Here is a 230058-nt window from a genome sequence, read left to right on the forward strand (position 1 = left end):
TAGACGGTTCACTGATCTCACTGCCCCCTGTGTGTTTGGAAGGGATGTGGAGGCAGAAATGATCCCTGCCTCTCTGCCCTGTGGGGAAGAGTTTGGGGGAATTCAGTGCCCGATTTAGTTCCCCCCTCTCTCTCCAGCATTTATCTGGGTGTGCTGGCCTTGTTTCTGAGGTTTCTCTCTCTGTTCCAGCAGATGCTAAGATGGGGAGTGAGAATCAGGAGCTGAAGCCTCAGCAGGAAGATGCCGAGCGAGTGGAGCAACATAGGGGATTAGCACAAGGCTCCAAAGGGAATGTGTCCAGGAGCCTTGAGCAGGGAAAACTTTGTGAGAGTCTGCACAGGCCAGAGAGGCTGCAGGGAAACCAGTCAGGTGAAAAAGTGGGCAAATCCATGAATTGTCAAGGGATTCACAAGGACCTTGAGGAAACCACAACCCAGCAGAGACTCCCCACAGGAGAGAGAAAAATGTGCACTGAGTGTGGGAAAAACTTAAGTTGCCACTTGGGCCTTATTCAACATCAGAGAATTCACACAGGGGAGAGGCCCTACAGATGCAGGGAGTGCGAGGAAACCTTTGTTCGGAACTCGCACCTCATTACGCATCAGAGAATCCACACTGGGGAGCGACCCTACGAATGCTGTGAGTGCGGAAAAAGCTTCAGTGACAGCTCAGCGCTTGTGATGTATCAGAGAACCCATACAAGAGAGATGCCCTACGAATGCCAGGAGTGCAGGAAAACCTTCACTCAGCGTTCCAACCTGATTATGCACCAGCGCATTCATACGGGAGAGAGACCCTACGAATGCTATCAGTGCGAGAAAACCTTTGCTTGGCGGTCAAACCTGATTAGACATCAGAGGATCTATACAGGTGAAGGTCCCTATATATGTGCCGAGTGTGGTAAAACATTCCATCAGAGCTCAGCCCTTGTTTATCATCGGAGAGTCTGCAAGGGGGATAAACACTATGAAAACCATGTCTAGGGCTGGCAAAAGACTTTTTTTTTATGGTCCTCAAAGACTTTTGTTAATTCCCACAAAGTGACTGTTAGGGTTGTTTGCCCCTTTTGTTCACTATGTTCACTTAGCTGTCCTAGGGGAGTTGCCTGCTTTTTCCTTTTGTAGCTTGCCCTTCTCTGGGGTGAATCCTGCAGTCCTGTCTATCATCTCCATTATCCTTCAAGTCTTGGGAGTATGTGCACGTGCCATCTACCAGATACATCCATCAGCCCCATATGGGAGAGAGAGGAGTGACCTCAACTAGCTAAATCTACCCAGCAAGGCTGTGAACAACTAGTCGACTGATAAGCAGATGCTTATTGGATAGTCGACACACTAGTTGATTAGTTGCTTCCCCACCCTTGCTGCCTTTATCAGAAAAAGGCAGCAATGGGAGGGGGCGGGGAGAGGAAGGGGTGCTTCAAAGCGATAGCACTGTGTGGAGCCCGGGGTCTGCCACTTTGAAATACCATGTGCAGCCCGGGGCCAGCTGAAGACTGGACTCCCAGCTGGCCCTGGTTTGCATACAGTGTTTCAAAGCAGCAGCGCTGCATGGAACCCGGGATCATCGGGGGAGTTCCCAGCTGACCCCGGGCTCCATGCGACGCTGCCACTTTGAAATGCCATGGGGAGCACAAGGCTGGCAAGGGATTGCTTGAGTTCTCCACTGGCCTCGTGCTCCCTGCAGCACTTGCACCTTTGAAGTGTGACAACAGCCCTGCGGCTCTTGCTACACTTCAAAGGCGGAGGCTCCCTATCGACTAGTCAATGCAAATTGCATTACTATTTGATTAGCCAATTAATCTAAATTTAACACCCCTACCCTCCAGGCCTCATGTCTTCTAGGATTTTCAATGGACTTAGCTAGCTTGAGTTAGCTATTGCGATGTAAAACCCTCACTTATTCTTGCCATGAAGACACAGCCCATGTACAGTGCCTGGGCGTTGGTTGACTCCTGCCCTGATCTTATGTCTTGAGTGTGTGCTCAGAGTAAATGACATTATGGGAGTATAAAATTGGTTGAGATGCATCACTCATTCAATTGGAACTTGCATGGGGCGGGAGAGGTTAATAGGTGAAGAAAAGTCAATGGGTTATTAAACTTTCTAGAGTTAGGGGCCTATTCGATTGGTTTAAGCCTTTGTTGGAGTAGTTGTGCTAAAGGTATTCAGCAAAAAGGGAGCAGGCTTTTGGAGATAAGTCCTGGCCAGATATTTTGTCCATTTTGGGAGACAAACGAGTGACTGCAAATGGGGATAGCACCCCACTGGATTCTGCAAGCTAGGAAACTGAATGTTAATGTTGCCCCCACAATCTTAACTCTGCCCTCTTTCAGCCCTTCACCATGTTCCCCTGAAAGACAAACCCATCTTTATTCTGCCAACAGTGAAAGATACAAACTCCATTTACAACCCTTTGAACTGGACCCCTCAGGAAAGTCTCGTTCTTTGAGTGATTGCACTTGTCCCATTGGACTTCCTTGGTGCCCTAATTTATCTGTGGGAGGGATTACATAGTCATAAAAGATTATTTAATGGAACCAGAGATTATATAAATAACTGGTTGTCCAAAAAAATTAAAAACGGTAACAGATTTTATTTAAACTGGAGGAAATCAAACTGGATTCCACCAGCCTATGATAATGTTAAATAGATGAGGAAAGTAAATCAGTAAGAAAAAACACACTGTTTGAACACGTAACATTAGAGAGAATGTTATACGTATGCCTTATGAAGTGTTTTAAATAAATATAATGCTCTCTCTAAAGATATACATCTACAGTAAAAGCTAGATTATCTAACATACTCGTGTAATGGGTAGGGCCAATTAGTCAAATATTCTGGTTAAGAAATAACCAGAATAAGTGCAAGAGGGGGTGAGTGCTCTGGCTGGGGGTGCAGGCTCCAGAGTGGGACCAGAGATGAGGGCTTTGAGATGCAGGAGGGGGCTCTGGGCTGGGGATGGAAGAGGTTTTGGGGTACCAGATCTGGGTAGCTCTTATAGCTGGGCAGCTCCCTGCAAGCAAGAGACAATGACTCTACTAATCTTAGACAGAGGTGCAGCCAGGTGGCTCTGTGTGTTGCCTTTGCCCAGAGGCCCTATCTCTGTAGCTCCAATTGGCCACTGATCCTGGCCAATGGGTGCTGTGGAACCGATGCTTAGGGCGGGGGTAGTGCAGGGAGCCCTCATGGTTCTTTCTCTGCTTTGTAGTTGCAGGGATGTGTCACTGTTGCAGCTGTCACGCAAAGCCAGGTAAGGAGCCTACTGGCCCCCACGCCAACCAGACTATAAATCAGATTTTCCAGGAAAATCAGAAATGCCGGTTTATAGAGCTTTCAGGTCGGTGGAGGGCCAACTAAAACAGCTTTTGCCATATCTATCTGTATTCACAAGCTCTTTTCTTATAGATTTTCCCCCTTAATATAAGGTTTCCCTTTCCCCGCCAATCTCAGTGGTACCCCCAATCTCATCTAACCCCCAAGACAGTCTTTGAGCCTCAAGTGCACTCCTGAAGAGAAGGACTGTAATCCAGGGATGCTTGCGGGGCGTGCATATTAGACCAAACCCACTAAAAATGAAGGGCCCTGTTCCAGACGTCAGGGACCAGATGAATCAATGGCAGTTGTGTTGATCAATATCACCTTGGACAATCTCCGGAGAGAATTCCATAATAAGGGACTTCCAGCTAGTATACTCCTGACTCAATCCTAGCACATCCTACATCGTGGGAACTACTGTCCCTGATTAGGCAGATGTTGAGGTGTCATATAAGAAGCCATACATGGAGCCTGTAGCCCAGAGGGCCAGGATGGAACTTTCCATCCTTGGTGTACTCAGTTTAGTACCGCCTTGATCCCTGTAAATGCAAACACCAGATGGCCCTTATCGACTGCAGCCCATGCAGTTGAGCTGGGAATGTAGTGAGGAATAAATCACATCGACCTTGATTTCAACTTCATGAGAATGCTAAGAGTGGCGTGGGGTCAGTACGCGCACACCTGGTAAACAACTGTAATCTAAATAGTGTGTGGAGTCCCGTGCCTTGTGAGTTTCACAAGGAACCCAGACCTCAGAGGTGCCCTGGATTCCCCCCCAGCTGGACCACATTGACCTTGAAGCGAGGATCAGGGACGGGACTCCCTGCGGTAGAAGGGACATAAGCATTCCAAGTGCCTTTTACTCTTATATGCATTGCTCTGTAGCGCTTGCTGATGTGCACTCTGTAATAGCTGTATAACAACAATTCAGCAACATTAACTCTGTAGTAGCAGTGACGTAGCGAGACTAATAAAACAAACGATCCCTAATCGACTCTGTGTTGGAGCGAATCCATAATCCTGTTCGTCCATGGCCCTGTGAGTTGACAGGAGGAAACAAAGTGGTCGTTTTGCTGCACTGAGATGTTGAGGGGGCTGCACATGTGTCAAAAGTAATTCAGTGTTGCATATATCAGAGGGGGAGCCATTTTAGTACATATCTGCCAAAACAATGAGGAGGCCTGTGGCACTGTAAAGACCAACAGATTTATTTGGTCATAAGTTTTTGTGGGTAAAGACCCACTTGCAACAGTTATTGGGCATAAACTTTTGTGAGCACAGACTTACTTCTTTGCCCACAAAAGTGTATGCCCCTATAAATCTGCTAGTCTTTAAAGTTCCACAGGATTCCTTGTTGTTTCAGAGATGCAGAAAGAGAGCTGCAGAAAACCAGCTCTTTCTGCACAGAAATCCCAACTCCAGCTGCCGATTGAGATTCTGCTCCAAGCCTATTTCTAGTCCCTGATGTAGACCTGTCATATCAGATTAAAGAAATAAACTGATGGCATTGCGGAAGCCACTCCTCACTGGCACTGCTGAGTTCTCTGGGCCATTTGGTAAAGGGTTCTATGCCAGAGATGTATGGAATTGACCCTGAGCAAAACCAAGGATTTGGCAAGAAACTCAAATCATTCAGTCTCCTGCCCTCTCCATCACATGCAAAGTGACTGCCTAGGAGGGAGTACTTCAGAAAGGGACCAAAGGGCCATAGTGGACCACATACTATGAGTCAACAGTGTGATACTGCTGCAAAAAAGCAAAGCTCATGCTGAGATGTATGTTGTGAGCAAGACACGAGAAGTCATTCTTCTGCTCTACTCCTCACTGGTTAGGCCTGAACAGGAGTATTGTGTCCAGTTGGAAAAGGTCCAGAGAAGAGCAATAAAATGATGAAAGCTCTGGAAACATGACCCATGAGGGAAGACTGGAAAAATTGGATTTATTTAATTTGAAAGAGAAAAGACAGAGTGGGGACAGCAGCTTTCAAGTAGCTAAAAGATGGTTTTAAGGAGGAGAGAGAAAAATTATTCTTCTTAACCTCTGAGGATAGGACAAAGAAACAATGGGCTTAAATTGCAGCAGTCTAAGAATGGCCATACTGGGTCAGACCAAAGGTCTATCTAGCCCAGTGTCCTGTCTTCCGACAGTGGCCAATGTCAGGTGCCTCAGCAGGAATGAACAGAGCAACGAATCATCAAGTGATCCATCCTCTGTAACCCATTCCCAGCCTCTGACAAACAGAGGCTAGGGACCCCATCACTGCTTAGCCTGGCTAATAGCCATTGATGTACCAATCCTTCCTGAATGTATCTAGCTCTGTTTTGAAGCGTTTTAAAGTTCTGGTCATCCCAACGTCCTCTGGCAAGGAGTTCCACAGGTTGCCTGAGTGTTGTGTGAAGAAACACTTCTTTGTATTTGTGTTAAACCTGCTACCTAGTAATTTCACTGAGTGACCCCCTAGTTCTTGTGTTATGGGAACAAGTAAACAACATACTTTCTCCACACCCGTCATGAGTGTACAGACTTCTATCAGGTCCCCCCTTCCTCATCTCTTTTCCAAGCTGCAAAATCCCAGTTTTATGAATCTCCCCTCAGATGGCAGCCAAAACCCCTCATCATTTGTGCTGCCCTTTTCTGAACTTTTCTGAGTGCCCAGCGATCCTTTTCGAGAGGAGGCGACCACATCTGCGGGCGCTATGGGAGCCGCGGCCGTGCGAGAAGCTCCTCTCTGCCTCGGTCTCCCTCCCTTCCCGGCTGCTTTTCGGGGCGCTGCCGCGCGGGGGCGGAGGCGGAGGCGGAGGCGCTCGGACGCCGCGGCGAGCCCCGCGGGCAGGCGCAGGCAGCCGGCTCGGTATGTGCAGCGCACACAGGAAGGGGCAGGAGCAGCGGGCAGAGGAGGCGAAGGGGGGGCCGGGCCTGGAGAACAAAGCCCGGAGATCGGACGCGGGGCAGCCGGGCGCTGGGGCCCGTTCTCCACGGGGAGCCGGCCCCGGCCGCAGCCCCCGGTGAGGGGGAGCCCCCGGGGAGCCGCCTGGGCCCCGCGGCGCTGCAGCCCGGCCCGGCGGGGGGGGGACCCGGTTGGGGGAGGGGAAGGGCGTAATTGCGGCCTATGGGGGTTGGGAGCCCTGACGTCTCCTCCCGGCCCCGCTCCGTCGAGACCCTCCGGCCGTGCTCCCCCCCCCCCCTTATCAGGTCTTGCCTCGTCCCCCGCCCGCCAGACCTGCGGCTGGGTCCCTCGTTCCCCCAGCAGACTCGTCCTGCCTGCCGCTCCCGCCCCCCCCCGCCAACCTCCTCCTCGACCCCCGCCCGTCAGAGCCCCCTTCCCGCCAACCCCCTCTTTGCCCCCCATCCTCGCCAGACACCCCCCGGCAAACCCTTCCTCGACCCCCCCATCCCTACCAGAGTCCCCCACTAATCCCCTTATGTCCCCCATCCTCACCCCCATCCTCGACAGACCCCCCCCCCCGCCAAACCCCTTGACCCCTCGTCCCCACCAGAGTCCCCCCTCCCCCCATCCTCAACAGACCACTTCCCTCAACCATTGGGTCCCTCCTCAACCCCTGCCCCCTCCTCGCTCTCCTTTCCCCCTTCTGGAGACCCCTCCAACTTGCATGGTCCCTCTTGTCCCTTCCACCTGGCCTCCCTGCACCAGCCTGGCAGGTTCCTGCTCGCCCCCCTGCAGACTCCCCCTCCCCCCCCACACCTAAAAGGGGAGAGGAGGAGAGGCCAGATGTGGTTAGATGAGGAGGGGGGGGGAAGAGTGAGGGTGCAGAGAGCTAACCTCCCCCGCCTTGCAGGGAAGTTTCATCATCCACCCATCATGCCCCTCTTGTGCCATTTCCCTCTCAGGTGCTGGTAGACATCCCCCCCATTGCTTCCCCTTGTCTGATCCCTTGTCTCCGATCACCCAGCTGGGCAGAAGCCCAGGGCCTGGGGGCAGCATGATGTGAGTGTAACAAACCCTGTTCTGAAACCTCCCTCTCACCCTGCCAGGCAGCAGAACCACGTCCTGTGTCACTCTAGCCCGCGCAGGGTAGAGAAATGGCTGCAGAAGAGCCAGCTCAGGTAGGAGGAACTGGGAGAGGGGGTTCCTGTGGGAGGGGCAGAGCAGCAAATGGACGGGGATGGGGGGGGGGATTTGGGCTGGTTTGGAGCTCCACAGGAAAGGGTGGAGACAGGCAGGAGGCCAGCGTGCGACAGACTTGCTGGGGCTTGTGTAATTAGTGGCTCTCAATCTAGGAACAGAGCCAGGAGGTTGGGAGTAGGAATGTGACTAGTCGACTATCCGATAAGCAAATGCTTATTGGCTAGTCAACACACTAGCCAACTAGTCGCTCCCCCTTCCCCCCGCCCCTTGCTGCCTTTATTAGAAAGAGACAGCAAAGTCAGGGGGAAGAGAAGAGGGTGCTTCAAAGTGGCAGCACGTGTGGAGCATGGGGTCAGCTGATCCCCTGCTAACCCCGGGCTCCATGCGGCGCTGCTGCTTTGAAATGCTGCGGGGAGCACAGGGCCAGCGGGAGACTGCTTGAGTCCCCCGTTGGCCCCGTGCTCCCCGCAGCACATTTGCCTTGGAAGTGTAGCAACAGCCCTGAGGAGGCTGAGGTGTCCTATCAGCTAATCAAATAGTTGGTGCAAATTGCATCAACTACTCATTTAGCCAATTAATCTAAATTTAACATCCCTAGTGTGGAGGTGGAAACAGGAAACAACCCACCTGTGGGACTGGGGAAACTGACCAGACTCCCTGTGCTGGAGCCTGATCTGACCACAAGAGGCTGCTGGGAGCTATAAAGGGGGCCCTCAGCAGAGAGGCTCAGGGGAGCTGCCCCTCTCCTCGAGCTCTGTGCAGTGAGGAGGCTGTTGGTAGGTCTACCAGGGAATTGTCCCTGGGTCCTGCGAGGGGCTGCATCTCCTGTATCAGTATCCGGCTAGCAGGGCTGGGATGGATCTGCAGGGATAGATCCGGGACTCGCTCTCTGTCCCCTTGCCTGGGTGTTTCCTGGATGCTCTGCCATTACATAGATTCATGCAGCATGTGTCCATCAGTGGCTATTAGCCGGAATGGGCAGGGTCATGTTTCTAGCCTGTTTGTCAGCAGCTGGGAATGGGGGGGCAGGAGAGGGATCACTTGATGATTCCCTGTCCTGTTCATTCTGGAGCACCTGGCATTGGCCACTGTCAGCAAACAGAATCTTGGGCCGCATGGAACTTGGGTCGGACCCAGTCTGGCTGTTCTGACTCAGCACCACTCCTAGGGAGCCCCCTGCCACCCCCGTGCTGTGGCCTCTGTATTAGGAGGCAGCAAGGGGGGAGAGCAGGTCCGCAGGAGCCTATACATGTGGGCAGCTGGTTAGAAAGCCAGCTCCCAGTGCGTATTGCTCCAGCCTACCCCTCACCCTTCGTGCTGCTGCCTCTCAAGCAGAGGCAACAGTGCAGGAGTGGGGAGAGCAGGCGGATGCAGTACTCACATTTTAAGCCGGCTCCTCACGGACGTCGGCTCCCACTCCCCAACCCTTGCTGCCTCTGATCTGGGGGAGGGGGTGGAATGCATGTAGTCGACATGATTATCGGTTAATCATGTAGTCATCTTCACATTGACACCCTAGTTCTTCCAAGCACTGGGGAGCTGAAACTCCGTAGATGATGAGCCTCCCAGAGCTTCCATTTGATTGGCTCATCTCCCCCATGGCTGGTGGGGCAGCAGGTGCTGAGTGTTGGGCTCTTGCTCTTTCAGGGGCCGGTGCCCGTCGAGGAAGTGGCTGTGCATTTCACCAGGGAAGAGGGGGCTCTCCTGGACCCTGCTCAGAGAGCCCCCTACAGAGCTGTCATGCCAGAGAATGTGACCTCGCTGGGTAAGGAGTCCTGTCCCCTCAGTTCTTAGAAGGGGAAATGCAGGTAGATTCACGCCACTCCCCACAATGCAGCCTTAACTCTGCCCGTCTCAGCATCACCCCAACATGCCAGCAACACGCACACTAGCACACTGCCGTCCTCACTGCAGATCGCTCTGGGAACAATTTGGTTAGTGATTTTTCACACCTTGTGATGGGGTAGATCACCCCATCCTCCTTTCATCAAGGGGATATTCTCTATCTGCGAATAAGTTGACTGTGCTGTTGTAGGTCCCAGAATCTGAATGGCCAGAGTCTATAGGGTAGACCTTATCTCTTGGCAGTAATGCCTAGTGTCCAGAATCATTGGGGTTGTCCAGTTCCTCGCAGTGGTAAGGTCTAGTGGCCAGGATCAGCTAGGTTGCCCTTATCTGAAAGGTGAGGAGACCTAGTGGTGAACGTTATGGACAGCAGACGCCACTTATGGGCAGGTGGCAGCCAACGTTTCTGCTAATTTTTTCCTTCAGTGTGTGGAATAAATTGTAAGTGCACTGAGGCATGTGCAGAGGTGCACCATCAAATATAAACACATGCTGCTTGCCATCTGGGAACTCTGCTAAACAGCTGGGCAGCATTCACATCTCTCTGGGCAGCCACCTAAGCTCTCAGCTTACAGGGAACACTGGTGGTAGCTAGGGTAGAGGGACCCAGGCCTTTCCTGCTCCACGGGTTCCCAGCCCTGGGCCCTGTCAGTGGCAGGGGTCTCAGTTACTGAGTCATCAGAGATTCAGATGCAACACACTGCCTGGTCTCGGCCCTGCAGCCGGCGTCCCCTCCCGGCTAATTCAGTGTGTCTTGGGTAGTCGTGGTCCAGGCATCTCCAGACTTGTCAGTGCAGGAGGCTCCAGCAATTCTGGGTTTTCCAGGAGGCCCACTGGTGTCTGGGTCTCTATCTTTTTCTAACTGGTCCTGGCTCCTACTGTCAGAGGCTCTTGTGTTTTCTGGGTTGGAGCTTGCTGGGAGCATCCTTCCCCTTTGGCTGTCAGCCCATAATCAGCTGAGCTGCTCCCTTTTATACTCTGGCTACACTTGGAGCATGCCCAGTAGGGCTTAGTGGGCGTGCTTTCCACAGCCCACAGTGCAGTGTTAACCCTTCCCAGTCTAGCGCAGAATGGGAGCCAGCCACAGCTGCCAGAGCTATGCACAGCTTGCATTGTCGGAAAGCTCTCTGAGGCCATGCTCCATCTCAGATTCATGAGTGTGGTTTGGGCTGAGTGGCTGCAGCACATCCCCTTGTGCCAACCCCTTCCTGTGATAGCAGACTGCGAGAAACCCTCTACCCGTGAACAGGGACTCAGTCTTGCTGCCCATGCATATTTCCATGTTAGTGACTCTCTAGCAAGTCTTGTGCTGCCGTGGCATTCCAAACCCTCCTGTTAGTCGCTTTGGTTTCCCAGCGAGGCCATGGGGGCTGTGTACTCGCTGAGATAAATGCTGACTGACTGCAGTCATTTGGGGGACAATTAGAACCAGAGATTCACTCCCAGCTGTGTGCAAAAAAACTGTCAGGAGTAAGATGATTTTGTAGAAAGCTGCATAGGGTGTGTGAGTGGGCTATGGCTTAGCAGCGTCTAACCACAGATAAAACTGATAGAACCTTCTTTGTGACAAATATCCCGTGAATTCCCCTGATCTCCCTTGTTTTCTTTCCCTTGGGCAGAGTGTCCAGTTCCCAAGCCTGATGTAATCTCCCAGCTGGAACGAGGGGAGGATCCAGGGGTCTTGAAGCTCCAGGGCTCTGAGGATGGAGAGATCCCGAGAGGTGCCTGCACAGGTGAGGGATCATTAAAACAATTCAAGAACTCCCAGTGCGCTGAAGGACACAGCTGGGACTCCCTGAACAGGCCGTGTGAGCTCTTGGAGTTCAGGAGTGTCCCGAGGAGACCTGGTATCCTCAGGGCAGCTGTCGTGCGTGCTTCCGACCCATCCTCACACCTGACAGCAGTTCCCTGCCTGTTGGGATGTGGAGGCAGAAGGTAGTTTCCCTCTTTTGTCCCTTAAGGAAAAAAGTTCAACAGATTTCAGCTACTTCTGTTTCTCTGATGCTGGGAATGGGTGACAGGGGATGGATCACTTGATCACTCTGTTCTGTTCGTTCTCTCTGAGGCACCTGTCATTCATACTGGCGGAAGACAAGATACTGGGCTAATGGACTTTTGGGCCCTAGTCTGGCCATTCTTCTGTTCTTACGCTTCTCTGTCTCTCTGGCTTGAACTTTGGTTTGTTTTCCCCTTTCCCGCCCCCTGTTTCTGAGGTTTCTCTCTCTGTCCAGCAGGTGCTGAGATGGGGAGTGAGAACCAGGAGCTGAACCCTCAGCAGGAAGATGCTGAGCGAGTGGAAAAGCCTGGCGGATTAGCGCAAGGCTCCAAAGGGAATGTGTCCAGGCGTCGTGTGCAGGGGGCAGCCTGTGGGAGTCAGCACAGGCCAGAGAGGGAGCAGGGAAAGCAGCCCAGTGAGGAAGTGGGCATATACATTAATAGTCAGGGAACCTATGAGGATCTCACAGAAACCGCAGCCCAGCAGAGAATAGCTACCGGAGAGAAAAAAAACACATGCATGGAGTGTGGGAAAAACTTCACTCTGAAGTCCACCCTCATTAGACATCAGAGGATCCACACTGGAGAGCGCCCCTATGCATGCAGTGAGTGCGGGAAACAGTTCAGTGACAAATCCAACCTTAACAAACATCAGACAAGCCATACTGGAGAGAGACCCTATGTGTGCGGTGAGTGCGGGAAAAGCTTCCCTCGGAGCTCAACACTTACTAGACATCAGAAGATGCACACAGGAGAAAAACCCTATGAATGCCATGAGTGTGGGATGCAGTTCACTTGTAGCTCAGCCCTTCTTAAACATCAGAGGATCCACACGGGAGAGCGACCGTACACATGCAGTGAGTGCGGGAAACAGTTCAGGGAGAATTCAAAACTTACTGAACATCAGAAAATCCACACAAAAGAGAGACCCTACGAGTGCCGTGAGTGCGGGAAAAGTTTCACTCGGAGCTCCTCTCTCCTTAGACATCAGAGGATCCACACAGGGGAGCGACTGTATGAATGCCGTGAGTGCAAGAAAAGCTTCACTTTCAAATCAGACCTTAGTAACCATCAGAGGTTGCACACAGGAGAGCCATCTGACAAAGGCTGCACAGGCAGGGAAAATGTCAGCAAGGAATCGGACCCTGTCGCACCTCAGACAGGCCACACAGGAGAGAGACCCCATGAATGCAGTGAGTGCGGGAAAAAGTTCACTCACAGATCAGCCCTTCTTATTCATCAGAGACTCCACACAGGAGAGCAACCCTATGAGTGCTGTGAGTGTGGGCAAAAGTTCACTCACAGCTCAGGCCTCCTACACCATCAGAGAATGCACACAGGAGAGCGACCCTATGAATGCTGCGAGTGCGGGAAAAAGTTCACGCAGAGATCATCCCTGATTAATCATCGGAGAATCCACACAGGAGAGCGACCCCATGAATGCAGTGAGTGCGGGAAAACCTTCACCCAGAGCTCAGGCCTCATTCATCATCAGAGAATGCACACAGGAGAGCGACCCTACACCTGCTTTGTGTGTGGGAAAATGTTCACTCAGAGCTCAGGTCTTATTAAACATCAGAAAATCCACACCGGAGAGAGACCATATAAGTGCAGCGCATGCGGGAAAAGGTTCACTGAGCGCTCTTCCCTTCTTAGACATCAGAGGGTGCACACAGGAGAGAGGCCATATGAATGCGCTGAGTGTGGCAAACAGTTCACTTGGCGCTCAAACCTTATTATTCATCAGAGGATCCACACAGGAGAGCGCCCTGTGAAAGCTGTGAGTGCGGGAAACGTTTCATCTGGAGCGGAGAGCTTATTAGACATGAATGATTTGACAGACTACATACACACCATAGCGAACTTTGGGAGGGAAGAGAATTGTTTTTTTTAAAAACGTACCAATTCCCCCACAGTGTCTTTTCGGGCTATTTACACCATTTGCATCACCGTGTTCTCTCAGCCTCCCCGGGCTTTGTCTTCTCTAGAATTTTCCGTGGAATTGGCCGGCTAGAAGTACCTCCTGTGATGTGATCACACCATTATATTTCCATTATATTTGCAGTGCTGACATACCCCAGGCAGACTGATTGGGGTTAGCCGGCACCTTCCCCTTTCTCCTGTCCTAACTGGTACCAGTGTTCCTGCTCTAGACAAGCCCTGAGAATCACAGTTATCTTCTCACCCCACTAACAGAACAACTCTTAGATTCAGCAAGCTCCCCCTTTGGTGACAGTTTGTCTCTTTCCCAGTTGTGCTCACGCTGGTCCAGGTTGTGCTGGCAGCAGGCATTTGCTTGTGACCATTTTTCTGATGTAAAATGCATTGCAGTAGATCAAAGAGGAGAAGTGGGACAAATTTATCATTTCGGCCTCTGTGACACTGGAAAGACATGTGATGAGTCGGAGGAACTCCCTCCTTCCCCATCACCGCCACTCTACCTGTTCACTCCAGCAGCGCAGGCGCCTCTGAGCCACGACAGAATTTATCATCCCTATATGCTTCCTTCTGCTTCCACAAAATGAAAATAATTGGATCCTGATTGTGACTCCATCGGGCTGCAGATGACTGTCCTGCCCTGGCTCGGGAATTCCAATGGATCCCAAACATTCCACGTTTAAATGCCAGTTTCTGTCCATTGACAAAACCACTTCTGGACTTTTCCCTGCCGAGCTGGGATTGTTCGTGCAGAGAGTGTCGGCTGCTCTTCCCCATTATGACGATGCTAATTTTTTATTGTTCCATAATGACGACGTGGTGGAGTGAAGCAGGTGTGACTGGGAGTGAAAGCGATGGGGGACCCTGCTCTCCTGATATTTGAGTCACCAGCTGTGACCTGCTGTAGAATTTCCTTGGATAGGAAGCTGCAAGAGACTTGCACAGAACTAGCTGAGCGGTGTTAAGAATAGTTTAGGTTTAGTGAGTGGCGGTTTTCTTTGTATTTATTTTATCCATTTCATTAAAATGAACAAAGAAATTACAAGTTGTGTCTTTGGACAGGCTCCAGGGTTCACAGGATTTGGGTGGAGATCAGTGTTGCCTATAAGCTGGGCACTTGGGCAGCCATTCAAGGGAAATCGTAATGCCGCCCACATGACTAGCAAAGCACCCACATCAAGGTTCTGTGTTTCTACGGGTGGTGCACATGCTTCAGTGCACATAAAATTGATTCCACACATGGATGGAAATAGTCCCACAAGGATGCAAAAGATTGGAGGGAACATGGATATAGATCAGCCAGTCCAACTTTGAGCCTCATCTGCACTCACTATATTAACTCTTTGGCGCTCTCATGAGAGGAGTTGGGAGGGACCCATCTCAGCTCCCACAGGGCTTGGAGTATCAAAAGGGAAGATGAGCTGCCCTACTGTGAAGGCTTTCAGGGTTGGGAGTGGAGAAGTGGACTGGAGCAGTGTCTGGATTTTTTAAGGGGTTGGTGGAGGTGGGTATCTTAAAATGGGGGTTGGTTGGCATTGTAATGGCCAGCGTAACCACAACTCCCCATTTGACTTGTCCTGGGATTGTCTGGTCAGGCCCAGCTGACGTTGGGGGTCTGCTTTGAAGGATTGCAGACAGAGATGAACAGATCATACATTTCAGTCGTGGTGTTAGCACAGTGAAGATGTGTTTTGGGGGGAACATGAGAGTGGCTGAAAGAGGGCAGAGTTAAGGTTATGTGGGCAACCTTATGAGTGTCCTTGTTTTCAGAAATGTGAGTTTGGCAGAAGCTGAGGTTCAGAAAGTAAACAGCATCCAAACTGGTAACCCTAACTCTGAATTCATGAGGTTGCTTGCCCCTCAATTACTCCTGGGTGAATTCTGTGCCAAAAAAACTACAAATGCTGCTGCATATTTTGTCAATGAAAGGAACATAATCATTCTGGTTTCAATTATTTTGGCAATTTGTTTCATAATACCTGTCAACAAGTGTATCAAAAATACAACAGAAAAAATGATTTCTCCATGAGTAGAGTGAAGAAACCCCTAAAACAACCCAGTTCTGGTTACGTGGTGGTGGTGGTAGGGATTCTGCAACGCTCTGCATGGAGAGCAGTGACCAGCTACCGGCAGCCCTCTCCCCACTGAGTGCAGCTGTGGCGCATGGCCTGGCCCAGACACCAGCGCCCCCACAGTCTTTCCTGCCCCCATCATCTTCAGTGTCTCATCAGTGGACGTGGTGTGGTTGCAGACCTGCCTTTCCTCCCTCTTTGCCAGACCTCAGCAAAAGGATAAGGATAAGGTAGAGCATGCAGCCTCCAGCCCCATCAGGCTGGGCGCTCTGCTCACTGGGAGCTGGCTCCGCAGACTCCAACCGACCCCTAAAGGCAGCCAGAAATTACATGGGCTGAATAGGGAACGCTGGGAAATTCTGCATTGTGCCGTGGTGCAGCGTTCCCCTGGGAGTCACCCATCAGCTGTCCCCTCCACACTGCAGACCCTGGCTGAGCACCATGTCCGTCACCATGATCTGCTGCAGCTTGGCCTGGCCTGCTGCTGTCACCAGTGCGCAGGTAGGGGAGAGTTTGGGGGGCTGGATTGGAAGAGCCCTGAAATATGCTGCTTTGCATGTTCCTTCCTCCCTTTGGGACCCTGCATAGCTCAGCTGATTCACAGGGTGGATCTCTGCCCTGGTCCAGAGGGCATGTCCATGGCAAGGAAAATCATTGTCACTCCATTGACACGAGCTGGTGTCTGGCCCTACTGGCTCCAATAAGAGACACTCCTTGACACCGGCTGGGATCTGCCCCATTGACCCAAAACTGGAAATAAAGTGTCCAGTTTTAGCAAGGTGGATAATTCAGTAATGGACCCTGAAGACCTTTACATGGGATCAGACATCTGGTTCCAGCCCCTCCAGAGGTTACTGGCACCATTTAGGGATCACTGGGCTAGGTGGGTCAGACTTGGGGCTCATCATTATCCCTTCTGGCTGTATGAGCCTGCCAGTCCAATCTGCTTGGGTGACCTCTCTGGGGAAAGTACCTACCCAGCCCCCATTGGAGTGATTTCCCCAGGGTCACAAAGGCAGCTCGTGTGCATTGAACACAAACACAATAGGCCTGGATGGGTTCTCCCACTCTGGGCCTGTTCGGACATCACAGCTGCACCACTAAAGCTCAGTTCACACTGTTGCCCCTCTTGATCCAATTGGCTAAGCTCAGTTCACACTGTTGCCCCTTTTGATCCAATTGGCTAGTCAAATTTCAGAGCCCTGGGTATGTTCCAGATAGATGCAGGAATTGATGGAGGCGGGTGTTCGTTTCCATGCAGTCTACTTTATTTACCAGCAGCGGATAAATGCTGCATCTCCGATCACTGACAGAACCAAGGCTTCTTTAGTGAGAGGTCCCCAAAGTGTGTGCTCTGCCCCCCCTTTTCCCAGGGAAGCACTTGAGGGCTATGTCTATGCTGCGCTGTTTTGTCTATACTGCGTAGCCGAGAAGTTTACAGTACAAACCACTGCTGGGTTCTGCCCAAACCCGCCTTCCACCCCTGCACAGCTCAGCCTGGCTTGGGTCAGAAAATGCTCAGGGTTCAGACCCTCGGACTTGGCGAGTGGGGTAGATCACAGCCCGCATCTTGCTGTGAGTGAGACCATAGCCCTGTCACTGTGCAGCGTGGACGCAGCTCGAGCTGCAGTTCTGAGTCCGAAGGCCTGTGCAGTGCAATATGGGCTGGGGAGCCTAGATGGTGTCACATGCCTAATCTGGAATCTTGGCAGGGAGTTTGACTCAATGGCTTTTCTGGTCCCTCGTCACCCTGTTGTTCTGTAGAAGTGTTGGCACAGGTGAGAGTCCAGGGGCCAGGAATTGATGGGCCAGGAATTGACAGCCCAGGTTGGCAACCCAGTGCGGATACTCAGGTGTGGGCCAGGGAACATGGAGTCCATCAACCGGGGTCCCACCGCCCTAGGTTCACACTGCACTGCAGGCTGTGTTCAGCTGTCTGGCCCTTCTGCCTCTTGCTCTGTTCCTGTCTGCTCGCTCTCTCTCTGCACTGTGCCCTTGTGTGAGCTGGCTGTCCCAGTGCCCTGAATGAGAGCTTGGCTCTCCCTGCTGGGCATGCCGGGTTGGAACTGGAGTGAACTCACATTGGGGGCCTGGCCCTCCTGTCTCCCGTGCGCACCAGAGGTGGATGGAAAGGAGGCTGCGGTGCTGAGGTTGCAGGGGGAGCTGTGGGAAGACTCAGCAGGGCTCAGCGCACCTGAAAGGTTTAGCTGCATCCTCATTGTGAAGTGTGTGTGGATCTACTGCCACTGGGGTGCTGTGCCTTTAATGCCTAATCAGGATTCACAGCCCACCTTTGTAGACTCTAGGGTCCCTTTCCCAGGACTCCTGAGTTCTCTGGGTCATGTCCCTCCCACCAAACAAGGCTCTGACCCACCTGGGAGTGTCTATACCACAGCAGGATTTCACTGCCTGGGTACCCAATGTGCCAACAACCTTGAGACCCCACTGCCTGGGCACTGTGACCTTGTGCAGCATCCTGGACACCACCCGCGCCTGCCTCTCTCTCCTTGCTGTTGTGAGCTGGAGCCTGGTGAATGCGATGGCCCCATGGCCCCCAGCTGAGAGCAGTGGGCACGGCGGGGCAGACAGAGACAGATGTCAGGGGGAAGGAGACAGTGGCTGGGGAATGCTGGGAGAAAAAAAGTGTGATGGAAATGATCTCATGCATATTCATCAGCCATGCAAATTAGGCTGGCTGTGACAGAACCCTTGCTCGCTCAGCTGAGTGCAATGGCGAATTTCTGAAGTTTTAATGTTTGTTCTTGTTTCAAATCAGAATAGGAATTCTAAGTCCAGGGTGCCATAATGGAGGGTCGGGGACCATGGTCCCATCACTTTTATCAGCCACAAGAGCAAGCAATGGGTGAAGGGAGCAGAGAGGAAAGAGTGGGGATGTGGTCTTGGGAGGTAGCATGGGAGCAGGGCCTTGGGAAGGTGGGGCTCAAGGCGAAGGCACAGAGTTAAAGCAGGGCTGTGGGGAGAGGGCAAGCCACTTTTGGGAAGCTTCTGCCTCTCCTTATCCAAGTTGAGTTTTCTTGTGATGCAGAAAATCCAGAAAGAAAAAAAAAGTTTGGAAATGAATAAAAGTTTTATTTTTCCAGACTTTATCATTCCAATAGCGCTGGGGCCTGTGCTCTTCCCGTCCTCTTTGCTGTGCATGGACTGCTCTGAGGTCTTCTCCTCTACAGATCCCATCTCCCCCATCCATGCATTGTATTTGCAGTGTTTCATTCTGCCTGTCTTCTACCTCTTCATGCGCTCCTGGGATTTAGTGTTCTTCAGTTTTACTGCCCCTGCGCAAAAGCTCAGGGGCTGTGTCTACGCTACAAAGAAAAGTGTGAACCACAATTTGCGTATCTTTTTACCCTTTTCTTCCGAAAGAGGCTTTTTCGACATTTGGCCCATCTACATGGGGCCAAATGTTAGGAAAAAACCCTCTTTCAGAACATCCCTTCTTCCTTGTAGAACGAGGTTTATAGGGATGCTGAAAAAAAGCATCTGCTTTTCCAAAAGCTCTGTTGTCTAGACATGCACAGGGAGAAAGCTGTCTGCTTCCCCACGAGCTCCCTTTTTTCTGGCCATGTCCTCACTTCTGCTACTTCCCCACATAGTACAGGACTATGTAGCACTTTAAAGACTAACAAGATGGTTTATTAGGTGATGAGCTTTTGTGGGCCAGACCCACTTCCTGAGATCAAGTAGTGGAAGAAAACAGAAGTGGGTCTGGCCCACGAAAGCTCATCATCTAATAAACCATCTTGTTAGTCTTTAAAGTGCTACATAGTCCTGTATTTTGCTTCAGCTACACCAGACTAACATGGCTACATTTCTATTACTCTTCCCCACATAGTCCTTCTTTTCTGTGTTCTTTTCATCAATCTCCTTGTTAATGAATTAGCACATCAGATCCACTGCCCCCATCTGATTGGAAACCAGGAATTCATCTAATTTAAAACATAGAATCATAAAATCCTAAAACTAGAAGAGTCCTTACAAAGTTGCAAGGGGAAGGAACTCCAATCCCTAAAGGTTCAAAAAGCCAGAAGGCAAATACCAGTAACCACACACGTCTTGGTTTTTCTTTTCCAATCTCGTGAGTTTTAATCTGCTCTCGTGATTGGGGGAACCCGATGCAGAACTTTGGAAATTTTTGGCCCATCAAGACTGCAGGGTTGTGTCTACACTGGGCCACTTATTCCGGAAAAGCTACCACTTTTCTGGAATAACTTGCTAGCTGTCTACACTGGCCACTTGCTTTTCTGGAAAAGCAATGACGATCTACTGTAAAATTGTTAGTGTTTTTCCGGAAAAATTATGCTGCTCCCGTTCGGGCAAAAGTCCTTTTTCGGAAAAACTATTCTGGAAAAGGGCCAGTGTAGACAGCACAGTAGTCTTTTCCACAAAAAAAGCCCCGATCACGAAAATGACGATCGGGGCTTTTTTCCGGAAAAGCGCATCTACATTGGCCATGGACGCTTTTCCGGAAAAGCATCCTGCCAATGTAGACGCACTTTTTCCGGAAATACTTATAATGGAAAACTGTTCCGTTTTAAGCATTTCCGGAAAAGGGTGCCAGTGTAGACATAGCCCAAGTGTGTCTTAAAAGCAGCGTTAACCTTCAGGCTTACGCGGTTGTTGTCCTTAGGAACTGACTACACTAGAGCTCTGCAGAACTCAGAACTTCCCGTCCACAAAAGAATCTGATATTTATTGCGAATCAATGCCAGCACATTTATACTTCTATTGCAAAAGAGAATTTGAGACAACATTTCATTTCAAGTTGAGCGGCACATTCCATCCCCAGGTAACCCATTCCAGTGCTTCACCCTGGATGCCCTGACTGCAGAGACAGTTCTTAAATGCAACAAGGTTTGAGCTGCTTGCAGCTTTGCATTTGGGACAGGGAGTTTGTTATAATAAGAGGGAGTCAAAATGACAAAATTAAGAATAACAAAAGGCTGGGCATTCAAGGATTGTTAGATCATCATAGAAACATTGCTGGTACTTCACTTAAAAGTTGGGAAGAAAAGAGTAGCAATGGGTGTTGTGCTGCTGGGGTTTGCATTTGTATCACTGCTGTTAAACTAATAAATGTTCTTGATAAAGGGTAAACAGTAACTAATCCAAAGCTGACTGCAAAGAGTTACAAAGGGATCTCAAAAAACTGGGTGATACAAGGGCAGATGGAATTCAGTATCAACAAATGCAAAGTATATGGAAAAATTAAATCCTAACTTATGGATACCAAAATGACTGGGTCTAAATTAACTGTTACCACTCAAGAATCCTTGTGGATAGTTCCCTGAAAACATCTGTTCAATGTGCAGTGGCAGTCTTAAACCTAAAAAGGTAACAGAATATTGGGAATCATTAGGAAAGGATCAGTGGTTCCCAAACTTTTCGGCATCACGCCCCCTTTTTGATTTTTGAGACCCCCCCCCCCAAAAAATAGCAGCAAAGCTTGTTGAGTTAAAAAAAACTGACCAGGGACAAAAAACAAAAATAGCAGCAAAACTTGGAAGGGGGGGAATTGACGGGGGTGGTGGGGAGGCTGGGTCACTTCGTGTCCCCCCTGGAATTTCAGCACGCCCCCCAGTTTGAGAACCCATGGAATAGATAATAAGACAAAATACCATAGTGCCTCTATATAAAGTCATTGTGTGCCCACAACTTTAATACAGTATGCAAATCTGGTCACCTCATCTAAAAAAGATCTATTGGATTTGGAAAAGGTACCGAAAGGGCAACATAAATGATTAGTGGTAAGGAACAGCTTCCATATGAGGAGAGATTAACAAGACCAGGACTTTTCAGCTTGCAAAAGAAATGACTAAAGGAATGGGGGGATATGTTAGATATCTAGAAAATCATGAATGGTGTGGAAAAATAGAATAAGGACATGTTATTCATTCCTTCTCTAATAACAGAAGAAGCTGATCCAATTTATAGACAGCAGATTTAAAACAAACAAAATAAACTATTTTTTCCACAGTTAACTTGTAGAGCTCTTTGCCAGGAGATGGTGGAAAGTCCCAAACTATAACAGGATTTCAATAAGAACAGAATGGCTACGTCTACACTGGCCCCTTTTCCGGAAGGGGCATGTAAATTTCACTAGTCGTCGTAGGGAAATCCGCGGGGGATTTAAATATCCCCCGCGGCATTTAAATAAAAATGTCCGCCGCTTTTTTCTGGCTTTTAAAAAAGCCGGAAAAGAGCGTCTAGACTGGCCCCGATCCTCCGGAAAAAGTGCCCTTTTCCGGAGGCTCTTATTCTTACTTCAAAGGCTCTTATTCTTACTTTGAAGTAAGAATAAGAGCCTCCGGAAAAGGGCACTTTTTCCGGAGGATCGGGGCCAGTCTAGACGCTCTTTTCCGGCTTTTTTAAAAGCCAGAAAAAAGCGGCAGACATTTTTATTTAAATGCCGCGGGGGATATTTAAATCCCCCGCGGATTTCCCTACGACGACTAGTGAAATTTACATGCCCCTTCCGGAAAAGGGGCCAGTGTAGACGTAGCCAATAAGTTCAAGGAGGGTAGGTCCATCAATGGCTACTAGCCAGGATAGGCAGGAGTGGTATCCCTAACTTCTGTTTGTCAAAAGCTGAGAATGGGCTACCAGGGATGGATCATGATGATTGCCTCTTTTGTATATTCCCTCTGAAGCACCTGACATTGGCCACAATTGGAAGACAGGATACAGGGCTAGAAGGACCATTGGTCTGACCCAGTGTGGCCATTCTGATGTTCTTATATAGAGCTGAAATATATCTGCCCCCTGCTGTAACCCGCTAGATCCCACACCCTTTCCAGAGCTGAGATAGAGCCCAGAAGTCCTGATGGAGTCTCTTGCTCTTCACAGAGTTAGTAACACAGTACAAATATATATTAAAATTTTAAGGCTAACCAGTGTCTCTTAGTGACTTGCCACAAGATGTCAGAATATGTTAGTGTTAGAATGGAATGGGTCTAATCTTTATTTAATTTTTGTTCTTTTATATAGGAATTAGAAACAGTGCTCCTGTCACCTAACTGCTAAGTTGTCTGCTAAAAAAAATTGAGTTTTTCAGTGCCTTGGTAGCCCCTGCATAGAGATGATGTGTTGGGATGGGGAGGGGAAGGCAGATGGAATTGGTTCCCCTCCCTGATTTGGTGCTTGGCTTGTACTGAGCATGCTCGGTAACACTGCTGAAACTTCTGGCCTCAATCTGCCCCCCAGGCTCTCACTCTCCCTCCTCCCCATCACTGCATGTACAGGTCGGCCCCTCCCCACCAAAATCTGAAATGGCACTAGGGTTACCAAATGGTTTAAAAAAAATACCGGACACACTTGATTTCAGATCAGGGGTGGGGGGAAGGGACTGGCCGGGAGGGTGTCAGGGGGAGAGGGGCTGGCCGGGGGAGGGGGGGGGGGGGGGGGGAAACCAGCCTGCGGGAAGCAGGGCTGGCTGGGAGGGGGTCAGGGGGAGTGGGACTGGCCGGAGGAGATGTGTGTGGGGGGGGAAACAGCTGGAAGGAAGCAGAACTGGCCGGAAGAGGGTTGGGGGGAGTGGGATTGGCTGGGGGAGATCAGGGGAAGGAACTGGCCGAGGAAAACAAGGCTGGCCAGGAGGGGGTTGGGGGGAGTGGGGCTGGCCGGTGCAGGGAGAGAGGAACCGGCCGGCGGGAAGCGGGGCTGGCCCAGGTGCACGCAGATCCCGGGGTGCTGCCCATCACGCGCACAGTCCCGGCAGGGCACATAGGCAAGTCTGGCCCCGGGGATTCCATCCTGCCCCACCCCCTCCTCTCAACTGTGTAGTTGCGTACTGATACTCATGATAGTAATAAAAACGGAATTAGAAAATACCGGATGTTTATATGTCCAGTATTTTCTCAATTTGTTTCCCGGACAGAAAGCTCAAATACTGGACTGTCCAGTTCAAAACCGGACACCTGGTGACCCTAAATGGAGCCCCTGCCTAGGGACTCCCCAGGAATACTAGGGAAGCCGGAAGTGAACTGGCAGGAAGCTACAAGAGCCAATGAAAACAGTGTGGGCTTTTCAGCTGGAAACAGTGACCTTCCTGCTCCTGCTGTTGTGTATCCAGAGCAGCCTTGCAGGACATGAAACAGGCCAGGGAGCCCTACATTCCCACCTCCTGTATATTTGCTACTTCTCCCCCACCTGCAAGGGACCCCCCAACAGGCCCCCCAATGATCCCTACCTGAGCTGGCTTCTCTGCAGCCATTTCTCTGCCCTGCGCCATGGGAGGCTGGAACGGGCTGGAGCGACACAGGTCACGGTTCTGCAGCCTGGCAGAGCGATGGGGAGGTTTCAGAGCAGGGTTCAGTTCATCTCCCATCATGTTGCCCCCAGGCCCTGTCCCTCCAGACACACCCCTGGATCCTGCCACACTGGGAAAATGCTGAATCTCTTCATCCCAATGTGGATGTGCCCCTCCTCACACACCAGGCTGGGCCCACAGAGACATTTTAACTCCCTCAAACCTCAGCCCCCAGTAAAAAAAAAAAGTTTCTGGGCAGAAAACTAGAAAAACACAGAACCAAAGGGATCATTTTGGGGGCAGCCACACCCCAGCCGGGGGAATTTGGAGCCTGGAACTGGCTTTTCCTCTCCACTCTCACCTTGGTCACTGGAAAACATCCCTGCTGAGTGGTTCTGCACCACGTGTCTCTGGGTTGTGATGTATTTCTCCCACTGCCCCTTTCACTCCCTAGTTCCTCTTTCCCCTTCTACCTCCTTCCCCTGTTCCCGCCCCTCCGCTGGGAAAGCCCCATCCCTGGGCTGGCTGCTCTCCCATGACTGGATTTGCTCCTGCAGTTGCTAATGGAAAGATAAACGAGGAGGGGGTATTTGGGCAGAGTCACCCTCATGGCTGTCCGCAACACTTTCCCTGAGCTCTCTCATTTACCCGGAGTCGGTGGCTCAGAGTTCAGTATTAGTGCAGCCTGAGGCTGCCCTGGGAGGCTCAGACCAACTGGAGAAAGCCCTCCCCTGGGCACAAAGGAAGTTTTAATTAAGGTCATTACCCCAACGTTGGCACAGCAGCTGCTGAGCCTGGTCTCCCCAATCACAGTGGAGGCTGAAGCATCTGAGCCAGGAAGCCAAACCCCAAAAGCCCGTGGAGAGAGGGATAGAGTTGGAGCAGTAACCACAGTTGTTTGGGAGAGCTGCTAAAGCCATAGTCATGCTAGCCATTAGCCACATGTGGCTATTTGGCCAGTTGAGTGTGGCTAGTTCGCTATAGCAACTGGTTGGACACCATGACACTAAAGAGATGCCCCCTCCACTCCCATGCCTGGATAGAGCCCTGTGCAGTGACACAATTGGTAGCCACACCTGGCAAAAGCGTGGTGGAGATTTGCACCCACATCCGTAGATCCTGCTACCCACGAGGGCAGGGGGCTGGACTTGAGCACCTCTCAAGGTCTCTTCCCATTCTAGTGTTCTGTGACTCTATCCACCACTGAAGAGAGATTACGGCTGATTTGCAGGGCTCTAGAATTTAGACACTAAATCTGTATCCACCGAAATGAGCCACGGATGCGACGAGTCCAGGCTACAAAGCTGCTCGTGGTTCTGCTGACCTTTCACAGGAAAGAACAGCAGAATGGCCTTCCACAAGCCCAGTGCTTTCAGAGCAGGGGTAGTGATGCAAATCCTTCCGCACTCACTGTAAGGAGTTTGGGGCAGGGCAGTGGCATCTGGGAGTTTCAACCCCTGTAAAAAGCAGGGCACAAAAATCTGCTACCAAGCAAGCAAGGGCGGCGGGGAGCGGCTTCAGCACATGGGACGGAGCATGTTCAGTACAGCCTAGGTAGCTAGTTAAGCCACATTACATCTCCACCGCCCTCCCAAGACTGCAGGGAGCTCGGGGCCAGGGGATTGACCTGCATCTGCCCCTCCCCACGCACACACCCTACAAGGCGCAGGGGGGTGGGACTTGCAAAGCACCATCTGCCCTCCCCACGCTACTTCCCTGCTGCAGCACCCGCGGGCGGGGCGGTCTGTGCCTCCCCCCTGGCCCTGCGTGGGTTGGGGCCCCGCCCCCTCCGCTCCTGCCCTCACAGTCAGGCAGGGACCGTCCCCGCCCCAGCTGTTTGGCGTGACGGCTACGCACCCCCCCCCAGGTGAGTGCCCGAGCAAAGCGTGCGGGTGGGAGGGGGCGAGGAGTCCCGCCCCGCCCCGCCCCGCCCCCCCGCACAGCGCTACCCCTACGCTAGAAACGGCCCCGTGGGCTCGGTCCGGGCCCGGCTCGCAGGCACGCGCCGCTCGGTGCGGGAGGGGAGCCCCTGTCACGTACACGCCGCCCGGCCAGGGCGTGTCGGGGAGGGGAGAGGAGCTGGGAGACGCAGGCCGGGTTTGGGGTGAGCCCAGCAGAGCCCGCACCCAGCGGGCGAGCGGGAACTGAACACGGGCAGCCAGGAGAGGCCGGGGGGGGCGGGAATTGCCTCCCCTGTTTGTGCCACGCGCCTCTCACCTGCGGCTACCGACCCCCCCCCCCCCCTTTCCCGCGCTACAGTCAGTGACTCCCCGGGCCCTGCTCGGGCTGCGGCTCCGGGACTCCCCCAGGCTAGACAGGCTGCGATGGGTTTGCTGGGAGAGACCCGGGGTCTCTTCGCCCCTCCCCCCGGGGTTCCTGCCTGTCGTGTAGAAAAGCTGCTACCTATGAGATTGCGCTTCTTGGGACGACTTTAGGAGCAGTGCGCATGCTCACTCGCTCTGTTGAAGCCACTGCCCTTCGCCCTGCCCACTCTATCAAGCTTTTGCTTCAGAGGGGTAGTAGCTGAGTTAGTCTGTAACAGGATAAGCTTAAAAAACAATGAATAGTCTAGTAGCATCCTAAAGACTAAAAACCATGTAGATGGTGCCATGAGCTTTCCTGGGCAAAACCCTTTTGCTTTTTAAAAGGGAGGAAAGGGGCTAGACAGAGGAGGGGGGTGAAAACTGACTGGGGCTGCAGGCAGGGTTAGAATCGGTGCTGGGGCCAGCTCAGGGCTGGTGTGGGGAGGAACAGCAGGTAAGTTCCGCTGCTGGAAGGACATAGTGGGGAAAGCCCTAGGCAGGGCAGGAGGGGTTAAAACAGTCACCCTCATAGGAGCGAGGCACCAAAGAGTAGCTGTGGCAGGGTTTTTAAAATTTGCTTAAACCAGCTTTTTTAATAGTTGCCACAAATCGGAGGCACTAAGCATGCTCAGTAGGGCTGCAGAAGCCTCTGCCCTTTTCCCTGCCCACCTTGGCTATGTCTAGACTGGCATGATTTTCCGCAAATGCTTTTAACGGAAAACTTTTCCGTTAAAAGCATTTGCGGAAAAGAGCATCTAGATTGGCACAGATGCTTTTCCGCAAAAGCACTTTTTGCAGAAAAGCGTCTGTGCCAATCTAGACACGGATTTGCGCAAGAAAGCCCCGATTGCCATTTTCACGATCGGGGCTTTTTTGCGCAAAACAATACCGCGTTGTATACACTGGCCCACTTGCGCAAGAGGGCTTTTGCCCAAACAGGAGCAGCATAGCATTTCTGCAAGAAGCAATGATTTCAGACAGTAGGAAGTCAGTGTTCTTGTGGAAATTCAAGCAGCCAGTGTAGACAGCTGGCAAGATTTTCTGCAAAAGCATCTGCTTTTGCAGAAAAACTTGCCAGTCTAGATGCAGCCACTATGTATAAGTTATTGCTTACTACATTTTTAAAGGGTTTTAAAATGGAGAAAAGGGGTTAAACAGGAGGGGGATGGAAATTGACTGGGCAAGGGAGGTTAATAAATAAGAAAATGCTACTGGTAGCACATTTCTATAAGGTAGCAGCTTTCTGCATTACACTGACAGGGTGCAGAAATGTTGGTGCCCAGAGGCTGCATCCCTCCCTGCCCCCTGGTCTGCTTAAGTCTCTGGGATGGAGTCTGGGGTTCAGGCTCTGGAAGGGAGTATGGGTGCTGGGTGCAGGCTCTGGGAAGGAGGATGTAGGGTCAGGGTCTGGTGGATGCAGGAGCGGGGGCTGGGGTGTAAGCTCTGGGACAGAGTATGTGGGGCAGGGAGTGGGGGTGCAGATGGGGTGAGGAGTGGAACTCTGGGGTGGAGTTTTGAGGGGGCTGGCAGTCAGTGTTCCCTGTAAGCTGAGTGCTTGGGCACTCAGGAAAGATTTACATGCCACCCTGCTGCTGAGCCAAGCACCCACATCTGGCCGCATGTGTGTCTACTAGTGACACACATCTGCGCGTGCCTCGGTGCACATAACAAAATTATTCTGCACCTGGATGGAAAAAATTAGAGGAAACTTGGCGGGTGCTGTGTGTGAGGCAGTTTGCAGGTTGTAGGAGAAGAGGGAGTTTGGGGGCAAGAAGGGGCACAGGGGAGGGCTGGGATGCAGGAGGGAGTTTGGGGATGGGAGAGGAAGAAACACCTAAGAACATAAGAATGGTCACACTGGGTCAGAGCAAAGGTCCATCTAGCCCAGTATTCTGTCTGCCAAGTGGCCAATGCCAGATGCCCCAGAGGGAGGGAACACAACAGGTAATCCCCATGTGATCCTCCCGTCACCCACTTCCAGAGACTTCCTAGGAGCCATTGTGAGGGGAGAGGGATGGCAATCTCCCCAATGCTGCTCCCCACAGGCACTGCCCCGTACCTCCCATTGGCTGCAGGGGCGCTCAGGCAGCATGCAAAGACACACACCCCTCACCCAGGGCTGCAGGCACATGTTGGTAGCCCTGGCAAGCCACGCTAACTTCACTGCCACTGCTAGTGGCATGGCAGGGTGCCCACAGACCCTTTAAAATTACCTGGGGGCAGCAGGTGGTTGAGGACATGTATGGGAGGTGGGCAGAGGCAGCAGGCAGGACTGGGAGAGAGACCCAGACCCAGAATTTAGTGGAGCAGGGTTCCTGGGCCAGGGCTATTTTGGGAGCCTGTGCACCATGGCCCATATAACCCACTGCCCCTTCCCATGACTAATAGGGCTGTGAGTGGGCAGCAGGTGCTGAGCAAGGGGGCTCTTGCTCTTTCAGGTGCTGGGGACCTTCGAGGAGGTGGCTGTGTATTTCACCAGGGCCGAGTGGGTTCTGCTGAACCCTGCTCAGAGAGCCCTCTACAGAGCCGTCATGCAGGAGAACTATGAGTACATGACCTCACTGGGTAAGAAGTCCTGTCCCCGTGGTTCTTAGAAGGGAAAGGCAGAGTTTATGTTCGTGTCACCGCCACACAATGTAAACTTAACTCTGCCCTGTCTCAGCATCACCCCAACATGCTAGTGCAACACACGTTTTGCTATCCAAGGGCAAAACATCCAAGAAGAACATCTGCAGAAGTCAAGAAAAACACAGCACACATTATCTGAAAGCTACCAGAGGGAGGGCCCAATTTCAGATCCATGGGTGTAGTTCTGGTTTCATGGCCACAGCACATCCCTGATGTTGTTCAGTCAGGGCAAACTAGTGAATTGGGCAGATGACCCAAATTGGTAATTACTTCTTATAATTAGATCTACCAAGCCAGCAACAAAACAGCTTCAACAATAACTTCCTAGTTACTCAGAAGCCAGAAACACTGTTCCCTTGAAACAGTCTGGCCTTGGGCTCCCACACAAACAGGCAAGTTAAATACGATAAAGATTATTGATAAGCTTGTTCAGCCTATAAAAAGTTCTGCCAATCCAAAGGCTCAGACACGTTACCCACCAGGTCAGTGACTATTTCAGATCCCACTCAAATATACACTTACAGCCCGTTCTCATTTCTTTCAAAAGGGAATGTTAGTTAAAAGATCATTAGCACAGATATGAAGTGAGTTCTTAGCTCAGTCTGACTGGGGAGACGGTGAGCTTTAGAGATGCAAAAACTCACTGCAGAGTTTAGTTCCGTGGGTCACAGTCCAATAGGGGGTGACCCAGACTGGAGCTGAGGGTCTCTGCCTTGTGACACAAACTTGCCCAGCCGACACAGACAGATCTGAGATGATGGGATTGGGGCCCACTGGGTTTTTCCATAGTTCTCTGGCAGCCCCTCCCAGCAGGCATCCTTTGGGTGCAGCCTCGCAGCTTAAGCTGGATCTCCAATTTCCCACGTATTCGCTGATAACAAGCTGCATTGCTCAGCATGAGGCAGAGGTGAAAGGATGCCAGTGCACCCCATTGCAGTGCTCTGGCAAGAAGCCAGCCAGCTGGGACTGTCCCAGCCTTGAGCCGCCCTCTCCCTCCACTGCCAGTTTGGGTGGAGAAGAGGGAGCTGTAGTCACACATACCAGTCCCTGTGTGTTGTTTTTCTAGAGCCTGCTACATTCCTCTCCCTCCCAGCTGCCCTGGGGAGAGGCAGAGGAAGAACACAGCAGGCTCTGCACTTTCCCCTTGCTCCATAGTCATGGCAAACAGAGAAAGCAACACACAGGGACCGGTATGTGTGGCTGCAACTCCTCTTCCTCCCACCCTCTGAAATGGTGCCCTTGCCCCTCCCCACTCACCCAGCCCCCTGCCCTGAATCCTGCACCCTCCTCATACCCCCTCCTCCAAGCTCTTCCTCATACCCCCCCAACCCTCTGCCCTGCGCTCCTCACATACCCCAACCCTGACTCCTGCATCCTTGTCCTCAGTCCGCTGCCTTAACTCCTGCACCCTCTACACATCCCAACACTCTGCCCTGAGCCTCCCACACTCTACTCCACACTTACATTTCTTACAGGCACTGCTGTAGTCCCCTCTTGAATGTTTTCCCCCTCAAAGTGGGGTGGGTAGTGGTAGGGCAGTACCTGTAAGAAATTTAAGTTACTTTCACCCCGGCATAAGGTAATTCCATTCAGCAGTTCATAGTCAGCTTACTGCAGACTTCAAGAAGATGAATAGACAATGAAATTACTACACCCAAAAAACATCAAAATGTTTCTATTCCCTAGTGAGCTCAGAATCAATGGAATACAGTGACTAACAGGAACTGTCTGTTTACAAGGTTAGCATCTAACAGGATACAAGTAAACACAGACTATTAGTATTGCCTCAAATTGTCTAACAGTTCTGGTTTGCATTTCAAAGCTTAAACAGAGTGACGTTAGCTTTTTATAAGCCCAGGTTCCCATTTACAGGACTATGTAGCACTTTAAAGACTAACAAGATGATTTATTAGATTATGAGCTTTCGTGGGCCAGACCCACTTCCTCAGATCAAATAGTGGAAGAAAATAGTCACAACCATATATACCAAAGGATACAATTTAAAAAAATGAACACATATGAACACATTTCAGCACAGAAGGGTGATGCGGGGGGGGGGGGGGGGGAAGGAAGGTGTAAATGTCTGTGAGTTAATGATATTAGAGGTGGGGAAGGGTAGATGTCTGTGAGTTAATGGTATTAGAGGTGATAATTGGGGAAGCTATCTTTGTAATGGGTAAGGTAGTTGGGGTCTTTGTTCAGCCCCCCGCGGAGAGTGTTGAATTTTAGCATGAATGCCAGTTCAGAGGATTCCCTTTCAAGTGCAGATTTGAAAGTCTTCTGAAGTTGGATGCATGTGATTAGGTCATTGAGACAGTGTCCTTTCTGGTTGAAATGGCAAGAAACTGTTTTTTCTTTGTGATCCTGTCTAATGTCTGTTTTGTGACAAATGTCCCATGAATTCCCCTGCCCTCCCTTGTTTCTGTTCCCTGGAGCAGAATGTCCAGTTCCCAAGCCTGATGTGATTTCCCAGCTGGAACAAGGGGAGGAGCCGGGGGTCCCAGAGCTCCAGGGCTTTGTGGATGGAGAGATCCCAACAGGTGCCTGTGCAGGTGAGGGATCATTAAACCAACTCAAAAACTCTTCGTGTCTGGAGCAAACAGCTGGGACTCCCTGAACAAACTGTATAAGTAATCATAGTCCCCAGGAGGCCTTGTGTCCTTAGGGCAGCTGTAGTTCCTGGCTTCCGACCCATCCTGGCAGCAGCTCCCTCTCTGTGGGGTTGTGGAGGCAGAACTCGGCTCTATGGGGACAAGTTTCAGAACTCAGCTAGTAGGTTTCTTTTCTGTCTCTCCAACTCTAACTTCCGTTTGTTTTCCCCTTTCCAACTCCTCTTTCTGAGGTTTCTCTCTCTGTTCCACCAGGTGCTGGGATGGGGAGTGAGAACCAGGAACTGAGCCCTCAGCAGGAAGATGCCAAGCAAGTGGAACCACATGGGGGATTAGCACAAGGCTCCAAAGGGAATGGATCCAGGCGTTGTGCGCAGGGGACAGCCTGTGGGTGTCAGCACAGGCCAGAGTGGGAGCACAGCAACCTGCCCAGTGAGGAAGTGGATGAATCCATTAATTATCAGGGAACTGACCAAGATCTCAAGGAAACCACAGCCCAGAACAGAATAACTTCTGGAGAAAGAAAAAACTCATGCATGGAGTGTGGGAAAATCTTCACTCTGAACTCTACCCTCATTAAACATCAGAAGATCCACATGAGAGAGTGCCCCTACACATGCAGTGAGTGCGGGAAACAGTTTAGGGAGAATTCAAAACTCACTGAACATCAGAAAATCCACACAAAAGAGAGACCCTACGAGTGTCGTGAGTGTGGGAAAAGCTTCACTCGGAGCTCAACCCTTACGAGACATCAGAGGATGCACACAGGAGAGAGACCGTATGAATGCCTTGAGTGCGGGAAGAAATTCACTCAGAGCTCAATTCTTATGAACCATGAAAGAATGCACACAGGAGAGCGACCCTATATATGCTGTGAATGCGGGCAAACTTTCTCACATAGCTCAGCCTTATATAAACATGAGAAGATCCACACAGGAGAGCGCCCCTATGAATGCTGTGAGTGTGGGAAACAATTCATTGAGAAATCAAAATGTATTAAACATCAGACAAGCCACACAGGAGAGAGACCCTACGAGTGCTGTGAGTGCGGGAAACACTTCAGTGAGAAATCCAGCCTTACCAAACATCAGACAAGCCACACAAGAGAGAGACCCTATGAATGCAGTGAGTGTGGGAAATGTTTCTCGCGGAGTTCCTCCCTTATTAGACATCACAGGATCCACACAGGAGAGAGACCTTATAAATGCTGTGAGTGCGGGAAGAAGTTTACTCAGAACTCAGGCCTTATTAATCATCAGAGAATTCATGCAGGAGTGCGACCCTATACATGTGGTGAGTGTGGGAAACAGTTCAGTGAGAAATCAAACCTTACTAAACATCAGACAAGCCACACAAGGGAGAAACCTTATGAATGCTGTGAGTGCGGGAAAAAGTTCACTTGGAGCTCCTCCCTTATTAGACATCAGATGATTCATATAGGAGAGTGATCTGAACATGTGAGTTCGGAAACACTTTTCCTTAAAACACAGCCCTTTTTAAACATAAGAGAATTCACAGAGGAAAGCACCATATGCACACTGTGAATGTAGGAGAAGTTTCATTTGGAACCCACATCTTAAGAGATTCAGAGTCTTCACAGGACAGATGAATACCATACAAACTTTGTCTAGGGCTTCCAAAAGCCACTTGTTAATTCCCACACAGTGACCTTTTAGGGTTGTGTGCACCTTTTGCATTAGGGATGTTAAATATTGGTTAATTGACCTCATTAATTAACCTCATTAATTCTTCTTGATTACTGGACTATTCTATAGTCCTCGGGGGGTGGGGCCAGCAGCCAGTGCACTCCAGCCCCACTCCTGAGGAGCCCCCTGCCACTCCACACTGTTGCCTCTGTATCAGAGGCAGCAGCATGTGGTGCCAGGCGGGAGCTAGTCCATGAGGGAAGCCAGTTTAAAAGCCAGCTCCCCTCACAGACCAGCTGCCTGCTGCCCTGTGCTGCTACCTCTGATACAAAGGCAGCAGCATGGGGTGGCAGCAACTCCTGTCTGCGAGACTGAGCTCCCAGACCTGGCACAAACTGTAACTGAGCCGGACTGCCTGCCCACCTGACTTCTAATACACTTTAAATGCAGAGCTGCAGGGGGGGTAGGTCCCAGACCCGGTGCAAGCCAGGACTGAGCCAGGCTGTTGGCCAGCCTTCTAAAAAAATTACTGGCAAGGGGTGGCAGAGGGAATGTGTGTAGTCTATAGCATTAACCTATAAGCTTTTGATTATCAGTTAATTGACTACATTATTACATCCCTAATTTGCATCACCATGTTCACTCAGTTTTCCCCAGTATGTGGCCCCCTTTTGCAGCTTGCCTTTCTTTGGGGTGACTCTTGACTCTTTGGGGTGAACTCCTTTGTCCTGTGACTCTCAGGAGTGTGTTTTCTTCCTGCCAGGAATGCTGGTCAGTCCCAGACAGGGGAAACTGGGGTGACCTCGAGTAACTCCACTAAGCCAAAATTGACCTGGGCTTTGCCACGTCTAGTATTCTCCATGGAGTTGGCCAATTTTCCTGTTCTGGACAAGCCCTCAGCATCACCTTTATACTGCCACTCCCCCAACACCCAGCAGAGTGATTGTTAGTCACCAAGTTCCCTCTTAGGTGATGGATTGTCTCCTTCTCCGGTGGTCTCAGGTTGTGCTGGGCAGCAGCTTATTTGTCTCAAAACCATTGCCCTTCTGTAAAATACATTTCAAGATCACAAAGAGAAGGAGCAGTAGTGGGATGCCCCCACCAGTTCCAGCAAAGAGTGATGAAGGGTAGAGCTTCTTCCCAAAACCCCACCCCCACGCTCTCCTCTCTGCCTCCTTTCCTTATTACTTACCATTATGGCACATAAAGAGTCATGAAGCCATGGCCCCGCATTCCGCCCCGCATTCTGGCATGCTGACTTGGATTTCTTGTTGTTACACGAAACAAGAACAAATATCAAAACATCAGAAATTCTCTGTTGGATCCAGCTCTGCTAGGAAGCCTTGCCTAGAGCGGAGGGGGCTGTTTCCCTCCCAACCATCCTAATGTGCAAGTGTTATGGAATAAGACTTTACAATATCACTATTACCTGGCATTGCCTGGGTCCTTCAGAGCAGGAGACTGGCAGTGTGCAGGGTTCAGGAGTCAGGGCAGGGTGTTGGGGATTTGGGGGGGTGGGCTGGGGGGGGAGATGTGAGAGTGAGGGCTGGGAGTGAGAAGAGGCTCAGGGTTGGAGATCCCACCTGGCGCCAGCCTTTTGTCTCTCCCGAGCCCTCCCCTCTGGCTGCCAGGGACCTTTGTTCTCCCCCTCCAACCGCCAGCCACCAAGGGCCATTTCTCTCCCCCCCAGTTCCCTCCCCTCAGTCACCAGGGATATTTCTCTCCCTCCCCCACCCCCAAACACTCCCCTGGCCACCAGGGTCTTTTCTTTCTCTCCCTCTCAGCTACAGTGTTGCCAACCTGGGTTGTCAATTCCTGGCTCCTGGCCACATTTATTGGTAACACATATATCAATCCACACTTATCATATTCATATGCTCTATTATCACACTCATGCACTCACACACTCAGGTTATGGCTACACTGAACTTTTTCGAGAAGAGGAAATGCAAATGGAGCAAAAAGGATCAGAAGAGAAAGTTCATAGTGTAGCCGTAGCCACACACAAGAGCACACTCTCTCTCCTTGTTATTACCAATAGTTGCTACTCCTAACTTCCCTGGCTAGGTGAGTTAAGTGGGAGAGTGGTGGAGACAGACTTCTGCTGAGCCAGATCCGTGCTTCTATGGTGATAAGACAAAAACTCGGAGTTCCCCTACAAGATACCTTAGATTTATGGGCTGTGTCTAGGCTGGCAAGTTTTTCACAAAAGCAGCTGCACTTGCTGCTTGTCTACACTGGCTGCTTGAATTTCTGCAAGAACGCTGCCGATCTCATGTAAGATTGTCAGTGTTCTTGTGGAAATGCTATGCTGCTCCCGTTTGGGGAAAAGCCCGCTTGTGCAAATGCTCCTGTGCAAGAGGGCCAGTGTAGACAACGCGGTATTGTTTTGCGCAAAAAAGCCCCGATGGCAAAAATGGCGATCAGGGCTTTCTTGTGCAAAACCGTGTCTAGATTGGCACAGATGCTTTTCCGCAAAAAGTGCTTTTGCGGAAAAGCGTCTGTGCCAATCTAGACGCTCTTTTCCGCAAATGCTTTTAACGGAAAAACTTTTCCATGAAAAGCATTTGCGGAAAATCATGCCAGTCTAGATGTAGCCATAGTGTCTTCCCGCTCCTGCAAATTTATACCAGTTAGTCATCACCTGCATATGCAAGATCTGTGTGAATCATCATATGCATATGCAGTTAGACATCTGTGGCGCCTTCTTCTGTGGGGTGTCTCCATGCTGCCACCACCATCTTCAAAGAGGGGGCTTCCAAAACAGGCCCTTTACTCTCAAGGTGTCCTTTTTTCAAATCTTTCAATGAGCCCATTTCATAGGTCTTATTGTCCTTGGATCTGGCTTCCCTCTCCTTTCCAACCTGAGGTGCCTGCCTTCCAGGCCTTATCCATTCACACCTCCTTCTTTCAACAGGGCAATCAATTAAGCAAAAGGGGAGAGATCCATTCTGGGACAAAGACATTCTCTTTACCTTACTTATTTTTAGGGACTATTCTACCTAGACTTAATACAAAGTTTCTATATTCTATATGAAAAGATACCTAGTTTCTATATAAAAGACTTAATACAAAATGTATGTAAAAGCACTTGATACAAAGTTAAAAACTTACTACAGAGATTATTATATGAAGATGATACACACTCATATGAAAATGATTAATGCAGAGATTTATCTACACTGGTCTCACAGCTATGCCAACATGTCCATATTAGACCCAGAGGGTGAGAAGGGACCACAAGGGTCATTGGCCTCCATGCCAAGAGGCCAGGTTAGTTGTGTGTAAACCATCCAAGACAGATGGCTCCCCATACCCCAGTCCATATCACACTGCATGGCCCTTGGGACTCAGTTCTGCAGCTTGAGCTGCATCTACACTGCACAGTGACAGGGCTGGGGTTTCACAGTAGGACACCAGTTCTGACCGACCCCACCTGCAAAGTTCTAGAGTTGGCACCCTGAGCATTTTCTAACCTGAGTCACATTGAGCTGTGTGTGGATGGAAGGCGGGTTTGGGCTCAAACCTGAGTCAGAATTGGGGTGCCGTGAGCAGTGTAGACAGATCTGTTTCCCTGGGGAAAGCTATAGAGAACGAGTGACCTCTCTGCATTTGAAGATGCAGCATTTATGCGCTCCTAATAAATAACAGACAGCATTGAAACGAACACCCGCCTCCATCAATATCCGCATCTACCTGGAACATACCCAGAGCTGTGAAATTTGACTAGCCAATTGGATCAAAAGAGGTAACAGCATGAAACAAGCTTTAGTGGTGCAGCTGTGGTGTTAGAGCTTTAGGGGTGCAGCGGAGTGGGAGAAGCAATCGAGCTCTATTGCATTTGGGTTTAATGCACAGGGACTGCCTGTGTGACCCTGGGGAAATCACTCCAATGGGGGCTGGGTAGGTACTTTCCCCAGAGGGGTCACCCAAACAGATTGGACTGGCAGGCTGTGTCTAGACTGCATCCCTTTTGAGGAAAAGGGATACAGATTAGACACATCGCAATTGCAAATGAAGCGGGGATTTAAATCTCCCCCGCTTCATTTGCATGAACATGGCTGCCGCTTTTTTCCGGCTCGGGGCTTTGCTGACAAAAAGCGCCAGTCTAGACGGGGATCTTTTGGAAAATAAAGCCTTTTCTGAAAGATCCCTTGTTCCTGATTTTAAGAGGAATAAGGGATCTTTCGGAAAAGGCTTTATTTTCTGAAAGATCCCCGTCTAGACTGGTGCTTTTTGCTGGCAAAACCCCGAGCCGGAAAAAAGCGTCAGCCATGTTCATGCAAATGAAGCGGGGGAGATTTAAATCCCCGCTTCATTTGCAATTGCGATGTGTCTAATCTGCATCCCTTTTCCGCAAAAGGGATGCAGTCTAGACACAGCCATAGGCTCATACAGCCAGAAGGGATAATGATGAGCCCCAAGTCTGACCCACCTAGCCCAGTGATCCCTGAATGAAGCCAGTAACCTCTGGAGGGGCTGGAACCAGATGTCTGATACCATGTAAAGGTCTTCAGGGTCCATTACTGAATTATCCACCTTGCTTAAACTGGACACTTTATTTCCAGTTTTGGGTCAATGGGGCAGATCCCAGCCAGTGTCAATGGAGTGACACTGATTTTCCTTGCCATGGACATGCCCTCTGGACCAGGGCAGAGATCCACCCTGTGAATCAGCTGAGCTATGCAGGGTCCCAAAGGGAGGAAGCAACATGCAAAGCAGCATATTTCAGGGCTCTTCCAATCCAGCCCCCCAAACTCTCCCCTACCTGCGCACTGGTGACAGCAGCAGGCCAGGCCAAGCTGCAGCAGATCATGGTGAGGGACATGGCGCTCAGCCAGGGTCTGCAGTGTGGAGGGGACAGCTGATGGGTGACTCCCAGGGGAACGCCGCACCACGGCGCAATGCAGAATTTCCCAGCATTCCCTGTTCAGCCCATGTAATTTCTGGCTGCCATTAGGGGTCTGTTGGAGTCTGAGGAGCCAGCTCCCAGTGAGCAGAGCGCCCAGCCTGATGGGGCTGGAGGCTGCATGCTCTACCTTATCCTCATTGTCCTGGGGATGGGAGAGGCCCTGTGAGATCCTCCCCCCAAGGTCTGGCAAAGAGGGAGGAAAGGCAGGTCTGCACCACACCACGTCCACTGATGGGACACTGAAGATGCTGGAGGCAGGAAAGACTGTGGGGGCGCTGGTGTCTGGGCCAGGCCATGCGCCACAGCTGCACTCAGTGGGGAGAGGGCTGCCAGTAGCTGGTCACTGCTCTCCATGCAGACCCCTGCAGAACCTCCCACTCCCCACCCAGCTGGAACTGGGTTGTTTGAAGGGTTTTTTCACTACTCATGGAGAAATCATTTTTGCTGTTTTGTCTGTATGGTTGATACACTTGTTTTCAGGTATTTTGAATCAAATTACCAAAATAATTGAAACCAGAGTGATTATGTTTCTTACACTGACAAATAAAATATGCAGTGAGATTTTTAATGTTTTGGGGGGAGGGGAGCACAGGATTCACCCAGGAGTATATAAAGGGCAAAGAAGCCCATGAACACAAAGTTAGGGTTAACCGCTGGGTTACTGTCTGCTTTCAGAACCTTAGCTTGTGCTAAACTCACACGTCTGAAAACAAGGATGCTCATAAGGTTACCCACATAACCTTAACTCTGCCCTCTTTCAGACACTCCCCAATGTTCCCCCAAAACACATCTTCACCATGCTAACATCGCAATGCCTGAAACGTATGATCTGTTCATCTCTGTCATCCTTCAAAGCAGACCTCCTTCTTCAGCTGGGCCTAACCAGACACAACCCCAGGATAAGCCAGGTGAGGGTTGTGGTTGACCCTGGCCCTAACAACAGAGAAATCTGTTACCTCCCTTAAAGATACCCACCCCCAACTTATACCAACCCCTCATGATGCAGACACTGCTCCAATCTACCTCTCCCCTCCCAACTCCCTACCCTGAATGCTTCTGTAGTAAGGTACCTCATCTTCCCCCGTGATGCTCCGAGCTCCGTTGCATACTTTGGGAACTGAGATGTGTGTCTCCCTAGTTGATAACAGGTGAGAATCAAAGAGCTAATACTGCGGGTGCAGATGAGACACTGAGTTAGACTAGCTGATGTCCACTCATGTTCCTTCTCATACTTTGCATCCACATGGGATTGTTTCCATCCATGTGTGGAATAATTTTGTTATGTGCACCAAGCCATATGTCAATGTCACCACCAATAGAAACACAAAACCTACTTGTGGGTGCTCTGCTAATCAGGTAGATGGCACAAGAATCTCCCCGGAGGAGCTGCACAAGAGCAGTTTGCAGGGAACACAAATCCTCTGATCCCTGGAGCCTGTCCAGAGACACAACTTGTAATTTCTTTGTTCATTTTAATGAAATGGATAAAATAAATACAAAGAAAACCGCCACTCACTAAACCTAAACTATTCTTAACACCACTCAGCTAGTTCTGTGCAAGTCTCTTGCAGCTTCCTATCCAAGGAAATTCTACAGCAGGTCACAGCTGGTGACTCAAATATCAGGAGAGCAGGGTCCCCCATTGCTTTCACACCTGCTTTACTCCACCACGTTGTCATTATGGAACAATAAAAAATTAGCATCGTCATAATGGGGAAGAGCGGCCGATCATCTCTGCACAAACAATCCCAGCTCGGCAAGGAAAAGTCCACAAGTGGTTTTTCAATGGACTGGCATTTAAACATGGAATGTTTGGGATCCATTGTAATTCCCCAGCCAGGGCAGGACAGTCATCTGCAGCCAGAACGAGTCACGTTCAGGATCCAATTATTTTCATTTTGTAGAAGCAGAAGGAAGCATATAGGGACGATAAATTCTGTCATGGCTCAGAGACGCCTGCGCTGCTGGAGTGAACAGGTAGAGTGGTGGTGATGGGGAAGGAGGGAGTTCCTCCGACTCAACCCATGTCTTTCCAGTGTCACAGAGGCCAAAATGATACATTTGTCCCACTTCTCCTCTTTGATCTACTGCGATGCATTTTACATCAGAAAAATAGTCACAAGCAAATGCCTTCTGCCAGCACAACCTGGACCAGCGTGAGCACAACTGGGAAAGAGACAAACTGTCACCAAAGGGGGAGCTTGCTGATTCTAAGAGTTGTTCTGTTAGTGGGGTGAGAAGATAACTGTGATGCTCAGGGCTTGTCTAGAGCAGGAACACTGGTACCAGTTAGAACAGGACAAAGGAGAAGGTGTCAACTAACCCAGTGTTTTTCAACCTTTTTTTATAAAGTACCCCTTTTCTAAAAACAAATTATAAGTACCCCCAGTATCTACAGTTTTCAGACACACAACATTTTTTTTCTACCATTGCAAAAAATTTGTTTAACAAACTTAATCATAGTTGGGTGAGCGATTAAATTTTTGATAACTAGATCCTTTGTTTAAACTCAGATGTAGAGTGTTGAATTTTAGCATGCTAAAACTCTCTACATCTGAGTTTAAACAAAGGATCTAGTTATCTTACCCATTACAAAGATAGCTTCCCCAATTATCACCTCTAATACCATTAGCCCACAAACATTCCCTCCCCCCATTCCCCCTCTGTTCTGAAATTTGATTTGTCCTTTTCATATGCATTCATTTTTTTAAATTGTATCCTTTGGTATATATGGTTGTGACTTTTCTTCCACTGCTTGATCTGAGGAAGTGGGTCTGGCCCACGAAAGCTCATCATCTAATAAACCATCTTGTTAGTCTTTAAAGTGCTACATAGTCTTATATTTTGCTTCAGCTACACCAGACTAACACGGCTACATTTCTATTACTATCTCTCTTGTGTGGATTTTTCTGATATTTAATAAGACCTGAGTTCTGAGTGAACATTTTCCCACACGCAGGTGTAGGGTCGCTCTCCTGTGTGCATTCTCTGATGATGAATGAGGCCTGAGCTCTGGGTGAAGGTTTTCCCACACTCACTGCATTCATGGGGTCGCTCTCTGGTGTGGATTATATGATAGGGGATGACCTCTGCCTGAACTATTTCCCACACTCACAGCATTCATGAGGTCTCTCTCCTGTGTGACCTGTCTGAGATGAGACAAGATCTGGTTCCTCAATGAAATGTTCCCCACCCACGCAGCATTTGTAGGAAGGCTGATGATTTCTTAGGTCTGGTTTGAAAGGGAAGCTTTTCTTGCACTCGTGACATTCAGAGTTTCAACACTGTGTGGATCCTTTGATGTCTAAGGAGAGAGGAGCACCGAGTGAAACTTTTCCCACACTCACAGCACTCATAGGTCTCTCCTTTGAGTGGATTTGCTGGTGTTCAATAAGTTTTGAATTCTCCATAAACTCTTTCCTGCACTCACTGCATGTGTAGGGTCCCTTTCCCATGGAAATCCTCTGATGTCTGATGAGAAAGGACATCTGAGTGACATTTTCCCCACACTCTATGTATGTGTTTTTTCCTCTCTCTGGTAGGTATTCTCTCCTACGCTGCAGATTCCTTGAGGTCCTCATAAGTTCCCTCACTATTAATGTATATGGCCACTTCCCCACTGGCCTGGTTTCCCTGCTCCTTCTCTGGGCTGTGCTGACTCTCACAAGCTGCCCCCTGCACATGATGTCTGTTCACATTCCCTTTGGTGCCTTGTGCTAATCCCCCATGTGGTTCCACTCGCTCGGCATCTTCCAGCTGAGGATTCAGCTCCTGGTTCTCACCCCCCATCCCAGCACCTGCTGGACAGAGAGAAAAACCTCAGAAATGGGAAGGGAGGGGAGAATAAATCAAATTCAAGCGGGAGGGACAAAAAATATGGTAGCTGAATTCTGCTAACCTCATCGCCATAAGGCAGAGAGGTGGGGGATAATTCTGCCTCCACATCCCAGCAGGGAGAGAGCGGCTGCCAGGTGTCAGAATGGGTCAGAAGCCAAGAGCCACAGCTTCCTTGTGGCTGCCAGGCCTCCTGGGGACTCTCCGGAACTCCAAGGCTATGTCTACACTGGCAGGTCATTGCGCAAGAATGGCCATTCTTCCACACTGCCCACCTGCTCTTGCACAAGAAGATTTACAGTATGGCGAGGTAAGAGAGGGCTTCTTGCGCAAGAGCTATGCTCTTTTTTAACAGGTGTAAGCCCTCTTGTGCAGGAGCTCTTGCGCAAGAGGGCAGTGTGGACGCTCAGCAGGGATTTCTTGTGCAAGAAAGCCCTGTCTAAAATGGCCATCAGAGCTTTCTTGCGCAAGACAGCGTCCACACTGCCATGGGTGCTCTTGCGCAAAAGCACAGCTCACACATGGCAGTGTGGACGTTTTCTTACGCAAGCATTCTTTCAGAAGAACCCTTGCGCAAGATGTTGTTGCGCAAGAAGCCGCCGGTGTAGACATAGCCCAAGAGCTCACATGGCCTGTTCAGGGAGTCCCAGCTGTGTCCTTCAGTGCACTGAGAGTTTTTGAGTTGGTGTAATGATCCCTCACCTGCACAGGCACCTCTTGGGATCTGTCTGTCCAAGGAGCCCTGGAGCTCTGGGACCCACAGCTCCTCCCCTCGTTCCAGCTGGGATATCACATCAGGCTTGGGAACTGGAAATCCTGCTCAGGGGATAGAAAACAAGGGGGATCATGGGAATTCATGGGACACGGGTCACAAAGAAGTTTTTATCAGTTTGACCACAGCTCTGTTGTTCAACAGGTTGCTAAGCTATAGCTCACTCACACACCATATGCAGCTTTCTACAAAATCATTTTACTCTTGAAAGTTTGTTTGCACACAGGTGGGAGTGAAACTCTGGTTCTAATTGTCCCCAAACTGATCACAGTCACTCAGGGTGTGTCTAGACTACATGCCTCCTTCGACGGAGGCATGTAGATTAGCCAGATCGGAAGAGGGAAATGAAGCCGCGATTAAAATAATCGCGGCTTCATTTAAATTTAAATGGCTGCCCCGATCTGCCGATCAGCTGTTTGTCGGCAGATCGGGGGAGTCTGGACGCGATGCCCCGACAAAGAAGCCTTTCTTCATCGACACAGGTAAACCTGGTTTCACGAGGCTTACCTGTGTCGATGAAGAAAGGCTTCTTTGTCGGGGCATCGCGTCCAGACTCCCCCGATCTGCCGACAAACAGCTGATCGGCAGATCGGGGCAGCCATTTAAATTTAAATGAAGCCGCGATTATTTTAATCGCGGCTTCATTTCCCTCTTCCGATCTGGCTAATCTACATGCCTCCGTCGAAGGAGGCATGTAGTCTAGACACACCCTCAGTGTTTATCTCCATAAATACATGGCCCCCACTGCCTCTCTGGGAAAACAGTCCTAGAGAACTCAGTAGGAGCGGTAGGATCTGGAATGACAGAGCAATACAAGGCAAACTGGGGAGTCGATTACATGAAAAGGTACATGGGCAGCAAGGGTGCCACTGATAGGAGATTAGGATGGTCTGTAGCTGACCCCCCAGTTTAAACCCCTGGATTTCTTACTTGAGATTTACTTAAAGCTCTACATTGCAACAGAGTTTGTGCTGCTCCCAGCTTTGCCTTTGGGGTAGGGAGGTTTTTTTTTACATACAGACTGAGGCAGGGTGATTAAGATAACAAAAGGCTGGTCATTTAAGTAATTGAAAGATCATTAAGTGATCATGAAAACATTGCTGGGTACTCCAAATAAAAGACAGGCCAAAAAAAGGAGGAATAAATAGTGTTGTGCTCCCAGGGTCTGAATAAAGCAGAGCTGTTCAACTTATTTATAAATGGTCTTGAAAACAGGGTAAACAGTGAGGTGGCGAAATTGCAAATGATACAAAATTATTCAAATATTGAAGTCCAAAGCAGCCTGCAAAGAGTTACAAAGGGATCTCACAAAACTGGGTGAAAGGGCAACACAAGTGCAGATAGAATTCAGAATTGATAAATGCAAAGTAAGGCACATTGAAAAATATAATCCCCACAATACATACAAAAATGATGGGGGTCTAAAATAGCTGTTACCCCTCAAGAAAGAGATCCTGGAATCACTGTGGATAGTTCCCTGAAAACATCTGCTCAATGTGCAGTGGCAATCTAAAAAGCAAACAGAATATTGGGAATCATTAAGAAAGGAATAGACAATAAGACAGAAAATACCATATAGCTGCTATATAAAGTCATTGTATGTCCAAATCTTGAATACTACATACAGATCTGATCATCTTCTAAAAAAAGACATATTGGATTTGGAAAAGGTACAGAAAGGGCAACAGAAATGATTAGGGGTAAAGAACAGCTTCCATATGAGGAGAGATTAACATGACTGGGACTTTTCAGCGTGGAAAAAAATGGCTAAAGGAATGGGGGGATATGTTAGAGCTAGAAAATCATAACTGGTGTGGAAAAACAGAATAAGGAAATGTTATATACTCCTTCACTAACATAACACAAGAAGCTCACCCAATGAAATTTATAGGCAGCAGAATTAAAACAAATAAATTATTTCTTCACAGTCAACCTGTGGAACCTAGGGTTAGGTTAGGTCCATCAACAGCTACAAGCCAGGATGGGCAGGGATGGTGTCCCTAGCTTCTGAAGCACCTGATATTGGCCACTGTTGGAAGACAGGATACTGGGCTAGAAGGACCATTGGTCTGACCCAGTGTGGCCATTCTGATGTTTTTATATAGAGCCCACATGTATCTGTCTCCTGCTGTAACCCACTAAAACCCATTCCTCTTCCAGAGCTGAGAAAGAGCCCAGAAGTTTTGACAATCTCTCTCTTTCTCTGCAGAGTTAGTGAAAAAGTAAGAGTATACATTACAATTTTAAGACTAACCAGTGTCCCTTAAGTGACTTACCACAAGATCTGAGAATATGATAGCATTAGAACTGTGGGTCTAATATTTCATTTAATTTTCTTTCTTTTATATATGTACTAGCAGATGTACCTGGTGTTGCTCGGGTCCTTAACTCAATTGTTTTTTAAAATAAAAGGAAAATGTACATACTTTATTTAAATGATTATATGTTTCAAAAATTAAGGAAGAAAAAAATCATATTAATAAACTAATGAAAGTGATTCAAATATTAGATAGAGCCTGTTGGTAGACAATATTTGAGTTTCTGTCTTCTCACTTTTGCTTGCCCGAGTTATTGATTTTCTTATTCTGTCTCGCTGAAGTCGAATTTTTCTGTGCTCCTCACTTTCGTTTGCTCGTGCTATTGACTTTCTTGTTCTGTCTCTTTGAAGTCGGGTTTCTCTGTGCGCCTCACTTTCGTTTGCTCGAGCTCTTGACTGTCTTGTTCTGTGTCTTTGAAGTCGGATTTCTCTGTGTTCCTCACTTTCATTTGCTCGAGCTCTTGACTGTCTTGTTCTGTCTCTGTGAAGTCGAGTTTCTCTTTGTTCTTCATTTTCATTTGCTCTCAGAGCTGCCTGTCTGTGTCTCTGTGATTCCAGGCGATCTTGTCTCTGTCTTGTAGTTTCAAGAACTCTTAATTGTGCCATTCTTTTTGAATGTGATCTACTTGGATCCAAGAGCGGTCTTTTATGTTTAGGCATTTTGCAAAAATATCTGTAAGTGAATGTTATACTTTGTAATTTTTTTCACTTAAAATGGGAAAGTATACTTAGTACATTTCTCTGTGTTTAATGTAAGATAAGATTGAGAAGCAATCCTATTCCAGGTTCATCCTATTTTTCTGGCTCATCTTGGTTCAGAGGGGCTCAGGGCAGAGGACTTGGTTTGTGGGGAGGGGGGTGCAGGAGTCAGAGCTGGGGAGTGAGGAGGGACTCAGGGCAGAAGGGTGTGTGGGGGTGCAGGAGTCAGGATTGGGGCTGTATATGGGCTGAGGGCAGGAGGTGTGTGTGGGGGGGGTGCAGGAGTAAGGGCTGGAGGGGAGGAGAGGTTCTGGACAGGCGAGTGCAGGGAGGGGGAGAAAAGTTCCTCCTTGAGATTCATACCAGGGCTGCGTGCTCTTCCCTTTCCTGTCCCTGTCCGGGAATGAAAGCAAAGTGCACAGCTCCTCTGTCCCCTGTGCACCACAGCCAGTGAGTAATGCAGCAAACTGATAAAGGGGAAGAGCCAGCAATGTCCCTGTGCAAACTGGAGGGAGGAGAAGGAGCGTCAGTTCCCCACCCTCCATAATGGGCACCTGGGAGGTGGGAGGCTTGGGCTGGGGCAGTCCCAGATGGGTGGGGGGCACCCCCCAACCTGTCCCTTTCACCTGATGCTAATTCTCTATTCTCTGTGGTTTATGAGAAGCAATCCCATTCTAGGAACATCCCATTTTCAGGGCACAACCAAACCCTTTTGTTGCTTTAAGTTATGGTAAGAGGAAACTGCATACCAAATTTGGTGGTCATTGCTTCCTATTTAGGAGGAGTTCTTGAAAAAACAGACAGACAGATGGAGAGACAGACAGAAAGAGTCTCTCAAATACATAGTAGATTAGATACGGAGCTCCTGTCCCCCAATTTCTATAAGTTATCTGCCAAAAACCTAGAGTTTTTAAGTGCCTTAGTAGCCCCCGGAAAGAGCTGATATGTGTGAGTGGGGACAGACAGGGTCAATCCCCCCCCCCCATTTGCAGCTTGGTTTGTATTGAGCATGCTGTACAGCAGCGGTTCTCAAACTTTTTGGGCTCCGGAGCCCTTTACATGTGTAAAAATGTATGCGGTGCCCCAGCGGTCCACTGATTGTATGTGTTGTACCTATTGAAGTTTCCAGTTTGTCAACCTCGTGGAGCCCCTGGAGATGTGTCGTGGAGCCCCGGGGCTCTGCGGAGCACAGTTTGAGAAACACTGCTGTACAGGGCTAGCCATAGGGGGAATGGTGCCCAGGGCAAACTTGCATTTTAGCACCACTGCGCATGGTGCCTCCCATTTCCCTTAGCCTCCATGGACTCCCCCATTCCTGGACCCCCATCACCATTAACTCCTGCCCCCTAATTCCTACGCTGTGCCCCCTGCGTGCAACCCTCACGTTTTGCCACCACCACCCCAGCCTCTGCACTTCCCTCCCAACTGCTCCCCAGCCCTAGCCCTGTGAGACTACCACACTGCCTTCCTGCCCATTATCACCCAACCCCTTTATAGTGTAAGCCTTATGTAGGCCTGCAGGGGTTACATTTCTATTCCTGTAGGCCAGCCATGAACCCTGCTGGCAAAAACACCAGGGCTACGTCTACACTCGTGGCTTCTTGCACGAGTAATATGCAAATAAGGCTAAGCATGGAATATTGCCAAGCCTCATTTGCATACCTAATGAGCCACCATTTTTTTCAGAAGAGGCTCTTGTGCAAGAAGGAGTGTCTACACTGCCCCTTCTTGCGCAAAAAACCCCTCTTGTGCAATGCCGTTACACCTATTACTTTTCAGGAAGATACTCCTTCTTGCGTAAGAGCCTCTTCTGAAAAAAATGGTGGCTCATTAGGTATACAAATGAGGCTCGGCGATATTCCACGCTTAGCCTCATTTGCATATTACTCGCGCAAGAAACCGCGAGTGTAGACATAACCCAGGTGTTCTTTATCAGTCGGCCTTCATCAGCCGCAGCCCTATGCTTCCTAGCTGAGAACCAAGTATGGGATAAATAACATGACCTCAGTTCTCAGCTCCGTGGGAATGTTGAGAGTGGCACTGAGCCAATGTGCACACACTCGGTAAACAGCTAGGCTACGTCTAGACGGGCATGATTTTCCGCAAATGCTTTTAACGGAAAACTTTTCCGTTAAAAGCATTTGCAGAAAAGAGCGTCTAGATTGGCACAGACGCTTTTCCGCAAAAGCACTTTTTGTGGAAAAGCGTCCGTGCCAATCTAGACGCGGTTTTGCGCAAAAAAGCCCCTATCGCCATTTTTGCCATCGGGGCTTTTTTGCACAAAACAAATCTGAGCTGTCTACACTGGCCCTTTTGCGCAAAAGGACTTTTGCCTGAACGGGAGCAGCATAGTATTTCCGCAAGAAGCACTGATTTCTTACATGAGATCATCAGTGTTCTTGCGGAAATTCAAGCGGCCAGTGTAGACAGCTGGCAAGTTTTTCTGCAAAAGCAGCTGCTTTTGTGGAAAATCTTGCCAGTCTAGATGCAGCCCTAATGTATAAGATCACTGGGAATCCCGCCCCTGGTGAATTTTGCTCAGGACCGCAACCTCAAGACTGTCCTGATTTCCCTCGGCTAGAGCCACGTCCACTGTGGCCCTGGTGCGAGGTGACAGGGATGGACCTCCCTGCAGACTGAAGGGATATAAGCATTTCTAAGTGCCTGTGACTCCTTTATGCATTGCTCTGTCTCCACTTATTGATGTATCACTTTGCAGTAGCTGTGTAACCATTTGGCAGTATTAACACTGTAATAGTAGTGATGTAGAAAAATTAATAAAAGCAACTATCCCTAATTGACTCTGTGTTGAAACGAATTCATAATCCTGTTTGTCCATGACCGTGTAAGATGACCTTAAGCCCAGTAACCCCCATGCCCAGTGGCCTTTCACCCATACCTCCCCCACTGCCCAGCACCCCTCTCCTAGCCTCCCCACAACTGCCCAACACCCCATACTCCTAAGGGCACTCCGCACCAACAAATGAAATATTCTGTGCACAAGATTTTAACATGTTGCAAATTGTATTGTCAGTAAGTAAATGTGGAGGCTCCAGCCAGCACGGCAGCTGAGAGTTCAGGCCCCTGGCTGCATGATGGTGGGAAATCACACTTCAGCCCACTCCCCTCCTAGGACAGGGGTTTGGCAGTGAGATACCTCCGGGTACATGGCAAAAGGCCCCAGGGAAGCATTCTGCAGGATGGCTGGGATGTCAGCCAGGACCCCAGATCTGTTTGAATGGCAAACAAGAAATGAGCTGAAACTAATGGCTGAGTCCAGCCCTCCTCCAGGCCCTTGCCTGCCCTGGCTCTAGGCTATTACCTCCCCAAGGACCTTTGAGTTTCCTTCTAAGCCTGAAAAGCCAAGAGGCACCTGGGATCTGCGGCTGAGTGAGGAATTCTATCCACACACCAGGCTTTTCTCTGCCCTGACTTACACACCTGCTTGCCACACAGGGCTCAGTGGGTATAACTCAGCACAGTTTCAACAATCCTTCCACAATGGGGCCGGAGCCACAAGCCAGCCAGGCCTCATTTGACCAGTGGTTCTTGCTTTGGGTTATTTCGGGTCATTTTTAAAGGCCTTTCTCAGGGCTGAGGAAGAATCTGATGCATTTTTGAAGGGACCTGTCAAATCCCACCCAACTCTGCACTGGTTAGAGCTCTCCCCTGCTCCAAGTGCTGCCGGCTGCAGAGAGCCCTTGGAGCCGCAAGACACAGAAATGTCCCTTTTCCCTGCAGAAAGGTTTCCAAAGACGAGCTCCCTTCCTGCCCAGATAACAAGTCGCTCCCTCCCCCCCCCCCTTGCATTCTGCAGCCCTAATCGCCGCGTTTCCGCCGCAGCTACCTCTCCCCCCGCCCCCGCCTTTCTGTTTCTGTTTCCTGTTGACCCAGGCAGATTGTTAATCCGTCTCCTCCCGGTGCTTTCTGTTCACTTCCCCCCTCCCCAGCCAGGCGGAGTGGGCCCCTCCCCCAGCTGCTGGTCGCTGCCGGGGAGGGAGCCGAGGATAAAGTCCAAAGAGGAGGCTTGGCGCCTGGGCTTCCATGTCAGGGCAGAGGGAGACGAGAGAGGCTGCGGGGAGAGGGGAGAGGCGCAGGTATGCGGGGCAGTTTGGAACAGCTGCTCTCCCCTGGGGGGGCACCAGCCTGTTCCCCAGGAGGCCCTAGCACGCCGCAAGCTCACCGAGCCACACAACCCCCCCCCCCCCCCCGAAGTGCCTTGCCCGGCTCCAGCCCCCCCACCCCCTCCTTGCCCAGCCCCCCCCGCTCACTCACATGCTGCAAACTTTTGCTCCTGGCGGGAAGGACACTCGGCAGCTCCGGGCTCCCCGGGAGGGGCTGGGTGGAGCTGGAGCCCGGGGCCCGCCCTGCTCAGAGGAGGGGCTGGCGGGCCGGGGGAAGCCGCCTCGGAGCAAAGTCTGGACAAAATGCAGGAGACGAGCCGCGCTAAAGGCGCTCCGGGGGGAGGACCCTTGTTCCCCGCTTCAGGGCTCCCCCCGCCCCGAAGGGGGCCCCGATCCCTGGCCCCACCTGAGAGCCGGGCTGCAGCCCTGCAGGGGCTCAGGCAGCTCCCAGGGGCAGAGAATCTCCGCCCCGCCCCGCCCCAGGGTCGCTCCCTCACTGGGGGGTCTGGTTAGTGTTAGGACCCCTCTCCGAATCCCCCACGCAGGGGGCCCCGTCGGTCTCTCACTGGGGGTCGCTGCGGTAAACCAAGGTAAGGTCCGTTGACTCTGGCTACGCTGTTCTCAGCTGGAGCTGTGCGCTTTGGTTTGACTTTCTCCCCAGTGTAGGCCTGGCCCCAGTCGCTGTCCATGGAGCAGCACAAAGACACAGCGGGGGTCTAGTAGTGAGAGCCAATGCATTAGGACAGCTGCACGTTGCACAACACAGCCCAGAAGCTGCCCTGGCTCCGGCTCCAGTACCCGCTGCGCTGAGAGGCAGGAATGGGCTGGGGGGTATTTCTCCAGCTGAGAATAAGGTAGCTGGAGTCAACATACTTCAGTTGATTTACTGTGGCATCCCCCAGTGTGAGAGGTTGACAATGTCATGTAAAAACTCATGTGGGGCCTGCAGCTCGGTTTCCATCCTAGCTGTACACAGCCTGGTAACCTTGTACCCTGCCAATGCAAACAGCAGCTGGGCTTTATCAGCTTTAACCCATGCCTTGAGCTGGGAAACGTCTAAGCAGTAAACAAGTTTGACCTCGGTCTCAGCTCATGAATGTGATAAGAACGGTGTTGAGCCAGTATGCGCACACTCGATAAACAAGGGGGCTACATCTACAATGCGGGCTTTTTGCGCAAGAATGGCTGTTCTTGCGCAAAAACTTGCAGAGCATCTACACTGCACACACGTTGTTGCGCAAGTAAATTTACAGTACAGTGTGAGAAAACAGGGCTTCTTCCAGAAGAGTTAGTCCTCTCCCCACAAGGAATAAGCCCTCTTGCACACAAGCTCTTCCACAAGAAGGCAGTGTAGACAGGCAACATGGATCTCTTGCGCAAGAAAGTCCAATGGCTAAAATGGCCATCAGAGCTTTCTTGCACAAGAGAGCGTCCACACTGCCATGGATGCTCTTGCACAAAAGTGCATGGCAATGTGGATGTGCTCTTGTGAAAGACCTTTTGCACAAGAACTCTTGCACAAAACAGTTCTTGGGCAAGCCTGCAGTGTAGATGTAGCCCTGTAGTATAACTAGTGTAGGAAGTCTCATGCCCAGTGAGTCTCAGCAGGGACCTAGACCTCGGAGGGTGCCCTGGATTCCCTCAGCTGGAGTCGCGTCCACTGCAGCCTGGTGTGAGGTGACAGGAATGGGACTCCCCACAGACTGAAGGGGCATAAGCATTTCTAAGTGTCTGTTACTCTTTTATGCATTGCTCTGCCTCCGCTTATTGATGTGTCACTTTGCAGTAGCTGTGTAATCATTTGGCAGTATTAACCCTGTAACAGTAGTGACATAGTGAGATTATTAAAAACAACTATCCCTAATCAACTCTGTTGTGAAGCAAATCCACAATCCTGTTTGGCCATGGCCCTGTGAGTTGACAGACGGGAGCAACTCTCCCGTCGACTTCCCTTACTCCTCGCGACCCTGTGGAATACCAGAGTTGACAGGGGCATGGAGCACAATCAGCAGTTGATTTAGCAGGTCCTTATGTGCTCCACTAAATTGAACCCTAGAAGATCAATCTCCATAGCCTCAATCTCTGGGGAAGTGTAGACAAGGCTGGAGTGCTGTAAAATATCCTACATGTCGTGTTTGAGGGTGTGTGTAACTTTTGGCCATAAATGTGTTCTCATGAACCCCACCCCCAGCTCTGCTTGAACCAAAGCTGATAAGAAGAAAGCCAAAAAGACCACAAAGTCCGAGGAGAGAGCCACATTGAACTCTGGGAGCCCATTGCCTTCTGGGAAATCCCTGTCCAGATGCTTCTAATGACCCCACGTCTGCACGCACCCAGGTTCATTAACTATCAGATCAGTTCTAGTAAAACGTCCTCTATTGGTATCCAAAATACTGAAGCTGCCTAATTGTACTGTGAGGTCCCTCTAAGGCAAGGAGGGGGAACCTGCCGCCTGTGGGCCTAGATGCTCAGGACCCCCACCGCTGCAGTGGAGCAAGCTGGTTCTGATGCTCTAGCCATGTGTGAGTGAGGTGGAGCACCAGCACCGACTCACCCTGCTGCAGGGGGTGGAGGTGGGGGGGCAACCCTGAGTCTTCTGGGCTGGATCCAGACAAGCCCTGGCTGCATCTGGCCCATGGGCTTTGCCTGGTGGGGGGAGAAAGCAGCTCTGTGAGCAGCTGCACAAGGAAGCTCTGTCCCTGTGCTCACTTGCAGGTTTCATCCCCGTCTGGCCAGTGGGAACAGCGGGGGACAGTAGCCTACAAGCATAGGGCCATGTGCAGCCACCTTCACCCCCCCCCCGAGAACTGTACCAGGTAGTTGCCGCCATGCTCTGCCCCCTCCTAACTAGTCCCCATTCACTCAGCCCCCTCCTGCAACTCCAACCCTTCCAGACACTGCAACTCCACCCTAAGCATGCTCCTGCACCCCACCTCCCACCAGACCCCCAACATCTTCCTACAGCCCTGACCTGCCCAACTTCCCACCATATGTCCCAAACAGACCCTGCACCCCCTTCCCACCCATATCCCGCACTCCCAGTCCTCTCTACCACCTCCCACACTCCCAGATCCTGCACCCCATCCCAGCCGACTCCTGACAGCCCCCCTCCACTTTGAACCCTAAAACTTAGGGGGCCCCATAAAACCTATTAATCCAAGGCTTGCAGAAGAGTTAATTCGGCCCTGGAGGGAAGTCCTGAGCCTCAGTGACCCTCCCCTCACCCGGGGCAGGAGCGAAAGTGAAGTGGAGTGGGTTTGGTGCCCCACCTCTGCTCTATGATTAGTTCCAGTTGTGTGGTGGAAAGAAACTGACTTTGGAATCTTTCCTTGTATCTGTTTACCCTACACAGATCTAGTGCTGTCCTCAGAACTATTGTTCTTTCCTTCAAACCCACTTCTCCATGCTCAAGGGAGGGTCCTGATGCTGGGCTCCACATTCGGCATCAGTTCCATTTCAGCAGCAATTTGATAGAACTATTGAGCCCCCGCCTCCAAAAGTAACCCTAATAATTAAGCAAATCCCGAAGTAACAGGCAAATCTGGGAACAGGCCATGTGACTTCCAGTATGACTAATTTCCGGTCCTGTTTTCAACAATTCATTTGCGTTTGATCCATCAAGGAGCATTGCCTGTTGTCTTTCTGCATTTATCTCACCTGTGAATCCAGCCTTTCTTGTTCCATGTTCACGTCATTGCTGGTGTGTAGAAGCTGAGTCACAAATATTCAGTAAGGGTATTCTATGGTGTCACGTACAATGTAAATTGTGTCAAGGTAAACCCCAACCCTCCGAATTTGCTACTCGTGGATCAGAGGAGGCGAAAGATAACTCTGGACTCGAGAAATGGGGAACCATATGGACACAATTTGCTACTAGTGGCAAATTATGGCGGCTAAGCAAACAAGGGCATCCTGTGATAGTGGTAATTGCTACTGGAAGCAAAAGTTGTGGGTTGCCGATTGTGATGCAACCCCGGACTGAGCCAGTTGGGATGTTTCTAGCACTGTAGGGTAGGGTGGGAGCTTGGAGTTTGATGTATTTGTGGATGTAGGGTGGACAGTATTCCTCTGCCCCTTTCCACTTCCATCCCCCACACTTTGCTCAGGCACCGGATGGAGCCCCCAGTGGTGGGGAGGTGGGACTGGGGCTGCTGCATCTCCTCCCCCCAGCATGCCCCATCCCCACTCCTTCCCCTCCCTCCCAGAGCTTCCTGTATGCTGCAAATCACAATATGAATGTGTGGGGAAAGCGGGCCGCTCGCACACGAGGTGCAGGGGGAGCACCCACAGAGTCGCCACCTATGCACACTGCCCTGACCCACCTCCTACCCCCTCCTGAAGTCCTGTACTGGGGAGCTCATTCCCCTTGCGATGCTCTGAGCCCCCAGGATGCAGCCAGTGCTGGGAGGGGTGCCCCTCCAGCTGCTCCCATATGGGAACCGAACGGTTAATATTATAGAGGGAGTTAATGAGGCTCCAAGTTGGAGTGGCCAATCTCCACCCAGATGCTCCATGGTTCTGACCTATGAGCAGCTTGCATATTTCAGTCCAAACACCAATTTATTGTTCACTAAGCCATAGCTTTAGAGATTTCCCCTTCGATTTCATCGCTGGGGGCTAACCACCTGGGCTATGTCTACACTGGCTATGTCTACTCTTTTGCAGAAGAGTTCTTGTGCAAAAACTCTTCCACAAGAGAGCGTCTACACTGCCATGTGCTTTTGCGCAAGAGCATCCATGGCAGTGTGGACGCTCTCTTGCACGAGAAAGCTCTGATGGCCATTTTAGCCATAGGGGCTTCTTGCACAAGAAATTCCTGTTGCCTGTCTACACTGCCCTCCTGTGGAAGAGCTCTTGCACAAGAGGGCTTACTCCTCGTGGGGAGAGGAATAACTCTTCCGGAAGAAGCCCTGTTTTACAACGCTATACTGTAAATTTACTTGCGCAAGAACGCACGTGCAGTGTAGACAGCAGGCAAGTTTTTGTGCAAGAACAATTGCCCTGGTGTCTTCCAAAGACAAGAATCTTAGTATAGATATGGATCTTCATACACACAATTGTAACGGGACGGGACATATCCCCCAGTTTAGGTTCTCTGAACACTTTCACCAATTGTCTTCGATAATTTTCTAGGGCAGCATCTTAGGGTTGTTCAGATGTGGGAATTATTCTCTCGCTCTTTCCTTGCATGGATAGGACCTGGTGCACATGCACACGCACAGCCCCACGAGGCCACCACAGCAGAACAGAAAGGCTGGGGACGGCTCCCGTGGATAAAAACAAACAGCAAAAGGAACAATCAGATCCTGAAATGGGACAAGTAAGGCAAACCCTGCGGCTCGTGGGACTCCCCTGCAGCGGGAGCTGGAGCTGCAGTTGAGGAACCAGGCAACGGGCTTGCACACTGAGTATTTCACACTCACAGCCTTTCTCGGGGATGAGGAGACAGCTCAAGGCTGGCACAGCCTGTTGCTGGTGTTACATCCTCCTTCCCCAGAGCAGTTCTGGAATGTGCATCTAAACGTGTTTCCTGTGGTCTTTATGGTTGAGGATTCCAGCTGCCCCCACATTATGGTCATTCCCCTAAAGTCTCCAGACAAATGACGATTCTGTGGCCTGATCCATTTCCAGTGAGGCCAACTTTGGGTCATCGGCTTAGAAGAGCCCCATTAAACCCAACAGTTTTCTGAAAATATCTGTTGTGATGAGCCACCTGCGATGCGGGGGTTGGAACCCCAAAGGTCACAAAAATGAAAAAAAGCCACGCCCAGCGTAGAAGAGGTTTCCATGGCCGAGATTGGGGGTTACAAAGCTGAACCGTGACAATGTTCTGTAAAAAGGAAACTGGGTTTTTTGGCTCCCATAAATATAATGGGGAGCCAAAACCCACCAAAAACAAAACAAAACAAGCTATCTATTGCCTCATGCGTGCATTACCATCCATAAAAAAACCTGACAAAAGTTAGACATCTTTGCTGTGCAGAGAAGGGGAAAGGAAAAAAAATTAAATAAGGAAACACCGATGGGCTAAGCAGCAGCTTGGCAGAAAAAGATCTGGGGATTACAGTGGATAGGAAGCTTGATATGAATCAACAGTGTGCCCTCGTAGCCAAGAATGGCATATCGTAGGGAAGCCTGGACTGCCTTGCCTCGACAATAACGACTGCCTTGGATACAGTGCAGACCCCTGAAAAGCAACCCAGGTCTGTCTCAAGTCTGGTACACAGAAGCACACAGGCAAGGCTTGGGTTAGGGAAGCTGTGAGAGTCAGGAATTGTTTTGCATAACAATGCAGATTAAGCCTGGTACAATGAGACCACATCAAAAACACACAACAAGCAACCTTGTACTGGTACTTCTGTTCTGATAAGCAAAAATTACAGAATATAGCCATGAAACTGTTAATTACGCATATAGTTTTAGCAATATCCTGTGCAGCAGAATGTACTCCAAATATGAGCATAATAGATGTCTTATACAATACATAATTACCAATATGTAATCGATTGATAGAGATGATTAGAACAACCAAGTCGAGTATAAATATAGGTGTAGAAAACATAATCAGTGGAAAGGATATGATAAGGGTCCCCACTACTTTATTCACTGCAGCTAAGAAGTTGCTGCCTGTTCCTACCGGCAAATGCACTGTGGATGCCTCTATGCATTGGGAAAGAAAGAAGCCATGACCTTCCATCTGATAATTGTAAGTTGGTAATGGTGGAACTGTGCGTGATTTATAGAAATAAGCACATGTATGCTTCTATCTGTAATGTTAAATATCTTGGGTACTGTCCTAGGTGTAGGTGTTATTACATTGTGGCTACGTCTAGACTGGCATGATTTTCCGGAAATGCTTTTAATGGAAAAGTTTTCCGTTAAAAGCATTTTCGGAAAAGAGCGTCTAGATTGGCACAGAAGCTATTCCGCAAAAGCACTTTTTGCGGAAAAGCGTCCATGGCCAATCTAGATGTGTTTTGTGCAAAAAAGCCCCGATCGCCATTTTCGCGATCGGGGCTTTTTTGCGCAAAACAAATCTCAGCTATCTATACTGGCCCTTTTGCGCAAAAGTTTTGCGCAAAAGGGATTTTTGCCCGAACGGGAGCAGCATAGTATTTCCGCAAAAAGCACTGATTTCTTACAGTAGGAAGTCAGTGCTTTTGCGGAAATTCAAGCAGCCAGTGTAGACAGCTGGCAAGTTTTTCCGGAAAAGCAGCTGATATTCCGGAAAAACTGGCCAGTCTAAACACAGCCTGTCTGTGCTACCTATCCCATTTATTGGAATGGATTTATGTAACTCTGCATTTCTTTCCTTTCCTTTTCTGTGTATAATAAAGTTAGAGATATAGTTTATCTTTGGTGTTTACTGGCTCCTCTCATATCTAATATCCTGAACCCAGGACAGGGTGCAATAGGAGGAACATTGCCAGCAGATCTAGGGACGTGATTATTCCCCTCTATTCAGCATTGGTGAGGCCAAATCTGGAGTATTGCATCCAATTCTGGGTCCCCCATTACAGAAAGGATGTGGACATAAAGTGCAGCAGAGGACAACAAAAATGATGAGGGGGCTGGAGCACATGACTTAAGAGAAGAGGCTGAGGAATTTGGGCTTATTTGGTCTATGGAAGAGAAGAGTGAGGGGGGATTTTATAGCAGCCTTCAACTTCCTGAAAGGAGGTTCCAAAGATGATAGAGAAGCTGTTCTCAATGGTGACAGGAGACAGAACAAGGAGCAATGGTCTCAAGTTGCCGTGGGAGAAGTCTAGGGTGGATATTGGGAAAACCTAGTTCAATAGGAGGGTGGTGAAGCACTGGAAAGGGTTACCTAAGAAGGTGGTGGAATCTCCATTCCTAGAGCTTTTTAAGTCCTAGCCTGACGAAGCCCTATCTGGGATGATTTAGTTGGGATTGATCCTGCTTTTAGCAGGGGGTTGGACTCGATGACTCCTGAGGTCTTTTCCAACAATAGAATTCTATGATTCTATTATTCTTTTGGCAAAGTCATTTCTCCCAAAGTCCTCAATAAATCTGACCTACACCCTGGAAAACAAAACCGATATTCAGTTATGTGACCAAACTGCCTTCAGGAGAGAGAGAGAGAGAAACCCTCAACAAGGCACACCGTAAGTCACTTTCTCTGTCATATAAAATGAAATTCCAGAGCAGGTCATGTCTGATGTCTCAGAAATCAGGACAGCAGATTCCCCCATCCCTTTCTTCTCTGATCCATTCAAACCTGTTTCACGCAACAGCACATCATTCTTAAGGAGATGCTTTGGGTGCGGGAAGGAAGGGAAGCACCAACAGAATAGGGGGAAACCGGCAACCTTCCCATATGCAAAGAGTCCTGAATCAGAAGGAAAAAAGTCTAGAAGCAGCTTTTTCAATGGACAGAAAGGGGGATTTAAACTTAGAATGATGGTGCTGTGTTTCCGATCCATTGGGATTTCCCATCAAGGTCTGGGATACTTAACCTCCAGCCCTAATGAGTCAGATTTCAGATCAAATTGCTACTAAGTGCAGCGTCTCTTTTGGAGGTGCAGGGTAAAATATAAGTGGATAAACTCCACTGTGGCTCAGACAGACCCCATGCTGCTGGAGTGAGCAGGCAGAGTGACAGTGACGGGGAAGGAGGGAATCTCTCCAACTCTCCCCAGTTCCTTGTGGTGCCCCAGAATCTGAAATGGCACCTTTGTCCCATTCTTGCTCCTCCTCTTTGTTGCGCTGAAATGTATTATTTATTGTTAATAATAAAATAATAATAATAATTAATAATTTATTTGTTATGCTGAGGACTTATTTAGAGCAGGAAATTTAGTGTCCATCCCGACAGGTAAAAGGGGAAGGGGCTGGCTAACCCTAAATCCTCTGCCTGGGCTAGGCCAGCACTGCAGATATCATGGTATGCTTCCATCAGGATAGTGACCGTGAGAGGCCAACTCCACGGAAAATCCTAGAGGAGACAAAACCAGGTTGATTTTCACTCAGGCTACATCTATCCTGTGGCCGTTTGTCGGAAGAGGAAATGCAAATGGAGCACTCATTTGCAAATCTCGCGCTCTCATCTGCATATTTTCTTCCAATCCTTTTTGCAGAAGAGGTTTTTGTGCTAAAAAGTCCTGTGTAGATGGGGCCATGTGTCAGAAAAACCCCATTGTGTACAAGATCCCTTATTCCTCAAAAAATGAGATTTACAGGATCTTGCACAAAACAGGGTTTTTCTGACAAATGTCCCTGTCTACACAGGGCTTTTTAGCACAAAAACCTCTTCCGCAAAAAGGATCGGAAGAGAATATGCAAATGAGAGCATGAGATTTGCAAATGAGCACTCCATTTGCATTTCCTCTTCCGACAAACTGCCAGGCTGCGTCTAGACTGGCATGATTTTACAGAAATACTTTTAACTGAAAAGTTTTTCCGTTAAAAGTATTTCCGCAAAAGCGCGTCTAGATTGGCACGGATGCTTTTACGCAAAAAGTGCTTTGTGCAAAAGCATCCGTGACCAGTCTAGACACAATTTTGTGCAAGAAAGCCCTGATCGCCATTTTAGCCATTGAGACTTTTTTGCGCAAAATAGTTCTTCCCTGTCTACACTGGCCTTCTTGCGCAAGAGGGCTTTTTCCCGAGCAGGAGTGTGAAAGTATTTGCACAAGAAGCACTGATTTTGTACATTACAAAGTCAGTGCTCTTGCGCAAATTCAAGTGGCCAGTGTAGACAGCTGGCAAGTTTTTGCGCAAAAGCAATTGCGCAAAATCTTGCCAGTCTAGACGCACCCCTGCAGCGTAGATGTAACTTCAGTGGAGATACCTGAGGTCAACCCTATTTCCCCCATGTGGGAAGATGGAAACTTCTGGCTAGAAGGTAACACACTCACATGACTTGTAGGACAAAGGAGTTGGGAGCAAAGAAGACTGGATTCACCTCAGAGAAGGGTGAGCTGCAAAAGGAAAAGCAGGTGGAGCTGAGAGAAGAGAGTTGCAAACAAATGTTGTAAACAGCCCTAAAAGATTGCTATGTGGGAATTAATAAATGTCTTAAAAAAATCTTTTCTCTGCCCTAGACAATATTTTTACCATGTGCTTCTGTTCCATCAACTCTGATGTCTATTAAGCTATGAGCTCCGGATGCAATTTTTCCAGCACTTACATTTACAGGGTGCTCTCGCATGTGGGTCCTCTGATGATTAATAAGGCTTCCGCGCCAAGTGAACTGCTTCCTGCACTCAGAGCACTCATAGGGTCGCTCTCCTGTGTGAATCCTCAGATGTCTAGTAAGGTCTGATTTGCAAGTGAAGCTTTTCCTGCACTCACAGCACTCATAGGGACGCTCTCCTGTGTGGATCCTCTCATGATTACTAAGGTCTGACTTGAAACTGAAGGTTTTCCCACACTCAGAGCATTCATAAGGTCTCTCGCCTGTGTGGATCCTTTGATGCCTAATGAGGGATGAGCTGTGTGTGAAGCTTTTCCCGCACTCACGGCACTCATAGGGTCTCTCTCCTGTGTGGATCCTCTGATGTTTAACAAGGTCTGAGCTATGAGGGAATGATTTTCCACACTCAGAGCACGTATAGGGTCTCTCTCCTGTGTGGATCCTCTGATGTTTAATAAGGCCGGAGCTCTGAGTGAAGCTTTTCCCACACTCACAACACTCATAGGGTCTCTCCTTTGTGTGGCCTGTCTGATGTTTGATAAGGTTTGATTTCTGACTGAACTCTTTCCCGCATTCACTGCATTCATAGGGGCGCTCCCCTGTATGCATCCTCTGATGTTTACTAAGATCATATTTGAAAGCAAAACTTTTCCCACACTCAGAGCATTCATATGGTCTCTCTCCGGTGTGGATCCGCTCATGTCTAATAAGGGTTGAGCTCCGAGGGAAGCTTTTCCCACACTCACAGCACTTGTAGGGTCTCTCTCCCCTGTGGCTTCTCTGATGTTTGATAAGGCTTGATTTCTCACTGAACTGTTTTCTGCACTCACCGCATTCATAGGGGTGCTCTTGTGTGTGGATCCTCTGATGCTTAAGAAGAGCTGAACTCTCAGGGAATGATTTCCCGCACTCGGAGCATGCATAAGGTCGCTCTCCTGTGTGGATTTTCTGATGCTTAATAAGGCCTGAATTCTGAGCAAACTTTTTCCCGCACTCAGTGCATTCATAGAGTCTCTCTCCTGTGTGGCGTGTCTGATGTGCAATAAGCTTGGATTTCTGAATGAACTTTTTCCCACACTCACTGCATTCATAGGGTCGCTCTCCTGTGTGGATTCTCTTATGATTAATGAGTCCTGTTCTCCACGTGAACTGTTTCCCGCACTCACAGCATTCGTAGGGTAGCTCTCCCGTGTGGATCCTCTGATGTCTAAGAAGGGTTGAACTCCGAGTGAAGCTCTTCCCGCACTCAGAGCACTTATAGGGTTGCTCTCTTGTGTGGCTGGTCTGAGATTTAGTAAGGCTGGATTTCTCACTGAACTGTTTCCCGCACTCATACCATTCATAGGGGCACTCTCCTTTGTGGATCCTTTGATGTCTCATGAGGGTGGAGTTCAGATTGATGTTTTCCCCACACTCCATGCAGATGTTTTTGGCTTCTCCCGTAGCTATTTTCTGCTGGGCTGCAGCTTCCTTGAGAGTCTGGTCAGATCCCTGATTATTAATGTATATGGCCACTTCCTCACTGGGCTGGTTTCCCTGCTCCCTCTCCGGCCTGTGCTGACTCTCACAGGCTGCCCCCAACACACAACACCTAGACCCATTCTCTTTGGAGCCTTGTGCTAATCCCCCATGTGGTTCCACTTGCTCAGCATCTTCCCACTGAGGATTCAGCTCCTGGTTCTCACTCCCCATCCCAGCACCTGCTGGGACAGAGTGAGAAACCTCAGAAACAGGGCCAGGAAAATGGAAAACAAACCAAAATTAGAGCTGGAAAGACAGGGAAAAATAAAACCATAGTGGCTGAATTCTGTTAAACTCTTCCCCACAGGGCAGAGTGGAGGAGAACAATTCTGCCTCCACATGCCAGCAGGGAGAGAGCTGTTTCCAGGTGTTAGAATGGGTCGGAAGCCAGAAGCGACAGCTGCCTTGTGGCTACTAGGCCTCCTGGAGATACTCCTGAACTCAGAGAGCTCGCAGGGCCTGTTCAGGGAGTCCCAGCTGTTTGCTTCAGGCACTGAGAGTTTTTGAGTTGGTGTAATGATCCCTCACCTGCACAGGCACTTCTTGGGATCTCTCTGTCCACAGAGCTTTGGAGCTCTGGGACCCCCGGCTCCTCCCCTTGTTCCAGCTGGGAGATCATATCAGGCTTGGCAATAGGACACACTGCTCTGGGGAAAGAAAGCAAGTGAGACTGGAGGAATTCATGGGACATTTGTCACAACAGAGTCTATTCCTTTTCTCCCAGCCCTTTTTAAAGCAATCACATCCAGAGGTATGTTTCCCAATGCTCAAAGATGCAGGAAGTTCTTATCAGGGATTTAACTATCCCCTCTCTCCTGGGAACACACCCACCCAGACCCTGCTCATCAAAGGGGCTCTTAAAACCCAGAGACAGGAACTCCATGTCCCAGGAAGTAATGGCTCCAGCCACAGGGGAGGTCACCCTGGATCTGATTCTGATTAACAGAGAGAAAACCAAGGAGAATGGAGAGCTGTAGGGAAGCCGGGACTGGTGAGCATGCACTGATGGGATTCGGTGCACTAAAGAATCGGAGGTTTCACATTACTGGATTTTAGTGTGAACAGGCAGGTGATCACTGTTGCACACACTGGTGTGTGTTTGCCCACACTTCTGTGGAAGGTGAGCCATGTGTGGTGTCAAATGAAAGCTTATGCCATGCTACTTCTGTCTATGCTGCATATATACATGTTGTATGAGTCTTGTGTGTAAAGTTATGAATATGGGCTTTGTATTTATATTTTAAATGTTTTCTGCTGGGAGGGTGATTGCTGGATGCTTCATGGACAATGGCTCTGAAGGGCTGCCAATTGACACCTGAGGAGCACACAATGGCCCCTGGCCTGAGAAGGACACACCCAGGGTTTCATGGCCCCTTGCCTAAAAGGGACAGAAACTGGTTTGTGGGTCATGTGATCAGTCCATTTTGGGAGGCACTAGCAAGTACCTGTCTGTGAGCGGGGGAGGGGGCAGAAGTCTTAGGGCACTGCTCCTGCCGGCAAGCACTGCCCCCTGCAGCTCCCAGTGGCCTGGAATGGGAAACTGTTGCCAATGGGAACTGATGGGGCCATAACCAGCAAAGAGGGGCAGTGGGTGGAGCCGTGTGTTCCTTACCCCCAAGGCCACAGGGTCTTAGGGTATGTCTACACTACCCTCCTAATTAGAAATAGGAGGGTAATGTAGTCATACCGCAATTGCAAATGAAGCCCGGGATTTGAATTTCCCGGGCTTCATTTGCATAAAGCCGGCCGGCGCCATTTTTAAATGCCGGCAGTTCGAACCCCGTGCCGCGCGGCTACACGCGGCACGGAGTAGCTAGTTCGGATTAGGCTTCCTAATCCGAACTAGCTGTACTCCTCGTGGAATGAGGAGTACAGCTAGTTCGGATTAGGAAGCCTAATCCGAACTAGCTACTCCGTGCCACATGTAGCCGCGCGGCACGGGGTTCGAACTGCCGGCATTTAAAAATGGCGCCGGCCGGCTTTATGCAAATGAAGCCCGGGAAATTCAAATCCCGGGCTTCATTTGCAATTGCGGTATGACTACATTACCCTCCTATTTCAAATTAGGAGGGTAGTGTAGACATACCCTTACAGAGCCAGCAACCCCTTCCTGCATCCTGACCCCTCCCAGAGCCAGCACCCCTTCCTATACCCTGACCCCTCCCAGAGCCAGGAACCCCCTCCTGTACCTTCACCCCTCCCAGAGTCAGTGCCACCTCTACAGCCCTGCCTCAATTCCCCTCCCAGAGTCAGTGCCACCTCCTGCACCCTTGCCCCAATCATGGAAAGCCAGCATCCCAAACCCCAGCCCTGAGCCCTCTCCCAGAGCCAGCAGCCTGCTTCCCCATGAGCTGTGAGCCCAGACCCAGCACCCCACACTTCACCCTTGACCCTCCTCCCAGAGCCAGTACCTCAAAATACCATCCCAACCCTGTGCCCCCTCTCAGACCCAGCACCCTATACCCCCTCCTGCACCTTGAACCCCCTCCTCGAGGCACCACATCTACCCCCTCCTGTACATCAAGTCTCAGAGCCAGCACCCCATACTCCCTCCTGCACTCCAAACCCCAAGCCCTGAGCCCCTGCACCAGCCCTGGAAAAGGGAGGGAGGGAGAGTGAGCCACAGCGCGGGAGGGGGATGGAGTGAGCGGGAACTTGGAGAAGGAACAGGATAGACCTTGGGTTGCTTTACATTCCAAAAGTGATCTTGGACATAGGAGGGTGGGGACCACAGATCTAGCACAGGGTCCTGTCTGCCCGCAGCAGCCACTGCCAGGTGCCCCAGAGGGAATGAACAGAACAGGGAATCATCAAGTGATTCCTCCCATAACCCATTCCTATCGTCTAGTAAACAGAGGCTAGGGACACAGCCCTGCCCATTCTGGCTAATAGCCACTGATGGACTTAGCTTCCGTGAATCTATCTAGTGGCAGAGCATCTAGGAAACTCTCAGGCGAGGAGAGAAAGAGAGAGTCCTGGCTCTTTCCCAGCAGATCCATCCCATCCCTACTAGCCAGGGACTGATACTAGAGATTCAGCCTCTAGCAGGGCCCAGGGACAATTCCCTGGTAGACCTACCAACACACGCTCTCTGGTGATCGCCAGGCAGGGGGAGGCCGTGCAGCTCCTGTGTCCTGCCTACTGGAGCACAGGGGAAGGCAGGGTGGATAAGGAAGTGTGCGCGTTGCTGTGGGGAGGGGAGGAGCAGCAAGTGTACACGTTTCCCCATAAGCTTGATCCAGCACAAAGCCTCGTGGCTTCCCTCCCCACCAGGAAGCGGGTGCTGGCTCCAATCTTGCGGGGGAGAGCGAGGCTGTAGTGCCAGTTGAGGGAAGGAATGAGGGGCGCTGAGCTTGAGTCACAAGCCATATTTGGCTCCTACGTGAGCCATATCTATATGGCTTGCGAGCCATAGGTTGCCAACCCCTAAAAGGGTGTTACAAGGAGGAGGGAGAAAAGTTGTTCTCCTTGGACTCTGAGGATAGGACAAGAAGCAACGGGCTTAAATTGCAGCCAGGGAGGTTTAGGTTGGACTTTAGGAAAAGCTTCCTAACTGTCAGGATAGTTAAACACTGGAATAAATTGCCTAGGGAGCGGGGGTTGGAATCTCCATCACTGGAGAAATTTCAGAGCAGGTTGACAGACACCTGTCAGTGATGATCTAGACCAGGGCTACTCAACTTGGGAAGGTCCAGGGGCCACAATGATACTCACAGCAAGCACATCCTGAGGGCTGCAATTTAAGTGTGGTTGCACATATATGCAACTATATGCAAATAGCTTCTTTCACACTGACAGGCATGAATACAAAGATTAAGGCAAGACTACACAAAATGCAGGCCCTATTTAAGTCAGTTCTGCTGATATGAATAAAATGCAATAGTTACCCAATTTCCACCCATACCACAGCACTTTTAATGAGCAATGACAGTCCAAGAATTGAACTACTAAAATGCCTGTCAACAGAAGACCATTATATTGACTACTTTTTTGTTCTGGCTCCCACCTGTGGGCCACATGGTGAGCCCCACATAAATCCAAACTGTACCACAGGCCACAAGCAAACCGGCTGTGTGTTGAGTAGCCCTGATCTAGATGGTGCTTGGTCCTGTGGTGAAGGCAGGGGACTGGACTCCGTGACCTCTCAAGGTCCCTTCCAGTCCTAGTGTTCTCTGGTTCTATGATTTCTACCAGCATCTGGGAGGGAAGTGGCACAAACAGAGGCAGGAGGGGTGGAGGATAAAGCTTCCCCCTGGAGGGGACTCTAGCTCCCTGCCCCCCCCTCCACTGGAGGCCCTGCGCACACTTTGACCCATGCCCTCCGCCCCTCCAGTTCCCTTCACCTGCCCCTAGCCACAGCCTCTCCTTTCCTCCTCCCATGCCCACGAGGAAGGTGGGACTGTAGTGACCTCATGGGAGGGAGGAGATGTCACAGGAGTCGGGGGATGAGTCGGGAACCAGTGGGTGGGTGGACGGGGGGGGGGTTAGCAAGGGAATGGGAGGGATCCCAAAGGGTGTGAGCAGGGGGAGGAGCTGGGGGGCGCCCAGGGGACTAGGGGGGGTCCCACCGTGCGCACCGGGGAAGGGGCGGAGCCAGGGACCGAGGCACGGTCAGGTTCAGTGGCTCTCAGCACCCCCCCCCCCATGCAATTATCGCCCCTCCCCCAGCTCCAAGCTGCACAGACAGTTCAATCCCCCCAGCTCCGGCTTTCCCCCCCGCGATCCCAGCGCTGCCCGGGGTCTCCCTCACCCGGGGGCTCCGGCCGGGGCTGCCGGTCCGGTCCCTGCGCTTTGTTCTCCCGGCCCCGCCGCTCCGAGCCCGGCCCCTTCTCGTGCGCGCTGGAGCCCGGGCGGGTGAGTGCAGCGCACACGGGAAGGGGCTGGGCTCTCAGCGGTCCTGGGGCGGGGCTGTGCCCGGACCCCCCTGCCCTGCCGCGGGGGGACCCGAACCCCCCAGACACCCCTGCGGGCGCCGCCAACCGCCCAGCGCGCCCGGGGAGGGAGCCGGGGCAAGTGCTGCAGGAGCCTGGGGACGCCCTGGACGGGGGGAGCCCCTAGTGTTGGCGGCTCAGCGCCAGGGAGTCCTGCGGGGACACGTTACTAGCCAGGCCTGCCCGCCCCCTTTGAGACTGGATCCCCCCAGATCCGCATCTGCCTGACTCTCAGGATACCCAACACTGGGGGGATCAGGGGCGTCTCTAAGACCATCGGCGGAGAAGCCCCCACAACCCTGCCATGGGACTGGCGCTTGGCTCTTTCCTGGGAGCAGGATTTGAACGGGGAAATTGCCTGGGAGTGGAGTCAGGCAGGATCAGAACGTACCCTGTGAAGGGGCAGGGAAGCTTTTTTGGCTGGGGGGGCCGCTGACCCGCAGAAAAATCAGCCAGGGGCACACACACATTAAGAAGGGGGGGGGTCTGGAATGCCCACACTGGCTCCCCAATGCTGGGGGGTGGAAACCTGAGTATCAGAGGCCAGATCCAGGCAAGTCAAGGGCTACATCGTGCCTGGGGGTCTTCTTCCCCATTCCTGGAAACACACCCCCCCACAAACAGGTGGTGGCAGCCGTGACCCTGTGATTGTAGGCCCAGAGCCGCAAACCGCACAAAGGAGGGACAGGCAGATGAACGGGGCAGGGGATCACAGAAAAAGCTGGGGGTGGCATGTGCGGGCCTCATCCGAGTCATCACCCACTCAGGCTCTAGTGGGGGTAACCTCTGGCTCTTCCCTTGGCTTGATGCTGTCTCTGCAATGCTTTCTCCTGAGGAATAAATGTTCCTGCTCCCAAAGTGCTTGGGGGAGGGGGGGTACAACCGCTGGCAGCAACGCTGCTCATAGTCTCTGCAGAGACAGCAAAGGGCAGTCCCTGGTATTCAGGGCTGGCTGAGGGGGGTTGCAGCCTGGGAAGGAGGAGAGACATGTCTCTGCCTGGGGGAGGGTGGGTGTTGCTGGCTGACCGCAGCAGGGGAATCCAGGTGCAGTTGCCCTGAGCAGGGACAGCAAAGTTACAGCCAACACGGCCACCTCTACCCACCAGCATGCTCGAGCTACCACGCAGGGTTTTAACACAACCTAGAGCCTGCTGCAGCTGGAGGAAAGAAGGTGGAGAAGTGGGTAAAGGGCTCCCCACTTCAGGGGCAGGGGTTGTCTGCCAGGGAGTCTGGTCACGCCCTGCCCATGCTCCAAGGGTGATACTAGTGTAGCAAGGGAGCAGCCTGGGTCGGTCTGGGCTGACCCCAGAGCGGAAGGACCTTGCGGGAGGTCTCAGCCCTTGCCTGCCGGAGCCACAGATCCAGACTGGAGATGTATTCCAGCCCCAGGGGGTTACCTGCTCGGAGCCCCCTATGCTTCATGAACGACCGCTTGAAGAAGTTGAGTAGGAAGCGACCCTAGTGGGAACACAAGTGGTACCTCCCGCCTGCGTGAGGTCAGCATGTTTCGGTGGGATGGCCGCCCAGTTATTGCCCGCTAGGCCAATCTGCCCCTTACATGAGAGAGGCTGTATTGACTCTGGCCACTAGACTGCACTTTGTACTTGCTCTTACTGGAGGGGCACAATGTAAGGGGGGGGGGGGCATGAGGTCCCCACGCCCCAGGGAGGAACCTTCCAGCCCCAGTTCCCAGGCCAGGGCAGCCAATCTCACCAGCTCCCTGGGAACTGGAGGCTCAGGAGTGGGGATCACATGCCTCTGGGCCAGCCCTGGCCTGGGGAGACTCGTAGCAGCATCGTGTCTTCCTGGAGCTCCCACCTTGGCGGGGAGAGGGGCATGGAATATGCCCCTAACGGGATGAGCAGAGGTACCCTGATCCCAGCTCCTCTGGGGAACAGTAGAGGCAGGGCAGAGCCATTTCTCATGCCACTGGGGGCAGCTGCTCTTGGCTGGGGCTATTGTGGAGCATGGTACAGGCCTGTGATAGAGCCCAGCCCCTCCACTTCCCACCTGGGCCGGGCTGTTGGGGACAGGGGACAAGCAAGTTGGAGCTTCCCCCCTCCCCTGCACACTTCAGGTTCGCTCGACCCATCACTTCCACTTACAGCCCTTCTGACCAGCCCTTCACACTTAGCTGGGCCTGACCAGACACAACTCCAGCACAACACAGATAGGTGCCTGCTGAGCCTGGCTAGGACAACAGTAAAATTCACTTCCCCTGCTACTGGGAGGTACCCCCTGCATCAGGCAGACACACCGCCATGGCCCTAAAAGCCTGGGAAAGGGAGCTCATATCCTGAGCTGAGTGTTCAAAGGCTGAGCTGTAGCAGCTGGCTTCCTCCAAAAAGGAAAAGAGGTCTTCGCTCCTGAGAAAGTCCCACGTGACACAAAATAACTGAAAAAACTACCTATTCACTCATCATCCATTGGCACTCGTAAACAGAATCATGGACATCTCCTGCCAAACATTACAATCTCTTGTGCAAGAAAATATGCAAATGAGGCACAGTGGTAAATATTGCCATGCCTCATTTGCATACTTAATGAGCCGCCATTTTGCGCAAGAGTCTTTCTGCCACTTTTTTTCAGGAAGAACGGCTCTTGCACAAAATGGTGGCTCATTAACTATGCAAATGAGGCACGGTGATATTCACCGCTTCACCTCATTTGCATATTTTCTTGCGGGAAAAAAAAAAAGCCGTATAGACATAACCATACAGTGTAACTGGGTACACAACTTCTCTTCTTAATTTTAATTTGGAGCTTATCAAAACAAATTCAATTTGACACAGAAATAACTGAAGCCTGCACTGGGACTGTACTCTGGTTTATGTTATTCCTCTCACAGGTTCTTTCACCTCAGCCATAGGGCCATGGTGCACTTCAAATGCCTTAGCCCAGTGGTCTCCAACCTTTTTACACCCAAGATCACTTTTTAAATGTCAGGGCAAGCCAGGATCTATCCCATCCCTTCCCCAAAACCCCACCCCTTTCTTGAGGCCCCCTGCCCTCCAAACCTTTCTGCGGACTACCCGTTACTAATGGAAACTCACTGTTAATTACATCGGAGCCAACTGGCTAGTGCTGTGGCTGGGGAGAATGGTTTAAATTATGAAACAGATTAAGCATTTTAACCTTCTCATGTTAGTTTATCAAACTTAATTTTAAATAAAGTAAAATACAATGTACAACACAAAGGCTATGTCTACACTCGCGGCTTCTTGCGCGAGTGATATGCAAATGAGGCTAAGCGTGGAATATTGCCCAGCCTAATTTGCATACCTAATAAGCCACCATTTTTTTCAGAAGAGGCTCTTGCGCAAGAAGGAGCGTCTACACTGCCCCTTCTTGCGCAAGAAAAACCCTCTTGCGCAATGCCATTCTTTCTGAAAAGTAATAGGTGTAACGGCATTGTGCAGGAGGGTTTTTCTTGCGCAAGGAGGAGCAGTGTAGATGCTCCTTCTTGCGCAAGAGCCTCTTCTGAAAAAAATGGTGGCTCATTAGGTATGCAAATGAGGCTCAGCGATATTCCACACTTAGCCTCATTTGCATATTATTCGCACACGAAGCCACGAGTGTAGACATAGCCAAAAGGTTTCAATGTCTTCTTTATTTATGGCAGGGGTGGGGAACCTTATTTGGGTCGGGGGCCCCAACCCACAAAAAAATCAGTTGGGGACCACACAAGCGAGAAGCAAAAAAACTCCTCCCCAAACCCCCAATGATGTGGCCCCCAACTGAGGCACCTCACTCTTCTGGCACTTCAGTCGCCATGGGGTGAGGGGAAGGGACAGGGAGGACTGATGTTCAGGGCTTCCCATCAGCCAGATATACAACCACCAGAGTTGGTGGATTTTGTGGGCTGGCTCCAGCCCAGCCGGGCACAGAGGGGCACTGGAGATGAGACTCCCTGATCCCGCACAGAGCCCAAGGGGAACAGTGCAGCATAGCCCAGTCCCTGGCACACCACATGTGCTGACCACCCAGTCCTGGCTCTGAGGAGCATGCCCAGCCCCGCTCCTTCCCGGAGCAGGAAACAAGAGCTGGGGACACATGCGTGTGCGTGCACACGTGCTTATTCCCCCCCCCCCCCCGCCAGCAAGTTAACAAGAGGGGCAGCCGCCCTTTGCTGCAGCCCAGCTTGATTGTGGCACAGCCTCGGAGGGTTCAACCTGTGGCCAGCTGGCTGGGAGGCTGCCCCTCTTTGCTCCAGCCCAGCTGACTGCAGCGTTCAGCCTGCCGAGGTTGCGCCGTGCTCCAAAAGGGCTGGATCAAAGAGAGGCAACTGCCCAGCCAGCTGGCCATGGTAATCGACTCCTAGGGGCACTGTGACTGACCAGTTGATTGCAATCAACTGGTTGGCAACCACTGCCTTAGTCCATAGAGAGTATTTTAAATCAGATAAACTCTCCAGGTTTAGCCATGGCTGCTTATATTTTATTCTCCCCACCCCCCAAAAAAAGAAGTTGCAGTGTTCCAGTATAATTCAGATTACCACTCAGTTAGCCATAAAGGGTACATACTCCCACCACTCACAGGAGAAAGGAGCTGGCAGAAAGTAAGGATGTACAAATCCAGTTAATCAGTTAGTTAAATGGTAGTTAGGCCTAATGTATAACCAGTTAACCAACTAAGTGGGATCAGCCCCAGCCCACAATGCTCCCACCCCCTGACTGCTCGCTGCCACTAGCTCCCAGCCCTCACCGGAGCAGCCCGTGCCTGCAGGGACCCCCGGCTCTCTGCAGACAGAGGCTGCTGTGGATTCCAGAGCAGCCCCTGGCAGCGGGGCACTCAAGTCCGCCGTGGACTGAGGCTGCTTCAGCCCTCACTGGTTACTGGTTAACTGGAACCAGTAAGCATTACCAGCTATGGGGTAACAGGTTAACTGTACACATCCCTAGTAGAAAGGACCACAGGATTCCCCCGAAAGAAGGGATATCTGAAATGCATAAGTAGGCAACAATACACAGAGGAGCTGACAGAACAGAGTGAAGCACATGGTGAAAACAGCCCAAAAGGTTCCTATGTAGGAATTAGCAAATGTGTTTTAATAATGATCTTTTCTCTGCTCTACACACAGTGGCTACGTCTACACTGGCCCCTTTTCCGGAAGGGGCATGTAAATTTCACGAGTCATCGTAGGGAAATCCGCGGGGGATTTAAATATCCCCCGCGGCATTTAAATAAAAATGTCCGCCGCTTTTTTCCGGCTTTTAAAAAAGCCGGAAAAGAGCGTCTAGACTGGCCCCGATCCTCCGGAAAAAGTGCCCTTTTCCGGAGGCTCTTATTCTTACTTCAAAGTAGGAATAAGAGCCTCCGGAAAAGGGCACTTTTTCCGGAGGATCGGGGCCAGTCTAGACGCTCTTTTCCGGCTTTTTTAAAAGCCGGAAAAAAGCGGCGGACATTTTTATTTAAATGCCGCGGGGGATATTTAAATCCCCCGCGGATTTCCCTACGACGACTAGTGAAATTTACATGCCCCTTCTGGAAAAGGGGCCAGTGTAGACGTAGCCAATGTCTATGCTGGGTCTCTTCTGTGAACACTCTGATGTCTTTTAAGGTGTGAGCTTCGGATGAAACTTTTCCCACACACAGAGCATCTATAAGGTCTCTCTCCTGTGTGAATTCTCTGATGTACAATCAGGGCGGAGCTCACACTGAAACCTTTCCTGCACTCACAGCATTGATAGGGTCTCTCTCCTGTGTGGCTTGCCTGATGTGAAAGAAGGGTTGATTTCTGACTGAACTGCTTCCCGCACTCACAGCACTCGTAGGGGCGCTCTCCCGTGTGGATCCTCTCATGCGTATTGAGGGCTGTCTTGACATTGAATTTTTTCCCGCATTCACGGCATTCATAGGGTTTCGCTCCGGTGTGGATCCTGTGATGCATAGCAAGAGCTGAGCTTTGCGTGAATGATTTTCCACACTCAGAACACTGATGGGGTATCTTTCCCAGGTGTATATTCTGATGCCCAATAAGGTCTGACTTGACAGTAAAGCTTTTTCTACACTCACAGCATTCGTAAGGTCTTTCCCCTGTGTGGATCCTCTGATGTTTTATAAGAGCTGAGCCCTGAGTGAAGCTTTTCCCACACTCACAACATTCGTAGGGTCTCTCCCCTGTATGTATCCTCTGATGTTTTATAAGAGCTGAGCCCTGAGTGAAGCTTTTCCCACACTCACAGCATTCATAGGGTTTCTCTCCTGTGTGGACCCTCTGATGTATAATAAGACCTGAGCTTCGGGTGAACTTTTTCCGACACTCACTACATTCATAGGGACGCTCTCCAGTGTGGATTCTCTGATGATTAATAAGGGCTGAGCTGTTAGTGAAGTTTTTCCCACACTCCTGGCACTGATATGGTTTCTCGCCTGTGTGGATCCTCTGATGTCTAATAAGGGTGGAGCTCATAGTGAAGTTTTTCCCGCACTCACCGCATTCATGAGGTCTCTCTCCCGAATGGATCCTGTGATGTCGAATAAGGTGAAATCTCTGACTGAAGCTTTTCCCACACTCCCCGCATCCATAGGGTCTTTCCCCTGTGTGGATCCTCTGATGTTTCATAAGGGCTGAACTCTGAGTGAAGCTTTTCCCACACACACAGCATTCATAGGGTCTCTCTCCTGTATGGATCCTCTGATGTGTAATAAGACCTGAGCTCCGAGTGAACTTTTTTCCACACTCACTACATTCATAGGGACGCTCTCCAGTGTGGATTCTCTGATGATTAGTAAGGGCTGAGCTGTCAGTGAAGATTTTTCCACACTTCTGACACAGATAGGGTTTCTCTCCTGTACGGAACCTTTGATGCCTAGTAAATGTAGGGCTCAGAGTGAAGTTCTTCCCACACTCGCTGCATTCATGGGGTTTCTCTCCTGACTGGATCCTGTGATGTTGAATAAGGTGAAAGTTGTGACTGAAAGTTTTCCCACACACCCCACATCCATAGGGTCTCTCTCCAGTGTGGATTCTCTCATGTTTTATGAGGCCTGAGTGTCTAGTGAAGTTTTTTCCACATTCAGGACATGTGATTTTTCTCTTTCCTATAGCTATTCTCTGCTGGGCTCCTGTTTCCGTGAGGTCTTGGTCAGTTCCCTGGCAGCTAATGGATTTGCCCACTTCCTTGCTGGGCTGGTTTTCCTGTTCCCTCTCTGGCCTGTGCTCAATCTCAAAGGCTGCCCCATGCACATGACCCCTGGACACATCCCCTCTGGAGCCTTGCGCTAATCCTCTGTGTGGTTCCACTTGCTTGGCATCTTCTGGCTGAGGATTCAGCTCCTGGTTCTCACACCCCATCCCAGTACCTGGTAGACAGAAAGAAACATCAGAAACAGGGGCAGAAAAGGGAAAATCAAAACAACGTTAGAGCTTGAGAGACAAAAAATAAAACTAATAGCTAAACTCTCCTGAATTCTTCCCCACAGGGAAGAGAGGAGGGAAACTACCTTCTTCCTCCACATCCCAGCAAGAAGGGAGCTGCTGTCAGGTGTCAGGATCGGTCAGAAACCAGGAGCACCAGATGTCCTGAGGCTACCAGCCCTCCCAGGGAAACTCCTGAACTCCGAGAGCTCACACGGCCCATGTAGCTAGCTGTATCCTTCAATGCACAGAAAGTTTTTGAGCTGGTTTAATGATCTCTCACCACCCAGGATCTCTCTGTGCTCAGAGCCCTGGAGCTCTGGGACCCATGGCTCCTCCCCTCGTTCCAGCTGAGAGATGACATCAGGCTTGGAAACAGCAAACCCTGCACCGGGGAAAGAAAACAGGAGAGATCAGAAGAATTCATGGGACGTTTGTCACAACAAAGGGTCTATTCCTTTTACTTCAGTTCATTTTATAGCAGTGAAAAGGTGATGTCCCGACCGACTGCTTACAGGAGAGTCTGACTTACTTGAAGAGTGAAGAAAGGGTTAAGCAACTCTGGAAATACACCTGAGGGAGGGGCCTTCGGGCATTCAGCCAATTAAATGCAGATAGGAATTTCAAATGCAGAGAGGGTTTTTTCTCTTTCTCTTCTTTTGCTTTGAGATCAGATCAGTTTTTTCCCCCAGGTAATGAGGGACTAAGGCTCTCCCAGGAATGGACTCCTTGAAATGTGTAATTAGGGAAAACTTTAGATAGTCGGTCAGGTTTTATTGTTTTGCTTGTTTGGGGGTTTGGAAATCCAGGAGATGAGTGAGGGGTGATGTCTCAGGGGGGACACAAAGGGTCACATATCCCCCAAACACCATGGGAGGGAGGGGAAAGGAGCCAGAGTCTCTGCAGCTGCAGCAGCCAGGCAGCATGGCCAGAAAAGCATCACCCAGTCAGCCTCCAGTCATGCTGCCTGCCAGGGATGGGAGATGCTGCAAGAGACAGAGCTCCCCTCCCCTGCCAGGTAATGGGATGGGGAAGAAAAGAATGGGCAGAGAGTGTGGACCATGGGCTACGGGTGGCACGAGAATTCCTGTGGAAGTGGAGGGGGGAAGAGTCATGTGGCTGTTGCTTCCCTTGTGTCCCTCCTCAGCAGTCACCCCTGCAGGTAAAACATAAATTCATAAAATACTAGAACTGGAAGGGACCTCGAGAGATCATTGAGTCCAGTTCCCTGCCCTCATGGCAGGACCCAGCACCATCTAGATCATCCTTGACAAATGTCTATTCAACCTTCTCTTAAATATCTCCAGAGATGGAGATTCCACAACCTCCCTGGGCAATGTATTCCAGTATTTAACCATTGTGACAGGAAGTTTTCTCCTAGGCTAAATCTACACTGCACAGTTATTTCGGAATAAGCTATTCTGGAATAGTTATTCTGAAATAGCTTATTTCAAAAAAGCACATCTACATTAGGGAAGCCTGCCTTGGACTACTTTTGAGGCTTCCCTGTAGTGTAGATGTGTTATCTCAATTTAGAACCTCAGGAGGAATAACTTGGAATGGCCCTTGTGAGGAGCTATTTCAAAGCAGCAGCAGTGGAGCATCTACACACGCCTTATTTCAAAATAGCTATTTTGGAATAGGCATTATTCCTCATAGAATGAGGTTTACAGAAGTCAGAATAAGCTGTCTTATTTCAAAATTATTTTGAAACAATGGAATTGCTGTGTAGACGCTGGCACAGTTATTTCAGAATAACCACCATTATTCCGAAATAACTTTGCTGTGTAGACACACCCTTAATGACCAACCTAAACCTCCCTGGCTGCAATTTAAGCCCATTGCTTCTTGTCCTAGCCTCAGAGGTCAAGGAGAACAATTTTCCTCCCTCCTTGTAACACCCTTTTAGGTACTTGTGTCAGGATGAGCAGCAGGCAGGAAACAGCCCTTGAGAGGAAAGGCCAGGTACTAAAAAGGAAAAGGAACTCTCTCTCTCTGTGTGTACCAAAGTGGGTTTTTTTTTTTTAGAAGAACCCCAGTGGGAGCAGCAGATGGGAGAAGAAGGTCGCTTCATCTGACCAGGGAGTTGAACCCCAGGCCCTTAGATTAAAAGCCTGATGCTCTACCGACTGAATTAGCCAGGCTCAGAGATGTCTCTATGCAGGGCAGGGGGAATTAACTGTTGCTTATTGTGGACACCAAAGCCCATAGCAGAGAGCTAAGCAAGGAACTGTTTTGGCTGACAGGTGCTGCTGCTGCCAAAGAGCATGGCTGGGAGTAGAGAGCTGTCTCTACCTGTTCACCTCCACCCTTGTTTGCACAGAGGGAACATTTAATGAGGTTCCCAAATACCCCCAAGGCTGGGTGGTTGAGAACCTGTGCAACTTAGAACCCCCCTGCCAGCCCTGCAGTCATGCTAGCAGCCCAGGGGCGCTTAAAACACTGAGGGTCAATGGCTTCTTGTCACCCAGCTGATAGATCAGTCTAGAAAGAGCCATTTCTAGCCAGCCATGGCTAAGAGAAGGGAACTGACCATGCTGCTTGCTTGCAGACTCTCCATAAAGCTCCTCAGTTTTATTTTCAGTGTAATCGTCTATTTCAGTTCTATTTAGTCTGCAATCCTCTAGTTCCGTAACATTTCCATGAAAGGGACATTTCAGTTGCACAGTAACTTCCTCTGGTTTCCATCAGGAGCACCTCTGCTTCTCAACCCCCAAACAAGCACCTGCAGTGCTCTTAATTCTACCTGCTGTTACAACCAGAGAACAGGTCTCTTTGCTAATTTCCTTAGGATTGGAGCATGCCCTTGAAAATGACATTGTCGGAGGGCACATTTTCTTAAGGCTCAAACAGGTGTTCACATCAGTCATTGAGAAATGCAAATTCAGTTTTTAAAATCTGTTTGCGTGTTTTGAATCTCTGCATCTTTAATACCTTAAACTGGAGTGTGTTTTTGTTGTGTGGGAGATGCATCTAATACAATGCATAAATAGCTGGCAAAGTTTAAGACTTCAGTTGTAATTCAGTGGGGCTGGCCAGGGGAGTTCGCGGAGGGGGGGGAAACCGGCTGGCAGGGGCAGTGAGGCTGACTGGGGGAGATCGCGGGGCTGGCTGAGGAGCAGGACATAGGAGTAATAGGAAAAGAAACCACTGCTTGGGAAAAATAGGGTAACATTTAGGTCTACTGGAAATACACCTTCAGGTATCTTAGCGCTGATAGGAAACAAACAACAGGAAGTGTTTCTTCACGCAATGTCCGGTCAGCTTGTGGAGCTCATTGCCAGAGAGATGCTGCGAATGCCAAAACCTTGTTAGATCCATTGCCACATTCCCACACAGGAAGGAATGGATCTAGCTTAGGAAGCAGGATCAGTATTTGGCAGGTGGGAATCTCTACAGCAGCATTTCCCAAACTATGGGCGGGCTGCGGGAAAAAAATACTGGGTCTCAGTGTGGCTGCCAGGGTGTTCCGGGCTCCCGGACTGCCTGTGAGCACTGGGTTCCCCAAGCCCCCAGCCGGGCCGGGCGGATGCAGCCGTATGTTTCAGGCTCCCGGCAGAGGCATAGTGAGGGTTATCAGGTGAGCTCTTATTGCTGGCTGTGGAGGGGGGAGGGGAGGTTGGATATGGGCTGCAGGGAAGCAGGGTCGGGGCAGTGGAGCTGCCCTGGGGAGATAGGGAGGGGAACTGGCCGGCGGAAGCAGGGCTGGCTGCGGGAGTAGGCTGGCAGAGGCAGGGCTGGCCGGGAGCAGTGGGGCTGGCCAGGGGAGTTCGCGGAGGGGGGGAAACCGGCTGGCAGGGGCAGTGAGGCTGACTGGGGGAGATCGCGGGGCTGGCTGAGGAACCAGCCGGCAGAAACAGGGCTGGCGGGGGCAGCTGGGCTTGCCAGGAGAGATCAGGAGAGACTCGGCTGGCGGGGACAGCGGGGCTGGCCCAGGGTGGAAGGGGAAGGTGGGAGAGAATCGGCCAGCAGTGAGCAGGACAGTTCAGGGTGCACACAGATCCTGAATAAAAACGTAAAAGCAGTGCCTTTTAAATATCCCCACTGCTGACAGTGAGGTTTAAAAGCACGGCAATGTGTCCGAATGGAGAGAACCTGGTGCATTCACCATCCGGAATCAGAATATGGATAAAAAAATTGCAAAGATGGTATCAGCTTTCTGAAAATGAATGAGTCTCTTTTCAATACATGATGTTGGGGTGCAGGGTTTTATTGGATTACAGTCCATTTTTCCAATCCATATTCCCTTAACTTGCTGGCAAGAATGTTGTGGGTGGCCATATCAAAAGCTTTGCTAAAGCTGGCCCTGGGGGCTTTGGATGGACCAAAAACAACGTATTTGCATATTCGTCATTTGCTTAATGAATATGCAACTATATGTTACCAGTCCTCCAAAAGCTCGTGAATGGATTTACTGGTCCCCGTGTCAAAAAGTTTGGGAACCCCTGCTCTAGAGCATTGAGAGGTGAAGTGACTGTCTCAAGGCTAAGCAGGAAGTCTGTGGCACAGCAGAGAATCAAATCCAGAATACCCAAGCCTCAGGCTTCCGCCTTAGCCACTAGGCAATCTTTTCTACCCCGAGGAGAGGAAACCTCCTAATGCTTCTTTGAATGTATGTGTGGGGATGGGAGCTAGACAGAACCACCAGGAGGTGGGAAGCAGAGAGGCAGGGCAGGGGCAGGGCCTCAGGAGTAGAGTGGGGGCAGGACAGAGCAGGGCACCTGCCTGTAAAAACCACAAGTCAGCATTTCCCCTTCTCAGAAGGGCAGAGACAGGAGCCCTTACCCAGCGAGGTCACGTTCTCGTAGTTCTCCTGCATGACGGCTCTGTAGAGGGCTCTCTGAGCGGGGTCCAGTAGAGCCCACTCGGTCCTGGTGAAATACACAGCCACCTCCTCGAAGGGCACCAGCCCCTGAAAGAGCAAGAACCCCCCACTCAGCACCTGCTGCCCACTCACAGCCCCACCTGTCATGAAGAGGAATCAATCACCTGGAACCTCTGGGTGGCTACAGTCAGCAGGGTCCCACCCTGCTCAGAGCAGCCAGGAAACATCTGGATGAGGGGCTGAAGAGAAACCCCTTGTCACTCCCAGCAGATCCATCCCACCTCTACTAGCCAGGAACTGATTCAGGAGATGCAGGACCTAGGGACAATTCCCTGGTAGACCCGCCATTGTGAAGAGGTGGATGGGAGGAGAGGGGCAGCTCCCCTGAGCCTCTCTACTGGGAGCCGCTGGTTGGTCGGATCAGACTCCAGCATGAGGAGTCTGGTCTGTTTCCCCAGCACCCCCCCCCCCCCGAGTTGTTTCCTGTTCCACTAATTAGGGCATTTCCACCTCCTGACCTCATGGCTGTCCCTAGAATCTGAGCCACTAATTACATGAGTCCCAGCAGGTCTGTCCCACCGTGGCCTCCTCCCTGTCGCCACCCTGCGATTTTTCTGCCAGGCTCCAAACCAGCCCAAACCTTCCCATCCCCGTATATTTGCTGCCCCTGCCCCCCCGGTTGGAACCCCCCAGCAGCCACCCCTACCTGAGCTGGCTCCTCTGCAGCCATTTCTGTGTCCTGCACCATGGGAGGCTGGGACAGGCTGGAGCGACACAGGACGTGGTTCTGCAGCCTGATGGGGAGGTTTCAGAGCAGACACACCCCTGGATCCTGCTGCCCTGGGAAAATGCTGAATCTCTTCATCCCAGTGTGGTCCTCCCCTCCCCTCCCCCCCCCTGCACTTTGTCTGAGCCCACCAAGACATTTTTAAGTCTCCCCAGAACAAAGTCTCTGAACAAAATGGGGCTCCATAGGGGACCTTTGTTCCCCCTTCCTCTCCTGTACCCCAATGGCCACCCCATCCCCCTGTGTCGGGGCTCCCCACAACAGCCCCCACTAGCCCTCTGGGGAATGACTCAGGGAAACACTTTCCCCCAGAACGAGGCTATGGGGACCCCCCCCCATATGAGGAGAATGTCAATGGCCATTTGAGGAACGCAGCCAACTGAGCGAAGAGAAAGTCAATTGTAGGAAAACGGGGGATTTAAGGGGGAGGAGCGGAGAGAGCTGGTACCAGGTGAGAGGCAAGCGGCACAGAGAAGGATGCAATGAACTCCCCCTCCGCCCTCCGGCATTGCCCGGCTGCTGAGCCCCTTCCGAGCCGCCCCACCTGAGTCCGGGAGCAGAACCGGGCTGCAGCGCCGTGGGGCTCTCGGGGGCTCCGGCCGGGGCTGCCGCGTGTCCGGTCCGCGCCCTTTGTTCTCCCGGGGCTGGAGCGGGGGCGGGGCCGGGGCCGGGCGCGGAGCCGCCGGGCTACATGCAACATTCCTAGCCGCAGCCGATCCGCAGTAAGGGTCCTGGTCTGGGTGGGGGGAGGAGCGGCGCAGAATCGGGCCCCGAGGCGCCAGTTCCCGCAGGATCGCGCCCCGTGACGCCATCCGCAGGGTCACCCCGGGTGGGGTTTGGCCTGAGCATGCTCGATAGCAGCGGCTGACGCTACCCTCTGCAGGCGGGGGCGAATCAGTCCCCCCCGCTCCTCTCCAGCTGCGCCCCAGGCCGCCGCCGCTGCTGGCAGACGGGGGGTGACCTTCTGGGGAGCCAGGTTCAGCCTGGGGGGAGCCAGCGAGCGGATTTCACCGGCCAAGCCAGGGGGCAGGGATGTGGGTGGTGCCCATTGTCCCAGGCCGTGGGAGAGCAGGTTTGCCTTAGGAAGAGCAAAGGACCAAAGCTTAGGGCCTTGGGAAGGGACAGGAGTTAGTGCTGAACTGCTTGCTCTTGCTCTGGACCTGCCCTGACCAGTGTGGCTCCTTGCAATGCCTGGCCAGGTTCATTGGTACCCATGAAATGTCAAGAAGGGAAGTGGTGACAGATTTTCCCTGGCTGTGGGAATTCACCATTTGAACCTGTTTCCCAAGCAAAGGCCTAGATTTGCCCTCAGGTAGATGTTGGTCTCTAAAGCTATATCTACACTAGGAATCTACTTTGAAATAACTAAATTTGACTTAATATTTCCTGAATTTACAAAATTGAAATGGCTATCCCCACTTCAGGGATGCCTCAATGTGTATGCTCCACCTTCACTTAGAGCCCCAGAAAGCACTGAGGGGTAATTAGTTTGAATTACTCTGAGCAGTAGTTATTCTGAAATCACTGCACCGGAGCGTCCACACCAATGCTATTTCAAAATAACTATTTTGAAATTAGCATTATTCCCAGAGAAAAGCAGGAGTACAGATTTTGAAATAAGCTGCCTGTTGTTTTGAAATCACAGGTGTGGTAGTGTGGACACCCCCTTCAAAGGGGGGTTGTTTTGAAATAAAGCCCTAGGGTGGACCAAGACTAAGGTGCTACTATAGGACTACTCACTCTTAAAGTTACAGCCTAACACAGCTACATCTCTGAGACCTCACATAGAAAGTTTATGATGTTTATCCAGAATAGGTTGCAAAAAGTTTCTTGTACCCAAGCTCAGGCAAATTTTAGATGGAAACGAAGGAGGGCTTTGTTGTTGTTTTGTTGTTGTTGTTGTTGTTTCTTAAGGGTCACAATTTTGAGTGAGAGTGTTAGAACGTGTGGTCCCCAAATTGGAATCAGAAGGTTTTTCTGGTCAACAATCTTTGACACTCCACAACATTTTGAGCAGGAAACTGCTGGAAACCTGAACAAACCTTGAAAATCTTCTCAGAAAAATGGCTCAGAACCAGCACATTTCCAACGAAAATATGAAAAATGTTCTATTTACAGGTTTTAATTTACAAGAGGAAGGGGAGGAAGCCACTATTTTTAGAAGAAAGCTTGTGTAGCCCACAAACGTCTCTGTTTTCTCAAAAACTGAGATATTTGTAAAAGAAAAAAAAAAGATTAGATGGAAGATTTTCCACCAACTGTAGTCTTTCATGGAATTTGGGTCCCTCTTTTAAAAAGTGACTCTTTTAGTTGAGATAGAAATTTGGACACTCTCCAGCAGTTGCTGGCATTCAGCATCCGTTTTTCATAATTTTTCACAGTACCCAGAACGAGTTCAAGCATAGCACTCCTGACAACAGGATGGACAGGTACAATCAACCCAGCATGACAAGGGCTACAGGGTAGACTCAGGAGTACAGAAAAGGCATGGTGCCTACGGCAACAACTTTTTCCCCTATACCAGATTACCCAAAGACAGTGGGTTTCTCGGGGAAGGCGGCAGGGCCAACCCGCAGGGCCCCACCTGAAGTGGCCTGGCCAGACCCCGCCGGCTTTGCTCGCATAGCGCTTTTGCCGCTTGGAATCTGACCCACGTGAAGCGTCCCTGCGCTCCCACGGCCGCTTTAGGCCCCTCGGCCTCGACTTGGACTTAGCGCTGTGTCCTGGTGGCTTCCTTTTCCATTTTCAACGTAAGCGGGTCAAGGGAATAGGGGGGGCATTTCCCTCCAGAAGCGACACGGGCCGGAAGCGCAGAAAGCGTGCCGTCCAAATCGCCCCTTTGGCCCTCTCTCCCGGGGGAGCAGCCAAAGGGAGCGCCCGCCCCAGCTCGGCTCCGAGCGCCAGCGCAGGAGCCGGGAGCGTGGCACGGGCAAAGGAGCTCCCCCGGCCTCGCTTCTGGGAAGCGGGGACGACGGCCATGGGCTGGAGGAGGCGGGGAGCGTCTGCGAGAAGCGCGGCAGCCGGGAGTGGCTCGCTCTGCGGTCTCTGTCAGGGCTAGGCCCGCGGGTGCCTCAGAGGCAGGCGGTAACAGGGAGGCAAGGCCGAGAAGGCGCGGCAGCCTCTCGGTCTTCCGGCGCCCTTCCGCCGGGACAGCTGAGCCGGGCTGCCAAAGCTCCCCAGCGTGGCATGACAAGGGGATGGTGGGTTACTCGGGGAAGGCCTGGCCTGAGCCCGCGGGCTTCTGGGAGCCGGAGGGCTGTGGAGTCCTGCCTACCGGTCGCCTTTTCCTGCCCAGTGTCTCTAGAGACCCCAACGGGGGCCCCTTCTCCGTGAGCCTGGCTAGCTCAGTCGGTAGAGCATCAGACTTTTAATCTGAGGGCCCAGGGTTCAAGTCCCTGGTCAGGCGAGAAAGGGCCCTATGCCCCTCCCTGGGTCTCTTCTGTGGGGCTCTCCCGTGTCTCTCTTCCTCCAGGGAGTCTTCCTTTTCCCTCTTCACTACCTGGCCTTTCCTCCCCCGGGGCCGTTTCCTGCCTGCCGCTCCACAGGCAACTTCCCCGCTGGCCTCCCCTTCTGCAGGAAAAAAAGGCCTCCGGGCCTCCACCAGGGCCCCGTCGCGCGGCTCCGTCTATCGAGCCGACGCCGGGGTGCAGACAAAGCAGAGGGAGGCCAAAAGGGCACCTCTGGCTCCGAGCCCTCGGGACCAACGGGCGGCCGCCCCGCCCCCTTGGCTTCCTCTCGTGGGAGCCAGAAGGGCGCTCCCTCCGTCCTACGGATCTCGCCTGCTTTGGCTCCGTCGAGGACACGCGTCCGCTGCCACAGCTTTGTTCCCCAGGTGCCGCTTGGGACCTGACCCACGTGAAGCGTCCCTGCGCTCCCACGGCCGCTTTAGGCCCCTCGGCCTCGACTTGGACTTAGCGCTGTGTCCTGGTGGCTTCCTTTTCCGTTTTCAACGTACGCGGGTCAAGGGAATAGGGGGGGCATTTCCCTCCAGAAGCGACACGGGCCGGAAGCGCAGAAAGCGTGCCGTCCAAATCGCCCCTTTGGCCCTCTCTCCCGGGGGAGCAGCCAAAGGGAGCGCCCGCCCCAGCTCGGCTCCGAGCGCCAGCGCAGGAGCCGGGAGCGTGGCACGGGCAAAGGAGCTCCCCCGGCCTCGCTTCTGGGAAGCGGGGACGACGGCCATGGGCTGGAGGAGGCGGGGAGCGTCTGCGAGAAGCGCGGCAGCCGGGGGTGGCTCGCTCTGCGGTCTCTGTCAGGGCTAGGCCCGCGGGTGCCTCAGAGGCAGGCGGTAACAGGGAGGCAAGGCCGAGAAGGCGCGGCAGCCTCTCGGTCTTCCGGCGCCCTTCCGCCGGGACAGCTGAGCCGGGCTGCCAAAGCTCCCCAGCGTGGCATGACAAGGGGACGGTGGGTTACTCGGGGAAGGCCTGGCCTGAGCCCGCGGGCTTCTGGGAGCCGGAGGGCTGTGGAGTCCTGCCTACCGGTCGCCTTTACCTGCCCAGTGTCTCTAGAGACCCCAACGGGGGCCCCTTCTCCGTGAGCCTGGCTAGCTCAGTCGGTAGAGCATCAGACTTTTAATCTGAGGGCCCAGGGTTCAAGTCCCTGGTCAGGCGAGAAAGGGCCCTACGCCCCTCCCTGGGGCTCTTCTGCGGGGCTCTCCCGTGTCTCTCTTCCTCCAGGGAGTCTTCCTTTTCCCTCTTCACTACCTGGCCTTTCCTCCCCCGGGGCCGTTTCCTGCCTGCCGCTCCACAGGCAACTTCCCCGCTGGCCTCCCCTTCTGCAGGAAAAAAAGGCCTCCGGGCCTCCACCAGGGCCCCGTCGCGCGGCTCCGTCTATCGAGCCGACGCCGGGGTGCAGACAAAGCAGAGGGAGGCCAAAAGGGCACCTCTGGCTCCGAGCCCTCGGGACCAACGGGCGGCCGCCCCGCCCCCTTGGCTTCCTCTCGTGGGAGCCAGAAGGGCGCTCCCTCCGTCCTACGGATCTCGCCTGCTTTGGCTCCGTCGAGGACACGCGTCCGCTGCCACAGCTTTGTTCCCCAGGTGCCGCTTGGGACCTGACCCACGTGAAGCGTCCCTGCGCTCCCACGGCCGCTTTAGGCCCCTCGGCCTCGACTTGGACTTAGCGCTGTGTCCTGGTGGCTTCCTTTTCCGTTTTCAACGTACGCGGGTCAAGGGAATAGGGGGGGCATTTCCCTCCAGAAGCGACACGGGCCGGAAGCGCAGAAAGCGTGCCGTCCAAATCGCCCCTTTGGCCCTCTCTCCCGGGGGAGCAGCCAAAGGGAGCGCCCGCCCCAGCTCGGCTCCGAGCGCCAGCGCAGGAGCCGGGAGCGTGGCACGGGCAAAGGAGCTCCCCCGGCCTCGCTTCTGGGAAGCGGGGACGACGGCCATGGGCTGGAGGAGGCGGGGAGCGTCTGCGAGAAGCGCGGCAGCCGGGGGTGGCTCGCTCTGCGGTCTCTGTCAGGGCTAGGCCCGCGGGTGCCTCAGAGGCAGGCGGTAACAGGGAGGCAAGGCCGAGAAGGCGCGGCAGCCTCTCGGTCTTCCGGCGCCCTTCCGCCGGGACAGCTGAGCCGGGCTGCCAAAGCTCCCCAGCGTGGCATGACAAGGGGACGGTGGGTTACTCGGGGAAGGCCTGGCCTGAGCCCGCGGGCTTCTGGGAGCCGGAGGGCTGTGGAGTCCTCCCTACCGGTCGCCTTTTCCTGCCCAGTGTCTCTAGAGACCCCAACGGGGGCCCCTTCTCCGTGAGCCTGGCTAGCTCAGTCGGTAGAGCATCAGACTTTTAATCTGAGGGCCCAGGGTTCAAGTCCCTGGTCAGGCGAGAAAGGGCCCTACGCCCCTCCCTGGGGCTCTACTGCGGGGCTCTCCCGTGTCTCTCTTCCTCCAGTGAGTCTTCCTTTTCCCTCTTCAGTACCTGGCCTTTCCTCCCCCGGGGCCGTTTCCTGCCTGCCGCTCCACAGGCAACTTCCCCGCTGGCCTCCCCTTCTGCAGGAACAAAGGCCTCCGGGCCTCCACCAGGGCCCCGTCGCGCGGCTCCGTCTATCGAGCCGACGCCGGGGTGCAGACAAAGCAGAGGGAGGCCAAAGGGGCACCTCTGGCTCCGAGCCCTCGGGACCAACGGGCGGCCGCCCCGCCCCCTTGGCTTCCTCTCGTGGGAGCCAGAAGGGCGCTCCCTCCGTCCTACGGATCTCGCCTGCTTTGGCTCCGTCGAGGACACGCGTCCGCTGCCACAGCTTTGTTCCCCAGGTGCCGCTTGGGACCTGACCCACGTGAAGCGTCCCTGCGCTCCCACGGCCGCTTTAGGCCCCTCGGCCTCGACTTGGACTTAGCGCTGTGTCCTGGTGGCTTCCTTTTCCGTTTTCAACGTACGCGGGTCAAGGGAATAGGGGGGGCATTTCCCTCCAGAAGCGACACGGGCCGGAAGCGCAGAAAGCGTGCCGTCCAAATCGCCCCTTTGGCCCTCTCTCCCGGGGGAGCAGCCAAAGGGAGCGCCCGCCCCAGCTCGGCTCCGAGCGCCAGCGCAGGAGCCGGGAGCGTGGCACGGGCAAAGGAGCTCCCCCGGCCTCGCTTCTGGGAAGCGGGGACGACGGCCATGGGCTGGAGGAGGCGGGGAGCGTCTGCGAGAAGCGCGGCAGCCGGGGGTGGCTCGCTCTGCGGTCTCTGTCAGGGCTAGGCCCGCGGGTGCCTCAGAGGCAGGCGGTAACAGGGAGGCAAGGCCGAGAAGGCGCGGCAGCCTCTCGGTCTTCCGGCGCCCTTCCGCCGGGACAGCTGAGCCGGGCTGCCAAAGCTCCCCAGCGTGGCATGACAAGGGGACGGTGGGTTACTCGGGGAAGGCCTGGCCTGAGCCCGCGGGCTTCTGGGAGCCGGAGGGCTGTGGAGTCCTGCCTACCGGTCGCCTTTTCCTGCCCAGTGTCTCTAGAGACCCCAACGGGGGCCCCTTCTCCGTGAGCCTGGCTAGCTCAGTCGGTAGAGCATCAGACTTTTAATCTGAGGGCCCAGGGTTCAAGTCCCTGGTCAGGCGAGAAAGGGCCCTACGCCCCTCCCTGGGGCTCTTCTGCGGGGCTCTCCCGTGTCTCTCTTCCTCCAGGGAGTCTTCCTTTTCCCTCTTCACTACCTGGCCTTTCCTCCCCCGGGGCCGTTTCCTGCCTGCCGCTCCACAGGCAACTTCCCCGCTGGCCTCCCCTTCTGCAGGAAAAAAAGGCCTCCGGGCCTCCACCAGGGCCCCGTCGCGCGGCTCCGTCTATCGAGCCGACGCCGGGGTGCAGACAAAGCAGAGGGAGGCCAAAAGGGCACCTCTGGCTCCGAGCCCTCGGGACCAACGGGCGGCCGCCCCGCCCCCTTGGCTTCCTCTCGTGGGAGCCAGAAGGGCGCTCCCTCCGTCCTACGGATCTCGCCTGCTTTGGCTCCGTCGAGGACACGCGTCCGCTGCCACAGCTTTGTTCCCCAGGTGCCGCTTGGGACCTGACCCACGTGAAGCGTCCCTGCGCTCCCACGGCCGCTTTAGGCCCCTCGGCCTCGACTTGGACTTAGCGCTGTGTCCTGGTGGCTTCCTTTTCCGTTTTCAACGTACGCGGGTCAAGGGAATAGGGGGGGCATTTCCCTCCAGAAGCGACACGGGCCGGAAGCGCAGAAAGCGTGCCGTCCAAATCGCCCCTTTGGCCCTCTCTCCCGGGGGAGCAGCCAAAGGGAGCGCCCGCCCCAGCTCGGCTCCGAGCGCCAGCGCAGGAGCCGGGAGCGTGGCACGGGCAAAGGAGCTCCCCCGGCCTCGCTTCTGGGAAGCGGGGACGACGGCCATGGGCTGGAGGAGGCGGGGAGCGTCTGCGAGAAGCGCGGCAGCCGGGGGTGGCTCGCTCTGCGGTCTCTGTCAGGGCTAGGCCCGCGGGTGCCTCAGAGGCAGGCGGTAACAGGGAGGCAAGGCCGAGAAGGCGCGGCAGCCTCTCGGTCTTCCGGCGCCCTTCCGCCGGGACAGCTGAGCCGGGCTGCCAAAGCTCCCCAGCGTGGCATGACAAGGGGACGGTGGGTTACTCGGGGAAGGCCTGGCCTGAGCCCGCGGGCTTCTGGGAGCCGGAGGGCTGTGGAGTCCTGCCTACCGGTCGCCTTTACCTGCCCAGTGTCTCTAGAGACCCCAACGGGGGCCCCTTCTCCGTGAGCCTGGCTAGCTCAGTCGGTAGAGCATCAGACTTTTAATCTGAGGGCCCAGGGTTCAAGTCCCTGGTCAGGCGAGAAAGGGCCCTACGCCCCTCCCTGGGGCTCTTCTGCGGGGCTCTCCCGTGTCTCTCTTCCTCCAGTGAGTCTTCCTTTTCCCTCTTCAGTACCTGGCCTTTCCTCCCCCGGGGCCGTTTCCTGCCTGCCGCTCCACAGGCAACTTCCCCGCTGGCCTCCCCTTCTGCAGGAAAAAAAGGCCTCCGGGCCTCCACCAGGGCCCCGTCGCGCGGCTCCGTCTATCGAGCCGACGCCGGGGTGCAGACAAAGCAGAGGGAGGCCAAAAGGGCACCTCTGGCTCCGAGCCCTCGGGACCAACGGGCGGCCGCCCCGCCCCCTTGGCTTCCTCTCGTGGGAGCCAGAAGGGCGCTCCCTCCGTCCTACGGATCTCGCCTGCTTTGGCTCCGTCGAGGACACGCGTCCGCTGCCACAGCTTTGTTCCCCAGGTGCCGCTTGGGACCTGACCCACGTGAAGCGTCCCTGCGCTCCCACGGCCGCTTTAGGCCCCTCGGCCTCGACTTGGACTTAGCGCTGTGTCCTGGTGGCTTCCTTTTCCGTTTTCAACGTACGCGGGTCAAGGGAATAGGGGGGGCATTTCCCTCCAGAAGCGACACGGGCCGGAAGCGCAGAAAGCGTGCCGTCCAAATCGCCCCTTTGGCCCTCTCTCCCGGGGGAGCAGCCAAAGGGAGCGCCCGCCCCAGCTCGGCTCCGAGCGCCAGCGCAGGAGCCGGGAGCGTGGCACGGGCAAAGGAGCTCCCCCGGCCTCGCTTCTGGGAAGCGGGGACGACGGCCATGGGCTGGAGGAGGCGGGGAGCGTCTGCGAGAAGCGCGGCAGCCGGGGGTGGCTCGCTCTGCGGTCTCTGTCAGGGCTAGGCCCGCGGGTGCCTCAGAGGCAGGCGGTAACAGGGAGGCAAGGCCGAGAAGGCGCGGCAGCCTCTCGGTCTTCCGGCGCCCTTCCGCCGGGACAGCTGAGCCGGGCTGCCAAAGCTCCCCAGCGTGGCATGACAAGGGGACGGTGGGTTACTCGGGGAAGGCCTGGCCTGAGCCCGCGGGCTTCTGGGAGCCGGAGGGCTGTGGAGTCCTGCCTACCGGTCGCCTTTTCCTGCCCAGTGTCTCTAGAGACCCCAACGGGGGCCCCTTCTCCGTGAGCCTGGCTAGCTCAGTCGGTAGAGCATCAGACTTTTAATCTGAGGGCCCAGGGTTCAAGTCCCTGGTCAGGCGAGAAAGGGCCCTACGCCCCTCCCTGGGGCTCTTCTGCGGGGCTCTCCCGTGTCTCTCTTCCTCCAGGGAGTCTTCCTTTTCCCTCTTCACTACCTGGCCTTTCCTCCCCCGGGGCCGTTTCCTGCCTGCCGCTCCACAGGCAACTTCCCCGCTGGCCTCCCCTTCTGCAGGAAAAAAAGGCCTCCGGGCCTCCACCAGGGCCCCGTCGCGCGGCTCCGTCTATCGAGCCGACGCCGGGGTGCAGACAAAGCAGAGGGAGGCCAAAAGGGCACCTCTGGCTCCGAGCCCTCGGGACCAACGGGCGGCCGCCCCGCCCCCTTGGCTTCCTCTCGTGGGAGCCAGAAGGGCGCTCCCTCCGTCCTACGGATCTCGCCTGCTTTGGCTCCGTCGAGGACACGCGTCCGCTGCCACAGCTTTGTTCCCCAGGTGCCGCTTGGGACCTGACCCACGTGAAGCGTCCCTGCGCTCCCACGGCCGCTTTAGGCCCCTCGGCCTCGACTTGGACTTAGCGCTGTGTCCTGGTGGCTTCCTTTTCCGTTTTCAACGTACGCGGGTCAAGGGAATAGGGGGGGCATTTCCCTCCAGAAGCGACACGGGCCGGAAGCGCAGAAAGCGTGCCGTCCAAATCGCCCCTTTGGCCCTCTCTCCCGGGGGAGCAGCCAAAGGGAGCGCCCGCCCCAGCTCGGCTCCGAGCGCCAGCGCAGGAGCCGGGAGCGTGGCACGGGCAAAGGAGCTCCCCCGGCCTCGCTTCTGGGAAGCGGGGACGACGGCCATGGGCTGGAGGAGGCGGGGAGCGTCTGCGAGAAGCGCGGCAGCCGGGGGTGGCTCGCTCTGCGGTCTCTGTCAGGGCTAGGCCCGCGGGTGCCTCAGAGGCAGGCGGTAACAGGGAGGCAAGGCCGAGAAGGCGCGGCAGCCTCTCGGTCTTCCGGCGCCCTTCCGCCGGGACAGCTGAGCCGGGCTGCCAAAGCTCCCCAGCGTGGCATGACAAGGGGACGGTGGGTTACTCGGGGAAGGCCTGGCCTGAGCCCGCGGGCTTCTGGGAGCCGGAGGGCTGTGGAGTCCTGCCTACCGGTCGCCTTTTCCTGCCCAGTGTCTCTAGAGACCCCAACGGGGGCCCCTTCTCCGTGAGCCTGGCTAGCTCAGTCGGTAGAGCATCAGACTTTTAATCTGAGGGCCCAGGGTTCAAGTCCCTGGTCAGGCGAGAAAGGGCCCTACGCCCCTCCCTGGGGCTCTTCTGCGGGGCTCTCCCGTGTCTCTCTTCCTCCAGGGAGTCTTCCTTTTCCCTCTTCACTACCTGGCCTTTCCTCCCCCGGGGCCGTTTCCTGCCTGCCGCTCCACAGGCAACTTCCCCGCTGGCCTCCCCTTCTGCAGGAAAAAAAGGCCTCCGGGCCTCCACCAGGGCCCCGTCGCGCGGCTCCGTCTATCGAGCCGACGCCGGGGTGCAGACAAAGCAGAGGGAGGCCAAAAGGGCACCTCTGGCTCCGAGCCCTCGGGACCAACGGGCGGCCGCCCCGCCCCCTTGGCTTCCTCTCGTGGGAGCCAGAAGGGCGCTCCCTCCGTCCTACGGATCTCGCCTGCTTTGGCTCCGTCGAGGACACGCGTCCGCTGCCACAGCTTTGTTCCCCAGGTGCCGCTTGGGACCTGACCCACGTGAAGCGTCCCTGCGCTCCCACGGCCGCTTTAGGCCCCTCGGCCTCGACTTGGACTTAGCGCTGTGTCCTGGTGGCTTCCTTTTCCGTTTTCAACGTACGCGGGTCAAGGGAATAGGGGGGGCATTTCCCTCCAGAAGCGACACGGGCCGGAAGCGCAGAAAGCGTGCCGTCCAAATCGCCCCTTTGGCCCTCTCTCCCGGGGGAGCAGCCAAAGGGAGCGCCCGCCCCAGCTCGGCTCCGAGCGCCAGCGCAGGAGCCGGGAGCGTGGCACGGGCAAAGGAGCTCCCCCGGCCTCGCTTCTGGGAAGCGGGGACGACGGCCATGGGCTGGAGGAGGCGGGGAGCGTCTGCGAGAAGCGCGGCAGCCGGGGGTGGCTCGCTCTGCGGTCTCTGTCAGGGCTAGGCCCGCGGGTGCCTCAGAGGCAGGCGGTAACAGGGAGGCAAGGCCGAGAAGGCGCGGCAGCCTCTCGGTCTTCCGGCGCCCTTCCGCCGGGACAGCTGAGCCGGGCTGCCAAAGCTCCCCAGCGTGGCATGACAAGGGGACGGTGGGTTACTCGGGGAAGGCCTGGCCTGAGCCCGCGGGCTTCTGGGAGCCGGAGGGCTGTGGAGTCCTGCCTACCGGTCGCCTTTACCTGCCCAGTGTCTCTAGAGACCCCAACGGGGGCCCCTTCTCCGTGAGCCTGGCTAGCTCAGTCGGTAGAGCATCAGACTTTTAATCTGAGGGCCCAGGGTTCAAGTCCCTGGTCAGGCGAGAAAGGGCCCTACGCCCCTCCCTGGGGCTCTTCTGCGGGGCTCTCCCGTGTCTCTCTTCCTCCAGTGAGTCTTCCTTTTCCCTCTTCAGTACCTGGCCTTTCCTCCCCCGGGGCCGTTTCCTGCCTGCCGCTCCACAGGCAACTTCCCCGCTGGCCTCCCCTTCTGCAGGAAAAAAAGGCCTCCGGGCCTCCACCAGGGCCCCGTCGCGCGGCTCCGTCTATCGAGCCGACGCCGGGGTGCAGACAAAGCAGAGGGAGGCCAAAAGGGCACCTCTGGCTCCGAGCCCTCGGGACCAACGGGCGGCCGCCCCGCCCCCTTGGCTTCCTCTCGTGGGAGCCAGAAGGGCGCTCCCTCCGTCCTACGGATCTCGCCTGCTTTGGCTCCGTCGAGGACACGCGTCCGCTGCCACAGCTTTGTTCCCCAGGTGCCGCTTGGGACCTGACCCACGTGAAGCGTCCCTGCGCTCCCACGGCCGCTTTAGGCCCCTCGGCCTCGACTTGGACTTAGCGCTGTGTCCTGGTGGCTTCCTTTTCCGTTTTCAACGTACGCGGGTCAAGGGAATAGGGGGGGCATTTCCCTCCAGAAGCGACACGGGCCGGAAGCGCAGAAAGCGTGCCGTCCAAATCGCCCCTTTGGCCCTCTCTCCCGGGGGAGCAGCCAAAGGGAGCGCCCGCCCCAGCTCGGCTCCGAGCGCCAGCGCAGGAGCCGGGAGCGTGGCACGGGCAAAGGAGCTCCCCCGGCCTCGCTTCTGGGAAGCGGGGACGACGGCCATGGGCTGGAGGAGGCGGGGAGCGTCTGCGAGAAGCGCGGCAGCCGGGGGTGGCTCGCTCTGCGGTCTCTGTCAGGGCTAGGCCCGCGGGTGCCTCAGAGGCAGGCGGTAACAGGGAGGCAAGGCCGAGAAGGCGCGGCAGCCTCTCGGTCTTCCGGCGCCCTTCCGCCGGGACAGCTGAGCCGGGCTGCCAAAGCTCCCCAGCGTGGCATGACAAGGGGACGGTGGGTTACTCGGGGAAGGCCTGGCCTGAGCCCGCGGGCTTCTGGGAGCCGGAGGGCTGTGGAGTCCTCCCTACCGGTCGCCTTTTCCTGCCCAGTGTCTCTAGAGACCCCAACGGGGGCCCCTTCTCCGTGAGCCTGGCTAGCTCAGTCGGTAGAGCATCAGACTTTTAATCTGAGGGCCCAGGGTTCAAGTCCCTGGTCAGGCGAGAAAGGGCCCTACGCCCCTCCCTGGGGCTCTTCTGCGGGGCTCTCCCGTGTCTCTCTTCCTCCAGGGAGTCTTCCTTTTCCCTCTTCACTACCTGGCCTTTCCTCCCCCGGGGCCGTTTCCTGCCTGCCGCTCCACAGGCAACTTCCCCGCTGGCCTCCCCTTCTGCAGGAAAAAAAGGCCTCCGGGCCTCCACCAGGGCCCCGTCGCGCGGCTCCGTCTATCGAGCCGACGCCGGGGTGCAGACAAAGCAGAGGGAGGCCAAAAGGGCACCTCTGGCTCCGAGCCCTCGGGACCAACGGGCGGCCGCCCCGCCCCCTTGGCTTCCTCTCGTGGGAGCCAGAAGGGCGCTCCCTCCGTCCTACGGATCTCGCCTGCTTTGGCTCCGTCGAGGACACGCGTCCGCTGCCACAGCTTTGTTCCCCAGGTGCCGCTTGGGACCTGACCCACGTGAAGCGTCCCTGCGCTCCCACGGCCGCTTTAGGCCCCTCGGCCTCGACTTGGACTTAGCGCTGTGTCCTGGTGGCTTCCTTTTCCGTTTTCAACGTACGCGGGTCAAGGGAATAGGGGGGGCATTTCCCTCCAGAAGCGACACGGGCCGGAAGCGCAGAAAGCGTGCCGTCCAAATCGCCCCTTTGGCCCTCTCTCCCGGGGGAGCAGCCAAAGGGAGCGCCCGCCCCAGCTCGGCTCCGAGCGCCAGCGCAGGAGCCGGGAGCGTGGCACGGGCAAAGGAGCTCCCCCGGCCTCGCTTCTGGGAAGCGGGGACGACGGCCATGGGCTGGAGGAGGCGGGGAGCGTCTGCGAGAAGCGCGGCAGCCGGGGGTGGCTCGCTCTGCGGTCTCTGTCAGGGCTAGGCCCGCGGGTGCCTCAGAGGCAGGCGGTAACAGGGAGGCAAGGCCGAGAAGGCGCGGCAGCCTCTCGGTCTTCCGGCGCCCTTCCGCCGGGACAGCTGAGCCGGGCTGCCAAAGCTCCCCAGCGTGGCAAGACAAGGGGACGGTGGGTTACTCGGGGAAGGCCTGGCCTGAGCCCGCGGGCTTCTGGGAGCCGGAGGGCTGTGGAGTCCTGCCTACCGGTCGCCTTTTCCTGCCCAGTGTCTCTAGAGACCCCAACGGGGGCCCCTTCTCCGTGAGCCTGGCTAGCTCAGTCGGTAGAGCATCAGACTTTTAATCTGAGGGCCCAGGGTTCAAGTCCCTGGTCAGGCGAGAAAGGGCCCTACGCCCCTCCCTGGGGCTCTTCTGCGGGGCTCTCCCGTGTCTCTCTTCCTCCAGGGAGTCTTCCTTTTCCCTCTTCACTACCTGGCCTTTCCTCCCCCGGGGCCGTTTCCTGCCTGCCGCTCCACAGGCAACTTCCCCGCTGGCCTCCCCTTCTGCAGGAAAAAAAGGCCTCCGGGCCTCCACCAGGGCCCCGTCGCGCGGCTCCGTCTATCGAGCCGACGCCGGGGTGCAGACAAAGCAGAGGGAGGCCAAAAGGGCACCTCTGGCTCCGAGCCCTCGGGACCAACGGGCGGCCGCCCCGCCCCCTTGGCTTCCTCTCGTGGGAGCCAGAAGGGCGCTCCCTCCGTCCTACGGATCTCGCCTGCTTTGGCTCCGTCGAGGACACGCGTCCGCTGCCACAGCTTTGTTCCCCAGGTGCCGCTTGGGACCTGACCCACGTGAAGCGTCCCTGCGCTCCCACGGCCGCTTTAGGCCCCTCGGCCTCGACTTGGACTTAGCGCTGTGTCCTGGTGGCTTCCTTTTCCGTTTTCAACGTACGCGGGTCAAGGGAATAGGGGGGGCATTTCCCTCCAGAAGCGACACGGGCCGGAAGCGCAGAAAGCGTGCCGTCCAAATCGCCCCTTTGGCCCTCTCTCCCGGGGGAGCAGCCAAAGGGAGCGCCCGCCCCAGCTCGGCTCCGAGCGCCAGCGCAGGAGCCGGGAGCGTGGCACGGGCAAAGGAGCTCCCCCGGCCTCGCTTCTGGGAAGCGGGGACGACGGCCATGGGCTGGAGGAGGCGGGGAGCGTCTGCGAGAAGCGCGGCAGCCGGGGGTGGCTCGCTCTGCGGTCTCTGTCAGGGCTAGGCCCGCGGGTGCCTCAGAGGCAGGCGGTAACAGGGAGGCAAGGCCGAGAAGGCGCGGCAGCCTCTCGGTCTTCCGGCGCCCTTCCGCCGGGACAGCTGAGCCGGGCTGCCAAAGCTCCCCAGCGTGGCAAGACAAGGGGACGGTGGGTTACTCGGGGAAGGCCTGGCCTGAGCCCGCGGGCTTCTGGGAGCCGGAGGGCTGTGGAGTCCTGCCTACCGGTCGCCTTTTCCTGCCCAGTGTCTCTAGAGACCCCAACGGGGGCCCCTTCTCTGTGAGCCTGGCTAGCTCAGTCGGTAGAGCATCAGACTTTTAATCTGAGGGCCCAGGGTTCAAGTCCCTGGTCAGGCGAGAAAGGGCCCTACGCCCCTCCCTGGGGCTCTTCTGCGGGGCTCTCCCGTGTCTCTCTTCCTCCAGGGAGTCTTCCTTTTCCCTCTTCACTACCTGGCCTTTCCTCCCCCGGGGCCGTTTCCTGCCTGCCGCTCCACAGGCAACTTCCCCGCTGGCCTCCCCTTCTGCAGGAAAAAAAGGCCTCCGGGCCTCCACCAGGGCCCCGTCGCGCGGCTCCGTCTATCGAGCCGACGCCGGGGTGCAGACAAAGCAGAGGGAGGCCAAAAGGGCACCTCTGGCTCCGAGCCCTCGGGACCAACGGGCGGCCGCCCCGCCCCCTTGGCTTCCTCTCGTGGGAGCCAGAAGGGCGCTCCCTCCGTCCTACGGATCTCGCCTGCTTTGGCTCCGTCGAGGACACGCGTCCGCTGCCACAGCTTTGTTCCCCAGGTGCCGCTTGGGACCTGACCCACGTGAAGCGTCCCTGCGCTCCCACGGCCGCTTTAGGCCCCTCGGCCTCGACTTGGACTTAGCGCTGTGTCCTGGTGGCTTCCTTTTCCGTTTTCAACGTACGCGGGTCAAGGGAATAGGGGGGGCATTTCCCTCCAGAAGCGACACGGGCCGGAAGCGCAGAAAGCGTGCCGTCCAAATCGCCCCTTTGGCCCTCTCTCCCGGGGGAGCAGCCAAAGGGAGCGCCCGCCCCAGCTCGGCTCCGAGCGCCAGCGCAGGAGCCGGGAGCGTGGCACGGGCAAAGGAGCTCCCCCGGCCTCGCTTCTGGGAAGCGGGGACGACGGCCATGGGCTGGAGGAGGCGGGGAGCGTCTGCGAGAAGCGCGGCAGCCGGGGGTGGCTCGCTCTGCGGTCTCTGTCAGGGCTAGGCCCGCGGGTGCCTCAGAGGCAGGCGGTAACAGGGAGGCAAGGCCGAGAAGGCGCGGCAGCCTCTCGGTCTTCCGGCGCCCTTCCGCCGGGACAGCTGAGCCGGGCTGCCAAAGCTCCCCAGCGTGGCAAGACAAGGGGACGGTGGGTTACTCGGGGAAGGCCTGGCCTGAGCCCGCGGGCTTCTGGGAGCCGGAGGGCTGTGGAGTCCTGCCTACCGGTCGCCTTTTCCTGCCCAGTGTCTCTAGAGACCCCAACGGGGGCCCCTTCTCCGTGAGCCTGGCTAGCTCAGTCGGTAGAGCATCAGACTTTTAATCTGAGGGCCCAGGGTTCAAGTCCCTGGTCAGGCGAGAAAGGGCCCTACGCCCCTCCCTGGGGCTCTTCTGCGGGGCTCTCCCGTGTCTCTCTTCCTCCAGGGAGTCTTCCTTTTCCCTCTTCACTACCTGGCCTTTCCTCCCCCGGGGCCGTTTCCTGCCTGCCGCTCCACAGGCAACTTCCCCGCTGGCCTCCCCTTCTGCAGGAAAAAAAGGCCTCCGGGCCTCCACCAGGGCCCCGTCGCGCGGCTCCGTCTATCGAGCCGACGCCGGGGTGCAGACAAAGCAGAGGGAGGCCAAAAGGGCACCTCTGGCTCCGAGCCCTCGGGACCAACGGGCGGCCGCCCCGCCCCCTTGGCTTCCTCTCGTGGGAGCCAGAAGGGCGCTCCCTCCGTCCTACGGATCTCGCCTGCTTTGGCTCCGTCGAGGACACGCGTCCGCTGCCACAGCTTTGTTCCCCAGGTGCCGCTTGGGACCTGACCCACGTGAAGCGTCCCTGCGCTCCCACGGCCGCTTTAGGCCCCTCGGCCTCGACTTGGACTTAGCGCTGTGTCCTGGTGGCTTCCTTTTCCGTTTTCAACGTACGCGGGTCAAGGGAATAGGGGGGGCATTTCCCTCCAGAAGCGACACGGGCCGGAAGCGCAGAAAGCGTGCCGTCCAAATCGCCCCTTTGGCCCTCTCTCCCGGGGGAGCAGCCAAAGGGAGCGCCCGCCCCAGCTCGGCTCCGAGCGCCAGCGCAGGAGCCGGGAGCGTGGCACGGGCAAAGGAGCTCCCCCGGCCTCGCTTCTGGGAAGCGGGGACGACGGCCATGGGCTGGAGGAGGCGGGGAGCGTCTGCGAGAAGCGCGGCAGCCGGGGGTGGCTCGCTCTGCGGTCTCTGTCAGGGCTAGGCCCGCGGGTGCCTCAGAGGCAGGCGGTAACAGGGAGGCAAGGCCGAGAAGGCGCGGCAGCCTCTCGGTCTTCCGGCGCCCTTCCGCCGGGACAGCTGAGCCGGGCTGCCAAAGCTCCCCAGCGTGGCATGACAAGGGGACGGTGGGTTACTCGGGGAAGGCCTGGCCTGAGCCCGCGGGCTTCTGGGAGCCGGAGGGCTGTGGAGTCCTCCCTACCGGTCGCCTTTTCCTGCCCAGTGTCTCTAGAGACCCCAACGGGGGCCCCTTCTCCGTGAGCCTGGCTAGCTCAGTCGGTAGAGCATCAGACTTTTAATCTGAGGGCCCAGGGTTCAAGTCCCTGGTCAGGCGAGAAAGGGCCCTACACCCCTCCCTGGGGCTCTACTGCGGGGCTCTCCTGTGTCTCTCTTCCTCCAGGGAGTCTTCCTTTTCCCTCTTCACTACCTGGCCTTTCCTCCCCCGGGGCCGTTTCCTGCCTGCCGCTCCACAGGCAACTTCCCCGCTGGCCTCCCCTTCTGCAGGAAAAAAAGGCCTCCGGGCCTCCACCAGGGCCCCGTCGCGCGGCTCCGTCTATCGAGCCGACGCCGGGGTGCAGACAAAGCAGAGGGAGGCCAAAAGGGCACCTCTGGCTCCGAGCCCTCGGGACCAACGGGCGGCCGCCCCGCCCCCTTGGCTTCCTCTCGTGGGAGCCAGAAGGGCGCTCCCTCCGTCCTACGGATCTCGCCTGCTTTGGCTCCGTCGAGGACACGCGTCCGCTGCCACAGCTTTGTTCCCCAGGTGCCGCTTGGGACCTGACCCACGTGAAGCGTCCCTGCGCTCCCACGGCCGCTTTAGGCCCCTCGGCCTCGACTTGGACTTAGCGCTGTGTCCTGGTGGCTTCCTTTTCCGTTTTCAACGTACGCGGGTCAAGGGAATAGGGGGGGCATTTCCCTCCAGAAGCGACACGGGCCGGAAGCGCAGAAAGCGTGCCGTCCAAATCGCCCCTTTGGCCCTCTCTCCCGGGGGAGCAGCCAAAGGGAGCGCCCGCCCCAGCTCGGCTCCGAGCGCCAGCGCAGGAGCCGGGAGCGTGGCACGGGCAAAGGAGCTCCCCCGGCCTCGCTTCTGGGAAGCGGGGACGACGGCCATGGGCTGGAGGAGGCGGGGAGCGTCTGCGAGAAGCGCGGCAGCCGGGGGTGGCTCGCTCTGCGGTCTCTGTCAGGGCTAGGCCCGCGGGTGCCTCAGAGGCAGGCGGTAACAGGGAGGCAAGGCCGAGAAGGCGCGGCAGCCTCTCGGTCTTCCGGCGCCCTTCCGCCGGGACAGCTGAGCCGGGCTGCCAAAGCTCCCCAGCGTGGCATGACAAGGGGACGGTGGGTTACTCGGGGAAGGCCTGGCCTGAGCCCGCGGGCTTCTGGGAGTCGGAGGGCTGTGGAGTCCTCCCTACCGGTCGCCTTTTCCTGCCCAGTGTCTCTAGAGACCCCAACGGGGGCCCCTTCTCCGTGAGCCTGGCTAGCTCAGTCGGTAGAGCATCAGACTTTTAATCTGAGGGCCCAGGGTTCAAGTCCCTGGTCAGGCGAGAAAGGGCCCTACGCCCCTCCCTGGGGCTCTTCTGCGGGGCTCTCCCGTGTCTCTCTTCCTCCAGGGAGTCTTCCTTTTCCCTCTTCACTACCTGGCCTTTCCTCCCCCGGGGCCGTTTCCTGCCTGCCGCTCCACAGGCAACTTCCCCGCTGGCCTCCCCTTCTGCAGGAAAAAAAGGCCTCCGGGCCTCCACCAGGGCCCCGTCGCGCGGCTCCGTCTATCGAGCCGACGCCGGGGTGCAGACAAAGCAGAGGGAGGCCAAAAGGGCACCTCTGGCTCCGAGCCCTCGGGACCAACGGGCGGCCGCCCCGCCCCCTTGGCTTCCTCTCGTGGGAGCCAGAAGGGCGCTCCCTCCGTCCTACGGATCTCGCCTGCTTTGGCTCCGTCGAGGACACGCGTCCGCTGCCACAGCTTTGTTCCCCAGGTGCCGCTTGGGACCTGACCCACGTGAAGCGTCCCTGCGCTCCCACGGCCGCTTTAGGCCCCTCGGCCTCGACTTGGACTTAGCGCTGTGTCCTGGTGGCTTCCTTTTCCGTTTTCAACGTACGCGGGTCAAGGGAATAGGGGGGGCATTTCCCTCCAGAAGCGACACGGGCCGGAAGCGCAGAAAGCGTGCCGTCCAAATCGCCCCTTTGGCCCTCTCTCCCGGGGGAGCAGCCAAAGGGAGCGCCCGCCCCAGCTCGGCTCCGAGCGCCAGCGCAGGAGCCGGGAGCGTGGCACGGGCAAAGGAGCTCCCCCGGCCTCGCTTCTGGGAAGCGGGGACGACGGCCATGGGCTGGAGGAGGCGGGGAGCGTCTGCGAGAAGCGCGGCAGCCGGGGGTGGCTCGCTCTGCGGTCTCTGTCAGGGCTAGGCCCGCGGGTGCCTCAGAGGCAGGCGGTAACAGGGAGGCAAGGCCGAGAAGGCGCGGCAGCCTCTCGGTCTTCCGGCGCCCTTCCGCCGGGACAGCTGAGCCGGGCTGCCAAAGCTCCCCAGCGTGGCATGACAAGGGGACGGTGGGTTACTCGGGGAAGGCCTGGCCTGAGCCCGTGGGCTTCTGGGAGCCGGAGGGCTGTGGAGTCCTCCCTACCGGTCGCCTTTTCCTGCCCAGTGTCTCTAGAGACCCCAACGGGGGCCCCTTCTCCGTGAGCCTGGCTAGCTCAGTTGGTAGAGCATCAGACTTTTAATCTGAGGGCCCAGGGTTCAAGTCCCTGGTCAGGCGAGAAAGGGCCCTACGCCCCTCCCTGGGGCTCTACTGCGGGGCTCTCCTGTGTCTCTCTTCCTCCAGGGAGTCTTCCTTTTCCCTCTTCACTACCTGGCCTTTCCTCCCCCGGGGCCGTTTCCTGCCTGCCGCTCCACAGGCAACTTCCCCGCTGGCCTCCCCTTCTGCAGGAAAAAAAGGCCTCCGGGCCTCCACCAGGGCCCCGTCGCGCGGCTCCGTCTATCGAGCCGACGCCGGGGTGCAGACAAAGCAGAGGGAGGCCAAAGGGGCACCTCTGGCTCCGAGCCCTCGGGACCAACGGGCGGCCGCCCCGCCCCCTTGGCTTCCTCTCGTGGGAGCCAGAAGGGCGCTCCCTCCGTCCTACGGATCTCGCCTGCTTTGGCTCCGTCGAGGACACGCGTCCGCTGCCACAGCTTTGTTCCCCAGGTGCCGCTTGGGACCTGACCCACGTGAAGCGTCCCTGCGCTCCCACGGCCGCTTTAGGCCCCTCGGCCTCGACTTGGACTTAGCGCTGTGTCCTGGTGGCTTCCTTTTCCGTTTTCAACGTACGCGGGTCAAGGGAATAGGGGGGGCATTTCCCTCCAGAAGCGACACGGGCCGGAAGCGCAGAAAGCGTGCCGTCCAAATCGCCCCTTTGGCCCTCTCTCCCGGGGGAGCAGCCAAAGGGAGCGCCCGCCCCAGCTCGGCTCCGAGCGCCAGCGCAGGAGCCGGGAGCGTGGCACGGGCAAAGGAGCTCCCCCGGCCTCGCTTCTGGGAAGCGGGGACGACGGCCATGGGCTGGAGGAGGCGGGGAGCGTCTGCGAGAAGCGCGGCAGCCGGGGGTGGCTCGCTCTGCGGTCTCTGTCAGGGCTAGGCCCGCGGGTGCCTCAGAGGCAGGCGGTAACAGGGAGGCAAGGCCGAGAAGGCGCGGCAGCCTCTCGGTCTTCCGGCGCCCTTCCGCCGGGACAGCTGAGCCGGGCTGCCAAAGCTCCCCAGCGTGGCATGACAAGGGGACGGTGGGTTACTCGGGGAAGGCCTGGCCTGAGCCCGCGGGCTTCTGGGAGCCGGAGGGCTGTGGAGTCCTCCCTACCGGTCGCCTTTTCCTGCCCAGTGTCTCTAGAGACCCCAACGGGGGCCCCTTCTCCGTGAGCCTGGCTAGCTCAGTCGGTAGAGCATCAGACTTTTAATCTGAGGGCCCAGGGTTCAAGTCCCTGGTCAGGCGAGAAAGGGCCCTACACCCCTCCCTGGGGCTCTACTGCGGGGCTCTCCTGTGTCTCTCTTCCTCCAGGGAGTCTTCCTTTTCCCTCTTCACTACCTGGCCTTTCCTCCCCCGGGGCCGTTTCCTGCCTGCCGCTCCACAGGCAACTTCCCCGCTGGCCTCCCCTTCTGCAGGAAAAAAAGGCCTCCGGGCCTCCACCAGGGCCCCGTCGCGCGGCTCCGTCTATCGAGCCGACGCCGGGGTGCAGACAAAGCAGAGGGAGGCCAAAAGGGCACCTCTGGCTCCGAGCCCTCGGGACCAACGGGCGGCCGCCCCGCCCCCTTGGCTTCCTCTCGTGGGAGCCAGAAGGGCGCTCCCTCCGTCCTACGGATCTCGCCTGCTTTGGCTCCGTCGAGGACACGCGTCCGCTGCCACAGCTTTGTTCCCCAGGTGCCGCTTGGGACCTGACCCACGTGAAGCGTCCCTGCGCTCCCACGGCCGCTTTAGGCCCCTCGGCCTCGACTTGGACTTAGCGCTGTGTCCTGGTGGCTTCCTTTTCCGTTTTCAACGTACGCGGGTCAAGGGAATAGGGGGGGCATTTCCCTCCAGAAGCGACACGGGCCGGAAGCGCAGAAAGCGTGCCGTCCAAATCGCCCCTTTGGCCCTCTCTCCCGGGGGAGCAGCCAAAGGGAGCGCCCGCCCCAGCTCGGCTCCGAGCGCCAGTGCAGGAGCCGGGAGCGTGGCACGGGCAAAGGAGCTCCCCCGGCCTCGCTTCTGGGAAGCGGGGACGACGGCCATGGGCTGGAGGAGGCGGGGAGCGTCTGCGAGAAGCGCGGCAGCCGGGGGTGGCTCGCTCTGCGGTCTCTGTCAGGGCTAGGCCCGCGGGTGCCTCAGAGGCAGGCGGTAACAGGGAGGCAAGGCCGAGAAGGCGCGGCAGCCTCTCGGTCTTCCGGCGCCCTTCCGCCGGGACAGCTGAGCCGGGCTGCCAAAGCTCCCCAGCGTGGCATGACAAGGGGACGGTGGGTTACTCGGGGAAGGCCTGGCCTGAGCCCGCGGGCTTCTGGGAGTCGGAGGGCTGTGGAGTCCTCCCTACCGGTCGCCTTTTCCTGCCCAGTGTCTCTAGAGACCCCAACGGGGGCCCCTTCTCCGTGAGCCTGGCTAGCTCAGTCGGTAGAGCATCAGACTTTTAATCTGAGGGCCCAGGGTTCAAGTCCCTGGTCAGGCGAGAAAGGGCCCTATGCCCCTCCCTGGGGCTCTTCTGCGGGGCTCTCCCGTGTCTCTCTTCCTCCAGGGAGTCTTCCTTTTCCCTCTTCACTACCTGGCCTTTCCTCCCCCGGGGCCGTTTCCTGCCTGCCGCTCCACAGGCAACTTCCCCGCTGGCCTCCCCTTCTGCAGGAAAAAAAGGCCTCCGGGCCTCCACCAGGGCCCCGTCGCGCGGCTCCGTCTATCGAGCCGACGCCGGGGTGCAGACAAAGCAGAGGGAGGCCAAAAGGGCACCTCTGGCTCCGAGCCCTCGGGACCAACGGGCGGCCGCCCCGCCCCCTTGGCTTCCTCTCGTGGGAGCCAGAAGGGCGCTCCCTCCGTCCTACGGATCTCGCCTGCTTTGGCTCCGTCGAGGACACGCGTCCGCTGCCACAGCTTTGTTCCCCAGGTGCCGCTTGGGACCTGACCCACGTGAAGCGTCCCTGCGCTCCCACGGCCGCTTTAGGCCCCTCGGCCTCGACTTGGACTTAGCGCTGTGTCCTGGTGGCTTCCTTTTCCGTTTTCAACGTACGCGGGTCAAGGGAATAGGGGGGGCATTTCCCTCCAGAAGCGACACGGGCCGGAAGCGCAGAAAGCGTGCCGTCCAAATCGCCCCTTTGGCCCTCTCTCCCGGGGGAGCAGCCAAAGGGAGCGCCCGCCCCAGCTCGGCTCCGAGCGCCAGCGCAGGAGCCGGGAGCGTGGCACGGGCAAAGGAGCTCCCCCGGCCTCGCTTCTGGGAAGCGGGGACGACGGCCATGGGCTGGAGGAGGCGGGGAGCGTCTGCGAGAAGCGCGGCAGCCGGGGGTGGCTCGCTCTGCGGTCTCTGTCAGGGCTAGGCCCGCGGGTGCCTCAGAGGCAGGCGGTAACAGGGAGGCAAGGCCGAGAAGGCGCGGCAGCCTCTCGGTCTTCCGGCGCCCTTCCGCCGGGACAGCTGAGCCGGGCTGCCAAAGCTCCCCAGCGTGGCATGACAAGGGGACGGTGGGTTACTCGGGGAAGGCCTGGCCTGAGCCCGTGGGCTTCTGGGAGCCGGAGGGCTGTGGAGTCCTCCCTACCGGTCGCCTTTTCCTGCCCAGTGTCTCTAGAGACCCCAACGGGGGCCCCTTCTCCGTGAGCCTGGCTAGCTCAGTTGGTAGAGCATCAGACTTTTAATCTGAGGGCCCAGGGTTCAAGTCCCTGGTCAGGCGAGAAAGGGCCCTACGCCCCTCCCTGGGGCTCTACTGCGGGGCTCTCCTGTGTCTCTCTTCCTCCAGGGAGTCTTCCTTTTCCCTCTTCACTACCTGGCCTTTCCTCCCCCGGGGCCGTTTCCTGCCTGCCGCTCCACAGGCAACTTCCCCGCTGGCCTCCCCTTCTGCAGGAAAAAAAGGCCTCCGGGCCTCCACCAGGGCCCCGTCGCGCGGCTCCGTCTATCGAGCCGACGCCGGGGTGCAGACAAAGCAGAGGGAGGCCAAAGGGGCACCTCTGGCTCCGAGCCCTCGGGACCAACGGGCGGCCGCCCCGCCCCCTTGGCTTCCTCTCGTGGGAGCCAGAAGGGCGCTCCCTCCGTCCTACGGATCTCGCCTGCTTTGGCTCCGTCGAGGACACGCGTCCGCTGCCACAGCTTTGTTCCCCAGGTGCCGCTTGGGACCTGACCCACGTGAAGCGTCCCTGCGCTCCCACGGCCGCTTTAGGCCCCTCGGCCTCGACTTGGACTTAGCGCTGTGTCCTGGTGGCTTCCTTTTCCGTTTTCAACGTACGCGGGTCAAGGGAATAGGGGGGGCATTTCCCTCCAGAAGCGACACGGGCCGGAAGCGCAGAAAGCGTGCCGTCCAAATCGCCCCTTTGGCCCTCTCTCCCGGGGGAGCAGCCAAAGGGAGCGCCCGCCCCAGCTCGGCTCCGAGCGCCAGCGCAGGAGCCGGGAGCGTGGCACGGGCAAAGGAGCTCCCCCGGCCTCGCTTCTGGGAAGCGGGGACGACGGCCATGGGCTGGAGGAGGCGGGGAGCGTCTGCGAGAAGCGCGGCAGCCGGGGGTGGCTCGCTCTGCGGTCTCTGTCAGGGCTAGGCCCGCGGGTGCCTCAGAGGCAGGCGGTAACAGGGAGGCAAGGCCGAGAAGGCGCGGCAGCCTCTCGGTCTTCCGGCGCCCTTCCGCCGGGACAGCTGAGCCGGGCTGCCAAAGCTCCCCAGCGTGGCATGACAAGGGGACGGTGGGTTACTCGGGGAAGGCCTGGCCTGAGCCCGCGGGCTTCTGGGAGCCGGAGGGCTGTGGAGTCCTCCCTACCGGTCGCCTTTTCCTGCCCAGTGTCTCTAGAGACCCCAACGGGGGCCCCTTCTCCGTGAGCCTGGCTAGCTCAGTCGGTAGAGCATCAGACTTTTAATCTGAGGGCCCAGGGTTCAAGTCCCTGGTCAGGCGAGAAAGGGCCCTACACCCCTCCCTGGGGCTCTACTGCGGGGCTCTCCTGTGTCTCTCTTCCTCCAGGGAGTCTTCCTTTTCCCTCTTCACTACCTGGCCTTTCCTCCCCCGGGGCCGTTTCCTGCCTGCCGCTCCACAGGCAACTTCCCCGCTGGCCTCCCCTTCTGCAGGAAAAAAAGGCCTCCGGGCCTCCACCAGGGCCCCGTCGCGCGGCTCCGTCTATCGAGCCGACGCCGGGGTGCAGACAAAGCAGAGGGAGGCCAAAAGGGCACCTCTGGCTCCGAGCCCTCGGGACCAACGGGCGGCCGCCCCGCCCCCTTGGCTTCCTCTCGTGGGAGCCAGAAGGGCGCTCCCTCCGTCCTACGGATCTCGCCTGCTTTGGCTCCGTCGAGGACACGCGTCCGCTGCCACAGCTTTGTTCCCCAGGTGCCGCTTGGGACCTGACCCACGTGAAGCGTCCCTGCGCTCCCACGGCCGCTTTAGGCCCCTCGGCCTCGACTTGGACTTAGCGCTGTGTCCTGGTGGCTTCCTTTTCCGTTTTCAACGTACGCGGGTCAAGGGAATAGGGGGGGCATTTCCCTCCAGAAGCGACACGGGCCGGAAGCGCAGAAAGCGTGCCGTCCAAATCGCCCCTTTGGCCCTCTCTCCCGGGGGAGCAGCCAAAGGGAGCGCCCGCCCCAGCTCGGCTCCGAGCGCCAGCGCAGGAGCCGGGAGCGTGGCACGGGCAAAGGAGCTCCCCCGGCCTCGCTTCTGGGAAGCGGGGACGACGGCCATGGGCTGGAGGAGGCGGGGAGCGTCTGCGAGAAGCGCGGCAGCCGGGGGTGGCTCGCTCTGCGGTCTCTGTCAGGGCTAGGCCCGCGGGTGCCTCAGAGGCAGGCGGTAACAGGGAGGCAAGGCCGAGAAGGCGCGGCAGCCTCTCGGTCTTCCGGCGCCCTTCCGCCGGGACAGCTGAGCCGGGCTGCCAAAGCTCCCCAGCGTGGCATGACAAGGGGACGGTGGGTTACTCGGGGAAGGCCTGGCCTGAGCCCGCGGGCTTCTGGGAGTCGGAGGGCTGTGGAGTCCTCCCTACCGGTCGCCTTTTCCTGCCCAGTGTCTCTAGAGACCCCAACGGGGGCCCCTTCTCCGTGAGCCTGGCTAGCTCAGTCGGTAGAGCATCAGACTTTTAATCTGAGGGCCCAGGGTTCAAGTCCCTGGTCAGGCGAGAAAGGGCCCTACGCCCCTCCCTGGGGCTCTTCTGCGGGGCTCTCCCGTGTCTCTCTTCCTCCAGGGAGTCTTCCTTTTCCCTCTTCACTACCTGGCCTTTCCTCCCCCGGGGCCGTTTCCTGCCTGCCGCTCCACAGGCAACTTCCCCGCTGGCCTCCCCTTCTGCAGGAAAAAAAGGCCTCCGGGCCTCCACCAGGGCCCCGTCGCGCGGCTCCGTCTATCGAGCCGACGCCGGGGTGCAGACAAAGCAGAGGGAGGCCAAAAGGGCACCTCTGGCTCCGAGCCCTCGGGACCAACGGGCGGCCGCCCCGCCCCCTTGGCTTCCTCTCGTGGGAGCCAGAAGGGCGCTCCCTCCGTCCTACGGATCTCGCCTGCTTTGGCTCCGTCGAGGACACGCGTCCGCTGCCACAGCTTTGTTCCCCAGGTGCCGCTTGGGACCTGACCCACGTGAAGCGTCCCTGCGCTCCCACGGCCGCTTTAGGCCCCTCGGCCTCGACTTGGACTTAGCGCTGTGTCCTGGTGGCTTCCTTTTCCGTTTTCAACGTACGCGGGTCAAGGGAATAGGGGGGGCATTTCCCTCCAGAAGCGACACGGGCCGGAAGCGCAGAAAGCGTGCCGTCCAAATCGCCCCTTTGGCCCTCTCTCCCGGGGGAGCAGCCAAAGGGAGCGCCCGCCCCAGCTCGGCTCCGAGCGCCAGCGCAGGAGCCGGGAGCGTGGCACGGGCAAAGGAGCTCCCCCGGCCTCGCTTCTGGGAAGCGGGGACGACGGCCATGGGCTGGAGGAGGCGGGGAGCGTCTGCGAGAAGCGCGGCAGCCGGGGGTGGCTCGCTCTGCGGTCTCTGTCAGGGCTAGGCCCGCGGGTGCCTCAGAGGCAGGCGGTAACAGGGAGGCAAGGCCGAGAAGGCGCGGCAGCCTCTCGGTCTTCCGGCGCCCTTCCGCCGGGACAGCTGAGCCGGGCTGCCAAAGCTCCCCAGCGTGGCATGACAAGGGGACGGTGGGTTACTCGGGGAAGGCCTGGCCTGAGCCCGTGGGCTTCTGGGAGCCGGAGGGCTGTGGAGTCCTCCCTACCGGTCGCCTTTTCCTGCCCAGTGTCTCTAGAGACCCCAACGGGGGCCCCTTCTCCGTGAGCCTGGCTAGCTCAGTTGGTAGAGCATCAGACTTTTAATCTGAGGGCCCAGGGTTCAAGTCCCTGGTCAGGCGAGAAAGGGCCCTACGCCCCTCCCTGGGGCTCTACTGCGGGGCTCTCCTGTGTCTCTCTTCCTCCAGGGAGTCTTCCTTTTCCCTCTTCACTACCTGGCCTTTCCTCCCCCGGGGCCGTTTCCTGCCTGCCGCTCCACAGGCAACTTCCCCGCTGGCCTCCCCTTCTGCAGGAAAAAAAGGCCTCCGGGCCTCCACCAGGGCCCCGTCGCGCGGCTCCGTCTATCGAGCCGACGCCGGGGTGCAGACAAAGCAGAGGGAGGCCAAAGGGGCACCTCTGGCTCCGAGCCCTCGGGACCAACGGGCGGCCGCCCCGCCCCCTTGGCTTCCTCTCGTGGGAGCCAGAAGGGCGCTCCCTCCGTCCTACGGATCTCGCCTGCTTTGGCTCCGTCGAGGACACGCGTCCGCTGCCACAGCTTTGTTCCCCAGGTGCCGCTTGGGACCTGACCCACGTGAAGCGTCCCTGCGCTCCCACGGCCGCTTTAGGCCCCTCGGCCTCGACTTGGACTTAGCGCTGTGTCCTGGTGGCTTCCTTTTCCGTTTTCAACGTACGCGGGTCAAGGGAATAGGGGGGGCATTTCCCTCCAGAAGCGACACGGGCCGGAAGCGCAGAAAGCGTGCCGTCCAAATCGCCCCTTTGGCCCTCTCTCCCGGGGGAGCAGCCAAAGGGAGCGCCCGCCCCAGCTCGGCTCCGAGCGCCAGCGCAGGAGCCGGGAGCGTGGCACGGGCAAAGGAGCTCCCCCGGCCTCGCTTCTGGGAAGCGGGGACGACGGCCATGGGCTGGAGGAGGCGGGGAGCGTCTGCGAGAAGCGCGGCAGCCGGGGGTGGCTCGCTCTGCGGTCTCTGTCAGGGCTAGGCCCGCGGGTGCCTCAGAGGCAGGCGGTAACAGGGAGGCAAGGCCGAGAAGGCGCGGCAGCCTCTCGGTCTTCCGGCGCCCTTCCGCCGGGACAGCTGAGCCGGGCTGCCAAAGCTCCCCAGCGTGGCATGACAAGGGGACGGTGGGTTACTCGGGGAAGGCCTGGCCTGAGCCCGCGGGCTTCTGGGAGCCGGAGGGCTGTGGAGTCCTCCCTACCGGTCGCCTTTTCCTGCCCAGTGTCTCTAGAGACCCCAACGGGGGCCCCTTCTCCATGAGCCTGGCTAGCTCAGTCGGTAGAGCATCAGACTTTTAATCTGAGGGCCCAGGGTTCAAGTCCCTGGTCAGGCGAGAAAGGGCCCTACACCCCTCCCTGGGGCTCTACTGCGGGGCTCTCCCGTGTCTCTCTTCCTCCAGGGAGTCTTCCTTTTCCCTCTTCACTACCTGGCCTTTCCTCCCCCGGGGCCGTTTCCTGCCTGCCGCTCCACAGGCAACTTCCCCGCTGGCCTCCCCTTCTGCAGGAAAAAAAGGCCTCCGGGCCTCCACCAGGGCCCCGTCGCGCGGCTCCGTCTATCGAGCCGACGCCGGGGTGCAGACAAAGCAGAGGGAGGCCAAAAGGGCACCTCTGGCTCCGAGCCCTCGGGACCAACGGGCGGCCGCCCCGCCCCCTTGGCTTCCTCTCGTGGGAGCCAGAAGGGCGCTCCCTCCGTCCTACGGATCTCGCCTGCTTTGGCTCCGTCGAGGACACGCGTCCGCTGCCACAGCTTTGTTCCCCAGGTGCCGCTTGGGACCTGACCCACGTGAAGCGTCCCTGCGCTCCCACGGCCGCTTTAGGCCCCTCGGCCTCGACTTGGACTTAGCGCTGTGTCCTGGTGGCTTCCTTTTCCGTTTTCAACGTACGCGGGTCAAGGGAATAGGGGGGGCATTTCCCTCCAGAAGCGACACGGGCCGGAAGCGCAGAAAGCGTGCCGTCCAAATCGCCCCTTTGGCCCTCTCTCCCGGGGGAGCAGCCAAAGGGAGCGCCCGCCCCAGCTCGGCTCCGAGCGCCAGCGCAGGAGCCGGGAGCGTGGCACGGGCAAAGGAGCTCCCCCGGCCTCGCTTCTGGGAAGCGGGGACGACGGCCATGGGCTGGAGGAGGCGGGGAGCGTCTGCGAGAAGCGCGGCAGCCGGGGGTGGCTCGCTCTGCGGTCTCTGTCAGGGCTAGGCCCGCGGGTGCCTCAGAGGCAGGCGGTAACAGGGAGGCAAGGCCGAGAAGGCGCGGCAGCCTCTCGGTCTTCCGGCGCCCTTCCGCCGGGACAGCTGAGCCGGGCTGCCAAAGCTCCCCAGCGTGGCATGACAAGGGGACGGTGGGTTACTCGGGGAAGGCCTGGCCTGAGCCCGCGGGCTTCTGGGAGTCGGAGGGCTGTGGAGTCCTCCCTACCGGTCGCCTTTTCCTGCCCAGTGTCTCTAGAGACCCCAACGGGGGCCCCTTCTCCGTGAGCCTGGCTAGCTCAGTCGGTAGAGCATCAGACTTTTAATCTGAGGGCCCAGGGTTCAAGTCCCTGGTCAGGCGAGAAAGGGCCCTACGCCCCTCCCTGGGGCTCTTCTGCGGGGCTCTCCCGTGTCTCTCTTCCTCCAGGGAGTCTTCCTTTTCCCTCTTCACTACCTGGCCTTTCCTCCCCCGGGGCCGTTTCCTGCCTGCCGCTCCACAGGCAACTTCCCCGCTGGCCTCCCCTTCTGCAGGAAAAAAAGGCCTCCGGGCCTCCACCAGGGCCCCGTCGCGCGGCTCCGTCTATCGAGCCGACGCCGGGGTGCAGACAAAGCAGAGGGAGGCCAAAAGGGCACCTCTGGCTCCGAGCCCTCGGGACCAACGGGCGGCCGCCCCGCCCCCTTGGCTTCCTCTCGTGGGAGCCAGAAGGGCGCTCCCTCCGTCCTACGGATCTCGCCTGCTTTGGCTCCGTCGAGGACACGCGTCCGCTGCCACAGCTTTGTTCCCCAGGTGCCGCTTGGGACCTGACCCACGTGAAGCGTCCCTGCGCTCCCACGGCCGCTTTAGGCCCCTCGGCCTCGACTTGGACTTAGCGCTGTGTCCTGGTGGCTTCCTTTTCCGTTTTCAACGTACGCGGGTCAAGGGAATAGGGGGGGCATTTCCCTCCAGAAGCGACACGGGCCGGAAGCGCAGAAAGCGTGCCGTCCAAATCGCCCCTTTGGCCCTCTCTCCCGGGGGAGCAGCCAAAGGGAGCGCCCGCCCCAGCTCGGCTCCGAGCGCCAGCGCAGGAGCCGGGAGCGTGGCACGGGCAAAGGAGCTCCCCCGGCCTCGCTTCTGGGAAGCGGGGACGACGGCCATGGGCTGGAGGAGGCGGGGAGCGTCTGCGAGAAGCGCGGCAGCCGGGGGTGGCTCGCTCTGCGGTCTCTGTCAGGGCTAGGCCCGCGGGTGCCTCAGAGGCAGGCGGTAACAGGGAGGCAAGGCCGAGAAGGCGCGGCAGCCTCTCGGTCTTCCGGCGCCCTTCCGCCGGGACAGCTGAGCCGGGCTGCCAAAGCTCCCCAGCGTGGCATGACAAGGGGACGGTGGGTTACTCGGGGAAGGCCTGGCCTGAGCCCGCGGGCTTCTGGGAGCCGGAGGGCTGTGGAGTCCTCCCTACCGGTCGCCTTTTCCTGCCCAGTGTCTCTAGAGACCCCAACGGGGGCCCCTTCTCCGTGAGCCTGGCTAGCTCAGTCGGTAGAGCATCAGACTTTTAATCTGAGGGCCCAGGGTTCAAGTCCCTGGTCAGGCGAGAAAGGGCCCTACGCCCCTCCCTGGGGCTCTTCTGCGGGGCTCTCCCGTGTCTCTCTTCCTCCAGGGAGTCTTCCTTTTCCCTCTTCACTACCTGGCCTTTCCTCCCCCGGGGCCGTTTCCTGCCTGCCGCTCCACAGGCAACTTCCCCGCTGGCCTCCCCTTCTGCAGGAAAAAAAGGCCTCCGGGCCTCCACCAGGGCCCCGTCGCGCGGCTCCGTCTATCGAGCCGACGCCGGGGTGCAGACAAAGCAGAGGGAGGCCAAAAGGGCACCTCTGGCTCCGAGCCCTCGGGACCAACGGGCGGCCGCCCCGCCCCCTTGGCTTCCTCTCGTGGGAGCCAGAAGGGCGCTCCCTCCGTCCTACGGATCTCGCCTGCTTTGGCTCCGTCGAGGACACGCGTCCGCTGCCACAGCTTTGTTCCCCAGGTGCCGCTTGGGACCTGACCCACGTGAAGCGTCCCTGCGCTCCCACGGCCGCTTTAGGCCCCTCGGCCTCGACTTGGACTTAGCGCTGTGTCCTGGTGGCTTCCTTTTCCGTTTTCAACGTACGCGGGTCAAGGGAATAGGGGGGGCATTTCCCTCCAGAAGCGACACGGGCCGGAAGCGCAGAAAGCGTGCCGTCCAAATCGCCCCTTTGGCCCTCTCTCCCGGGGGAGCAGCCAAAGGGAGCGCCCGCCCCAGCTCGGCTCCGAGCGCCAGCGCAGGAGCCGGGAGCGTGGCACGGGCAAAGGAGCTCCCCCGGCCTCGCTTCTGGGAAGCGGGGACGACGGCCATGGGCTGGAGGAGGCGGGGAGCGTCTGCGAGAAGCGCGGCAGCCGGGGGTGGCTCGCTCTGCGGTCTCTGTCAGGGCTAGGCCCGCGGGTGCCTCAGAGGCAGGCGGTAACAGGGAGGCAAGGCCGAGAAGGCGCGGCAGCCTCTCGGTCTTCCGGCGCCCTTCCGCCGGGACAGCTGAGCCGGGCTGCCAAAGCTCCCCAGCGTGGCATGACAAGGGGACGGTGGGTTACTCGGGGAAGGCCTGGCCTGAGCCCGCGGGCTTCTGGGAGCCGGAGGGCTGTGGAGTCCTCCCTACCGGTCGCCTTTTCCTGCCCAGTGTCTCTAGAGACCCCAACGGGGGCCCCTTCTCCGTGAGCCTGGCTAGCTCAGTTGGTAGAGCATCAGACTTTTAATCTGAGGGCCCAGGGTTCAAGTCCCTGGTCAGGCGAGAAAGGGCCCTACGCCCCTCCCTGGGGCTCTACTGCGGGGCTCTCCCATGTCTCTCTTCCTCCAGTGAGTCTTCCTTTTCCCTCTTCACTACCTGGCCTTTCCTCCCCCGGGGCCGTTTCCTGCCTGCCGCTCCACAGGCAACTTCCCCGCTGGCCTCCCCTTCTGCAGGAACAAAGGCCTCCGGGCCTCCACCAGGGCCCCGTCGGGCGGCTCCGTCTATCGAGCCGACGCCGGGGTGCAGACAAAGCAGAGGGAGGCCAAAGGGGCACCTCTGGCTCCGAGCCCTCGGGACCAACGGGCGGCCGCCCCGCCCCCTTGGCTTCCTCTCGTGGGAGCCAGAAGGGCGCTCCCTCCGTCCTACGGATCTCGCCTGCTTTGGCTCCGTCGAGGACACGCGTCCGCTGCCACAGCTTTGTTCCCCAGGTGCCGCTTGGGACCTGACCCACGTGAAGCGTCCCTGCGCTCCCACGGCCGCTTTAGGCCCCTCGGCCTCGACTTGGACTTAGCGCTGTGTCCTGGTGGCTTCCTTTTCCGTTTTCAACGTACGCGGGTCAAGGGAATAGGGGGGGCATTTCCCTCCAGAAGCGACATGGGCCGGAAGCGCAGAAAGCGTGCCGTCCAAATCGCCCCTTTGGCCCTCTCTCCCGGGGGAGCAGCCAAAGGGAGCGCCCGCCCCAGCTCGGCTCCGAGCGCCAGCGCAGGAGCCGGGAGCGTGGCACGGGCAAAGGAGCTCCCCCGGCCTCGCTTCTGGGAAGCGGGGACGACGGCCATGGGCTGGAGGAGGCGGGGAGCGTCTGCGAGAAGCGCGGCAGCCGGGGGTGGCTCGCTCTGCGGTCTCTGTCAGGGCTAGGCCCGCGGGTGCCTCAGAGGCAGGCGGTAACAGGGAGGCAAGGCCGAGAAGGCGCGGCAGCCTCTCGGTCTTCCGGCGCCCTTCCGCCGGGACAGCTGAGCCGGGCTGCCAAAGCTCCCCAGCGTGGCATGACAAGGGGACGGTGGGTTACTCGGGGAAGGCCTGGCCTGAGCCCGTGGGCTTCTGGGAGCCGGAGGGCTGTGGAGTCCTCCCTACCGGTCGCCTTTTCCTGCCCAGTGTCTCTAGAGACCCCAACGGGGGCCCCTTCTCCGTGAGCCTGGCTAGCTCAGTTGGTAGAGCATCAGACTTTTAATCTGAGGGCCCAGGGTTCAAGTCCCTGGTCAGGCGAGAAAGGGCCCTACGCCCCTCCCTGGGGCTCTACTGCGGGGCTCTCCTGTGTCTCTCTTCCTCCAGGGAGTCTTCCTTTTCCCTCTTCACTACCTGGCCTTTCCTCCCCCGGGGCCGTTTCCTGCCTGCCGCTCCACAGGCAACTTCCCCGCTGGCCTCCCCTTCTGCAGGAAAAAAAGGCCTCCGGGCCTCCACCAGGGCCCCGTCGCGCGGCTCCGTCTATCGAGCCGACGCCGGGGTGCAGACAAAGCAGAGGGAGGCCAAAAGGGCACCTCTGGCTCCGAGCCCTCGGGACCAACGGGCGGCCGCCCCGCCCCCTTGGCTTCCTCTCGTGGGAGCCAGAAGGGCGCTCCCTCCGTCCTACGGATCTCGCCTGCTTTGGCTCCGTCGAGGACACGCGTCCGCTGCCACAGCTTTGTTCCCCAGGTGCCGCTTGGGACCTGACCCACGTGAAGCGTCCCTGCGCTCCCACGGCCGCTTTAGGCCCCTCGGCCTCGACTTGGACTTAGCGCTGTGTCCTGGTGGCTTCCTTTTCCGTTTTCAACGTACGCGGGTCAAGGGAATAGGGGGGGCATTTCCCTCCAGAAGCGACACGGGCCGGAAGCGCAGAAAGCGTGCCGTCCAAATCGCCCCTTTGGCCCTCTCTCCCGGGGGAGCAGCCAAAGGGAGCGCCCGCCCCAGCTCGGCTCCGAGCGCCAGCGCAGGAGCCGGGAGCGTGGCACGGGCAAAGGAGCTCCCCCGGCCTCGCTTCTGGGAAGCGGGGACGACGGCCATGGGCTGGAGGAGGCGGGGAGCGTCTGCGAGAAGCGCGGCAGCCGGGGGTGGCTCGCTCTGCGGTCTCTGTCAGGGCTAGGCCCGCGGGTGCCTCAGAGGCAGGCGGTAACAGGGAGGCAAGGCCGAGAAGGCGCGGCAGCCTCTCGGTCTTCCGGCGCCCTTCCGCCGGGACAGCTGAGCCGGGCTGCCAAAGCTCCCCAGCGTGGCATGACAAGGGGACGGTGGGTTACTCGGGGAAGGCCTGGCCTGAGCCCGTGGGCTTCTGGGAGCCGGAGGGCTGTGGAGTCCTCCCTACCGGTCGCCTTTTCCTGCCCAGTGTCTCTAGAGACCCCAACGGGGGCCCCTTCTCCGTGAGCCTGGCTAGCTCAGTCGGTAGAGCATCAGACTTTTAATCTGAGGGCCCAGGGTTCAAGTCCCTGGTCAGGCGAGAAAGGGCCCTACGCCCCTCCCTGGGGCTCTTCTGCGGGGCTCTCCCGTGTCTCTCTTCCTCCAGGGAGTCTTCCTTTTCCCTCTTCACTACCTGGCCTTTCCTCCCCCGGGGCCGTTTCCTGCCTGCCGCTCCACAGGCAACTTCCCCGCTGGCCTCCCCTTCTGCAGGAAAAAAAGGCCTCCGGGCCTCCACCAGGGCCCCGTCGCGCGGCTCCGTCTATCGAGCCGACGCCGGGGTGCAGACAAAGCAGAGGGAGGCCAAAAGGGCACCTCTGGCTCCGAGCCCTCGGGACCAACGGGCGGCCGCCCCGCCCCCTTGGCTTCCTCTCGTGGGAGCCAGAAGGGCGCTCCCTCCGTCCTACGGATCTCGCCTGCTTTGGCTCCGTCGAGGACACGCGTCCGCTGCCACAGCTTTGTTCCCCAGGTGCCGCTTGGGACCTGACCCACGTGAAGCGTCCCTGCGCTCCCACGGCCGCTTTAGGCCCCTCGGCCTCGACTTGGACTTAGCGCTGTGTCCTGGTGGCTTCCTTTTCCGTTTTCAACGTACGCGGGTCAAGGGAATAGGGGGGGCATTTCCCTCCAGAAGCGACACGGGCCGGAAGCGCAGAAAGCGTGCCGTCCAAATCGCCCCTTTGGCCCTCTCTCCCGGGGGAGCAGCCAAAGGGAGCGCCCGCCCCAGCTCGGCTCCGAGCGCCAGCGCAGGAGCCGGGAGCGTGGCACGGGCAAAGGAGCTCCCCCGGCCTCGCTTCTGGGAAGCGGGGACGACGGCCATGGGCTGGAGGAGGCGGGGAGCGTCTGCGAGAAGCGCGGCAGCCGGGGGTGGCTCGCTCTGCGGTCTCTGTCAGGGCTAGGCCCGCGGGTGCCTCAGAGGCAGGCGGTAACAGGGAGGCAAGGCCGAGAAGGCGCGGCAGCCTCTCGGTCTTCCGGCGCCCTTCCGCCGGGACAGCTGAGCCGGGCTGCCAAAGCTCCCCAGCGTGGCATGACAAGGGGACGGTGGGTTACTCGGGGAAGGCCTGGCCTGAGCCCGCGGGCTTCTGGGAGCCGGAGGGCTGTGGAGTCCTGCCTACCGGTCGCCTTTACCTGCCCAGTGTCTCTAGAGACCCCAACGGGGGCCCCTTCTCCGTGAGCCTGGCTAGCTCAGTCGGTAGAGCATCAGACTTTTAATCTGAGGGCCCAGGGTTCAAGTCCCTGGTCAGGCGAGAAAGTGCCCTACGCCCCTCCCTGGGGCTCTTCTGCGGGGCTCTCCCGTGTCTCTCTTCCTCCAGGGAGTCTTCCTTTTCCCTCTTCACTACCTGGCCTTTCCTCCCCCGGGGCCGTTTCCTGCCTGCCGCTCCACAGGCAACTTCCCCGCTGGCCTCCCCTTCTGCAGGAAAAAAAGGCCTCCGGGCCTCCACCAGGGCCCCGTCGCGCGGCTCCGTCTATCGAGCCGACGCCGGGGTGCAGACAAAGCAGAGGGAGGCCAAAAGGGCACCTCTGGCTCCGAGCCCTCGGGACCAACGGGCGGCCGCCCCGCCCCCTTGGCTTCCTCTCGTGGGAGCCAGAAGGGCGCTCCCTCCGTCCTACGGATCTCGCCTGCTTTGGCTCCGTCGAGGACACGCGTCCGCTGCCACAGCTTTGTTCCCCAGGTGCCGCTTGGGACCTGACCCACGTGAAGCGTCCCTGCGCTCCCACGGCCGCTTTAGGCCCCTCGGCCTCGACTTGGACTTAGCGCTGTGTCCTGGTGGCTTCCTTTTCCGTTTTCAACGTACGCGGGTCAAGGGAATAGGGGGGGCATTTCCCTCCAGAAGCGACACGGGCCGGAAGCGCAGAAAGCGTGCCGTCCAAATCGCCCCTTTGGCCCTCTCTCCCGGGGGAGCAGCCAAAGGGAGCGCCCGCCCCAGCTCGGCTCCGAGCGCCAGCGCAGGAGCCGGGAGCGTGGCACGGGCAAAGGAGCTCCCCCGGCCTCGCTTCTGGGAAGCGGGGACGACGGCCATGGGCTGGAGGAGGCGGGGAGCGTCTGCGAGAAGCGCGGCAGCCGGGGGTGGCTCGCTCTGCGGTCTCTGTCAGGGCTAGGCCCGCGGGTGCCTCAGAGGCAGGCGGTAACAGGGAGGCAAGGCCGAGAAGGCGCGGCAGCCTCTCGGTCTTCCGGCGCCCTTCCGCCGGGACAGCTGAGCCGGGCTGCCAAAGCTCCCCAGCGTGGCATGACAAGGGGACGGTGGGTTACTCGGGGAAGGCCTGGCCTGAGCCCGCGGGCTTCTGGGAGCCGGAGGGCTGTGGAGTCCTCCCTACCGGTCGCCTTTTCCTGCCCAGTGTCTCTAGAGACCCCAACGGGGGCCCCTTCTCCGTAAGCCTGGCTAGCTCAGTCGGTAGAGCATCAGACTTTTAATCTGAGGGCCCAGGGTTCAAGTCCCTGGTCAGGCGAGAAAGGGCCCTACGCCCCTCCCTGGGGCTCTACTGCGGGGCTCTCCCATGTCTCTCTTCCTCCAGTGAGTCTTCCTTTTCCCTCTTCACTACCTGGCCTTTCCTCCCCCGGGGCCGTTTCCTGCCTGCCGCTCCACAGGCAACTTCCCCGCTGGCCTCCCCTTCTGCAGGAACAAAGGCCTCCGGGCCTCCACCAGGGCCCCGTCGGGCGGCTCCGTCTATCGAGCCGACGCCGGGGTGCAGACAAAGCAGAGGGAGGCCAAAGGGGCACCTCTGGCTCCGAGCCCTCGGGACCAACGGGCGGCCGCCCCGCCCCCTTGGCTTCCTCTCGTGGGAGCCAGAAGGGCGCTCCCTCCGTCCTACGGATCTCGCCTGCTTTGGCTCCGTCGAGGACACGCGTCCGCTGCCACAGCTTTGTTCCCCAGGTGCCGCTTGGGACCTGACCCACGTGAAGCGTCCCTGCGCTCCCACGGCCGCTTTAGGCCCCTCGGCCTCGACTTGGACTTAGCGCTGTGTCCTGGTGGCTTCCTTTTCCGTTTTCAACGTACGCGGGTCAAGGGAATAGGGGGGGCATTTCCCTCCAGAAGCGACACGGGCCGGAAGCGCAGAAAGCGTGCCGTCCAAATCGCCCCTTTGGCCCTCTCTCCCGGGGGAGCAGCCAAAGGGAGCGCCCGCCCCAGCTCGGCTCCGAGCGCCAGCGCAGGAGCCGGGAGCGTGGCACGGGCAAAGGAGCTCCCCCGGCCTCGCTTCTGGGAAGCGGGGACGACGGCCATGGGCTGGAGGAGGCGGGGAGCGTCTGCGAGAAGCGCGGCAGCCGGGGGTGGCTCGCTCTGCGGTCTCTGTCAGGGCTAGGCCCGCGGGTGCCTCAGAGGCAGGCGGTAACAGGGAGGCAAGGCCGAGAAGGCGCGGCAGCCTCTCGGTCTTCCGGCGCCCTTCCGCCGGGACAGCTGAGCCGGGCTGCCAAAGCTCCCCAGCGTGGCATGACAAGGGGACGGTGGGTTACTCGGGGAAGGCCTGGCCTGAGCCCGTGGGCTTCTGGGAGCCGGAGGGCTGTGGAGTCCTCCCTACCGGTCGCCTTTTCCTGCCCAGTGTCTCTAGAGACCCCAAGGGGGGCCCCTTCTCCGTGAGCCTGGCTAGCTCAGTTGGTAGAGCATCAGACTTTTAATCTGAGGGCCCAGGGTTCAAGTCCCTGGTCAGGCGAGAAAGGGCCCTGCGCCCCTCCCTGGGGCTCTACTGCGGGGCTGTCCCATGTCTCTCTTCCTCCAGTGAGTCTTCCTTTTCCCTCTTCACTACCTGGCCTTTCCTCCCCCGGGGCCGTTTCCTGCCTGCCGCTCCACAGGCAACTTCCCCGCTGGCCTCCCCTTCTGCAGGAACAAAGGCCTCCGGGCCTCCACCAGGGCCCCGTCGGGCGGCTCCGTCTATCGAGCCGACGCCGGGGTGCAGACAAAGCAGAGGGAGGCCAAAGGGGCACCTCTGGCTCCGAGCCCTCGGGACCAACGGGCGGCCGCCCCGCCCCCTTGGCTTCCTCTCGTGGGAGCCAGAAGGGCGCTCCCTCCGTCCTACGGATCTCGCCTGCTTTGGCTCCGTCGAGGACACGCGTCCGCTGCCACAGCTTTGTTCCCCAGGTGCCGCTTGGGACCTGACCCACGTGAAGCGTCCCTGCGCTCCCACGGCCGCTTTAGGCCCCTCGGCCTCGACTTGGACTTAGCGCTGTGTCCTGGTGGCTTCCTTTTCCGTTTTCAACGTACGCGGGTCAAGGGAATAGGGGGGGCATTTCCCTCCAGAAGCGACACGGGCCGGAAGCGCAGAAAGCGTGCCGTCCAAATCGCCCCTTTGGCCCTCTCTCCCGGGGGAGCAGCCAAAGGGAGCGCCCGCCCCAGCTCGGCTCCGAGCGCCAGCGCAGGAGCCGGGAGCGTGGCACGGGCAAAGGAGCTCCCCCGGCCTCGCTTCTGGGAAGCGGGGACGACGGCCATGGGCTGGAGGAGGCGGGGAGCGTCTGCGAGAAGCGCGGCAGCCGGGGGTGGCTCGCTCTGCGGTCTCTGTCAGGGCTAGGCCCGCGGGTGCCTCAGAGGCAGGCGGTAACAGGGAGGCAAGGCCGAGAAGGCGCGGCAGCCTCTCGGTCTTCCGGCGCCCTTCCGCCGGGACAGCTGAGCCGGGCTGCCAAAGCTCCCCAGCGTGGCATGACAAGGGGACGGTGGGTTACTCGGGGAAGGCCTGGCCTGAGCCCGCGGGCTTCTGGGAGCCGGAGGGCTGTGGAGTCCTGCCTACCGGTCGCCTTTTCCTGCCCAGTGTCTCTAGAGACCCCAACGGGGGCCCCTTCTCCGTGAGCCTGGCTAGCTCAGTCGGTAGAGCATCAGACTTTTAATCTGAGGGCCCAGGGTTCAAGTCCCTGGTCAGGCGAGAAAGGGCCCTACGCCCCTCCCTGGGGCTCTTCTGCGGGGCTCTCCTGTGTCTCTCTTCCTCCAGGGAGTCTTCCTTTTCCCTCTTCACTACCTGGCCTTTCCTCCCCCGGGGCCGTTTCCTGCCTGCCGCTCCACAGGCAACTTCCCCGCTGGCCTCCCCTTCTGCAGGAAAAAAAGGCCTCCGGGCCTCCACCAGGGCCCCGTCGGGCGGCTCCGTCTATCGAGCCGACGCCGGGGTGCAGACAAAGCAGAGGGAGGCCAAAAGGGCACCTCTGGCTCCGAGCCCTCGGGACCAACGGGCGGCCGCCCCGCCCCCTTGGCTTCCTCTCGTGGGAGCCAGAAGGGCGCTCCCTCCGTCCTACGGATCTCGCCTGCTTTGGCTCCGTCGAGGACACGCGTCCGCTGCCACAGCTTTGTTCCCCAGGTGCCGCTTGGGACCTGACCCACGTGAAGCGTCCCTGCGCTCCCACGGCCGCTTTAGGCCCCTCGGCCTCGACTTGGACTTAGCGCTGTGTCCTGGTGGCTTCCTTTTCCGTTTTCAACGTACGCGGGTCAAGGGAATAGGGGGGGCATTTCCCTCCAGAAGCGACACGGGCCGGAAGCGCAGAAAGCGTGCCGTCCAAATCGCCCCTTTGGCCCTCTCTCCCGGGGGAGCAGCCAAAGGGAGCGCCCGCCCCAGCTCGGCTCCGAGCGCCAGCGCAGGAGCCGGGAGCGTGGCACGGGCAAAGGAGCTCCCCCGGCCTCGCTTCTGGGAAGCGGGGACGACGGCCATGGGCTGGAGGAGGCGGGGAGCGTCTGCGAGAAGCGCGGCAGCCGGGGGTGGCTCGCTCTGCGGTCTCTGTCAGGGCTAGGCCCGCGGGTGCCTCAGAGGCAGGCGGTAACAGGGAGGCAAGGCCGAGAAGGCGCGGCAGCCTCTCGGTCTTCCGGCGCCCTTCCGCCGGGACAGCTGAGCCGGGCTGCCAAAGCTCCCCAGCGTGGCATGACAAGGGGACGGTGGGTTACTCGGGGAAGGCCTGGCCTGAGCCCGCGGGCTTCTGGGAGCCGGAGGGCTGTGGAGTCCTGCCTACCGGTCGCCTTTACCTGCCCAGTGTCTCTAGAGACCCCAACGGGGGCCCCTTCTCCGTGAGCCTGGCTAGCTCAGTCGGTAGAGCATCAGACTTTTAATCTGAGGGCCCAGGGTTCAAGTCCCTGGTCAGGCGAGAAAGGGCCCTGCGCCCCTCCCTGGGGCTCTACTGCGGGGCTGTCCCATGTCTCTCTTCCTCCAGTGAGTCTTCCTTTTCCCTCTTCACTACCTGGCCTTTCCTCCCCCGGGGCCGTTTCCTGCCTGCCGCTCCACAGGCAACTTCCCCGCTGGCCTCCCCTTCTGCAGGAACAAAGGCCTCCGGGCCTCCACCAGGGCCCCGTCGGGCGGCTCCGTCTATCGAGCCGACGCCGGGGTGCAGACAAAGCAGAGGGAGGCCAAAGGGGCACCTCTGGCTCCGAGCCCTCGGGACCAACGGGCGGCCGCCCCGCCCCCTTGGCTTCCTCTCGTGGGAGCCAGAAGGGCGCTCCCTCCGTCCTACGGATCTCGCCTGCTTTGGCTCCGTCGAGGACACGCGTCCGCTGCCACAGCTTTGTTCCCCAGGTGCCGCTTGGGACCTGACCCACGTGAAGCGTCCCTGCGCTCCCACGGCCGCTTTAGGCCCCTCGGCCTCGACTTGGACTTAGCGCTGTGTCCTGGTGGCTTCCTTTTCCGTTTTCAACGTACGCGGGTCAAGGGAATAGGGGGGGCATTTCCCTCCAGAAGCGACACGGGCCGGAAGCGCAGAAAGCGTGCCGTCCAAATCGCCCCTTTGGCCCTCTCTCCCGGGGGAGCAGCCAAAGGGAGCGCCCGCCCCAGCTCGGCTCCGAGCGCCAGCGCAGGAGCCGGGAGCGTGGCACGGGCAAAGGAGCTCCCCCGGCCTCGCTTCTGGGAAGCGGGGACGACGGCCATGGGCTGGAGGAGGCGGGGAGCGTCTGCGAGAAGCGCGGCAGCCGGGGGTGGCTCGCTCTGCGGTCTCTGTCAGGGCTAGGCCCGCGGGTGCCTCAGAGGCAGGCGGTAACAGGGAGGCAAGGCCGAGAAGGCGCGGCAGCCTCTCGGTCTTCCGGCGCCCTTCCGCCGGGACAGCTGAGCCGGGCTGCCAAAGCTCCCCAGCGTGGCATGACAAGGGGACGGTGGGTTACTCGGGGAAGGCCTGGCCTGAGCCCGCGGGCTTCTGGGAGCCGGAGGGCTGTGGAGTCCTCCCTACCGGTCGCCTTTTCCTGCCCAGTGTCTCTAGAGACCCCAACGGGGGCCCCTTCTCCGTGAGCCTGGCTAGCTCAGTTGGTAGAGCATCAGACTTTTAATCTGAGGGCCCAGGGTTCAAGTCCCTGGTCAGGCGAGAAAGGGCCCTGCGCCCCTCCCTGGGGCTCTACTGCGGGGCTGTCCCATGTCTCTCTTCCTCCAGTGAGTCTTCCTTTTCCCTCTTCACTACCTGGCCTTTCCTCCCCCGGGGCCGTTTCCTGCCTGCCGCTCCACAGGCAACTTCCCCGCTGGCCTCCCCTTCTGCAGGAACAAAGGCCTCCGGGCCTCCACCAGGGCCCCGTCGGGCGGCTCCGTCTATCGAGCCGACGCCGGGGTGCAGACAAAGCAGAGGGAGGCCAAAGGGGCACCTCTGGCTCCGAGCCCTCGGGACCAACGGGCGGCCGCCCCGCCCCCTTGGCTTCCTCTCGTGGGAGCCAGAAGGGCGCTCCCTCCGTCCTACGGATCTCGCCTGCTTTGGCTCCGTCGAGGACACGCGTCCGCTGCCACAGCTTTGTTCCCCAGGTGCCGCTTGGGACCTGACCCACGTGAAGCGTCCCTGCGCTCCCACGGCCGCTTTAGGCCCCTCGGCCTCGACTTGGACTTAGCGCTGTGTCCTGGTGGCTTCCTTTTCCGTTTTCAACGTACGCGGGTCAAGGGAATAGGGGGGGCATTTCCCTCCAGAAGCGACACGGGCCGGAAGCGCAGAAAGCGTGCCGTCCAAATCGCCCCTTTGGCCCTCTCTCCCGGGGGAGCAGCCAAAGGGAGCGCCCGCCCCAGCTCGGCTCCGAGCGCCAGCGCAGGAGCCGGGAGCGTGGCACGGGCAAAGGAGCTCCCCCGGCCTCGCTTCTGGGAAGCGGGGACGACGGCCATGGGCTGGAGGAGGCGGGGAGCGTCTGCGAGAAGCGCGGCAGCCGGGGGTGGCTCGCTCTGCGGTCTCTGTCAGGGCTAGGCCCGCGGGTGCCTCAGAGGCAGGCGGTAACAGGGAGGCAAGGCCGAGAAGGCGCGGCAGCCTCTCGGTCTTCCGGCGCCCTTCCGCCGGGACAGCTGAGCCGGGCTGCCAAAGCTCCCCAGCGTGGCATGACAAGGGGACGGTGGGTTACTCGGGGAAGGCCTGGCCTGAGCCCGCGGGCTTCTGGGAGCCGGAGGGCTGTGGAGTCCTCCCTACCGGTCGCCTTTACCTGCCCAGTGTCTCTAGAGACCCCAACGGGGGCCCCTTCTCCGTGAGCCTGGCTAGCTCAGTCGGTAGAGCATCAGACTTTTAATCTGAGGGCCCAGGGTTCAAGTCCCTGGTCAGGCGAGAAAGGGCCCTACGCCCCTCCCTGGGGCTCTTCTGCGGGGCTCTCCCGTGTCTCTCTTCCTCCAGGGAGTCTTCCTTTTCCCTCTTCACTACCTGGCCTTTCCTCCCCCGGGGCCGTTTCCTGCCTGCCGCTCCACAGGCAACTTCCCCGCTGGCCTCCCCTTCTGCAGGAAAAAAAGGCCTCCGGGCCTCCACCAGGGCCCCGTCGCGCGGCTCCGTCTATCGAGCCGACGCCGGGGTGCAGACAAAGCAGAGGGAGGCCAAAAGGGCACCTCTGGCTCCGAGCCCTCGGGACCAACGGGCGGCCGCCCCGCCCCCTTGGCTTCCTCTCGTGGGAGCCAGAAGGGCGCTCCCTCCGTCCTACGGATCTCGCCTGCTTTGGCTCCGTCGAGGACACGCGTCCGCTGCCACAGCTTTGTTCCCCAGGTGCCGCTTGGGACCTGACCCACGTGAAGCGTCCCTGCGCTCCCACGGCCGCTTTAGGCCCCTCGGCCTCGACTTGGACTTAGCGCTGTGTCCTGGTGGCTTCCTTTTCCGTTTTCAACGTACGCGGGTCAAGGGAATAGGGGGGGCATTTCCCTCCAGAAGCGACACGGGCCGGAAGCGCAGAAAGCGTGCCGTCCAAATCGCCCCTTTGGCCCTCTCTCCCGGGGGAGCAGCCAAAGGGAGCGCCCGCCCCAGCTCGGCTCCGAGCGCCAGCGCAGGAGCCGGGAGCGTGGCACGGGCAAAGGAGCTCCCCCGGCCTCGCTTCTGGGAAGCGGGGACGACGGCCATGGGCTGGAGGAGGCGGGGAGCGTCTGCGAGAAGCGCGGCAGCCGGGGGTGGCTCGCTCTGCGGTCTCTGTCAGGGCTAGGCCCGCGGGTGCCTCAGAGGCAGGCGGTAACAGGGAGGCAAGGCCGAGAAGGCGCGGCAGCCTCTCGGTCTTCCGGCGCCCTTCCGCCGGGACAGCTGAGCCGGGCTGCCAAAGCTCCCCAGCGTGGCATGACAAGGGGACGGTGGGTTACTCGGGGAAGGCCTGGCCTGAGCCCGCGGGCTTCTGGGAGCCGGAGGGCTGTGGAGTCCTGCCTACCGGTCGCCTTTTCCTGCCCAGTGTCTCTAGAGACCCCAACGGGGGCCCCTTCTCCGTGAGCCTGGCTAGCTCAGTCGGTAGAGCATCAGACTTTTAATCTGAGGGCCCAGGGTTCAAGTCCCTGGTCAGGCGAGAAAGGGCCCTACGCCCCTCCCTGGGGCTCTTCTGCGGGGCTCTCCTGTGTCTCTCTTCCTCCAGGGAGTCTTCCTTTTCCCTCTTCACTACCTGGCCTTTCCTCCCCCGGGGCCGTTTCCTGCCTGCCGCTCCACAGGCAACTTCCCCGCTGGCCTCCCCTTCTGCAGGAAAAAAAGGCCTCCGGGCCTCCACCAGGGCCCCGTCGGGCGGCTCCGTCTATCGAGCCGACGCCGGGGTGCAGACAAAGCAGAGGGAGGCCAAAAGGGCACCTCTGGCTCCGAGCCCTCGGGACCAACGGGCGGCCGCCCCGCCCCCTTGGCTTCCTCTCGTGGGAGCCAGAAGGGCGCTCCCTCCGTCCTACGGATCTCGCCTGCTTTGGCTCCGTCGAGGACACGCGTCCGCTGCCACAGCTTTGTTCCCCAGGTGCCGCTTGGGACCTGACCCACGTGAAGCGTCCCTGCGCTCCCACGGCCGCTTTAGGCCCCTCGGCCTCGACTTGGACTTAGCGCTGTGTCCTGGTGGCTTCCTTTTCCGTTTTCAACGTACGCGGGTCAAGGGAATAGGGGGGGCATTTCCCTCCAGAAGCGACACGGGCCGGAAGCGCAGAAAGCGTGCCGTCCAAATCGCCCCTTTGGCCCTCTCTCCCGGGGGAGCAGCCAAAGGGAGCGCCCGCCCCAGCTCGGCTCCGAGCGCCAGCGCAGGAGCCGGGAGCGTGGCACGGGCAAAGGAGCTCCCCCGGCCTCGCTTCTGGGAAGCGGGGACGACGGCCATGGGCTGGAGGAGGCGGGGAGCGTCTGCGAGAAGCGCGGCAGCCGGGGGTGGCTCGCTCTGCGGTCTCTGTCAGGGCTAGGCCCGCGGGTGCCTCAGAGGCAGGCGGTAACAGGGAGGCAAGGCCGAGAAGGCGCGGCAGCCTCTCGGTCTTCCGGCGCCCTTCCGCCGGGACAGCTGAGCCGGGCTGCCAAAGCTCCCCAGCGTGGCATGACAAGGGGACGGTGGGTTACTCGGGGAAGGCCTGGCCTGAGCCCGCGGGCTTCTGGGAGCCGGAGGGCTGTGGAGTCCTGCCTACCGGTCGCCTTTACCTGCCCAGTGTCTCTAGAGACCCCAACGGGGGCCCCTTCTCCGTGAGCCTGGCTAGCTCAGTCGGTAGAGCATCAGACTTTTAATCTGAGGGCCCAGGGTTCAAGTCCCTGGTCAGGCGAGAAAGGGCCCTACGCCCCTCCCCGGGGCTCTTCTGCGGGGCTCTCCCGTGTCTCTCTTCCTCCAGGGAGTCTTCCTTTTCCCTCTTCACTACCTGGCCTTTCCTCCCCCGGGGCCGTTTCCTGCCTGCCGCTCCACAGGCAACTTCCCCGCTGGCCTCCCCTTCTGCAGGAAAAAAAGGCCTCCGGGCCTCCACCAGGGCCCCGTCGCGCGGCTCCGTCTATCGAGCCGACGCCGGGGTGCAGACAAAGCAGAGGGAGGCCAAAAGGGCACCTCTGGCTCCGAGCCCTCGGGACCAACGGGCGGCCGCCCCGCCCCCTTGGCTTCCTCTCGTGGGAGCCAGAAGGGCGCTCCCTCCGTCCTACGGATCTCGCCTGCTTTGGCTCCGTCGAGGACACGCGTCCGCTGCCACAGCTTTGTTCCCCAGGTGCCGCTTGGGACCTGACCCACGTGAAGCGTCCCTGCGCTCCCACGGCCGCTTTAGGCCCCTCGGCCTCGACTTGGACTTAGCGCTGTGTCCTGGTGGCTTCCTTTTCCGTTTTCAACGTACGCGGGTCAAGGGAATAGGGGGGGCATTTCCCTCCAGAAGCGACACGGGCCGGAAGCGCAGAAAGCGTGCCGTCCAAATCGCCCCTTTGGCCCTCTCTCCCGGGGGAGCAGCCAAAGGGAGCGCCCGCCCCAGCTCGGCTCCGAGCGCCAGCGCAGGAGCCGGGAGCGTGGCACGGGCAAAGGAGCTCCCCCGGCCTCGCTTCTGGGAAGCGGGGACGACGGCCATGGGCTGGAGGAGGCGGGGAGCGTCTGCGAGAAGCGCGGCAGCCGGGGGTGGCTCGCTCTGCGGTCTCTGTCAGGGCTAGGCCCGCGGGTGCCTCAGAGGCAGGCGGTAACAGGGAGGCAAGGCCGAGAAGGCGCGGCAGCCTCTCGGTCTTCCGGCGCCCTTCCGCCGGGACAGCTGAGCCGGGCTGCCAAAGCTCCCCAGCGTGGCATGACAAGGGGACGGTGGGTTACTCGGGGAAGGCCTGGCCTGAGCCCGCGGGCTTCTGGGAGCCGGAGGGCTGTGGAGTCCTGCCTACCGGTCGCCTTTACCTGCCCAGTGTCTCTAGAGACCCCAACGGGGGCCCCTTCTCCGTGAGCCTGGCTAGCTCAGTCGGTAGAGCATCAGACTTTTAATCTGAGGGCCCAGGGTTCAAGTCCCTGGTCAGGCGAGAAAGGGCCCTACGCCCCTCCCTGGGGCTCTTCTGCGGGGCTCTCCCGTGTCTCTCTTCCTCCAGGGAGTCTTCCTTTTCCCTCTTCACTACCTGGCCTTTCCTCCCCCGGGGCCGTTTCCTGCCTGCCGCTCCACAGGCAACTTCCCCGCTGGCCTCCCCTTCTGCAGGAAAAAAAGGCCTCCGGGCCTCCACCAGGGCCCCGTCGCGCGGCTCCGTCTATCGAGCCGACGCCGGGGTGCAGACAAAGCAGAGGGAGGCCAAAAGGGCACCTCTGGCTCCGAGCCCTCGGGACCAACGGGCGGCCGCCCCGCCCCCTTGGCTTCCTCTCGTGGGAGCCAGAAGGGCGCTCCCTCCGTCCTACGGATCTCGCCTGCTTTGGCTCCGTCGAGGACACGCGTCCGCTGCCACAGCTTTGTTCCCCAGGTGCCGCTTGGGACCTGACCCACGTGAAGCGTCCCTGCGCTCCCACGGCCGCTTTAGGCCCCTCGGCCTCGACTTGGACTTAGCGCTGTGTCCTGGTGGCTTCCTTTTCCGTTTTCAACGTACGCGGGTCAAGGGAATAGGGGGGGCATTTCCCTCCAGAAGCGACACGGGCCGGAAGCGCAGAAAGCGTGCCGTCCAAATCGCCCCTTTGGCCCTCTCTCCCGGGGGAGCAGCCAAAGGGAGCGCCCGCCCCAGCTCGGCTCCGAGCGCCAGCGCAGGAGCCGGGAGCGTGGCACGGGCAAAGGAGCTCCCCCGGCCTCGCTTCTGGGAAGCGGGGACGACGGCCATGGGCTGGAGGAGGCGGGGAGCGTCTGCGAGAAGCGCGGCAGCCGGGGGTGGCTCGCTCTGCGGTCTCTGTCAGGGCTAGGCCCGCGGGTGCCTCAGAGGCAGGCGGTAACAGGGAGGCAAGGCCGAGAAGGCGCGGCAGCCTCTCGGTCTTCCGGCGCCCTTCCGCCGGGACAGCTGAGCCGGGCTGCCAAAGCTCCCCAGCGTGGCATGACAAGGGGACGGTGGGTTACTCGGGGAAGGCCTGGCCTGAGCCCGCGGGCTTCTGGGAGCCGGAGGGCTGTGGAGTCCTGCCTACCGGTCGCCTTTTCCTGCCCAGTGTCTCTAGAGACCCCAACGGGGGCCCCTTCTCCGTGAGCCTGGCTAGCTCAGTCGGTAGAGCATCAGACTTTTAATCTGAGGGCCCAGGGTTCAAGTCCCTAGTCAGGCAAGAAAGGGCCCTACGCCCCTCCCTGGGGCTCTTCTGCGGGGCTCTCCTGTGTCTCTCTTCCTCCAGGGAGTCTTCCTTTTCCCTCTTCACTACCTGGCCTTTCCTCCCCCGGGGCCGTTTCCTGCCTGCCGCTCCACAGGCAACTTCCCCGCTGGCCTCCCCTTCTGCAGGAAAAAAAGGCCTCCGGGCCTCCACCAGGGCCCCGTCGGGCGGCTCCGTCTATCGAGCCGACGCCGCGGTGCAGACAAAGCAGAGGGAGGCCAAAAGGGCACCTCTGGCTCCGAGCCCTCGGGACCAACGGGCGGCCGCCCCGCCCCCTTGGCTTCCTCTCGTGGGAGCCAGAAGGGCGCTCCCTCCGTCCTACGGATCTCGCCTGCTTTGGCTCCGTCGAGGACACGCGTCCGCTGCCACAGCTTTGTTCCCCAGGTGCCGCTTGGGACCTGACCCACGTGAAGCGTCCCTGCGCTCCCACGGCCGCTTTAGGCCCCTCGGCCTCGACTTGGACTTAGCGCTGTGTCCTGGTGGCTTCCTTTTCCGTTTTCAACGTACGCGGGTCAAGGGAATAGGGGGGGCATTTCCCTCCAGAAGCGACACGGGCCGGAAGCGCAGAAAGCGTGCCGTCCAAATCGCCCCTTTGGCCCTCTCTCCCGGGGGAGCAGCCAAAGGGAGCGCCCGCCCCAGCTCGGCTCCGAGCGCCAGCGCAGGAGCCGGGAGCGTGGCACGGGCAAAGGAGCTCCCCCGGCCTCGCTTCTGGGAAGCGGGGACGACGGCCATGGGCTGGAGGAGGCGGGGAGCGTCTGCGAGAAGCGCGGCAGCCGGGGGTGGCTCGCTCTGCGGTCTCTGTCAGGGCTAGGCCCGCAGGTGCCTCAGAGGCAGGCGGTAACAGGGAGGCAAGGCCGAGAAGGCGCGGCAGCCTCTCGGTCTTCCGGCGCCCTTCCGCCGGGACAGCTGAGCCGGGCTGCCAAAGCTCCCCAGCGTGGCATGACAAGGGGACGGTGGGTTACTCGGGGAAGGCCTGGCCTGAGCCCGCGGGCTTCTGGGAGCCGGAGGGCTGTGGAGTCCTGCCTACCGGTCGCCTTTACCTGCCCAGTGTCTCTAGAGACCCCAACGGGGGCCCCTTCTCCGTGAGCCTGGCTAGCTCAGTCGGTAGAGCATCAGACTTTTAATCTGAGGGCCCAGGGTTCAAGTCCCTGGTCAGGCGAGAAAGGGCCCTACGCCCCTCCCTGGGGCTCTTCTGCAGGGCTCTCCCGTGTCTCTCTTCCTCCAGGGAGTCTTCCTTTTCCCTCTTCACTACCTGGCCTTTCCTCCCCCGGGGCCGTTTCCTGCCTGCCGCTCCACAGGCAACTTCCCCGCTGGCCTCCCCTTCTGCAGGAAAAAAAGGCCTCCGGGCCTCCACCAGGGCCCCGTCGCGCGGCTCCGTCTATCGAGCCGACGCCGGGGTGCAGACAAAGCAGAGGGAGGCCAAAAGGGCACCTCTGGCTCCGAGCCCTCGGGACCAACGGGCGGCCGCCCCGCCCCCTTGGCTTCCTCTCGTGGGAGCCAGAAGGGCGCTCCCTCCGTCCTACGGATCTCGCCTGCTTTGGCTCCGTCGAGGACACGCGTCCGCTGCCACAGCTTTGTTCCCCAGGTGCCGCTTGGGACCTGACCCACGTGAAGCGTCCCTGCGCTCCCACGGCCGCTTTAGGCCCCTCGGCCTCGACTTGGACTTAGCGCTGTGTCCTGGTGGCTTCCTTTTCCGTTTTCAACGTACGCGGGTCAAGGGAATAGGGGGGGCATTTCCCTCCAGAAGCGACACGGGCCGGAAGCGCAGAAAGCGTGCCGTCCAAATCGCCCCTTTGGCCCTCTCTCCCGGGGGAGCAGCCAAAGGGAGCGCCCGCCCCAGCTCGGCTCCGAGCGCCAGCGCAGGAGCCGGGAGCGTGGCACGGGCAAAGGAGCTCCCCCGGCCTCGCTTCTGGGAAGCGGGGACGACGGCCATGGGCTGGAGGAGGCGGGGAGCGTCTGCGAGAAGCGCGGCAGCCGGGGGTGGCTCGCTCTGCGGTCTCTGTCAGGGCTAGGCCCGCGGGTGCCTCAGAGGCAGGCGGTAACAGGGAGGCAAGGCCGAGAAGGCGCGGCAGCCTCTCGGTCTTCCGGCGCCCTTCCGCCGGGACAGCTGAGCCGGGCTGCCAAAGCTCCCCAGCGTGGCATGACAAGGGGACGGTGGGTTACTCGGGGAAGGCCTGGCCTGAGCCCGCGGGCTTCTGGGAGCCGGAGGGCTGTGGAGTCCTGCCTACCGGTCGCCTTTACCTGCCCAGTGTCTCTAGAGACCCCAACGGGGGCCCCTTCTCCGTGAGCCTGGCTAGCTCAGTCGGTAGAGCATCAGACTTTTAATCTGAGGGCCCAGGGTTCAAGTCCCTGGTCAGGCGAGAAAGGGCCCTACGCCCCTCCCCGGGGCTCTTCTGCGGGGCTCTCCCGTGTCTCTCTTCCTCCAGGGAGTCTTCCTTTTCCCTCTTCACTACCTGGCCTTTCCTCCCCCGGGGCCGTTTCCTGCCTGCCGCTCCACAGGCAACTTCCCCGCTGGCCTCCCCTTCTGCAGGAAAAAAAGGCCTCCGGGCCTCCACCAGGGCCCCGTCGCGCGGCTCCGTCTATCGAGCCGACGCCGGGGTGCAGACAAAGCAGAGGGAGGCCAAAAGGGCACCTCTGGCTCCGAGCCCTCGGGACCAACGGGCGGCCGCCCCGCCCCCTTGGCTTCCTCTCGTGGGAGCCAGAAGGGCGCTCCCTCCGTCCTACGGATCTCGCCTGCTTTGGCTCCGTCGAGGACACGCGTCCGCTGCCACAGCTTTGTTCCCCAGGTGCCGCTTGGGACCTGACCCACGTGAAGCGTCCCTGCGCTCCCACGGCCGCTTTAGGCCCCTCGGCCTCGACTTGGACTTAGCGCTGTGTCCTGGTGGCTTCCTTTTCCGTTTTCAACGTACGCGGGTCAAGGGAATAGGGGGGGCATTTCCCTCCAGAAGCGACACGGGCCGGAAGCGCAGAAAGCGTGCCGTCCAAATCGCCCCTTTGGCCCTCTCTCCCGGGGGAGCAGCCAAAGGGAGCGCCCGCCCCAGCTCGGCTCCGAGCGCCAGCGCAGGAGCCGGGAGCGTGGCACGGGCAAAGGAGCTCCCCCGGCCTCGCTTCTGGGAAGCGGGGACGACGGCCATGGGCTGGAGGAGGCGGGGGGCGTCTGCGAGAAGCGCGGCAGCCGGGGGTGGCTCGCTCTGCGGTCTCTGTCAGGGCTAGGCCCGCGGGTGCCTCAGAGGCAGGCGGTAACAGGGAGGCAAGGCCGAGAAGGCGCGGCAGCCTCTCGGTCTTCCGGCGCCCTTCCGCCGGGACAGCTGAGCCGGGCTGCCAAAGCTCCCCAGCGTGGCATGACAAGGGGACGGTGGGTTACTCGGGGAAGGCCTGGCCTGAGCCCGCGGGCTTCTGGGAGCCGGAGGGCTGTGGAGTCCTGCCTACCGGTCGCCTTTACCTGCCCAGTGTCTCTAGAGACCCCAACGGGGGCCCCTTCTCCGTGAGCCTGGCTAGCTCAGTCGGTAGAGCATCAGACTTTTAATCTGAGGGCCCAGGGTTCAAGTCCCTGGTCAGGCGAGAAAGGGCCCTACGCCCCTCCCTGGGGCTCTTCTGCAGGGCTCTCCCGTGTCTCTCTTCCTCCAGGGAGTCTTCCTTTTCCCTCTTCACTACCTGGCCTTTCCTCCCCCGGGGCCGTTTCCTGCCTGCCGCTCCACAGGCAACTTCCCCGCTGGCCTCCCCTTCTGCAGGAAAAAAAGGCCTCCGGGCCTCCACCAGGGCCCCGTCGCGCGGCTCCGTCTATCGAGCCGACGCCGGGGTGCAGACAAAGCAGAGGGAGGCCAAAAGGGCACCTCTGGCTCCGAGCCCTCGGGACCAACGGGCGGCCGCCCCGCCCCCTTGGCTTCCTCTCGTGGGAGCCAGAAGGGCGCTCCCTCCGTCCTACGGATCTCGCCTGCTTTGGCTCCGTCGAGGACACGCGTCCGCTGCCACAGCTTTGTTCCCCAGGTGCCGCTTGGGACCTGACCCACGTGAAGCGTCCCTGCGCTCCCACGGCCGCTTTAGGCCCCTCGGCCTCGACTTGGACTTAGCGCTGTGTCCTGGTGGCTTCCTTTTCCGTTTTCAACGTACGCGGGTCAAGGGAATAGGGGGGGCATTTCCCTCCAGAAGCGACACGGGCCGGAAGCGCAGAAAGCGTGCCGTCCAAATCGCCCCTTTGGCCCTCTCTCCCGGGGGAGCAGCCAAAGGGAGCGCCCGCCCCAGCTCGGCTCCGAGCGCCAGCGCAGGAGCCGGGAGCGTGGCACGGGCAAAGGAGCTCCCCCGGCCTCGCTTCTGGGAAGCGGGGACGACGGCCATGGGCTGGAGGAGGCGGGGAGCGTCTGCGAGAAGCGCGGCAGCCGGGGGTGGCTCGCTCTGCGGTCTCTGTCAGGGCTAGGCCCGCGGGTGCCTCAGAGGCAGGCGGTAACAGGGAGGCAAGGCCGAGAAGGCGCGGCAGCCTCTCGGTCTTCCGGCGCCCTTCCGCCGGGACAGCTGAGCCGGGCTGCCAAAGCTCCCCAGCGTGGCATGACAAGGGGACGGTGGGTTACTCGGGGAAGGCCTGGCCTGAGCCCGCGGGCTTCTGGGAGCCGGAGGGCTGTGGAGTCCTGCCTACCGGTCGCCGTTTCCTGCCCAGTGTCTCTAGAGACCCCAACGGGGGCCCCTTCTCCGTGAGCCTGGCTAGCTCAGTCGGTAGAGCATCAGACTTTTAATCTGAGGGCCCAGGGTTCAAGTCCCTGGTCAGGCGAGAAAGGGCCCTACGCCCCTCCCTGGGGCTCTTCTGCGGGGCTCTCCCGTGTCTCTCTTCCTCCAGGGAGTCTTCCTTTTCCCTCTTCACTACCTGGCCTTTCCTCCCCCGGGGCCGTTTCCTGCCTGCCGCTCCACAGGCAACTTCCCCGCTGGCCTCCCCTTCTGCAGGAACAAAGGCCTCCGGGCCTCCACCAGGGCCCCGTCGGGCGGCTCCGTCTATCGAGCCGACGCCGGGGTGCAGACAAAGCAGAGGGAGGCCAAAGGGGCACCTCTGGCTCCGAGCCCTCGGGACCAACGGGCGGCCGCCCCGCCCCCTTGGCTTCCTCTCGTGGGAGCCAGAAGGGCGCTCCCTCCGTCCTACGGATCTCGCCTGCTTTGGCTCCGTCGAGGACATGCGTCCGCTGCCACAGCTTTGTTCCCCAGGTGCCGCTTGGGACCTGACCCACGTGAAGCGTCCCTGCGCTCCCACGGCCGCTTTAGGCCCCTCGGCCTCGACTTGGACTTAGCGCTGTGTCCTGGTGGCTTCCTTTTCCGTTTTCAACGTACGCGGGTCAAGGGAATAGGGGGGGCATTTCCCTCCAGAAGCGACACGGGCCGGAAGCGCAGAAAGCGTGCCGTCCAAATCGCCCCTTTGGCCCTCTCTCCCGGGGGAGCAGCCAAAGGGAGCGCCCGCCCCAGCTCGGCTCCGAGCGCCAGCGCAGGAGCCGGGAGCGTGGCACGGGCAAAGGAGCTCCCCCGGCCTCGCTTCTGGGAAGCGGGGACGACGGCCATGGGCTGGAGGAGGCGGGGGGCGTCTGCGAGAAGCGCGGCAGCCGGGGGTGGCTCGCTCTGCGGTCTCTGTCAGGGCTAGGCCCGCGGGTGCCTCAGAGGCAGGCGGTAACAGGGAGGCAAGGCCGAGAAGGCGCGGCAGCCTCTCGGTCTTCCGGCGCCCTTCCGCCGGGACAGCTGAGCCGGGCTGCCAAAGCTCCCCAGCGTGGCATGACAAGGGGACGGTGGGTTACTCGGGGAAGGCCTGGCCTGAGCCCGCGGGCTTCTGGGAGCCGGAGGGCTGTGGAGTCCTGCCTACCGGTCGCCTTTTCCTGCCCAGTGTCTCTAGAGACCCCAACGGGGGCCCCTTCTCCGTGAGCCTGGCTAGCTCAGTCGGTAGAGCATCAGACTTTTAATCTGAGGGCCCAGGGTTCAAGTCCCTGGTCAGGCGAGAAAGGGCCCTATGCCCCTCCCCGGGGCTCTTCTGCGGGGCTTTCCCGTGTCTCTCTTCCTCCAGGGAGTCTTCCTTTTCCCTCTTCACTACCTGGCCTTTCCTCCCCCGGGGCCGTTTCCTGCCTGCCGCTCCACAGGCAACTTCCCCGCTGGCCTCCCCTTCTGCAGGAAAAAAAGGCCTCCGGGCCTCCACCAGGGCCCCGTCGCGCGGCTCCGTCTATCGAGCCGACGCCGGGGTGCAGACAAAGCAGAGGGAGGCCAAAGGGGCACCTCTGGCTCCGAGCCCTCGGGACCAACGGGCGGCCGCCCCGCCCCCTTGGCTTCCTCTCGTGGGAGCCAGAAGGGCGCTCCCTCCGTCCTACGGATCTCGCCTGCTTTGGCTCCGTCGAGGACACGCGTCCGCTGCCACAGCTTTGTTCCCCAGGTGCCGCTTGGGACCTGACCCACGTGAAGCGTCCCTGCGCTCCCACGGCCGCTTTAGGCCCCTCGGCCTCGACTTGGACTTAGCGCTGTGTCCTGGTGGCTTCCTTTTCCGTTTTCAACGTACGCGGGTCAAGGGAATAGGGGGGGCATTTCCCTCCAGAAGCGACACGGGCCGGAAGCGCAGAAAGCGTGCCGTCCAAATCGCCCCTTTGGCCCTCTCTCCCGGGGGAGCAGCCAAAGGGAGCGCCCGCCCCAGCTCGGCTCCGAGCGCCAGCGCAGGAGCCGGGAGCGTGGCACGGGCAAAGGAGCTCCCCCGGCCTCGCTTCTGGGAAGCGGGGACGACGGCCATGGGCTGGAGGAGGCGGGGAGCGTCTGCGAGAAGCGCGGCAGCCGGGGGTGGCTCGCTCTGCGGTCTCTGTCAGGGCTAGGCCCGCGGGTGCCTCAGAGGCAGGCGGTAACAGGGAGGCAAGGCCGAGAAGGCGCGGCAGCCTCTCGGTCTTCCGGCGCCCTTCCGCCGGGACAGCTGAGCCGGGCTGCCAAAGCTCCCCAGCGTGGCATGACAAGGGGACGGTGGGTTACTCGGGGAAGGCCTGGCCTGAGCCCGCGGGCTTCTGGGAGCCGGAGGGCTGTGGAGTCCTGCCTACCGGTCGCCGTTTCCTGCCCAGTGTCTCTAGAGACCCCAACGGGGGCCCCTTCTCTGTGAGCCTGGCTAGCTCAGTCGGTAGAGCATCAGACTTTTAATCTGAGGGCCCAGGGTTCAAGTCCCTGGTCAGGCGAGAAAGGGCCCTACGCCCCTCCCTGGGGCTCTTCTGCGGGGCTCTCCCGTGTCTCTCTTCCTCCAGGGAGTCTTCCTTTTCCCTCTTCACTACCTGGCCTTTCCTCCCCCGGGGCCGTTTCCTGCCTGCCGCTCCACAGGCAACTTCCCCGCTGGCCTCCCCTTCTGCAGGAAAAAAAGGCCTCCGGGCCTCCACCAGGGCCCCGTCGCGCGGCTCCGTCTATCGAGCCGACGCCGGGGTGCAGACAAAGCAGAGGGAGGCCAAAAGGGCACCTCTGGCTCCGAGCCCTCGGGACCAACGGGCGGCCGCCCCGCCCCCTTGGCTTCCTCTCGTGGGAGCCAGAAGGGCGCTCCCTCCGTCCTACGGATCTCGCCTGCTTTGGCTCCGTCGAGGACACGCGTCCGCTGCCACAGCTTTGTTCCCCAGGTGCCGCTTGGGACCTGACCCACGTGAAGCGTCCCTGCGCTCCCACGGCCGCTTTAGGCCCCTCGGCCTCGACTTGGACTTAGCGCTGTGTCCTGGTGGCTTCCTTTTCCGTTTTCAACGTACGCGGGTCAAGGGAATAGGGGGGGCATTTCCCTCCAGAAGCGACACGGGCCGGAAGCGCAGAAAGCGTGCCGTCCAAATCGCCCCTTTGGCCCTCTCTCCCGGGGGAGCAGCCAAAGGGAGCGCCCGCCCCAGCTCGGCTCCGAGCGCCAGCGCAGGAGCCGGGAGCGTGGCACGGGCAAAGGAGCTCCCCCGGCCTCGCTTCTGGGAAGCGGGGACGACGGCCATGGGCTGGAGGAGGCGGGGAGCGTCTGCGAGAAGCGCGGCAGCCGGGGGTGGCTCGCTCTGCGGTCTCTGTCAGGGCTAGGCCCGCGGGTGCCTCAGAGGCAGGCGGTAACAGGGAGGCAAGGCCGAGAAGGCGCGGCAGCCTCTCGGTCTTCCGGCGCCCTTCCGCCGGGACAGCTGAGCCGGGCTGCCAAAGCTCCCCAGCGTGGCATGACAAGGGGACGGTGGGTTACTCGGGGAAGGCCTGGCCTGAGCCCGCGGGCTTCTGGGAGCCGGAGGGCTGTGGAGTCCTGCCTACCGGTCGCCGTTTCCTGCCCAGTGTCTCTAGAGACCCCAACGGGGGCCCCTTCTCCGTGAGCCTGGCTAGCTCAGTCGGTAGAGCATCAGACTTTTAATCTGAGGGCCCAGGGTTCAAGTCCCTGGTCAGGCGAGAAAGGGCCCTACGCCCCTCCCTGGGGCTCTTCTGCGGGGCTCTCCCGTGTCTCTCTTCCTCCAGGGAGTCTTCCTTTTCCCTCTTCACTACCTGGCCTTTCCTCCCCCGGGGCCGTTTCCTGCCTGCCGCTCCACAGGCAACTTCCCCGCTGGCCTCCCCTTCTGCAGGAAAAAAAGGCCTCCGGGCCTCCACCAGGGCCCCGTCGCGCGGCTCCGTCTATCGAGCCGACGCCGGGGTGCAGACAAAGCAGAGGGAGGCCAAAAGGGCACCTCTGGCTCCGAGCCCTCGGGACCAACGGGCGGCCGCCCCGCCCCCTTGGCTTCCTCTCGTGGGAGCCAGAAGGGCGCTCCCTCCGTCCTACGGATCTCGCCTGCTTTGGCTCCGTCGAGGACACGCGTCCGCTGCCACAGCTTTGTTCCCCAGGTGCCGCTTGGGACCTGACCCACGTGAAGCGTCCCTGCGCTCCCACGGCCGCTTTAGGCCCCTCGGCCTCGACTTGGACTTAGCGCTGTGTCCTGGTGGCTTCCTTTTCCGTTTTCAACGTACGCGGGTCAAGGGAATAGGGGGGCATTTCCCTCCAGAAGCGACACGGGCCGGAAGCGCAGAAAGCGTGCCGTCCAAATCGCCCCTTTGGCCCTCTCTCCCGGGGGAGCAGCCAAAGGGAGCGCCCGCCCCAGCTCGGCTCCGAGCGCCAGCGCAGGAGCCGGGAGCGTGGCACGGGCAAAGGAGCTCCCCCGGCCTCGCTTCTGGGAAGCGGGGACGACGGCCATGGGCTGGAGGAGGCGGGGGGCGTCTGCGAGAAGCGCGGCAGCCGGGGGTGGCTCGCTCTGCGGTCTCTGTCAGGGCTAGGCCCGCGGGTGCCTCAGAGGCAGGCGGTAACAGGGAGGCAAGGCCGAGAAGGCGCGGCAGCCTCTCGGTCTTCCGGCGCCCTTCCGCCGGGACAGCTGAGCCGGGCTGCCAAAGCTCCCCAGCGTGGCATGACAAGGGGACGGTGGGTTACTCGGGGAAGGCCTGGCCTGAGCCCGCGGGCTTCTGGGAGCCGGAGGGCTGTGGAGTCCTGCCTACCGGTCGCCTTTTCCTGCCCAGTGTCTCTAGAGACCCCAACGGGGGCCCCTTCTCCGTGAGCCTGGCTAGCTCAGTCGGTAGAGCATCAGACTTTTAATCTGAGGGCCCAGGGTTCAAGTCCCTGGTCAGGCGAGAAAGGGCCCTACGCCCCTCCCTGGGGCTCTACTGCGGGGCTTTCCCGTGTCTCTCTTCCTCCAGGGAGTCTTCCTTTTCCCTCTTCACTACCTGGCCTTTCCTCCCCCGGGGCCGTTTCCTGCCTGCCGCTCCACAGGCAACTTCCCCGCTGGCCTCCCCTTCTGCAGGAACAAAGGCCTCCGGGCCTCCACCAGGGCCCCGTCGGGCGGCTCCGTCTATCGAGCCGACGCCGGGGTGCAGACAAAGCAGAGGGAGGCCAAAGGGGCACCTCTGGCTCCGAGCCCTCGGGACCAACGGGCGGCCGCCCCGCCCCCTTGGCTTCCTCTCGTGGGAGCCAGAAGGGCGCTCCCTCCGTCCTACGGATCTCGCCTGCTTTGGCTCCGTCGAGGACACGCGTCCGCTGCCACAGCTTTGTTCCCCAGGTGCCGCTTGGGACCTGACCCACGTGAAGCGTCCCTGCGCTCCCACGGCCGCTTTAGGCCCCTCGGCCTCGACTTGGACTTAGCGCTGTGTCCTGGTGGCTTCCTTTTCCGTTTTCAACGTACGCGGGTCAAGGGAATAGGGGGGGCATTTCCCTCCAGAAGCGACACGGGCCGGAAGCGCAGAAAGCGTGCCGTCCAAATCGCCCCTTTGGCCCTCTCTCCCGGGGGAGCAGCCAAAGGGAGCGCCCGCCCCAGCTCGGCTCCGAGCGCCAGCGCAGGAGCCGGGAGCGTGGCACGGGCAAAGGAGCTCCCCCGGCCTCGCTTCTGGGAAGCGGGGACGACGGCCATGGGCTGGAGGAGGCGGGGAGCGTCTGCGAGAAGCGCGGCAGCCGGGGGTGGCTCGCTCTGCGGTCTCTGTCAGGGCTAGGCCCGCGGGTGCCTCAGAGGCAGGCGGTAACAGGGAGGCAAGGCCGAGAAGGCGCGGCAGCCTCTCGGTCTTCCGGCGCCCTTCCGCCGGGACAGCTGAGCCGGGCTGCCAAAGCTCCCCAGCGTGGCATGACAAGGGGACGGTGGGTTACTCGGGGAAGGCCTGGCCTGAGCCCGTGGGCTTCTGGGAGCCGGAGGGCTGTGGAGTCCTCCCTACCGGTCGCCTTTTCCTGCCCAGTGTCTCTAGAGACCCCAACGGGGGCCCCTTCTCCGTGAGCCTGGCTAGCTCAGTTGGTAGAGCATCAGACTTTTAATCTGAGGGCCCAGGGTTCAAGTCCCTAGTCAGGCGAGAAAGGGCCCTGCGCCCCTCCCTGGGGCTCTACTGCGGGGCTGTCCCATGTCTCTCTTCCTCCAGTGAGTCTTCCTTTTCCCTCTTCACTACCTGGCCTTTCCTCCCCCGGGGCCGTTTCCTGCCTGCCGCTCCACAGGCAACTTCCCCGCTGGCCTCCCCTTCTGCAGGAACAAAGGCCTCCGGGCCTCCACCAGGGCCCCGTCGGGCGGCTCCGTCTATCGAGCCGACGCCGGGGTGCAGACAAAGCAGAGGGAGGCCAAAGGGGCACCTCTGGCTCCGAGCCCTCGGGACCAACGGGCGGCCGCCCCGCCCCCTTGGCTTCCTCTCGTGGGAGCCAGAAGGGCGCTCCCTCCGTCCTACGGATCTCGCCTGCTTTGGCTCCGTCGAGGACACGCGTCCGCTGCCACAGCTTTGTTCCCCAGGTGCCGCTTGGGACCTGACCCACGTGAAGCGTCCCTGCGCTCCCACGGCCGCTTTAGGCCCCTCGGCCTCGACTTGGACTTAGCGCTGTGTCCTGGTGGCTTCCTTTTCCGTTTTCAACGTACGCGGGTCAAGGGAATAGGGGGGGCATTTCCCTCCAGAAGCGACACGGGCCGGAAGCGCAGAAAGCGTGCCGTCCAAATCGCCCCTTTGGCCCTCTCTCCCGGGGGAGCAGCCAAAGGGAGCGCCCGCCCCAGCTCGGCTCCGAGCGCCAGCGCAGGAGCCGGGAGCGTGGCACGGGCAAAGGAGCTCCCCCGGCCTCGCTTCTGGGAAGCGGGGACGACGGCCATGGGCTGGAGGAGGCGGGGAGCGTCTGCGAGAAGCGCGGCAGCCGGGGGTGGCTCGCTCTGCGGTCTCTGTCAGGGCTAGGCCCGCGGGTGCCTCAGAGGCAGGCGGTAACAGGGAGGCAAGGCCGAGAAGGCGCGGCAGCCTCTCGGTCTTCCGGCGCCCTTCCGCCGGGACAGCTGAGCCGGGCTGCCAAAGCTCCCCAGCGTGGCATGACAAGGGGACGGTGGGTTACTCGGGGAAGGCCTGGCCTGAGCCCGCGGGCTTCTGGGAGCCGGAGGGCTGTGGAGTCCTGCCTACCGGTCGCCTTTACCTGCCCAGTGTCTCTAGAGACCCCAACGGGGGCCCCTTCTCCGTGAGCCTGGCTAGCTCAGTCGGTAGAGCATCAGACTTTTAATCTGAGGGCCCAGGGTTCAAGTCCCTGGTCAGGCGAGAAAGGGCCCTACGCCCCTCCCTGGGGCTCTTCTGCGGGGCTCTCCTGTGTCTCTCTTCCTCCAGGGAGTCTTCCTTTTCCCTCTTCACTACCTGGCCTTTCCTCCCCCGGGGCCGTTTCCTGCCTGCCGCTCCACAGGCAACTTCCCCGCTGGCCTCCCCTTCTGCAGGAAAAAAAGGCCTCCGGGCCTCCACCAGGGCCCCGTCGGGCGGCTCCGTCTATCGAGCCGACGCCGGGGTGCAGACAAAGCAGAGGGAGGCCAAAAGGGCACCTCTGGCTCCGAGCCCTCGGGACCAACGGGCGGCCGCCCCGCCCCCTTGGCTTCCTCTCGTGGGAGCCAGAAGGGCGCTCCCTCCGTCCTACGGATCTCGCCTGCTTTGGCTCCGTCGAGGACACGCGTCCGCTGCCACAGCTTTGTTCCCCAGGTGCCGCTTGGGACCTGACCCACGTGAAGCGTCCCTGCGCTCCCACGGCCGCTTTAGGCCCCTCGGCCTCGACTTGGACTTAGCGCTGTGTCCTGGTGGCTTCCTTTTCCGTTTTCAACGTACGCGGGTCAAGGGAATAGGGGGGGCATTTCCCTCCAGAAGCGACACGGGCCGGAAGCGCAGAAAGCGTGCCGTCCAAATCGCCCCTTTGGCCCTCTCTCCCGGGGGAGCAGCCAAAGGGAGCGCCCGCCCCAGCTCGGCTCCGAGCGCCAGCGCAGGAGCCGGGAGCGTGGCACGGGCAAAGGAGCTCCCCCGGCCTCGCTTCTGGGAAGCGGGGACGACGGCCATGGGCTGGAGGAGGCGGGGAGCGTCTGCGAGAAGCGCGGCAGCCGGGGGTGGCTCGCTCTGCGGTCTCTGTCAGGGCTAGGCCCGCGGGTGCCTCAGAGGCAGGCGGTAACAGGGAGGCAAGGCCGAGAAGGCGCGGCAGCCTCTCGGTCTTCCGGCGCCCTTCCGCCGGGACAGCTGAGCCGGGCTGCCAAAGCTCCCCAGCGTGGCATGACAAGGGGACGGTGGGTTACTCGGGGAAGGCCTGGCCTGAGCCCGCGGGCTTCTGGGAGCCGGAGGGCTGTGGAGTCCTGCCTACCGGTCGCCTTTACCTGCCCAGTGTCTCTAGAGACCCCAACGGGGGCCCCTTCTCCGTGAGCCTGGCTAGCTCAGTCGGTAGAGCATCAGACTTTTAATCTGAGGGCCCAGGGTTCAAGTCCCTGGTCAGGCGAGAAAGGGCCCTACGCCCCTCCCTGGGGCTCTTCTGCGGGGCTCTCCCGTGTCTCTCTTCCTCCAGGGAGTCTTCCTTTTCCCTCTTCACTACCTGGCCTTTCCTCCCCCGGGGCCGTTTCCTGCCTGCCGCTCCACAGGCAACTTCCCCGCTGGCCTCCCCTTCTGCAGGAAAAAAAGGCCTCCGGGCCTCCACCAGGGCCCCGTCGCGCGGCTCCGTCTATCGAGCCGACGCCGGGGTGCAGACAAAGCAGAGGGAGGCCAAAAGGGCACCTCTGGCTCCGAGCCCTCGGGACCAACGGGCGGCCGCCCCGCCCCCTTGGCTTCCTCTCGTGGGAGCCAGAAGGGCGCTCCCTCCGTCCTACGGATCTCGCCTGCTTTGGCTCCGTCGAGGACACGCGTCCGCTGCCACAGCTTTGTTCCCCAGGTGCCGCTTGGGACCTGACCCACGTGAAGCGTCCCTGCGCTCCCACGGCCGCTTTAGGCCCCTCGGCCTCGACTTGGACTTAGCGCTGTGTCCTGGTGGCTTCCTTTTCCGTTTTCAACGTACGCGGGTCAAGGGAATAGGGGGGGCATTTCCCTCCAGAAGCGACACGGGCCGGAAGCGCAGAAAGCGTGCCGTCCAAATCGCCCCTTTGGCCCTCTCTCCCGGGGGAGCAGCCAAAGGGAGCGCCCGCCCCAGCTCGGCTCCGAGCGCCAGCGCAGGAGCCGGGAGCGTGGCACGGGCAAAGGAGCTCCCCCGGCCTCGCTTCTGGGAAGCGGGGACGACGGCCATGGGCTGGAGGAGGCGGGGAGCGTCTGCGAGAAGCGCGGCAGCCGGGGGTGGCTCGCTCTGCGGTCTCTGTCAGGGCTAGGCCCGCGGGTGCCTCAGAGGCAGGCGGTAACAGGGAGGCAAGGCCGAGAAGGCGCGGCAGCCTCTCGGTCTTCCGGCGCCCTTCCGCCGGGACAGCTGAGCCGGGCTGCCAAAGCTCCCCAGCGTGGCATGACAAGGGGACGGTGGGTTACTCGGGGAAGGCCTGGCCTGAGCCCGCGGGCTTCTGGGAGCCGGAGGGCTGTGGAGTCCTGCCTACCGGTCGCCTTTTCCTGCCCAGTGTCTCTAGAGACCCCAACGGGGGCCCCTTCTCCGTGAGCCTGGCTAGCTCAGTCGGTAGAGCATCAGACTTTTAATCTGAGGGCCCAGGGTTCAAGTCCCTGGTCAGGCGAGAAAGGGCCCTACGCCCCTCCCTGGGGCTCTTCTGCGGGGCTCTCCTGTGTCTCTCTTCCTCCAGGGAGTCTTCCTTTTCCCTCTTCACTACCTGGCCTTTCCTCCCCCGGGGCCGTTTCCTGCCTGCCGCTCCACAGGCAACTTCCCCGCTGGCCTCCCCTTCTGCAGGAAAAAAAGGCCTCCGGGCCTCCACCAGGGCCCCGTCGGGCGGCTCCGTCTATCGAGCCGACGCCGGGGTGCAGACAAAGCAGAGGGAGGCCAAAAGGGCACCTCTGGCTCCGAGCCCTCGGGACCAACGGGCGGCCGCCCCGCCCCCTTGGCTTCCTCTCGTGGGAGCCAGAAGGGCGCTCCCTCCGTCCTACGGATCTCGCCTGCTTTGGCTCCGTCGAGGACACGCGTCCGCTGCCACAGCTTTGTTCCCCAGGTGCCGCTTGGGACCTGACCCACGTGAAGCGTCCCTGCGCTCCCACGGCCGCTTTAGGCCCCTCGGCCTCGACTTGGACTTAGCGCTGTGTCCTGGTGGCTTCCTTTTCCGTTTTCAACGTACGCGGGTCAAGGGAATAGGGGGGGCATTTCCCTCCAGAAGCGACACGGGCCGGAAGCGCAGAAAGCGTGCCGTCCAAATCGCCCCTTTGGCCCTCTCTCCCGGGGGAGCAGCCAAAGGGAGCGCCCGCCCCAGCTCGGCTCCGAGCGCCAGCGCAGGAGCCGGGAGCGTGGCACGGGCAAAGGAGCTCCCCCGGCCTCGCTTCTGGGAAGCGGGGACGACGGCCATGGGCTGGAGGAGGCGGGGAGCGTCTGCGAGAAGCGCGGCAGCCGGGGGTGGCTCGCTCTGCGGTCTCTGTCAGGGCTAGGCCCGCGGGTGCCTCAGAGGCAGGCGGTAACAGGGAGGCAAGGCCGAGAAGGCGCGGCAGCCTCTCGGTCTTCCGGCGCCCTTCCGCCGGGACAGCTGAGCCGGGCTGCCAAAGCTCCCCAGCGTGGCATGACAAGGGGACGGTGGGTTACTCGGGGAAGGCCTGGCCTGAGCCCGCGGGCTTCTGGGAGCCGGAGGGCTGTGGAGTCCTGCCTACCGGTCGCCTTTACCTGCCCAGTGTCTCTAGAGACCCCAACGGGGGCCCCTTCTCCGTGAGCCTGGCTAGCTCAGTCGGTAGAGCATCAGACTTTTAATCTGAGGGCCCAGGGTTCAAGTCCCTGGTCAGGCGAGAAAGGGCCCTACGCCCCTCCCTGGGGCTCTTCTGCGGGGCTCTCCCGTGTCTCTCTTCCTCCAGGGAGTCTTCCTTTTCCCTCTTCACTACCTGGCCTTTCCTCCCCCGGGGCCGTTTCCTGCCTGCCGCTCCACAGGCAACTTCCCCGCTGGCCTCCCCTTCTGCAGGAAAAAAAGGCCTCCGGGCCTCCACCAGGGCCCCGTCGCGCGGCTCCGTCTATCGAGCCGACGCCGGGGTGCAGACAAAGCAGAGGGAGGCCAAAAGGGCACCTCTGGCTCCGAGCCCTCGGGACCAACGGGCGGCCGCCCCGCCCCCTTGGCTTCCTCTCGTGGGAGCCAGAAGGGCGCTCCCTCCGTCCTACGGATCTCGCCTGCTTTGGCTCCGTCGAGGACACGCGTCCGCTGCCACAGCTTTGTTCCCCAGGTGCCGCTTGGGACCTGACCCACGTGAAGCGTCCCTGCGCTCCCACGGCCGCTTTAGGCCCCTCGGCCTCGACTTGGACTTAGCGCTGTGTCCTGGTGGCTTCCTTTTCCGTTTTCAACGTACGCGGGTCAAGGGAATAGGGGGGGCATTTCCCTCCAGAAGCGACACGGGCCGGAAGCGCAGAAAGCGTGCCGTCCAAATCGCCCCTTTGGCCCTCTCTCCCGGGGGAGCAGCCAAAGGGAGCGCCCGCCCCAGCTCGGCTCCGAGCGCCAGCGCAGGAGCCGGGAGCGTGGCACGGGCAAAGGAGCTCCCCCGGCCTCGCTTCTGGGAAGCGGGGACGACGGCCATGGGCTGGAGGAGGCGGGGAGCGTCTGCGAGAAGCGCGGCAGCCGGGGGTGGCTCGCTCTGCGGTCTCTGTCAGGGCTAGGCCCGCGGGTGCCTCAGAGGCAGGCGGTAACAGGGAGGCAAGGCCGAGAAGGCGCGGCAGCCTCTCGGTCTTCCGGCGCCCTTCCGCCGGGACAGCTGAGCCGGGCTGCCAAAGCTCCCCAGCGTGGCATGACAAGGGGACGGTGGGTTACTCGGGGAAGGCCTGGCCTGAGCCCGCGGGCTTCTGGGAGCCGGAGGGCTGTGGAGTCCTGCCTACCGGTCGCCTTTTCCTGCCCAGTGTCTCTAGAGACCCCAACGGGGGCCCCTTCTCCGTGAGCCTGGCTAGCTCAGTCGGTAGAGCATCAGACTTTTAATCTGAGGGCCCAGGGTTCAAGTCCCTGGTCAGGCGAGAAAGGGCCCTACGCCCCTCCCTGGGGCTCTTCTGCGGGGCTCTCCTGTGTCTCTCTTCCTCCAGGGAGTCTTCCTTTTCCCTCTTCACTACCTGGCCTTTCCTCCCCCGGGGCCGTTTCCTGCCTGCCGCTCCACAGGCAACTTCCCCGCTGGCCTCCCCTTCTGCAGGAAAAAAAGGCCTCCGGGCCTCCACCAGGGCCCCGTCGGGCGGCTCCGTCTATCGAGCCGACGCCGGGGTGCAGACAAAGCAGAGGGAGGCCAAAAGGGCACCTCTGGCTCCGAGCCCTCGGGACCAACGGGCGGCCGCCCCGCCCCCTTGGCTTCCTCTCGTGGGAGCCAGAAGGGCGCTCCCTCCGTCCTACGGATCTCGCCTGCTTTGGCTCCGTCGAGGACACGCGTCCGCTGCCACAGCTTTGTTCCCCAGGTGCCGCTTGGGACCTGACCCACGTGAAGCGTCCCTGCGCTCCCACGGCCGCTTTAGGCCCCTCGGCCTCGACTTGGACTTAGCGCTGTGTCCTGGTGGCTTCCTTTTCCGTTTTCAACGTACGCGGGTCAAGGGAATAGGGGGGGCATTTCCCTCCAGAAGCGACACGGGCCGGAAGCGCAGAAAGCGTGCCGTCCAAATCGCCCCTTTGGCCCTCTCTCCCGGGGGAGCAGCCAAAGGGAGCGCCCGCCCCAGCTCGGCTCCGAGCGCCAGCGCAGGAGCCGGGAGCGTGGCACGGGCAAAGGAGCTCCCCCGGCCTCGCTTCTGGGAAGCGGGGACGACGGCCATGGGCTGGAGGAGGCGGGGAGCGTCTGCGAGAAGCGCGGCAGCCGGGGGTGGCTCGCTCTGCGGTCTCTGTCAGGGCTAGGCCCGCGGGTGCCTCAGAGGCAGGCGGTAACAGGGAGGCAAGGCCGAGAAGGCGCGGCAGCCTCTCGGTCTTCCGGCGCCCTTCCGCCGGGACAGCTGAGCCGGGCTGCCAAAGCTCCCCAGCGTGGCATGACAAGGGGACGGTGGGTTACTCGGGGAAGGCCTGGCCTGAGCCCGCGGGCTTCTGGGAGCCGGAGGGCTGTGGAGTCCTGCCTACCGGTCGCCTTTACCTGCCCAGTGTCTCTAGAGACCCCAACGGGGGCCCCTTCTCCGTGAGCCTGGCTAGCTCAGTCGGTAGAGCATCAGACTTTTAATCTGAGGGCCCAGGGTTCAAGTCCCTGGTCAGGCGAGAAAGGGCCCTACGCCCCTCCCCGGGGCTCTTCTGCGGTGCTCTCCCGTGTCTCTCTTCCTCCAGGGAGTCTTCCTTTTCCCTCTTCACTACCTGGCCTTTCCTCCCCCGGGGCCGTTTCCTGCCTGCCGCTCCACAGGCAACTTCCCCGCTGGCCTCCCCTTCTGCAGGAAAAAAAGGCCTCCGGGCCTCCACCAGGGCCCCGTCGCGCGGCTCCGTCTATCGAGCCGACGCCGGGGTGCAGACAAAGCAGAGGGAGGCCAAAAGGGCACCTCTGGCTCCGAGCCCTCGGGACCAACGGGCGGCCGCCCCGCCCCCTTGGCTTCCTCTCGTGGGAGCCAGAAGGGCGCTCCCTCCGTCCTACGGATCTCGCCTGCTTTGGCTCCGTCGAGGACACGCGTCCGCTGCCACAGCTTTGTTCCCCAGGTGCCGCTTGGGACCTGACCCACGTGAAGCGTCCCTGCGCTCCCACGGCCGCTTTAGGCCCCTCGGCCTCGACTTGGACTTAGCGCTGTGTCCTGGTGGCTTCCTTTTCCGTTTTCAACGTACGCGGGTCAAGGGAATAGGGGGGGCATTTCCCTCCAGAAGCGACACGGGCCGGAAGCGCAGAAAGCGTGCCGTCCAAATCGCCCCTTTGGCCCTCTCTCCCGGGGGAGCAGCCAAAGGGAGCGCCCGCCCCAGCTCGGCTCCGAGCGCCAGCGCAGGAGCCGGGAGCGTGGCACGGGCAAAGGAGCTCCCCCGGCCTCGCTTCTGGGAAGCGGGGACGACGGCCATGGGCTGGAGGAGGCGGGGAGCGTCTGCGAGAAGCGCGGCAGCCGGGGGTGGCTCGCTCTGCGGTCTCTGTCAGGGCTAGGCCCGCGGGTGCCTCAGAGGCAGGCGGTAACAGGGAGGCAAGGCCGAGAAGGCGCGGCAGCCTCTCGGTCTTCCGGCGCCCTTCCGCCGGGACAGCTGAGCCGGGCTGCCAAAGCTCCCCAGCGTGGCATGACAAGGGGACGGTGGGTTACTCGGGGAAGGCCTGGCCTGAGCCCGTGGGCTTCTGGGAGCCGGAGGGCCGTGGAGTCCTCCCTACCGGTCGCCTTTTCCTGCCCAGTGTCTCTAGAGACCCCAACGGGGGCCCCTTCTCCGTGAGCCTGGCTAGCTCAGTCGGTAGAGCATCATACTTTTAATCTGAGGGCCCAGGGTTCAAGTCCCTGGTCAGGCGAGAAAGGGCCCTACACCCCTCCCTGGGGCTCTACTGCGGGGCTGTCCCATGTCTCTCTTCCTCCAGTGAGTCTTCCTTTTCCCTCTTCAGTACCTGGCCTTTCCTCCCCCGGGGCCGTTTCCTGCCTGCCGCTCCACAGGCAACTTCCCCGCTGGCCTCCCCTTCTGCAGGAACAAAGGCCTCCGGGCCTCCACCAGGGCCCCGTCGGGCGGCTCCGTCTATCGAGCCGACGCCGGGGTGCAGACAAAGCAGAGGGAGGCCAAAGGGGCACCTCTGGCTCCGAGCCCTCGGGACCAACGGGCGGCCGCCCCGCCCCCTTGGCTTCCTCTCGTGGGAGCCAGAAGGGCGCTCCCTCCGTCCTACGGATCTCGCCTGCTTTGGCTCCGTCGAGGACACGCGTCCGCTGCCACAGCTTTGTTCCCCAGGTGCCGCTTGGGACCTGACCCACGTGAAGCGTCCCTGCGCTCCCACGGCCGCTTTAGGCCCCTCGGCCTCGACTTGGACTTAGCGCTGTGTCCTGGTGGCTTCCTTTTCCGTTTTCAACGTACGCGGGTCAAGGGAATAGGGGGGGCATTTCCCTCCAGAAGCGACACGGGCCGGAAGCGCAGAAAGCGTGCCGTCCAAATCGCCCCTTTGGCCCTCTCTCCCGGGGGAGCAGCCAAAGGGAGCGCCCGCCCCAGCTCGGCTCCGAGCGCCAGCGCAGGAGCCGGGAGCGTGGCACGGGCAAAGGAGCTCCCCCGGCCTCGCTTCTGGGAAGCGGGGACGACGGCCATGGGCTGGAGGAGGCGGGGAGCGTCTGCGAGAAGCGCGGCAGCCGGGGGTGGCTCGCTCTGCGGTCTCTGTCAGGGCTAGGCCCGCGGGTGCCTCAGAGGCAGGCGGTAACAGGGAGGCAAGGCCGAGAAGGCGCGGCAGCCTCTCGGTCTTCCGGCGCCCTTCCGCCGGGACAGCTGAGCCGGGCTGCCAAAGCTCCCCAGCGTGGCATGACAAGGGGACGGTGGGTTACTCGGGGAAGGCCTGGCCTGAGCCCGCGGGCTTCTGGGAGCCGGAGGGCTGTGGAGTCCTGCCTACCGGTCGCCTTTTCCTGCCCAGTGTCTCTAGAGACCCCAACGGGGGCCCCTTCTCCGTGAGCCTGGCTAGCTCAGTCGGTAGAGCATCAGACTTTTAATCTGAGGGCCCAGGGTTCAAGTCCCTGGTCAGGCAAGAAAGGGCCCTACGCCCCTCCCTGGGGCTCTTCTGCGGGGCTCTCCTGTGTCTCTCTTCCTCCAGGGAGTCTTCCTTTTCCCTCTTCACTACCTGGCCTTTCCTCCCCCGGGGCCGTTTCCTGCCTGCCGCTCCACAGGCAACTTCCCCGCTGGCCTCCCCTTCTGCAGGAAAAAAAGGCCTCCGGGCCTCCACCAGGGCCCCGTCGGGCGGCTCCGTCTATCGAGCCGACGCCGCGGTGCAGACAAAGCAGAGGGAGGCCAAAAGGGCACCTCTGGCTCCGAGCCCTCGGGACCAACGGGCGGCCGCCCCGCCCCCTTGGCTTCCTCTCGTGGGAGCCAGAAGGGCGCTCCCTCCGTCCTACGGATCTCGCCTGCTTTGGCTCCGTCGAGGACACGCGTCCGCTGCCACAGCTTTGTTCCCCAGGTGCCGCTTGGGACCTGACCCACGTGAAGCGTCCCTGCGCTCCCACGGCCGCTTTAGGCCCCTCGGCCTCGACTTGGACTTAGCGCTGTGTCCTGGTGGCTTCCTTTTCCGTTTTCAACGTACACGGGTCAAGGGAATAGGGGGGGCATTTCCCTCCAGAAGCGACACGGGCCGGAAGCGCAGAAAGCGTGCCGTCCAAATCGCCCCTTTGGCCCTCTCTCCCGGGGGAGCAGCCAAAGGGAGCGCCCGCCCCAGCTCGGCTCCGAGCGCCAGCGCAGGAGCCGGGAGCGTGGCACGGGCAAAGGAGCTCCCCCGGCCTCGCTTCTGGGAAGCGGGGACGACGGCCATGGGCTGGAGGAGGCGGGGAGCGTCTGCGAGAAGCGCGGCAGCCGGGGGTGGCTCGCTCTGCGGTCTCTGTCAGGGCTAGGCCCGCGGGTGCCTCAGAGGCAGGCGGTAACAGGGAGGCAAGGCCGAGAAGGCGCGGCAGCCTCTCGGTCTTCCGGCGCCCTTCCGCCGGGACAGCTGAGCCGGGCTGCCAAAGCTCCCCAGCGTGGCATGACAAGGGGACGGTGGGTTACTCGGGGAAGGCCTGGCCTGAGCCCGTGGGCTTCTGGGAGCCGGAGGGCCGTGGAGTCCTCCCTACCGGTCGCCTTTTCCTGCCCAGTGTCTCTAGAGACCCCAACGGGGGCCCCTTCTCCGTGAGCCTGGCTAGCTCAGTCGGTAGAGCATCAGACTTTTAATCTGAGGGCCCAGGGTTCAAGTCCCTGGTCAGGCGAGAAAGGGCCCTACACCCCTCCCTGGGGCTCTACTGCGGGGCTCTCCCATGTCTCTCTTCCTCCAGTGAGTCTTCCTTTTCCCTCTTCAGTACCTGGCCTTTCCTCCCCCGGGGCCGTTTCCTGCCTGCCGCTCCACAGGCAACTTCCCCGCTGGCCTCCCCTTCTGCAGGAACAAAGGCCTCCGGGCCTCCACCAGGGCCCCGTCGGGCGGCTCCGTCTATCGAGCCGACGCCGGGGTGCAGACAAAGCAGAGGGAGGCCAAAGGGGCACCTCTGGCTCCGAGCCCTCGGGACCAACGGGCGGCCGCCCCGCCCCCTTGGCTTCCTCTCGTGGGAGCCAGAAGGGCGCTCCCTCCGTCCTACGGATCTCGCCTGCTTTGGCTCCGTCGAGGACACGCGTCCGCTGCCACAGCTTTGTTCCCCAGGTGCCGCTTGGGACCTGACCCACGTGAAGCGTCCCTGCGCTCCCACGGCCGCTTTAGGCCCCTCGGCCTCGACTTGGACTTAGCGCTGTGTCCTGGTGGCTTCCTTTTCCGTTTTCAACGTACGCGGGTCAAGGGAATAGGGGGGGCATTTCCCTCCAGAAGCGACACGGGCCGGAAGCGCAGAAAGCGTGCCGTCCAAATCGCCCCTTTGGCCCTCTCTCCCGGGGGAGCAGCCAAAGGGAGCGCCCGCCCCAGCTCGGCTCCGAGCGCCAGCGCAGGAGCCGGGAGCGTGGCACGGGCAAAGGAGCTCCCCCGGCCTCGCTTCTGGGAAGCGGGGACGACGGCCATGGGCTGGAGGAGGCGGGGAGCGTCTGCGAGAAGCGCGGCAGCCGGGGGTGGCTCGCTCTGCGGTCTCTGTCAGGGCTAGGCCCGCGGGTGCCTCAGAGGCAGGCGGTAACAGGGAGGCAAGGCCGAGAAGGCGCGGCAGCCTCTCGGTCTTCCGGCGCCCTTCCGCCGGGACAGCTGAGCCGGGCTGCCAAAGCTCCCCAGCGTGGCATGACAAGGGGACGGTGGGTTACTCGGGGAAGGCCTGGCCTGAGCCCGCGGGCTTCTGGGAGCCGGAGGGCTGTGGAGTCCTGCCTACCGGTCGCCTTTTCCTGCCCAGTGTCTCTAGAGACCCCAACGGGGGCCCCTTCTCCGTGAGCCTGGCTAGCTCAGTCGGTAGAGCATCAGACTTTTAATCTGAGGGCCCAGGGTTCAAGTCCCTGGTCAGGCAAGAAAGGGCCCTACGCCCCTCCCTGGGGCTCTTCTGCGGGGCTCTCCTGTGTCTCTCTTCCTCCAGGGAGTCTTCCTTTTCCCTCTTCACTACCTGGCCTTTCCTCCCCCGGGGCCGTTTCCTGCCTGCCGCTCCACAGGCAACTTCCCCGCTGGCCTCCCCTTCTGCAGGAAAAAAAGGCCTCCGGGCCTCCACCAGGGCCCCGTCGGGCGGCTCCGTCTATCGAGCCGACGCCGCGGTGCAGACAAAGCAGAGGGAGGCCAAAAGGGCACCTCTGGCTCCGAGCCCTCGGGACCAACGGGCGGCCGCCCCGCCCCCTTGGCTTCCTCTCGTGGGAGCCAGAAGGGCGCTCCCTCCGTCCTACGGATCTCGCCTGCTTTGGCTCCGTCGAGGACACGCGTCCGCTGCCACAGCTTTGTTCCCCAGGTGCCGCTTGGGACCTGACCCACGTGAAGCGTCCCTGCGCTCCCACGGCCGCTTTAGGCCCCTCGGCCTCGACTTGGACTTAGCGCTGTGTCCTGGTGGCTTCCTTTTCCGTTTTCAACGTACGCGGGTCAAGGGAATAGGGGGGGCATTTCCCTCCAGAAGCGACACGGGCCGGAAGCGCAGAAAGCGTGCCGTCCAAATCGCCCCTTTGGCCCTCTCTCCCGGGGGAGCAGCCAAAGGGAGCGCCCGCCCCAGCTCGGCTCCGAGCGCCAGCGCAGGAGCCGGGAGCGTGGCACGGGCAAAGGAGCTCCCCCGGCCTCGCTTCTGGGAAGCGGGGACGACGGCCATGGGCTGGAGGAGGCGGGGAGCGTCTGCGAGAAGCGCGGCAGCCGGGGGTGGCTCGCTCTGCGGTCTCTGTCAGGGCTAGGCCCGCAGGTGCCTCAGAGGCAGGCGGTAACAGGGAGGCAAGGCCGAGAAGGCGCGGCAGCCTCTCGGTCTTCCGGCGCCCTTCCGCCGGGACAGCTGAGCCGGGCTGCCAAAGCTCCCCAGCGTGGCATGACAAGGGGACGGTGGGTTACTCGGGGAAGGCCTGGCCTGAGCCCGCGGGCTTCTGGGAGCCGGAGGGCTGTGGAGTCCTGCCTACCGGTCGCCTTTACCTGCCCAGTGTCTCTAGAGACCCCAACGGGGGCCCCTTCTCCGTGAGCCTGGCTAGCTCAGTCGGTAGAGCATCAGACTTTTAATCTGAGGGCCCAGGGTTCAAGTCCCTGGTCAGGCGAGAAAGGGCCCTACGCCCCTCCCTGGGGCTCTTCTGCAGGGCTCTCCCGTGTCTCTCTTCCTCCAGGGAGTCTTCCTTTTCCCTCTTCACTACCTGGCCTTTCCTCCCCCGGGGCCGTTTCCTGCCTGCCGCTCCACAGGCAACTTCCCCGCTGGCCTCCCCTTCTGCAGGAAAAAAAGGCCTCCGGGCCTCCACCAGGGCCCCGTCGCGCGGCTCCGTCTATCGAGCCGACGCCGGGGTGCAGACAAAGCAGAGGGAGGCCAAAAGGGCACCTCTGGCTCCGAGCCCTCGGGACCAACGGGCGGCCGCCCCGCCCCCTTGGCTTCCTCTCGTGGGAGCCAGAAGGGCGCTCCCTCCGTCCTACGGATCTCGCCTGCTTTGGCTCCGTCGAGGACACGCGTCCGCTGCCACAGCTTTGTACCCCAGGTGCCGCTTGGGACCTGACCCACGTGAAGCGTCCCTGCGCTCCCACGGCCGCTTTAGGCCCCTCGGCCTCGACTTGGACTTAGCGCTGTGTCCTGGTGGCTTCCTTTTCCGTTTTCAACGTACGCGGGTCAAGGGAATAGGGGGGGCATTTCCCTCCAGAAGCGACACGGGCCGGAAGCGCAGAAAGCGTGCCGTCCAAATCGCCCCTTTGGCCCTCTCTCCCGGGGGAGCAGCCAAAGGGAGCGCCCGCCCCAGCTCGGCTCCGAGCGCCAGCGCAGGAGCCGGGAGCGTGGCACGGGCAAAGGAGCTCCCCCGGCCTCGCTTCTGGGAAGCGGGGACGACGGCCATGGGCTGGAGGAGGCGGGGAGCGTCTGCGAGAAGCGCGGCAGCCGGGGGTGGCTCGCTCTGCGGTCTCTGTCAGGGCTAGGCCCGCGGGTGCCTCAGAGGCAGGCGGTAACAGGGAGGCAAGGCCGAGAAGGCGCGGCAGCCTCTCGGTCTTCCGGCGCCCTTCCGCCGGGACAGCTGAGCCGGGCTGCCAAAGCTCCCCAGCGTGGCATGACAAGGGGACGGTGGGTTACTCGGGGAAGGCCTGGCCTGAGCCCGCGGGCTTCTGGGAGCCGGAGGGCTGTGGAGTCCTGCCTACCGGTCGCCTTTACCTGCCCAGTGTCTCTAGAGACCCCAACGGGGGCCCCTTCTCCGTGAGCCTGGCTAGCTCAGTCGGTAGAGCATCAGACTTTTAATCTGAGGGCCCAGGGTTCAAGTCCCTGGTCAGGCGAGAAAGGGCCCTACGCCCCTCCCTGGGGCTCTTCTGCGGGGCTCTCCCGTGTCTCTCTTCCTCCAGTGAGTCTTCCTTTTCCCTCTTCAGTACCTGGCCTTTCCTCCCCCGGGGCCGTTTCCTGCCTGCCGCTCCACAGGCAACTTCCCCGCTGGCCTCCCCTTCTGCAGGAACAAAGGCCTCCGGGCCTCCACCAGGGCCCCGTCGGGCGGCTCCGTCTATCGAGCCGACGCCGGGGTGCAGACAAAGCAGAGGGAGGCCAAAGGGGCACCTCTGGCTCCGAGCCCTCGGGACCAACGGGCGGCCGCCCCGCCCCCTTGGCTTCCTCTCGTGGGAGCCAGAAGGGCGCTCCCTCCGTCCTACGGATCTCGCCTGCTTTGGCTCCGTCGAGGACACGCGTCCGCTGCCACAGCTTTGTTCCCCAGGTGCCGCTTGGGACCTGACCCACGTGAAGCGTCCCTGCGCTCCCACGGCCGCTTTAGGCCCCTCGGCCTCGACTTGGACTTAGCGCTGTGTCCTGGTGGCTTCCTTTTCCGTTTTCAACGTACGCGGGTCAAGGGAATAGGGGGGGCATTTCCCTCCAGAAGCGACACGGGCCGGAAGCGCAGAAAGCGTGCCGTCCAAATCGCCCCTTTGGCCCTCTCTCCCGGGGGAGCAGCCAAAGGGAGCGCCCGCCCCAGCTCGGCTCCGAGCGCCAGCGCAGGAGCCGGGAGCGTGGCACGGGCAAAGGAGCTCCCCCGGCCTCGCTTCTGGGAAGCGGGGACGACGGCCATGGGCTGGAGGAGGCGGGGAGCGTCTGCGAGAAGCGCGGCAGCCGGGGGTGGCTCGCTCTGCGGTCTCTGTCAGGGCTAGGCCCGCGGGTGCCTCAGAGGCAGGCGGTAACAGGGAGGCAAGGCCGAGAAGGCGCGGCAGCCTCTCGGTCTTCCGGCGCCCTTCCGCCGGGACAGCTGAGCCGGGCTGCCAAAGCTCCCCAGCGTGGCATGACAAGGGGACGGTGGGTTACTCGGGGAAGGCCTGGCCTGAGCCCGCGGGCTTCTGGGAGCCGGAGGGCTGTGGAGTCCTGCCTACCGGTCGCCTTTTCCTGCCCAGTGTCTCTAGAGACCCCAACGGGGGCCCCTTCTCCGTGAGCCTGGCTAGCTCAGTCGGTAGAGCATCAGACTTTTAATCTGAGGGCCCAGGGTTCAAGTCCCTGGTCAGGCGAGAAAGGGCCCTATGCCCCTCCCCGGGGCTCTTCTGCGGGGCTTTCCCGTGTCTCTCTTCCTCCAGGGAGTCTTCCTTTTCCCTCTTCACTACCTGGCCTTTCCTCCCCCGGGGCCGTTTCCTGCCTGCCGCTCCACAGGCAACTTCCCCGCTGGCCTCCCCTTCTGCAGGAAAAAAAGGCCTCCGGGCCTCCACCAGGGCCCCGTCGCGCGGCTCCGTCTATCGAGCCGACGCCGGGGTGCAGACAAAGCAGAGGGAGGCCAAAAGGGCACCTCTGGCTCCGAGCCCTCGGGACCAACGGGCGGCCGCCCCGCCCCCTTGGCTTCCTCTCGTGGGAGCCAGAAGGGCGCTCCCTCCGTCCTACGGATCTCGCCTGCTTTGGCTCCGTCGAGGACACGCGTCCGCTGCCACAGCTTTGTTCCCCAGGTGCCGCTTGGGACCTGACCCACGTGAAGCGTCCCTGCGCTCCCACGGCCGCTTTAGGCCCCTCGGCCTCGACTTGGACTTAGCGCTGTGTCCTGGTGGCTTCCTTTTCCGTTTTCAACGTACGCGGGTCAAGGGAATAGGGGGGGCATTTCCCTCCAGAAGCGACACGGGCCGGAAGCGCAGAAAGCGTGCCGTCCAAATCGCCCCTTTGGCCCTCTCTCCCGGGGGAGCAGCCAAAGGGAGCGCCCGCCCCAGCTCGGCTCCGAGCGCCAGCGCAGGAGCCGGGAGCGTGGCACGGGCAAAGGAGCTCCCCCGGCCTCGCTTCTGGGAAGCGGGGACGACGGCCATGGGCTGGAGGAGGCGGGGAGCGTCTGCGAGAAGCGCGGCAGCCGGGGGTGGCTCGCTCTGCGGTCTCTGTCAGGGCTAGGCCCGCGGGTGCCTCAGAGGCAGGCGGTAACAGGGAGGCAAGGCCGAGAAGGCGCGGCAGCCTCTCGGTCTTCCGGCGCCCTTCCGCCGGGACAGCTGAGCCGGGCTGCCAAAGCTCCCCAGCGTGGCATGACAAGGGGACGGTGGGTTACTCGGGGAAGGCCTGGCCTGAGCCCGCGGGCTTCTGGGAGCCGGAGGGCTGTGGAGTCCTGCCTACCGGTCGCCGTTTCCTGCCCAGTGTCTCTAGAGACCCCAACGGGGGCCCCTTCTCCGTGAGCCTGGCTAGCTCAGTCGGTAGAGCATCAGACTTTTAATCTGAGGGCCCAGGGTTCAAGTCCCTGGTCAGGCGAGAAAGGGCCCTACGCCCCTCCCTGGGGCTCTTCTGCGGGGCTCTCCCGTGTCTCTCTTCCTCCAGGGAGTCTTCCTTTTCCCTCTTCACTACCTGGCCTTTCCTCCCCCGGGGCCGTTTCCTGCCTGCCGCTCCACAGGCAACTTCCCCGCTGGCCTCCCCTTCTGCAGGAAAAAAAGGCCTCCGGGCCTCCACCAGGGCCCCATCGCGCGGCTCCGTCTATCGAGCCGACGCCGGGGTGCAGACAAAGCAGAGGGAGGCCAAAAGGGCACCTCTGGCTCCGAGCCCTCGGGACCAACGGGCGGCCGCCCCGCCCCCTTGGCTTCCTCTCGTGGGAGCCAGAAGGGCGCTCCCTCCGTCCTACGGATCTCGCCTGCTTTGGCTCCGTCGAGGACACGCGTCCGCTGCCACAGCTTTGTTCCCCAGGTGCCGCTTGGGACCTGACCCACGTGAAGCGTCCCTGCGCTCCCACGGCCGCTTTAGGCCCCTCGGCCTCGACTTGGACTTAGCGCTGTGTCCTGGTGGCTTCCTTTTCCGTTTTCAACGTACGCGGGTCAAGGGAATAGGGGGGGCATTTCCCTCCAGAAGCGACACGGGCCGGAAGCGCAGAAAGCGTGCCGTCCAAATCGCCCCTTTGGCCCTCTCTCCCGGGGGAGCAGCCAAAGGGAGCGCCCGCCCCAGCTCGGCTCCGAGCGCCAGCGCAGGAGCCGGGAGCGTGGCACGGGCAAAGGAGCTCCCCCGGCCTCGCTTCTGGGAAGCGGGGACGACGGCCATGGGCTGGAGGAGGCGGGGGGCGTCTGCGAGAAGCGCGGCAGCCGGGGGTGGCTCGCTCTGCGGTCTCTGTCAGGGCTAGGCCCGCGGGTGCCTCAGAGGCAGGCGGTAACAGGGAGGCAAGGCCGAGAAGGCGCGGCAGCCTCTCGGTCTTCCGGCGCCCTTCCGCCGGGACAGCTGAGCCGGGCTGCCAAAGCTCCCCAGCGTGGCATGACAAGGGGACGGTGGGTTACTCGGGGAAGGCCTGGCCTGAGCCCGCGGGCTTCTGGGAGCCGGAGGGCTGTGGAGTCCTGCCTACCGGTCGCCTTTTCCTGCCCAGTGTCTCTAGAGACCCCAACGGGGGCCCCTTCTCCGTGAGCCTGGCTAGCTCAGTCGGTAGAGCATCAGACTTTTAATCTGAGGGCCCAGGGTTCAAGTCCCTGGTCAGGCGAGAAAGGGCCCTATGCCCCTCCCCGGGGCTCTTCTGCGGGGCTTTCCCGTGTCTCTCTTCCTCCAGGGAGTCTTCCTTTTCCCTCTTCACTACCTGGCCTTTCCTCCCCCGGGGCCGTTTCCTGCCTGCCGCTCCACAGGCAACTTCCCCGCTGGCCTCCCCTTCTGCAGGAAAAAAAGGCCTCCGGGCCTCCACCAGGGCCCCGTCGCGCGGCTCCGTCTATCGAGCCGACGCCGGGGTGCAGACAAAGCAGAGGGAGGCCAAAAGGGCACCTCTGGCTCCGAGCCCTCGGGACCAACGGGCGGCCGCCCCGCCCCCTTGGCTTCCTCTCGTGGGAGCCAGAAGGGCGCTCCCTCCGTCCTACGGATCTCGCCTGCTTTGGCTCCGTCGAGGACACGCGTCCGCTGCCACAGCTTTGTTCCCCAGGTGCCGCTTGGGACCTGACCCACGTGAAGCGTCCCTGCGCTCCCACGGCCGCTTTAGGCCCCTCGGCCTCGACTTGGACTTAGCGCTGTGTCCTGGTGGCTTCCTTTTCCGTTTTCAACGTACGCGGGTCAAGGGAATAGGGGGGGCATTTCCCTCCAGAAGCGACACGGGCCGGAAGCGCAGAAAGCGTGCCGTCCAAATCGCCCCTTTGGCCCTCTCTCCCGGGGGAGCAGCCAAAGGGAGCGCCCGCCCCAGCTCGGCTCCGAGCGCCAGCGCAGGAGCCGGGAGCGTGGCACGGGCAAAGGAGCTCCCCCGGCCTCGCTTCTGGGAAGCGGGGACGACGGCCATGGGCTGGAGGAGGCGGGGAGCGTCTGCGAGAAGCGCGGCAGCCGGGGGTGGCTCGCTCTGCGGTCTCTGTCAGGGCTAGGCCCGCGGGTGCCTCAGAGGCAGGCGGTAACAGGGAGGCAAGGCCGAGAAGGCGCGGCAGCCTCTCGGTCTTCCGGCGCCCTTCCGCCGGGACAGCTGAGCCGGGCTGCCAAAGCTCCCCAGCGTGGCATGACAAGGGGACGGTGGGTTACTCGGGGAAGGCCTGGCCTGAGCCCGCGGGCTTCTGGGAGCCGGAGGGCTGTGGAGTCCTGCCTACCGGTCGCCTTTTCCTGCCCAGTGTCTCTAGAGACCCCAACGGGGGCCCCTTCTCCGTGAGCCTGGCTAGCTCAGTCGGTAGAGCATCAGACTTTTAATCTGAGGGCCCAGGGTTCAAGTCCCTGGTCAGGCGAGAAAGGGCCCTACGCCCCTCCCTGGGGCTCTTCTGCGGGGCTCTCCCGTGTCTCTCTTCCTCCAGGGAGTCTTCCTTTTCCCTCTTCACTACCTGGCCTTTCCTCCCCCGGGGCCGTTTCCTGCCTGCCGCTCCACAGGCAACTTCCCCGCTGGCCTCCCCTTCTGCAGGAAAAAAAGGCCTCCGGGCCTCCACCAGGGCCCCGTCGCGCGGCTCCGTCTATCGAGCCGACGCCGGGGTGCAGACAAAGCAGAGGGAGGCCAAAAGGGCACCTCTGGCTCCGAGCCCTCGGGACCAACGGGCGGCCGCCCCGCCCCCTTGGCTTCCTCTCGTGGGAGCCAGAAGGGCGCTCCCTCCGTCCTACGGATCTCGCCTGCTTTGGCTCCGTCGAGGACACGCGTCCGCTGCCACAGCTTTGTTCCCCAGGTGCCGCTTGGGACCTGACCCACGTGAAGCGTCCCTGCGCTCCCACGGCCGCTTTAGGCCCCTCGGCCTCGACTTGGACTTAGCGCTGTGTCCTGGTGGCTTCCTTTTCCGTTTTCAACGTACGCGGGTCAAGGGAATAGGGGGGGCATTTCCCTCCAGAAGCGACACGGGCCGGAAGCGCAGAAAGCGTGCCGTCCAAATCGCCCCTTTGGCCCTCTCTCCCGGGGGAGCAGCCAAAGGGAGCGCCCGCCCCAGCTCGGCTCCGAGCGCCAGCGCAGGAGCCGGGAGCGTGGCACGGGCAAAGGAGCTCCCCCGGCCTCGCTTCTGGGAAGCGGGGACGACGGCCATGGGCTGGAGGAGGCGGGGAGCGTCTGCGAGAAGCGCGGCAGCCGGGGGTGGCTCGCTCTGCGGTCTCTGTCAGGGCTAGGCCCGCGGGTGCCTCAGAGGCAGGCGGTAACAGGGAGGCAAGGCCGAGAAGGCGCGGCAGCCTCTCGGTCTTCCGGCGCCCTTCCGCCGGGACAGCTGAGCCGGGCTGCCAAAGCTCCCCAGCGTGGCATGACAAGGGGACGGTGGGTTACTCGGGGAAGGCCTGGCCTGAGCCCGCGGGCTTCTGGGAGCCGGAGGGCTGTGGAGTCCTGCCTACCGGTCGCCTTTTCCTGCCCAGTGTCTCTAGAGACCCCAACGGGGGCCCCTTCTCCGTGAGCCTGGCTAGCTCAGTCGGTAGAGCATCAGACTTTTAATCTGAGGGCCCAGGGTTCAAGTCCCTGGTCAGGCGAGAAAGGGCCCTACGCCCCTCCCTGGGGCTCTTCTGCGGGGCTCTCCCGTGTCTCTCTTCCTCCAGGGAGTCTTCCTTTTCCCTCTTCACTACCTGGCCTTTCCTCCCCCGGGGCCGTTTCCTGCCTGCCGCTCCACAGGCAACTTCCCCGCTGGCCTCCCCTTCTGCAGGAAAAAAAGGCCTCCGGGCCTCCACCAGGGCCCCGTCGCGCGGCTCCGTCTATCGAGCCGACGCCGGGGTGCAGACAAAGCAGAGGGAGGCCAAAAGGGCACCTCTGGCTCCGAGCCCTCGGGACCAACGGGCGGCCGCCCCGCCCCCTTGGCTTCCTCTCGTGGGAGCCAGAAGGGCGCTCCCTCCGTCCTACGGATCTCGCCTGCTTTGGCTCCGTCGAGGACACGCGTCCGCTGCCACAGCTTTGTTCCCCAGGTGCCGCTTGGGACCTGACCCACGTGAAGCGTCCCTGCGCTCCCACGGCCGCTTTAGGCCCCTCGGCCTCGACTTGGACTTAGCGCTGTGTCCTGGTGGCTTCCTTTTCCGTTTTCAACGTACGCGGGTCAAGGGAATAGGGGGGGCATTTCCCTCCAGAAGCGACACGGGCCGGAAGCGCAGAAAGCGTGCCGTCCAAATCGCCCCTTTGGCCCTCTCTCCCGGGGGAGCAGCCAAAGGGAGCGCCCGCCCCAGCTCGGCTCCGAGCGCCAGCGCAGGAGCCGGGAGCGTGGCACGGGCAAAGGAGCTCCCCCGGCCTCGCTTCTGGGAAGCGGGGACGACGGCCATGGGCTGGAGGAGGCGGGGAGCGTCTGCGAGAAGCGCGGCAGCCGGGGGTGGCTCGCTCTGCGGTCTCTGTCAGGGCTAGGCCCGCGGGTGCCTCAGAGGCAGGCGGTAACAGGGAGGCAAGGCCGAGAAGGCGCGGCAGCCTCTCGGTCTTCCGGCGCCCTTCCGCCGGGACAGCTGAGCCGGGCTGCCAAAGCTCCCCAGCGTGGCATGACAAGGGGACGGTGGGTTACTCGGGGAAGGCCTGGCCTGAGCCCGCGGGCTTCTGGGAGCCGGAGGGCTGTGGAGTCCTGCCTACCGGTCGCCTTTTCCTGCCCAGTGTCTCTAGAGACCCCAACGGGGGCCCCTTCTCCGTGAGCCTGGCTAGCTCAGTCGGTAGAGCATCAGACTTTTAATCTGAGGGCCCAGGGTTCAAGTCCCTGGTCAGGCGAGAAAGGGCCCTACGCCCCTCCCCGGGGCTCTTCTGCGGGGCTCTCCCGTGTCTCTCTTCCTCCAGGGAGTCTTCCTTTTCCCTCTTCACTACCTGGCCTTTCCTCCCCCGGGGCCGTTTCCTGCCTGCCGCTCCACAGGCAACTTCCCCGCTGGCCTCCCCTTCTGCAGGAAAAAAAGGCCTCCGGGCCTCCACCAGGGCCCCGTCGCGCGGCTCCGTCTATCGAGCCGACGCCGGGGTGCAGACAAAGCAGAGGGAGGCCAAAAGGGCACCTCTGGCTCCGAGCCCTCGGGACCAACGGGCGGCCGCCCCGCCCCCTTGGCTTCCTCTCGTGGGAGCCAGAAGGGCGCTCCCTCCGTCCTACGGATCTCGCCTGCTTTGGCTCCGTCGAGGACACGCGTCCGCTGCCACAGCTTTGTTCCCCAGGTGCCGCTTGGGACCTGACCCACGTGAAGCGTCCCTGCGCTCCCACGGCCGCTTTAGGCCCCTCGGCCTCGACTTGGACTTAGCGCTGTGTCCTGGTGGCTTCCTTTTCCGTTTTCAACGTACGCGGGTCAAGGGAATAGGGGGGGCATTTCCCTCCAGAAGCGACACGGGCCGGAAGCGCAGAAAGCGTGCCGTCCAAATCGCCCCTTTGGCCCTCTCTCCCGGGGGAGCAGCCAAAGGGAGCGCCCGCCCCAGCTCGGCTCCGAGCGCCAGCGCAGGAGCCGGGAGCGTGGCACGGGCAAAGGAGCTCCCCCGGCCTCGCTTCTGGGAAGCGGGGACGACGGCCATGGGCTGGAGGAGGCGGGGAGCGTCTGCGAGAAGCGCGGCAGCCGGGGGTGGCTCGCTCTGCGGTCTCTGTCAGGGCTAGGCCCGCGGGTGCCTCAGAGGCAGGCGGTAACAGGGAGGCAAGGCCGAGAAGGCGCGGCAGCCTCTCGGTCTTCCGGCGCCCTTCCGCCGGGACAGCTGAGCCGGGCTGCCAAAGCTCCCCAGCGTGGCATGACAAGGGGACGGTGGGTTACTCGGGGAAGGCCTGGCCTGAGCCCGCGGGCTTCTGGGAGCCGGAGGGCTGTGGAGTCCTGCCTACCGGTCGCCTTTTCCTGCCCAGTGTCTCTAGAGACCCCAACGGGGGCCCCTTCTCCGTGAGCCTGGCTAGCTCAGTCGGTAGAGCATCAGACTTTTAATCTGAGGGCCCAGGGTTCAAGTCCCTGGTCAGGCGAGAAAGGGCCCTACGCCCCTCCCTGGGGCTCTTCTGCGGGGCTCTCCCGTGTCTCTCTTCCTCCAGGGAGTCTTCCTTTTCCCTCTTCACTACCTGGCCTTTCCTCCCCCGGGGCCGTTTCCTGCCTGCCGCTCCACAGGCAACTTCCCCGCTGGCCTCCCCTTCTGCAGGAAAAAAAGGCCTCCGGGCCTCCACCAGGGCCCCGTCGCGCGGCTCCGTCTATCGAGCCGACGCCGGGGTGCAGACAAAGCAGAGGGAGGCCAAAAGGGCACCTCTGGCTCCGAGCCCTCGGGACCAACGGGCGGCCGCCCCGCCCCCTTGGCTTCCTCTCGTGGGAGCCAGAAGGGCGCTCCCTCCGTCCTACGGATCTCGCCTGCTTTGGCTCCGTCGAGGACACGCGTCCGCTGCCACAGCTTTGTTCCCCAGGTGCCGCTTGGGACCTGACCCACGTGAAGCGTCCCTGCGCTCCCACGGCCGCTTTAGGCCCCTCGGCCTCGACTTGGACTTAGCGCTGTGTCCTGGTGGCTTCCTTTTCCGTTTTCAACGTACGCGGGTCAAGGGAATAGGGGGGGCATTTCCCTCCAGAAGCGACACGGGCCGGAAGCGCAGAAAGCGTGCCGTCCAAATCGCCCCTTTGGCCCTCTCTCCCGGGGGAGCAGCCAAAGGGAGCGCCCGCCCCAGCTCGGCTCCGAGCGCCAGCGCAGGAGCCGGGAGCGTGGCACGGGCAAAGGAGCTCCCCCGGCCTCGCTTCTGGGAAGCGGGGACGACGGCCATGGGCTGGAGGAGGCGGGGAGCGTCTGCGAGAAGCGCGGCAGCCGGGGGTGGCTCGCTCTGCGGTCTCTGTCAGGGCTAGGCCCGCGGGTGCCTCAGAGGCAGGCGGTAACAGGGAGGCAAGGCCGAGAAGGCGCGGCAGCCTCTCGGTCTTCCGGCGCCCTTCCGCCGGGACAGCTGAGCCGGGCTGCCAAAGCTCCCCAGCGTGGCATGACAAGGGGACGGTGGGTTACTCGGGGAAGGCCTGGCCTGAGCCCGCGGGCTTCTGGGAGCCGGAGGGCTGTGGAGTCCTGCCTACCGGTCGCCTTTTCCTGCCCAGTGTCTCTAGAGACCCCAACGGGGGCCCCTTCTCCGTGAGCCTGGCTAGCTCAGTCGGTAGAGCATCAGACTTTTAATCTGAGGGCCCAGGGTTCAAGTCCCTGGTCAGGCGAGAAAGGGCCCTATGCCCCTCCCCGGGGCTCTTCTGCGGGGCTCTCCCGTGTCTCTCTTCCTCCAGGGAGTCTTCCTTTTCCCTCTTCACTACCTGGCCTTTCCTCCCCCGGGGCCGTTTCCTGCCTGCCGCTCCACAGGCAACTTCCCCGCTGGCCTCCCCTTCTGCAGGAAAAAAAGGCCTCCGGGCCTCCACCAGGGCCCCGTCGCGCGGCTCCGTCTATCGAGCCGACGCCGGGGTGCAGACAAAGCAGAGGGAGGCCAAAAGGGCACCTCTGGCTCCGAGCCCTCGGGACCAACGGGCGGCCGCCCCGCCCCCTTGGCTTCCTCTCGTGGGAGCCAGAAGGGCGCTCCCTCCGTCCTACGGATCTCGCCTGCTTTGGCTCCGTCGAGGACACGCGTCCGCTGCCACAGCTTTGTTCCCCAGGTGCCGCTTGGGACCTGACCCACGTGAAGCGTCCCTGCGCTCCCACGGCCGCTTTAGGCCCCTCGGCCTCGACTTGGACTTAGCGCTGTGTCCTGGTGGCTTCCTTTTCCGTTTTCAACGTACGCGGGTCAAGGGAATAGGGGGGGCATTTCCCTCCAGAAGCGACACGGGCCGGAAGCGCAGAAAGCGTGCCGTCCAAATCGCCCCTTTGGCCCTCTCTCCCGGGGGAGCAGCCAAAGGGAGCGCCCGCCCCAGCTCGGCTCCGAGCGCCAGCGCAGGAGCCGGGAGCGTGGCACGGGCAAAGGAGCTCCCCCGGCCTCGCTTCTGGGAAGCGGGGACGACGGCCATGGGCTGGAGGAGGCGGGGAGCGTCTGCGAGAAGCGCGGCAGCCGGGGGTGGCTCGCTCTGCGGTCTCTGTCAGGGCTAGGCCCGCGGGTGCCTCAGAGGCAGGCGGTAACAGGGAGGCAAGGCCGAGAAGGCGCGGCAGCCTCTCGGTCTTCCGGCGCCCTTCCGCCGGGACAGCTGAGCCGGGCTGCCAAAGCTCCCCAGCGTGGCATGACAAGGGGACGGTGGGTTACTCGGGGAAGGCCTGGCCTGAGCCCGCGGGCTTCTGGGAGCCGGAGGGCTGTGGAGTCCTGCCTACCGGTCGCCTTTTCCTGCCCAGTGTCTCTAGAGACCCCAACGGGGGCCCCTTCTCCGTGAGCCTGGCTAGCTCAGTCGGTAGAGCATCAGACTTTTAATCTGAGGGCCCAGGGTTCAAGTCCCTGGTCAGGCGAGAAAGGGCCCTACGCCCCTCCCCGGGGCTCTTCTGCGGGGCTCTCCCGTGTCTCTCTTCCTCCAGGGAGTCTTCCTTTTCCCTCTTCACTACCTGGCCTTTCCTCCCCCGGGGCCGTTTCCTGCCTGCCGCTCCACAGGCAACTTCCCCGCTGGCCTCCCCTTCTGCAGGAAAAAAAGGCCTCCGGGCCTCCACCAGGGCCCCGTCGCGCGGCTCCGTCTATCGAGCCGACGCCGGGGTGCAGACAAAGCAGAGGGAGGCCAAAAGGGCACCTCTGGCTCCGAGCCCTCGGGACCAACGGGCGGCCGCCCCGCCCCCTTGGCTTCCTCTCGTGGGAGCCAGAAGGGCGCTCCCTCCGTCCTACGGATCTCGCCTGCTTTGGCTCCGTCGAGGACACGCGTCCGCTGCCACAGCTTTGTTCCCCAGGTGCCGCTTGGGACCTGACCCACGTGAAGCGTCCCTGCGCTCCCACGGCCGCTTTAGGCCCCTCGGCCTCGACTTGGACTTAGCGCTGTGTCCTGGTGGCTTCCTTTTCCGTTTTCAACGTACGCGGGTCAAGGGAATAGGGGGGGCATTTCCCTCCAGAAGCGACACGGGCCGGAAGCGCAGAAAGCGTGCCGTCCAAATCGCCCCTTTGGCCCTCTCTCCCGGGGGAGCAGCCAAAGGGAGCGCCCGCCCCAGCTCGGCTCCGAGCGCCAGCGCAGGAGCCGGGAGCGTGGCACGGGCAAAGGAGCTCCCCCGGCCTCGCTTCTGGGAAGCGGGGACGACGGCCATGGGCTGGAGGAGGCGGGGAGCGTCTGCGAGAAGCGCGGCAGCCGGGGGTGGCTCGCTCTGCGGTCTCTGTCAGGGCTAGGCCCGCGGGTGCCTCAGAGGCAGGCGGTAACAGGGAGGCAAGGCCGAGAAGGCGCGGCAGCCTCTCGGTCTTCCGGCGCCCTTCCGCCGGGACAGCTGAGCCGGGCTGCCAAAGCTCCCCAGCGTGGCATGACAAGGGGACGGTGGGTTACTCGGGGAAGGCCTGGCCTGAGCCCGCGGGCTTCTGGGAGCCGGAGGGCTGTGGAGTCCTGCCTACCGGTCGCCTTTTCCTGCCCAGTGTCTCTAGAGACCCCAACGGGGGCCCCTTCTCCGTGAGCCTGGCTAGCTCAGTCGGTAGAGCATCAGACTTTTAATCTGAGGGCCCAGGGTTCAAGTCCCTGGTCAGGCGAGAAAGGGCCCTACGCCCCTCCCCGGGGCTCTTCTGCGGGGCTCTCCCGTGTCTCTCTTCCTCCAGGGAGTCTTCCTTTTCCCTCTTCACTACCTGGCCTTTCCTCCCCCGGGGCCGTTTCCTGCCTGCCGCTCCACAGGCAACTTCCCCGCTGGCCTCCCCTTCTGCAGGAAAAAAAGGCCTCCGGGCCTCCACCAGGGCCCCGTCGCGCGGCTCCGTCTATCGAGCCGACGCCGGGGTGCAGACAAAGCAGAGGGAGGCCAAAAGGGCACCTCTGGCTCCGAGCCCTCGGGACCAACGGGCGGCCGCCCCGCCCCCTTGGCTTCCTCTCGTGGGAGCCAGAAGGGCGCTCCCTCCGTCCTACGGATCTCGCCTGCTTTGGCTCCGTCGAGGACACGCGTCCGCTGCCACAGCTTTGTTCCCCAGGTGCCGCTTGGGACCTGACCCACGTGAAGCGTCCCTGCGCTCCCACGGCCGCTTTAGGCCCCTCGGCCTCGACTTGGACTTAGCGCTGTGTCCTGGTGGCTTCCTTTTCCGTTTTCAACGTACGCGGGTCAAGGGAATAGGGGGGGCATTTCCCTCCAGAAGCGACACGGGCCGGAAGCGCAGAAAGCGTGCCGTCCAAATCGCCCCTTTGGCCCTCTCTCCCGGGGGAGCAGCCAAAGGGAGCGCCCGCCCCAGCTCGGCTCCGAGCGCCAGCGCAGGAGCCGGGAGCGTGGCACGGGCAAAGGAGCTCCCCCGGCCTCGCTTCTGGGAAGCGGGGACGACGGCCATGGGCTGGAGGAGGCGGGGAGCGTCTGCGAGAAGCGCGGCAGCCGGGGGTGGCTCGCTCTGCGGTCTCTGTCAGGGCTAGGCCCGCGGGTGCCTCAGAGGCAGGCGGTAACAGGGAGGCAAGGCCGAGAAGGCGCGGCAGCCTCTCGGTCTTCCGGCGCCCTTCCGCCGGGACAGCTGAGCCGGGCTGCCAAAGCTCCCCAGCGTGGCATGACAAGGGGACGGTGGGTTACTCGGGGAAGGCCTGGCCTGAGCCCGCGGGCTTCTGGGAGCCGGAGGGCTGTGGAGTCCTGCCTACCGGTCGCCTTTTCCTGCCCAGTGTCTCTAGAGACCCCAACGGGGGCCCCTTCTCCGTGAGCCTGGCTAGCTCAGTCGGTAGAGCATCAGACTTTTAATCTGAGGGCCCAGGGTTCAAGTCCCTGGTCAGGCGAGAAAGGGCCCTACGCCCCTCCCCGGGGCTCTTCTGCGGGGCTCTCCCGTGTCTCTCTTCCTCCAGGGAGTCTTCCTTTTCCCTCTTCACTACCTGGCCTTTCCTCCCCCGGGGCCGTTTCCTGCCTGCCGCTCCACAGGCAACTTCCCCGCTGGCCTCCCCTTCTGCAGGAAAAAAAGGCCTCCGGGCCTCCACCAGGGCCCCGTCGCGCGGCTCCGTCTATCGAGCCGACGCCGGGGTGCAGACAAAGCAGAGGGAGGCCAAAAGGGCACCTCTGGCTCCGAGCCCTCGGGACCAACGGGCGGCCGCCCCGCCCCCTTGGCTTCCTCTCGTGGGAGCCAGAAGGGCGCTCCCTCCGTCCTACGGATCTCGCCTGCTTTGGCTCCGTCGAGGACACGCGTCCGCTGCCACAGCTTTGTTCCCCAGGTGCCGCTTGGGACCTGACCCACGTGAAGCGTCCCTGCGCTCCCACGGCCGCTTTAGGCCCCTCGGCCTCGACTTGGACTTAGCGCTGTGTCCTGGTGGCTTCCTTTTCCGTTTTCAACGTACGCGGGTCAAGGGAATAGGGGGGCATTTCCCTCCAGAAGCGACACGGGCCGGAAGCGCAGAAAGCGTGCCGTCCAAATCGCCCCTTTGGCCCTCTCTCCCGGGGGAGCAGCCAAAGGGAGCGCCCGCCCCAGCTCGGCTCCGAGCGCCAGCGCAGGAGCCGGGAGCGTGGCACGGGCAAAGGAGCTCCCCCGGCCTCGCTTCTGGGAAGCGGGGACGACGGCCATGGGCTGGAGGAGGCGGGGAGCGTCTGCGAGAAGCGCGGCAGCCGGGGGTGGCTCGCTCTGCGGTCTCTGTCAGGGCTAGGCCCGCGGGTGCCTCAGAGGCAGGCGGTAACAGGGAGGCAAGGCCGAGAAGGCGCGGCAGCCTCTCGGTCTTCCGGCGCCCTTCCGCCGGGACAGCTGAGCCGGGCTGCCAAAGCTCCCCAGCGTGGCATGACAAGGGGACGGTGGGTTACTCGGGGAAGGCCTGGCCTGAGCCCGCGGGCTTCTGGGAGCCGGAGGGCTGTGGAGTCCTGCCTACCGGTCGCCTTTTCCTGCCCAGTGTCTCTAGAGACCCCAACGGGGGCCCCTTCTCCGTGAGCCTGGCTAGCTCAGTCGGTAGAGCATCAGACTTTTAATCTGAGGGCCCAGGGTTCAAGTCCCTGGTCAGGCGAGAAAGGGCCCTACGCCCCTCCCCGGGGCTCTTCTGCGGGGCTCTCCCGTGTCTCTCTTCCTCCAGGGAGTCTTCCTTTTCCCTCTTCACTACCTGGCCTTTCCTCCCCCGGGGCCGTTTCCTGCCTGCCGCTCCACAGGCAACTTCCCCGCTGGCCTCCCCTTCTGCAGGAAAAAAAGGCCTCCGGGCCTCCACCAGGGCCCCGTCGCGCGGCTCCGTCTATCGAGCCGACGCCGGGGTGCAGACAAAGCAGAGGGAGGCCAAAAGGGCACCTCTGGCTCCGAGCCCTCGGGACCAACGGGCGGCCGCCCCGCCCCCTTGGCTTCCTCTCGTGGGAGCCAGAAGGGCGCTCCCTCCGTCCTACGGATCTCGCCTGCTTTGGCTCCGTCGAGGACACGCGTCCGCTGCCACAGCTTTGTTCCCCAGGTGCCGCTTGGGACCTGACCCACGTGAAGCGTCCCTGCGCTCCCACGGCCGCTTTAGGCCCCTCGGCCTCGACTTGGACTTAGCGCTGTGTCCTGGTGGCTTCCTTTTCCGTTTTCAACGTACGCGGGTCAAGGGAATAGGGGGGCATTTCCCTCCAGAAGCGACACGGGCCGGAAGCGCAGAAAGCGTGCCGTCCAAATCGCCCCTTTGGCCCTCTCTCCCGGGGGAGCAGCCAAAGGGAGCGCCCGCCCCAGCTCGGCTCCGAGCGCCAGCGCAGGAGCCGGGAGCGTGGCACGGGCAAAGGAGCTCCCCCGGCCTCGCTTCTGGGAAGCGGGGACGACGGCCATGGGCTGGAGGAGGCGGGGAGCGTCTGCGAGAAGCGCGGCAGCCGGGGGTGGCTCGCTCTGCGGTCTCTGTCAGGGCTAGGCCCGCGGGTGCCTCAGAGGCAGGCGGTAACAGGGAGGCAAGGCCGAGAAGGCGCGGCAGCCTCTCGGTCTTCCGGCGCCCTTCCGCCGGGACAGCTGAGCCGGGCTGCCAAAGCTCCCCAGCGTGGCATGACAAGGGGACGGTGGGTTACTCGGGGAAGGCCTGGCCTGAGCCCGCGGGCTTCTGGGAGCCGGAGGGCTGTGGAGTCCTGCCTACCGGTCGCCTTTTCCTGCCCAGTGTCTCTAGAGACCCCAACGGGGGCCCCTTCTCCGTGAGCCTGGCTAGCTCAGTCGGTAGAGCATCAGACTTTTAATCTGAGGGCCCAGGGTTCAAGTCCCTGGTCAGGCGAGAAAGGGCCCTACGCCCCTCCCCGGGGCTCTTCTGCGGGGCTCTCCCGTGTCTCTCTTCCTCCAGGGAGTCTTCCTTTTCCCTCTTCACTACCTGGCCTTTCCTCCCCCGGGGCCGTTTCCTGCCTGCCGCTCCACAGGCAACTTCCCCGCTGGCCTCCCCTTCTGCAGGAAAAAAAGGCCTCCGGGCCTCCACCAGGGCCCCGTCGCGCGGCTCCGTCTATCGAGCCGACGCCGGGGTGCAGACAAAGCAGAGGGAGGCCAAAAGGGCACCTCTGGCTCCGAGCCCTCGGGACCAACGGGCGGCCGCCCCGCCCCCTTGGCTTCCTCTCGTGGGAGCCAGAAGGGCGCTCCCTCCGTCCTACGGATCTCGCCTGCTTTGGCTCCGTCGAGGACACGCGTCCGCTGCCACAGCTTTGTTCCCCAGGTGCCGCTTGGGACCTGACCCACGTGAAGCGTCCCTGCGCTCCCACGGCCGCTTTAGGCCCCTCGGCCTCGACTTGGACTTAGCGCTGTGTCCTGGTGGCTTCCTTTTCCGTTTTCAACGTACGCGGGTCAAGGGAATAGGGGGGCATTTCCCTCCAGAAGCGACACGGGCCGGAAGCGCAGAAAGCGTGCCGTCCAAATCGCCCCTTTGGCCCTCTCTCCCGGGGGAGCAGCCAAAGGGAGCGCCCGCCCCAGCTCGGCTCCGAGCGCCAGCGCAGGAGCCGGGAGCGTGGCACGGGCAAAGGAGCTCCCCCGGCCTCGCTTCTGGGAAGCGGGGACGACGGCCATGGGCTGGAGGAGGCGGGGAGCGTCTGCGAGAAGCGCGGCAGCCGGGGGTGGCTCGCTCTGCGGTCTCTGTCAGGGCTAGGCCCGCGGGTGCCTCAGAGGCAGGCGGTAACAGGGAGGCAAGGCCGAGAAGGCGCGGCAGCCTCTCGGTCTTCCGGCGCCCTTCCGCCGGGACAGCTGAGCCGGGCTGCCAAAGCTCCCCAGCGTGGCATGACAAGGGGACGGTGGGTTACTCGGGGAAGGCCTGGCCTGAGCCCGCGGGCTTCTGGGAGCCGGAGGGCTGTGGAGTCCTGCCTACCGGTCGCCTTTTCCTGCCCAGTGTCTCTAGAGACCCCAACGGGGGCCCCTTCTCCGTGAGCCTGGCTAGCTCAGTCGGTAGAGCATCAGACTTTTAATCTGAGGGCCCAGGGTTCAAGTCCCTGGTCAGGCGAGAAAGGGCCCTACGCCCCTCCCCGGGGCTCTTCTGCAGGGCTCTCCCGTGTCTCTCTTCCTCCAGGGAGTCTTCCTTTTCCCTCTTCACTACCTGGCCTTTCCTCCCCCGGGGCCGTTTCCTGCCTGCCGCTCCACAGGCAACTTCCCCGCTGGCCTCCCCTTCTGCAGGAAAAAAAGGCCTCCGGGCCTCCACCAGGGCCCCGTCGCGCGGCTCCGTCTATCGAGCCGACGCCGGGGTGCAGACAAAGCAGAGGGAGGCCAAAAGGGCACCTCTGGCTCCGAGCCCTCGGGACCAACGGGCGGCCGCCCCGCCCCCTTGGCTTCCTCTCGTGGGAGCCAGAAGGGCGCTCCCTCCGTCCTACGGATCTCGCCTGCTTTGGCTCCGTCGAGGACACGCGTCCGCTGCCACAGCTTTGTTCCCCAGGTGCCGCTTGGGACCTGACCCACGTGAAGCGTCCCTGCGCTCCCACGGCCGCTTTAGGCCCCTCGGCCTCGACTTGGACTTAGCGCTGTGTCCTGGTGGCTTCCTTTTCCGTTTTCAACGTACGCGGGTCAAGGGAATAGGGGGGGCATTTCCCTCCAGAAGCGACACGGGCCGGAAGCGCAGAAAGCGTGCCGTCCAAATCGCCCCTTTGGCCCTCTCTCCCGGGGGAGCAGCCAAAGGGAGCGCCCGCCCCAGCTCGGCTCCGAGCGCCAGCGCAGGAGCCGGGAGCGTGGCACGGGCAAAGGAGCTCCCCCGGCCTCGCTTCTGGGAAGCGGGGACGACGGCCATGGGCTGGAGGAGGCGGGGAGCGTCTGCGAGAAGCGCGGCAGCCGGGGGTGGCTCGCTCTGCGGTCTCTGTCAGGGCTAGGCCCGCGGGTGCCTCAGAGGCAGGCGGTAACAGGGAGGCAAGGCCGAGAAGGCGCGGCAGCCTCTCGGTCTTCCGGCGCCCTTCCGCCGGGACAGCTGAGCCGGGCTGCCAAAGCTCCCCAGCGTGGCATGACAAGGGGACGGTGGGTTACTCGGGGAAGGCCTGGCCTGAGCCCGCGGGCTTCTGGGAGCCGGAGGGCTGTGGAGTCCTGCCTACCGGTCGCCTTTTCCTGCCCAGTGTCTCTAGAGACCCCAACGGGGGCCCCTTCTCCGTGAGCCTGGCTAGCTCAGTCGGTAGAGCATCAGACTTTTAATCTGAGGGCCCAGGGTTCAAGTCCCTGGTCAGGCGAGAAAGGGCCCTACGCCCCTCCCCGGGGCTCTTCTGCGGGGCTCTCCCGTGTCTCTCTTCCTCCAGGGAGTCTTCCTTTTCCCTCTTCACTACCTGGCCTTTCCTCCCCCGGGGCCGTTTCCTGCCTGCCGCTCCACAGGCAACTTCCCCGCTGGCCTCCCCTTCTGCAGGAAAAAAAGGCCTCCGGGCCTCCACCAGGGCCCCGTCGCGCGGCTCCGTCTATCGAGCCGACGCCGGGGTGCAGACAAAGCAGAGGGAGGCCAAAAGGGCACCTCTGGCTCCGAGCCCTCGGGACCAACGGGCGGCCGCCCCGCCCCCTTGGCTTCCTCTCGTGGGAGCCAGAAGGGCGCTCCCTCCGTCCTACGGATCTCGCCTGCTTTGGCTCCGTCGAGGACACGCGTCCGCTGCCACAGCTTTGTTCCCCAGGTGCCGCTTGGGACCTGACCCACGTGAAGCGTCCCTGCGCTCCCACGGCCGCTTTAGGCCCCTCGGCCTCGACTTGGACTTAGCGCTGTGTCCTGGTGGCTTCCTTTTCCGTTTTCAACGTACGCGGGTCAAGGGAATAGGGGGGCATTTCCCTCCAGAAGCGACACGGGCCGGAAGCGCAGAAAGCGTGCCGTCCAAATCGCCCCTTTGGCCCTCTCTCCCGGGGGAGCAGCCAAAGGGAGCGCCCGCCCCAGCTCGGCTCCGAGCGCCAGCGCAGGAGCCGGGAGCGTGGCACGGGCAAAGGAGCTCCCCCGGCCTCGCTTCTGGGAAGCGGGGACGACGGCCATGGGCTGGAGGAGGCGGGGAGCGTCTGCGAGAAGCGCGGCAGCCGGGGGTGGCTCGCTCTGCGGTCTCTGTCAGGGCTAGGCCCGCGGGTGCCTCAGAGGCAGGCGGTAACAGGGAGGCAAGGCCGAGAAGGCGCGGCAGCCTCTCGGTCTTCCGGCGCCCTTCCGCCGGGACAGCTGAGCCGGGCTGCCAAAGCTCCCCAGCGTGGCATGACAAGGGGACGGTGGGTTACTCGGGGAAGGCCTGGCCTGAGCCCGCGGGCTTCTGGGAGCCGGAGGGCTGTGGAGTCCTGCCTACCGGTCGCCTTTTCCTGCCCAGTGTCTCTAGAGACCCCAACGGGGGCCCCTTCTCCGTGAGCCTGGCTAGCTCAGTCGGTAGAGCATCAGACTTTTAATCTGAGGGCCCAGGGTTCAAGTCCCTGGTCAGGCGAGAAAGGGCCCTACGCCCCTCCCCGGGGCTCTTCTGCGGGGCTCTCCCGTGTCTCTCTTCCTCCAGGGAGTCTTCCTTTTCCCTCTTCACTACCTGGCCTTTCCTCCCCCGGGGCCGTTTCCTGCCTGCCGCTCCACAGGCAACTTCCCCGCTGGCCTCCCCTTCTGCAGGAAAAAAAGGCCTCCGGGCCTCCACCAGGGCCCCGTCGCGCGGCTCCGTCTATCGAGCCGACGCCGGGGTGCAGACAAAGCAGAGGGAGGCCAAAAGGGCACCTCTGGCTCCGAGCCCTCGGGACCAACGGGCGGCCGCCCCGCCCCCTTGGCTTCCTCTCGTGGGAGCCAGAAGGGCGCTCCCTCCGTCCTACGGATCTCGCCTGCTTTGGCTCCGTCGAGGACACGCGTCCGCTGCCACAGCTTTGTTCCCCAGGTGCCGCTTGGGACCTGACCCACGTGAAGCGTCCCTGCGCTCCCACGGCCGCTTTAGGCCCCTCGGCCTCGACTTGGACTTAGCGCTGTGTCCTGGTGGCTTCCTTTTCCGTTTTCAACGTACGCGGGTCAAGGGAATAGGGGGGGCATTTCCCTCCAGAAGCGACACGGGCCGGAAGCGCAGAAAGCGTGCCGTCCAAATCGCCCCTTTGGCCCTCTCTCCCGGGGGAGCAGCCAAAGGGAGCGCCCGCCCCAGCTCGGCTCCGAGCGCCAGCGCAGGAGCCGGGAGCGTGGCACGGGCAAAGGAGCTCCCCCGGCCTCGCTTCTGGGAAGCGGGGACGACGGCCATGGGCTGGAGGAGGCGGGGAGCGTCTGCGAGAAGCGCGGCAGCCGGGGGTGGCTCGCTCTGCGGTCTCTGTCAGGGCTAGGCCCGCGGGTGCCTCAGAGGCAGGCGGTAACAGGGAGGCAAGGCCGAGAAGGCGCGGCAGCCTCTCGGTCTTCCGGCGCCCTTCCGCCGGGACAGCTGAGCCGGGCTGCCAAAGCTCCCCAGCGTGGCATGACAAGGGGACGGTGGGTTACTCGGGGAAGGCCTGGCCTGAGCCCGCGGGCTTCTGGGAGCCGGAGGGCTGTGGAGTCCTGCCTACCGGTCGCCTTTTCCTGCCCAGTGTCTCTAGAGACCCCAACGGGGGCCCCTTCTCCGTGAGCCTGGCTAGCTCAGTCGGTAGAGCATCAGACTTTTAATCTGAGGGCCCAGGGTTCAAGTCCCTGGTCAGGCGAGAAAGGGCCCTACGCCCCTCCCCGGGGCTCTTCTGCGGGGCTCTCCCGTGTCTCTCTTCCTCCAGGGAGTCTTCCTTTTCCCTCTTCACTACCTGGCCTTTCCTCCCCCGGGGCCGTTTCCTGCCTGCCGCTCCACAGGCAACTTCCCCGCTGGCCTCCCCTTCTGCAGGAAAAAAAGGCCTCCGGGCCTCCACCAGGGCCCCGTCGCGCGGCTCCGTCTATCGAGCCGACGCCGGGGTGCAGACAAAGCAGAGGGAGGCCAAAAGGGCACCTCTGGCTCCGAGCCCTCGGGACCAACGGGCGGCCGCCCCGCCCCCTTGGCTTCCTCTCGTGGGAGCCAGAAGGGCGCTCCCTCCGTCCTACGGATCTCGCCTGCTTTGGCTCCGTCGAGGACACGCGTCCGCTGCCACAGCTTTGTTCCCCAGGTGCCGCTTGGGACCTGACCCACGTGAAGCGTCCCTGCGCTCCCACGGCCGCTTTAGGCCCCTCGGCCTCGACTTGGACTTAGCGCTGTGTCCTGGTGGCTTCCTTTTCCGTTTTCAACGTACGCGGGTCAAGGGAATAGGGGGGGCATTTCCCTCCAGAAGCGACACGGGCCGGAAGCGCAGAAAGCGTGCCGTCCAAATCGCCCCTTTGGCCCTCTCTCCCGGGGGAGCAGCCAAAGGGAGCGCCCGCCCCAGCTCGGCTCCGAGCGCCAGCGCAGGAGCCGGGAGCGTGGCACGGGCAAAGGAGCTCCCCCGGCCTCGCTTCTGGGAAGCGGGGACGACGGCCATGGGCTGGAGGAGGCGGGGAGCGTCTGCGAGAAGCGCGGCAGCCGGGGGTGGCTCGCTCTGCGGTCTCTGTCAGGGCTAGGCCCGCGGGTGCCTCAGAGGCAGGCGGTAACAGGGAGGCAAGGCCGAGAAGGCGCGGCAGCCTCTCGGTCTTCCGGCGCCCTTCCGCCGGGACAGCTGAGCCGGGCTGCCAAAGCTCCCCAGCGTGGCATGACAAGGGGACGGTGGGTTACTCGGGGAAGGCCTGGCCTGAGCCCGCGGGCTTCTGGGAGCCGGAGGGCTGTGGAGTCCTGCCTACCGGTCGCCTTTTCCTGCCCAGTGTCTCTAGAGACCCCAACGGGGGCCCCTTCTCCGTGAGCCTGGCTAGCTCAGTCGGTAGAGCATCAGACTTTTAATCTGAGGGCCCAGGGTTCAAGTCCCTGGTCAGGCGAGAAAGGGCCCTACGCCCCTCCCCGGGGCTCTTCTGCGGGGCTCTCCCGTGTCTCTCTTCCTCCAGGGAGTCTTCCTTTTCCCTCTTCACTACCTGGCCTTTCCTCCCCCGGGGCCGTTTCCTGCCTGCCGCTCCACAGGCAACTTCCCCGCTGGCCTCCCCTTCTGCAGGAAAAAAAGGCCTCCGGGCCTCCACCAGGGCCCCGTCGCGCGGCTCCGTCTATCGAGCCGACGCCGGGGTGCAGACAAAGCAGAGGGAGGCCAAAAGGGCACCTCTGGCTCCGAGCCCTCGGGACCAACGGGCGGCCGCCCCGCCCCCTTGGCTTCCTCTCGTGGGAGCCAGAAGGGCGCTCCCTCCGTCCTACGGATCTCGCCTGCTTTGGCTCCGTCGAGGACACGCGTCCGCTGCCACAGCTTTGTTCCCCAGGTGCCGCTTGGGACCTGACCCACGTGAAGCGTCCCTGCGCTCCCACGGCCGCTTTAGGCCCCTCGGCCTCGACTTGGACTTAGCGCTGTGTCCTGGTGGCTTCCTTTTCCGTTTTCAACGTACGCGGGTCAAGGGAATAGGGGGGGCATTTCCCTCCAGAAGCGACACGGGCCGGAAGCGCAGAAAGCGTGCCGTCCAAATCGCCCCTTTGGCCCTCTCTCCCGGGGGAGCAGCCAAAGGGAGCGCCCGCCCCAGCTCGGCTCCGAGCGCCAGCGCAGGAGCCGGGAGCGTGGCACGGGCAAAGGAGCTCCCCCGGCCTCGCTTCTGGGAAGCGGGGACGACGGCCATGGGCTGGAGGAGGCGGGGAGCGTCTGCGAGAAGCGCGGCAGCCGGGGGTGGCTCGCTCTGCGGTCTCTGTCAGGGCTAGGCCCGCGGGTGCCTCAGAGGCAGGCGGTAACAGGGAGGCAAGGCCGAGAAGGCGCGGCAGCCTCTCGGTCTTCCGGCGCCCTTCCGCCGGGACAGCTGAGCCGGGCTGCCAAAGCTCCCCAGCGTGGCATGACAAGGGGACGGTGGGTTACTCGGGGAAGGCCTGGCCTGAGCCCGCGGGCTTCTGGGAGCCGGAGGGCTGTGGAGTCCTGCCTACCGGTCGCCTTTTCCTGCCCAGTGTCTCTAGAGACCCCAACGGGGGCCCCTTCTCCGTGAGCCTGGCTAGCTCAGTCGGTAGAGCATCAGACTTTTAATCTGAGGGCCCAGGGTTCAAGTCCCTGGTCAGGCGAGAAAGGGCCCTACGCCCCTCCCCGGGGCTCTTCTGCGGGGCTCTCCCGTGTCTCTCTTCCTCCAGGGAGTCTTCCTTTTCCCTCTTCACTACCTGGCCTTTCCTCCCCCGGGGCCGTTTCCTGCCTGCCGCTCCACAGGCAACTTCCCCGCTGGCCTCCCCTTCTGCAGGAAAAAAAGGCCTCCGGGCCTCCACCAGGGCCCCGTCGCGCGGCTCCGTCTATCGAGCCGACGCCGGGGTGCAGACAAAGCAGAGGGAGGCCAAAAGGGCACCTCTGGCTCCGAGCCCTCGGGACCAACGGGCGGCCGCCCCGCCCCCTTGGCTTCCTCTCGTGGGAGCCAGAAGGGCGCTCCCTCCGTCCTACGGATCTCGCCTGCTTTGGCTCCGTCGAGGACACGCGTCCGCTGCCACAGCTTTGTTCCCCAGGTGCCGCTTGGGACCTGACCCACGTGAAGCGTCCCTGCGCTCCCACGGCCGCTTTAGGCCCCTCGGCCTCGACTTGGACTTAGCGCTGTGTCCTGGTGGCTTCCTTTTCCGTTTTCAACGTACGCGGGTCAAGGGAATAGGGGGGGCATTTCCCTCCAGAAGCGACACGGGCCGGAAGCGCAGAAAGCGTGCCGTCCAAATCGCCCCTTTGGCCCTCTCTCCCGGGGGAGCAGCCAAAGGGAGCGCCCGCCCCAGCTCGGCTCCGAGCGCCAGCGCAGGAGCCGGGAGCGTGGCACGGGCAAAGGAGCTCCCCCGGCCTCGCTTCTGGGAAGCGGGGACGACGGCCATGGGCTGGAGGAGGCGGGGAGCGTCTGCGAGAAGCGCGGCAGCCGGGGGTGGCTCGCTCTGCGGTCTCTGTCAGGGCTAGGCCCGCGGGTGCCTCAGAGGCAGGCGGTAACAGGGAGGCAAGGCCGAGAAGGCGCGGCAGCCTCTCGGTCTTCCGGCGCCCTTCCGCCGGGACAGCTGAGCCGGGCTGCCAAAGCTCCCCAGCGTGGCATGACAAGGGGACGGTGGGTTACTCGGGGAAGGCCTGGCCTGAGCCCGCGGGCTTCTGGGAGCCGGAGGGCTGTGGAGTCCTGCCTACCGGTCGCCTTTTCCTGCCCAGTGTCTCTAGAGACCCCAACGGGGGCCCCTTCTCCGTGAGCCTGGCTAGCTCAGTCGGTAGAGCATCAGACTTTTAATCTGAGGGCCCAGGGTTCAAGTCCCTGGTCAGGCGAGAAAGGGCCCTACGCCCCTCCCCGGGGCTCTTCTGCGGGGCTCTCCCGTGTCTCTCTTCCTCCAGGGAGTCTTCCTTTTCCCTCTTCACTACCTGGCCTTTCCTCCCCCGGGGCCGTTTCCTGCCTGCCGCTCCACAGGCAACTTCCCCGCTGGCCTCCCCTTCTGCAGGAAAAAAAGGCCTCCGGGCCTCCACCAGGGCCCCGTCGCGCGGCTCCGTCTATCGAGCCGACGCCGGGGTGCAGACAAAGCAGAGGGAGGCCAAAAGGGCACCTCTGGCTCCGAGCCCTCGGGACCAACGGGCGGCCGCCCCGCCCCCTTGGCTTCCTCTCGTGGGAGCCAGAAGGGCGCTCCCTCCGTCCTACGGATCTCGCCTGCTTTGGCTCCGTCGAGGACACGCGTCCGCTGCCACAGCTTTGTTCCCCAGGTGCCGCTTGGGACCTGACCCACGTGAAGCGTCCCTGCGCTCCCACGGCCGCTTTAGGCCCCTCGGCCTCGACTTGGACTTAGCGCTGTGTCCTGGTGGCTTCCTTTTCCGTTTTCAACGTACGCGGGTCAAGGGAATAGGGGGGGCATTTCCCTCCAGAAGCGACACGGGCCGGAAGCGCAGAAAGCGTGCCGTCCAAATCGCCCCTTTGGCCCTCTCTCCCGGGGGAGCAGCCAAAGGGAGCGCCCGCCCCAGCTCGGCTCCGAGCGCCAGCGCAGGAGCCGGGAGCGTGGCACGGGCAAAGGAGCTCCCCCGGCCTCGCTTCTGGGAAGCGGGGACGACGGCCATGGGCTGGAGGAGGCGGGGAGCGTCTGCGAGAAGCGCGGCAGCCGGGGGTGGCTCGCTCTGCGGTCTCTGTCAGGGCTAGGCCCGCGGGTGCCTCAGAGGCAGGCGGTAACAGGGAGGCAAGGCCGAGAAGGCGCGGCAGCCTCTCGGTCTTCCGGCGCCCTTCCGCCGGGACAGCTGAGCCGGGCTGCCAAAGCTCCCCAGCGTGGCATGACAAGGGGACGGTGGGTTACTCGGGGAAGGCCTGGCCTGAGCCCGCGGGCTTCTGGGAGCCGGAGGGCTGTGGAGTCCTGCCTACCGGTCGCCTTTTCCTGCCCAGTGTCTCTAGAGACCCCAACGGGGGCCCCTTCTCCGTGAGCCTGGCTAGCTCAGTCGGTAGAGCATCAGACTTTTAATCTGAGGGCCCAGGGTTCAAGTCCCTGGTCAGGCGAGAAAGGGCCCTACGCCCCTCCCCGGGGCTCTTCTGCGGGGCTCTCCCGTGTCTCTCTTCCTCCAGGGAGTCTTCCTTTTCCCTCTTCACTACCTGGCCTTTCCTCCCCCGGGGCCGTTTCCTGCCTGCCGCTCCACAGGCAACTTCCCCGCTGGCCTCCCCTTCTGCAGGAAAAAAAGGCCTCCGGGCCTCCACCAGGGCCCCGTCGCGCGGCTCCGTCTATCGAGCCGACGCCGGGGTGCAGACAAAGCAGAGGGAGGCCAAAAGGGCACCTCTGGCTCCGAGCCCTCGGGACCAACGGGCGGCCGCCCCGCCCCCTTGGCTTCCTCTCGTGGGAGCCAGAAGGGCGCTCCCTCCGTCCTACGGATCTCGCCTGCTTTGGCTCCGTCGAGGACACGCGTCCGCTGCCACAGCTTTGTTCCCCAGGTGCCGCTTGGGACCTGACCCACGTGAAGCGTCCCTGCGCTCCCACGGCCGCTTTAGGCCCCTCGGCCTCGACTTGGACTTAGCGCTGTGTCCTGGTGGCTTCCTTTTCCGTTTTCAACGTACGCGGGTCAAGGGAATAGGGGGGGCATTTCCCTCCAGAAGCGACACGGGCCGGAAGCGCAGAAAGCGTGCCGTCCAAATCGCCCCTTTGGCCCTCTCTCCCGGGGGAGCAGCCAAAGGGAGCGCCCGCCCCAGCTCGGCTCCGAGCGCCAGCGCAGGAGCCGGGAGCGTGGCACGGGCAAAGGAGCTCCCCCGGCCTCGCTTCTGGGAAGCGGGGACGACGGCCATGGGCTGGAGGAGGCGGGGAGCGTCTGCGAGAAGCGCGGCAGCCGGGGGTGGCTCGCTCTGCGGTCTCTGTCAGGGCTAGGCCCGCGGGTGCCTCAGAGGCAGGCGGTAACAGGGAGGCAAGGCCGAGAAGGCGCGGCAGCCTCTCGGTCTTCCGGCGCCCTTCCGCCGGGACAGCTGAGCCGGGCTGCCAAAGCTCCCCAGCGTGGCATGACAAGGGGACGGTGGGTTACTCGGGGAAGGCCTGGCCTGAGCCCGCGGGCTTCTGGGAGCCGGAGGGCTGTGGAGTCCTGCCTACCGGTCGCCTTTTCCTGCCCAGTGTCTCTAGAGACCCCAACGGGGGCCCCTTCTCCGTGAGCCTGGCTAGCTCAGTCGGTAGAGCATCAGACTTTTAATCTGAGGGCCCAGGGTTCAAGTCCCTGGTCAGGCGAGAAAGGGCCCTACGCCCCTCCCCGGGGCTCTTCTGCGGGGCTCTCCCGTGTCTCTCTTCCTCCAGGGAGTCTTCCTTTTCCCTCTTCACTACCTGGCCTTTCCTCCCCCGGGGCCGTTTCCTGCCTGCCGCTCCACAGGCAACTTCCCCGCTGGCCTCCCCTTCTGCAGGAAAAAAAGGCCTCCGGGCCTCCACCAGGGCCCCGTCGCGCGGCTCCGTCTATCGAGCCGACGCCGGGGTGCAGACAAAGCAGAGGGAGGCCAAAAGGGCACCTCTGGCTCCGAGCCCTCGGGACCAACGGGCGGCCGCCCCGCCCCCTTGGCTTCCTCTCGTGGGAGCCAGAAGGGCGCTCCCTCCGTCCTACGGATCTCGCCTGCTTTGGCTCCGTCGAGGACACGCGTCCGCTGCCACAGCTTTGTTCCCCAGGTGCCGCTTGGGACCTGACCCACGTGAAGCGTCCCTGCGCTCCCACGGCCGCTTTAGGCCCCTCGGCCTCGACTTGGACTTAGCGCTGTGTCCTGGTGGCTTCCTTTTCCGTTTTCAACGTACGCGGGTCAAGGGAATAGGGGGGGCATTTCCCTCCAGAAGCGACACGGGCCGGAAGCGCAGAAAGCGTGCCGTCCAAATCGCCCCTTTGGCCCTCTCTCCCGGGGGAGCAGCCAAAGGGAGCGCCCGCCCCAGCTCGGCTCCGAGCGCCAGCGCAGGAGCCGGGAGCGTGGCACGGGCAAAGGAGCTCCCCCGGCCTCGCTTCTGGGAAGCGGGGACGACGGCCATGGGCTGGAGGAGGCGGGGAGCGTCTGCGAGAAGCGCGGCAGCCGGGGGTGGCTCGCTCTGCGGTCTCTGTCAGGGCTAGGCCCGCGGGTGCCTCAGAGGCAGGCGGTAACAGGGAGGCAAGGCCGAGAAGGCGCGGCAGCCTCTCGGTCTTCCGGCGCCCTTCCGCCGGGACAGCTGAGCCGGGCTGCCAAAGCTCCCCAGCGTGGCATGACAAGGGGACGGTGGGTTACTCGGGGAAGGCCTGGCCTGAGCCCGCGGGCTTCTGGGAGCCGGAGGGCTGTGGAGTCCTGCCTACCGGTCGCCTTTTCCTGCCCAGTGTCTCTAGAGACCCCAACGGGGGCCCCTTCTCCGTGAGCCTGGCTAGCTCAGTCGGTAGAGCATCAGACTTTTAATCTGAGGGCCCAGGGTTCAAGTCCCTGGTCAGGCGAGAAAGGGCCCTACGCCCCTCCCCGGGGCTCTTCTGCGGGGCTCTCCCGTGTCTCTCTTCCTCCAGGGAGTCTTCCTTTTCCCTCTTCACTACCTGGCCTTTCCTCCCCCGGGGCCGTTTCCTGCCTGCCGCTCCACAGGCAACTTCCCCGCTGGCCTCCCCTTCTGCAGGAAAAAAAGGCCTCCGGGCCTCCACCAGGGCCCCGTCGCGCGGCTCCGTCTATCGAGCCGACGCCGGGGTGCAGACAAAGCAGAGGGAGGCCAAAAGGGCACCTCTGGCTCCGAGCCCTCGGGACCAACGGGCGGCCGCCCCGCCCCCTTGGCTTCCTCTCGTGGGAGCCAGAAGGGCGCTCCCTCCGTCCTACGGATCTCGCCTGCTTTGGCTCCGTCGAGGACACGCGTCCGCTGCCACAGCTTTGTTCCCCAGGTGCCGCTTGGGACCTGACCCACGTGAAGCGTCCCTGCGCTCCCACGGCCGCTTTAGGCCCCTCGGCCTCGACTTGGACTTAGCGCTGTGTCCTGGTGGCTTCCTTTTCCGTTTTCAACGTACGCGGGTCAAGGGAATAGGGGGGGCATTTCCCTCCAGAAGCGACACGGGCCGGAAGCGCAGAAAGCGTGCCGTCCAAATCGCCCCTTTGGCCCTCTCTCCCGGGGGAGCAGCCAAAGGGAGCGCCCGCCCCAGCTCGGCTCCGAGCGCCAGCGCAGGAGCCGGGAGCGTGGCACGGGCAAAGGAGCTCCCCCGGCCTCGCTTCTGGGAAGCGGGGACGACGGCCATGGGCTGGAGGAGGCGGGGAGCGTCTGCGAGAAGCGCGGCAGCCGGGGGTGGCTCGCTCTGCGGTCTCTGTCAGGGCTAGGCCCGCGGGTGCCTCAGAGGCAGGCGGTAACAGGGAGGCAAGGCCGAGAAGGCGCGGCAGCCTCTCGGTCTTCCGGCGCCCTTCCGCCGGGACAGCTGAGCCGGGCTGCCAAAGCTCCCCAGCGTGGCATGACAAGGGGACGGTGGGTTACTCGGGGAAGGCCTGGCCTGAGCCCGCGGGCTTCTGGGAGCCGGAGGGCTGTGGAGTCCTGCCTACCGGTCGCCTTTTCCTGCCCAGTGTCTCTAGAGACCCCAACGGGGGCCCCTTCTCCGTGAGCCTGGCTAGCTCAGTCGGTAGAGCATCAGACTTTTAATCTGAGGGCCCAGGGTTCAAGTCCCTGGTCAGGCGAGAAAGGGCCCTACGCCCCTCCCCGGGGCTCTTCTGCGGGGCTCTCCCGTGTCTCTCTTCCTCCAGGGAGTCTTCCTTTTCCCTCTTCACTACCTGGCCTTTCCTCCCCCGGGGCCGTTTCCTGCCTGCCGCTCCACAGGCAACTTCCCCGCTGGCCTCCCCTTCTGCAGGAAAAAAAGGCCTCCGGGCCTCCACCAGGGCCCCGTCGCGCGGCTCCGTCTATCGAGCCGACGCCGGGGTGCAGACAAAGCAGAGGGAGGCCAAAAGGGCACCTCTGGCTCCGAGCCCTCGGGACCAACGGGCGGCCGCCCCGCCCCCTTGGCTTCCTCTCGTGGGAGCCAGAAGGGCGCTCCCTCCGTCCTACGGATCTCGCCTGCTTTGGCTCCGTCGAGGACACGCGTCCGCTGCCACAGCTTTGTTCCCCAGGTGCCGCTTGGGACCTGACCCACGTGAAGCGTCCCTGCGCTCCCACGGCCGCTTTAGGCCCCTCGGCCTCGACTTGGACTTAGCGCTGTGTCCTGGTGGCTTCCTTTTCCGTTTTCAACGTACGCGGGTCAAGGGAATAGGGGGGGCATTTCCCTCCAGAAGCGACACGGGCCGGAAGCGCAGAAAGCGTGCCGTCCAAATCGCCCCTTTGGCCCTCTCTCCCGGGGGAGCAGCCAAAGGGAGCGCCCGCCCCAGCTCGGCTCCGAGCGCCAGCGCAGGAGCCGGGAGCGTGGCACGGGCAAAGGAGCTCCCCCGGCCTCGCTTCTGGGAAGCGGGGACGACGGCCATGGGCTGGAGGAGGCGGGGAGCGTCTGCGAGAAGCGCGGCAGCCGGGGGTGGCTCGCTCTGCGGTCTCTGTCAGGGCTAGGCCCGCGGGTGCCTCAGAGGCAGGCGGTAACAGGGAGGCAAGGCCGAGAAGGCGCGGCAGCCTCTCGGTCTTCCGGCGCCCTTCCGCCGGGACAGCTGAGCCGGGCTGCCAAAGCTCCCCAGCGTGGCATGACAAGGGGACGGTGGGTTACTCGGGGAAGGCCTGGCCTGAGCCCGCGGGCTTCTGGGAGCCGGAGGGCTGTGGAGTCCTGCCTACCGGTCGCCTTTTCCTGCCCAGTGTCTCTAGAGACCCCAACGGGGGCCCCTTCTCCGTGAGCCTGGCTAGCTCAGTCGGTAGAGCATCAGACTTTTAATCTGAGGGCCCAGGGTTCAAGTCCCTGGTCAGGCGAGAAAGGGCCCTACGCCCCTCCCCGGGGCTCTTCTGCGGGGCTCTCCCGTGTCTCTCTTCCTCCAGGGAGTCTTCCTTTTCCCTCTTCACTACCTGGCCTTTCCTCCCCCGGGGCCGTTTCCTGCCTGCCGCTCCACAGGCAACTTCCCCGCTGGCCTCCCCTTCTGCAGGAAAAAAAGGCCTCCGGGCCTCCACCAGGGCCCCGTCGCGCGGCTCCGTCTATCGAGCCGACGCCGGGGTGCAGACAAAGCAGAGGGAGGCCAAAAGGGCACCTCTGGCTCCGAGCCCTCGGGACCAACGGGCGGCCGCCCCGCCCCCTTGGCTTCCTCTCGTGGGAGCCAGAAGGGCGCTCCCTCCGTCCTACGGATCTCGCCTGCTTTGGCTCCGTCGAGGACACGCGTCCGCTGCCACAGCTTTGTTCCCCAGGTGCCGCTTGGGACCTGACCCACGTGAAGCGTCCCTGCGCTCCCACGGCCGCTTTAGGCCCCTCGGCCTCGACTTGGACTTAGCGCTGTGTCCTGGTGGCTTCCTTTTCCGTTTTCAACGTACGCGGGTCAAGGGAATAGGGGGGGCATTTCCCTCCAGAAGCGACACGGGCCGGAAGCGCAGAAAGCGTGCCGTCCAAATCGCCCCTTTGGCCCTCTCTCCCGGGGGAGCAGCCAAAGGGAGCGCCCGCCCCAGCTCGGCTCCGAGCGCCAGCGCAGGAGCCGGGAGCGTGGCACGGGCAAAGGAGCTCCCCCGGCCTCGCTTCTGGGAAGCGGGGACGACGGCCATGGGCTGGAGGAGGCGGGGAGCGTCTGCGAGAAGCGCGGCAGCCGGGGGTGGCTCGCTCTGCGGTCTCTGTCAGGGCTAGGCCCGCGGGTGCCTCAGAGGCAGGCGGTAACAGGGAGGCAAGGCCGAGAAGGCGCGGCAGCCTCTCGGTCTTCCGGCGCCCTTCCGCCGGGACAGCTGAGCCGGGCTGCCAAAGCTCCCCAGCGTGGCATGACAAGGGGACGGTGGGTTACTCGGGGAAGGCCTGGCCTGAGCCCGCGGGCTTCTGGGAGCCGGAGGGCTGTGGAGTCCTGCCTACCGGTCGCCTTTTCCTGCCCAGTGTCTCTAGAGACCCCAACGGGGGCCCCTTCTCCGTGAGCCTGGCTAGCTCAGTCGGTAGAGCATCAGACTTTTAATCTGAGGGCCCAGGGTTCAAGTCCCTGGTCAGGCGAGAAAGGGCCCTACGCCCCTCCCCGGGGCTCTTCTGCGGGGCTCTCCCGTGTCTCTCTTCCTCCAGGGAGTCTTCCTTTTCCCTCTTCACTACCTGGCCTTTCCTCCCCCGGGGCCGTTTCCTGCCTGCCGCTCCACAGGCAACTTCCCCGCTGGCCTCCCCTTCTGCAGGAAAAAAAGGCCTCCGGGCCTCCACCAGGGCCCCGTCGCGCGGCTCCGTCTATCGAGCCGACGCCGGGGTGCAGACAAAGCAGAGGGAGGCCAAAAGGGCACCTCTGGCTCCGAGCCCTCGGGACCAACGGGCGGCCGCCCCGCCCCCTTGGCTTCCTCTCGTGGGAGCCAGAAGGGCGCTCCCTCCGTCCTACGGATCTCGCCTGCTTTGGCTCCGTCGAGGACACGCGTCCGCTGCCACAGCTTTGTTCCCCAGGTGCCGCTTGGGACCTGACCCACGTGAAGCGTCCCTGCGCTCCCACGGCCGCTTTAGGCCCCTCGGCCTCGACTTGGACTTAGCGCTGTGTCCTGGTGGCTTCCTTTTCCGTTTTCAACGTACGCGGGTCAAGGGAATAGGGGGGCATTTCCCTCCAGAAGCGACACGGGCCGGAAGCGCAGAAAGCGTGCCGTCCAAATCGCCCCTTTGGCCCTCTCTCCCGGGGGAGCAGCCAAAGGGAGCGCCCGCCCCAGCTCGGCTCCGAGCGCCAGCGCAGGAGCCGGGAGCGTGGCACGGGCAAAGGAGCTCCCCCGGCCTCGCTTCTGGGAAGCGGGGACGACGGCCATGGGCTGGAGGAGGCGGGGAGCGTCTGCGAGAAGCGCGGCAGCCGGGGGTGGCTCGCTCTGCGGTCTCTGTCAGGGCTAGGCCCGCGGGTGCCTCAGAGGCAGGCGGTAACAGGGAGGCAAGGCCGAGAAGGCGCGGCAGCCTCTCGGTCTTCCGGCGCCCTTCCGCCGGGACAGCTGAGCCGGGCTGCCAAAGCTCCCCAGCGTGGCATGACAAGGGGACGGTGGGTTACTCGGGGAAGGCCTGGCCTGAGCCCGCGGGCTTCTGGGAGCCGGAGGGCTGTGGAGTCCTGCCTACCGGTCGCCTTTTCCTGCCCAGTGTCTCTAGAGACCCCAACGGGGGCCCCTTCTCCGTGAGCCTGGCTAGCTCAGTCGGTAGAGCATCAGACTTTTAATCTGAGGGCCCAGGGTTCAAGTCCCTGGTCAGGCGAGAAAGGGCCCTACGCCCCTCCCCGGGGCTCTTCTGCGGGGCTCTCCCGTGTCTCTCTTCCTCCAGGGAGTCTTCCTTTTCCCTCTTCACTACCTGGCCTTTCCTCCCCCGGGGCCGTTTCCTGCCTGCCGCTCCACAGGCAACTTCCCCGCTGGCCTCCCCTTCTGCAGGAAAAAAAGGCCTCCGGGCCTCCACCAGGGCCCCGTCGCGCGGCTCCGTCTATCGAGCCGACGCCGGGGTGCAGACAAAGCAGAGGGAGGCCAAAAGGGCACCTCTGGCTCCGAGCCCTCGGGACCAACGGGCGGCCGCCCCGCCCCCTTGGCTTCCTCTCGTGGGAGCCAGAAGGGCGCTCCCTCCGTCCTACGGATCTCGCCTGCTTTGGCTCCGTCGAGGACACGCGTCCGCTGCCACAGCTTTGTTCCCCAGGTGCCGCTTGGGACCTGACCCACGTGAAGCGTCCCTGCGCTCCCACGGCCGCTTTAGGCCCCTCGGCCTCGACTTGGACTTAGCGCTGTGTCCTGGTGGCTTCCTTTTCCGTTTTCAACGTACGCGGGTCAAGGGAATAGGGGGGCATTTCCCTCCAGAAGCGACACGGGCCGGAAGCGCAGAAAGCGTGCCGTCCAAATCGCCCCTTTGGCCCTCTCTCCCGGGGGAGCAGCCAAAGGGAGCGCCCGCCCCAGCTCGGCTCCGAGCGCCAGCGCAGGAGCCGGGAGCGTGGCACGGGCAAAGGAGCTCCCCCGGCCTCGCTTCTGGGAAGCGGGGACGACGGCCATGGGCTGGAGGAGGCGGGGAGCGTCTGCGAGAAGCGCGGCAGCCGGGGGTGGCTCGCTCTGCGGTCTCTGTCAGGGCTAGGCCCGCGGGTGCCTCAGAGGCAGGCGGTAACAGGGAGGCAAGGCCGAGAAGGCGCGGCAGCCTCTCGGTCTTCCGGCGCCCTTCCGCCGGGACAGCTGAGCCGGGCTGCCAAAGCTCCCCAGCGTGGCATGACAAGGGGACGGTGGGTTACTCGGGGAAGGCCTGGCCTGAGCCCGCGGGCTTCTGGGAGCCGGAGGGCTGTGGAGTCCTGCCTACCGGTCGCCTTTTCCTGCCCAGTGTCTCTAGAGACCCCAACGGGGGCCCCTTCTCCGTGAGCCTGGCTAGCTCAGTCGGTAGAGCATCAGACTTTTAATCTGAGGGCCCAGGGTTCAAGTCCCTGGTCAGGCGAGAAAGGGCCCTACGCCCCTCCCCGGGGCTCTTCTGCGGGGCTCTCCCGTGTCTCTCTTCCTCCAGGGAGTCTTCCTTTTCCCTCTTCACTACCTGGCCTTTCCTCCCCCGGGGCCGTTTCCTGCCTGCCGCTCCACAGGCAACTTCCCCGCTGGCCTCCCCTTCTGCAGGAAAAAAAGGCCTCCGGGCCTCCACCAGGGCCCCGTCGCGCGGCTCCGTCTATCGAGCCGACGCCGGGGTGCAGACAAAGCAGAGGGAGGCCAAAAGGGCACCTCTGGCTCCGAGCCCTCGGGACCAACGGGCGGCCGCCCCGCCCCCTTGGCTTCCTCTCGTGGGAGCCAGAAGGGCGCTCCCTCCGTCCTACGGATCTCGCCTGCTTTGGCTCCGTCGAGGACACGCGTCCGCTGCCACAGCTTTGTTCCCCAGGTGCCGCTTGGGACCTGACCCACGTGAAGCGTCCCTGCGCTCCCACGGCCGCTTTAGGCCCCTCGGCCTCGACTTGGACTTAGCGCTGTGTCCTGGTGGCTTCCTTTTCCGTTTTCAACGTACGCGGGTCAAGGGAATAGGGGGGGCATTTCCCTCCAGAAGCGACACGGGCCGGAAGCGCAGAAAGCGTGCCGTCCAAATCGCCCCTTTGGCCCTCTCTCCCGGGGGAGCAGCCAAAGGGAGCGCCCGCCCCAGCTCGGCTCCGAGCGCCAGCGCAGGAGCCGGGAGCGTGGCACGGGCAAAGGAGCTCCCCCGGCCTCGCTTCTGGGAAGCGGGGACGACGGCCATGGGCTGGAGGAGGCGGGGAGCGTCTGCGAGAAGCGCGGCAGCCGGGGGTGGCTCGCTCTGCGGTCTCTGTCAGGGCTAGGCCCGCGGGTGCCTCAGAGGCAGGCGGTAACAGGGAGGCAAGGCCGAGAAGGCGCGGCAGCCTCTCGGTCTTCCGGCGCCCTTCCGCCGGGACAGCTGAGCCGGGCTGCCAAAGCTCCCCAGCGTGGCATGACAAGGGGACGGTGGGTTACTCGGGGAAGGCCTGGCCTGAGCCCGCGGGCTTCTGGGAGCCGGAGGGCTGTGGAGTCCTGCCTACCGGTCGCCTTTTCCTGCCCAGTGTCTCTAGAGACCCCAACGGGGGCCCCTTCTCCGTGAGCCTGGCTAGCTCAGTCGGTAGAGCATCAGACTTTTAATCTGAGGGCCCAGGGTTCAAGTCCCTGGTCAGGCGAGAAAGGGCCCTACGCCCCTCCCCGGGGCTCTTCTGCGGGGCTCTCCCGTGTCTCTCTTCCTCCAGGGAGTCTTCCTTTTCCCTCTTCACTACCTGGCCTTTCCTCCCCCGGGGCCGTTTCCTGCCTGCCGCTCCACAGGCAACTTCCCCGCTGGCCTCCCCTTCTGCAGGAAAAAAAGGCCTCCGGGCCTCCACCAGGGCCCCGTCGCGCGGCTCCGTCTATCGAGCCGACGCCGGGGTGCAGACAAAGCAGAGGGAGGCCAAAAGGGCACCTCTGGCTCCGAGCCCTCGGGACCAACGGGCGGCCGCCCCGCCCCCTTGGCTTCCTCTCGTGGGAGCCAGAAGGGCGCTCCCTCCGTCCTACGGATCTCGCCTGCTTTGGCTCCGTCGAGGACACGCGTCCGCTGCCACAGCTTTGTTCCCCAGGTGCCGCTTGGGACCTGACCCACGTGAAGCGTCCCTGCGCTCCCACGGCCGCTTTAGGCCCCTCGGCCTCGACTTGGACTTAGCGCTGTGTCCTGGTGGCTTCCTTTTCCGTTTTCAACGTACGCGGGTCAAGGGAATAGGGGGGCATTTCCCTCCAGAAGCGACACGGGCCGGAAGCGCAGAAAGCGTGCCGTCCAAATCGCCCCTTTGGCCCTCTCTCCCGGGGGAGCAGCCAAAGGGAGCGCCCGCCCCAGCTCGGCTCCGAGCGCCAGCGCAGGAGCCGGGAGCGTGGCACGGGCAAAGGAGCTCCCCCGGCCTCGCTTCTGGGAAGCGGGGACGACGGCCATGGGCTGGAGGAGGCGGGGAGCGTCTGCGAGAAGCGCGGCAGCCGGGGGTGGCTCGCTCTGCGGTCTCTGTCAGGGCTAGGCCCGCGGGTGCCTCAGAGGCAGGCGGTAACAGGGAGGCAAGGCCGAGAAGGCGCGGCAGCCTCTCGGTCTTCCGGCGCCCTTCCGCCGGGACAGCTGAGCCGGGCTGCCAAAGCTCCCCAGCGTGGCATGACAAGGGGACGGTGGGTTACTCGGGGAAGGCCTGGCCTGAGCCCGCGGGCTTCTGGGAGCCGGAGGGCTGTGGAGTCCTGCCTACCGGTCGCCTTTTCCTGCCCAGTGTCTCTAGAGACCCCAACGGGGGCCCCTTCTCCGTGAGCCTGGCTAGCTCAGTCGGTAGAGCATCAGACTTTTAATCTGAGGGCCCAGGGTTCAAGTCCCTGGTCAGGTGAGAAAGGGCCCTACGCCCCTCCCTGGGGCTCTTCTGCGGGGGTCTCCCGTGTCTCTCTTCCTCCAGGGAGTCTTCCTTTTCCCTCTTCACTACCTGGCCTTTCCTCCCCCGGGGCCGTTTCCTGCCTGCCGCTCCACAGGCAACTTCCCCGCTGGCCTCCCCTTCTGCAGGAAAAAAAGGCCTCCGGGCCTCCACCAGGGCCCCGTCGCGCGGCTCCGTCTATCGAGCCGACGCCGGGGTGCAGACAAAGCAGAGGGAGGCCAAAGGGGCACCTCTGGCTCCGAGCCCTCGGGACCAACGGGCGGCCGCCCCGCCCCCTTGGCTTCCTCTCGTGGGAGCCAGAAGGGCGCTCCCTCCGTCCTACGGCTCTCGCCTGCTTTGGCTCCGTCGAGGACACGCGTCCGCTGCCACAGCTTTGTTCCCCAGGTGCCGCTTGGGACCTGACCCACGTGAAGCGTCCCTGCGCTCCCACGGCCGCTTTAGGCCCCTCGGCCTCGACTTGGACTTAGCGCTGTGTCCTGGTGGCTTCCTTTTCCGTTTTCAACGTACGCGGGTCAAGGGAATAGGGGGGGCATTTCCCTCCAGAAGCGACACGGGCCGGAAGCGCAGAAAGCGTGCCGTCCAAATCGCCCCTTTGGCCCTCTCTCCCGGGGGAGCAGCCAAAGGGAGCGCCCGCCCCAGCTCGGCTCCGAGCGCCAGCGCAGGAGCCGGGAGCGTGGCACGGGCAAAGGAGCTCCCCCGGCCTCGCTTCTGGGAAGCGGGGACGACGGCCATGGGCTGGAGGAGGCGGGGAGCGTCTGCGAGAAGCGCGGCAGCCGGGGGTGGCTCGCTCTGCGGTCTCTGTCAGGGCTAGGCCCGCGGGTGCCTCAGAGGCAGGCGGTAACAGGGAGGCAAGGCCGAGAAGGCGCGGCAGCCTCTCGGTCTTCCGGCGCCCTTCCGCCGGGACAGCTGAGCCGGGCTGCCAAAGCTCCCCAGCGTGGCATGACAAGGGGACGGTGGGTTACTCGGGGAAGGCCTGGCCTGAGCCCGCGGGCTTCTGGGAGCCGGAGGGCTGTGGAGTCCTGCCTACCGGTCGCCTTTTCCTGCCCAGTGTCTCTAGAGACCCCAACGGGGGCCCCTTCTCCGTGAGCCTGGCTAGCTCAGTCGGTAGAGCATCAGACTTTTAATCTGAGGGCCCAGGGTTCAAGTCCCTGGTCAGGCGAGAAAGGGCCCTACGCCCCTCCCCGGGGCTCTTCTGCGGGGCTCTCCCGTGTCTCTCTTCCTCCAGGGAGTCTTCCTTTTCCCTCTTCACTACCTGGCCTTTCCTCCCCCGGGGCCGTTTCCTGCCTGCCGCTCCACAGGCAACTTCCCCGCTGGCCTCCCCTTCTGCAGGAAAAAAAGGCCTCCGGGCCTCCACCAGGGCCCCGTCGCGCGGCTCCGTCTATCGAGCCGACGCCGGGGTGCAGACAAAGCAGAGGGAGGCCAAAGGGGCACCTCTGGCTCCGAGCCCTCGGGACCAACGGGCGGCCGCCCCGCCCCCTTGGCTTCCTCTCGTGGGAGCCAGAAGGGCGCTCCCTCCGTCCTACGGCTCTCGCCTGCTTTGGCTCCGTCGAGGACACGCGTCCGCTGCCACAGCTTTGTTCCCCAGGTGCCGCTTGGGACCTGACCCACGTGAAGCGTCCCTGCGCTCCCACGGCCGCTTTAGGCCCCTCGGCCTCGACTTGGACTTAGCGCTGTGTCCTGGTGGCTTCCTTTTCCGTTTTCAACGTACGCGGGTCAAGGGAATAGGGGGGGCATTTCCCTCCAGAAGCGACACGGGCCGGAAGCGCAGAAAGCGTGCCGTCCAAATCGCCCCTTTGGCCCTCTCTCCCGGGGGAGCAGCCAAAGGGAGCGCCCGCCCCAGCTCGGCTCCGAGCGCCAGCGCAGGAGCCGGGAGCGTGGCACGGGCAAAGGAGCTCCCCCGGCCTCGCTTCTGGGAAGCGGGGACGACGGCCATGGGCTGGAGGAGGCGGGGAGCGTCTGCGAGAAGCGCGGCAGCCGGGGGTGGCTCGCTCTGCGGTCTCTGTCAGGGCTAGGCCCGCGGGTGCCTCAGAGGCAGGCGGTAACAGGGAGGCAAGGCCGAGAAGGCGCGGCAGCCTCTCGGTCTTCCGGCGCCCTTCCGCCGGGACAGCTGAGCCGGGCTGCCAAAGCTCCCCAGCGTGGCATGACAAGGGGACGGTGGGTTACTCGGGGAAGGCCTGGCCTGAGCCCGCGGGCTTCTGGGAGCCGGAGGGCTGTGGAGTCCTGCCTACCGGTCGCCTTTTCCTGCCCAGTGTCTCTAGAGACCCCAACGGGGGCCCCTTCTCCGTGAGCCTGGCTAGCTCAGTCGGTAGAGCATCAGACTTTTAATCTGAGGGCCCAGGGTTCAAGTCCCTGGTCAGGCGAGAAAGGGCCCTACGCCCCTCCCCGGGGCTCTTCTGCGGGGCTCTCCCGTGTCTCTCTTCCTCCAGGGAGTCTTCCTTTTCCCTCTTCACTACCTGGCCTTTCCTCCCCCGGGGCCGTTTCCTGCCTGCCGCTCCACAGGCAACTTCCCCGCTGGCCTCCCCTTCTGCAGGAAAAAAAGGCCTCCGGGCCTCCACCAGGGCCCCGTCGCGCGGCTCCGTCTATCGAGCCGACGCCGGGGTGCAGACAAAGCAGAGGGAGGCCAAAAGGGCACCTCTGGCTCCGAGCCCTCGGGACCAACGGGCGGCCGCCCCGCCCCCTTGGCTTCCTCTCGTGGGAGCCAGAAGGGCGCTCCCTCCGTCCTACGGATCTCGCCTGCTTTGGCTCCGTCGAGGACACGCGTCCGCTGCCACAGCTTTGTTCCCCAGGTGCCGCTTGGGACCTGACCCACGTGAAGCGTCCCTGCGCTCCCACGGCCGCTTTAGGCCCCTCGGCCTCGACTTGGACTTAGCGCTGTGTCCTGGTGGCTTCCTTTTCCGTTTTCAACGTACGCGGGTCAAGGGAATAGGGAGGGCATTTCCCTCCAGAAGCGACACGGGCCGGAAGCGCAGAAAGCGTGCCGTCCAAATCGCCCCTTTGGCCCTCTCTCCCGGGGGAGCAGCCAAAGGGAGCGCCCGCCCCAGCTCGGCTCCGAGCGCCAGCGCAGGAGCCGGGAGCGTGGCACGGGCAAAGGAGCTCCCCCGGCCTCGCTTCTGGGAAGCGGGGACGACGGCCATGGGCTGGAGGAGGCGGGGAGCGTCTGCGAGAAGCGCGGCAGCCGGGGGTGGCTCGCTCTGCGGTCTCTGTCAGGGCTAGGCCCGCGGGTGCCTCAGAGGCAGGCGGTAACAGGGAGGCAAGGCCGAGAAGGCGCGGCAGCCTCTCGGTCTTCCGGCGCCCTTCCGCCGGGACAGCTGAGCCGGGCTGCCAAAGCTCCCCAGCGTGGCATGACAAGGGGACGGTGGGTTACTCGGGGAAGGCCTGGCCTGAGCCCGCGGGCTTCTGGGAGCCGGAGGGCTGTGGAGTCCTGCCTACCGGTCGCCTTTTCCTGCCCAGTGTCTCTAGAGACCCCAACGGGGGCCCCTTCTCCGTGAGCCTGGCTAGCTCAGTCGGTAGAGCATCAGACTTTTAATCTGAGGGCCCAGGGTTCAAGTCCCTGGTCAGGCGAGAAAGGGCCCTACGCCCCTCCCCGGGGCTCTTCTGCGGGGCTCTCCCGTGTCTCTCTTCCTCCAGGGAGTCTTCCTTTTCCCTCTTCACTACCTGGCCTTTCCTCCCCCGGGGCCGTTTCCTGCCTGCCGCTCCACAGGCAACTTCCCCGCTGGCCTCCCCTTCTGCAGGAAAAAAAGGCCTCCGGGCCTCCACCAGGGCCCCGTCGCGCGGCTCCGTCTATCGAGCCGACGCCGGGGTGCAGACAAAGCAGAGGGAGGCCAAAAGGGCACCTCTGGCTCCGAGCCCTCGGGACCAACGGGCGGCCGCCCCGCCCCCTTGGCTTCCTCTCGTGGGAGCCAGAAGGGCGCTCCCTCCGTCCTACGGATCTCGCCTGCTTTGGCTCCGTCGAGGACACGCGTCCGCTGCCACAGCTTTGTTCCCCAGGTGCCGCTTGGGACCTGACCCACGTGAAGCGTCCCTGCGCTCCCACGGCCGCTTTAGGCCCCTCGGCCTCGACTTGGACTTAGCGCTGTGTCCTGGTGGCTTCCTTTTCCGTTTTCAACGTACGCGGGTCAAGGGAATAGGGAGGGCATTTCCCTCCAGAAGCGACACGGGCCGGAAGCGCAGAAAGCGTGCCGTCCAAATCGCCCCTTTGGCCCTCTCTCCCGGGGGAGCAGCCAAAGGGAGCGCCCGCCCCAGCTCGGCTCCGAGCGCCAGCGCAGGAGCCGGGAGCGTGGCACGGGCAAAGGAGCTCCCCCGGCCTCGCTTCTGGGAAGCGGGGACGACGGCCATGGGCTGGAGGAGGCGGGGAGCGTCTGCGAGAAGCGCGGCAGCCGGGGGTGGCTCGCTCTGCGGTCTCTGTCAGGGCTAGGCCCGCGGGTGCCTCAGAGGCAGGCGGTAACAGGGAGGCAAGGCCGAGAAGGCGCGGCAGCCTCTCGGTCTTCCGGCGCCCTTCCGCCGGGACAGCTGAGCCGGGCTGCCAAAGCTCCCCAGCGTGGCATGACAAGGGGACGGTGGGTTACTCGGGGAAGGCCTGGCCTGAGCCCGCGGGCTTCTGGGAGCCGGAGGGCTGTGGAGTCCTGCCTACCGGTCGCCTTTTCCTGCCCAGTGTCTCTAGAGACCCCAACGGGGGCCCCTTCTCCGTGAGCCTGGCTAGCTCAGTCGGTAGAGCATCAGACTTTTAATCTGAGGGCCCAGGGTTCAAGTCCCTGGTCAGGCGAGAAAGGGCCCTACGCCCCTCCCCGGGGCTCTTCTGCGGGGCTCTCCCGTGTCTCTCTTCCTCCAGGGAGTCTTCCTTTTCCCTCTTCACTACCTGGCCTTTCCTCCCCCGGGGCCGTTTCCTGCCTGCCGCTCCACAGGCAACTTCCCCGCTGGCCTCCCCTTCTGCAGGAAAAAAAGGCCTCCGGGCCTCCACCAGGGCCCCGTCGCGCGGCTCCGTCTATCGAGCCGACGCCGGGGTGCAGACAAAGCAGAGGGAGGCCAAAAGGGCACCTCTGGCTCCGAGCCCTCGGGACCAACGGGCGGCCGCCCCGCCCCCTTGGCTTCCTCTCGTGGGAGCCAGAAGGGCGCTCCCTCCGTCCTACGGATCTCGCCTGCTTTGGCTCCGTCGAGGACACGCGTCCGCTGCCACAGCTTTGTTCCCCAGGTGCCGCTTGGGACCTGACCCACGTGAAGCGTCCCTGCGCTCCCACGGCCGCTTTAGGCCCCTCGGCCTCGACTTGGACTTAGCGCTGTGTCCTGGTGGCTTCCTTTTCCGTTTTCAACGTACGCGGGTCAAGGGAATAGGGGGGCATTTCCCTCCAGAAGCGACACGGGCCGGAAGCGCAGAAAGCGTGCCGTCCAAATCGCCCCTTTGGCCCTCTCTCCCGGGGGAGCAGCCAAAGGGAGCGCCCGCCCCAGCTCGGCTCCGAGCGCCAGCGCAGGAGCCGGGAGCGTGGCACGGGCAAAGGAGCTCCCCCGGCCTCGCTTCTGGGAAGCGGGGACGACGGCCATGGGCTGGAGGAGGCGGGGAGCGTCTGCGAGAAGCGCGGCAGCCGGGGGTGGCTCGCTCTGCGGTCTCTGTCAGGGCTAGGCCCGCGGGTGCCTCAGAGGCAGGCGGTAACAGGGAGGCAAGGCCGAGAAGGCGCGGCAGCCTCTCGGTCTTCCGGCGCCCTTCCGCCGGGACAGCTGAGCCGGGCTGCCAAAGCTCCCCAGCGTGGCATGACAAGGGGACGGTGGGTTACTCGGGGAAGGCCTGGCCTGAGCCCGCGGGCTTCTGGGAGCCGGAGGGCTGTGGAGTCCTGCCTACCGGTCGCCTTTTCCTGCCCAGTGTCTCTAGAGACCCCAACGGGGGCCCCTTCTCCGTGAGCCTGGCTAGCTCAGTCGGTAGAGCATCAGACTTTTAATCTGAGGGCCCAGGGTTCAAGTCCCTGGTCAGGCGAGAAAGGGCCCTACGCCCCTCCCCGGGGCTCTTCTGCGGGGCTCTCCCGTGTCTCTCTTCCTCCAGGGAGTCTTCCTTTTCCCTCTTCACTACCTGGCCTTTCCTCCCCCGGGGCCGTTTCCTGCCTGCCGCTCCACAGGCAACTTCCCCGCTGGCCTCCCCTTCTGCAGGAAAAAAAGGCCTCCGGGCCTCCACCAGGGCCCCGTCGCGCGGCTCCGTCTATCGAGCCGACGCCGGGGTGCAGACAAAGCAGAGGGAGGCCAAAAGGGCACCTCTGGCTCCGAGCCCTCGGGACCAACGGGCGGCCGCCCCGCCCCCTTGGCTTCCTCTCGTGGGAGCCAGAAGGGCGCTCCCTCCGTCCTACGGATCTCGCCTGCTTTGGCTCCGTCGAGGACACGCGTCCGCTGCCACAGCTTTGTTCCCCAGGTGCCGCTTGGGACCTGACCCACGTGAAGCGTCCCTGCGCTCCCACGGCCGCTTTAGGCCCCTCGGCCTCGACTTGGACTTAGCGCTGTGTCCTGGTGGCTTCCTTTTCCGTTTTCAACGTACGCGGGTCAAGGGAATAGGGGGGGCATTTCCCTCCAGAAGCGACACGGGCCGGAAGCGCAGAAAGCGTGCCGTCCAAATCGCCCCTTTGGCCCTCTCTCCCGGGGGAGCAGCCAAAGGGAGCGCCCGCCCCAGCTCGGCTCCGAGCGCCAGCGCAGGAGCCGGGAGCGTGGCACGGGCAAAGGAGCTCCCCCGGCCTCGCTTCTGGGAAGCGGGGACGACGGCCATGGGCTGGAGGAGGCGGGGAGCGTCTGCGAGAAGCGCGGCAGCCGGGGGTGGCTCGCTCTGCGGTCTCTGTCAGGGCTAGGCCCGCGGGTGCCTCAGAGGCAGGCGGTAACAGGGAGGCAAGGCCGAGAAGGCGCGGCAGCCTCTCGGTCTTCCGGCGCCCTTCCGCCGGGACAGCTGAGCCGGGCTGCCAAAGCTCCCCAGCGTGGCATGACAAGGGGACGGTGGGTTACTCGGGGAAGGCCTGGCCTGAGCCCGCGGGCTTCTGGGAGCCGGAGGGCTGTGGAGTCCTGCCTACCGGTCGCCTTTTCCTGCCCAGTGTCTCTAGAGACCCCAACGGGGGCCCCTTCTCCGTGAGCCTGGCTAGCTCAGTCGGTAGAGCATCAGACTTTTAATCTGAGGGCCCAGGGTTCAAGTCCCTGGTCAGGCGAGAAAGGGCCCTACGCCCCTCCCCGGGGCTCTTCTGCGGGGCTCTCCCGTGTCTCTCTTCCTCCAGGGAGTCTTCCTTTTCCCTCTTCACTACCTGGCCTTTCCTCCCCCGGGGCCGTTTCCTGCCTGCCGCTCCACAGGCAACTTCCCCGCTGGCCTCCCCTTCTGCAGGAAAAAAAGGCCTCCGGGCCTCCACCAGGGCCCCGTCGCGCGGCTCCGTCTATCGAGCCGACGCCGGGGTGCAGACAAAGCAGAGGGAGGCCAAAAGGGCACCTCTGGCTCCGAGCCCTCGGGACCAACGGGCGGCCGCCCCGCCCCCTTGGCTTCCTCTCGTGGGAGCCAGAAGGGCGCTCCCTCCGTCCTACGGATCTCGCCTGCTTTGGCTCCGTCGAGGACACGCGTCCGCTGCCACAGCTTTGTTCCCCAGGTGCCGCTTGGGACCTGACCCACGTGAAGCGTCCCTGCGCTCCCACGGCCGCTTTAGGCCCCTCGGCCTCGACTTGGACTTAGCGCTGTGTCCTGGTGGCTTCCTTTTCCGTTTTCAACGTACGCGGGTCAAGGGAATAGGGGGGGCATTTCCCTCCAGAAGCGACACGGGCCGGAAGCGCAGAAAGCGTGCCGTCCAAATCGCCCCTTTGGCCCTCTCTCCCGGGGGAGCAGCCAAAGGGAGCGCCCGCCCCAGCTCGGCTCCGAGCGCCAGCGCAGGAGCCGGGAGCGTGGCACGGGCAAAGGAGCTCCCCCGGCCTCGCTTCTGGGAAGCGGGGACGACGGCCATGGGCTGGAGGAGGCGGGGAGCGTCTGCGAGAAGCGCGGCAGCCGGGGGTGGCTCGCTCTGCGGTCTCTGTCAGGGCTAGGCCCGCGGGTGCCTCAGAGGCAGGCGGTAACAGGGAGGCAAGGCCGAGAAGGCGCGGCAGCCTCTCGGTCTTCCGGCGCCCTTCCGCCGGGACAGCTGAGCCGGGCTGCCAAAGCTCCCCAGCGTGGCATGACAAGGGGACGGTGGGTTACTCGGGGAAGGCCTGGCCTGAGCCCGCGGGCTTCTGGGAGCCGGAGGGCTGTGGAGTCCTGCCTACCGGTCGCCTTTTCCTGCCCAGTGTCTCTAGAGACCCCAACGGGGGCCCCTTCTCCGTGAGCCTGGCTAGCTCAGTCGGTAGAGCATCAGACTTTTAATCTGAGGGCCCAGGGTTCAAGTCCCTGGTCAGGCGAGAAAGGGCCCTACGCCCCTCCCTGGGGCTCTTCTGCGGGGCTCTCCCATGTCTCTCTTCCTCCAGGGAGTCTTCCTTTTCCCTCTTCACTACCTGGCCTTTCCTCCCCCGGGGCCGTTTCCTGCCTGCCGCTCCACAGGCAACTTCCCCGCTGGCCTCCCCTTCTGCAGGAAAAAAAGGCCTCCGGGCCTCCACCAGGGCCCCGTCGCGCGGCTCCGTCTATCGAGCCGACGCCGGGGTGCAGACAAAGCAGAGGGAGGCCAAAAGGGCACCTCTGGCTCCGAGCCCTCGGGACCAACGGGCGGCCGCCCCGCCCCCTTGGCTTCCTCTCGTGGGAGCCAGAAGGGCGCTCCCTCCGTCCTACGGATCTCGCCTGCTTTGGCTCCGTCGAGGACACGCGTCCGCTGCCACAGCTTTGTTCCCCAGGTGCCGCTTGGGACCTGACCCACGTGAAGCGTCCCTGCGCTCCCACGGCCGCTTTAGGCCCCTCGGCCTCGACTTGGACTTAGCGCTGTGTCCTGGTGGCTTCCTTTTCCGTTTTCAACGTACGCGGGTCAAGGGAATAGGGGGGGCATTTCCCTCCAGAAGCGACACGGGCCGGAAGCGCAGAAAGCGTGCCGTCCAAATCGCCCCTTTGGCCCTCTCTCCCGGGGGAGCAGCCAAAGGGAGCGCCCGCCCCAGCTCGGCTCCGAGCGCCAGCGCAGGAGCCGGGAGCGTGGCACGGGCAAAGGAGCTCCCCCGGCCTCGCTTCTGGGAAGCGGGGACGACGGCCATGGGCTGGAGGAGGCGGGGAGCGTCTGCGAGAAGCGCGGCAGCCGGGGGTGGCTCGCTCTGCGGTCTCTGTCAGGGCTAGGCCCGCGGGTGCCTCAGAGGCAGGCGGTAACAGGGAGGCAAGGCCGAGAAGGCGCGGCAGCCTCTCGGTCTTCCGGCGCCCTTCCGCCGGGACAGCTGAGCCGGGCTGCCAAAGCTCCCCAGCGTGGCATGACAAGGGGACGGTGGGTTACTCGGGGAAGGCCTGGCCTGAGCCCGCGGGCTTCTGGGAGCCGGAGGGCTGTGGAGTCCTGCCTACCGGTCGCCTTTTCCTGCCCAGTGTCTCTAGAGACCCCAACGGGGGCCCCTTCTCCGTGAGCCTGGCTAGCTCAGTCGGTAGAGCATCAGACTTTTAATCTGAGGGCCCAGGGTTCAAGTCCCTGGTCAGGCGAGAAAGGGCCCTACGCCCCTCCCCGGGGCTCTTCTGCGGGGCTCTCCCGTGTCTCTCTTCCTCCAGGGAGTCTTCCTTTTCCCTCTTCACTACCTGGCCTTTCCTCCCCCGGGGCCGTTTCCTGCCTGCCGCTCCACAGGCAACTTCCCCGCTGGCCTCCCCTTCTGCAGGAAAAAAAGGCCTCCGGGCCTCCACCAGGGCCCCGTCGCGCGGCTCCGTCTATCGAGCCGACGCCGGGGTGCAGACAAAGCAGAGGGAGGCCAAAAGGGCACCTCTGGCTCCGAGCCCTCGGGACCAACGGGCGGCCGCCCCGCCCCCTTGGCTTCCTCTCGTGGGAGCCAGAAGGGCGCTCCCTCCGTCCTACGGATCTCGCCTGCTTTGGCTCCGTCGAGGACACGCGTCCGCTGCCACAGCTTTGTTCCCCAGGTGCCGCTTGGGACCTGACCCACGTGAAGCGTCCCTGCGCTCCCACGGCCGCTTTAGGCCCCTCGGCCTCGACTTGGACTTAGCGCTGTGTCCTGGTGGCTTCCTTTTCCGTTTTCAACGTACGCGGGTCAAGGGAATAGGGGGGGCATTTCCCTCCAGAAGCGACACGGGCCGGAAGCGCAGAAAGCGTGCCGTCCAAATCGCCCCTTTGGCCCTCTCTCCCGGGGGAGCAGCCAAAGGGAGCGCCCGCCCCAGCTCGGCTCCGAGCGCCAGCGCAGGAGCCGGGAGCGTGGCACGGGCAAAGGAGCTCCCCCGGCCTCGCTTCTGGGAAGCGGGGACGACGGCCATGGGCTGGAGGAGGCGGGGAGCGTCTGCGAGAAGCGCGGCAGCCGGGGGTGGCTCGCTCTGCGGTCTCTGTCAGGGCTAGGCCCGCGGGTGCCTCAGAGGCAGGCGGTAACAGGGAGGCAAGGCCGAGAAGGCGCGGCAGCCTCTCGGTCTTCCGGCGCCCTTCCGCCGGGACAGCTGAGCCGGGCTGCCAAAGCTCCCCAGCGTGGCATGACAAGGGGACGGTGGGTTACTCGGGGAAGGCCTGGCCTGAGCCCGCGGGCTTCTGGGAGCCGGAGGGCTGTGGAGTCCTGCCTACCGGTCGCCTTTTCCTGCCCAGTGTCTCTAGAGACCCCAACGGGGGCCCCTTCTCCGTGAGCCTGGCTAGCTCAGTCGGTAGAGCATCAGACTTTTAATCTGAGGGCCCAGGGTTCAAGTCCCTGGTCAGGCGAGAAAGGGCCCTACGCCCCTCCCTGGGGCTCTTCTGCGGGGCTCTCCCGTGTCTCTCTTCCTCCAGGGAGTCTTCCTTTTCCCTCTTCACTACCTGGCCTTTCCTCCCCCGGGGCCGTTTCCTGCCTGCCGCTCCACAGGCAACTTCCCCGCTGGCCTCCCCTTCTGCAGGAAAAAAAGGCCTCCGGGCCTCCACCAGGGCCCCGTCGCGCGGCTCCGTCTATCGAGCCGACGCCGGGGTGCAGACAAAGCAGAGGGAGGCCAAAAGGGCACCTCTGGCTCCGAGCCCTCGGGACCAACGGGCGGCCGCCCCGCCCCCTTGGCTTCCTCTCGTGGGAGCCAGAAGGGCGCTCCCTCCGTCCTACGGATCTCGCCTGCTTTGGCTCCGTCGAGGACACGCGTCCGCTGCCACAGCTTTGTTCCCCAGGTGCCGCTTGGGACCTGACCCACGTGAAGCGTCCCTGCGCTCCCACGGCCGCTTTAGGCCCCTCGGCCTCGACTTGGACTTAGCGCTGTGTCCTGGTGGCTTCCTTTTCCGTTTTCAACGTACGCGGGTCAAGGGAATAGGGGGGGCATTTCCCTCCAGAAGCGACACGGGCCGGAAGCGCAGAAAGCGTGCCGTCCAAATCGCCCCTTTGGCCCTCTCTCCCGGGGGAGCAGCCAAAGGGAGCGCCCGCCCCAGCTCGGCTCCGAGCGCCAGCGCAGGAGCCGGGAGCGTGGCACGGGCAAAGGAGCTCCCCCGGCCTCGCTTCTGGGAAGCGGGGACGACGGCCATGGGCTGGAGGAGGCGGGGAGCGTCTGCGAGAAGCGCGGCAGCCGGGGGTGGCTCGCTCTGCGGTCTCTGTCAGGGCTAGGCCCGCGGGTGCCTCAGAGGCAGGCGGTAACAGGGAGGCAAGGCCGAGAAGGCGCGGCAGCCTCTCGGTCTTCCGGCGCCCTTCCGCCGGGACAGCTGAGCCGGGCTGCCAAAGCTCCCCAGCGTGGCATGACAAGGGGACGGTGGGTTACTCGGGGAAGGCCTGGCCTGAGCCCGCGGGCTTCTGGGAGCCGGAGGGCTGTGGAGTCCTGCCTACCGGTCGCCTTTTCCTGCCCAGTGTCTCTAGAGACCCCAACGGGGGCCCCTTCTCCGTGAGCCTGGCTAGCTCAGTCGGTAGAGCATCAGACTTTTAATCTGAGGGCCCAGGGTTCAAGTCCCTGGTCAGGCGAGAAAGGGCCCTACGCCCCTCCCTGGGGCTCTTCTGCGGGGCTCTCCCGTGTCTCTCTTCCTCCAGGGAGTCTTCCTTTTCCCTCTTCACTACCTGGCCTTTCCTCCCCCGGGGCCGTTTCCTGCCTGCCGCTCCACAGGCAACTTCCCCGCTGGCCTCCCCTTCTGCAGGAAAAAAAGGCCTCCGGGCCTCCACCAGGGCCCCGTCGCGCGGCTCCGTCTATCGAGCCGACGCCGGGGTGCAGACAAAGCAGAGGGAGGCCAAAAGGGCACCTCTGGCTCCGAGCCCTCGGGACCAACGGGCGGCCGCCCCGCCCCCTTGGCTTCCTCTCGTGGGAGCCAGAAGGGCGCTCCCTCCGTCCTACGGATCTCGCCTGCTTTGGCTCCGTCGAGGACACGCGTCCGCTGCCACAGCTTTGTTCCCCAGGTGCCGCTTGGGACCTGACCCACGTGAAGCGTCCCTGCGCTCCCACGGCCGCTTTAGGCCCCTCGGCCTCGACTTGGACTTAGCGCTGTGTCCTGGTGGCTTCCTTTTCCGTTTTCAACGTACGCGGGTCAAGGGAATAGGGGGGGCATTTCCCTCCAGAAGCGACACGGGCCGGAAGCGCAGAAAGCGTGCCGTCCAAATCGCCCCTTTGGCCCTCTCTCCCGGGGGAGCAGCCAAAGGGAGCGCCCGCCCCAGCTCGGCTCCGAGCGCCAGCGCAGGAGCCGGGAGCGTGGCATGGGCAAAGGAGCTCCCCCGGCCTCGCTTCTGGGAAGCGGGGACGACGGCCATGGGCTGGAGGAGGCGGGGAGCGTCTGCGAGAAGCGCGGCAGCCGGGGGTGGCTCGCTCTGCGGTCTCTGTCAGGGCTAGGCCCGCGGGTGCCTCAGAGGCAGGCGGTAACAGGGAGGCAAGGCCGAGAAGGCGCGGCAGCCTCTCGGTCTTCCGGCGCCCTTCCGCCGGGACAGCTGAGCCGGGCTGCCAAAGCTCCCCAGCGTGGCATGACAAGGGGACGGTGGGTTACTCGGGGAAGGCCTGGCCTGAGCCCGCGGGCTTCTGGGAGCCGGAGGGCTGTGGAGTCCTGCCTACCGGTCGCCGTTTCCTGCCCAGTGTCTCTAGAGACCCCAACGGGGGCCCCTTCTCCGTGAGCCTGGCTAGCTCAGTCGGTAGAGCATCAGACTTTTAATCTGAGGGCCCAGGGTTCAAGTCCCTGGTCAGGCGAGAAAGGGCCCTACGCCCCTCCCTGGGGCTCTTCTGCGGGGCTCTCCCGTGTCTCTCTTCCTCCAGGGAGTCTTCCTTTTCCCTCTTCACTACCTGGCCTTTCCTCCCCCGGGGCCGTTTCCTGCCTGCCGCTCCACAGGCAACTTCCCCGCTGGCCTCCCCTTCTGCAGGAAAAAAAGGCCTCCGGGCCTCCACCAGGGCCCCGTCGCGCGGCTCCGTCTATCGAGCCGACGCCGGGGTGCAGACAAAGCAGAGGGAGGCCAAAAGGGCACCTCTGGCTCCGAGCCCTCGGGACCAACGGGCGGCCGCCCCGCCCCCTTGGCTTCCTCTCGTGGGAGCCAGAAGGGCGCTCCCTCCGTCCTACGGATCTCGCCTGCTTTGGCTCCGTCGAGGACACGCGTCCGCTGCCACAGCTTTGTTCCCCAGGTGCCGCTTGGGACCTGACCCACGTGAAGCGTCCCTGCGCTCCCACGGCCGCTTTAGGCCCCTCGGCCTCGACTTGGACTTAGCGCTGTGTCCTGGTGGCTTCCTTTTCCGTTTTCAACGTACGCGGGTCAAGGGAATAGGGGGGGCATTTCCCTCCAGAAGCGACACGGGCCGGAAGCGCAGAAAGCGTGCCGTCCAAATCGCCCCTTTGGCCCTCTCTCCCGGGGGAGCAGCCAAAGGGAGCGCCCGCCCCAGCTCGGCTCCGAGCGCCAGCGCAGGAGCCGGGAGCGTGGCACGGGCAAAGGAGCTCCCCCGGCCTCGCTTCTGGGAAGCGGGGACGACGGCCATGGGCTGGAGGAGGCGGGGAGCGTCTGCGAGAAGCGCGGCAGCCGGGGGTGGCTCGCTCTGCGGTCTCTGTCAGGGCTAGGCCCGCGGGTGCCTCAGAGGCAGGCGGTAACAGGGAGGCAAGGCCGAGAAGGCGCGGCAGCCTCTCGGTCTTCCGGCGCCCTTCCGCCGGGACAGCTGAGCCGGGCTGCCAAAGCTCCCCAGCGTGGCATGACAAGGGGACGGTGGGTTACTCGGGGAAGGCCTGGCCTGAGCCCGCGGGCTTCTGGGAGCCGGAGGGCTGTGGAGTCCTGCCTACCGGTCGCCTTTTCCTGCCCAGTGTCTCTAGAGACCCCAACGGGGGCCCCTTCTCCGTGAGCCTGGCTAGCTCAGTCGGTAGAGCATCAGACTTTTAATCTGAGGGCCCAGGGTTCAAGTCCCTGGTCAGGCGAGAAAGGGCCCTACGCCCCTCCCTGGGGCTCTTCTGCGGGGCTCTCCTGTGTCTCTCTTCCTCCAGGGAGTCTTCCTTTTCCCTCTTCACTACCTGGCCTTTCCTCCCCCGGGGCCGTTTCCTGCCTGCCGCTCCACAGGCAACTTCCCCGCTGGCCTCCCCTTCTGCAGGAAAAAAAGGCCTCCGGGCCTCCACCAGGGCCCCGTCGCGCGGCTCCGTCTATCGAGCCGACGCCGGGGTGCAGACAAAGCAGAGGGAGGCCAAAAGGGCACCTCTGGCTCCGAGCCCTCGGGACCAACGGGCGGCCGCCCCGCCCCCTTGGCTTCCTCTCGTGGGAGCCAGAAGGGCGCTCCCTCCGTCCTACGGCTCTCGCCTGCTTTGGCTCCGTCGAGGACACGCGTCCGCTGCCACAGCTTTGTTCCCCAGGTGCCGCTTGGGACCTGACCCACGTGAAGCGTCCCTGCGCTCCCACGGCCGCTTTAGGCCCCTCGGCCTCGACTTGGACTTAGCGCTGTGTCCTGGTGGCTTCCTTTTCCGTTTTCAACGTACGCGGGTCAAGGGAATAGGGGGGGCATTTCCCTCCAGAAGCGACACGGGCCGGAAGCGCAGAAAGCGTGCCGTCCAAATCGCCCCTTTGGCCCTCTCTCCCGGGGGAGCAGCCAAAGGGAGCGCCCGCCCCAGCTCGGCTCCGAGCGCCAGCGCAGGAGCCGGGAGCGTGGCACGGGCAAAGGAGCTCCCCCGGCCTCGCTTCTGGGAAGCGGGGACGACGGCCATGGGCTGGAGGAGGCGGGGAGCGTCTGCGAGAAGCGCGGCAGCCGGGGGTGGCTCGCTCTGCGGTCTCTGTCAGGGCTAGGCCCGCGGGTGCCTCAGAGGCAGGCGGTAACAGGGAGGCAAGGCCGAGAAGGCGCGGCAGCCTCTCGGTCTTCCGGCGCCCTTCCGCCGGGACAGCTGAGCCGGGCTGCCAAAGCTCCCCAGCGTGGCATGACAAGGGGACGGTGGGTTACTCGGGGAAGGCCTGGCCTGAGCCCGCGGGCTTCTGGGAGCCGGAGGGCTGTGGAGTCCTGCCTACCGGTCGCCTTTTCCTGCCCAGTGTCTCTAGAGACCCCAACGGGGGCCCCTTCTCCGTGAGCCTGGCTAGCTCAGTCGGTAGAGCATCAGACTTTTAATCTGAGGGCCCAGGGTTCAAGTCCCTGGTCAGGCGAGAAAGGGCCCTATGCCCCTCCCCGGGGCTCTTCTGCGGGGCTTTCCCGTGTCTCTCTTCCTCCAGGGAGTCTTCCTTTTGCCTCTTCACTACCTGGCCTTTCCTCCCCCGGGGCCGTTTCCTGCCTGCCGCTCCACAGGCAACTTCCCCGCTGGCCTCCCCTTCTGCAGGAAAAAAAGGCCTCCGGGCCTCCACCAGGGCCCCGTCGCGCGGCTCCGTCTATCGAGCCGACGCCGGGGTGCAGACAAAGCAGAGGGAGGCCAAAAGGGCACCTCTGGCTCCGAGCCCTCGGGACCAACGGGCGGCCGCCCCGCCCCCTTGGCTTCCTCTCGTGGGAGCCAGAAGGGCGCTCCCTCCGTCCTACGGATCTCGCCTGCTTTGGCTCCGTCGAGGACACGCGTCCGCTGCCACAGCTTTGTTCCCCAGGTGCCGCTTGGGACCTGACCCACGTGAAGCGTCCCTGCGCTCCCACGGCCGCTTTAGGCCCCTCGGCCTCGACTTGGACTTAGCGCTGTGTCCTGGTGGCTTCCTTTTCCGTTTTCAACGTACGCGGGTCAAGGGAATAGGGGGGGCATTTCCCTCCAGAAGCGACACGGGCCGGAAGCGCAGAAAGCGTGCCGTCCAAATCGCCCCTTTGGCCCTCTCTCCCGGGGGAGCAGCCAAAGGGAGCGCCCGCCCCAGCTCGGCTCCGAGCGCCAGCGCAGGAGCCGGGAGCGTGGCACGGGCAAAGGAGCTCCCCCGGCCTCGCTTCTGGGAAGCGGGGACGACGGCCATGGGCTGGAGGAGGCGGGGAGCGTCTGCGAGAAGCGCGGCAGCCGGGGGTGGCTCGCTCTGCGGTCTCTGTCAGGGCTAGGCCCGCGGGTGCCTCAGAGGCAGGCGGTAACAGGGAGGCAAGGCCGAGAAGGCGCGGCAGCCTCTCGGTCTTCCGGCGCCCTTCCGCCGGGACAGCTGAGCCGGGCTGCCAAAGCTCCCCAGCGTGGCATGACAAGGGGACGGTGGGTTACTCGGGGAAGGCCTGGCCTGAGCCCGCGGGCTTCTGGGAGCCGGAGGGCTGTGGAGTCCTGCCTACCGGTCGCCGTTTCCTGCCCAGTGTCTCTAGAGACCCCAACGGGGGCCCCTCCTCCGTGAGCCTGGCTAGCTCAGTCGGTAGAGCATCAGACTTTTAATCTGAGGGCCCAGGGTTCAAGTCCCTGGTCAGGCGAGAAAGGGCCCTACGCCCCTCCCTGGGGCTCTTCTGCGGGGCTTTCCCGTGTCTCTCTTCCTCCAGGGAGTCTTCCTTTTCCCTCTTCACTACCTGGCCTTTCCTCCCCAGGGGCCGTTTCCTGCCTGCCGCTCCACAGGCAACTTCCCCGCTGGCCTCCCCTTCTGCAGGAAAAAAAGGCCTCCGGGCCTCCACCAGGGCCCCGTCGCGCGGCTCCGTCTATCGAGCCGACGCCGGGGTGCAGACAAAGCAGAGGGAGGCCAAAAGGGCACCTCTGGCTCCGAGCCCTCGGGACCAACGGGCGGCCGCCCCGCCCCCTTGGCTTCCTCTCGTGGGAGCCAGAAGGGCGCTCCCTCCGTCCTACGGATCTCGCCTGCTTTGGCTCCGTCGAGGACACGCGTCCGCTGCCACAGCTTTGTTCCCCAGGTGCCGCTTGGGACCTGACCCACGTGAAGCGTCCCTGCGCTCCCACGGCCGCTTTAGGCCCCTCGGCCTCGACTTGGACTTAGCGCTGTGTCCTGGTGGCTTCCTTTTCCGTTTTCAACGTACGCGGGTCAAGGGAATAGGGGGGGCATTTCCCTCCAGAAGCGACACGGGCCGGAAGCGCAGAAAGCGTGCCGTCCAAATCGCCCCTTTGGCCCTCTCTCCCGGGGGAGCAGCCAAAGGGAGCGCCCGCCCCAGCTCGGCTCCGAGCGCCAGCGCAGGAGCCGGGAGCGTGGCACGGGCAAAGGAGCTCCCCCGGCCTCGCTTCTGGGAAGCGGGGACGACGGCCATGGGCTGGAGGAGGCGGGGAGCGTCTGCGAGAAGCGCGGCAGCCGGGGGTGGCTCGCTCTGCGGTCTCTGTCAGGGCTAGGCCCGCGGGTGCCTCAGAGGCAGGCGGTAACAGGGAGGCAAGGCCGAGAAGGCGCGGCAGCCTCTCGGTCTTCCGGCGCCCTTCCGCCGGGACAGCTGAGCCGGGCTGCCAAAGCTCCCCAGCGTGGCATGACAAGGGGACGGTGGGTTACTCGGGGAAGGCCTGGCCTGAGCCCGCGGGCTTCTGGGAGCCGGAGGGCTGTGGAGTCCTGCCTACCGGTCGCCGTTTCCTGCCCAGTGTCTCTAGAGACCCCAACGGGGGCCCCTCCTCCGTGAGCCTGGCTAGCTCAGTCGGTAGAGCATCAGACTTTTAATCTGAGGGCCCAGGGTTCAAGTCCCTGGTCAGGCGAGAAAGGGCCCTACGCCCCTCCCTGGGGCTCTTCTGCGGGGCTTTCCCGTGTCTCTCTTCCTCCAGGGAGTCTTCCTTTTCCCTCTTCACTACCTGGCCTTTCCTCCCCAGGGGCCGTTTCCTGCCTGCCGCTCCACAGGCAACTTCCCCGCTGGCCTCCCCTTCTGCAGGAAAAAAAGGCCTCCGGGCCTCCACCAGGGCCCCGTCGCGCGGCTCCGTCTATCGAGCCGACGCCGGGGTGCAGACAAAGCAGAGGGAGGCCAAAAGGGCACCTCTGGCTCCGAGCCCTCGGGACCAACGGGCGGCCGCCCCGCCCCCTTGGCTTCCTCTCGTGGGAGCCAGAAGGGCGCTCCCTCCGTCCTACGGATCTCGCCTGCTTTGGCTCCGTCGAGGACACGCGTCCGCTGCCACAGCTTTGTTCCCCAGGTGCCGCTTGGGACCTGACCCACGTGAAGCGTCCCTGCGCTCCCACGGCCGCTTTAGGCCCCTCGGCCTCGACTTGGACTTAGCGCTGTGTCCTGGTGGCTTCCTTTTCCGTTTTCAACGTACGCGGGTCAAGGGAATAGGGGGGGCATTTCCCTCCAGAAGCGACACGGGCCGGAAGCGCAGAAAGCGTGCCGTCCAAATCGCCCCTTTGGCCCTCTCTCCCGGGGGAGCAGCCAAAGGGAGCGCCCGCCCCAGCTCGGCTCCGAGCGCCAGCGCAGGAGCCGGGAGCGTGGCACGGGCAAAGGAGCTCCCCCGGCCTCGCTTCTGGGAAGCGGGGACGACGGCCATGGGCTGGAGGAGGCGGGGAGCGTCTGCGAGAAGCGCGGCAGCCGGGGGTGGCTCGCTCTGCGGTCTCTGTCAGGGCTAGGCCCGCGGGTGCCTCAGAGGCAGGCGGTAACAGGGAGGCAAGGCCGAGAAGGCGCGGCAGCCTCTCGGTCTTCCGGCGCCCTTCCGCCGGGACAGCTGAGCCGGGCTGCCAAAGCTCCCCAGCGTGGCATGACAAGGGGACGGTGGGTTACTCGGGGAAGGCCTGGCCTGAGCCCGGGGGCTTCTGGGAGCCGGAGGGCTGTGGAGTCCTGACTACCGGTCGCCTTTTCCTGCCCAGTGTCTCTAGAGACCCCAACGGGGGCCCCTTCTCCGTGAGCCTGGCTAGCTCAGTCGGTAGAGCATCAGACTTTTAATCTGAGGGCCCAGGGTTCAAGTCCCTGGTCAGGTGAGAAAGGGCCCTATGCCCCTCCCTGGGGCTCTTCTGCGGGGCTCTCCAGTGTCTCTCTTCCTCCAGGGAGTCTTCCTTTTCCCTCTTCACTACCTGGCCTTTCCTCCCCCGGGGCCGTTTCCTGCCTGCCGCTCCACAGGCAACTTCCCCGCTGGCCTCCCCTTCTGCAGGAAAAAAAGGCCTCCGGGCCTCCACCAGGGCCCCGTCGCGCGGCTCCGTCTATCGAGCCGACGCCGGGGTGCAGACAAAGCAGAGGGAGGCCAAAAGGGCACCTCTGGCTCCGAGCCCTCGGGACCAACGGGCGGCCGCCCCGCCCCCTTGGCTTCCTCTCGTGGGAGCCAGAAGGGCGCTCCCTCCGTCCTACGGATCTCGCCTGCTTTGGCTCCGTCGAGGACACGCGTCCGCTGCCACAGCTTTGTTCCCCAGGTGCCGCTTGGGACCTGACCCACGTGAAGCGTCCCTGCGCTCCCACGGCCGCTTTAGGCCCCTCGGCCTCGACTTGGACTTAGCGCTGTGTCCTGGTGGCTTCCTTTTCCGTTTTCAACGTACGCGGGTCAAGGGAATAGGGGGGGCATTTCCCTCCAGAAGCGACACGGGCCGGAAGCGCAGAAAGCGTGCCGTCCAAATCGCCCCTTTGGCCCTCTCTCCCGGGGGAGCAGCCAAAGGGAGCGCCCGCCCCAGCTCGGCTCCGAGCGCCAGCGCAGGAGCCGGGAGCGTGGCACGGGCAAAGGAGCTCCCCCGGCCTCGCTTCTGGGAAGCGGGGACGACGGCCATGGGCTGGAGGAGGCGGGGAGCGTCTGCGAGAAGCGCGGCAGCCGGGGGTGGCTCGCTCTGCGGTCTCTGTCAGGGCTAGGCCCGCGGGTGCCTCAGAGGCAGGCGGTAACAGGGAGGCAAGGCCGAGAAGGCGCGGCAGCCTCTCGGTCTTCCGGCGCCCTTCCGCCGGGACAGCTGAGCCGGGCTGCCAAAGCTCCCCAGCGTGGCATGACAAGGGGACGGTGGGTTACTCGGGGAAGGCCTGGCCTGAGCCCGGGGGCTTCTGGGAGCCGGAGGGCTGTGGAGTCCTGCCTACCGGTCGCCTTTTCCTGCCCAGTGTCTCTAGAGACCCCAACGGGGGCCCCTTCTCCGTGAGCCTGGCTAGCTCAGTCGGTAGAGCATCAGACTTTTAATCTGAGGGCCCAGGGTTCAAGTCCCTGGTCAGGCGAGAAAGGGCCCTACGCCCCTCCCTGGGGCTCTTCTGCGGGGCTCTCCTGTGTCTCTCTTCCTCCAGGGAGTCTTCCTTTTCCCTCTTCACTACCTGGCCTTTCCTCCCCCGGGGCCGTTTCCTGCCTGCCGCTCCACAGGCAACTTCCCCGCTGGCCTCCCCTTCTGCAGGAAAAAAAGGCCTCCGGGCCTCCACCAGGGCCCCGTCGCGCGGCTCCGTCTATCGAGCCGACGCCGGGGTGCAGACAAAGCAGAGGGAGGCCAAAAGGGCACCTCTGGCTCCGAGCCCTCGGGACCAACGGGCGGCCGCCCCGCCCCCTTGGCTTCCTCTCGTGGGAGCCAGAAGGGCGCTCCCTCCGTCCTACGGATCTCGCCTGCTTTGGCTCCGTCGAGGACACGCGTCCGCTGCCACAGCTTTGTTCCCCAGGTGCCGCTTGGGACCTGACCCACGTGAAGCGTCCCTGCGCTCCCACGGCCGCTTTAGGCCCCTCGGCCTCGACTTGGACTTAGCGCTGTGTCCTGGTGGCTTCCTTTTCCGTTTTCAACGTACGCGGGTCAAGGGAATAGGGGGGGCATTTCCCTCCAGAAGCGACACGGGCCGGAAGCGCAGAAAGCGTGCCGTCCAAATCGCCCCTTTGGCCCTCTCTCCCGGGGGAGCAGCCAAAGGGAGCGCCCGCCCCAGCTCGGCTCCGAGCGCCAGCGCAGGAGCCGGGAGCGTGGCACGGGCAAAGGAGCTCCCCCGGCCTCGCTTCTGGGAAGCGGGGACGACGGCCATGGGCTGGAGGAGGCGGGGAGCGTCTGCGAGAAGCGCGGCAGCCGGGGGTGGCTCGCTCTGCGGTCTCTGTCAGGGCTAGGCCCGCGGGTGCCTCAGAGGCAGGCGGTAACAGGGAGGCAAGGCCGAGAAGGCGCGGCAGCCTCTCGGTCTTCCGGCGCCCTTCCGCCGGGACAGCTGAGCCGGGCTGCCAAAGCTCCCCAGCGTGGCATGACAAGGGGACGGTGGGTTACTCGGGGAAGGCCTGGCCTGAGCCCGCGGGCTTCTGGGAGCCGGAGGGCTGTGGAGTCCTGCCTACCGGTCGCCGTTTCCTGCCCAGTGTCTCTAGAGACCCCAACGGGGGCCCCTTCTCCGTGAGCCTGGCTAGCTCAGTCAGTAGAGCATCAGACTTTTAATCTGAGGGCCCAGGGTTCAAGTCCCTGGTCAGGCGAGAAAGGGCCCTACGCCCCTCCCTGGGGCTCTTCTGTGGGGCTCTCCCGTGTCTCTCTTCCTCCAGGGAGTCTTCCTTTTCCCTCTTCACTACCTGGCCTTTCCTCCCCCGGGGCCGTTTCCTGCCTGCCGCTCCACAGGCAACTTCCCCGCTGGCCTCCCCTTCTGCAGGAAAAAAAGGCCTCCGGGCCTCCACCAGGGCCCCGTCGCGCGGCTCCGTCTATCGAGCCGACGCCGGGGTGCAGACAAAGCAGAGGGAGGCCAAAAGGGCACCTCTGGCTCCGAGCCCTCGGGACCAACGGGCGGCCGCCCCGCCCCCTTGGCTTCCTCTCGTGGGAGCCAGAAGGGCGCTCCCTCCGTCCTACGGATCTCGCCTGCTTTGGCTCCGTCGAGGACACGCGTCCGCTGCCACAGCTTTGTTCCCCAGGTGCCGCTTGGGACCTGACCCACGTGAAGCGTCCCTGTGCTCCCACGGCCGCTTTAGGCCCCTCGGCCTCGACTTGGACTTAGCGCTGTGTCCTGGTGGCTTCCTTTTCCGTTTTCAACGTACGCGGGTCAAGGGAATAGGGGGGGCATTTCCCTCCAGAAGCGACACGGGCCGGAAGCGCAGAAAGCGTGCCGTCCAAATCGCCCCTTTGGCCCTCTCTCCCGGGGGAGCAGCCAAAGGGAGCGCCCGCCCCAGCTCGGCTCCGAGCGCCAGCGCAGGAGCCGGGAGCGTGGCACGGGCAAAGGAGCTCCCCCGGCCTCGCTTCTGGGAAGCGGGGACGACGGCCATGGGCTGGAGGAGGCGGGGAGCGTCTGCGAGAAGCGCGGCAGCCGGGGGTGGCTCGCTCTGCGGTCTCTGTCAGGGCTAGGCCCGCGGGTGCCTCAGAGGCAGGCGGTAACAGGGAGGCAAGGCCGAGAAGGCGCGGCAGCCTCTCGGTCTTCCGGCGCCCTTCCGCCGGGACAGCTGAGCCGGGCTGCCAAAGCTCCCCAGCGTGGCATGACAAGGGGACGGTGGGTTACTCGGGGAAGGCGGCAGGGCTGGCCCGCAGGGGCCCAGCTGCAGTGGCTTGGCCTGAGCCCGCGGGCTTCTGGGAGCCGGAGGGCTGTGGAGTCCTGCCTACCGGTCGCCTTTTCCTGCCCAGTGTCTCTAGAGACCCCTACGGGGGCCCCTTCTTCATGAGCCTGGCTAGCTCAGTTGGTAGAGCATCAGACTTTTAATCTGAGGGTTCAGGGTTCAATTCCCTGGTCAGGTGAGAAAGGGCCCTACACCCCTCCCTGGGGCTTTACTGTGTCTTTCTTCCTCCAGGGAGTCTTCCTTTTCCCTCTTCAGTACCTGGCCTTTCCTCCCCCGGGGCCATTTCCTGCCTGCTGTGACGGCGCGTTGGGGGTTCTCCGTCTCCTGCACCCCGAAATGGCACAAACAGACTGCACCAGCCAGTGAAATTGAGGGTGGTTTATTGCTCCTCCAGCACAGCGCAGCACAGATGTAATCTGGTTACAGGAACTGGGGCTAAGATGCCTCAGTGCCCCCCTTGAGATAGGGGAGTCCCAGCCCCCTCCCCAGCTCCTTATTCCCTGCCTTCCAGCCAGGAACTAACTAACCCTCTACCAGCCCTGCCCCCCAGCCAGGGCAGCATTCCACCTTCCTTTGTTCCTCTGCATGGGGGGTGTCTGGCCCCTGGTTCAACAGGTTTGGCATTACCTCTGCCTAGTGAGGCTTTCCCTGCTGGGTCTTGCTCCAGACAGCAGGGGTCACCACAGCCCAGCAAGTACCCCCACTACATCACACCTGCTGCTCCACGGGCAACTTCCCCGCTGGCCTCCCCTTCTGCAGGAACAAAGGCCTCCGGGCCTCCACCAGGGCCCCGTCACGCGGCTCCGTCTATCGAGCCGACGCCGGGGTGCAGACAAAGCAGAGGGAGGCCAAAAGGGCACCTCTGGCTCCGAGCCTTCGGGACCAACTCAGGGTATGATTAACACATGAAAAAAATTAACGCGTTAATCGCAGGCAGCATTTCAAAGGGGAAACACACGTGATTAATCACCATTAAATTTTTTAATCGCTTGACAACCCTAGTTTAAAAATAATACAACCTCAATCCAGGCTCTTCTATGCTCTGTGATGGCAAAGGATTCGGGCTCTTGCCCTCACTTTGGGGCTCAGACTCAGGCTCAAAGACAGGATGACCCTTGGCTTTAGGGGCTGGGATGGAACTGCTGGAGTTTTTGCTGAGCAAGGACAGGATCAAGCCCACCATGGAGGCTCAGGTGCTGGAGGGGAGGGGTCATTTACAGGACCTGGTTAGAGAGAGTCCCTCAGTGCTGGGTGTGCACTAACTGCCAAGTGCAGCTCTTGGCAGCCAGCCTGCTCTGACTCACTCAGCGAGAATCGAAACCGAGCAGGGAGTCTGTAAAGCAGAAGCAGGCATTCCAGGGGAGCGTGGCAGCTGGAGTGACAGGGCCCTGCAATCACGTGGCACCTGGGGCCAGGCTAATACTGCACTTCCCACGGCTCCTCCTATAGACATCACAAGCTCCCTGACGGCTGCTCCGATGGCTGTGGATCTTTACCAGACCCCAGCTCGGAAGCTGGATAAGTTTATTTTCGACAACCTGCAGCCCGACTGCACCTTCCTGCGCCAGGCTGGCCAAGCCATCGACACCATCTGCGAGTTCCTGAAGACAAACTGCTTCGTTGACCAACCCACGCCCCGCACTAAGGTGCTGAAGATTATTAAGGTGCGTGGGGGGGCACGGCAGGATGCAGCCTGTCCCTGGTGCTCTGGCACAGTCGCTGGGGGTGTGCATCAGGCGGCTGCTTTGCACAGGGTGCAGCTGGGCAATGCCAGGTAGGAGCCATCTGCCCTGTGTGGCCAGGCTGTTCTGAACACATGTCCGGGACACAGGAGAGAAGGACAAGTCACCAGGTCCCAGGTGATCTGATGCTTTGATCCTTAGGCGTTGGGAGACCCCGGAGCAATGGGCACAGGGTCCCGACTGTAACTCCCTGAGCCACTGCCCCCTGCAAGGGTTGCTGAGGGTCTGGGGGCCTCCAGGGGAGCCTGGGGATCGCATGAGGCTTTGCTAGGAGGGATGGTGGCAAGGAGCGGTGTGGTTACACAGTGAGGAGCAGGCCGGAAGGCGTAGGCAGAGCACTGGCATGACCCTTTTGAAGGGAAGGGGGGCTCTCACCTGGCAGCCCACAATAAGCCTCGCTTACATCTGGGAGTCAATTCCTGCCAAGACCAGTGGGTGGGGGGAGTGGGAGGGGCCAGTAGCTTGGCTTGCCCAGGTGGAGGAGAGCTGGCGGGGACCTCGCAGGGCACTAGAGCAGAGGTGAGGAACCTACAGCCTAACGGCCAAATACAGCCCTTGGCTTCCCTGGATCTAGCCCCTGAGGCCTGCTCCTGCACCGTCCCACCCTCCCAGATCCATCAACCCCCAACCCATCCCAGACTCCACACCCCAAGCTCACGTCCCAGCAACCTCCTCCCACACTGAACCCCTCATTTTTGGCCCAATTCCAGAAGGGTTTTGGTTTGTTTTTTGCGTCTCTCTTTTGTATGGCCCGTGAATGATTTTTCTGTGCGTACCGATGCAAAAAAGGTTCCCAACTCCTGGCCTAGAGGAAGGAGCAGTGGATGTGGGTTCTGTGGCCAGAAGCTCTGGGCAGGGGACAGGGAAAGGGAAAAGGTGAATGATCACCAAAGTCAAGCCAGATGGTTACCTTGGTGTGACAAAGTCGGGATTGGATTCACTCTGTTCACTTTGTAATGTTGCATGTGATTTCTACTGTCCTGCGGTAACCCTGTGTGTGTGCCTCAGTTTCCCTGGGCACTGTACCACTCTCTAGATGGGAATGGGAATTCCAGGTGTGACTCACTGAGGGAGGCTGCCCAGCCCAGCACATACACAATGGCCCAGGCTCATGGTAACCGGAGCTTGGGAGGGGATGTGTGACTAGGTGACACCCAGTGACAATATGTGACAAGGTGACAGCTAGTGACAATGTGTGACTAAGTGACACCTTTTGCCTGGGAAGCAAGACAAAGGCAGAAGGTGGGGCTAGCTATAGACAGAGATAAGCTGCGGAGGGTGACAGTCCTGTTGGCATGGGGTGCACAGATGGAGAACAGGGCCCTTGCTCTGGGCCCCCCGTCACCCCAAGTTTATTGTACTGACTACTCCTGGTTCCCATGCTAACAAGTCTGTTCTACACTGTGACCCTGTGAACTAATACAGTGGTTCCCAACCTTTTTTATATTGGGGACCAACAAACCCATTCACAAACTTTTAGTGGACTGGTAACATTTTATTTGCATATTCATTATGGTAATTAATTTTAGGAGGTCACGTTATTTCATATCACATCTGTATACACACTATACATGTCTTTGAAGCAAAATGCAGGACAATGTAGCACTTTAAAGACTTAGTCTTTAAAGTGCTACATTGTCCTGCATTTTGCTTCAACTACCCCAGACTAACACGGCTACATTTCTATCACTATTATACATGTCTTTGTAATGGATCAGAGTTTGCAGATATCTGCAACATTAAAAAAAACTCTGTTAAAAGAATCCTTTCCTTTCTAAAGCCATTAACACCTATGTAAACTTTGTTTGAAATCTTCAGAGGGGTAACCGAGTTATGCAAATGTCATGAGCGAGGCCTTTTGTTTCAGTATTCTAAAGCTGCCTAAACACTTTTAACTCACCTGAAATTTTGGCACCACCTCATACAACCTGCCCCAGCCTAGAAGAGAATCCTATGTCTGCAGCAGAACTAGGGATGCTGTGCTGAGACAGACAAGGTTTGACTATTGCTGCCTGCAGCCCACAGGGAAACAAGTCAAGACACCCCAAAATCCGCTCCTCACTGCACAGGTGCCAGCACCCCCATTTCCCTCACCTGCCCCTTGCAATCTGCTGCCTCTCTCCCAGACCAGGAACCTGCTGTAATCAAACCTCTCCTCTCCCGTCCTTACTGCACACTCCAAATTCCCTTTCCCTCTGGCTCTGTTCCATCCCAGATACTTACACCCTTCTTCCTTATGTCCCCTTCCCTATCAGCACACTCATTATCTGGAGCAGGGAGCTTCTGCTGCTGGCAGCCCTAAACCTCTGGGCCAGGCTCAATTAGCAGCTGCTTGGCTCTGCTGCCGGGCAGTTTACAGGAAACTTAGCCAATTATCAAGGCATGGGCGTGGCCTGGCAGAGTGCCACAGCCCAGCAGCCAGTGGTTCACAGACCAGCACCAGTCCATGGACCAGTGGTTGTAATAAACCTTGTGTTCTACCTGTTGGCTAGGAGTTATGTGAATGGGGGTACAGGGCCTGGTGGCTCCCCCTGGTGGCTCCCCCTGGTGACACTAGGTGCAAGTGATCATTCATGGCCTAACTTAATTTGCTCTGTGCAAACAGGAGATAGACTGTCCCAGAGCTGCAAACAGTCCTCAGCAAAACTGAATAGGAGAAGTAACAAAAACATAAAAATATGAATGAGAAATAGGAGCTGTTAGAATGCTACACTGCCTGCCTAAGAAATCACACAACTGCAATTACGCAGGAAGCCTTCTTTGGTTAAAAGGCATTATGGTTAAGAGGGAAGGGGAAAGCAGCAATTATCACACAGACACACACACAGAAAAAATATAAGGGAAAAATGGAGACGCTCATAACAGTGATTACAACCTGGCAGTTAGGAACCGCAGACAGTTGATAAGAGAAGTTAAAGGCATCATAAATCTATGGCCAATAGGGTTAAGGACCATACAATTATTTCAGAACTCAAATCTGTGTGTGTGGTAGAGTTCTAATGCTAGATAAGTATTGTTAAACCTGTCAGCCAGGATGCAGAAAGGACAGAAGTGTTCTGTATGTGGACAGAAACAGAATGAAATATTACTCTTTTCACTTACAATGAAATAACTAGGGAGGATGCTGAACAGCAACTATTACATTTTAAAATCTTCAGGACTGGGTAATTTACACCCAAGATTATTAAAAGAATTGTCCAAGGAGCCATTTATGACATTAATGTTGATTTTTAACAAATTTTGGACACTGAGGAAGATCCAGAGCACTGAAAAAGGCTAATTTGCCAGTATTTAAAAAGGGGGAAAGGAATGAGCCAGGTGACTATGAACTGGGTGGCCATGAATATCAGTTCCAAACAAAATTCTGGAAGACTGGTCTGAAGTTAAATCCGTAAGGCAGAATACTTAATACTAGTCAACATGATTTTATAGCCAAGGGATCTTGTGAAACAAATCATGTTTTTGGATGACATTACAAATTTGGGGTTAGACCCACAAAGGGATTTAAGCTTCTAACTGCCACTTTAGACACCTAAATACAAAATTTAGATCCTCAAAACCTCTTAACCCTGTCGGCTATTCCCAGGAGTGACTGCAAGCATCTCATCCCAGGGAGTGTGAGGTGCAAGATCCTGTCCTGAATCAAGCGAAGTGGGTATCTGAAACAGGCTCTCCCATGTCCTAGGAGTGTGCTTCTCCTTCTCCAGCAGTTGTTTGAGTGGAGCCTGTTTTCGGGTGGCTGGCTGGCTCTCCCTGTGCATTGCATAGGCAGGCTGGATGTCTACCCCGGACTGTGGCTGCCACTGAATGGCAGAGCACCTGACTTTAGGCTTCAGGTTTTGTGTTTCTATTCTTGGTGCACAGAAAAATTATTCTGCACATGGACGGAAAAAATACACACATGGATGGAAAAGATTAGTGGGAACATTGGGTAGGAGGTGGGGATGTAAATATCTCTTTAAAAAGTTAACTTGTCAGAGGGGATGCTCCAGCTGGCCGGGCCACAGTGCCCTTCAATTAACCGATTACCCGGTAAGCATACTGGTAAGACTAATGTTTACTAGGTAATCAGTTAACCTTTTACATCTCTAGTAGGAGGTGACATGATCATGAGCTACACGACGTCTCTGCAAAGAGATTTCAGTTTAGCAGAAAAAGGCGGAATGAGATCCATGGACTGGCAGGTGACACTGGACAAATTTGGACTACAGGAAGATGCCCTTTATTTAATAGGCGAGGGGGAGGGTCATTAACCCAAGAAACTGCTTAACCTAGGACATGGTGGCTTCTCCATCCCTTGAAGTCTTTCAGTCAAACTGGGTGTCTTTCTAGCAGGCCTGCTGTAGCCCAGCCAGACATGATGGGCTGCATGCAGGAGTCCTGGGGTGGAGGTCTAGGGCTGGTGTTCTGCAGGACTCAGACGTGCTGAGCACAGTGATCCTTTCTGCTGGTGGGATGTGCAGGATGGGGAGGGGCTAATTCTCCTCTCCTGGCAGGGCGGCTCCTTGGGCAAAGGCACCTCCCTGAAAGGCACCTCCGATGCTGACCTGGTGGTGTTCCTCAGCTGCTTCAAGGGGTACGATGATCAGGAAAGGAACCGGGCTGAGATCATCAGAGAGATCCAGAGGATGCTGAAGAAGTGCCAGCAGCAGAAGCAATTTGACGTGATCTTTGAGACGTCCCAGTGGTCGAACCCCCGTGTGTTGAGCTTCCAGCTGCATTCCAAGATGCTCAACGAATCCATAGATTTTGACGTGCTGCCAGCCTACAATGCCCTGTGTATGTCCTGCTGCCCCTCCTGCCCTCCCCAAATGGTGCCCTGCCCTCTGGCCTCTTTGCTCCCAGCCTGCCTGCCAGGCCTCTGCCCCCCTCCCGGGTCCTTCTGCAGAGTAGCCCCAGCTCTGCTCCCCTGTGCTGCCAGATGGAGCTCAGCTTGGCATGCACCTCTCTGTTCATGTTCCTGCCAGCCTCGAGTGCCAAGCCTGACCCCCAGGTGTACGAGGATCTGATTGTCAGCTACTCCCGAGGGGGCGAGTTCTCCACCTGCTTCACGGAGCTGCAGCGGGATTTTGTGGTGGATCGCTACACTAAAGTGAAGAGCCTGATCCGCCTGGTGAAACACTGGTACAAGCAGGTACAGCAGCCAGGCCAGAGCCTCTGGGGCAGGATGTGTGGGGGAGGGGCAGTTTGCCCTTCCACTTCCCCTGACTGGCACAGCAAAGCCCTTCGCTAAATGCTTTTCCTTCCGGGCTGGAATGGAGCCTGAACGGCGCTGGCACAGGCAGGGCACTGTGGTGAGGAAGCTCACTGGGCCGGAGCATTGCCTGCCACTGGAAGGGCCAGTGGTGGGGAACTCTGCTGCCCCAGCCCTTTCCTGTGTAGATTTTGGGGTATGAAATGGGCAGCAAATCAGGTCTCACGTCTGTTCCTCTTGTCCGTGCCAGTACGTGTGTCCGCACAAAAAGTACCTGAGCAAGGGGAAGGAGTTCCTGCCCCCCCAGTACGCGCTGGAGCTCCTGTCCATCTATGCCTGGGAGCGCGGAAGCAAGAATCGAGGCTTTGACATGGCCAAAGGCTTCCGGACGGTGCTGGAGCTGATCCAGCAATATAAGCAGCTCTGTGTCTATTGGACCGTCAACTACAACTTTGCAGACGAGGAGCTGGCACAGTTCCTGCACCGTCAGCTCCAGAAAACCAGGTCAGTTCCCTCCAGGGGGATGTTTATCCTCTCCCATCCCTGTGCCCCACCCGCCCTGCTCCCTGCATCGCTGCTCCTGGCCCTGGGCAGTCCCTGTCCGGGTCTGGGAGCAGCAGGCAGGGCCATGACACCGGCAGCAAGGTGGGTGCTCTGGGTTCCATCTAGGCTGGAGCAGGGAGTGCAGGATGTGAGGGGTCTCGAGGCTGCTGGCTCCTGGGAGGGGGTTGCGCTCCAGGCGAGACGTGCTGTCCTAGGCATAGGCAGCCGGAGGTTACACTGGGACTGCTCCGGAGCACCTGAAGCTCAGCTCCCCACCTTGCCAAGGAGTCTGCGCTGACCCCCCAGGTGCATGGTCCCAGGCTGCTGCTCCAGTGGGGAAGAGGCAGCTGCAGCACAGCTGAGCACAGAAACCCAAAATCAGGAGATGTGAGGTGTTTTATTTCCTCCTTTTGATACCCGCAGATCGTGTCTGGGCTGCAGGATGGTGAAGGGAGCTTGGAACCCCCCTCCACAGGACTCCTTTCCAGCCAATACATGCTGTCGTCCGGGGGGGGTTGACACAGTACCACGGCAGCACACCCTCCCCTTCCCCCACCCAGGCATCAGCTTGGCCTTTCCCAGAGCTTGCCCACCCCACAGCACACCTCCCTCCCCTCCCCCCGCCCAGAAATCACATCATATTTCCCAGGGCTTGCCCACCCCACCACAACCAGTCTCAGGACAGTAGCCTCCCCAGGAATTGTAATTACAGGGGGTGTTTGAATTTACAAGGGGGGTGTCAGGGCCGATGAGGGGTGACACCGTGAGGGTTGAGGTGGGCTGTATGGCACCATAGTTCACAAAACTGGGGGTTGTTGGAGAAATTCGGGGGGCGTACACCCCCATAGGGGGTGTAGAGAAATCCCTGTCTCAGGAGAGTAAAACTGAGTCTGCCCCGTGCCCCTGGTGGGGGTCCCAGATTTTCTGGCCAGGTCTCTGCCAGAGTCTCACCCCACATCTGTCCAGCCCCTGCCCAGCAACTGATTCTGCCCCCAACCTCCAAATCAAGTCTGTCTCCCTGCCCTCATCAGTTTGCCCTCCCCTCTGCTCCTCCTGGGGCTCTGCCCCCCTCCCATCTTGCAGGCTGGGGAGGTGAGCTACAGAAAGGTCCCCTCCCCACTTCCAGTCTGTGGGAGGCTTTAGAGGCTTTTCACACTCCCTGTGCCCCAGCTCAGGTGGGTGCTTTGGGGGGGCAGAGGGGACAGAGCCCTGCTGAGAATAGGAGGCGGGGCTGTGGGGAAGGCAGCCAATCAGAGTTGCAGGGCGATGCTGACGCTGCAGGAGGGCAGCCATAGCGGGGCGGGAAGAAATCTCATTGCTGGGAGCAGTGGGGCTGAGGCCTCAGAGAGGTCCAGTGGGAGGGGAGGGGCTTGCACTCGGGATGGGGTGGGTGGGGACAGCCTGGGGGGAGCTGCCGCTTTGCCCCTCTCTGCCGAGCGAGGTGTGATGGGCCAGAGCAGCACATGCCCAGCCTCACCGCCATGGCCCCACCTCGGCCCAGCTCGTTGGCATCATCTCGCTCCGTTTCGCTCCGTTGCAGGCCCGTCATCCTGGACCCGGCAGATCCGACGGGGATCGTGGGGGAGGGGTGCCGCTGGGACCTGATGGCAATAGAGGCTGAGAAGTGCTGTGCCCAGCAATGCTGCGTGGACTTTTACGGCGTTCCCGTGGAGCCATGGGATGTGCCGGTGAGTGCGGCATCACCACGATGTCTCTGACTGTGGCCGAGGAGCTGGCAGCCCAGGCCACCGGGCCTCCCCCTCTCCACCCTGTGCAGCACGAGCCCAGCTCCCATCCTGGCCCTGTGCTTCCCCTTCTCCACCCAGCCGGTGCCCTCCCCCAAGGCCCCGTCTGTTTGGTGGCCCTGGCTTTGCCAGGCAGTCTCTCCCTCCCTGGGTGGTGGGTGAAGGTAGGTCTGGGAGAGGCAAGCCCCTGCTCTGCTCCCAGCCCCGCCCCTTCTGATCAGTCCTCGCCCCCCAGTCCCACGGGGAGGAAGGAGGACCCTTGGTTCCAGCGTCTCCAGCCCCAGAGCATGGGGAGGGCGGGCACTGGGGGCAGCAACATTCTGCCCCCAATAGGCCTACAGCAGGCATTCCAGGGGGCCAAGTGTGCCCAGGGCCAGGCTGACGATTTGGGAAGGCAGAGCCTACACCCGCCACCCCGACTCCCTCACCACGTTCCCTACAGACAGGCAATCGCTGCTCGGGGGGTAGGGGCAAAGCCCTTTCGCCAGGTGAAGTCGAGTCAGAGCCTTTCTCTGCCCCACAGCCAGACATCGGGCCCTGGGCACCCATGGGAGGCAGCTGCAGACACGGCCTTTCTTGTCCTTTGTCCGCTGAGGTCAGCCAAACTTCCTTCCCCCTTCCCAGCTGTTCCGTCCCCAGAGAGCTAACGTGGGGAAGGGAGGAGCAGTGACCTTTTAGCACCCTGGGCCCAGGATTGCCAAGGCTGGATAGAACTCAGCTTGACTCCCTGTCTGGCCAGGCTGCTGTCTGCCCTCTGCTCTTCCCAGCCAACCCCAGTGATTAGTGCTGCACGGTCTCGAAAGGGTCTTGGGGCTGCCGAACAAGGGGCCTCAGTCGTCCCCAGGACCTGGAGCCCATGTCTCTTTACTGACCCCCAAGTCGGTGTGCTCCTCTTCCAGCCGGTGCAAACCCACGAAGGGAGCAAGGGCTTTGAGATCCACACCGGAGCACAAGAACCTCAGGTCTCAGTACCTCAGCTTGAGCCGGCCTACATTAGCTACCAAGCTAGAGCCTTCCAGCAGCCCAGAGAGCCGGCCTACACCAGCGGCTACACGGGTTACCAAGACAGAGCCTTCCAGCAGCCCGAAGAGCAGCCATCCTTCTGCACTGTCCTCTGAGCCCTCCCCGTGGGGGCAACTCTGGCTGGGGGGACAGAAGGAATGTGGTACCCACTGGGATGTGGGTGTGGGGGGGAGGGGAGTCCGGAGGCTCCAGTCCTGCTTTGTAACTTGAGCCATGGGAGTTGGACTGGTCTCATCTCTGGGAGGATGTGGCCAGTTCCCACAGTCCCATGTGTCATAGTCCCCCCACCTGGGAGTGGTGGGAACACTGGCAGGCTCCCTTCCCCCCAGCACGATCCTGCTCTCCTGGACAATCAGAGGAGAGAACTCCCCAGCTCTGGGCAGCTCTTGTGAGTGAGCCGGACCCGAGATCATTCCCAACTACTTCGCCCCCAACATGAGCATTACATCCTCCTCCCCCCACTCCTCACAGGACAGATCTCTCCCACAGCTCCCAGCCCTGGCCTGGCCCTTGTCTCTCTGCATTCGCCCTGATGCTTCCTGGGAGGCAATGCTCCCTCTGCTGAGCCCACCTGCCAGCCCTTCCCGTTCCTACATCAGGATGGTGTGTCCTGCCCTAACAGCAGACGAGAGCCTCTCTCTGGGTGGACAGAGGGGTGAATTCCGCCCTCAGACTCTCACAGTTCTCTGGGACACTGGGGGTGTCAAAACACAGCCAAACTCCCAAGAAAGCAGAGAGGCAGCTAGGGTGGGGAGGACTCTGGAATACCTACCCACAATGCACCATGCGTTGGAGATGTGCGTGGCCATACCAGCACCGCGAGGTGCACACTGTGAGCACGCTCCAATGCAGCAGCGGTGCTGGTCGCGCTGCCGACAGATCTCGCCCTAGTGCAATGTGCATAGACGTCGCAGGGCGCTCCCCTCCTGCTCCCGGTACTGGCACCGCGGCAGGGAGGGTGGGAAATGTTACTGATTTAGAGTGGCAGCGTTCTGATGCACTCCATGCTGGGGGGGTGGAGGAGAATGGGGTGTGGGCCCCGGGTATTAACCAAAGCCCTGGTGGCATCAGCCTCTGCGATGCAGCCCTCTCTGACCAGGCTGTGTCTACACTGCAACGAAAGATCAGAAATTTCTGTATCTTTTCCAGCTTTTCTTTCGGAAGAGGATTTCCCTAAATTTGGCGCATCTACACAGCCCCAAATTTCAGAAAAATCTCCTCTTTCAACACATCCCTTTTTCCTCGTACAACGAGGTTTACAGGGATAGTGAAAGAATGCGTCCGCTTTTCCGAAATTGTTTTCAGAAAAGCAGATGCGTTCCTGGGACGTGGCATATCTTTTCCAGAATACCTCTGGTATCCCAGAAAAGATCTGCAGTGTAGATTTAGCCTTACTCTGCATGAAATGAGGGTTACCATGAGTCGGAGTAAGAAGTCCTCCAGCTTGATGTTATTTTGAAATTAAGGCTTGTAGTGTAGATGTGCACTGTTATTTTGGAATAATGCCAATTATTCTGAAATAATGCTACTGTGTAGACATACCTTTAGAGACTAACAAATATATATGTAGCCCCCTTTTTCCTCCCCGGGTTACTCAGGAGCAGGTCACACTCACAGGGGTGCCTGATGGTCTTGACATAAAAGGAGATCCTGAGTACCCCAGTGATGATGTTGTTTGGTTGGGGAAAACCTATATACCCCCTTGCTGCAGTCCCTTGCTTATAAAGAATGTATAATGGCGGTGCCGCCACCTGGCTAGCTTTGTACACACTTACTGGTGTGCCATGAGAGCCTCCCGGAATATACTAATTCCAGTTATAATCTGGATCTAATTCCAGAACAACAACTACAAATCATATACATCTATTAGATTACATTAGAATGAACAACCTTTACTTAACTTAAAGAAACACAATTTAACAAATTAACAGTGAAATAACATCAATTAACAAAGTACACAGAAGTAAAAGGAACTTATCTAGCTGCCAATATTTATCCCACCCCTGGACTCGCAGTCCCAGACTCTTGCTTGCACGGGTGCGCTTGAAGAACTACAGCTATAATGGAGGTTCTCTGCAGGCAGTGTGGGTCCAAGCTAGGCAGCAGCTCTGTCCCAGGCAGCACTTTCCCTACTAGGCCCAATTACTTACAGCCTCATGCTGTGCCTATCAGAAGCAGCTTGCTAGATTCCAGTTCCAAAGGCATCTAGTCCCAGTCTGTAGCTGCACTCTAACAGCCCTTGGACTGGATTAAACTCCTCCACAGCAGCCTGGCTCCCCTTCTGTTCCAAGATCCAAGGGTAGAGCCCCAGACTGTTAGGCCTTTCTTTTCATGCACATGGAGAGCCTTGATCTCCCACACAAGAGTAACTTTCTTCCTGTTTTTCCCAAGGGCTCATGGGAATTGTAGTCTGTGAGTCTAGATTGCAGCACACAGGGTCTTCCAGAAAATAAGCAGAGGCACCTTTAGTAAGAGGACTACATAGATAGATAGATAGTCTTCCTTTTTCTAGTTTCTCTGTGCTATCCCTCGCCTTTTGCTTTCTGTTTAATAATAGTCTGTATAGCCCATCAAGGCTGCATATTTTGCAACACCACTGACAATCTTTGTCCAAAGAAGCAAGTAAAAGCAGTAGTTCCATGCTGGTTCAAATTTGCCAGGATCAGTGGCTCAGCCAAGGGTACTCGGGGTGTTTCTCCAGCAGTGAGGTTACAAGGGACAGTCACCACCAGAGACAGAGGTTGCATTTTGTCTGTGCACTGTTCTGTGCTCTCCTCCTTTGTCCGTGTTTTGTCTTAAAGGAAGCAGGCTCACACTTTTAACAGCAACATCTCCAGCCCAGCTCAAGTCCCCCTCATCCCCAACTGACAGTCATCATTACCATCTGTAATGCCCTCTGAGGGCACATCAACACTACAGCATTATTCTGAAATAACTCACGTTATTTTGAAATCGTGAGGTGAGTCTCCACACAGCAAGCCCCTTATTTCAAAATTATTTCAAAATAACGGGCTTCTTATTCCAGAATAATAAACCCTCATTTCATGAGGAATAACGCCTGTTTCGAAACTGCTATTTTGAAATAACTCCTCCTCGGGGCTATTCAAAGTAATTACTTCCCAGTGCTTCCTGGGGCTCTAAATCAAGGTAGCACATCCACATTAGGGAAGTCTGCCTCGGACTAATCTCAAGGCTTCCCTGTAGTGTGCATGTACTATTTCAAAATTGTTATTTTGGGAGTTATTATTCCGAAATAGCTTATTCCAAAGTAAGCGCATAGTGTAGAGACTAATAAGTAATGGGTAGCAGGTATAAAATAAACAAAAGGAAGTACTACTTCATGTGCGCACAGTCAACCTGTGGAACTCCTTGCCAGAGGATGCTGTGCAGACCAGGACTTTAACAGCATTTTAAAAAGAGCTAGATAAATGATGGGTGGGTCCATCAATGATTATTAACCAGGATGGGCAAGGATGGTGTTCCTAGCCTCTGTTTGTCAGAGGCTGGGAATGGGTGACAGGGGATGGATTACTTGATGATTCCCTGTTCTGTTCGCTCCCTCTGGGGCATTTGGCATTGGCCACTGTGGGCAGACTGGATACGGGCCTCGATGAATCTTTGGTCTGATCCAGTATGGCTGTTTTTATTTTCTTACTATTGGACAGGTTTTTCTATCTACAAACTTTCTGCAGCTAAAGGGACTGGGCAGAAGGGCTGTGGTTAAAATCAAACTATTTACATTTCAGATGCTTTAACTGTTTGTCCTTTTTTTGGTCCCTTTAATAAAAAATATTAACAAAACACTTACTGGTTGGTTTGCCCTGGGGCTGAGCAGACCAAGGGCTCTGCATCTGTTAACACCTTTGAGTCACTGGGCCCATTTAACCCATCAAAAGTAATATAACAGTGAGGCCCATTGAACACGGGTTCCTCTGGGTTTGCACAGCAGGAGAAGGAAAGGCCATGTGACAGGGACTTGGGGAGAGGACGTATCTAACTACTTCCCCGAGGGACGTGAATTAGGAGCATGAGAGCTGGGAGGGGAAGATGGAGAATTTATTCTGCTGGCCAGTGTGGGGACTTGGGAGAAGTAGGTCCTGCCAACAAATTCAGGAGAGGAGCAGGCAGCCTGTGGGGGCTGAGCCAAGAGCTGAGTGGACAAGCTGGGTGACCAGAGGCGCTGGAGTGGCCTTGCCTCTGCTGGGCCCACCCTGACGTGCACTGAGTGGGCAGGGACAGTGTTTATGAGGGGAGCTGGTGGCAGGTTCAGCAGCCAGAGGGTCACAGCACTGCACCTGCTCTCCGCAGAAGCCATTTGGTCTTCCTTGGTCAGAGGACACCAAGACGGCCCTGTGTTGGTGAGCACCAGCTGTGACCTGTAGGGACTTGGCACCAGGGGCAGTCACAGCTTGAGGCCACCAGATACCCACTGTTTCCCTGCCAGGGATGCCAGCCCCCATCTCTGAGCTCCCAATCCACCAGCCAATGCATGGCTCGGGGCGGGGGAGAAGGGCTGTGATGGGGCGGACTAGGCCCAAAGCCCCATCTGCCTCTCACTCAAGGGAGAAGAGCAGAAGAGAGGTCCTCCAGTCCAGGCAGAGTGTCAGCTTCTGCTGCAGCCAATCAGGGCCCAACAAGCTGGTATAAAAGAAGCTGCTAGGCCAGGGCCTGGCAGTTTCTAGCTGGCGCTCAAGCCTGATAGACCCAGGGACTGACTGGGAAGGCAGCAACACCTCAAACAGCTCTGAGGCTATGTCTAGACTACCCTCAGCTTCCAAAAGAAGATATGCAAATTAGGCACAAATTTGCATATCTTCTTCTGATCTCTTTTTCTGAAGAGATTTTTTCAAAAAAAAAAAAAGCAGCCTAGACTGGGTTTTTCATGCAACTCCCCCCTTTTTTCGAAAGAACTCTTATCCCTCAAAAAATGAGGATTACAGGCTGTATTGCAGGACTCAGAGGGTGAGGGGTGCAAAGAAGTGCTATGTCTACACTGCTGGGCTACGTCTAGATTGCATCCCTTTTTCGTAAAAGGGATGCAAATTAGATGTATCGCAATTGCTAATGAAGCAGGGATTTAAATCTCCCCTGCTTCATTAGCATAAAAATGGCTGCCGCTTTTTTTTGGCATGGAGCTTTGCTGGAAAAAGCACCAGTCTAGATGCGGGTCTTTTGGAAAATAAAGCCTTTTCCGAAAGATCCCTTATCCCTCTTTTTTCCGGCAAACCTCCGTGCCAAAAAAAAGCGGCAGCCATTTTTATGCTAATGAAGCAGGGGAGATTTAAATCACCGCTTCATTAGCAATTGCGATACGTCTAATTTGCATCCCTTTTATGAAAAAAGGATGCAATCTAGACGTAGCCCTTGGTTTTTTCAGCAGAAGATATGCAAATCGCTCTCTCGTTTGCATATCTTCTGCTCATCCTTTTTGTGGAAGAGGTTTTGCCACTAACAAGCCCCGTGTAGATGGGGCCATTTGTCAAGAAAAAAACCTTTTTTGCAAGATCCCTTATTCCTCAAAAAACGAGGTTTACAGGATCTTGCAAAAAAGCTGGGGGCTGTGTCATTTTTGGATCAAAGTAAGGGTACGTCTACACCACAGAGAAAGATCAAAGCTGCCCCTGTCAATATTCCAGAGTTACCAGAGTATCCAGAACTAGCTATCCCACATCTTAACAGCAAGCTTGTTATTTCGGATTCACTATTCTGACATCCCTGTAAACCTCATTCCACGAGGAGTAAGGGATGTCTTGGAATAGCAGGTTATTTCGAAATTTGGTGTGGTATAGACTGTGCCAAATTATGAAATAAGTCATTTCAAAATAAGATTGAACTAAGATCCACAATTTGTGTAGTTCAAATTGCATATCTTATTTCGAACTACAGTGCAGTGTAGATATAGCCTCAGTATTCCTGACGGGTAACAAACAAGAATGCGAATACTAATTATAAAAGAGAAAAATTTTTATTTGAATTAACATTTACTTAAAACTAGTAAGGTGAAAGAAGCCTGCTATAGCCTATAAGGTCAGGGTAGGTTCCATGGTGTAATGGTTAGCACTCTGGACTCTGAATCCAGCAATCTGAGTTCAAATCTCAGTGGACCCTTCATTTGCTTTTAAACCTATGAGTTGGTCTTAATCTTCCTACCTCTGGACAACAAATAACTATGACCAGCCTAATGGATTCAGTCTTGGGTACTTGATGATCTACAAAGCCTGAACAAAAAAACAGTTCCCTGCTTGGAAGAACTTGTGACATGAGCAGCATCAACGGAGATTTCTTCAGTTCATGGGCAATTTAAAACCAATGGTTTTACATCAACACAGAAAATGAACAGGAGGATCGTGTTGTCATTTTTGGAACAAAGTAAATGTTTGTTCCTCAGTATTCCTGAAAGTAGCAGACAAAATGTTTTTCCTGTGGTAACTCTGTGCAGGAAAATTCCCATTATTGGAAGATTTTGGAGAAGGAGATTTGCAAAAACAAGTTTCCCACAAAAATATATTACACACCCCCACCCCCACCCCCACCCCCGACTGCAATTATTAATGAAACCAAAAATGTGTTTCCGTTCCACTGGCTAACTCCCTGCTCCCCTTCAGATACCCCACTGTCTATCCAAACAATCCTGTTGTCCAGCTTGTGTTGGATACAGACAGGGGCGGCCCATGCCTATAGGCAAACTAGGCAGCCACCTAGGGCGCCAAGCTGCATGGGGCGCCAAATTCCAAACCCCGCCCCTTCTATTTCCCATGCCTCACCTGGAGCACGGCTTCCCTGCGGCCAGGAGGGGGGTAAGTCCTGGGAGAGTCAGCGCGTGGGGGGGTTTCCCCTGTGCCGCGGGGGGGGGGTTGGCCCCGGGGGAGGAGGAATGCGGGGGTTTCCTCTGCCCCGCAGGAGGGGGAGTCATTCCTGGGGGAGGAGGAACGGAGGAATGCGGGGGTTTCCCCTGCTCTATGGGGGGGGGGTCGCCCTGGGAGAGGCACATGCCGGCTTCTCTCTGGGGGGGTGGAATCTTGGGAGGAGGCGGGTGCAGGGGAATCTCTCCCCCGACTGGCACCCTGTTCCCTCTCCCTGGCCCCCAGCCCCCGAACTCCATCCCCAACCCCCTGGCCCCTCGGTCACCAGCCACCGAACTCCATCCCCAGCCTTCTGGCCCCCAGCCCCCAGCCACAGAACTCCATCCCCAGCCCCCCTCTCCCCAGCACAGAACCAAAACCCTCCGTTGATATCTGCCCTTGGGGTTGTGGGGGGGCCCCGATTGCATGGTTTGCCTAGGGCGCCAGTTGCTGGCGGCTAGTCTAGGGCTGCCACTGGATACAGATACCAGTTAACTGCATTGGGAGTTGGCAGTCTCATGAAACTAAGGGAAGGAGCCTATAAAGCTAGTCTTGTTTGCTACACACTTCTGCTTGATTCATTGCCTGCCACCCATCCCGTGCAGAGAACAAATCAAAGGTTTGAGCTAAAATATGGAGCAGCTCTTATATGTGTGAAGATCTGCAAAGCAGCTGCCTTCAGGCATCGCTTAACTCTCTGGCTGTCTGGGGTTGGGGTTTTCCAGCTTTCTTTTACTCTGTCTTTCTTTCATGCAGGGGATTGTTCCTGTGCCATGGAGGAGGAAGAGAATAGATTTGCAAAGGGGAGAGATCCATGAGCGTTTGTCCATGACTCCCCTCCAGGCTCATAAACACACAGCCAGCCCTGGGTATCTGTCAATCAGACAGCCCTGGGTATCTGTCAATCAGACAGCCCTGGGTATCTGCTTCCTACTCCAAAGTTGGACACATCTGACCTGCCCCTGCCCTGGAGGCTTGGAAAAAGGAAATTCTTGGTGGCTGTGCTGTGACTCCCACCACTCCTTATTGGAGCCTCCAGTCACCCAGCATCACCACCCCATACAATTCCATTTTATCTCACCATATCTGATGTTTCCCATAAAGCCTCATCTCTTGGCGTCACGTGAGCCTGGGAGAACATGTCCCCCCCCCCCCCCAAAAGGCTCATTCTAACCTTCTTTTTGATGGGGGGCAGAGAGTCCATTGATTTAGAAAGAGTAAACCAAGATGGAACCATTAAATTGTCTTCTCTGCTCCCTACCAGTTTCCAGACTATCACCGCCTATCCAAGCCACCCTGCTCCCAATTTATGTCAGCTAAGTATACCAGCTAACTGAAGTGGGAGCTGGCAAGGACCACATGGGCACCCTGAATTATGATTTGAAAGTAGCCTGGTTGAAGCTCACTGGAAATTCCATAGAAGTATCATTCAATTCAGGTTCCATGATGTAATGGCTAGTACTCTGGATGCTGAATCCCGTTATCTGAGCTCAAATCTCAGTAGGACCTTTGTTTGCTTTTAAACCTGTAAGTTGGTCTTAATCTTCCTATCCTTGAAGAAAAGGGCACGTTGACACAGGAAGGCTAAACTCTAAATAAGCTACCCAACTTGACCTATGCTAATTGAGTAGCTTAAGCCAAAATAGCTTATTTTGTAACTTGGGCACGTCTATACAGCATTTACTTCAAAATAGCGCTCTCTTCCTCCAACTTCCCTTACTCCTCATGCAACGAGGTTTACAGAAATTAGAGTAAGAAGCTATGTAGATGTGCAATACGTTATGTCGGAATAACTGACCAAATAACACTGCTGGCCTAGTGGATTCAGTCTTGGGCCAGCCCCCTTTGTACTTGGTGTTGTACAAAGCCTGAACAAAAAAGTAGTTCCTTCTTGGAAGAACTTGTGACATGAGTGAGCAGCATCAACAGAGATTTCTTGAGCTCACAGGCAATTTAAAACAAATGGTTTCACATGAACATTTTTGATGAATTAAAAACCAGAGCAGGAACGGGAGTAAAGTAAATGTTTTTACCTCAGTATTCCTGAAGGTGGCAGACAAAATGTTGGAATCAGGATGGGAAAACATTTTCAAAGCGCATTTTTTTCCATTAAAAAAAATTACACTCGGTGTTCCTGAAAGTAGCAGACAAAATGTGTTGTCTGTGGAAACTCTGTGCAGGAAAATTCCCATTTTTTGGATGATTTTGTTCAGAGGATGTTGCAAAAACAAGTTTCCTACAAAAATACATCCCCCTCCAATTTTTAATGAAACCAAAA

At 60.4% G+C, this 230058-nt stretch overlaps 7 protein-coding genes, 2 long non-coding RNA genes and 90 other non-coding genes across 109 annotated transcripts; 95 read left to right on the forward strand and 4 right to left on the reverse strand.

Annotated features, from left to right (window-relative positions):
* Positions 1-200: 200 nt before the first annotated feature.
* On the forward strand, positions 201-983 carry LOC149521822 (uncharacterized). The gene has a single exon (XM_089772715.1). It carries the CDS (start codon positions 201-203, stop codon positions 981-983), a length of 783 nt encoding a protein of 260 aa, XP_089628841.1.
* A 5183-nt stretch (positions 984-6166) lies between these two features.
* LOC149521823 (uncharacterized) lies at positions 6167-14227 on the forward strand. Of its 2 annotated transcripts, none has more exons than XM_089772473.1 (5): positions 6167-6322; positions 7311-7382; positions 9052-9169; positions 10869-10982; positions 11481-14227. In XM_089772473.1, exons 2-5 carry the CDS (start codon positions 7359-7361, stop codon positions 13136-13138), a joined length of 1914 nt encoding a protein of 637 aa, XP_089628599.1. In that variant the 5' UTR covers positions 6167-6322; positions 7311-7358; the 3' UTR covers positions 13139-14227. The 2 variants fall into 2 exon arrangements, with proteins under 2 accessions (XP_089628599.1, XP_089628600.1); XM_089772474.1 differs by having other exon boundaries at positions 11484-14227.
* Positions 14228-17841: 3614 nt separating this feature from the next.
* Positions 17842-24920, reverse strand: LOC149521824 (uncharacterized). The gene is made up of 3 exons (XR_016347713.1): positions 24284-24920; positions 23458-23545; positions 17842-20595 (listed from the first exon to the last, which is right to left on the reverse strand). It is a non-coding gene; the product is annotated as an uncharacterized LOC149521824 (long non-coding RNA).
* Positions 24921-25033: 113 nt separating this feature from the next.
* LOC142819504 (uncharacterized) lies at positions 25034-59385 on the forward strand. 3 transcript variants are annotated; one of them, XR_016347716.1, is made up of 5 exons: positions 25034-25384; positions 28259-28385; positions 55974-56067; positions 57366-57487; positions 59251-59385. It is a non-coding gene; the product is annotated as an uncharacterized LOC142819504 (long non-coding RNA). The 3 variants fall into 3 exon arrangements; XR_012897435.2 differs by lacking the exons at positions 25034-25384; positions 28259-28385 and adding an exon at positions 49834-49951; XR_016347715.1 differs by lacking the exons at positions 57366-57487; positions 59251-59385 and having other exon boundaries at positions 55974-56318.
* LOC149521825 (uncharacterized) lies at positions 30513-36794 on the forward strand. Its single transcript, XM_089772486.1, has 2 exons — positions 30513-31000; positions 31313-36794. The coding sequence occupies exons 1-2, from the start codon at positions 30838-30840 to the stop codon at positions 32503-32505; spliced, it is 1356 nt and encodes a 451-aa protein (XP_089628612.1). The 5' UTR covers positions 30513-30837; the 3' UTR covers positions 32506-36794.
* On the reverse strand, positions 40229-49632 carry LOC102457482 (uncharacterized). Of its 2 annotated transcripts, none has more exons than XM_075907191.2 (5): positions 49513-49632; positions 44775-45211; positions 43659-43730; positions 42152-42265; positions 40229-41415 (listed from the first exon to the last, which is right to left on the reverse strand). In XM_075907191.2, exons 2-5 carry the CDS (start codon positions 45196-45198, stop codon positions 41168-41170), a joined length of 858 nt encoding a protein of 285 aa, XP_075763306.2. In that variant the 5' UTR covers positions 45199-45211; positions 49513-49632; the 3' UTR covers positions 40229-41167. The 2 variants fall into 2 exon arrangements, with proteins under 2 accessions (XP_075763306.2, XP_075763309.2); XM_075907194.2 differs by having other exon boundaries at positions 40230-41412.
* Positions 59386-59421: 36 nt separating the features above from the next.
* LOC149521826 (uncharacterized) lies at positions 59422-65896 on the reverse strand. Of its 4 annotated transcripts, none has more exons than XM_089772476.1 (3): positions 65789-65896; positions 61567-61680; positions 59422-61217 (listed from the first exon to the last, which is right to left on the reverse strand). In XM_089772476.1, the coding sequence occupies exons 2-3, from the start codon at positions 61655-61657 to the stop codon at positions 59422-59424; spliced, it is 1887 nt and encodes a 628-aa protein (XP_089628602.1). In that variant the 5' UTR covers positions 61658-61680; positions 65789-65896. The 4 variants fall into 4 exon arrangements, with proteins under 4 accessions (XP_089628602.1, XP_089628601.1, XP_075763273.2 ...); XM_089772475.1 differs by having other exon boundaries at positions 59422-61220; XM_075907158.2 differs by having other exon boundaries at positions 61567-61685; positions 65789-65893.
* Positions 65897-71444: 5548 nt separating this feature from the next.
* LOC102457909 (uncharacterized) lies at positions 71445-79623 on the reverse strand. Of its 3 annotated transcripts, none has more exons than XM_075907162.2 (5): positions 79486-79623; positions 78861-78948; positions 78115-78241; positions 73613-73714; positions 71446-73274 (listed from the first exon to the last, which is right to left on the reverse strand). In XM_075907162.2, the coding sequence occupies exons 2-5, from the start codon at positions 78900-78902 to the stop codon at positions 71488-71490; spliced, it is 2058 nt and encodes a 685-aa protein (XP_075763277.2). In that variant the 5' UTR covers positions 78903-78948; positions 79486-79623; the 3' UTR covers positions 71446-71487. The 3 variants fall into 3 exon arrangements, with proteins under 3 accessions (XP_075763275.2, XP_075763277.2, XP_075763276.2); XM_075907161.2 differs by having other exon boundaries at positions 79390-79520; XM_075907160.2 differs by lacking the exons at positions 73613-73714; positions 78115-78241; positions 78861-78948; positions 79486-79623 and adding an exon at positions 73416-73543 and having other exon boundaries at positions 71445-73274.
* A 17062-nt stretch (positions 79624-96685) lies between these two features.
* Positions 96686-96758, forward strand: TRNAK-UUU (transfer RNA lysine (anticodon UUU)). The gene has a single exon. It is a non-coding gene; the product is annotated as a tRNA-Lys (tRNA).
* A 1128-nt stretch (positions 96759-97886) lies between these two features.
* TRNAK-UUU (transfer RNA lysine (anticodon UUU)) lies at positions 97887-97959 on the forward strand. The gene has a single exon. It is a non-coding gene; the product is annotated as a tRNA-Lys (tRNA).
* A 1128-nt stretch (positions 97960-99087) lies between these two features.
* On the forward strand, positions 99088-99160 carry TRNAK-UUU (transfer RNA lysine (anticodon UUU)). Its single transcript has one exon. It is a non-coding gene; the product is annotated as a tRNA-Lys (tRNA).
* Positions 99161-100288: 1128 nt separating this feature from the next.
* TRNAK-UUU (transfer RNA lysine (anticodon UUU)) lies at positions 100289-100361 on the forward strand. The gene has a single exon. It is a non-coding gene; the product is annotated as a tRNA-Lys (tRNA).
* A 1128-nt stretch (positions 100362-101489) lies between these two features.
* Positions 101490-101562, forward strand: TRNAK-UUU (transfer RNA lysine (anticodon UUU)). Its single transcript has one exon. It is a non-coding gene; the product is annotated as a tRNA-Lys (tRNA).
* A 1128-nt stretch (positions 101563-102690) lies between these two features.
* Positions 102691-102763, forward strand: TRNAK-UUU (transfer RNA lysine (anticodon UUU)). Its single transcript has one exon. It is a non-coding gene; the product is annotated as a tRNA-Lys (tRNA).
* Positions 102764-103891: 1128 nt separating this feature from the next.
* TRNAK-UUU (transfer RNA lysine (anticodon UUU)) lies at positions 103892-103964 on the forward strand. The gene has a single exon. It is a non-coding gene; the product is annotated as a tRNA-Lys (tRNA).
* Positions 103965-105092: 1128 nt separating this feature from the next.
* Positions 105093-105165, forward strand: TRNAK-UUU (transfer RNA lysine (anticodon UUU)). The gene has a single exon. It is a non-coding gene; the product is annotated as a tRNA-Lys (tRNA).
* A 1128-nt stretch (positions 105166-106293) lies between these two features.
* TRNAK-UUU (transfer RNA lysine (anticodon UUU)) lies at positions 106294-106366 on the forward strand. The gene has a single exon. It is a non-coding gene; the product is annotated as a tRNA-Lys (tRNA).
* A 1128-nt stretch (positions 106367-107494) lies between these two features.
* Positions 107495-107567, forward strand: TRNAK-UUU (transfer RNA lysine (anticodon UUU)). Its single transcript has one exon. It is a non-coding gene; the product is annotated as a tRNA-Lys (tRNA).
* Positions 107568-108695: 1128 nt separating this feature from the next.
* TRNAK-UUU (transfer RNA lysine (anticodon UUU)) lies at positions 108696-108768 on the forward strand. Its single transcript has one exon. It is a non-coding gene; the product is annotated as a tRNA-Lys (tRNA).
* A 1128-nt stretch (positions 108769-109896) lies between these two features.
* On the forward strand, positions 109897-109969 carry TRNAK-UUU (transfer RNA lysine (anticodon UUU)). Its single transcript has one exon. It is a non-coding gene; the product is annotated as a tRNA-Lys (tRNA).
* Positions 109970-111097: 1128 nt separating this feature from the next.
* Positions 111098-111170, forward strand: TRNAK-UUU (transfer RNA lysine (anticodon UUU)). The gene has a single exon. It is a non-coding gene; the product is annotated as a tRNA-Lys (tRNA).
* A 1127-nt stretch (positions 111171-112297) lies between these two features.
* TRNAK-UUU (transfer RNA lysine (anticodon UUU)) lies at positions 112298-112370 on the forward strand. The gene has a single exon. It is a non-coding gene; the product is annotated as a tRNA-Lys (tRNA).
* A 1128-nt stretch (positions 112371-113498) lies between these two features.
* Positions 113499-113571, forward strand: TRNAK-UUU (transfer RNA lysine (anticodon UUU)). The gene has a single exon. It is a non-coding gene; the product is annotated as a tRNA-Lys (tRNA).
* A 1128-nt stretch (positions 113572-114699) lies between these two features.
* TRNAK-UUU (transfer RNA lysine (anticodon UUU)) lies at positions 114700-114772 on the forward strand. The gene has a single exon. It is a non-coding gene; the product is annotated as a tRNA-Lys (tRNA).
* Positions 114773-115900: 1128 nt separating this feature from the next.
* On the forward strand, positions 115901-115973 carry TRNAK-UUU (transfer RNA lysine (anticodon UUU)). The gene has a single exon. It is a non-coding gene; the product is annotated as a tRNA-Lys (tRNA).
* A 1127-nt stretch (positions 115974-117100) lies between these two features.
* TRNAK-UUU (transfer RNA lysine (anticodon UUU)) lies at positions 117101-117173 on the forward strand. Its single transcript has one exon. It is a non-coding gene; the product is annotated as a tRNA-Lys (tRNA).
* A 1127-nt stretch (positions 117174-118300) lies between these two features.
* TRNAK-UUU (transfer RNA lysine (anticodon UUU)) lies at positions 118301-118373 on the forward strand. The gene has a single exon. It is a non-coding gene; the product is annotated as a tRNA-Lys (tRNA).
* Positions 118374-119501: 1128 nt separating this feature from the next.
* On the forward strand, positions 119502-119574 carry TRNAK-UUU (transfer RNA lysine (anticodon UUU)). The gene has a single exon. It is a non-coding gene; the product is annotated as a tRNA-Lys (tRNA).
* Positions 119575-120701: 1127 nt separating this feature from the next.
* Positions 120702-120774, forward strand: TRNAK-UUU (transfer RNA lysine (anticodon UUU)). Its single transcript has one exon. It is a non-coding gene; the product is annotated as a tRNA-Lys (tRNA).
* A 1127-nt stretch (positions 120775-121901) lies between these two features.
* TRNAK-UUU (transfer RNA lysine (anticodon UUU)) lies at positions 121902-121974 on the forward strand. The gene has a single exon. It is a non-coding gene; the product is annotated as a tRNA-Lys (tRNA).
* Positions 121975-123102: 1128 nt separating this feature from the next.
* Positions 123103-123175, forward strand: TRNAK-UUU (transfer RNA lysine (anticodon UUU)). Its single transcript has one exon. It is a non-coding gene; the product is annotated as a tRNA-Lys (tRNA).
* A 1128-nt stretch (positions 123176-124303) lies between these two features.
* Positions 124304-124376, forward strand: TRNAK-UUU (transfer RNA lysine (anticodon UUU)). The gene has a single exon. It is a non-coding gene; the product is annotated as a tRNA-Lys (tRNA).
* A 1128-nt stretch (positions 124377-125504) lies between these two features.
* TRNAK-UUU (transfer RNA lysine (anticodon UUU)) lies at positions 125505-125577 on the forward strand. Its single transcript has one exon. It is a non-coding gene; the product is annotated as a tRNA-Lys (tRNA).
* Positions 125578-127906: 2329 nt separating this feature from the next.
* Positions 127907-127979, forward strand: TRNAK-UUU (transfer RNA lysine (anticodon UUU)). The gene has a single exon. It is a non-coding gene; the product is annotated as a tRNA-Lys (tRNA).
* A 1128-nt stretch (positions 127980-129107) lies between these two features.
* TRNAK-UUU (transfer RNA lysine (anticodon UUU)) lies at positions 129108-129180 on the forward strand. The gene has a single exon. It is a non-coding gene; the product is annotated as a tRNA-Lys (tRNA).
* Positions 129181-130308: 1128 nt separating this feature from the next.
* On the forward strand, positions 130309-130381 carry TRNAK-UUU (transfer RNA lysine (anticodon UUU)). The gene has a single exon. It is a non-coding gene; the product is annotated as a tRNA-Lys (tRNA).
* Positions 130382-131509: 1128 nt separating this feature from the next.
* TRNAK-UUU (transfer RNA lysine (anticodon UUU)) lies at positions 131510-131582 on the forward strand. The gene has a single exon. It is a non-coding gene; the product is annotated as a tRNA-Lys (tRNA).
* Positions 131583-132709: 1127 nt separating this feature from the next.
* Positions 132710-132782, forward strand: TRNAK-UUU (transfer RNA lysine (anticodon UUU)). The gene has a single exon. It is a non-coding gene; the product is annotated as a tRNA-Lys (tRNA).
* Positions 132783-133910: 1128 nt separating this feature from the next.
* Positions 133911-133983, forward strand: TRNAK-UUU (transfer RNA lysine (anticodon UUU)). Its single transcript has one exon. It is a non-coding gene; the product is annotated as a tRNA-Lys (tRNA).
* Positions 133984-135111: 1128 nt separating this feature from the next.
* Positions 135112-135184, forward strand: TRNAK-UUU (transfer RNA lysine (anticodon UUU)). Its single transcript has one exon. It is a non-coding gene; the product is annotated as a tRNA-Lys (tRNA).
* A 1127-nt stretch (positions 135185-136311) lies between these two features.
* Positions 136312-136384, forward strand: TRNAK-UUU (transfer RNA lysine (anticodon UUU)). Its single transcript has one exon. It is a non-coding gene; the product is annotated as a tRNA-Lys (tRNA).
* A 2327-nt stretch (positions 136385-138711) lies between these two features.
* On the forward strand, positions 138712-138784 carry TRNAK-UUU (transfer RNA lysine (anticodon UUU)). Its single transcript has one exon. It is a non-coding gene; the product is annotated as a tRNA-Lys (tRNA).
* Positions 138785-139912: 1128 nt separating this feature from the next.
* On the forward strand, positions 139913-139985 carry TRNAK-UUU (transfer RNA lysine (anticodon UUU)). Its single transcript has one exon. It is a non-coding gene; the product is annotated as a tRNA-Lys (tRNA).
* A 1128-nt stretch (positions 139986-141113) lies between these two features.
* On the forward strand, positions 141114-141186 carry TRNAK-UUU (transfer RNA lysine (anticodon UUU)). The gene has a single exon. It is a non-coding gene; the product is annotated as a tRNA-Lys (tRNA).
* A 1128-nt stretch (positions 141187-142314) lies between these two features.
* TRNAK-UUU (transfer RNA lysine (anticodon UUU)) lies at positions 142315-142387 on the forward strand. Its single transcript has one exon. It is a non-coding gene; the product is annotated as a tRNA-Lys (tRNA).
* A 1128-nt stretch (positions 142388-143515) lies between these two features.
* Positions 143516-143588, forward strand: TRNAK-UUU (transfer RNA lysine (anticodon UUU)). The gene has a single exon. It is a non-coding gene; the product is annotated as a tRNA-Lys (tRNA).
* Positions 143589-144716: 1128 nt separating this feature from the next.
* On the forward strand, positions 144717-144789 carry TRNAK-UUU (transfer RNA lysine (anticodon UUU)). The gene has a single exon. It is a non-coding gene; the product is annotated as a tRNA-Lys (tRNA).
* A 2328-nt stretch (positions 144790-147117) lies between these two features.
* Positions 147118-147190, forward strand: TRNAK-UUU (transfer RNA lysine (anticodon UUU)). The gene has a single exon. It is a non-coding gene; the product is annotated as a tRNA-Lys (tRNA).
* Positions 147191-148318: 1128 nt separating this feature from the next.
* Positions 148319-148391, forward strand: TRNAK-UUU (transfer RNA lysine (anticodon UUU)). Its single transcript has one exon. It is a non-coding gene; the product is annotated as a tRNA-Lys (tRNA).
* Positions 148392-149518: 1127 nt separating this feature from the next.
* On the forward strand, positions 149519-149591 carry TRNAK-UUU (transfer RNA lysine (anticodon UUU)). The gene has a single exon. It is a non-coding gene; the product is annotated as a tRNA-Lys (tRNA).
* Positions 149592-150719: 1128 nt separating this feature from the next.
* Positions 150720-150792, forward strand: TRNAK-UUU (transfer RNA lysine (anticodon UUU)). Its single transcript has one exon. It is a non-coding gene; the product is annotated as a tRNA-Lys (tRNA).
* Positions 150793-151920: 1128 nt separating this feature from the next.
* On the forward strand, positions 151921-151993 carry TRNAK-UUU (transfer RNA lysine (anticodon UUU)). Its single transcript has one exon. It is a non-coding gene; the product is annotated as a tRNA-Lys (tRNA).
* Positions 151994-153120: 1127 nt separating this feature from the next.
* TRNAK-UUU (transfer RNA lysine (anticodon UUU)) lies at positions 153121-153193 on the forward strand. The gene has a single exon. It is a non-coding gene; the product is annotated as a tRNA-Lys (tRNA).
* A 1128-nt stretch (positions 153194-154321) lies between these two features.
* TRNAK-UUU (transfer RNA lysine (anticodon UUU)) lies at positions 154322-154394 on the forward strand. Its single transcript has one exon. It is a non-coding gene; the product is annotated as a tRNA-Lys (tRNA).
* A 1128-nt stretch (positions 154395-155522) lies between these two features.
* Positions 155523-155595, forward strand: TRNAK-UUU (transfer RNA lysine (anticodon UUU)). Its single transcript has one exon. It is a non-coding gene; the product is annotated as a tRNA-Lys (tRNA).
* A 1128-nt stretch (positions 155596-156723) lies between these two features.
* Positions 156724-156796, forward strand: TRNAK-UUU (transfer RNA lysine (anticodon UUU)). The gene has a single exon. It is a non-coding gene; the product is annotated as a tRNA-Lys (tRNA).
* Positions 156797-157924: 1128 nt separating this feature from the next.
* Positions 157925-157997, forward strand: TRNAK-UUU (transfer RNA lysine (anticodon UUU)). The gene has a single exon. It is a non-coding gene; the product is annotated as a tRNA-Lys (tRNA).
* A 1128-nt stretch (positions 157998-159125) lies between these two features.
* TRNAK-UUU (transfer RNA lysine (anticodon UUU)) lies at positions 159126-159198 on the forward strand. Its single transcript has one exon. It is a non-coding gene; the product is annotated as a tRNA-Lys (tRNA).
* Positions 159199-160326: 1128 nt separating this feature from the next.
* Positions 160327-160399, forward strand: TRNAK-UUU (transfer RNA lysine (anticodon UUU)). Its single transcript has one exon. It is a non-coding gene; the product is annotated as a tRNA-Lys (tRNA).
* A 1128-nt stretch (positions 160400-161527) lies between these two features.
* Positions 161528-161600, forward strand: TRNAK-UUU (transfer RNA lysine (anticodon UUU)). Its single transcript has one exon. It is a non-coding gene; the product is annotated as a tRNA-Lys (tRNA).
* Positions 161601-162728: 1128 nt separating this feature from the next.
* TRNAK-UUU (transfer RNA lysine (anticodon UUU)) lies at positions 162729-162801 on the forward strand. Its single transcript has one exon. It is a non-coding gene; the product is annotated as a tRNA-Lys (tRNA).
* Positions 162802-163929: 1128 nt separating this feature from the next.
* TRNAK-UUU (transfer RNA lysine (anticodon UUU)) lies at positions 163930-164002 on the forward strand. Its single transcript has one exon. It is a non-coding gene; the product is annotated as a tRNA-Lys (tRNA).
* Positions 164003-165130: 1128 nt separating this feature from the next.
* Positions 165131-165203, forward strand: TRNAK-UUU (transfer RNA lysine (anticodon UUU)). Its single transcript has one exon. It is a non-coding gene; the product is annotated as a tRNA-Lys (tRNA).
* A 1127-nt stretch (positions 165204-166330) lies between these two features.
* On the forward strand, positions 166331-166403 carry TRNAK-UUU (transfer RNA lysine (anticodon UUU)). The gene has a single exon. It is a non-coding gene; the product is annotated as a tRNA-Lys (tRNA).
* A 1127-nt stretch (positions 166404-167530) lies between these two features.
* Positions 167531-167603, forward strand: TRNAK-UUU (transfer RNA lysine (anticodon UUU)). The gene has a single exon. It is a non-coding gene; the product is annotated as a tRNA-Lys (tRNA).
* Positions 167604-168730: 1127 nt separating this feature from the next.
* TRNAK-UUU (transfer RNA lysine (anticodon UUU)) lies at positions 168731-168803 on the forward strand. Its single transcript has one exon. It is a non-coding gene; the product is annotated as a tRNA-Lys (tRNA).
* A 1128-nt stretch (positions 168804-169931) lies between these two features.
* TRNAK-UUU (transfer RNA lysine (anticodon UUU)) lies at positions 169932-170004 on the forward strand. Its single transcript has one exon. It is a non-coding gene; the product is annotated as a tRNA-Lys (tRNA).
* A 1127-nt stretch (positions 170005-171131) lies between these two features.
* TRNAK-UUU (transfer RNA lysine (anticodon UUU)) lies at positions 171132-171204 on the forward strand. The gene has a single exon. It is a non-coding gene; the product is annotated as a tRNA-Lys (tRNA).
* A 1128-nt stretch (positions 171205-172332) lies between these two features.
* Positions 172333-172405, forward strand: TRNAK-UUU (transfer RNA lysine (anticodon UUU)). Its single transcript has one exon. It is a non-coding gene; the product is annotated as a tRNA-Lys (tRNA).
* A 1128-nt stretch (positions 172406-173533) lies between these two features.
* Positions 173534-173606, forward strand: TRNAK-UUU (transfer RNA lysine (anticodon UUU)). Its single transcript has one exon. It is a non-coding gene; the product is annotated as a tRNA-Lys (tRNA).
* Positions 173607-174734: 1128 nt separating this feature from the next.
* TRNAK-UUU (transfer RNA lysine (anticodon UUU)) lies at positions 174735-174807 on the forward strand. The gene has a single exon. It is a non-coding gene; the product is annotated as a tRNA-Lys (tRNA).
* Positions 174808-175935: 1128 nt separating this feature from the next.
* Positions 175936-176008, forward strand: TRNAK-UUU (transfer RNA lysine (anticodon UUU)). Its single transcript has one exon. It is a non-coding gene; the product is annotated as a tRNA-Lys (tRNA).
* A 1128-nt stretch (positions 176009-177136) lies between these two features.
* On the forward strand, positions 177137-177209 carry TRNAK-UUU (transfer RNA lysine (anticodon UUU)). Its single transcript has one exon. It is a non-coding gene; the product is annotated as a tRNA-Lys (tRNA).
* A 1128-nt stretch (positions 177210-178337) lies between these two features.
* TRNAK-UUU (transfer RNA lysine (anticodon UUU)) lies at positions 178338-178410 on the forward strand. The gene has a single exon. It is a non-coding gene; the product is annotated as a tRNA-Lys (tRNA).
* Positions 178411-179538: 1128 nt separating this feature from the next.
* TRNAK-UUU (transfer RNA lysine (anticodon UUU)) lies at positions 179539-179611 on the forward strand. The gene has a single exon. It is a non-coding gene; the product is annotated as a tRNA-Lys (tRNA).
* A 1128-nt stretch (positions 179612-180739) lies between these two features.
* TRNAK-UUU (transfer RNA lysine (anticodon UUU)) lies at positions 180740-180812 on the forward strand. The gene has a single exon. It is a non-coding gene; the product is annotated as a tRNA-Lys (tRNA).
* A 1128-nt stretch (positions 180813-181940) lies between these two features.
* On the forward strand, positions 181941-182013 carry TRNAK-UUU (transfer RNA lysine (anticodon UUU)). The gene has a single exon. It is a non-coding gene; the product is annotated as a tRNA-Lys (tRNA).
* Positions 182014-183141: 1128 nt separating this feature from the next.
* On the forward strand, positions 183142-183214 carry TRNAK-UUU (transfer RNA lysine (anticodon UUU)). The gene has a single exon. It is a non-coding gene; the product is annotated as a tRNA-Lys (tRNA).
* Positions 183215-184341: 1127 nt separating this feature from the next.
* On the forward strand, positions 184342-184414 carry TRNAK-UUU (transfer RNA lysine (anticodon UUU)). Its single transcript has one exon. It is a non-coding gene; the product is annotated as a tRNA-Lys (tRNA).
* A 1127-nt stretch (positions 184415-185541) lies between these two features.
* TRNAK-UUU (transfer RNA lysine (anticodon UUU)) lies at positions 185542-185614 on the forward strand. The gene has a single exon. It is a non-coding gene; the product is annotated as a tRNA-Lys (tRNA).
* Positions 185615-186742: 1128 nt separating this feature from the next.
* On the forward strand, positions 186743-186815 carry TRNAK-UUU (transfer RNA lysine (anticodon UUU)). Its single transcript has one exon. It is a non-coding gene; the product is annotated as a tRNA-Lys (tRNA).
* Positions 186816-189143: 2328 nt separating this feature from the next.
* Positions 189144-189216, forward strand: TRNAK-UUU (transfer RNA lysine (anticodon UUU)). The gene has a single exon. It is a non-coding gene; the product is annotated as a tRNA-Lys (tRNA).
* Positions 189217-190344: 1128 nt separating this feature from the next.
* TRNAK-UUU (transfer RNA lysine (anticodon UUU)) lies at positions 190345-190417 on the forward strand. The gene has a single exon. It is a non-coding gene; the product is annotated as a tRNA-Lys (tRNA).
* A 1128-nt stretch (positions 190418-191545) lies between these two features.
* Positions 191546-191618, forward strand: TRNAK-UUU (transfer RNA lysine (anticodon UUU)). Its single transcript has one exon. It is a non-coding gene; the product is annotated as a tRNA-Lys (tRNA).
* Positions 191619-192746: 1128 nt separating this feature from the next.
* Positions 192747-192819, forward strand: TRNAK-UUU (transfer RNA lysine (anticodon UUU)). Its single transcript has one exon. It is a non-coding gene; the product is annotated as a tRNA-Lys (tRNA).
* A 1127-nt stretch (positions 192820-193946) lies between these two features.
* On the forward strand, positions 193947-194019 carry TRNAK-UUU (transfer RNA lysine (anticodon UUU)). The gene has a single exon. It is a non-coding gene; the product is annotated as a tRNA-Lys (tRNA).
* Positions 194020-195147: 1128 nt separating this feature from the next.
* On the forward strand, positions 195148-195220 carry TRNAK-UUU (transfer RNA lysine (anticodon UUU)). Its single transcript has one exon. It is a non-coding gene; the product is annotated as a tRNA-Lys (tRNA).
* Positions 195221-196348: 1128 nt separating this feature from the next.
* Positions 196349-196421, forward strand: TRNAK-UUU (transfer RNA lysine (anticodon UUU)). Its single transcript has one exon. It is a non-coding gene; the product is annotated as a tRNA-Lys (tRNA).
* A 1128-nt stretch (positions 196422-197549) lies between these two features.
* TRNAK-UUU (transfer RNA lysine (anticodon UUU)) lies at positions 197550-197622 on the forward strand. The gene has a single exon. It is a non-coding gene; the product is annotated as a tRNA-Lys (tRNA).
* A 1128-nt stretch (positions 197623-198750) lies between these two features.
* Positions 198751-198823, forward strand: TRNAK-UUU (transfer RNA lysine (anticodon UUU)). The gene has a single exon. It is a non-coding gene; the product is annotated as a tRNA-Lys (tRNA).
* A 1128-nt stretch (positions 198824-199951) lies between these two features.
* Positions 199952-200024, forward strand: TRNAK-UUU (transfer RNA lysine (anticodon UUU)). Its single transcript has one exon. It is a non-coding gene; the product is annotated as a tRNA-Lys (tRNA).
* A 1128-nt stretch (positions 200025-201152) lies between these two features.
* TRNAK-UUU (transfer RNA lysine (anticodon UUU)) lies at positions 201153-201225 on the forward strand. The gene has a single exon. It is a non-coding gene; the product is annotated as a tRNA-Lys (tRNA).
* A 1128-nt stretch (positions 201226-202353) lies between these two features.
* Positions 202354-202426, forward strand: TRNAK-UUU (transfer RNA lysine (anticodon UUU)). Its single transcript has one exon. It is a non-coding gene; the product is annotated as a tRNA-Lys (tRNA).
* A 1128-nt stretch (positions 202427-203554) lies between these two features.
* On the forward strand, positions 203555-203627 carry TRNAK-UUU (transfer RNA lysine (anticodon UUU)). Its single transcript has one exon. It is a non-coding gene; the product is annotated as a tRNA-Lys (tRNA).
* A 1128-nt stretch (positions 203628-204755) lies between these two features.
* Positions 204756-204828, forward strand: TRNAK-UUU (transfer RNA lysine (anticodon UUU)). Its single transcript has one exon. It is a non-coding gene; the product is annotated as a tRNA-Lys (tRNA).
* A 1128-nt stretch (positions 204829-205956) lies between these two features.
* Positions 205957-206029, forward strand: TRNAK-UUU (transfer RNA lysine (anticodon UUU)). Its single transcript has one exon. It is a non-coding gene; the product is annotated as a tRNA-Lys (tRNA).
* A 2329-nt stretch (positions 206030-208358) lies between these two features.
* TRNAK-UUU (transfer RNA lysine (anticodon UUU)) lies at positions 208359-208431 on the forward strand. The gene has a single exon. It is a non-coding gene; the product is annotated as a tRNA-Lys (tRNA).
* A 3599-nt stretch (positions 208432-212030) lies between these two features.
* On the forward strand, positions 212031-224739 carry LOC102448391 (2'-5'-oligoadenylate synthase 3-like). Of its 2 annotated transcripts, XM_006116169.5 has the most exons (6): positions 212045-212355; positions 216930-217212; positions 217401-217567; positions 217878-218131; positions 219711-219858; positions 220815-224739. In XM_006116169.5, the coding sequence occupies exons 1-6, from the start codon at positions 212170-212172 to the stop codon at positions 221031-221033; spliced, it is 1257 nt and encodes a 418-aa protein (XP_006116231.3). In that variant the 5' UTR covers positions 212045-212169; the 3' UTR covers positions 221034-224739. The 2 variants fall into 2 exon arrangements, with proteins under 2 accessions (XP_075763121.2, XP_006116231.3); XM_075907006.2 differs by lacking the exons at positions 219711-219858; positions 220815-224739 and adding an exon at positions 218594-219624 and having other exon boundaries at positions 212031-212355.
* A 2235-nt stretch (positions 224740-226974) lies between these two features.
* TRNAQ-CUG (transfer RNA glutamine (anticodon CUG)) lies at positions 226975-227046 on the forward strand. Its single transcript has one exon. It is a non-coding gene; the product is annotated as a tRNA-Gln (tRNA).
* Positions 227047-230058: the final 3012 nt, after the last annotated feature.

This window comes from Pelodiscus sinensis, chromosome 22 (genome assembly GCF_052426305.1).
Source record: "Pelodiscus sinensis isolate ZL-2025 chromosome 22, ASM5242630v1, whole genome shotgun sequence".
Classification (NCBI taxonomy): domain Eukaryota; kingdom Metazoa; phylum Chordata; order Testudines; family Trionychidae; genus Pelodiscus; species Pelodiscus sinensis.

Excerpts from the sequence above, each read along its gene's own strand:
- LOC149521822 (XM_089772715.1), top strand. The coding sequence starts at position 201 with ATGGGGAGTGAGAATCAGGAGCTGAAGCCTCAGCAGGAAGATGCCGAG.
- LOC149521823 (XM_089772473.1), top strand. The coding sequence starts at position 7,359 with ATGGCTGCAGAAGAGCCAGCTCAG. Across the intron at positions 7,383-9,051 it reads CTGCAGAAGAGCCAGCTCAG|GGGCCGGTGCCCGTCGAGGA; the intron begins GTAGGAGGAACT and ends TTGCTCTTTCAG. Across the intron at positions 10,983-11,480 it reads CCCGAGAGGTGCCTGCACAG|CAGGTGCTGAGATGGGGAGT; the intron begins GTGAGGGATCAT and ends CTCTCTGTCCAG.
- LOC149521825 (XM_089772486.1), top strand. The coding sequence starts at position 30,838 with ATGTCCCATGAATTCCCCTGCCCTCCCTTGTTTCTGTTCCCTGGAGCA. Across the intron at positions 31,001-31,312 it reads CCCAACAGGTGCCTGTGCAG|GTGCTGGGATGGGGAGTGAG; the intron begins GTGAGGGATCAT and ends CTGTTCCACCAG.
- LOC102457482 (XM_075907191.2), bottom strand. The coding sequence starts at position 45,198 with ATGCCTAAACATAAAAGACCGCTCTTGGATCCAAGTAGATCACATTCA. Across the intron at positions 42,266-43,658 it reads CAGGATCTCTTTCTTGAGGG|GATTTCCAGTTCCCAAGCCT; the intron begins GTAACAGCTATT and ends TCCCCTGAGCAG. Across the intron at positions 41,416-42,151 it reads CCCAAGAGGTGCCTGTGCAG|CAGGTGCTGGGATGGGGGGT; the intron begins GTGAGGGATCAT and ends CTCTCTGTCCAG.
- LOC149521826 (XM_089772475.1), bottom strand. The coding sequence starts at position 61,657 with ATGATCTCCCAGCTGGAACAAGGGGAGGAGCCGGGGGTCCCAGAGCTC. Across the intron at positions 61,221-61,566 it reads CCCAAGAAGTGCCTGTGCAG|CAGGTGCTGGGATGGGGAGT; the intron begins GTGAGGGATCAT and ends ACTCTGTCCCAG.
- LOC102457909 (XM_075907162.2), bottom strand. The coding sequence starts at position 78,902 with ATGGTGCAGGACACAGAAATGGCTGCAGAGGAGCCAGCTCAG. Across the intron at positions 78,242-78,860 it reads CTGCAGAGGAGCCAGCTCAG|GGGCTGGTGCCCTTCGAGGA; the intron begins GTAGGGGTGGCT and ends TTGCTCTTTCAG. Across the intron at positions 73,715-78,114 it reads CGAGAACGTGACCTCGCTGG|GGTTTGCTGTTTCCAAGCCT; the intron begins GTAAGGGCTCCT and ends TCCCCGGTGCAG.
- LOC102448391 (XM_006116169.5), top strand. The coding sequence starts at position 212,170 with ATGGCTGTGGATCTTTACCAGACCCCAGCTCGGAAGCTGGATAAGTTT. Across the intron at positions 212,356-216,929 it reads AGGTGCTGAAGATTATTAAG|GGCGGCTCCTTGGGCAAAGG; the intron begins GTGCGTGGGGGG and ends CTCTCCTGGCAG. Across the intron at positions 217,213-217,400 it reads GCCAGCCTACAATGCCCTGT|CCTCGAGTGCCAAGCCTGAC; the intron begins GTATGTCCTGCT and ends TGTTCCTGCCAG.